Below are 288,358 nucleotides of genomic sequence, written 5' to 3' on the forward strand. Positions count from 1 at the left end.
GCACGTGCCCCGACCCTAGCACGTGTCCGCACCCTCACCTGTGCCCTCAGCCTTGCCGTTCCCTAACCCTAACCCTAGCCCGGAACGGAAACCCACCGGCAGCCCGACACCTTAGCCTCCGCCGTACCCTCATCCTAATCCGTACGGGGACACTGACCCGCGCGTCCGCACGTGCCCCGACCCTAGCACGTGTCCGCACCCTGACCTGTGCCCTCAGCCTTGCCGTTCCCTAACCCTAACCCTAGCCCGGAACGGAAACCCACCGGCAGCCCCACACCTTAGCCTCCGCCGTACCCTCATCCTAATCCGTACGCGGACACTGACCCGCGCGTCCGCACGTGCCCCGACACTAGCACGTGTCCGCACCCTGACCTGTGCCCTTAGCCTTGCCGTTCCCTAACCCTAACCCTAGCCCGGAACGGAAACCCACCGGCAGCCCCACACCTTAGCCTCCGCCGTACCCTCATCCTAATCCGTACGCGGACACTGATCCTCGCGTCCGCACATGCCCCGACCCTAGCACGTGACCGCACCCTCACCTGTGCCCTCAGCCTTGCCGTTCCCTAACCCTAACCCTAGCCCGGAATGGAAACCCACCGGCAGCCCCACACCTTAGCCTCCGCCGTACCCTCATCCTAATCCGTACGCGGACACTGACCCGCGCGTCCGCACATGCCCCGACCCTAGCACGTGTCCGCACCCTCACCTGTGCCCTCAGCCTTGCCGTTCCCTAACCCTAACCCTAGCACGGAAGGGAAACCCACCGGCAGCCCCACACCTTAGCCCCCGCCGTATCCTCATCCTAATCCGTACGCGGACACTGACCCGCGCGTCCGCACGTGCCCCGACCCTAGCACGTGTCCGCACCCTCACCTGTGCCCTCAGCCTTGCCGTTCCCTAACCCTAACCCTAGCCCGGAACGGAAACCCACCGGAAGCCCCACACCTTAGCCCCCGCCGTACCATCATCCTAATCCGTACGCGGACACTGACCCGCGCGTCCGCACGTGCCCCGACCCTAGCACGTGTCCGCACCCTCACCTGTGCCCTCAGCCTTGCCGTTCCCTAACCCTAACCCTAGCCCGGAACGGAAACCCACCGGCAGCCCCAAACCTTAGCCTCCGCCGTACCCTCATCCTAATCCGTACGCGGACACTGACCCGCACGTCCGCACGTGCCCCGACTCTAGCACGTGTCCGCACCATCGCCTGTGCCCTCAGCCTTGCCGTTCCCTAACCCTAACCCTAGCCCGGAACGGAAACCCACCGGCAGCCCCACACCTTAGCCTCTGCCGTACCCTCATCCTAATCCGTACACGGACACTGACCCGCGCGTCCGCACGTGCCCCAACCCTAGCACGTGTCCGCACCCTCGCCTGTGCCCTCAGCCTTGCCGTTCCCTAACCCTAACCCTAGCCCGGAACGGAAACCCACCGGCAGCCCCACACCTTAGCCCCCGCCATACCCTCATCCTAATCCGTACGCGGACACTGACCCGCGCGTCCGCACGTGCCCCAACCCTAGCACGTGTCCGCACCCTCACCTGTGCCCTCAGCCTTGCCGTTCCCTAACCCTAACCCTAGCCCGGAACGGAAACCCACCGGCAGCCCCACACCTTAGCCCCCGCCGTACCCTCATCCTAATCCGTACGCGGACACTGACCCGCGCGTCCGCACGTGCCCCAACCCTAGCACGTGTCCGCACCCTCACCTGTGCCCTCAGCCTTGCCGTTCCCTAACCCTAACCCTAGCCCGGAACGGAAACCCACCGGCAGCCCCACACCTTAGCCCCCGCCGTACCCTCATCCTAATCCGTACGCGGACACTGACCCGCGCGTCCGCACGTGCCCCAACCCTAGCACGTGTCCGCACCCTCGCCTGTGCCCTCAGCCTTGCCGTTCCCTAACCCTAACCCTAGCCCGGAACGGAAACCCACCGGCAGCCCCACACCTTAGCCCCCGCCGTACCCTCATCCTAATCCGTACGCGGACACTGACCCGCGCGTCCGCACGTGCCCCAACCCTAGCACGTGTCCGCACCCTCGCCTGTGCCCTCAGCCTTGCCGTTCCCTAACCCTAACCCTAGCACGAAAGGGAAAACCACCGGCAGCCCCACACCTTAGCCTCCGCCGTAACCTCATCCTAATCCGTACGCGGACACTGACCCGCGCGTCCGCACGTGCCCCGACCCTAGCACGTGTCCGCACCCTCACCTGTGCCCTCAGCCTTGCCGTTCCCTAACCCTAACCCTAGCCCGGAACGGAAACCCACCGGCAGCCCCACACCTTAGCCTCCGCCGTACGCTCATCCTAATCCGTACGCGAACACTGACCCGCGCGTCCGCACGTGCCCCGACCCTAGCACGTGTCCGCACCCTCACCTGTGCCCTCAGCCTTGCCGTTCCCTAACCCTAACCCTAGCCCGGAACGGAAACCCACCGGCAGCCCCACACCTTAGCCTCCGCCGTACCCTCATCCTAATCCGTACGCGGACACTGACCCGCGCGTCCGCACGTGCCCCGACCTTAGCACGTGTCCGCACCCTCACCTGTGCCCTCAGCCTTGCCGTTCCCTAACCCTAACCCTAGCCCGGAACGGAAACCCACCGGAAGCCCCACACCTTAGCCCCCGCCGTACCCTCATCCTAATCCGTACGTGGACACTGACCCGCGCGTCCGCACGTGCCCCGACCCTAGCACGTGTCCGCACCCTCACCTGTGCCCTCAGCCTTGCCGTTCCCTAACCCTAACCCTAGCCCGGAACGGAAACCCACCGGCAGCCCCACACCTTAGCCTCCGCCGTACGCTCATCCTAATCCGTACGCGGACACAGACACGCGCGTCCGCACGTGCCCCAACACTAGCACGTGTCCGCACCCTCACCTGTGCCCTCAGACTTGCCCTTCCCTAACCCTAACCCTAGCCCGGAACGGAAACCCACCGGCAGCCCCACACCTTAGCCTCCGCCGTACCCTCATCCTAATCCGTACGCGGACACTGACCCGCGCGTCCGCATGTGCCCCGACCCTAGCACGTGTCCGCACCGTCACCTGTGCCCTCAGCCTTGCCGTTCCCTAACCCTAACCCTAGCACGGAAGGGAAACCCACCGGCAGCCCCACACCTTAGCCTCCGCCGTACCCTCATCCTAATCCGTACGCGGACACTGACCCACGCGTCCGCACGTGCCCCGACCCTAGCACGTGTCCGCACCCTCACCTGTGCCCTCAGCCTTGCCGTTCCCTAACCCTAACCCTAGCCCGGAACGGAAAACCACCGGCAGCCCCACACCTTAGCCTCCGCCGTACGCTCATCCTAATCCTTACGCGGACACTGACCCGCGCGTCCGCACGTGCCCCGACCCTAGCACGTGTCCGCACCCTCACCTGTGCCCTCAGCCTTGCAGTTCCCTAACCCTAACCCTAGCCCGCAACGGAAACCCACCGGCAGCCGCACACCATAGCCCCCGCCCTACCCTCATGCTAATCCGTACGCGGACACTGACCCGCGTGTTCGCACGTGCCCCGACCCTAGCACGTGTCCGCACCCTCACCTGTGCCCTCAGCCTTGCCGTTCCCTAACCCTAACCCTAGCCCGGAAGGGAAACCCACTGGCAGCCCCACACCTTAGCCCCCGCCGTACCCTCATCCTAATCCGTACGCGGACACTGACCCACGCATCCGCACGTGCCCCGACCCTAGCACGTGTCCGCCCCTTCACCTGTGCCCTCAGCCTTGCCGTTCCCTAACCCTAACCCTAGCCCGGAACGGAAACCCACCGGCAGCCCCACACCTTAGCCTCCGCCGTACCCTCATCCTAATCCGTACGCGGACACTGACCCGCGCGTCCGCACGTGCCCCGACCCTAGCACGTGTCCGCACCCTCACCTGTGCCCTCAGCCTTGCCGTTCCCTAACCCTAACCCTACCCCGGAACGGAAACCCACCGGCAGCCCCACAGCTTAGCCTCCGCCGTACCCACATCTTAATCCGTACGCGGACACTGACCCGCGCGTCCGCACGTGCCCCGACCCTAGGACGTGTCCTCACCCTCACCTGTGCCCTCAGCCTTGCCGTTCCCTAACCCTAACCCTAGCCCGGAACGGAAACCCACCGGCAGCCCCACACCTTAGCCTCCGCCGTACCCTCATCCTAATCCGTACGCGGACACTGACCCGCGCGTCCGCACGTGCCCCAACCCTAGCACGTGTCCGCACCCTGACCTGTGCCCTCAGCCTTGCCCTTCCCTAACCCTAACCCTAGCCCGGAACGGAAAACCACCGGCAGCCCCACACCTTAGCCTCCGCCGTACCCTCATCCTAATCCGTACGCGGACACTGACCCGCGCGTCCGCACGTGCCCCGACCCTAGCACGTGTCCGCACCCTCACCTGTGCCCTCAGCCTTGCCGTTCCCTAACCCTAACCCTAGCCCGGAACGGAAACCCACCGGCAGCCCCACACCTTAGCCTCCGCCGTACCCTCATCCTAATCCGTACGCGGACACTGACCCGCGCGTCCGCACGTGCCCCGACCCTAGCACGTGTCCGCACCCTCACCTGTGCCCTCAGCCTTGCCGTTCCCTAACCCTAACCCTAGCCCGGAAGGGAAACGCACCGGCTGCCCAACACCTTAGACTCCGCCGTACACTCATCCTAATCCGTACGCGGACACTGACCCACGCGTCCGCACGTGCCCCGACCCTACCACGTGTCCGCACCCTCACCTGTGCCCTCAGCCTTGCCGTTCCATAACCCTAACCCTAGCCCGGAACGGAAACCCACCGGCAACCCCACACCTTAGCCTCCGCCGTACCCTCATCCTAATCCGTACGCGGACACTGACCCTCGCGTCCGCACGTGCCCCGACCCTAGCACGTGTCCGCACCCTCACCTGTGCCCTCAGCCTTGCCGTTCCCTAACCCTAACCCTAGCCTGCACGGAAACCCACGGGCAGCCCCACAGCTTAGCCTCCGCCGTACCCTCATCCTAATCCGTACGCGGACACTGACCCGCGCGTCCGCACGTGCCCCGACCCTAGCACGTCTCCTCACCCTCATCTGTGCCCTCAGCCTTGCCGTCCCCTACCCCTAACCCTAGCCCGGAACGGAAACCCACCGGCAGCCCCACACCTTAGCCTCCGCCGTACCCTCATCCTAATCCGTACGCGGACACTGACCCGCGCGTCCGCACGTGCCCCGACCCTAGCACGTGTCCGCACCCTCGCCTGTGCCCTCAGCCTTGCCGTTCCCTAACCCTAACCCTAGCCCAGAACGGAAACCCACCGGCAGCCCCACACCTTAGCCTCCGCCGTACCCTCATCCTAATCCGTACGCGGACACTGACCCGCGCGTCCGCATGTGCCCCGACCCTAGCACGTGTCCGCACCCTCGCCTGTGCCCTCAGCCTTGCCGTTCCCTAACCCTAACCCTAGCCCGGAACGGAAACCCACCGGCAGCCCCACACCTTAGCCTCCGCCGTACGCTCATCCTAATCCGTACGCGGACACTGACCCACGCGTCCGCACGTGCCCCGACCCTAGCACGTGTCCGCACCCTGACCTGTGCCCTCAGCCTTACTGTTCCCTAACCCTAACCCTAGCCCGGAACGGAAAACCACCGGCAGCCCCACACCTTAGCCTCCGCCGTACCCTCATTCTAATCCGTACGCGGACACTGACCCGCGCGTCCGCACGTGCCCCGACCCTAGCACGTGTCCGCACCCTCACCTGTGCCCTCAGCCTTGCCGTTCCCTAACCCTAACCCTAGCCCGGAACGGAAACCCACCGGCAGCCCCACACCTTAGCCTCCGCCGTACCCTCATCCTAATCCGTACGCGGACACTGACCCGCGCGTCCGCACTTGCCCCGACCCTAGCACGTGTCCGCACCCTGACCTGTGCCCTCAGCCTTGCCGTTCCCTAACCCTAACCCTAGCCCGGAACGGAAACCCACCGGCAGCCCCACACCTTAGCCTCCGCCGTACGCTCATCCTAATCCGTACGCGGACACAGACCCGCGCGTCCGCACGTGCCCCAACCCTAGCACGTGTCCGCACCCTCACCTGTGCCCTCAGCCTTGCCGTTCCCTAACCCTAACACTAGCCCTGAACGGAAACCCACCGGCAGCCCCACACCTTAGCCTCCGCCGTACCCTCATCCTAATCCGTACGCGGACACTGACCCGCGCGTCCGCACGTGCCCCGACCCTAGCACGTGTCCGCACCCTCACCTGTGCCCTCAGCCTTGCCGTTCCCTAACCCTAACCCTAGCACGGAAGGGAAACCCACCGGCAGCCCCACACCTTAGCCTCCGCCGTACCCTCATCCTAATCCGTACGCGGACACTGACCCACGCGTCCGCACGTGCCCCGACCCTAGCACGTGTCCGCACCCTCACCTGTGCCCTCAGCCTTGCCGTTCCCTAACCCTAACCCTAGCCCGGAACGGAAACCCACCGGCAGCCCCACACCTTAGCCTCCGCCGTACGCTCATCCTAATCCGTACGCGGACACTGACCCACGTGTCCGCACGTGCCCCGACCCTAGCACGTGTCCGCACCCTCACCTGTGCCCTCAGCCTTGCAGTTCCCTAACCCTAACCCTAGCCCGCAATGGAAACCCACCGGCAGCCCCACACCATAGCCCCCGCCCTACCCTCATGCTAATCCGTACGCGGACACTGACCCGCGCGTCCGCACGTGCCCCGACCCTAGCACGTGTCCGCACCCTCACCTGTGCCCTCAGCCTTGCCGTTCCCTAACCCTAACCCTAGCCCGGAAGGGAAACCCACTGGCAGCCCCACACCTTAGCCCCCGCCGTACCCTCATCCTAATCTGTACGCGGACACTGACCCGCGCATCCGCACGTGCCCCGACCCTAGCACGTGTCCGCCCCCTCACCTGTGCCCTCAGCCTTGCCGTTCCCTAACCCTAACCCTAGCCCGGAACGGAAACCCACCGGCAGCCCCACACCTTAGCCTCCGCCGTACCCTCATCCTAATCCGTACGCGGACACTGACCCGCGCGTCCGCACGTGCCCCGACCCTAGCACGTGTCCGCACCCTCACCTGTGCCCTCAGCCTTGCCGTTCCCTAACCCTAACCCTAGCCAGGAACGGAAACCCACCGGCAGCCCCACACCTTAGCCTCCGCCGTACGCTCATACTAATCCGTACACGGACACAGACCCGCGCGTCCGCACGTGCCCCGACCCTAGCACGTGTCCGCACCCTCACCTGTGCCCTCAGCCTTGCCGTTCCCTAACCCTAACCCTAGCCCGGAACGGAAACCCACCGGCAGCCCCACACCTTAGCCTCCGCCGTACCCTCATCCTAATCCGTACGCGGACACTGACCCGAGCGTCCGCACGTGCCCCGACCCTAGCACGTCTCCGCACCCTCACCTGTGCCCTCAGCCTTGCCGTCCCCTACCCCTAACCCTAGCCCGGAACGGAAACCCACCGGCAGCCCCACACCTTAGCCTCCGCCGTACCCTCATCCTAATCCGTACGCGGACACTGACCCGCGCGTCCGCACGTGCCCCGACCCTAGCACGTGTCCGCACCCTCGCCTGTGCCCTCAGCCTTGCCGTTCCCTAACCCTAACCCTAGCCCGGAACGGAAACCCACCGGCAGCCCCACACCTTAGCCTCCGCCGTACCCTCATCCTAATCCGTACGCGGACACTGACCCGCGCGTCCGCACGTGCCCCGACCCTAGCACGTGTCCGCACCCTCGCCTGTGCCCTCAGCCTTGCTGTTCCCTAACCCTAACCCTAGCCCGGAACGGAAACCCACCGGCAGCCCCACACCTTAGCCTCCGCCGTACCCTCATCCTAATCCGTACGCGGACACTGACCCGCGCGTCCGCACGTGCCCCGACCCTAGCACGTGTCCGCACCCTGACCTGTGCCCTCAGCCTTGCCGTTCCCTAACCCTAACCCTAGCCCGGAACGGAAACCCACCGGCAGCCCCACACCTTAGCCTCCGCCGTACCCTCATTCTAATCCGTACGCGGACACTGACCCGCGCGTCCGCACGTGCCCCGACCCTAGCACGTGTCCGCACCCTCACCTGTGCCCTCAGCCTTGCCATTCCCTAACCCTAACCCTAGCCCGGAACGGAAACCCACCGGCAGCCCCACACCTTAGCCTCCGCCGTACGCTCATCCTAATCCGAACGCGGACACAGACCCGCGCGTCCGCACGTGACCCGACCCTAGCACGTGTCCACACCCTCACCTGTGCCCTCAGCCTTGCCATTCCCTAACCCTAACCCTAGCCCGGAACGGAAACCCACCGGCAGCCCCACACCTTAGCCTCCGCCGTACGCTCATCCTAATCCGTACGCGGACACTGACCCGCACGTCCGCACGTGCCCCGACCCTAGCACGTGTCCGCACCCTCACCTGTGCCCTCAGCCTTGCCGTTCCCTAACCCTAACCCTAGCCCGGAACGGAAACCCACCGGCAGCCCCACACCATAGCCCCCGCCGTACCCTCATGCTAATCCGTACGCGGACACTGACCCGCGCGTCCGCACGTGCCCCGACCCTAGCACGTGTCCGCACCCTCACCTGTGCCCTCAGCCTTGCCGTTCCCTAACCCTAACCCTAGCCCGGAACGGAAACCCACCGGCAGCCCCACACCTTAGCCTCCGCCGTACCCTCATCCTAATCCGTACGCGGACACTGACCCGCGCGTCCGCACGTGCCCCGACCCTAGCACGTGTCCGCACCCTCACCTGTGCCCTCAGCCTTGCCGTTCCCTAACCCTAACCCTAGCCCGGAACGGAAACCCACCGGCAGCCCCACACCTTAGCCTCCGCCGTACCCTCATCCTAATCCGTACGCGGACACTGACCCGCGCGTCCGCACGTGCCCCGACCCTAGCACGTGTCCGCACCCTCACCTGTGCCCTCAGCCTTGCCGTTCCCTAACCCTAACCCTAGCCTGGAACGGAAACCCACCGACAGCCCCACACCTTAGCCTCCGCCGTACCCTCATCCTAATCCGTACGTGGACACTGACCCGCGCGTCCGCACGTGCTCCGACCCTAGCACGTGTCCGCACCCTCACCTGTGCCCTCAGCCTTGCCGTTCCCTAACCCTAACCCTAGCCCGGATCGGAAACCCACCGGCAGCCCCACACCTTAGCCTCCGCCGTACCCTCATCCTAATCCGTACGCGGACACTGACCCGCGCGTCCGCACGTGCCCCGACCCTAGCACGTGTCCGCACCCTCACCTGTGCCCTCAGCCTTGCCGTTCCCTAACCCTAACCCTAGCCCAGAACGGAAACCCACCGGCAGCCCCACACCTTAGCCTCCGCCGTACCCTCATCCTAATCCGTACACGGACACTGACCCGCGCGTCCGCACGTGCCCCGACCCTAGCAGGTGTCCGCACCCTCACCTGTGCCCTCAGCCTTGCCGTTCCCTAACCCTAACCCTAGCCCGGAACGGAAACCCACCGGCAGCCCCACACCTTAGCCTCCGCCGTACCCTCATCCTAATCCATACGCGGACACTGACCCGCGCGTCCGCACGTGCCCCGACCCTAGCACGTGTCCGCACCCTCACCTGTGCCCTCAGCCTTGCCGTTCCCTAACCCTAACCCTAGCCCGGAACGGAAACCCACCGGCAGCCCCACACCTTAGCCTCCGCCGTACCCTCATCCTAATCCATACGCGGACACAGACCCGCGCGTCCGCACGTGCCCCGACCCTAGCACGTGTCCGCACCCTCACCTGTGCCCTCAGCCTTGCCGTTCCGTAACCCTAACCCTAGCCCGGAACGGAAACCCACCGGCAGCCCCACACCTTAGCCTCCGCCGTTCCCTCATCCTAATCCGTACACGGACACTGACCCGCGCGTCCGCACGTGCCCCGACCCTAGCACGTGTCCGCACCCTCACCTGTGCCCTCAGCCTTGCCGTTCCCTAACCCTAACCCTAGCCCGGAACGGAAACCCACCGGCAGCCCCACACCTTAGCCTCCGCCGTACCCTCATCCTAATCCGTAAGCGGACACTGACCCGCGCGTCCGCACGTGCCCCGACCCTAGCACGTGTCCGCACCCTCGCCTGTGCCCTCAGCCTTGCCGTTCCCTAACCCTAACCCTAGCCCGGAACGGAAACCCACCGGCAGCCCCACACCTTAGCCTCCGCCGTACGCTCATCCTAATCCGTACGCGGACACTGACCCACGCGTCCGCACGTGCCCCGAACCTAGCACGTGTCCGCACCCTCACCTGTGCCCTCAGCCTTGCCGTTCCCTAACCCTAACCCTAGCCCGGAACGGAAACCCACCGGCAGCCCCACACCTTAGCCTCCGCCGTACCCTCATCCTAATCTGTACGCGGACACTGACCCGCGCGTCCGCACGTGCCCTGACCCTAGCACGTGTCTGCACCCTGACCTGTGCCCTCAGCCTTGCCGTTCCCTAACCCTAACCCTAGCCCGGAACGGAAACCCACCGGCAGCCCCACACCTTAGCCTCCGCCGTACCCTCATCCTAATCCGTACGCGGACACTGACCCGCGCATCCGCACGTGCCCCGACCCTAGCACGTGTCCGCACCCTCACCTGTGCCCTCAGCCTTGCCGTTCCCTAACCCTAACCCTAGCCCGGAACGGAAACCCACCGGCAGCCCCACACCTTAGCCTCCGCCGTACCCTCATCCTAATCTGTACGCGGACACTGACCCGCGCGTCCGCACGTGCCCCGACCCTAGCACGTGTCCGCACCCTCACCTGTGCCCTCAGCCTTGCCATTCCCTAACCCTAACCCTAGCCCGGAACGGAAACTCACCGGCAGCCCCACACCTTAGCCTGCGCCGTACCCTCATCCTAATCCGTACGCGGACACTGACCCGCGCGTCCGCACGAGCCCCGACCCTAGCCCGTCTCCGCACCATCACCTTTGCCCTCAGCCTTGCCGTTCCCTAACCCTAACCCTAGCCCGGAACGGAAACCCACCGGCAGCCCCACAGCTTAGCCTCCGCCGTACCCTCATCCTAATCCGTATGCGGACACTGACCCACGCGTCCGCACGTGCCCCGACCCTAGCACGTGTCCGCACCCTCGCCTGTGCCCTCAGCCTTGCCGTTGCCTAACCCTAACCCTAGCCCGGAACGGAAACCCAGCGGCAGCCCCACACCTTAGCCTCCGCCGTACCCTCATCCTAATCCGTACGCGGACACTGACCCGCGCGTCCGCACGTGCCACGACCCTAGCACGTGTCCGCACCCTCGCCTGAGCCCTCAGCCTTGCCGTTCCCTAACCCTAACCCTAGCCCGGAACGGAAACCCACGGGCAGCCCCACACCTTAGCCTCCGCCGTACCCTCATCCTAATCCGTACGCGGACACTGACCCGCGCGTCCGCACGTGCCCCGACCCTAGCACATGTCCGCACCCTCACCTGTGCCCTCAGCCTTCCCGTTCCCTAACCCTAACCCTAGCACGGAAGGGAAACCCACCGGCAGCCCCACACCTTAGCCTCCGCCGTACTCTCATCCTAATCCGTACGCGGACACTGACCCGCGCGTCCGCACGTGCCCCGACCCTAGCACGTGTCCGCCCCCTCACCTGTGCCCTCAGCCTTGCCGTTCCCTAACCCTAACTCTAGCCCGGAACGGAAACCCACCGGCAGCCCCACACCTTAGCCTCCGCCGTACCCTCATCCTAATCCGTACGCGGACACTGACCCGAACGTCCGCACGTGCCCCGACCCTAGCACGTGTCCGCACCCTCACCTGTGCCCTCAGCCTTGCCGTTCCCTAACCCTAACCCTAGCCCGGAATGGAAACCCACCGGCAGCCCCACACCTTAGCCTCCGCCGTACCCTCATCCTAATCCGTACGCGGACACGGACCCGCGCGTCCGCACGTGACCCAACCCTAGCACGTGTCCGCACCCTCACCTGTGCCCTCAGCCTTGCCGTTCCCTAACCCTAACCCTAGCCCGGAACGGAAACCCACCGGCAGCCCCACACCTTAGCCTCCGCCGTACCCTCATCCTAATCCGTAGGCGGACACTGACCCGCGCGTCCGCACGTCCCACGACCCTAGCACGTGTCCGCACCCTCGCCTGTGCCCTCAGCCTTGCCGTTCCCTAACCCTAACCCTAGCCCGGAACGGAAACCCACGGGCAGCCCCACACCTTAGCCTCCGCCGTACCCTCATCCTAATCCGTACGCGGACACTGACCCGCGCGTCCGCACGTGCCCCGACCCTAGCACGTGTCCGCACCCTCGCCTGTGCCCTCAGCCTTGCCGTTCCCTAACCCTAACCCTAGCCCGGAAGGGAAACCCACCGGCAGCCCCACACCTTAGCCTCCGCCGTACCCTCATCCTAATCCGTACGCGGACACTGACCCGCGCGTCCGCACGTGGCACGACCCTAGCACGTGTCCGCACCCTCGCCTGTGCCCTCAGCCTTGCCGTTCCCTAACCCTAACCCTAGCCCGGAACGGAAACCCACCGGCAGCCCCACACCTTAGCCTCCACCGTACCCTCATCCTAATCCGTACGCGGACACTGACCCGCGCGTCCGCACGTGCCCCGACCCTAGCACGTGTCCGCACCCTCACCTGTGCCCTCAGCCTTGCCGTTCCCTAACCCTAACCCTAGCCCGGAACGGAAACCCTCCGGCAGCCCCACACCTTAGCCTCCGCCGTACCCTCATCCTAATCTGTACGGGGACACAGACCCGCGCGTCCGCACGTGCCCCGACCCTAGCACGTGTCCGCACCCTCACCTGTGCCCTCAGCCTTGCCGTTCCCTAACCCTAACCCTAGCCCGGAACGGAAACCCACCGGCAGCCCCATACCTTAGCCTCCGCCGTACCCTCATCCTAATCCATACGCGGACACTGACCCGCGCGTCCGCACGTGCCCCGACCCTAGCCGTGTCCGCACCCTCACCTGTGCCCTCAGCCTTGCCGTTCCCTAACCCTAACCCTAGCCCGGAACGGAAACCCACCGGCAGCCCCACACCTTAGCCTCCGCCGTACCCTCATCCTAATCCGTACACGGACACTGACCCGCGCGTCCGCACGTGCCCCGACCCTAGCACGTGTCCGCACCCTCACCTGTGCCCTCAGCCTTGCCGTTCCCTAACCCTAACCCTAGCCCGGAACCGAAACCCACCGGCAGCCCCACACCTTAGCCTCCGCCGTACCCTCATCCTAATCCGTAAGCGGACACTGACCCTCGCGTCCGCACGTGCCCCGACCCTTGCACGTGTCCGCACCCTCGCCTGTGCCCTCAGCCTTGCCGTTCCCTAACCCTAACCCTAGCCCGGAACGGAAACCCACCGGCAGCCCCACACCTTAGCCTCCGACGTACCCTCATCCTAATCCGTACGCGGACACTGACCCACGCGTCCGCACGTGCCCCGAACCTAGCACGTGTCCGCACCCTCACCTGTGCCCTCAGCCTTGCCGTTCCCTAACCCTAACCCTAGCCCGGAACGGAAACCCACCGGCAGCCCCACACCTTAGCCTCCGCCGTACCCTCATCCTAATCCGTACGCGGACACTGACCCGCGCGTACGCACGTGCCCCGACCCTAGCACGTGTCTGCACCCTGACCTGTGCCCTCAGCCTTGCCGTTCCCTAACCCTAACCCTAGCCCGGAACGGAAACCCACCGGCAGCCCCACACCTTAGCCTCCGCCGTACCCTCATCCTAATCCGTACGCGGACACTGACCCGCGCATCCGCACGTGCCCCGACCCTAGCACGTGTCCGCACCCTCACCTGTGCCCTCAGCCTTGCCGTTCCCTAACCCTAACCCTAGCCCGGAACGGAAACCCACCGGCAGCCCCACACCTTAGCCTCCGCCGTACCCTCATCCTAATCCGTACGCGGACACTGACCCGCGCGTCCGCACGTGCCACGACCCTAGCACGTGTCCGCACCCTCGCCTGAGCCCTCAGCCTTGCCGTTCCCTAACCCTAACCCTAGCCCGGAACGGAAACCCACGGGCAGCCCCACACCTTAGCCTCCGCCGTACCCTCATCCTAATCCGTACGCGGACACTGACCCGCGCGTCCGCACGTGCCCCGACCCTAGCACATGTCCGCACCCTCACCTGTGCCCTCAGCCTTGCCGTTCCCTAACCCTAACCCTAGCCCGGAACGGAAACCCACCGGCAGCCCCACACCTTAGCCTCCGCCGTACCCTCATCCTAATCCGTACGCGGACACTGACCCGCGCGTCCGCACGTGCCACGACCCTAGCACGTGTCCGCACCCTCGCCTGAGCCCTCAGCCTTGCCGTTCCCTAACCCTAACCCTAGCCCGGAACGGAAACCCACGGGCAGCCCCACACCTTAGCCTCCGCCGTACCCTCATCCTAATCCGTACGCGGACACTGACCCGCGCGTCCGCACGTGCCCCGACCCTAGCACATGTCCGCACCCTCACCTGTGCCCTCAGCCTTCCCGTTCCCTAACCCTAACCCTAGCACGGAAGGGAAACCCACCGGCAGCCCCACACCTTAGCCTCCGCCGTACTCTCATCCTAATCCATACGCGGACACTGACCCGCGCGTCCGCACGTGCCCCGACCCTAGCACGTGTCCGCCCCCTCACCTGTGCCCTCAGCCTTGCCGTTCCCTAACCCTAACTCTAGCCCGGAACGGAAACCCACCGGCAGCCCCACACCTTAGCCTCCGCCGTACCCTCATCCTAATCCGTACGCGGACACTGACCCGCACGTCCGCACGTGCCCCGACCCTAGCACGTGTCCGCACCCTCACCTGTGCCCTCAGCCTTGCCGTTCCCTAACCCTAACCCTAGCCCAGAACGGAAACCCACCGGCAGCCCCACACCTTAGCCTCCGCCGTACCCTCATCCTAATCCGTACGCGGACACGGACCCGCGCGTCCGCACGTGACCCAACCCTAGCACGTGTCCGCACCCTCACCTGTGCCCTCAGCCTTGCCGTTCCCTAACCCTAACCCTAGCCCGGAACGGAAACCCACCGGCAGCCCCACACCTTAGCCTCCGCCGTACCCTCATCCTAATCCGTACGCGGACACTGACCCGCGCGTCCGCACGTGGCACGACCCTAGCACGTGTCCGCACCCTCGCCTGTGCCCTCAGCCTTGCCGTTCCCTAACCCTAACCCTAGCCCGGAACGGAAACCCACCGGCAGCCCCACACCTTAGCCTCCGCCGTACCCTCATCCTAATCCGTACGCGGACACTGACCCACGCGTCCGCACGTGCCCCGACCCTAGCACGTGTCCGCACCCTCACCTGTGCCCTCAGCCTTGCCGTTCCCTAACCCTAACCCTAGCCCGGAATGGAAACCCGCCGGCAGCCCCACACCTTAGCCTCCGCCGTACCCTCATCCTAATCTGTACGGGGACACAGACCCGCGCGTCCGCACGTGCCCCGACCCTAGCACGTGTCCGCACCCTCACCTGTGCCCTCAGCCTTGCCGTTCCCTAACCCTAACCCTAGCCCGGAACGGAAACCCACCGGCAGCCCCACACCTTAGCCTCCGCCGTACCCTCATCCTAATCCGTACGCGGACACTGACCCGCGCGTCCGCACGTGCCCCGACCCTAGCACGTGTCCGCACCCTCACCTGTGCCCTCAGCCTTGCCGTTCCCTAACCCTAACCCTAGCCCGGAATGGAAACCCACCGGCAGCCCCACACCTTAGCCTCCGCCGTACCCTCATCCTAATCCGTACGCGGACACTGACCCGCGCGTCCGCACGTGCCCCGACCCTAGCACGTGTCCGCACCCTCGCCTGTGCCCTCAGCCTTGCCGTTCCCTAACCCTAACCCTAGCCCGGAAGGGAAACCCACCGGCAGCCCCACACCTTAGCCTCCGCCGTACCCTCATCCTAATCCGTACGCGGACACTGACCCGCGCGTCCGCACGTGGCACGACCCTAGCACGTGTCCGCACCCTCGCCTGTGCCCTCAGCCTTGCCGTTCCCTAACCCTAACCCAAGCCCGGAACGGAAACCCACCGGCAGCCCCACACCTTAGCCTCCGCCGTACCCTCATCCGAATCCGTACGCGGACACTGACCCGCGCGTCCGCACGTGCCCCGACCCTAGCACGTGTCCGCACCCTCACCTGTGCCCTCAGCCTTGGCGTTCCCTAACCCTAACCCTAGCCCGGAACGGAAACCCTCCGGCAGCCCCACACCTTAGCCTCCGCCGTACCCTCATCCTAATCTGTACGGGGACACAGACCCGCGCGTCCGCACGTGCCCCGACCCTAGCACGTGTCCGCACCCTCACCTGTGCCCTCAGCCTTGCCGTTCCCTAACCCTAACCCTAGCCCGGAACGGAAACCCACCGGCAGCCCCATACCTTAGCCTCCGCCGTACCCTCATCCTAATCCATACGCGGACACTGACCCGCGCGTCCGCACGTGCCCCGACCCTAGCACGTGTCCGCACCCTCACCTGTGCCCTCAGCCTTGCCGTTCCCTAACCCTAACCCTAGCCCGGAACGGAAACCCACCGGCAGCCCCACACCTTAGCCTCCGCCGTACCCTCATCCTAATCCGTACGCGGACACTGACCCGCGCGTCCGCACGTGCCCCGACCCTAGCACGTGTCCGCACCCTCACCTGTGCCCTCAGCCTTGCCGTTCCCTAACCCTAACCCTAGCCCGGAATGGAAACCCACCGGCAGCCCCACACCTTAGCCTCCGCCGTACCCTCATCCTAATCCGTACGCGGACACTGACCCGCGCGTCCGCACGTGCCCCGACCCTAGGACGTGTCCGCACCCTCACCTGTGCTCTCAGCCTTGCCGTTCCCTAACCCTAACCCTAGCCCGGAACGGAAACCCATCGGCAGCCCCACACCTTAGCCTCTGCCGTACCCTCATCCTAATCCGTACGCGGACACTGAACCGCGCGTCCGCACGTGCCCCGACCCTAGCACGTGTCCGCACCCTCACCTGTGCCCTCAGCCTTGCCGTTCCCTAACCCTAGCCCTAGCCCGGAACGGAAACCCACCGGCAGCCCCACACCTTAGCCTCCGCCGTACCCTCATCCTAATCCGTACGCGGACACTGACCCGCGCGTCCGCACGTGCCCCGACCCTAGCACGTGTCCGCACCCTCGCCTGTGCCCTCAGCCTTGCCGTTCCCTAACCCTAACCCTAGCCCTGAATGGAAACCCCCCGGCAGCCCCACACCTTAGCCTCCGCCGTACCCTCATCCTAATCCGTACGCGGACACTGACCCACGCGTCCGCACGTGCCCCGACCCTAGCACGTGTCCGCACCCTCACCTGTGCCCTCAGCCTTGCCATTCCCTAACCCTAACCCTAGCCCGGAACGGAAACCCAACGGCAGCCCCACAACTTAGCCCCCGCCGTACCCTCATCCTAATCCGTACGCGGACACTGACCCGCGCGTCCGCACGTGCCCCGACCCTAGCACGTGTCCGCCCCCTCACCTGTGCCCTCAGCCTTGCCGTTCCCTAACCCTAACCCTAGCCCGGAACGGAAACCCACCGGCAGCCCCACACCTTAGCCTCCGCCGTACCCTCATCCTAATCCGTACGCGGACACTGACCCGCGCGTCCGCACGTGCCCCGACCCTAGCACGTGTCCGCACCCTCACCTGTGCCCTCAGCCTTGCCGTTCCCTAACCCTAACCCTACCCCGGAACGGAAACCCACCGGCAGCCCCACAGCTTAGCCTCCGCCGTACCCTCATCCTAATCCGTACGCGGACACTGACCCGTGCGTCCGCACGTGCCCCGACCCTAGCACGTGTCCGCACCCTCACCTGTGCCCTCAGCCTTGCCGTTCCCTAACCCTAACCCTAGCCAGGAACGGAAACCCACCGGCAGCCCCACACCTTAGCCTCCGCCGTACCCTCATCCTAATCCGTACGCGGACACTGACCTGCGCGTCCGCACGTGCCCCGACCCTAGCACGTGTCCGCACCCTCACCTGTGCCCTCAGCCTTGCCGTTCCCTAACCCTAACCCTACCCCGGAACGGAAACCCACCGGCAGCCCCACAGCTTAGCCTCCGCCGTACCCTCATCCTAATCCGTACGCGGACACTGACCCGTGCGTCCGCACGTGCCCCGACCCTAGCACGTGTCCGCACCCTCACCTGTGCCCTCAGCCTTGCCGTTCCCTAACCCTAACCCTAGCCCGGAACGGAAACCCACCGGCAGCCCCACACCTTAGCCTCCGCCGTACCCTCATCCTAATCCGTAGGCGGACACTGACCTGCGCGTCCGCACGTGCCCCGAACCTAGCACGTGTCCGCACCCTCACCTGTGCCCTCAGCCTTGCCGTTCCCTAACCCTAACCCTAGCCCGGAACGGAAACCCAACGGCAGCCCCACACCTTAGCCTCCGCCGTACCCTCATCCTAATCCGTACGCGGACACTGACCCGCGCGTCCGCACGTGCCCCGACACTAGCACGTCTCCGCACCCTCACCTGTGCCCTCAGCCTTGCCGTCCCCTACCCCTAACCCTAGCCCGGAACGGAAACCCACCGGCAGCCCCACACCTTAGCCTCCGCCGTACCCTCATCCTAATCCGTACGCGGACACTGAACCGCGCGTCCGCACGTGCTCCGACCCTAGCACGTGTCCGCACCCTCACCTGTGCCCTCAGCCTTGCCGTTCCCTAACCCTAACCCTAGCCCGGAACGGAAACCCACCGGCAGCCCCACACCTTAGCCTCCGCCGTACCCTCATCCTAATCCGTACGAGGACACTGACCCGCGCGTCCGCACGAGCCCCGACCCTAGCACGTCTCCGCACCCTCACCTGTGCCCTCAGCCTTGCCGTTCCCTAAGCCTAACCCTAGCCCGGAACGGAAACCCACCGGCAGCCCCACACCTTAGCCTCCGCCGTACCCTCATCCTAATCCGTACGCGGACACTGACCCGCGCGTCCGCACGTGCCCCGACACTAGCACGTCTCCGCACCCTCGCCTGTGCCCTCAGCCTTGCCGTTCCCTAACCCTAACCCTAGCCCGGAACGGAAACCCACCGGCAGCCCCACACCTTAGCCTCCGCCGTACCCTCATCCTAATCCGTACGCGGACACTGACCCGCGCGTCCGCACGTGCCACGACCCTAGCACGTGTCCGCACCCTCGCCTGTGCCCTCAGCCTTGCCGTTCCCTAACCCTAACCCTAGCCCGGAACGGAAACCCACCGGCAGCCCCACACCTTAGCCTCCGCCGTACCCTCATCCTAATCCGTACGCGGACACTGACCCACGCGTCCGCACGTGCCCCGACCCTAGCACGTGTCCGCACCCTCACCTGTGCCCTCAGCCTTGCCGTTCCCTAACCCTAACCCTAGCACGGAAGGGAAACCCACCGGCAGCCCCACACCTTAGCCTCCGCCGTACCCTCATCCTAATCCGTACGCGGACACTGACCCGCGCGTCCGCACGTGCCCCGACCCTAGCACGTGTCCGCACCCTCACTTGTGCCCTCAGCCTTGCCATTCCCTAACCCTAACCCTACCCCGGAACGGAAACCCACCGGCAGCCCCACACCTTATCCTCCGCCGTACCCTCATCCTAATCCGTACGCGGACACTGACCCGCGCGTCCGCACGTGCCCCGACCCTAGCACGTGTCCGCACCCTCACCTGTGCCCTCAGCCTTGCCGTTCCCTAACCCTAACCCTAGCCCGGAACGGAAACCCACCAGCAGCCCCACACCTTAGCCTCCGCCGTACCCTCATCCTAATCTGTACGCGGACACTGACGCGCGCGTCCGCACGTGCCCCGACCCTAGCACGTGTCCGCACCCTCACCTGTGCCCTCAGCCTTGCCGTTCCCTAACCCTAAGCCTAGCCCGAAACGGAAACTCACCGGCAGCCCCACACCTTAGCCTCCGCCGTACCCTCATCCTAATCCGTACGCGGACACTGACCCACGCGTCCGCACGAGCCCCGACCCTAGCACGTCTCCGCACCCTCACCTGTGCCCTCAGCCTTGCCGTTCCCTAACCCTAACCCTAGCCCGGAACGGAAACCCACCGGCAGCCCCACACCTTAGCCTCCGCCGTAACCTCATCCTAATCCGTACGCGGACACTGACCCGCGCGTCCGCACGTGCCCCGACCCTAGCACGTGTCCGCACCCTCGCCTGTGCCCTCAGCCTTGCCGTTCCCAAACCCTAACCCTAACCCTAGCCCGGAACGGAAACCCACCGGCAGCCCCACACCTTAGCCTCCGCCGTACCCTCATCCTAATCCGTACGCGGACACTGACCCGCGCGTCCGCACGTGCCACGACCCTAGCACGTGTCCGCACCCTCGCCTGTGCCCTCAGCCTTGCCGTTCCCTAACCCTAACCCTAGCCCGGAACGGAAACCCACCGGCAGCCCCACACCTTAGCCTCCGCCGTACCCTCATCCTAATCCGTACGCGGACACTGACCCACGCGTCCGCACGTGCCCCGACCCTAGCACGTGTCCGCACCCTCACCTGTGCCCTCAGCCTTGCCGTTCCCTAACCCTAACCCTAGCCCGGAACGGAAACCCACCGGCAGCCCCACACCGTAGCCTCCGCCGTACCCTCATCCTAATCCGTACGCGGACACTGACCCGCGCGTCCGCACGTGCCCCGACCCTAGCACGTGTCCGCACCCTCACCTGTGCCCTCAGCCTTGCCGTTCCCTAACCCTAACCCTAGCCCGGAACGGAAACCCACCGGCAGCCCCACACCTTAGCCTCCGCCGTACCCTCATCCTAATCCGTACGCGGACACTGAGCCGCGCGTCCGCACGTGCCCCGACCCTAGCACGTGTCCGCACCCTCACCTGTGCCCTCAGCCTTGCCGTTCCCTAACCCTAACCCTAGCCCGGAACGGAAACCCACTGGCAGCCCCACACCTTAGCCTCCGCCGTACCCTCATCCTAATCTGTACGCGGACATTGACCCGCGCGTCCGCACGTGCCCCGACCCTAGCACGTGTCCGCACCCTCACCTGTGCCCTCAGCCTTGCCGTTCCCTAACCCTAACCCTAGCCCGGAACGGAAACTCACCGGCAGCCCCACACCTTAGCCTCCGCCGTACCCTCATCCTAATACGTACGCGGACACTGACCCGCGCGTCCGCACGAGCCCCGACCCTAGCACGTCTCCGCACCCTCACCTGTGCCCTCAGCCTTGCCGTTCCCTAACCCTAACCCTAGCCCGGAACGGAAACCCACCGGCAGCCCCAAACCTTAGCCTCCGCCGTACCCTCATCCTAATCCGTACGCGGACACTGACCCGCACGTCCGCACGTGCCCCGACCCCAGCACGTGTCCGCACCCTTGCCTGTGCCCTCAGCCTTGCCGTTCCCAAACCCTAAGCCTAGCCCGGAACGGAAACCCACCGGCAGCCCCACACCTTAGCCTCCGCCGTACCCTCATCCTAATCCGTACGCGGACACTGACCCGCGCGTCCGCACGTGCCACGACCCTAGCACGTGTCCGCACCCTCGCCTGTGCCCTCAGCCTTGCCGTTCCCTAACCCTAACCCTAGCCCGGAACGGAAACCCACCGGCAGCCCCACACCTTAGCCTCCGCCGTACCCTCATCCTAATCCGTACGCGGACACTGACCCGCGCGTCCGCACGTGCCCCGACCCTAGCACGTGTCCGCACCCTCACCTGTGCCCTCAGCCTTGCCGTTCCCTAACCCTAACCCTAGCACGGAAGGGAAACCCACCGGCAGCCCCACACCTTAGCCTCCGCCGTACCCTCATCCTAATCCGTACGCGGACACTGACCCGCGCGTCCGCACGTGCCCCGACCCTAGCACGTGTCCGCACCCTCACCTGTGCCCTCAGCCTTGCCGTTCCCTAACCCTAACCCTAGCCCGGAACGGAAACCCCCCGGAAGCCCCACACCTTAGCCCCCGCCGTACCCTCATCCTAATCCGTACGTGGACACTGACCCGCGCGTCCGCACGTGCCCCGACCCTAGCACGTGTCCGCACCCTCACCTGTGCCCTCAGCCTTGCCGTTCCCTAACCCTAACCCTAGCCCGGAACGGAAACCCACCGGCAGCCCCACACCTTAGCCTCCGCCGTACGCTCATCCTAATCCGTACGCGGACACTGACCCACACGTCCGCACGTGCCCCGACCCTAGCAGGTGTCCGCACCATCGCCTGTGCCCTCAGCCTTGCCGTTCCCTAAGCCTAACCCTAGCCCGGAACGGAAACCCACCGGCAGCCCCACACCTTAGCCTCCGCCGTACCCTCATTCTAATCCGTACGCGGACACTGACACGCGCGTCCGCACGTGCCCCAACCCTAGCACGTGTCCGCACCCTCACCTGTGCCCTCAGACTTGCCGTTCCCTAACCCTAACCCTAGCCCGGAACGGAAACCCACCGGCAGCCCCACACCTTAGCCTCCGCCGTACCCTCATCCTAATCCGTACGCGGACACTGACCCGCGCGTCCGCACGTGCCCCGACCCTAGCACGTGTCCGCACCCTGACCTGTGCCCTCAGCATTGCCGTTCCCTAACCCTAACCCTAGCCCGGAACGGAAACCCACCGGCAGCCCCACACCTTAGACTCCGCCGTACGCTCATCCTAATCCGTACGCGGACACAGACCCGCGCGTCCGCACGTGCCCCAACCATAGCACGTGTCCGCACCCTCACCTGTGCCCTCAGCCTTGCCGTTCCCTAACCCTAACCCTAGCCCGGAACGGAAACCCACCGGCAGCCCCACACCTTAGCCTCCGCCGTACCCTCATCCTAATCCGTACGCGGACACTGACCCGCGCGTCCGCACGTGCCCCGACCCTAGCACGTGTCCGCACCCTCACCTGTGCCCTCAGCCTTGCAGTTCCCTAACCCTAACCCTAGCCCGCAACGGAAACCCACCGGCAGCCCCACACCATAGCCCCCGCCCTACCCTCATGCTAATCCGTACGCGGACACTGACCCGCGCGTCCGCACGTGCCCCGACCCTAGCACGTGTCCGCACCCTCACCTGTGTCCTCAGCCTTGCCGTTCCCTAACCCTAACCCTAGCCCGGAAGGGAAACCCACTGGCAGCCCCACACCTTAGCCCCCGCCGTACCCTCATCCTAATCCGTACGCGGACACTGACCCGCGCATCCGCACGTGCCCCGACCATAGCACGTGTCCGCCCCTTCACCTGTGCCCTCAGCCTTGCCGTTCCCTAACCCTAACCCTAGCCCGGAACGGAAACCCACCGGCAGCCCCACACCTTAGCCTCCGCCGTACCCTCATCCTAATCCGTACGCGGACACTGACCCGCGCGTCCGCACGTGCCCCGACCCTAGCACGTGTCCGCACCCTCACCTGTGCCCTCAGCCTTGCCGTTCCCTAACCCTAACCCTACCCCGGAACGGAAACCCACCGGCAGCCCCACAGCTTAGCCTCCGCCGTACCCTCATCCTAATCCGTACGCGGACACTGACCCGCGCGTCCGCACGTGCCCCGACCCTAGCACGTGTCCTCACCCTCACCTGTGCCCTCAGCCTTGCCGTTCCCTAACCCTAACCCTAGCCCGGAACGGAAACCCACCGGCAGCCCCACACCTTAGCCTCCGCCGTACCCTCATCCTAATCCGTACGCGGACACTGACCCGCGCGTCCGCACGTGCCCCGACCCTAGCACGTGTCCGCACCCTGACCTGTGCCCTCAGCCTTGCCGTTCCCTAACCCTAACCCTAGCCCGGAACGGAAACCCACCGGCAGCCCCACACCTTAGCCTCCGCCGTACCCTCATCCTAATCCGTACGCGGACACTGACCCGCGCGTCCGCACGTGCCCCGTCCCTAGCACGTGTCCGCACCCTCACCTGTGCCCTCAGCCTTGCCGTTCCCTAACCCTAACCCTAGCCCGGAACGGAAACCCACCGGCAGCCCCACACCTTAGCCTCCGCCGTACCCTCATCCTAATCCGTACGCGGACACTGACCCGCGCGTCCGCACGTGCCCCGACCCTAGCACGTGTCCGCACCCTCACCTGTGCCCTCAGCCTTGCCGTTCCCTAACCCTAACCCTAGCCCGGAAGGGAAACGCACCGGCTGCCCAACACCTTAGACTCCGCCGTACCCTCATCCTAATCCGTACGCGGACACTGACCCTCGCGTCCGCACGTGCCCCGACCCTAGCACGTGTCCGCACCCACACCTGTGCCCTCAGCCTTGCCGTTCCCTAACCCTAACCCTAGACCGCACGGAAACCCACGGGCAGCCCCACAGCTTAGCCTCCGCCGTACCCTCATCCTAATCCGTACGCGGACACTGACCCGCGCGTCCGCACGTGCCCCGACCCTAGCACGTGTCCGCACCCTCACCTGTGCCCTCAGCCTTGCCGTTCCCTAACCCTAACCCTAGCCCGGAATGGAAACCCACCGGCAGCCCCACACCTTAGCCTCCGCCGTACCCTCATCCTAATCCGTACGCGGACACTGACCCGCGCGTCCGCACGTGCCCCGACCCTAGGACGTGTCCGCACCCTCACCTGTGCTCTCAGCCTTGCCGTTCCCTAACCCTAACCCTAGCCCGGAACGGAAACCCATCGGCAGCCCCACACCTTAGCCTCTGCCGTACCCTCATCCTAATCCGTACGCGGACACTGAACCGCGCGTCCGCATGTGCCCCGACCCTAGCACGTGTCCGCACCCTCACCTGTGCCCTCAGCCTTGCCGTTCCCTAACCCTAGCCCTAGCCCGGAACGGAAACCCACCGGCAGCCCCACACCTTAGCCTCCGCCGTACCCTCATCCTAATCCGTACGCGGACACTGACCCGCGCGTCCGCACGTGCCCCGACCCTAGCACGTGTCCGCACCCTCGCCTGTGCCCTCAGCCTTGCCGTTCCCTAACCCTAACCCTAGCCCTGAATGGAAACCCCCCGGCAGCCCCACACCTTAGCCTCCGCCGTACCCTCATCCTAATCCGTACGCGGACACTGACCCACGCGTCCGCACGTGCCCCGACCCTAGCACGTGTCCGCACCCTCACCTGTGCCCTCAGCCTTGCCATTCCCTAACCCTAACCCTAGCCCGGAACGGAAACCCACCGGCAGCCCCACACCTTAGCCCCCGCCGTACCCTCATCCTAATCCGTACGCGGACACTGACCCGCGCGTCCGCACGTGCCCCGACCCTAGCACGTGTCCGCACCCTCACCTGTGCCCTCAGCCTTGCCGTTCCCTAACCCTAACCCTAGCCCGGAACGGAAACCCACCGGCAGCCCCACACCTTAGCCTCCGCCGTACCCTCATCCTAATCCGTACACGGACACTGACCCGCGCGTCCGCACGTGCCCCGACCCTAGCACGTGTCCGCACCCTCACCTGTGCCCTCAGCCTTGCCGTTCCCTAACCCTAACCCTAGCCCGGAACGGAAACCCACCGGCAGCCCCACACCTTAGCCTCCGCCGTACCCTCATCCTAATCCGTACGCGGACACTGACCCGCGCGTCCGCACGTACCCCGACCCTAGCACGTTTCCGCACGCTCACCTGTGCCCTCAGCCTTGCCGTTCCCTAACCCTAACCCTAGCCCGGAAGGGAAACCCACCGGCAGCCCCACACCTTAACCTCCGCCGTACCCTCATCCTAATCCGTACGCGGACACTGACCCGCGCGTCCGCACGTGCCCCGACACTAGCACGTCTCCGCACCCTCACCTGTGCCCTCAGCCTTGCCGTCCCCTACCCCTAACCCTAGCCCGGAACGGAAACCCACCGGCAGCCCCACACCTTAGCCTCCGCCGTACCCTCATCCTAATCCGTACGCGGACACTGAACCGCGCGTCCGCACGTGCTCCGACCCTAGCACGTGTCCGCACCCTCACCTGTGCCCTCAGCCTTGCCGTTCCCTAACCCTAACCCTAGCCCGGAACGGAAACCCACCTGCAGCCCCACACCTTAGCCTCCGCCGTACCCTCATCCTAATCCGTACGCGGACACTGACCCGCGCGTCCGCACGAGCCCCGACCCTAGCACGTCTCCGCACCCTCACCTGTGCCCTCAGCCTTGCCGTTCCCTAACCCTAACCCTAGCCCGGAACGGAAACCCACCGGCAGCCCCACACCTTAGCCTCCGCCGTACCCTCATCCTAATCCGTACGCGGACACTGACCCGCGCGTCCGCACGTGCCCCGACACTAGCACGTGTCCGCACCCTCGCCTGTGCCCTCAGCCTTGCCGTTCCCTAACCCTAACCCTAGCCCGGAACGGAAACCCACCGGCAGCCCCACACCTTAGCCTCCGCCGTACCCTCATCCTAATCCGTACGCGGACACTGACCCGCGCGTCCGCACGTGCCACGACCCTAGCACGTGTCCGCACCCTCGCCTGTGCCCTCAGCCTTGCCGTTCCCTAACCCTAACCCTAGCCCGGAACGGAAACCCACCGGCAGCCCCACACCTTAGCCTCCGCCGTACCCTCATCCTAATCCGTACACGGACACTGACCCACGCGTCCGCACGTGCCCCGACCCTAGCACGTGTCCGCACCCTCACCTGTGCCCTCAGCCTTGCCGTTCCCTAACCCTAACCCTAGCCCGGAACGGAAACCCACCAGCAGCCCCACACCTTAGCCTCCGCCGTACCCTCATCCTAATCTGTACGCGGACATTGACGCACGCGTCCGCACGTGCCCCGACCCTAGCACGTGTCCGCACCCTCACCTGTGCCCTCAGCCTTGCCGTTCCTTAACCCTAAGCCTAGCCCGGAACGGAAACTCACCGGCAGCCCCACACCTTAGCCTCCGCCGTACCCTCATCCTAATCCATACGCGGACACTGACCCACGCGTCCGCACGAGCCCCGACCCTAGCACGTCTCCGCACCCTCACCTGTGCCCTCAGCCTTGCCGTTCCCTAACCCTAACCCTAGCCCGGAACGGAAACCCACCGGCAGCCCCACACCTTAGCCTCCGCCGTAACCTCATCCTAATCCGTACGCGGACACTGACCCGCGCGTCCGCACGTGCCCAGACACTAGCACGTGTCCGCACCCTCGCCTGTGCCCTCAGCCTTGCCGTTCCCAAACCCTAACCCTAACCCTAGCCCGGAACGGAAACCCACCGGCAGCCCCACACCTTAGCCTCCGCCGTACCCTCATCCTAATCCGTACGCGGACACTGACCCGCGCGTCCGCACGTGCCACGACCCTAGCACGTGTCCGCACCCTCGCCTGTGCCCTCAGCCTTGCCGTTCCCTAACCCTAACCCTAGCCCGGAACGGAAACCCACCGGCAGCCCCACACCTTAGCCTCCGCCGTACCCTCATCCTAATCCGTACGCGGACACTGACCCACGCGTCCGCACGTGCCCCGAACCTAGCACGTGTCCGCACCCTCACCTGTGCCCTCAGCCTTGCCGTTCCCTAACCCTAACCCTAGCACGGAAGGGAAACCCACCGGCAGCCCCACACCTTAGCCTCCGCCGTACCCTCATCCTAATCCGTACGCGGACACTGACCCGCGCGTCCGCACGTGCCCCGACCCTAGCACGTGTCCGCACCCTCACCTGTGCCCTCAGCCTTGCCGTTCCCTAACCCTAACCCTAGCCCGGAACGGAAACCCACCGGCAGCCCCACACCTTAGCCTCCGCCGTACCCTCATCCTAATCCGTACGCGGACACTGAGCCGCGCGTCCGCACGTGCCCCGACCCTAGCACGTGTCCGCACCCTCACCTTGCCCTCAGCCTTGCCGTTCCCTAACCCTAACCCTAGCCCGGAACGGAAACCCACCGGCAGCCCCACACCTTAGCCTCCGCCGTACCCTCATCCTAATCTGTACGCGGACATTGACCCGCGCGTCCGCACGTGCCCCGACCCTAGCACGTGTCCGCACCCTCACCTGTGCCCTCAGCCTTGCCGTTCCCTAACCCTAACCCTAGCCCGGAACGGAAACTCACCGGCAGCCCCACACCGTAGCCTCCGCCGTACCCTCATCCTAATCCGTACGCGGACACTGACCCGCGCGTCCGCACGAGCCCCGACCCTAGCACGTCTCCACACCCTCACCTGTGCCCTCAGCCTTGCCGTTCCCTAACCCTAACCCTAGCCCGGAACGGAAACCCACCGGCAGCCCCAAACCTTAGCCTCCGCCCTACCCTCATCCTAATCCGTACGCGGACACTGACCCGCGCGTCCGCACGTGCCCCGACCCTAGCACGTGTCCGCACCCTTGCCTGTGCCCTCAGCCTTGCCGTTCCCTAACCCTAAGCCTAGCCCGGAACGGAAACCCACCGGCAGCCCCACACCTTAGCCTCCGCCGTACCCTCATCCTAATCCGTACGCGGACACTGACCCGCGCGTCCGCACGTGCCACGACCCTAGCACGTGTCCGCACCCTCGCCTGTGCCCTCAGCCTTGCCGTTCCCTAACCCTAACCCTAGCCCGGAACGGAAACCCACCGGCAGCCCCACACCTTAGCCTCCACCGTACCCTCATCCTAATCCGTACGCGGACACTGACCCGCGCGTCCGCACGTGCCCCGACCCTAGCACGTGTCCGCACCCTCACCTGTGCCCTCAGCCTTGCCGTTCCCTAACCCTAACCCTAGCACGGAAGGGAAACCCACCGGCAGCCCCACACCTTAGCCTCCGCCGTACCCTCATCCTAATCCGTACGCGGACACTGACCCGCGCGTCCGCACGTGCCCCGACCCTAGCACGTGTCCGCACCCTCACCTGTGCCCTCAGCCTTGCCGTTCCCTAACCCTAACCCTAGCCCGGAACGGAAACCCCCCGGAAGCCCCACACATTAGCCCCCGCCGTACCCTCATCCTAATCCGTACGTGGACACTGACCCGCGCGTCCGCACGTGCCCCGACCCTAGCACGTGTCCGCACCCTCACCTGTGCCCTCAGCCTTGCCGTTCCCTAACCCTAACCCTAGCCCGGAACGGAAACCCACCGGCAGCCCCACACCTTAGCCTCCGCCGTACGCTCATCCTAATCCGTACGCGGACACTGACCCACACGTCCGCACGTGCCCCGACCCTAGCAGGTGTCCGCACCATCGCCTGTGCCCTCAGCCTTGCCGTTCCCTAAGCCTAACCCTAGCCCGGAACGGAAACCCACCGGCAGCCCCACACCTTAGCCTCCGCCGTACCCTCATTCTAATCCGTACGCGGACACTGACACGCGCGTCCGCACGTGCCCCAACCCTAGCACGTGTCCGCACCCTCACCTGTGCCCTCAGCATTGCCGTTCCCTAACCCTAACCCTAGCCCGGAACGGAAACCCACCGGCAGCCCCACACCTTAGCCTCCGCCGTACCCTCATCCTAATCCGTACGCGGACACTGACCCGCGCGTCCGCACGTGCCCCGACCCTAGCACGTGTCCGCACCCTGACCTGTGCCCTCAGCCTTGCCGTTCCCTAACCCTAACCCTAGCCCGGAACGGAAACCCACCGGCAGCCCCACACCTTAGCCTCCGCCGTACCCTCATCCTAATCCGTACGCGGACACTGACCCGCGCGTCCGCATGTGCCCCGACCCTAGCACGTGTCCGCACCCTCACCTGTGCCCTCAGCCTTGCAGTTCCCTAACCCTAACCCTAGCCCGCAACGGAAACCCACCGGCAGCCCCACACCATAGCCCCCGCCCTACCCTCATGCTAATCCGTACGCGGACACTGACCCGCGCGTCCGCACGTGCCCCGACCCTAGCACGTGTCCGCACCCTCACCTGTGCCCTCAGCCTTGCCGTTCCCTAACCCTAACCCTAGCCCGGAAGGGAAACCCACTGGCAGCCCCACACCTTAGACCCCGCCGTACCCTCATCCTAATCCGTACGCGGACACTGACCCGCGCATCCGCACGTGCCCCGACCATAGCACGTGTCCGCCCCTTCACCTGTGCCCTCAGCCTTGCCGTTCCCTAACCCTAACCCTAGCCCGGAACGGAAACCCACCGGCAGCCCCACACCTTAGCCTCCGCCGTACCCTCATCCTAATCCGTACGCGGACACTGACCCGCGCGTCCGCACGTGCCCCGACCCTAGCACGTGTCCGCACCCTCACCTGTGCCCTCAGCCTTGCCGTTCCCTAACCCTAACACTACCCCGGAACGGAAACCCACCGGCAGCCCCACAGCTTAGCCTCCGCCGTACCCTCATCCTAATCCGTACGCGGACACTGACCCGCGCGTCCGCACGTGCCCCGACCCTAGCACGTGTCCTCACCCTCACCTGTGCCCTCAGCCTTGCCGTTCCCTAACCCTAACCCTAGCCCGGAACGGAAACCCACCGGCAGCCCCACACCTTAGCCTCCGCCGTACCCTCATCCTAATCCGTACGCGGACACTGACCTGCGCGTCCGCACGTGCCCCGACCCTAGCACGTGTCCGCACCCTGACCTGTGCCCTCAGCCTTGCCGTTCCCTAACCCTAACCCTAGCCCGGAACGGAAACCCACAGGCAGCCCCACACCTTAGCCTCCGCCGTACCCTCATCCTACTCCGTACGCGGACACTGACCCGCGCGTCCGCACGTGCCCCGACCCTAGCACGTGTCCGCACCCTCACCTGTGCCCTCAGCCTTGCCGTTCCCTAACCCTAACCCTAGCCCGGAACGGAAACCCACCGGCAGCCCCACACCTTAGCCTCCGCCGTACCCTCATCCTAATCCGTACACGGACACTGACCCGCGCGTCTGCACGTGCCCCGACCCTAGCACGTGTCCGCACCCTCACCTGTGCCCTCAGCCTTGCCGTTCCCTAACCCTAACCCTAGCCCGGAAGGGAAACGCACCGGCTGCCCAACACCTTAGACTCCGCCGTACCCTCATCCTAATCCGTACGCGGACACTGACCCTCGCGTCCGCACGTGCCCCGACCCTAGCACGTGTCCGCACCCTCACCTGTGCCCTCAGCCTTGCCGTTCCCTAACCCTAACCCTAGACCGCACGGAAACCCACGGGCAGCCCCACAGCTTAGCCTCCGCCGTACCCTCATCCTAATCCGTACGCGGACACTGACCCGCGCGTCCGCACGTGCCCCGACCCTAGCACGTCTCCGCACCCTCACCTGTGCCCTCAGCCTTGCCGTCCCCTACCCCTAACCCTAGCCCGGAACGGAAACCCACCGGCAGCCCCACACCTTAGCCTCCGCCGTACCCTCATCCTAATCCGTACGCGGACACTGACCCGCGCGTCCGCACGTGCCCCGACCCTAGCACGTGTCCGCACCCTCGCCTGTGCCCTCAGCCTTGCCGTTCCCTAACCCTAACCCTAGCCCAGAACGGAAACCCACCGGCAGCCCCACACCTTAGCCTCCGCCGTACCCTCATCCTAATCCGTACGCGGACACTGACCCGCGCGTCCGCACGTGCCCCGACCCTAGCACGTGTCCGCACCCTCGCCTGTGCCCTCAGCCTTGCCGTTCCCTAACCCTAACCCTAGCCCGGAACGGAAACCCACCGGCAGCCCCACAGCTTAGCCTCCGCCGTACCCTCATCCTAATCCGTACGCGGACACTGACCCGCGCGTCCGCACGTGCCCCGACCCTAGCACGTGTCCGCACCCTGACCTGTGCCCTCAGCCTTGCCGTTCCCTAACCCTAACCCTAGCCCGGAACGGAAACCCACCGGCAGCCCCACACCTTAGCCTCCGCCGTACCCTCATTCTAATCCGTACGCGGACACTGACCCGCGCGTCCGCACGTGCCCCGACCCTAGCACGTGTCCGCACCCTCACCTGTGCCCTCAGCCTTGCCGTTCCCTAACCCTAACCCTAGCCCGGAACGGAAACCCACCGGCAGCCCCACACCTTAGCCTCCGCCGTACCCTCATCCTAATCCGTACGCGGACACTGACCCGCGCGTCCGCACGTGCCCCGACCCTAGCACGTGTCCGCACCCTCACCTGTGCCCTCAGCCTTGCCGTTCCCTAACCCTAACCCTAGCCCGGAACGGAAACCCACCGGCAGCCCCACAGCTTAGCCTCCGCCGTACCCTCATCCTAATCCGTACGCGGACACTGACCAGCGCATCCGCACGTGCCCCGACCCTAGCACGTGTCCTCACCCTCACCTGTGCCCTCAGCCTTGCCGTTCCCTAACCCTAACCCTAGCCCGGAACGGAAACCCACCGGCAGCCCCACACCTTAGCCTCCGCAGTACCCTCATCCTAATCCGTACGCGGACACTGACCCGCGCGTCCGCACGTGCCCCGACCCTAGCACGTGTCCGCACCCTCACCTGTGCCCTCAGCCTTGCCGTTCCCTAACCCTAACCCTAGCCCACACGGAAACCCACGGGCAGCCCCACAGCTTAGCCTCCACCGTACCCTCATCCTAATCCGTACGCGGACACTGACCCGCGCGTCCGCACGTGCCCCGACCCTAGCACGTCTCCGCACCCTCACCTGTGCCCTCAGCCTGGCCGTCCCCTACCCCTAACCCTAGCCCGGAACGGAAACCCACCGGCAGCCCCACACCTTAGCCTCCGCCGTACCCTCATCCTAATCCGTACGCGGACACTGACCCGCGCGTCCGCACGTGCCCCGACCCTAGCACGTGTCCGCACCCTCGCCTGTGACCTCAGCCTTGCCGTTCCCTAACCCTAACCCTAGCCCAGAACGGAAACCCACCGGCAGCCCCACACCTTAGCCTCCGCCGTACCCTCATCCTAATCCGTACGCGGACACTGACCCGCGCGTCCGCACGTGCCCCGACCCTAGCACGTGTCCGCACCCTCGCCTGTGCCCTCAGCCTTGCCGTTCCCTAACCCTAACCCTAGCCCGGAACGGAAACCCACCGGCAGCCCCACACCTTAGCCTCCGCCGTACCCTCATCCTAATCCGTACGCGGACACTGACCCGCGTGTCCGCACGTGCCCCGACCCTAGCACGTGTCCGCACCCTGACCTGTGCCCTCAGCCTTGCCGTTCCCTAACCCTAACCCTAGCCCGGAACGGAAACCCACCGGCAGCCCCACACCTTAGCCTCCGCCTTACCCTCATTCTAATCCGTACGCGGACACTGACCCGCGCGTCCGCACGTGCCCCGACCCTAGCACGTGTCCGCACCCTCACCTGTGCCCTCAGCCTTGCCGTTCCCTAACCCTAACCCTAGCCCGGAACGGAAACCCACCGGCAGCCCCACACCTTAGCCTCCGCCGTACCCTCATCCTAATCCGTACGCGGACACTGACCCGCGCGTCCGCACGTGCCCCGACCCTAGCACGTGTCCGCACCCTCACCTGTGCCCTCAGCCTTGCCGTTCCCTAACCCTAACCCTAGCCCGGAACGGAAACCCACCGGCAGCCCCACACCTTATCCTCCGCCGTACGCTCATCCTAATCCGTACGCGGACACAGACCCGCGCGTCCGCACGTGCCCCAACCCTAGCACGTGTCCGCACCCTCACCTGTGCCCTCAGCCTTGCCGTTCCCTAACCCTAACCCTAGCCCGGAACGGAAACCCACCGGCAGCCCCACACCTTAGCCTCCGCCGTACCCTCATCCTAATCCGTACGCGGACACTGACCCGCGCGTCCGCACGTGCCCCGACCCTAGCACGTGTCCGCACCCTCACCTGTGCCCTCAGCCTTGCCGTTCCCTAACCCTAACCCTAGCACGGAAGGGAAACCCACCGGCAGCCCCACACCTTAGCCTCCGCCGTACCCTCATCCTAATCCGTACGCGGACACTGACCCACGCGTCCGCACGTGCCCCGACCCTAGCACGTGTCTGCACCCTCACCTGTGCCCTCAGCCTTGCCGTTCCCTAACCCTAACCCTAGCCCGGAACGGAAACCCACCGGCAGCCCCACACCTTAGCCTCCGCCGTACGCTCATCCTAATCCGTACGCGGACACTGACCCGCGCGTCCACACGTGCCCCGACCCTAGCACGTGTCCGCACACTCACCTGTGCCCTCAGCCTTGCCGTTCCCTAACCCTAACCCTAGCACGGAAGGGAAACCCACCGGCAGCCCCACACCTTAGCCTCCGCCGTACCCTCATCCTAATCCGTACGCGGACACTGACCCACGCGTCCGCACGTGCCCCGACCCTAGCACGTGTCCGCACCCTCACCTGTGCCCTCAGCCTTGCCATTCCCTAACCCTAACCCTAGCCCGGAACGGAAACCCACCGGCAGCCCCACACCTTAGCCTCCGCCGTACGCTCATCCTAATCCGTACGCGGACACTGACCCGCGCGTCCGCACGTGCCCCGACCCTAGCACGTGTCCGCACCCTCACCTGTGCCCTCAGCCTTGCAGTTTCCTAACCCTAACCCTAGCCCGCAATGGAAACCCACCGGCAGCCCCACACCATAGCCCCCGCCCTACCCTCATGCTAATCCGTACGCGGACACTGACCCGCGCGTCCGCACGTGCCCCGACCCTAGCACGTGTCCGCACCCTCACCTGTGCCCTCAGCCTTGCCGTTCCCTAACCCTAACCCTAGCCCGGAAGGGAAACCCACTGGCAGCCCCACACCTTAGCCCCCGCCGTACCCTCATCCTAATCCGTACGCGGACACTGACCAGCACATCCGCACGTGCCCCGACCCTAGCACGTGTCCGCCCCCTCACCTGTGCCCTCAGCCTTACCGTTCCCTAACCCTAACCCTAGCCCGGAACGGAAACCCACCGGCAGCCCCACACCTTAGCCTCCGCCGTACCCTCATCCTAATCCGTACGCGGACACAGACCCGCGCGTCCGCACGTGCCCCGACCCTAGCACGTGTCCGCACCCTCACCTGTGCCCTCAGCCTTGCCGTTCCCTAACCCTAACCCTACCCCGGAACGGAAACCCACCGGCAGCCCCACAGCTTAGCCTCCGCCGTACCCTCATCCTAATCCGTACGAGGACACTGACCCGCGCGTCCGCACGTGCCCCGACCCTAGCACGTGTCCGCACCCTCACCTGTGCCCTCAGCCTTGCCGTTCCCTAACCCTAACCCTAGCCCGGAACGGAAACCCACCGGCAGCCCCACACCTTAGCCTCCGCAGTACCCTCATCCTAATCCGTACGCGGACACTGACCCGCGCGTCCGCACGTGCCCCGACCCTAGCACGTGTCCGAACCCTCACCTGTGCCCTCAGCCTTGCCGTTCCCTAACCCTAACCCTAGACCGGAACGGAAACCCACCGGCAGCCCCACACCTTAGCCTCCGCCGTACCCTCATCCTAATCCGTACGCGGACACTGACCCGCGCGTCCGCACGTGCCCCGACCCTAGCACGTGTCCGCACCCTCACCTGTGCCCTCAGCCTTGCCGTTCCCTAACCCTAACCCTAGCCCGGAACGGAAACCCACCGGCAACCCCACACCTTAGCCTCCGCCGTACCCTCATCCTAATCCGTACGCGGACACTGACCCGCGCGTCCGCACGTGCCCCGACCCTAGCACGTGTCCGCACCCTCACCTGTGCCCTCAGCCTTGCCATTCCCTAACCCTAACCCTAGCCCGCACGGAAACCAACGGGCAGCCCCACACCTTAGCCTCCGCCGTACCCTCATCCTAATCCGTACGCGGACACTGACCCGCGCGTCCGCACGTGCCCCGACCCTAGCACGTCTCCGCACCCTCACCTGTGCCCTCAGCCTTGCCGTCCCCTACCCCTAACCCTAGCCCGGAACGGAAACCCACCGGCAGCCCCACACCTTAGCCTCCGCCGTACCCTCATCCTAATCCGTACGCGGACACTGACCCGCGCGTCCGCACGTGCCCCGACCCTAGCAGGTGTCCGCACCCTCGCCTGTGCCCTCAGCCTTGCCGTTCCCTAACCCTAACCCTAGCCCAGAACGGAAACCCACCGGCAGCCCCACACCTTAGGCTCCGCCGTACCCTCATCCTAATCCGTACGCGGACACTGACCCGCGCGTCCGCACGTGCCCCGACCCTAGCACGTGTCCGCACCCTCGCTTGTGCCCTCAGCCTTGCTGTTCCCTAACCCTAACCCTAGCCCGGAACGGAAACCCACCGGCAGCCCCACACCTTAGCCTCCGCCGTACCCTCATCCTAATCCGTACGCGGACACTGACCCGCGCGTCCGCACGTGCCCCGACCCTAGCACGTGTCCGCACCCTGACCTGTGCCCTCAGCCTTGCCGTTCCCTAACCCTAACCCTATCCCGGAACGGAATACCACCGGCAGTCCCACACCTTAGCCTCCGCCGTACCCTCATTCTAATCCGTACGCGGACACTGACCCGCGCGTCCGCACGTGCCCCGACCCTAGCACGTGTCCGCACCCTCACCTGCGCCCTCAGCCTTGCCATTCCCTAACGCTAACCCTAGCCCGGAACGGAAACCCACCGGCAGCCCCACACATTAGCCTCCGCCGTACCCTCATCCTAATCCGTACGCGGACACTGACCCGCGCGTCCGCACGTGCCCCGACCCTAGCACGTATCCGCACCCTCACCTGTGCCCTCAGCCTTACCGTTCCCTAACCCTAACCCTAGCCCGGAACGGAAACCCACCGACAGCCCCACACCTTAGCCTCCGCCGTACCCTCATCCTAATCCGTACGCGGACACTGACCCGCGCGTCCGCACGTGCCCCGACCCTAGCACGTGTCCGCACCCTCAGCTGTGCCCTCAGCCTTGCCGTTCCCTAACCCTAACCCTAGCCCGGAACGGAAACCCACCGGCAGCCCCACACCTTAGCCTCCGCCGTACGCTCATCCTAATCCGTACGCGGACACTGACCCGCTCGTCCGCACGTGCCCCGACCCTAGCACGTGTCCGCACCCTGACCTGTGCCCTCAGCCTTGCAGTTTCCTAACCCTAACCCTAGCCCGCAATGGAAACCCACCGGCAGCCCCACACCATAGCCCCCGCCCTACCCTCATGCTAATCCGTACGCGGACACTGACCCGCGCGTCCGCACGTGCCCCGACCCTAGCACGTGTCCGCACCCTCACCTGTGCCCTCAGCCTTGCCGTTCCCTAACCCAAACCCTAGCCCGGAACGGAAACCCACCGGCAGCCCCACACCTTATCCTCCGCCGTACGCTCATCCTAATCCGTACGCGGACACAGACCCGCTCGTCCGCACGTGCCCCAACCCTAGCACGTGTCCGCACCCTCACCTGTGCCCTCAGCCTTGCCGTTCCCTAACCCTAACCCTAGCCCGGAACGGAAACCCACCGGCAGCCCCACACCTTAGCCTCCGCCGTACCCTCATCCTAATCCGTACGCGGACACTGACCCGCGCGTCCGCACGTGCCCCGACCCTAGCACGTGTCCGCACCCTCACCTGTGCCCTCAGCCTTGCCGTTCCCTAACCCTAACCCTAGCACGGAAGGGAAACCCACCGGCAGCCCCACACCTTAGCCTCCGCCGTACCCTCATCCTAATCCGTACGCGGACACTGACCCACGCGTCCGCACGTGCCCCGACCCTAGCACGTATCCGCACCCTCACCTGTGCCCTCAGCCTTGCCGTTCCCTAACCCTAACCCTAGCCCGGAACGGAAACCCACCGGCAGCCCCACACCTTAGCCTCCGCCGTACGCTCATCCTAATCCGTACGCGGACAATGACCCGCGCGTCCGCACGTGCCCCGACCCTAGCACGTGTCCGCACCCTCACCTGTGCCCTCAGCCTTGCAGTTCCCTAACCCTAACCCTAGACCGCAATGGAAACCCACCGGCAGCCCCACACCATAGCCCCCGCCCTACCCTCATGCTAATCCGTACGCGGACACTGACCCGCGCGTCCGCACGTGCCCCGACCCTAGCACGTGTCCGCACCCTCACCTGTGCCCTCAGCCTTGCCGTTCCCTAACCCTAACCCTAGCCCGGAAGGGAAACCCACTGGCAGCCCCACACCTTAGCCCCCGCCGTACCCTCATCCTAATCCGTACGCGGACACTGACCCGCGCATCCGCACGTGCCCCGACCCTAGCACGTGTCCGCCCCCTCACCTGTGCCCTCAGCCTTGCCGTTCCCTAACCCTAACCCTAGCCCGGAACGGAAACCCACCGGCAGCCCCACACCTTAGCCTCCGCCGTACCCTCATCCTAATCCGTACGCGGACACTGACCCGCGCGTCCGCACGTGCCCCGACCCTAGCACGTGTCCGCACCCTCACCTGTGCCCTCAGCCTTGCCGTTCCCTAACCCTAACTCTACCCCGGAACGGAAACCCACCGGCAGCCCCACAGCTTAGCCTCCGCCGTACCCTCATCCTAATCCGTACGCGGACACTGACCCGCGCGTCCGCACGTGCCCCGACCCTAGCACGTGTCCGCACCCTCACCTGTGCCCTCAGCCTTGCCGTTCCCTAACCCTAACCCTAGCCCGGAACGGAAACCCACCGGCAGCCCCACACCTTAGCCTCCGCCGTACCCTCATCCTAATCCGTACGCGGACACTGACCCGCGCGTCCGCACGTGCCCCGACCCTAGCACGTGTCCGCACCCTCACCTGTGCCCTCAGCCTTGCCGTTCCCTAACCCTAACCCTAGCCCGGAACGGAAACCCACCGGCAGCCCCACACCTTAGCCTCCGCCGTACGCTCATCCTAATCCGTACGCGGACACTGACCCGCGCGTCCGCACGTGCCCCGACCCTAGCACGTGTCCGCACCCTCACCTGTGCCCTCAGCCTGGCAGTTCCCTAACCCTAACCCTAGCCCGCAATGGAAACCCACCGGCAGCCCCACACCATAGCCCCCGCCCTACCCTCATCCTAATCCGTACGCGGACACTGACCCGCGCGTCCGCACGTGCCCCGACCCTAGCACGTGTCCGCACCCTGACCTGTGCCCTCAGCCTTGCCGTTCCCTAACCCTAACCCTAGCCCGGAACGGAAACCCACCGGCAGCCCCACACCTTATCCTCCGCCGTACGCTCATCCTAATCCGTACGCGGACACAGACCCGCGCGTCCGCACGTGCCCCAACCCTAGCACGTGTCCGCACCCTCACCTGTGCCCTCAGCCTTGCCGTTCCCTAACCCTAACCCTAGCCCGGAACGGAAACCCAACGGCAGCCCCACACCTTAGCCTCCGCCGTACCCTCATCCTAATCCGTACGCGGACACTGACCCGCGCGTCCGCACGTGCCCCGACCCTAGCACGTGTCCGCACCCTCACCTGTGCCCTCAGCCTTGCCGTTCCCTAACCCTAACCCTAGCACGGAAGGGAAACCCACCGGCAGCCCCACACCTTAGCCTCCACCGTACCCTCATCCTAATCCGTACGCGGACACTGACCCACGCGTCCGCACGTGCCCCGACCCTAGCACGTGTCCGCACCCTCACCTGTGCCCTCAGCCTTGCCGTTCCCTAACCCTAACCCTAGCCCGGAACGGAAACCCACCGGCAGCCCCACACCTTAGCCTCCGCCGTACGCTCATCCTAATCCGTACGCGGACACTGACCCGCGCGTCCGCACGTGCCCCGACCCTAGCACGTGTCCGCACCCTCACCTGTGCCCTCAGCCTTGCAGTTTCCTAACCCTAACCCTAGCCCGCAATGGAAACCCACCGGCAACCCCACACCATAGCCCCCGCCCTACCCTCATGCTACTCCGTACGCGGACACTGACCCGCGCGTCCGCACGTGCCCCGACCCTAGCACGTGTCCGCACCCTCACCTGTGCCCTCAGCCTTGCCGTTCCCTAACCCTAACCCTAGCCCGGAAGGGAAACCCACTGGCAGCCCCACACCTTAGCCCCCGCCGTACCCTCATCCTAATCCGTACGCGGACACTGACCAGCGCATCCGCACGTGCCCCGACCCTAGCACGTGTCCGCCCCCTCACCTGTGCCCTCAGCCTTGCCGTTCCCTAACCCTAACCCTAGCCCGGAACGGAAACCCACCGGCAGCCCCACACCTTAGCCTCCGCCGTACCCTCATCCTAATCCGTACGCGGACACAGACCCGCGCGTCCGCACGTGCCACGACCCTAGCACGTGTCCGCACCCTCACCTGTGCCCTCAGCCTTGCCGTTCCCTAACCCTAACCCTACCCCGGAACGGAAACCCACCGGCAGCCCCACAGCTTAGCCTCCGCCGTACCCTCATCCTAATCCGTACGCGGACACTGACCCGCGCGTCCGCACGTGCCCCGACCCTAGCACGTGTCCGCACCCTCACCTGTGCCCTCAGCCTTGCCGTTCCCTAACCCTAACCCTAGCCCGGAACGGAAACCCACCGGCAGCCCCACACCTTAGCCTCCGCCGTACCCTCATCCTAATCCGTACGCGGACACTGACCCGCGCGTCCGCACGTGCCCCGACCCTAGCACGTGTCCGCACCCTGACCTGTGCCCTCAGCCTTGCCGTTCCCTAACCCTAACCCTAGCCCGGAACGGAAACCCACCGGCAGCCCCACACCTTAGCCTCCGCCGTACCCTCATCCTAATCCGTACGTGGACACTGACCCGCGCGTCCGCACGTGCCCCGACCCTAGCACGTGTCCGCACCCTCACCTGTGCCCTCAGCCTTGCCGTTCCCTAACCCTAACCCTAGACCGGAACGGAAACCCACCGGCAGCCCCACACCTTAGCCTCCGCCGTACCCTCATCCTAATCCGTACGCGGACACTGACCCGCGCGTCCGCACGTGCCCCGACCCTAGCACGTGTCCGCACCCTCACCTGTGCCCTCAGCCTTGCCGTTCCCTAACCCTAACCCTAGCCCGGAAGGGAAACCCACCGGCTGCCCAACACCTTAGACTCCACCGTACCCTCATCCTAATCCGTACGCGGACACTAACCCGCGCGTCCGAACGTGCCCCGACCCTACCACGTGTCCGCACCCTCACCTGTGCCCTCAGCCTTGCCGTTCCCTAACCCTAACCCTAGCCCGGAACGGAAACCCACCGGCAACCCCACACCTTAGCCTCCGCCGTACCCTCATCCTAATCCGTACGCGGACACTGACCCGCGCTTCCGCACGTGCCCCGACCCTAGCACGTGTCCGCACCCTCACCTGTGCCCTCAGCCTTGCCGTTCCCTAACCCTAACCCTAGCCCGCACGGAAACCCACGGGCAGCCCCACAGCTTAGCCTCCGCCGTACCCTCATCCTAATCCGTACGCGGACACTGACCCGCGCGTCCGCACGTGCCCCGACCCTAGCACGTCTCCGCACCCTCACCTGTTCCCTCAGCCTTGCCGTCCCCTACCCCTAACCCTAGCCCGGAACGGAAACCCACCGGCAGCCCCACACCTTAGCCTCCGCCGTACCCTCATCCTAATCCGTACGCGGACACTGACCCGCGCGTCCGCACGTGCCCCGACCCTAGCACGTGTCCGCACCCTCGCCTGTGCCCTCAGCCTTGCCGTTCCCTAACCCTAACCCTAGCCCAGAACGGAAACCCACCGGCAGCCCCACACCTTAGGCTCCGCCGTACCCTCATCCTAATCCGTACGCGGACACTGACCCGCGCGTCCGCACGTGCCCCGACCCTAGCACGTGTCCGCACCCTCGCTTGTGCCCTCAGCCTTGCTGTTCCCTAACCCTAACCCTAGCCCGGAACGGAAACCCACCGGCAGCCCCACACCTTAGCCTCCGCCGTACCCTCATCCTAATCCGTACGCGGACACTGACCCGCGCGTCCGCACGTGCCCCGACCCTAGCACGTGTCCGCACCCTGACCTGTGCCCTCAGCCTTGCCGTTCCCTAACCCTAACCCTAGCCCGGAACGGAAACCCACCGGCAGTCCCACACCTTAGCCTCCGCCGTACCCTCATTCTAATCCGTACGCGGACACTGACCCGCGCGTCCGCACGTGCCCCGACCCTAGCACGTGTCCGCACCCTCACCTGTGCCCTCAGCCTTGCCATTCCCTAGCCCTAACCCTAGCCCGGAACGGAAACCCACCGGCAGCCCCACACCTTAGCCTCCGCCGTACCCTCATCCTAATCCGTACGCGGACACTGAACCGCGCGTCCGCACGTGCCCCGACCCTAGCACGTGTCCGCACCCTCACCTGTGCCCTCAGCCTTGCCGTTCCCTAACCCTAACCCTAGCCCGGAACGGAAACCCACCGACAGCCCCAAACCTTAGCCTCCGCCGTACCCTCATCCTAATCCGTACGCGGACACTGACCCGCGCGTCCGCACGTGCCCCGACCCTAGCACGTGTCCGCACCCTCAGCTGTGCCCTCAGCCTTGCCGTTCCCTAACCCTAACCCTAGCCCGGAACGGAAACCCACCGGCAGCCCCACACCTTAGCCTCCGCCGTACCCTCATCCTAATCCGTACGTGGACACTGACCCACGCGTCCGCACGTGCCCCGACCCTAGCACGTGTCCGCACCCTCACCTGTGCCCTCAGCCTTGCCGTTCCCTAACCCTAACCCTAGCCCGGAACGGAAACCCACCGGCAGCCCCACACCTTAGCCTCCGCCGTACCCTCATCCTAATACGTACGCGGACACTGACCCGCGTGTCCGCACGTGCCCCGACCCTAGCACGTGTCCGCACCCTCACCTGTGCCCTCAGCCTTGCCGTTCCCTAACCCTAACCCTAGCCCGGAACGGAAACCCACCGGCAGCCCCACACCTTAGCCTCCGCAGTACCCTCATCCTAATCCGTACGCGGACACTGACCCGCGCGTCCGCACGTGCCCCGACCCTAGCACGTGTCCGCACCCTCACCTGTGCCCTCAGCCTTGCCGTTCCCTAACCCTAACCCTAGCCCGGAACGGAAACCCACGGGCAGCCCCACACCTTAGCCTCCGCCGTACCCTCATCCTAATCCATACGCGGACACTGACCCGCGCGTCCGCACATGCCCCGACCCTAGCACGTGTCCGCACCCTCACCTGTACTCTCAGCCTTGCCGTTCCCTAACCCTAACCCTAGCCCGGAACGGAAACCCACCGGCAGCCCCACACCTTAGCCTCCGACGTATCCTCATCCTAATCCGTACGCGGACACTGACCCGCGCGTCCGCACGTGCCCCAACCCTAGCACGTGTCCGCACCCTCGCCTGTGCCCTCAGCCTTGCCGTTCCCTAACCCTAACCCTAGCCCGGAACGGAAACCCACCGGCAGCCCCACACCTTAGCCTCCGCCGTACCCTCATCCTAAACCGTACGCGGACACTGACCCGCGCGTCCGCACGTGGCACGACCCTAGCACGTGTCCGCACCCTCGCCTGTGCCCTCAGCCTTGCCGTTCCCTAACCCTAACCCTAGCCCAGAAGGGAAACCCACCGGCAGCCCCACACCATACCCTCCGCCGTACCCTCATCCTAATCCGTACGCGGACACTGACCCGCGTGTCCGCACGTGCCACGACCCTAGCACGTGTCCGCACCCTCGCCTGTGCCCTCAGCCTTGCCGTTCCCTAACCCTAACCCTAGCCCGGAATGGAAACCCACCGGAAGCCCCACACCTTAGCCCCCGCCGTACCCTCATCCTAATCCGTACGTGGACACTGACCCGCGCGTCCGCACGTGCCCCGACCCTAGCACGTGTCCGCACCCTCACCTATGCCCTCAGCCTTGCCGTTCCCTAACCCTAACCCTAGCCCGGAACGGAAACCCACCGGCAGCCCCACACCTTAGCCTCCGCCGTACGCTCATCCTAATCCGTACGCGGACACTGACCCACACGTCCGCACCTGCCCCGACCCTAGCAGGTGTCCACACCATCGCCTGTGCCCTCAGCCTTGCCGTTCCCTAAGCCTAACCCTAGCCCGGAACGGAAACCCACCGGCAGCCCCACACCTTAGCCTCCGCCGTACCCTCATTCTAATCCGTACGCGGACAGTGACCCGCGCGTCCGCACGTGCCCCAACCCTAGCACGTGTCCGCACCCTCACCTGTGCCCTCAGCCTTGCCGTTCCCTAACCCTAACCCTAGCCCGGAACGGAAACCCACCGGCAGCCCCACACCTTAGCCTCCGCCGTACCCTCATCCTAATCCGTACGCGGACACTGACCCGCGCGTCCGCACATGCCCCGACCCTAGCACCTGTCCGCACCCTGACCTGTGCCCTCAGCCTTGCCGTTCCCTAACCCTAACCCTAGCCCGGAACGGAAACCCACCGGCAGCCCCACACCTTAGCCTCCGCCGTACCCTCATTCTAATCCGTACGCGGACACTGACCCGCGCGTCCGCACGTGCCCCGACCCTAGCACGTGTCCGCACCCTCACCTGTGCCCTCAGCCTTGCCGTTCCCTAACCCTAACCCTAGCCCGGAACGGAATCCCACCGGCAGCCCCACACCTTAGCCTCCGCCGTACCCTCATCCTAATCCGTACGCGGACACTGACCCGCGCGTCCGTACGTGCCCCGACCCTAGCACGTGTCCGCACCCTCACCTGTGCCCTCAGCCTTGCCGTTCCCTAACCCTAACCCTAGCCCGGAACGGAAACCCACCGGCAGCCCCACACCTTAGCCTCCGCCGTACGCTCATCCTAATCCGTACGCGGACACAGACCCGCGCGTCCGCACGTGCCCCAACCCTAGCACGTGTCCGCACCCTCACCTGTGCCCTCAGCCTTGCCGTTCCCTAACCCTAACCCTAGCCCGGAACGGAAACCCACCGGCAGCCCCACACCTTAGCCTCCGCCGTACCCTCATCCTAATCCGTACGCGGACACTGACCCGCGCGTCCGCATGTGCCCCGACCCTAGCACGTGTCCGCACCCTCACCTGTGCCCTCAGCCTTGCCGTTCCCTAACCCTAACCCTAGCACGGAAGGGAAACCCACCGGCAGCCCCACACCTTAGCCTCCGCCGTACCCTCATCCTAATCCGTACGCGGACACTGACCCACGCGTCCGCACGTGCCCCGACCCTAGCACGTGTCCGCACCCTCACCTGTGCCCTCAGCCTTGCCGTTCCCTAACCCTAACCCTAGCCCGGAACGGAAACCCACCGGCAGCCCCACACCTTAGCCTCCGCCGTACGCTCATCCTAATCCTTACGCGGACACTGACCCGCGCGTCCGCACGTGCCCCGACCCTAGCACGTGTCCGCACCCTCACCTGTGCCCTCAGCCTTGCAGTTCCCTAACCCTAACCCTAGCCCGCAACGGAAACCCACCGGCAGCCCCACACCATAGCCCCCGCCCTACCCTCATGCTAATCCGTACGTGGACACTGACCCGCGCGTTCGCACGTGCCCCGACCCTAGCACGTGTCCGCACCCTCACCTGTGCCCTCAGCCTTGCCGTTCCCTAACCCTAACCCTAGCCCGGAAGGGAAACCCACTGGCAGCCCCACACCTTAGCCCCCGCCGTACCCTCATCCTAATCCGTACGCGGACACTGACACACGCATCCGCACGTGCCCCTACCCTAGCACGTGTCCGCCCCTTCACCTGTGCCCTCAGCCTTGCCGTTCCCTAACCCTAACCCTAGCCCGGAACGGAAACCCACCGGCAGCCCCACACCTTAGCCTCCGCCGTACCCTCATCCTAATCCGTACGTGGACACTGACCCGCGCGTCCGCACGTGCCCCGACCCTAGCACGTGTCCGCACCCTCACCTGTGCCCTCAGCCTTGCCGTTCCCTAACCCTAACCCTAGCCCGGAACGGAAACCCACCGGCAGCCCCACACCTTAGCCTCCGCCGTACCCTCATCCTAATACGTACGCGGACACTGACCCGCGCGTCCGCACGTGCCCCGACCCTAGCACGTGTCCGCACCCTCACCTGTGCCCTCAGCCTTGCCGTTCCCTAACCCTAACCCTAGCCCGGAACGGAAACCCACCGGCAGCCCCACACCTTAGCCTCCGCCGTACCCTCATCCTAATCCGTACGCGGACACTGACCCGCGCGTCCGCACGTGCCCCGACCCTAGCACGTGTCCGCACCCTCACCTGTGCCCTCAGCCTTGCCGTTCTCTAACCCTAACCCTAGCCCGGAACGGAAACCCACGGGCAGCCCCACACCTTAGCCTCCGCCGTACCCTCATCCTAATCCGTACGCGGACACTGACCCGCGCGTCCGCACATGCCCCGACCCTAGCACTTGTCCGCACCCTCACCTGTACTCTCAGCCTTGCCGTTCCCTAACCCTAACCCTAGCCCGGAACGGAAACCCACCGGCAGCCCCACACCTTAGCCTCCGACGTATCCTCATCCTAATCCGTACGCGGACACTGACCCGCGCGTCCGCACGTGCCCCAACCCTAGCACGTGTCCGCACCCTCACCTGTGCCCTCAGCCTTGCCGTTCCCTAACCCTAGCCCTAGCCCGGAATGAAAACCCACCGGCAGCCCCACACCTTAGCCTCCGCCATACCCTCATCCTAATCCGTACGCGGACACTGACCCGCGCGTCCGCACGTGCCCCGACCCTAGCACGTGTCCGCACCCTCGCCTGTGCCCTCAGCCTTGCCGTTCCCTAACCCTAACCCTAGCCCGGAACGGAAACCCACCGGCAGCCCCACACCTTAGCCTCCGCCGTACCCTCATCCTAAACCGTACGCGGACACTGACCCGCGCGTCCGCACGTGGCACGACCCTAGCACGTGTCCGCACCCTGGCCTGTGCCCTCAGCCTTGCCGTTCCCTAACCCTAACCCTAGCCCAGAAGGGAAACCCACCGGCAGCCCCACACCATACCCTCCGCCGTACCCTCATCCTAATCCGTACGCGGACACTGACCCGCGTGTCCGCACGTGCCCCGACCCTAGCACGTGTCCGCACCCTCGCCTGTGCCCTCAGCCTTGCCGTTCCCTAACCCTAACCCTAGCCCGGAAGGGAAACCCACCGGCAGCCCCACACCTTAGCCTCCGCCGTACCCTCATCCTAATCCGTACGCGGACACAGACCCGCGCGTCCGCACGTGCCCCGACCCTAGCACGTGTCCGCACCCTCGCCTGTGCCCTCAGCCTTGCCGTTCCCTAACCCTAACCCTAGCCCGGAAGGGAAACCCACCGGCAGCCCCACACCTTAGCCTCCGCCGTACCCTCATCCTAATCCGTACGCGGACACTGACCCGCGCGTCCGCACGTGCCCCGACCCTAGCACGTGTCCGCACCCTCACCTGTGCCCTCAGCCTTGCAGTTCCCTAACCGTAACCCTAGCCCGGAATGGAAACCCACCGGCAGCCCCACACCTTAGCCTCCGCCGTACCCTCATCCTAATCCGTACGCGGACACTGACCTGCGCGTCCGCACGTGCCCCGACACTAGCTCGTATCCGCACCCTGACCTGTGCCCTCAGCCTTGCCGTTCCCTAACCCTAACCCTAGCCCGGAACGGAAACCCACCGGCAGCCCCACACCTTAGCCTCTGCCGTACCCTCATCCTAATCCGTACGCGGACACTGAACCGCGCGTCCGCACGTGCCCCGACCCTAGCACGTGTCCGCACCCTGACCTGTGCCCTCAGCCTTGCCGTTCCCTAACCCTAACCCTAGCCCGGAACGGAAACCCACCGGCAGCCCCACACCTTAGCCTCCGCCGTACCCTCATCCTAATCCGTACGCGGACACTGACCCGCGCGTCCGCACGTGCCCCGACCCTAGCACGTGTCCGCACCCTGACCTGTGCCCTCAGCCTTGCCGTTCCCTAACCCTAACCCTAGCCCGGAACGGAAACCCACCGGCAGCCCCACACCTTAGCCTCCGCCGTACCCTCATCCTAATCCGTACGCGGACACTGACCCGCGCGTCCGCACGTGCCCCGACCCTAGCACGTGTCCGCACCCTCACCTGTGCCCTCAGCCTTGCCGTTCCCTAACCCTAAGCCTAGCCCGGAACGGAAACCCACCAGCAGCCCCACACCTTAGCCTCCGCCGTACCCTCATCCTAATCCGTACGCGGACACTGACCCACGCGTCCGCACATGCCCCGACCCTAGGACGTGTCCGCACCCTCACCTGTGCCCTCAGCCTTGCCGTTCCCTAACCCTAACCCTAGCACGAAAGGGAAAACCACCGGCAGCCCCACACCTTAGCCTCCGCCGTACCCTCATCCTAATCCGTACGCGGACACTGACCCGCGCGTCCGCACGTGCCCCGACCCTAGCACGTGTCCGCACCCTCACCTGTGCCCTCAGCCTTGCCGTTCCCTAACCCTAACCCTAGCCCGGAACGGAAACCCACCGGCAGCCCCACACCTTAGCCTCCGCCGTACGCTCATCCTAATCTGTACGCGAACAATGACCCGCGCGTCCGCACGTGCCCCGACCCTAGCACGTGTCCGCACCCTCACCTGTGCCCTCAGCCTTGCCGTTCCCTAACCCTAACCCTAGCCCGGAACGGAAACCCACCGGCAGCCCCACACCTTAGCCTCCGCCGTACCCTCATCCTAATCCGTACGCGGACACTGACCCGCGCGTCCGCACGTGCCCCGACCTTAGCACGTGTCCGCACCCTCACCTGTGCCCTCAGCCTTGCCGTTCCCTAACCCTAACCCTAGCCCGGAACGGAAACCCACCGGAAGCCCCACACCTTAGCCCCCGCCGTACCCTCATCCTAATCCGTACGTGGACACTGACCCGCGCGTCCGCACGTGCCCCGACCCTAGCACGTGTCCGCACCCTCACCTGTGCCCTCAGCCTTGCCGTTCCCTAACCCTAACCCTAGCCCGGAACGGAAACCCACCGGCAGCCCCACACCTTAGCCTCCGCCGAACGCTCATCCTAATCCGTACGCGGACACTGACCCACACGTCCGCACGTGCCCCGACCCTAGCAGGTGTCCGCACCATCGCCTGTGCCCTCAGCCTTGCCGTTCCCTAAGCCTAACCCTAGCCCGGAACGGAAACCCACCGGCAGCCCCACACCTTAGCCTCCGCCGTACCCTCATTCTAATCCGTACGCGGACACTGACCCGCGCGTCCGCACGTGCCCCAACCCTAGCACGTGTCCGCACCCTCACCTGTGCCCTCAGCCTTGCCGTTCCCTAACCCTAACCCTAGCCCGGAACGGAAACCCACCGGCAGCCCCACACCTTAGCCTCCGCCGTACCCTCATCCTAATCCGTACGCGGACACTGACCCGCGCGTCCGCACGTGCCCCGACCCTAGCACGTGTCCGCACCCTGACCTGTGCCCTCAGCCTTGCCGTTCCCTAACCCTAACCCTAGCCCGGAACGGAAACCCACCGGCAGCCCCACACCTTAGCCTCCGCCGTACCCTCATTCTAATCCGTACGCGGACACTGACCCGCGCGTCCACACGTGCCCCGACCCTAGCACGTGTCCGCACCCTCACCTGTGCCCTCAGCCTTGCCGTTCCCTAACCCTAACCCTAGCCCGGAACGGAAACCCACCGGCAGCCCCACACCTTAGCCTCCGCCGTACCCTCATCCTAATCCGTACGCGGACACTGACCCGCGCGTCCGCACGTGCCCCGACCCTAGCACGTGTCCGCACCCTCACCTGTGCCCTCAGCCTTGCCGTTCCCTAACCCTAACCCTAGCCCGGAACGGAAACCCACCGGCAGCCCCACACCTTAGCCTCCGCCGTACGCTCATCCTAATCCGTACGCGGACACAAACCCGCGCGTCCGCACGTGCCCCAACCCTAGCACGTGTCCGCACCCTCACCTGTGCCCTCAGCCTTGCCGTTCCCTAACCCTAACCCTAGCCCGGAACGGAAACCCACCGGCAGCCCCACACCTTAGCCTCCGCCGTACCCTCATCCTAATCCGTACGCGGACACTGACCCGCGCGTCCGCATGTGCCCCGACCCTAGCACGTGTCCGCACCCTCACCTGTGCCCTCAGCCTTGCCGTTCCCTAACCCTAACCCTAGCACGGAAGGGAAACCCACCGGCAGCCCCACACCTTAGCCTCCGCCGTACCCTCATCCTAATCCGTACGCGGACACTGACCCACGCGTCCGCACGTGCCCCGACCCTAGCACGTGTCCGCACCCTCACCTGTGCCCTCAGCCTTGCCGTTCCCTAACCCTAACCCTAGCCCGGAACGGAAACCCACCGGCAGCCCCACACCTTAGCCTCCGCCGTACGCTCATCCTAATCCTTACGCGGACACTGACCCGCGCGTCCGCACGTGCCCCGACCCTAGCACGTGTCCGCACCCTCACCTGTGCCCTCAGCCTTGCAGTTCCCTAACCCTAACCCTAGCCCGGAAGGGAAACGCACCGGCTGCCCAACACCTTAGACTCCGCCGTACACTCATCCTAATCTGTACGCGGACACTGACCCGCGCATCCGCACATGCCCCGACCCTAGCACGTGTCCGCACCCTCACCTGTGCCCTCAGCCTTGCCGTTCCATAACCCTAACCCTAGCCCGGAACGGAAACCCACCGGCAACCCCACACCTTAGCCTCCGCCGTACCCTCATCCTAATCCGTACGCGGACACTGACCCTCGCGTCCGCACGTGCCCCGACCCTAGCACGTGTCCGCACCCTCACCTGTGCCCTCAGCCTTGCCGTTCCCTAACCCTAACCCTAGCCCACACGGAAACCCACGGGCAGCCCCACAGCTTAGCCTCCGCCGTACCCTCATCCTAATCCGTACGCGGACACTGACCCGCGCGTCCGCACGTGCCCCGACCCTAGCACGTGTCCGCACCCTCACCTGTGCCCTCAGCCTTGCCGTCCCCTACCCCTAACCCTAGCCCTGAACGGAAACCCACCGGCAGCCCCACACCTTAGCCTCCGCCGTACCCTCATCCTAATCCGTACGCGGACACTGACCCGCGCGTCCGCACGTGCCCCGACCCTAGCACGTGTCCGCACCCTCGCCTGTGCCCTCAGCCTTGCCGTTCCCTAACCCTAACCCTAGCCCAGAACGGAAACCCACCGGCAGCCCCACACCTTAGCCTCCGCCGTACCCTCATCCTAATCCGTACGCGGACACTGACCCGCGCGTCCGCACGTGCCCCGACCCTAGCACGTGTCCGCACCCTCACCTGTGCCCTCAGCCTTGCCGTTCCCTAACCCTAACCCTAGCCCGGAACGGAAACCCACCGGCAGCCCCACACCTTAGCCTCCGCCGTACCCTCATCCTAATCTGTACGCGGACACTGACCCACGCGTCCGCACGTGCCCCGACCCTAGCACGTGTCCGCACCCTGACCTGTGCCCTCAGCCTTGCCGTTCCCTAACCCTAACCCTAGCCCGGAACGGAAACCCACCGGCAGCCCCACACCTTATCCTCCGCCGTACGCTCATCCTAATCCGTACGCGGACACAGACCCGCGCGTCCGCACGTGCCCCGACCCTAGCACGTGTCCGCACCCTCACCTGTGCCCTCAGCCTTGCCGTTCCCTAACCCTAACACTAGCCCGGAACGGAAACCCACCGGCAGCCCCACACCTTAGCCTCCGCCGTACCCTCATCCTAATCCGTACGCGGACACTGACCCGCGCGTCCGCACGTGCCCCGACCCTAGCACGTGTCCGCACCCTCACCTGTGCCCTCAGCCTTGCCGTTCCCTAACCCTAACCCTAGCACGGAAGGGAAACCCACCGGCAGCCCCACACCTTAGCCTCCGCCGTACCCTCATCCTAATCCGTACGCGGACACTGACACACGCGTCCGCACGTGCCCCGACCCTAGCACGTGTCCGCACCCTCACCTGTGCCCTCAGCCTTGCCGTTCCCTAACCCTAACCCTAGCCCGGAACGGAAACCCACCGGCAGCCCTACACCTTAGCCTCCGCCGTACGCTCATCCTAATCCATACGCGGACACTGACCCGCGCGTCCGCACGTGCCCCAACCCTAGCACGTGTCCGCACACTCACCTGTGCCCTCAGCCTTGCAGTTCCCTAACCCTAACCCTAGCCCGCAATGGAAACCCACCGGCAGCCCCACACCATAGCCCCCGCCCTACCCTCATGCGAATCCGTACGCGGACACTGACCCGCGCGTCCGCACGTGCCCCGACCCTAGCACGTGTCCGCACACTCACCTGTGCCCTCAGCCTTGCCGTTCCCTAACCCTAACCCTAGCCCGGAAGGGAAACCCACTGGCAGCCCCACACCTTAGCCCCCGCCGTACCCTCATCCTAATCCGTACGCGGACACTGAGCCGCGCATCCGCACGTGCCCCGACCCTAGCACGTGTCCGCCCCCTCACCTGTGCCCTCAGCCTTGCCGTTCCCTAACCCTAACCCTAGCCCGGAACGGAAACCCACCGGCAGCCCCACACCTTAGCCTCCGCCGTACCCTCATCCTAATCCGTACGCGGACACTGACCCGCGCGTCCGCACGTGCCCCGACCCTAGCACGTGTCCGCACCCTCACCTGTGCCCTCAGCCTTGCCGTTCCCTAACCCTAACCCTACCCCAGAACGGAAACCCACCGGCAGCCCCACAGCTTAGCCTCCGCCGTACCCTCATCCTAATCCGTACGCGGACACTGACCCGCGCGTCCGCACGTGCCCCGACCCTAGCACGTGTCCGCACCCTCACCTGTGCCCTCAGCCTTGCCGTTCCCTAACCCTAACCCTAGCCTGGAACGGAAACCCACCGGCAGCCCCACACCTTAGCCTCCGCCGTACCCTCATCCTAATCCGTACGCGGACACTGACCCGCGCGTCCGCACGTGCCCCGACCCTAGCACGTGTCCGCACGCTCACCTGTGCCCTCAGCCTTGCCGTTCCCTAACCCTAACCCTAGCCCGGAACGGAAACCCACCGGCAGCCCCACACCTTAGCCTCCGCCGTACGCTCATCCTAATCCGTACGCGGACACTGACCCGCGCGTCCGCACGTGCCCCGACCCTAGCACGTGTCCGCACCCTCACCTGTGCCCTCAGCCTTGCAGTTCCCTAACCCTAACCCTAGCCCGCAATGGAAACCCACCGGCAGCCCCACACCATAGCCCCCGCCCTACCCTCATCCTAATCCGTACGCGGACACTGACCCACGCGTCCGCACGTGCCCCGACCCTAGCACGTGTCCGCACCCTGACCTGTGCCCTCAGCCTTGCCGTTCCCTAACCCTAACCCTAGCCCGGAACGGAAACCCACCGGCAGCCCCACACCTTATCCTCCGCCGTACGCTCATCCTAATCCGTACGCGGACACAGACCCCCGCGTCCGCACGTGCCCCAACCCTAGCAAGTGTCCGCACCCTCACCTGTGCCCTCAGCCTTGCCGTTCCCTAACCCTAACCCTAGCCCGGAACGGAAACCCACCGGCAGCCCCACACCTTAGCCTCCGCCGTACCCTCTTCCTAATCCGTACGCGGACACTGACCCGCGCGTCCGCACGTGCCCCGACCCTAGCACGTGTCCGCACCCTCACCTGTGCCCTCAGCCTTGCCGTTCCCTAACCCTAACCCTAGCACGGAAGGGAAACCCACCGGCAGCCCCACACCTTAGCCTCCGCCGTACCCTCATCCTAATCCGTACGCGGACACTGACCCACGCGTCCGCACGTGCCCCGACCCTAGCACGTGTCCGCACCCTCACCTGTGCCCTCAGCCTTGCCGTTCCCTAACCCTAACCCTAGCCCGGAACGGAAACCCACCGGCAGCCCCACACCTTAGCCTCCGCCGTACGCTCATCCTAATCCGTACGCGGACACTGACCCGCGCGTCCGCACGTGCCCCGACCCTAGCACGTGTCCGCACCCTCACCTGTGCCCTCAGCCTTGCAGTTCCCTAACCCTAACACTAGCCCGCAATGGAAACCCACCGGCAGCCCCACACCATAGCCCCCGCCCTACCCTCATGCTAATCCGTACGCGGACACTGACCCGCGCGTCCGCACGTGCCCCGACCCTAGCACGTGTCCGCACCCTCACCTGTGCCCTCAGCCTTGCCGTTCCCTAACCCTAACCCTAGCACGGAAGGGAAACCCACTGGCAGCCCCACACCTTAGCCCCCGCCGTACCCTCATCCTAATCCGTACGCGGACACTGACACGCGCATCCGCACGTGCCCCGACCCTAGCACGTGTCCGCCCCCTCACCTGTGCCCTCAGCCTTGCCGTTCCCTAACCCTAACCCTAGCCCGGAACGGAAACCCACCGGCAGCCCCACACCTTAGCCTCCGCCGTACCCTCATCCTAATCCGTACGTGGACACTGACCCGCGCGTCCGCACGTGCCCCGACCCTAGCACGTGTCCGCACCCTCACCTGTGCCCTCAGCCTTGCCGTTCCCTAACCCTAACCCTACCCCGGAACGGAAACCCACCGGCAGCCCCACAGCTTAGCCTCCGCCGTACCCTCATCCTAATCCGTACGCGGACACTGACCCGCGCGTCCGCACGTGCCCCGACCCTAGCACGTGTCCGCACCCTCACCTGTGCCCTCAGCCTTGCCGTTCCCTAACCCTAACCCTAGCCCGGAATGGAAACCCACCGGCAGCCCCACACCTTAGCCTCCGCCGTACCCTCATCCTAATCCGTACGCGGACACTGACCCGCGCGTCCGCACGTGCCCCGACCCTAGCACGTGTCCGCACCCTCACCTGTGCCCTCAGCCTTGCCGTTCCCTAACCCTAACCCTAGCCCGGAACGGAAACCCACCGGCAGCCCCACACCTTAGCCTCCGCCGTACCCTTATCCTAATCCGTACGCGGACACTGACCCGCGCGTCCGCACGTGCCCCGACCCTAGCACGTGTCCGCACCCTCACCTGTGCCCTCAGTCTTGCCGTTCCCTAACCCTAACCCTAGCCCGGAACGGAAACCCACCGGCAGCCCCACACCTTAGCCTCCGCCGTACCCTCATCCTAATCCGTACGCGGACACTGACCCGCGCGTCCGCACGTGCCCCGACCCTAGCACGTGTCCGCACCCTCACCTGTGCCCTCAGCCTTGCCGTTCCCTAACCCTAACCCTAGCCCGGAAGGGAAACCCACCGGCTGCCCAACACCTTAGACTCCACCGTACCCTCATCCTAATCCGTACGCGGACACTGACCCGCGCGCCCGCACGTGCCCCGACCCTACCACGTGTCCGCACCCTCACCTGTGCCCTCAGCCTTGCCGTTCCCTAACCCTAACCCTAGCCCGGAACGGAAACCCACCGGCAACCCCACACCTTAGCCTCCGCCGTACCCTCATCCTAATCCGTACGCGGACACTGACCCGCGCGTCCGCACGTGCCCCGACCCTAGCACGTGTCCGCACCCTCACCTGTGCCCTCAGCCTTGCCGTTCCCTAACCCTAACCCTAGCCCGCACGGAAACCCACGGGCAGCCCCACAGCTTAGCCTCCGCCGTACCCTCATCCTAATCCGTACGCGGACACTGACCCGCGCGTCCGCACGTGCCCCGACCCTAGCACGTCTCCGCACCCTCACCTGTGCCCTCAGCCTTGCCGTCCCCTACCCCTAACCCTAGCCCGGAACGGAAACCCACCGGCAGCCCCACACCTTAGCCTCCGCCGTACCCTCATCCTAATCCGTACGCGGACACTGACCCACGCGTCCGCACGTGCCCCGACCCTAGCACGTGTCCGCACCCTCGCCTGTGCCCTCAGCCTTGCCGTTCCCTAACCCTAACCCTAGCCCAGCACGGAAACCCACCGGCAGCCCCACACCTTAGGCTCCGCCGTACCCTCATCCTAATCCGTACGCGGACACTGACCCGCGCGTCCGCACGTGCCCCGACCCTAGCACGTGTCCGCACCCTCGCTTGTGCCCTCAGCCTTGCTGTTCCCTAACCCTAACCCTAGCCCGGAACGGAAACCCACCGGCAGCCCCACACCTTAGCCTCCGCCGTACCCTCATCCTAATCCGTACGCGGACACTGACCCGCGCGTCCGCACGTGCCCCGACCCTAGCACGTGTCCGCACCCTGACCTGTGCCCTCAGCCTTGCCGTTCCCTAACCCTAACCCTAGCCCGGAACGGAAACCCACCGGCAGCCCCACACCTTAGCCTCAGCCGTACCCTCATTCTAATCCGTACGCGGACACTGACCCGCGCGTCCGCACGTGCCCCGACCCTAGCACGTGTCCGCACCCTCACCTGTGCCCTCAGCCTTGCCGTTCCCTAACCCTAACCCTAGCCCGGAACGGAAACCCACCGGCAGCCCCACACCTTAGCCTCCGCCGTACCCTCATCCTAATCCGTACGCGGACACTGACCCGCGCGTCCGCACGTGCCCCGACCCTAGCACGTGTCCGCACCCTCACCTGTGCCCTCAGCCTTGCCGTTCCCTAACCCTAACCCTAGCCCGGAACGGAAACCCACCGGCATCCCCACACCTTAGCCTCCGCCGTACGCTCATCCTAATCCGTACGCGGACACAGACCTGCGCGTCCGCACGTGACCCGACCCTAGCACGTGTCCGCACCCTCACCTGTGCCCTCAGCCTTGCCATTCCCTAACCCTAACCCTAGCCCGGAACGGAAACCCACCGGCAGCCCCACACCTTAGCCTCCCCCGTACCCTCATCCTAATCCGTACGCGGACACTGACCCGCGCGTCCGCACGTGCCCCGACCCTAGCACGTGTCCGCACCCTCACCTGTGCCCTCAGCCTTGCCGTTCCCTAACCCTAACCCTAGCCCGGAACGGAAACCCACCGACAGCCCCACACCTTAGCCTCCGCCGTACCCTCATCCTACTCCGTACGCGGACACTGACCCGCGCGTCCGCACTTGCCCCGACCCTAGCACGTGTCCGCACCCTCAGCTGTGCCCTCAGCCTTGCCGTTACCTAACCCTAACCCTAGCCCGGAACGGAAACCCACCGGCAGCCCCACACCTTAGCCTCCGCCGTACCCTCATCCTAATCCGTACGCGGACACTGACCCGCGCGTCCGCACGTGCCCCGACCCTAGCACGTGTCCGCACCCTCACCTGTGCCCTCAGCCTTGCCGTTCCCTAACCCTAACCCTAGCCCGGAACGGAAACCCACCGGCAGCCCCACACCTTAGCCTCCGCCGTACCCTCATCCTAATCCGTACGTGGACACTGACCCGCGCGTCCGCACGTGCTCCGACCCTAGCACGTGTCCGCACCCTCACCTGTGCCCTCAGCCTTGCCGTTCCCTAACCCTAACCCTAGCCCGCAACGGAAACCCACCGGCAGCCCCACACCTTATCCTCCGCCGTACCTTCATCCTAATCCGTACGCGGACACTGACCCGCGCGTCCGCACGTGCCCCGACCCTAGCACGTGTCCGCACCCTCACCTGTGCCCTCAGCCTTGCCGTTCCCTAACCCTAACCCTGGCCCGGAACGGAAACCCACCGGCAGCCCCACACCTTAGCCTCCGCCGTACCCTCATCCTAATCCATACGCGGACACAGACCCGCGCGTCCGCACGTGCCCCGACCCTAGCACGTGTCCGCACCCTCACCTGTGCCCTCAGCCTTGCCGTTCCCTAACCCTAACCCTAGCCCGGAACGGAAACCCACCGGCAGCCCCACACCTTAGCCTCCGCCGTACCCTCATCCTAATCCGTACACGGACACTGACCCGCGCGTCCGCACGTGCCCCGACCCTAGCACGTGTCCGCACCCTCACCTGTGCCCTCAGCCTTGCCGTTCCCTAACCCTAACCCTAGCCCGGAACGGAAACCCACCGGCAGCCCCACACCTTAGCCTCCGCCGTACCCTCATCCTAATCCGTAAGCGGACACTGACCCGCGCGTCCGCACGTGCCCCGACCCTAGCACGTGTCCGCACCCTCACCTGTGCCCTCAGCCTTGCCGTTCCCTAACCCTAACCCTAGCCCGGAACGGAAACCCACCGGCAGCCCGACACCTTAGCCTCCGCCGTACCCTCATCCTAATCCGTACGCGGACACTGACCCGCGCGTCCGCACGTGCCCCGACCCTAGCACGTGTCCGCACCCTGACCTGTGCCCTCAGCCTTGCCGTTCCCTAACCCTAACCCTAGCCCGGAACGGAAACCCACCGGCAGCCCCACACCTTAGCCTCCGCCGTACCCTCATCCTAATCCGTACGCGGACACTGACCCGCGCGTCCGCACGTGCCCCGACCCTAGCACGTGTCCGCACCCTGACCTGTGCCCTCAGCCTTGCCGTTCCCTAACCCTAACCCTAGCCCGGAACGGAAACCCACCGGCAGCCCCACACCTTAGCCTCCGCCGTACCCTCATCCTAATCCGTACGCGGACACTGACCCGCGCGTCCGCACATGCCCCGACCCTAGCACGTGACCGCACCCTCACCTGTGCCCTCAGCCTTGCCGTTCCCTAACCCTAACCCTAGCCCGGAATGGAAACCCACCGGCAGCCCCACACCTTAGCCTCCGCCGTACCCTCATCCTAATCCGTACGCGGACACTGACCCGCGCGTCCGCACATGCCCCGACACTAGCACGTGTCCGCACCCTCACCTGTGCCCTCAGCCTTGCCGTTCCCTAACCCTAACCCTAGCACGGAAGGGAAACCCACCGGCAGCCCCACACCTTAGCCCCCGCCGTATCCTCATCCTAATCCGTACGCGGACACTGACCAGCGCGTCCGCACGTGCCCCGACCCTAGCACGTGTCCGCACCCTCACCTGTGCCCTCAGCCTTGCCGTTCCCTAACCCTAACCCTAGCCCGGAACGGAAACCCACCGGAAGCCCCACACCTTAGCCCCCGCCGTACCCTCATCCTAATCCGTACGCGGACACTGACCCGCGCGTCCGCACGTGCCCCGACCCTAGCACGTGTCCGCACCCTCACCTGTGCCCTCAGCCTTGCCGTTCCCTAACCCTAACCCTAGCCCGGAACGGAAACCCACCGGCAGCCCCACACCTTAGCCTCCGCCGTACCCTCATCCTAATCCGTACGCGGACACTGACCCGCACGTCCGCACGTGCCCCGACCCTAGCACGTGTCCGCACCATCGCCTGTGCCCTCAGCCTTGCCGTTCCCTAACCCTAACCCTAGCCCGGAACGGAAACCCACCGGCAGCCCCACACCTTAGCCTCCGCCGTACCCTCATCCTAATCCGTACACGGACACTGACCCGCGCGTCCGCACGTGCCCCAACCCTAGCACGTGTCCGCACCCTCGCCTGTGCCCTCAGCCTTGCCGTTCCCTAACCCTAACCCTAGCCCGGAACGGAAACCCACCGGCAGCCCCACACCTTAGCCTCCGCCGTACCCTCATCCTAATCCGTACGCGGACACTGACCCGCGCGTCCGCACGTGCCCCGACCCTAGCACGTGTCCGCACCCTGACCTGTGCCCTCAGCCTTGCCGTTCCCTAACCCTAAGCCTAGCCCGGAACGGAAACCCCCCGGCAGCCCCACACCTTAGCCTCCGCCGTACCCTCATTCTAATCCGTACGCGGACACTGACCCGCGCGTCCGCACGTGCCCCGACCCTAGCACGTGTCCGCACCCTCACCTGTGCCCTCAGCCTTGCCGTTCCCTAACCCTAACCCTAGCCCGGAACGGAAACCCACCGGCAGCCCCACACCTTAGCCTCCGCCGTACCCTCATCCTAATCCGTACGCGGACACTGACCCGCGCGTCCGCACGTGCCCCGACCCTAGCACGTGTCCGCACCCTCACCTGTGCCCTCAGCCTTGCCGTTCCCTAACCCTAACCCTAGCCAGGAACGGAAACCCACCGGCAGCCCCACACCTTAGCCTCCGCCGTACCCTCATCCTAATCCGTACGCGGACACTGACCCGCGCGTCCGCACGTGCCCCGACCCTAGCACGTCTCTGCACCCTCACCTGTGCCCTCAGCCTTGCCGTCCCCTACCCCTAACCCTAGCCCGGAACGGAAACCCACCGGCAGCCCCACACCTTAGCCTCCGCCGTACCCTCATCCTAATCCGTACGCGGACACTGACCCGCGCGTCCGCACGTGCCCCGACCCTAGCACGTGTCCGCACCCTCGCCTGTGCCCTCAGCCTTGCCGTTCCCTAACCCTAACCCTAGCCCGGAACGTAAACCCACCGGCAGCCCCACACCTTAGCCTCCGCCGTACCCTCATCCTAATCCGTACGCGGACACTGACCCGCGCGTCCGCACGTGCCCCGACCCTAGCACGTGTCCGCACCCTCGCCTGTGCCCTCAGCCTTGCTGTTCCCTAACCCTAACCCTAGCCCGGAACGGAAACCCACCGGCAGCCCCACACCTTAGCCTCCGCCGTACCCTCATCCTAATCCGTACGCGGACACTGACCCGCGCGTCCGCACGTGCCCCGACCCTAGCACGTGTCCGCACCCTGACCTGTGCCCTCAGCCTTGCCGTTCCCTAACCCTAACCCTAGCCCGGAACGGAAACCCACCGGCCGCCCCACACCTTAGCCTCCGCCGTACCCTCATTCTAATCCGTACGCGGACACTGACCCGCGCGTCCGCACGTGCCCCGACCCTAGCACGTGTCCGCACCCTCACCTGTGCCCTCAGCCTTGCCATTCCCTAACCCTAACCCTAGCCCGGAACGGAAACCCACCGGCAGCCCCACACCTTAGCCTCCGCCGTACGCTCATCCTAATCCGTACGCGGACACATACCCGCGCGTCCGCACGTGACCCGACCCTAGCACGTGTCCGCACCCTCACCTGTGCCCTCAGCCTTGCCATTCCCTAACCCTAACCCTAGCCCGGAATGGAAACCCACCGGCAGCCCCACACCTTAGCCTCCGCCGTACGCTCATCCTAATCCGTACGCGGACACTGACCCGCACGTCCGCACGTGCCCCGACCCTAGCACGTGTCCGCACCCTCACCTGTGCCCTCAGCCTTGCCGTTCCCTAACCCTAACCCTAGCCCGGAACGGAAACCCACCGGCAGCCCCACACCATAGCCCCCGCCGTACCCTCATGCTAATCCGTACGCGGACACTGACCCGCGCGTCCGCACGTGCCCCGACCCTAGCACGTGTCCGCACCCTCACCTGTGCCCTCAGCCTTGCCGTTCCCTAACCCTAACCCTAGCCCGGAACGAAAACCCACCGGCAGCCCCACACCTTAGCCTCCGCCGTACCCTCATCCTAATCCGTACGCGGACACTGACCCACGCGTCCGCACGTGCCCCGACCCTAGCACGTGTCTGCACCCTCACCTGTGCCCTCAGCCTTGCCGTTCCCTAACCCTAACCCTAGCCCGGAACGGAAACCCACCGGCAGCCCCACACCTTAGCCTCCGCCGTACCCTCATCCTAATCCGTACGCGGACACTGACCCGCGCGTCCGCACGTGCCCCGACCCTAGCACGTGTCCGCACCCTCACCTGTGCCCTCAGCCTTGCCGTTCCCTAACCCTAACCCTAGCCTGGAACGGAAACCCACCGACAGCCCCACACCTTAGCCTCCGCCGTACCCTCATCCTAATCCGTACGTGGACACTGACCCACGCGTCCGCACGTGCTCCGACCCTAGCACGTGTCCGCACCCTCACCTGTGCCCTCAGCCTTGCCGTTCCCTAACCCTAACCCTAGCCCGGAACGGAAACCCACCGGCAGCCCCACACCTTAGCCTCCGCCGTACCCTCATCCTAATCCGTACGCGGACACTGACCCGCGCGTCCGCACGTGCCCCGACCCTAGCACGTGTCCGCACCCTCACCTGTGCCCTCAGCCTTGCCGTTCCCTAACCCTAACCCTAGCCCGGAACGGAAACCCACCGGCAGCCCCACACCTTAGCCTCCGCCGTACCCTCATCCTAATCCGTACACGGACACTGACCCGCGCGTCCGCACGTGCCCCGACCCTAGCAGGTGTCCGCACCCTCACCTGTGCCCTCAGCCTTGCCGTTCCCTAACCCTAACCCTAGCCCGGAACGGAAACCCACCGGCAGCCCCACACCTTAGCCTCCGCCGTACCCTCATCCTAATCCATACGCGGACACTGACCCGCGCGTCCGCACGTGCCCCGACCCTAGCACGTGTCCGCACCCTCACCTGTGCCCTCAGCCTTGCCGTTCCCTAACCCTAACCCTAGCCCGGAACGGAAACCCACCGGCAGCCCCACACCTTAGCCTCCGCCGTACCCTCATCCTAATCCGTACGCGGACACAGACCCGCGCGTCCGCACGTGCCCCGACCCTAGCACGTGTCCGCACCCTCACCTGTGCCCTCAGCCTTGCCGTTCCCTAACCCTAACCCTAGCCCGGAACGGAAACCCACCGGCAGCCCCACACCTTAGCCTCCGCCGTACCCTCATCCTAATCCGTACACGGACACTGACCCGCGCGTCCGCACGTGCCCCGACCCTAGCACGTGTCCGCACCCTCACCTGTGCCCTCAGCCTTGCCGTTCCCTAACCCTAACCCTAGCCCGGAACGGAAACCCACCGGCAGCCCCACACCTTAGCCTCCGACGTACCCTCATCCTAATCCGTAAGCGGACACTGACCCGCGCGTCCGCACGTGCCCCGACCCTAGCACGTGTCCGCACCCTCACCTGTGCCCTCAGCCTTGCCGTTCCCTAACCCTAACCCTAGCCCGGAACGGAAACCCACCGGCAGCCCCATACCTTAGCCTCCGCCGTACCCTCATCCTAATCCGTACGTGGACACTGACCCGCGCGTCCGCACGTGCCCCGACCCTAGCACGTGTCCGCACCCTGACCTGTGCCCTCAGCCTTGCCGTTCCCTAACCCTAACCCTAGCCCGGAACGGAAACCCACCGGCAGCCCCACACCTTAGCCTCCGCCGTATCCTCATCCTAATCCGTACGCGGACACTGACCCGCGCGTCCGCACGTGCCCAGACCCTAGCACGTGTCCGCACCCTCACCTGTGCCCTCAGCCTTGCCCTTCCCTAACCCTAACCCTAGCCCGGAACGGAAACCCACCGGCAGCCCCACACCTTAGCCTCCGCCGTACCCTCATCCTAATCCGTACGCGGACACTGACCCGCACGTCCGCACGTGCCCCGACCCTAGCACGTGTCCGCACCATCGCCTGTGCCCTCAGCCTTGCCGTTCCCTAACCCTAACCCTAGCCCGGAACGGAAACCCACCGGCAGCCCCACACCTTAGCCTCCGCCGTACCCTCATCCTAATCCGTACGCGGACACTGACCCGCGCGTCCGCACGTGCCCCAACCCTAGCACGTGTCCGCACCCTCGCCTGTGCCCTCAGCCTTGCCGTTGCCTAACCCTAACCCTAGCCCGGAACGGAAACCCACCGGCAGCCCCACACCTTAGCCTCCGCCGTACCCTCATCCTAATCCGTACGCGGACACTGACCCGCGCGTCCGCACGTGCCCCGACCCTAGCACGTGTCCGCACCCTGACCTGTGCCCTCAGCCTTGCCGTTCCCTAACCCTAACCCTAGCCCGGAACGGAAACCCACCGGCAGCCCCACAACTTAGCCTCCGCCGTACCCTCATTCTAATCCGTACGCGGACACTGACCCGCCCGTTCGCACGTGCCCCGACCCTAGCACGTGTCCGCACCCTCACCTGTGCCCTCAGCCTTGCCGTTCCCTAACCCTAACCCTAGCCCGGAACGGAAACCCACCGGCAGCCCCACACCTTAGCCTCCGCCGTACCCTCATCCTAATCCGTACGCGGACACTGACCCGCGCGTCCGCACGTGCCCCGACCCTAGCACGTGTCCGCACCCTCACCTGTGCCCTCAGCCTTGCCGTTCCCTAACCCTAACCCTAGCCAGGAACGGAAACCCACCGGCAGCCCCACACCTTAGCCTCCGCCGTACGCTCATACTAATCCGTACGCGGACACAGACCCGCGCGTCCGCACGTGCCCCGACCCTAGCACGTGTCCGCACCCTCACCTGTGCCCTCAGCCTTGCCGTTCCCTAACCCTAACCCTAGCCCGGAACGGAAACCCACCGGCAGCCCCACACCTTAGCCTCCGCCGTACCCTCATCCTAATCCGTACGCGGACACTGACCCGCGCGTCCGCACGTGCCCCGACCCTAGCACGTGTCCGCACCCTCGCCTGTGCCCTCATCCTTGCCGTTCCCTAACCCTAACCCTAGCCCGGAACGGAAACCCACCGGCAGCCCCACACCTTAGCCTCCGCCGTACCCTCATAATAATCCGTACGCGGACACTGACCCGCGCGTCCGCACGTGCCCCGACCCTAGCACGTGTCCGCACCCTCACCTGTGCCCTCAGCCTTGCCGTTCCCTAACCCTAACCCTAGCACGGAAGGGAAACCCACCGGCAGCCCCACACCTTAGCCTCCGCCGTACCCTCATCCTAATCCGTACGCGGACACTGACCCGCGCGTCCGCACGTGCCCCGACCCTAGCACGTGTCCGCACCCTCACCTGTGCCCTCAGCCTTGCCGTTCCCTAACCCTAACCCTAGCCCGGAACGGAAACCCACCGGCAGCCCCACACCTTAGCCTCCGCCGTACGCTCATCCTAATCCGTACGCGGACACTGACCCACGCGTCCGCACGTGCCCCGAACCTAGCACGTGTCCGCACCCTCAACTGTGCCCTCAGCCTTGCCGTTCCCTAACCCTAACCCTAGCCCGGAACGGAAACCCACCGGCAGCCCCACACCTTAGCCTCCGCCGTACCCTCATCCTAATCTGTACGCGGACACTGACCCGCGCGTCCGCACGTGCCCTGACCCTAGCACGTGTCTGCACCCTGACCTGTGCCCTCAGCCTTGCCGTTCCCTAACCCTAACCCTAGCCCGGAACGGAAACCCACCGGCAGCCCCACACCTTAGCCTCCGCCGTACCCTCATCCTAATCCGTACGCGGACACTGACCCGCGCGTCCGCACGTGCCCCGACCCTAGCACGTGTCCGCACCCTCACCTGTGCCCTCAGCCTTGCCGTTCCCTAACCCTAACCCTAGCCCGGAACGGAAACCCACCGGCAGCCCCACACCTTAGCCTCCGCCGTACCCTCATCCTAATCTGTACGCGGACACTGACCCGCGCGTCCGCACGTGCCCCGACCCTAGCACGTGTCCGCACCCTCACCTGTGCCCTCAGCCTTGCCATTCCCTAACCCTAACCCTAGCCCGGAACGGAAACTCACCGGCAGCCCCACACCTTAGCCTGCGCCGTACCCTCATCCTAATCCGTACGCGGACACTGACCCGCGCGTCCGCACGAGCCCCGACCCTAGCACGTCTCCGCACCATCACCTTTGCCCTCAGCCTTGCCGTTCCCTAACCCTAACCCTAGCCCGGAACGGAAACCCACCGGCAGCCCCACAGCTTAGCCTCCGCCGTACCCTCATCCTAATCCGTATGCGGACACTGACCCATGCGTCCGCACGTGCCCCGACACTAGCACGTGTCCGCACCCTCGCCTGTGCCCTCAGCCTTGCCGTTGCCTAACCCTTACCCTAGCCCGGAACGGAAACCCACCGGCAGCCCCACACCTTAGCCTCCGCCGTACCCTCATCCTAATCCGTATGCGGACACTGACCCGCGCGTCCGCACGTGCCACGACCCTAGCACGTGTCCGCACCCTCGCCTGAGCCCTCAGCCTTGCCGTTCCCTAACCCTAACCCTAGCCCGGAACGGAAACCCACCGGCAGCCCCACACCTTAGCCTCCGCCGTACCCTCATCCTAATCCGTACGCAGACACTGACCCGCGCGTCCGCACGTGCCCCGACCCTAGCACGTGTCCGCACCCTCACCTGTGCCCTCAGCCTTCCCGTTCCCTAACCCTAACCCTAGCTCGGAAGGGAAACCCACCGGCAGCCCCACACCTTAGCCTCCGCAGTACTCTCATCCTAATCCGTACGCGGACACTGACCCGCGCGTCCGCACGTGCCCCGACCCTAGCACGTGTCCGCCCCCTCACCTGTGCCATCAGCCTTGCCGTTCCCTAACCCTAACCCTAGCCCGGAACGGAAACCCACCGGCAGCCCCACACCTTAGCCTCCGCCGTACCCTCATCCTAATCCGTACGCGGACACTGACCCGCGCGTCCGCACGTGCCCCGACCCTAGCACGTGTCCGCACCCTCACCTGTGCCCTCAGCCTTGCCGTTCCCTAACCCTAACCCTAGCCCGGAACGGAAACCCACCGGCAGCCCCACACCTTAGCCTCCGCCGTACCCTCATCCTAATCCGTACGCGGACACGGACCCGCGCGTCCGCACGTGACCCAACCCTAGCACGTGTCCGCACCCTCACCTGTGCCCTCAGCCTTGCCGTTCCCTAACCCTAACCCTAGCCCGGAACGGAAACCCACCGGCAGCCCCACACCTTAGCCTCCGCCGTACCCTCATCCTAATCCGTAGGCGGACACTGACCCGCGCGTCCGCACGTGCCACGACCCTAGCACGTGTCCGCACCCTCGCCTGTGACCTCAGCCTTGCCGTTCCCTAACCCTAACCCTAGCCCGGAACGGAAACCCACGGGCAGCCCCACACCTTAGCCTCCGCCGTACCCTCATCCTAATCCGTACGCGGACACTGACCCACGCGTCCGCACGTGCCCCGACCCTAGCACGTGTCCGCACCCTCACCTGTGCCCTCAGCCTTGCCGTTCCCTAACCCTAACCCTAGCAAGGAAGGGAAACCCACCGGCAGCCCCACACCTTAGCCTCCCCCGTACCCTCATCCTAATCCGTACGCGGACACTGACCCGCGCATCCGCACGTGCCCCGACCCTAGCACGTGTCCGCACCCTCGCCTGTGCCCTCAGCCTTGCCGTTCCCTAACCCTAACCCTAGCCCGGAACGGAAACCCACCGGCAGCCCCACACCTTAGCCTCCGCCGTACCCTCATCCTAATCCGTACGCGGACACTGACCCGCGCGTCCGCACGTGGCACGACCCTAGCACGTGTCCGCACCCTCGCCTGTGCCCTCAGCCTTGCCGTTCCCTAACCCTAACCCTAGCCCGGAACGGAAACCCACCGGCAGCCCCACACCTTAGCCTCCGCCGTACCCTCATCCTAATCCGTACGCGGACACTGACCCACGCGTCCGCACGTGCCCCGACCCTAGCACGTGTCCGCACCCTCACCTGTGCCCTCAGCCTTGCCGTTCCCTAACCCTAACCCTAGCCCGGAACGGAATCCCTCCGGCAGCCCCACACCTTAGCCTCCGCCTTACCCTCATCCTAATCCGTACGGGGACACAGACCCGCGCGTCCGCACGTGCCCCGACCCTAGCACGTGTCCGCACCCTCACCTGTGCCCTCAGCCTTGCCGTTCCCTAACCCTAACCCTAGCCCGGAACGGAAACCCACCGGCAGCCCCACACCTTAGCCTCCGCCGTACCCTCATCCTAATCCGTACGCGGACACTGACCCGCGCGTCCGCACGTGCCCCGACCCCAGCACGTGTCCGCACCCTCACCTGTGCCCTCAGCCTTGCCGTTCCCTAACCCTAACCCTAGCCCGGAACGGAAACCCACCGGCAGCCCCACACCTTAGCCTCCGCCGTACCCTCATCCTAATCCGTACGCGGACACTGACCCGCGCGTCCGCACGTGCCCCGACCCTAGCACGTGTCCGCACCCTCACCTGTGCCCTCAGCCTTGCCGTTCCCTAACCCTAACCCTAGCCCGGAATGGAAACCCACCGGCAGCCCCACACCTTAGCCTCCGCCGTACCCTCATCCTAATCCGTACGCGGACACTGACCCGCGCGTCCGCACGTGCCCCGACCCTAGCACGTGTCCGCACCCTCGCCTGTGCCCTCAGCCTTGCCATTCCTTATCCCTAACCCTAGCCCGGAAGGGAAACCCACCGGCAGCCCCACACCTTAGCCTCCGCCGTACCCTCATCCTAATCCGTACGCGGACACTGACCCGCGCGTCCGCACGTGGCACGACCCTAGCACGTGTCCGCACCCTCGCCTGTGCCCTCAGCCTTGCCGTTCCCTAACCCTAACCCTAGCCCGGAACGGAAACCCACCGGCAGCCCCACACCTTAGCCTCCGCCGTACCCTCATCCTAATCCGTACGCGGACACTGACCCGCGCGTCCGCACGTGCCCCGACCCTAGCACGTGTCCGCACCCTCACCTGTGCCCTCAGCCTTGCCGTTCCCTAACCCTAACCCTAGCCCGGAACGGAAACCCTCCGGCAGCCCCACACCTTAGCCTCCGCCGTACCCTCATCCTAATCTGTACGGGGACACAGACCCGCGCGTCCGCACGTGCCCCGACCCTAGCACGTGTCCGCACCCTCACCTGTGCCCTCATCCTTGCCGTTCCCTAACCCTAACCCTAGCCCGGAACGGAAACCCACCGGCAGCCCCACACCTTAGCCTCCGCCGTACCCTCATCCTAATCCATACGCGGACACTGACCCGCGCGTCCGCACGTGCCCCGACCCTAGCACGTGTCCGCACCCTCACCTGTGCCCTCAGCCTTGCCGTTCCCTAACCCTAACCCTAGCCCGGAACGGAAACCCACCGGCAGCCCCACACCTTAGCCTCCGCCGTACCCTCATCCTAATCCGTACGCGGACACTGACCCGCGCGTCCGCACGTGCCCCGACCCTAGCACGTGTCCGCACCCTCACCTGTGCCCTCAGCCTTGCCGTTCCCTAACCCTAACCCTAGCCCGGAATGGAAACCCACCGGCAGCCCCACACCTTAGCCTCCGCCGTACCCTCATCCTAATCCGTACGCGGACACTGACCCGCGCGTCCGCACGTGCCCCGACCCTAGGACGTGTCCGCACCCTCACCTGTGCTCTCAGCCTTGCCGTTCCCTAACCCTAACCCTAGCCCGGAACGGAAACCCATCGGCAGCCCCACACCTTAGCCTCCGCCGTACCCTCATCCTAATCCGTACGCGGACACTGACCCGCGCGTCCGCACGTGCCCCGACCCTAGCACGTGTCCGCACCCTCGCCTTTGCCCTCAGCCTTGCCGTTCCCTAACCCTAACCCTAGCCCTGAATGGAAACCCCCCGGCAGCCCCACACCTTAGCCTCCGCCGTACCCTCATCCTAATCCGTACGCGGACACTGACCCACGCGTCCGCACGTCCCCCGACCCTAGCACGTGTCCGCACCCTCACCTGTGCCCTCAGCCTTGCCGTTCCCTAACCCTAACCCTAGGCCGGAACGGAAACCCACCGGCAGCCCCACACCTTAGCCTCCGCCGTACCCTCATCCTAATCCGTACGCGGACACTGACCTGCGCGTCCGCACGTGCCCCGAACCTAGCACGTGTCCGCACCCTCACCTGTGCCCTCAGCCTTGCCGTTCCCTAACCCTAACCCTAGGCCGGAACGGAAACCCACCGGCAGCCCCACACCTTAGCCTCCGCCGTACCCTCATCCTAATCCGTACGCGGACACTGACCCGCGCATCCGCACGTGCCCCGACCCTAGCACGTGTCCGCACCCTCACCTGTGCCCTCAGCCTTGCCGTCCCCTAACCCTAACCCTAGCCCGGAACGGAAACCCACCGGCAGCCCCACACCTTAGCCTCCGCCGTACCCTCATCCTAATCCGTACGCGGACACTGACCCGCGCGTCCGCACGTGCCCCGACGCTAGCACGTGTCCGCACCCTCACCTGTGCCCTCAGCCTTGCCGTCCCCTACCCCTAACCCTAGCCCGGAACGGAAACCCACCGGCAGCCCCACACCTTAGCCTCCGCCGTACCCTCATCCTAATCCGTACGCGGACACTGACCCGCGCGTCCGCACGTGCCCCGACCCTAGCACGTGTCCGCACCCTCACCTGTGCCCTCAGCCTTGCCGTTCCCTAACCCTAACCCCAGCCCGGAACGGAAACCCACCGGCAGCCCCGCACCTTAGCCTCCGCCGTACCCTCATCCTAATCCGTACGCGGACACTGACCCGCGCGTCCGCACGAGCCCTGACCCTAGCACGTCTCCGCACCCTCACCTGTGCCCTCAGTCTTGCCGTTCCCTAACCCTAACCCTAGCCCGGAACGGAAACCCACCGGCAGCCCCACACCTTAGCCTCCGCCGTACCCTCATCCTAATCCGTACGCGGACACTGACCCGCGCGTCCGCACGTGCCCCCACCCTAGCACGTGTCCGCACCCTCGCCTGTGCCCTCAGCCTTGCCGTTCCCTAACCCTAACCCTAGCCCGGAACGGAAACCCACCGGCAGCCCCACACCTTAGCCTCCGCCGTGCCTTCATCCTAATCAGTACGCGGACACTGACCCGCGCGTCCGCACGTGCCACGACCCTAGCACGTGTCCGCACCCTCGCCTGTGCCCTCAGCCTTGCTGTTCCCTAACCCTAACCCTAGCCCGGAACGGAAACCCACGGGCAGCCCCACACCTTAGCCTCCGCCGTACCCTCATCCTAATCCGTACGCGGACAGTGACCCACGCGTCCGCACGTGCCCCGACCCTAGCACGTGTCCGCACCCTCACCTGTGCCCTCAGCCTTGCCGTTCCCTAACCCTAACCCTAGCACGGAAGGGAAACCCACCGGCAGCCCCACACCTTAGCCTCCCCCGTACCCTCATCCTAATCCGTACGCGGACACTGACCCGCGCATCCGCACGTGCCCCGACCCTAGCACGTGTCCGCACCCCCGCCTGTGCCCTCAGCCTTGCCGTTCCCTAACCCTAACCCTAGCCCGGAACGGAAACCCACCGGCAGCCCCACACCTTAGCCTCCGCCGTACCCTCATCCTAATCCGTACGCGGACACTGACCCTCGCGTCCGCACGTGGCACGACCCTAGCACGTGTCCGCACCCTCGCCTGTGCCCTCAGCCTTGCCGTTCCCTAACCCTAACCCTAGCCCGGAACGGAAACCCACCGGCAGCCCCACACCTTAGCCTCCGCCGTACCCTCATCCTAATCCGTACGCGGACACTGACCCACGCGTCCGCACGTGCCCCGACCCTAGCACGTGTCCGCACCCTCACCTGTGCCCTCAGCCTTGCCGTTCCCTAACCCTAACCCTAGCCCGGAACGGAAACCCTCCGGCAGCCCCACACCTTAGCCTCCGCCGTACCCTCATCCTAATCTGTACGGGGACACAGACCCGCGCGTCCGCACGTGCCCCGACCCTAGCACGTGTCCGCACCCTCACCTGTGCCCTCAGCCTTGCCGTTCCCTAACCCTAACCCTAGCCCGGAACGGAAACCCACCGGCAGCCCCACACCTTAGCCTCCGCCGTACCCTCATCCTAATCCGTACGCGGACACTGACCCGCGCGTCCGCACGTGCCCCGACCCTAGCACGTGTCCGCACCCTCACCTGTGCCCTCAGCCTTGCCGTTGCCTAACCCTAACCCTAGCCCGGAACGGAAACCCACCGGCAGCCCCACACCTTAGCCTCCGCCGTACCCTCATCCTAATCCGTACGCGGACACTGACCCGCGCGTCCGCACGTGCCCCTACCCTAGCACGTGTCCGCACCCTCGCCTGTGCCCTCAGCCTTGCCGTTGCCTAACCCTAACCCTAGCCCGGAACGGAAACCCACCGGCAGCCCCACACCTTAGCCTCCGCCGTACCCTCATCCTAATCCGTACGCGGACACTGACCCTCGCGTCCGCACGTGCCACGACCCTAGCACGTGTCCGCACCCTCGCCTGAGCCCTCAGCCTTGCCGTTCCCTAACCCTAACCCTAGCCCGGAACGGAAACCCACGGGCAGCCCCACACCTTAGCCTCCACCGTACCCTCATCCTAATCCGTACGCGGACACTGACCCGCGCGTCCGCACGTGCCCCGACCCTAGCACGTGTCCGCACCCTCACCTGTGCCCTCAGCCTTCCCGTTCCCTAACCCTAACCCTAGCACGGAAGGGAAACCCACCGGCAGCCCCACACCTTAGCCTCCGCCGTACTCTCATCCTAATCCGTACGCGGACACTGACCCGCGCGTCCGCACGTGCCCCGACCCTAGCACGTGTCCGCCCCCTCACCTGTGCCCTCAGCCTTGCCGTTCCCTAACCCTAACCCTAGCCCGGAACTGAAACTCACCGGCAGCCCCACACCTTAGCCTGCGCCGTACCCTCATCCTAATCCGTACGCGGACACTGACCCACGCGTCCGCATGAGCCCCGACCCTAGCACGTCTCCGCACCATCACCTTTGCCCTCAGCCTTGCCGTTCCCTAACCCTAACCCTAGCCCGGAACGGAAACCCACCGGCAGCCCCACAGCTTAGCCTCCGCCGTACCCTCATCCTAATCCGTATGCGGACACTGACCCACGCGTCCGCACGTGCCCCGACCCTAGCACGTGTCCGCACCCTCGCCTGTGCCCTCAGCCTTGCCGTTGCCTAACCCTAACCCTAGCCCGGAACGGAAACCCACCGGCAGCCCCACACCTTAGCCTCCGCCGTACCCTCATCCTAATCCGTACGCGGACACTGACCCGCGCGTCCGCACGTGCCACGACCCTAGCACGTGTCCGCACCTTCGCCTGAGCCCTCAGCCTTGCCGTTCCCTAACCCTAACCCTAGCCCGGAACGGAAACCCACGGGCAGCCCCACACCTTAGCCTCCGCCGTACCCTCATCCTAATCCGTACGCGGACACTAACCCGCGCGTCCGCACGTGCCCCGACCCTAGCACGTGTCCGCACCCTCACCTGTGCCCTCAGCCTTCCCGTTCCCGTTCCCTAACCCTAGCACGGAAGGGAAACCCACCGGCAGCCCCACACCTTAGCCTCCGCCGTACTCTCATCCTAATCCGTACGCGGACACTGACCCGCGCGTCCGCACGTGCCCCGACCCTAGCACGTGTCCGCCCCCTCACCTGTGCCCTCAGCCTTGCCGTTCCCTAACCCTAACCCTAGCCCGGAACTGAAACCCACCGGCAGCCCCACACCTTAGCCTCCGCCGTACCCTCATCCTAATCCGTACGCGGACACTGACCCGCGCGTCCGCACGTGCCCCGACCCTAGCACGTGTCCGCACCCTCACCTGTGCCCTCAGCCTTGCCGTTCCCTAACCCTAACCCTAGCCCGGAACGGAAACCCACCGGCAGCCCCACACCTTAGCCTCGGCCGTACCCTCTTCCTAATCCGTACGCGGACACGGACCCGCGCGTCCGCACGTGACCCAACCCTAGCACGTGTCCGCACCCTCACCTGTGCCCTCAGCCTTGCCGTTCCCTAACCCTAACCCTAGCCCGGAACGGAAACCCACCGGCAGCCCCACACCTTAGCCTCCGCCGTACCCTCATCCTAATCCGTAGGCGGACACTGACCCGCGCGTCCGCACGTGCCACGACCCTAGCACGTGTCCGCACCCTCGCCTGTGCCCTCAGCCTTGCTGTTCCCTAACCCTAACCCTAGCCCGGAACGGAAACCCACGGGCAGCCCCACACCTTAGCCTCCGCCGTACCCTCATCCTAATCCGTACGCGGACACTGACCCACGCGTCCGCACGTGCGCCGACCCTAGCACGTGTCCGCACCCTCACCTGTGCCCTCAGCCTTGCCGTTCCCTAACCCTAACCCTAGCACGGAAGGGAAACCCACCGGCAGCCCCACACCTTAGCCTCCCCCGTACCCTCATCCTAATCCGTACGCGGACACTGACCCGCGCATCCGCACGTGCCCCGACCCTAGCACGTGTCCGCACCCCCGCCTGTGCCCTCAGCCTTGCCGTTCCCTAACCCTAACCCTAGCCCGGAACGGAAACCCACCGGCAGCCCCACACCTTAGCCTCCGCCGTACCCTCATCCTAATCCGTACGCGGACACTGACCCGCGCGTCCGCACGTGGCACGACCCTAGCACGTGTCCGCACCCTCGCCTGTGCCCTCAGCCTTGCCGTTCCCTAACCCTAACCCTAGCCCGGAACGGAAACCCACCGGCAGCCCCACACCTTAGCCTCCGCCGTACCCTCACCCTAATCCGTACGCGGACACTGACCCACGCGTCCGCACGTGCCCCGACCCTAGCACGTGTCCGCACCCTCACCTGTGCCCTCAGCCTTGCCGTTCCCTAACCCTAACCCTAGCCCGGAACGGAAACCCTCCGGCAGCCCCACACCTTAGCCTCCGCCGTACCCTCATCCTAATCTGTACGGGGACACAGACCCGCGCGTCCGCACGTGCCCCGACCCTAGCACGTGTCCGCACCCTCACCTGTGCCCTCAGCCTTGCCGTTCCCTAACCCTAACCCTAGCCCGGAACGGAAACCCACCGGCAGCCCCACACCTTAGCCTCCGCCGTACCCTCATCCTAATCCGTACGCGGACACTGACCCGCGCGTCCGCACGTGCCCCGACCCTAGCACGTGTCCGCACCCTCACCTGTGCCCTCAGCCTTGCCGTTGCCTAACCCTAACCCTAGCCCGGAACGGAAACCCACCGGCAGCCCCACACCTTAGCCTCCGCCGTACCCTCATCCTAATCCGTACGCGGACACTGACCCGCGCGTCCGCACGTGCCCCTACCCTAGCACGTGTCCGCACCCTCGCCTGTGCCCTCAGCCTTGGCGTTGCCTAACCCTAACCCTAGCCCGGAACGGAAACCCACCGGCAGCCCCACACCTTAGCCTCCGCCGTACCCTCATCCTAATCCGTACGCGGACACTGACCCGCGCGTCCGCACGTGCCACGACCCTAGCACGTGTCCGCACCCTCGCCTGAGCCCTCAGCCTTGCCGTTCCCTAACCCTAACCCTAGCCCGGAACGGAAACCCACGGGCAGCCCCACACCTTAGCCTCCGCCGTTCCCTCATCCTAATCCGTACGCGGACACTGACCCGCGCGTCCGCACGTGCCCCGACCCTAGCACGTGTCCGCACCCTCACCTGTGCCCTCAGCCTTCCCGTTCCCTAACCCTAACCCTAGCACGGAAGGGAAACCCACCGGCAGCCCCACACCTTAGCCTCCGCCGTACTCTCATCCTAATCCGTACGCGGACACTGACCCGCGCGTCCGCACGTGCCCCGACCCTAGCACGTGTCCGCCCCCTCACCTGTGCCCTCAGCCTTGCCGTTCCCTAACCCTAACCCTAGCCCGGAACTGAAACCCACCGGCAGCCCCACACCTTAGCCTCCGCCGTACCCTCATCCTAATCCGTACGCGGACACTGACCCGCGCGTCCGCACGTGCCCCGACCCTAGCACGTGTCCGCACCCTCACCTGTGCCCTCAGCCTTGCCGTTCCCTAACCCTAACCCTAGCCCGGAACGGAAACCCACCGGCAGCCCCACACCTTAGCCTCCGCCGTACCCTCATCCTAATCCGTACGCGGACACGGACCCGCGCGTCCGCACGTGACCCAACCCTAGCACGTGTCCGCACCCTCACCTGTGCCCTCAGCCTTGCCATTCCCTAACCCTAACCCTAGCCCGGAACGGAAACCCACCGGCAGCCCCACACCTTAGCCTCCGCCGTACCCTCATCCTAATCCGTACGCGGACACTGACCCGCGCGTCCGCACGTGCCACGACCCTAGCACGTGTCCGCACCCTCGCCTGTGCCCTCACCCTTGCCGTTCCCTAACCCTAACCCTAGCCCGGAACGGAAACCCACGGGCAGCCCCACACCTTAGCCTCCGCCGTACCCTCATCCTAATCCGTACGCGGACACTGACCCACGCGTCCGCACGTGCCCCGACCCTAGCACGTGTCCGCACCCTCACCTGTGCCCTCAGCCTTGCCGTTCCCTAACCCTAACCCTAGCACGGAAGGGAAACCCACCGGCAGCCCCACACCATAGCCTCCCCCGTACCCTCATCCTAATCCGTACGCGGACACTGACCCGCGCATCCGCACGTGCCCCGACCCTAGCACGTGTCCGCACCCTCGCCTGTGCCCTCAGCCTTGCCATTCCCTACCCCTAACCCTAGCCCGGAACGGAAACCCACCGGCAGCCCCACACCTTAGCCTCCGCCGTACCCTCATCCTAATCCGTACGCGGACACTGACCCGCGCCTCCGCACGTGGCACGACCCTAGCACGTGTCCGCACCCTCACCTGTGCCCTCAGCCTTGTCGTTCCCTAACCCTAACCCTAGCCCGGAACGGAAACCCACCGGCAGCCCCACACCTTAGCCTCCGCCGTACCCTCATCCTAATCCGTACGCGGACACTGACCCGCGCGTCCGCACGTGCCCCGACCCTAGCACGTGTCCGCACGCTCACCTGTGCCCTCAGCCTTGCCGTTCCCTAACCCTAACCCTAGCCCGGAAGGGAAACCCACCGGCAGCCCCACACCTTAACCTCCGCCATACCCTCATCCTAATCCGTACGCGGACACTGACCCGCGCGTCCGCACGTGCCCCGACACTAGCACGTCTCCGCACCCTCACCTGTGCCCTCAGCCTTGCCGTCCCCTACCCCTAACCCTAGCCCGGAACGGAAACCCACCGGCAGCCCCACACCTTAGCCTCCGCCGTACCCTCATCCTAATCCGTACGCGGACACTGAACCGCGCGTCCGCACGTGCTCCGACCCTAGCACATGTCCGCACCCTCACCTGTGCCCTCAGCCTTGCCGTTCCCTAACCCTAACCCTAGCCCGGAACGGAAACCCACCGGCAGCCCCACACCTTAGCCTCCGCCGTACCCTCATCCTAATCCGTACGCGGACACTGACCCGCGCGTCCGCACGAGCCCCGAGCCTAGCACGTCTCCGCACCCTCACCTGTGCCCTCAGCCTTGCCGTTCCCTAACCCTAACCCTAGCCCGGAACGGAAACCCACCAGCAGCCCCACACCTTAGCCTCAGCCGCACCCTCATCCTAATCTGTACGCGGACATTGACGCGCGCGTCAGCACGTGCCCCGACCCTAGCACGTGTCCGCACCCTCACCTGTGCCCTCAGCCTTGCCGTTCCCTAACCCTAAGCCTAGCCCGGAACGGAAACTCACCGGCAGCCCCACACCTTAGCCTCCGCCGTACCCTCATCCTAATCCGTACGCGGACACTGACCCACGCATCCGCACGAGCCCCGACCCTAGCACGTCTCCGCACCCTCACCTGTGCCCTCAGCCTTGCCGTTCCCTAACCCTAACCCTAGCCCGGAACGGAAACCCACCGGCAGCCCCACACCTTAGCCTCCGCCGTAACCTCATCCTAATCCGTACGCGGACACTGACCCGCGCGTCCGCACGTGCCCCGACCCTAGCACGTGTCCGCACCCTCGCCTGTGCCCTCAGCCTTGCCGTTCCCAAACCCTAACCCTAACCCTAGCCCGGAACGGAAACCCACCGGCAGCCCCACACCTTAGCCTCCGCCGTACCCTCATCCTAATCCGTACGCGGACACTGACCCGCGCGTCCGCACGTGCCACGACCCTAGCACGTGTCCGCACCCTCGCCTGTGCCCTCAGCCTTGCCGTTCCCTAACCCTAACCCTAGCCCGGAACGGAAACCCACCGGCAGCCCCACACCTTAGCCTCCGCCGTACCCTCATCCTAATCCGTACGCGGACACTGAGCCGCGCGTCCGCACGTGCCCCGACCCTAGCACGTGTCCGCCCCCTCACCTGTGCCCTCAGCCTTGCCGTTCCCTAACCCTAACCCTAGCCCGGAACGGAAACCCACCGGCAGCCCCACACCTTAGCCTCCGCCGTACCCTCATCCTAATCCGTACGCGGACACTGACCCGCGCGTCCGCACGTGCCCCGACCCTAGCACGTGTCCGCACCCTCACCTGTGCCCTCAGCCTTGCCGTTCCCTAACCCTAACCCTACCCCGGAACGGAAACCCACCGGCAGCCCCACAGCTTAGTCTCCGCCGTACCCTCATCCTAATCCGTACGCGGACACTGACCCGTGCGTCCGCACGTGCCCCGACCCTAGCACGTGTCCGCACCCTCACCTGTGCCCTCAGCCTTGCCGTTCCCTAACCCTAACCCTAGCCCGGAACGGAAACCCACCGGCAGCCCCACACCTTAGCCTCCACCGTACCCTCATCCTAATCCGTACGCGGACACTGACCCGCGCGTCCGCACGTGCCCCGAACCTAGCACGTGTCCGCACCCTCACCTGTGCCCTCAGCCTTGCCGTTCCCTAACCCTAACCCTAGCCCGGAACGGAAACCCACCGGCAGCCCCACACCTTAGCCTCCGCCGTACCCTCATCCTAATCCGTACGCGGACACTGACCCGCGCGTCCGCACGTGCCCCGACCCTAGCACGTGTCCGCACCCTCACCTGTGCCCTCAGCCTTGTCGTTCCCTAACCCTAACCCTAGCCCGGAACGGAAACCCACCGGCAGCCCCACACCTTAGCCTCCGCCGTACCCTCATCCTAATCCGTACGCGGACACTGACCCGCGCGTCCGCACGTGCCCCGACCCTAGCACGTGTCCGCACGCTCACCTGTGCCCTCAGCCTTGCCGTTCCCTAACCCTAACCCTAGCCCGGAAGGGAAACCCACCGGCAGCCCCACACCTTAACCTCCGCCGTACCCTCATCCTAATCCGTACGCGGACACTGACCCGCGCGTCCGCACGTGCCCCGACACTAGCACGTCTCCGCACCCTCACCTGTGCCCTCAGCCTTGCCGTCCCCTACCCCTAACCCTAGCCCGGAACGGAAACCCACCGGCAGCCCCACACCTTAGCCTCCGCCGTACCCTCATCCTAATCCGTACGCGGACACTGAACCGCGCGTCCGCACGTGCTCCGACCCTAGCACATGTCCGAACCCTCACCTGTGCCCTCAGCCTTGCCGTTCCCTAACCCTAACCCTAGCCCGGAACGGAAACCCACCGGCAGCCCCACACCTTAGCCTCCGCCGTACCCTCATCCTAATCCGTACGCGGACACTGACCCGCGCGTCCGCACGAGCCCCGACCCTAGCACGTCTCCGCACCCTCACCTGTGCCCTCAGCCTTGCTGTTCCCTAACCCTAACCCTAGCCCTGAAGGGAAACCCACCGGCAGCCCCACACCTTAGCCTCCGCCGTACCCTCATCCTAATCCGTACGCGGACACTGACCCGCGCGTCCGCACGTGCCCCGACACTAGCACGTGTCCGCACCCTCGCCTGTGCCCTCAGCCTTGCCGTTCCCTAACCCTAACCCTAGCCCGGAACGGAAACCCACCGGCAGCCCCACACCTTAGCCTCCGCCGTACCCTCATCCTAATCCGTACGCGGACACTGACCCGCGCGTCCGCACGTGCCACGACCCTAGCACGTGTCCGCACCCTCGCCTGTGCCCTCAGCCTTGCCGTTCCCTAACCCTAACCCTAGCCCGGAACGGAAACCCACCGGCAGCCCCACACCTTAGCCTCCGCCGTACCCTCATCCTAATCCGTACACGGACACTGACCCACGCGTCCGCACGTGCCCCGACCCTAGCACGTGTCCGCACCCTCACCTGTGCCCTCAGCCTTGCCGTTCCCTAACCCTAACCCTAGCACGGAAGGGAAACCCACCGGCAGCCCCACACCTTAGCCTCCGCCGTACCCTCATCCTAATCCGTACGCGGACACTGACCCGCGCGTCCGCACGTGCCCCGAACCTAGCACGTGTCCGCACCCTCACCTGTGCCCTCAGCCTTGCCGTTCCCTAACCCTAGCCCTAGCCCGGAACGGAAACCCACCGGCAGCCCCACACCTTAGCCTCCGCCGTACCCTCATCCTAATCCGTACACGGACACTGACCCGCGCGTCCGCACGAGCCCCGAGCCTAGCACGTCTCCGCACCGTCACCTGTGCCCTCAGCCTTGCCGTTCCCTAACCCTAACCCTAGCCCGGAACGGAAACCCACCAGCAGCCCCACACCTTAGCCTCAGCCGCACCCTCATCCTAATCTGTACGCGGACATTGACGCGCGCGTCAGCACGTGCCCCGACCCTAGCACGTGTCCGCACCCTCACCTGCGCCCTCAGCCTTGCCGTTCCCTAACCCTAAGCCTAGCCCGGAACGGAAACTCACCGGCAGCCCCACACCTTAGCCTCCGCCGTACCCTCATCCTAATCCGTACGCGGACACTGACCCACGCGTCCGCACGAGCCCCGACCCTAGCACGTCTCCGCACCCTCACCTGTGCCCTCAGCCTTGCCTTTCCCTAACCCTAACCCTAGCCCGGAACGGAAACCCACCGGCAGCCCCACACCTTAGCCTCCGCCGTAACCTCATCCTAATCCGTACGCGGACACTGACCCGCGCGTCCGCACGTGCCCCGACCCTAGCACGTGTCTGCACCCTCGCCTGTGCCCTCAGCCTTGCCGTTCCCAAACCCTAACCCTAACCCTAGCCCGGAACGGAAACCCACCGGCAGCCCCACACCTTAGCCTCCGCCGTACCCTCATCCTAATCCGTACGCGGACACTGACCCGCGCGTCCGCACGTGCCACGACCCTAGCACGTGTCCGCACCCTCGCCTGTGCCCTCAGCCTTGCCGTTCCCTAACCCTAACCCTAGCCCGGAACGGAAACCCACCGGCAGCCCCACACCTTAGCCTCCGCCGTACCCTCATCCTAATCCGTACGCGGACACTGAGCCGCGCGTCCGCACGTGCCCCGACCCTAGCACGTGTCCGCCCCCTCACCTGTGCCCTCAGCCTTGCCGTTCCCTAACCCTAACCCTAGCCCGGAACGGAAACCCACCGGCAGCCCCACACCTTAGCCTCCGCCGTACCCTCATCCTAATCCGTACGCGGACACTGACCCGCGCGTCCGCACGTGCCCCGACCCTAGCACGTGTCCGCACCCTCACCTGTGCCCTCAGCCTTGCCGTTCCCTAACCCTAACCCTACCCCGGAACGGAAACCCACCGGCAGCCCCACAGCTTAGTCTCCGCCGTACCCTCATCCTAATCCGTACGCGGACACTGACCCGTGCGTCCGCACGTGCCCCGACCCTAGCACGTGTCCGCACCCTCACCTGTGCCCTCAGCCTTGCCGTTCCCTAACCCTAACCCTAGCCCGGAACGGAAACCCACCGGCAGCCCCACACCTTAGCCTCCACCGTACCCTCATCCTAATCCGTACGCGGACACTGACCCGCGCGTCCGCACGTGCCCCGAACCTAGCACGTGTCCGCACCCTCACCTGTGCCCTCAGCCTTGCCGTTCCCTAACCCTAACCCTAGCCCGGAACGGAAACCCACCGGCAGCCCCACACCTTAGCCTCCGCCGTACCCTCATCCTAATCCGTACGCGGACACTGACCCGCGCGTCCGCACGTGCCCCGACCCTAGCACGTGTCCGCACCCTCACCTGTGCCCTCAGCCTTGTCGTTCCCTAACCCTAACCCTAGCCCGGAACGGAAACCCACCGGCAGCCCCACACCTTAGCCTCCGCCGTACCCTCATCCTAATCCGTACGCGGACACTGACCCGCGCGTCCGCACGTGCCCCGACCCTAGCACGTGTCCGCACGCTCACCTGTGCCCTCAGCCTTGCCGTTCCCTAACCCTAACCCTAGCCCGGAAGGGAAACCCACCGGCAGCCCCACACCTTAACCTCCGCCGTACCCTCATCCTAATCCGTACGCGGACACTGACCCGCGCGTCCGCACGTGCCCCGACACTAGCACGTCTCCGCACCCTCACCTGTGCCCTCAGCCTTGCCGTCCCCTACCCCTAACCCTAGCCCGGAACGGAAACCCACCGGCAGCCCCACACCTTAGCCTCCGCCGTACCCTCATCCTAATCCGTACGCGGACACTGAACCGCGCGTCCGCACGTGCTCCGACCCTAGCACATGTCCGAACCCTCACCTGTGCCCTCAGCCTTGCCGTTCCCTAACCCTAACCCTAGCCCGGAACGGAAACCCACCGGCAGCCCCACACCTTAGCCTCCGCCGTACCCTCATCCTAATCCGTACGCGGACACTGACCCGCGCGTACGCACGAGCCCCGACCCTAGCACGTCTCCGCACCCTCACCTGTGCCCTCAGCCTTGCTGTTCCCTAACCCTAACCCTAGCCCGGAAGGGAAACCCACCGGCAGCCCCACACCTTAGCCTCCGCCGTACCCTCATCCTAATCCGTACGCGGACACTGACCCGCGCGTCCGCACGTGCCCCGACACTAGCACGTGTCCGCACCCTCGCCTGTGCCCTCAGCCTTGCCGTTCCCTAACCCTAACCCTAGCCCGGAACGGAAACCCACCGGCAGCCCCACACCTTAGCCTCCGCCGTACCCTCATCCTAATCCGTACGCGGACACTGACCCGCGTGTCCGCACGTGCCACGACCCTAGCACGTGTCCGCACCCTCGCCTGTGCCCTCAGCCTTGCCGTTCCCTAACCCTAACCCTAGCCCGGAACGGAAACCCACCGGCAGCCCCACACCTTAGCCTCCGCCGTACCCTCATCCTAATCCGTACACGGACACTGACCCACGCGTCCGCACGTGCCCCGACCCTAGCACGTGTCCGCACCCTCACCTGTGCCCTCAGCCTTGCCGTTCCCTAACCCTAACCCTACCACGGAAGGGAAACCCACCGGCAGCCCCACACCTTAGCCTCTGCCGTACCCTCATCCTAATCCGTACGCGGACACTGACCCGCGCGTCCGCACGTGCCCCGAACCTAGCACGTGTCCGCAACCTCACCTGTGCCCTCAGCCTTGCCGTTCCCTAACCCTAACCCTACCCCGGAACGGAAACCCACCGGCAGCCCCACACCTTAGCCTCCGCCGTACCCTCATCCTAATCCGTACGCGGACACTGACCCGCGCGTCCGCACGTGCCCCGACCCTAGCACGTGTCCGCACCCTCACCTGTGCCCTCAGCCTTGTCGTTCCCTAACCCTAACCCTAGCCCGGAACGGAAACCCACCGGCAGCCCCACACCTTAGCCTCCGCCGTACCCTCATCCTAATCCGTACGCGGACACTGACCCGCGCGTCCGCACGTGCCCCGACCCTAGCACGTGTCCGCACGCTCACCTGTGCCCTCAGCCTTGCCGTTCCCTAACCCTAACCCTAGCCCGGAAGGGAAACCCACCGGCAGCCCCACACCTTAACCTCCGCCGTACCCTCATCCTAATCCGTACGCGGACACTGACCCGCGCGTCCGCACGTGCCCCGACACTAGCACGTCTCCGCACCCTCACCTGTGCCCTCAGCCTTGCCGTCCCCTACCCCTAACCCTAGCCCGGAACGGAAACCCACCGGCAGCCCCACACCTTAGCCTCCGCCGTACCCTCATCCTAATCCGTACGCGGACACTGAACCGCGCGTCCGCACGTGCTCCGACCCTAGCACATGTCCGCACCCTCACCTGTGCCCTCAGCCTTGCCGTTCCCTAACCCTAACCCTAGCCCGGAACGGAAACCCACCGGCAGCCCCACACCTTAGCCTCCGCCGTACCCTCATCCTAATCCGTACGCGGACACTGACCCGCGCGTCCGCACGAGCCCCGACCCTAGCACGTCTCCGCACCCTCACCTGTGCCCTCAGCCTTGCCGTTCCCTAACCCTAACCCTAGCCCGGAAGGGAAACCCACCGGCAGCCCCACACCTTAGCCTCCGCCGTACCCTCATCCTAATCCGTACGCGGACACTGACCCGCGCGTCCGCACGTGCCCCGACACTAGCACGTGTCCGCACCCTCGCCTGTGCCCTCAGCCTTGCCGTTCCCTAACCCTAACCCTAGCCCGGAACGGAAACCCACCGGCAGCCCCACACCTTAGCCTCCGCCGTACCCTCATCCTAATCCGTACGCGGACACTGACCCGCGCGTCCGCACGTCCCACGACCCTAGCACGTGTCCGCACCCTCGCCTGTGCCCTCAGCCTTGCCGTTCCCTAACCCTAACCCTAGCCCGGAACGGAAACCCACCGGCAGCCCCACACCTTAGCCTCCGCCGTACCCTCATCCTAATCCGTACGCGGACACTGACCCGCGCGTCCGCACGTGCCCCGACCCTAGCACGTGTACGCACCCTCACCTGTGCCCTCAGCCTTGCCGTTCCCTAACCCTAACCCTACCCCGGAACGGAAACCCACCGGCAGCCCCACAGCTTAGCCTCCGCCGTACCCTCATCCTAATCCGTACGCGGACACTGACCCGTGCGTCCGCACGTGCCCCGACCCTAGCACGTGTCCGCACCCTCACCTGTGCCCTCAGCCTTGCCGTTCCCTAACCCTAACCCTAGCCCGGAATGGAAACCCACCGGCAGCCCCACACCTTAGCCTCCACCGTACCCTCATCCTAATCCGTACGCGGACACTGACCCGCGCGTCCGCACGTGCCCCGAACCTAGCACGTGTCCGCACCCTCACCTGTGCCCTCAGCCTTGCCGTTCCCTAACCCTAACCCTAGCCCGGAACGGAAACCCACCGGCAGCCCCACACCTTAGCCTCCGCCGTACCCTCATCCTAATCCGTACGCGGACACTGACCCGCGCGTCCGCACGTGCCCCGACCCTAGCACGTGTCCGCACCCTCACCTGTGCCCTCAGCCTTGTCGTTCCCTAACCCTAACCCTAGCCCGGAACGGAAACCCACCGGCAGCCCCACACCTTAGCCTCCGCCGTACCCTCATCCTAATCCGAACGCGGACACTGACCCGCGCGTCCGCACGTGCCCCGACCCTAGCACGTGTCCGCACGCTCACCTGTGCCCTCAGCCTTGCCGTTCCCTAACCCTAACCCTAGCCCGGAAGGGAAACCCACCGGCAGCCCCACACCTTAACCTCCGCCTTACCCTCATGCTAATCCGTACGCGGACACTGACCCGCGCGTCCGCACGTGCCCCGACACTAGCACGTCTCCGCACCCTCACCTGTGCCCTCAGCCTTGCCGTCCCCTACCCCTAACCCTAGCCCGGAACGGAAACCCACCGGCATCCCCACACCTTAGCCTCCGCCGTACCCTCATCCTAATCCGTACGCGGACACTGAACCGCGCGTCCGCACGTGCTCCGACCCTAGCACATGTCCGCACCCTCACCTGTGCCCTCAGCCTTGCCGTTCCCTAACCCTAACCCTAGCCCGGAACGGAAACCCACCGGCAGCCCCACACCTTAGCCTCCGCCGTACCCTCATCCTTTTCCGTACGCGGACACTGACCCGCGCGTCCGCACGAGCCCCGACCCTAGCACGTCTCCGCACCCTCACCTGTGCCCTCAGCCTTGCTGTTCCCTAACCCTAACCCTAGCCCGGAAGGGAAACCCATCGGCAGCCCCACACCTTAGCCTCCGCCGTACCCTCATCCTAATCCGTACACGGACACTGACCCGCGCGTCCGCACGTGCCCCGACACTAGCACGTGTCCGCACCCTCGCCTGTGCCCTCAGCCTTGCCGTTCCCTAACCCTAACCCTAGCCCGGAACGGAAACCCACCGGCAGCCCCACACCTTAGCCTCCGCCGTACCCTCATCCTAATCCGTACGCGGACACTGACCCGCGCGTCCGCACGTGCCACGACCCTAGCACGTGTCCGCACCCTCGCCTGTGCCCTCAGCCTTGCCGTTCCCTAACCCTAACCCTAGCCCGGAACGGAAACCCACCGGCAGCCCCACACCTTAGCCTCCGCCGTACCCTCATCCTAATCCGTACACGGACACTGACCTACGCGTCCGCACGTGCCCCGACCCTAGCACGTGTCCACACCCTCACCTGTGCCCTCAGCCTTGCCGTTCCCTAACCCTAACCCTAGCACGGAAGGGAAACCCACCGGCAGCCCCACACCTTAGCCTCTGCCGTACCCTCATCCTAATCCGTACGCGGACACTGACCCGCACGTCCGCACGTGCCCCGACCCTAGCACGTGTCCGCACCCTCACCTGTGCCCTCAGCCTTGCCGTTCCCTAACCCTAACCCTACCCCGGAACGGAAACCCACCGGCAGCCCCACACCTTAGCCTCCGCCGTACCCTCATCCTAATCCGTACGCGGACACTGACCCGCGCGTCCGCACGTGCCCCGACCCTAGCACGTGTCCGCACCCTCACCTGTGCCCTCAGCCTTGCCGTTCCCTAACCCTAACCCTAGCCCGGAACGGAAACCCACCAGCAGCCCCACACCTTAGCCTCCGCCGTACCCTCATCCTAATCTGTACGCGGACATTGACGCGCGCGTCCGCACGTGCCCCGACCCTAGCACGTGTCCGCACCCTCACCTGTGCCCTCAGCCTTGCCGTTCCCTAACCCTAAGCCTAGCCCGGAACGGAAACTCACCGGCAGCCCCACACCTTAGCCTCCGCCGTACCCTCATCCTAATCCGTACGCGGACACTGACCCACGCGTCCGCACGAGCCCCGACCCTAGCACGTCTCCGCACCCTCACCTGTGCCCTCAGCCTTGCCGTTCCCTAACCCTAACCCTAGCCCGGAACGGAAACCCACCGGCAGCCCCACACCTTAGCCTCCGCCGTAACCTCATCCTAATCCGTACGCGGACACTGACCCGCGCGTCCGCACGTGCCCCGACCCTAGCACGTGTCCGCACCCTCGCCTGTGCCCTCAGCCTTGCCGTTCCCAAACCCTAACCCTAACCCTAGCCCGGAACAGAAACCCACCGGCAGCCCCACACCTTAGCCTCCGCCGTACCCTCATCCTAATCCGTACGCGGACACTGACCCGCGCGTCCGCACGTGCCACGACCCTAGCACGTGTCCGCACCCTCGCCTGTGCCCTCAGCCTTGCCGTTCCCTAACCCTAACCCTAGCCCGGAACGGAAACCCACCGGCAGCCCCACACCTTAGCCTCCGCCGTACCCTCATCCTAATCCGTACGCGGACACTGAGCCGCGCGTCCGCACGTGCCCCGACCCTAGCACGTGTCCGCCCCCTCACCTGTGCCCTCAGCCTTGCCGTTCCCTAACCCTAACCCTAGCCCGGAACGGAAACCCACCGGCAGCCCCACACCTTAGCCTCCGCCGTACCCTCAACCTAATCCGTACGCGGACACTGACCCGCGCGTCCGCACGTGCCCCGACCCTAGCACGTGTCCGCACCCTCACCTGTGCCCTCAGCCTTGCCGTTCCCTAACCCTAACCCTACCCCGGAACGGAAACCCACCGGCAGCCCCACAGCTTAGCCTCCGCCGTACCCTCATCCTAATCCGTACGCGGACACTGACCCGTGCGTCCGCACGTGCCCCGACCCTAGCACGTGTCCGCACCCTCACCTGTGCCCTCAGCCTTGCCGTTCCCTAACCCTAACCCTAGCCCGGAACGGAAACCCACCGGCAGCCCCACACCTTAGCCCCCACCGTACCCTCATCCTAATCCGTACGCGGACACTGACACGCGCGTCCGCACGTGCCACGAACCTAGCACGTGTCCGCACCCTCACCTGTGCCCTCAGCCTTGCCGTTCCCTAACCCTAACCCTAGCCCGGAACGGAAACCCACCGGCAGCCCCACACCTTAGCCTCCGCCGTACCCTCATCCTAATCCGTACGCGGACACTGACCCGCGCGTCCGCACGTGCCCCGACCCTAGCACGTGTCCGCACCCTCACCTGTGCCCTCAGCCTTGTAGTTCCCTAACCCTAACCCTAGCCCGTAACGGAAACCCACCGGCAGCCCCACACCTTAGCCTCCGCCGTACCCTCATCCTAATCCGTACGCGGACACTGACCCGCGCGTCCGCACTTGCCCCGACCCTAGCACGTGTCCGCACGCTCACCTGTGCCCTCAGCCTTGCCGTTCCCTAACCCTAACCCTAGCCCGGAAGGGAAACCCACCGGCAGCCCCACACCTTAGCCTCCGCCGTACCCTCATCCTAATCCGTACGTGGACACTGACCCGCGCGTCCGCACGAGCCCCGACACTAGCACGTGTCCGCACCCTCGCCTGTGCCCTCAGCCTTGCCGTTCCCTAACCCTAACCCTAGCCCGGAACGGAAACCCACCGGCAGCCCCACACCTTAGCCTCCGCCGTACCCTCATCCTAATCCGTACGCGGACACTGACCCGCGCGTCCGCACGTGCCACGACCCTAGCACGTGTCCGCACCCTCGCCTGTGCCCTCAGCCTTGCCGTTCCCTAACCCTAACCCTAGCCCGGAACGGAAACCCACCGGCAGCCCCACACCTTAGCCTCCGCCGTACCCTCATCCTAATCTGTACACGGACACTGACCCACGCGTCCGCACGTGCCCCGACCCTAGCACGTGTCCGCACCCTCACCTGTGCCCTCAGCCTTGCCGTTCCCTAACCCTAACCCTAGCACGGAAGGGAAACCCACCGGCAGCCCCACACCTTAGCCTCCGCCGTACCCTCATCCTAATCCGTACGTGGACACTGAACCGCGCGTCCGCACGTGCCCCGACCCTAGCACGTGTCCGCACCCTCACCTGTGCCCTCAGCCTTGCCGTTCCCTAACCCTAACCCTACCCCGGAACGGAAACCCACCGGCAGCCCCACACCTTAGCCTCCGCCGTACCCTCATCCTAATCTGTACGCGGATATTGACGCGCGCGTCCGCACGTGCCCCGACCCTAGCACGTGTCCACACCCTCACCTGTGCCCTCAGCCTTGCCGTTCCCTAACCCTAAGCCTAGCCCGGAACGGAAACTCACAGGCAGCCCCACACCTTAGCCTCCGCCGTACCCTCATCCTAATCCGTACGCGGACACTGACCCGTGCGTCCGCACGTGCCCCGACCCTAGCACGTGTCCGCACCCTCGCCTGTGCCCTCAGCCTTGCCGTTCCCAAACCCTAACCCTAACCCTAGCCCGGAACAGAAACCCACCGGCAGCCCCACACCTTAGCCTCCGCCGTACCCTCATCCTAATCCGTACGCGGACACTGACCCGCGCGTCCGCACGTGCCACGACCCTAGCACGTGTCCGCACCCTCGCCTGTGCCCTCAGCCTTGCCGTTCCCTAACCCTAACCCTAGCCCGGAACGGAAACCCACCGGCAGCCCCACACCTTAGCCTCCGCCGTACCCTCATCCTAATCCGTACGCGGACACTGAGCCGCGCGTCCGCACGTGCCCCGACCCTAGCACGTGTCCGCCCCCTCACCTGTGCCCTCAGCCTTGCCGTTCCCTAACCCTAACCCTAGCCCGGAACGGAAACCCACCGGCAGCCCCACACCTTAGCCTCCGCCGTAACCTCATCCTAATCCGTACGCGGACACTGACCCGCGCGTCCGCACGTGCCCCGACCCTAGCATGTGTCCGCACCCTCACCTGTGCCCTCAGCCTTGCCGTTCCCTAACCCTAACCCTACCCCGGAACGGAAACCCACCGGCAGCCCCACACCTTAGCCTCCGCCGTACCCTCATCCTAATCCGTACGCGGACACTGACCCGTGCGTCCGCACGTGCCCCGACCCTAGCACGTGTCCGCACCCTCACCTGTGCCCTCAGCCTTGCCGTTCCCTAACCCTAACCCTAGCCCGGAACGGAAACCCACCGGCAGCCCCACACCTTAGCCTCCACCGTACCCTCATCCTAATCCGTACGCGGAAACTGACCCGCGCGTCCGCACGTGCCCCGAACCTAGCACGTGTCCGCACCCTCACCTGTGCCCTCAGCCTTGCCGTTCCCTAACCCTAACCCTAGCCCGGAACGGAAACCCACCGGCAGCCCCACACCTTAGCCTCCGCCGTACCCTCATCCTAATCCGTACGCGGACACTGACCCGCGCGTCCGCACGTGCCCCGACCCTAGCACGTGTCTGCACCCTCACCTGTGCCCTCAGCCTTGTCGTTCCCTAACCCTAACCCTAGCCCGGAACGGAAACCCACCGGCAGCCCCACACCTTAGCCTCCGCCGTACCCTCATCCTAATCCGTACGCGGACACTGACCCGCGCGTCCGCACGTGCCCCGACCCTAGCACGTGTCCGCACGCTCACCTGTGCCCTCAGCCTTGCCGTTCCCTAACCCTAACCCTAGCCCGGAAGGGAAACCCACCGGCAGCCCCACACCTTAACCTCCGCCGTACCCTCATCCTAATCCGTACGCGGACACTGACCCGCGCGTCCGCACGTGCCCCGACACTAGCACGTCTCCGCACCCTCACCTGTGCCCTCAGCCTTGCCGTCCCCTACCCCTAACCCTAGCCCGGAACGGAAACCCACCGGCAGCCCCACACCTTAGCCTCCGCCGTACCCTCATCCTAATCCGTACGCGGACACTGAACCACGCGTCCGCACGTGCTCCGACCCTAGCACATGTCCGCACCCTCACCTGTGCCCTCAGCCTTGCCGTTCCCTAACCCTAACCCTAGCCCGGAACGGAAACCCACCGGCAGCCCCACACCTTAGCCTCCGCCGTACCCTCATCCTAATCCGTACGCGGACACTGACCCGCGCGTCCGCACGTGCCCCGACCCTAGCACGTCTCCGCACCCTCACCTGTGCCCTCAGCCTTGCCGTTCCCTAACCCTAACCCTAGCCCGGAAGGGAAACCCACCGGCAGCCCCACACATTAGCCTCCGCCGTACCCTCATCCTAATCCGTACGCGGACACTGACCCGCGCGTCCGCACGTGCCCCGACCCTAGCACGTGTCCGCACCCTCGCCTGTGCCCTCAGCCTTGCCGTTCCCTAACCCTAACCCTAGCCCGGAACGGAAACCCACCGGCAGCCCCACACCTTAGCCTCCGCCGTACCCTCATCCTAATCCGTACGCGGACACTGACCCGCGCGTCCGCACGTGCCACGACCCTAGCACGTGTCCGCACCCTCGCCTGTGCCCTCAGCCTTGCCGTTCCCTAACCCTAACCCTAGCCCGGAACGGAAACCCACCGGCAGCCCCACACCTTAGCCTCCGCCATACCCTCATCCTAATCCGTACACGGACACTGACCCACGCGTCCGCACGTGCCCCGACCCTAGCACGTGTCCGCACCCTCACCTGTGCCCTCAGCCTTGCCGTTCCCTAACCCTAACACTAGCATGGAAGGGAAACCCACCGGCAGCCCCACACCTTAGCCTCCGCCGTACCCTCATCCTAATCCGTACGCGGACACTGACCCGCGCGTCCGCACGTGCCCCGACCCTAGCACGTGTCCGCACCCTCACCTGTGCCCTCAGCCTTGCCGTTCCCTAACCCTAACCCTACCCCGGAACGGAAACCCACAGGCAGCCCCACACCTTAGCCTCCGCCGTACCCTCATCCTAATCCGTACGCGGACACTGACCCGCGCGTCCGCACGTGCCCTGACCCTAGCACGTGTCCGCACCCTCACCTGTGCCCTCAGCCTTGCCGTTCCCTAACCCTAACCCTAGCCCGGAACGGAAACCCACCAGCAGCCCCACACCTTAGCCTCCGCCGTACCCTCATCCTAATCTGTACGCGGACATTGACGCGCGCGTCCGCACGTGCCCCGACCCTAGCACGTGTCCGCACCCTCACCTGTGCCCTCAGCCTTGCCGTTCCCTAACCCTAAGCCTAGCCCGGAATGGAAACTCACCGGCAGCCCCACACCTTAGCCTCCGCCGTACCCTCATCCTAATCCGTACGCGGACACTGACCCACGCGTCCGCACGAGCCCCGACCCTAGCACGTCTCCGCACCCTCACCTGTGCCCTCAGCCTTGCCGTTCCCTAACCCTAACCCTAGCCCGGAACGGAAACCCACCGGCAGCCCCACACCTTAGCCTCCGCCGTAACCTCATCCTAATCCGTACGCGGACACTGACCCGCGCGTCCGCACGTGCCCCGACCCTAGCACGTGTCCGCACCCTCGCCTGTGCCCTCAGCCTTGCCGTTCCCAAACCCTAACCCTAACCCTAGCCCGGAACGGAAACCCACCGGCAGCCCCACACCTTAGCCTCCGCCGTACCCTCATCCTAATCCGTACGCGGACACTGACCCGCGCGTCCGCACGTGCCACGACCCTAGCACGTGTCCGCACCCTCGCCTGTGCCCTCAGCCTTGCCGTTCCCTAACCCTAACCCTAGCCCGGAACAGAAACCCACCGGCAGCCCCACACCTTAGCCTCCGCCGTACCCTCATCCTAATCCGTACGCGGACACTGACCCACGCGTCCGCACGTGCCCCGACCCTTGCACGTGTCCGCACCCTCACCTGTGCCCTCAGCCTTGCCGTTCCCTAACCCTAACCCTAGCCCGGAACGGAAACCCACCGGCAGCCCCACACCTTAGCCTCCGCCGTACCCTCATCCTAATCCGTACGCGGACACTGACCCGCGCGTCCGCACGTGCCCCGACCCTAGCACGTGTCCGCACCCTCACCTGTGCCCTCAGCCTTGCCGTTCCCTAACCCTAACCCTAGCCCGGAACGGAAACCCACCGGCAGCCCCACAGCTTAGCCTCCGCCGTACCCTCATCCTAATCCGTACGCGGACACTGACCCGCGCGTCCGCACATGCCCCGACCCTAGCACGTGACCGCACCCTCACCTGTGCCCTCAGCCTTGCCGTTCCCTAACCCTAACCCTAGCCCGGAATGGAAACCCACCGGCAGCCCCACACCTTAGCCTCCGCCGTACCCTCATCCTAATCCGTACGCGGACACTGACACGCGCGTCCGCACATGCCCCGACCCTAGCACGTGTCCGCACCCTCACCTGTGCCCTCAGCCTTGCCGTTCCCTAACCCTAACCCTAGCACGGAAGGGAAACCCACCGGCAGCCCCACACCTTAGCCCCCGCGTACCCTCATCCTAATCCGTACGCGGACACTGACCCGCGCGTCCGCACGTGCCCCGACCCTAGCACGTGTCCGCACCCTCACCTGTGCCCTCAGCCTTGCCGTTCCCTAACCCTAATCCTAGCCCGGAACGGAAACCCACCGGAAGCCCCACACCTTAGCCCCCGCCGTACCCTCATCCTAATCCGTACGCGGACACTGACCCGCGTGTCGGCACGTGCCCCGACCCTAGCACGTGTCCGCACCCTCACCTGTGCCCTCAGCCTTGCCGTTCCCTAACCCTAACCCTAGCCCGGAACGGAAACCCACCGGCAGCCCCACACCTTAGCCTCCGCCGTACCCTCATCCTAATCCGTACGCGGACACTGACCCACACGTCCGCACGTGCCCCGACCCTAGCACGTGTCCGCACCTTCGCCTGTGCCCTCAGCCTTGCCGTTCCCTAACCCTAACCCTAGCCCGGAACGGAAACCCACCGGCAGCCCCACACCTTAGCCTCCGCCGTACCCTCATTCTAATCCGTACGCGGACAATGACCCGCGCGTCCGCACGTGCCCCGACCCTAGCACGTGTCCGCACCCTCACCTGTGCCCTCAGCCTTGCCGTTCCCTAACCCTAACCCTAGCCCGGAACGGAAACCCACCGGCAGCCCCACACCTTAGCCTCCGCCGTACCCTCATCCTAATCCGTACGCGGACACTGACCCGCGCGTCCGCACGTGCCCCGACCCTAGCACGTGTCCGCACCCTCACCTGTGCCCTCAGCCTTGCCGTTCCCTAACCCTAACCCTACCCCGGAACGGAAACCCACCGGCAGCCCCACAGCTTAGCCTCCGCCGTACCCTCATCCTAATCCGTACGCGGACACTGACCCGCGCGTCCGCACGTGCCCCGACCCTAGCATGTGTCCGCACCCTCACCTGTGCCCTCAGCCTTGCCGTCCCCTACCCCTAACCCTAGCCCGGAACGGAAACCCACCGGCAGCCCCACACCTTAGCCTCCGCCGTACCCTCATCCTAATCCGTACGCGGACACTGACCCGCGCGTCCGCTTGTGCCCCGACCCTAGCACGTGTCTGCACCCTCACCTGTGCCCTCAGCCTTGCCGTTCCCTAACCCTAACCCTAGCCCGGAACGGAAACCCACCGGCAGCCCCGCACCTTAGCCTCCGCCGTACCCTCATCCTAATCCGTACGCGGACACTGACCCGCGCGTCCGCACGAGCCCTGACCCTAGCACGTCTCCGCACCCTCACCTGTGCCCTCAGTCTTGCCGTTCCCTAACCCTAACCCTAGCCCTGAACGGAAACCCACCGGCAGCCCCACACCTTAGCCTCCGCCGTACCCTCATCCTAATCCGTACGCGGACACTGACCCGCGCGTCCGCACGTGCCCCCACCCTAGCACGTGTCCGCACCCTCACCTGTGCCCTCAGCCTTGCCGTTCCCTAACCCTAACCCTAGCCCGGAACGGAAACCCACCGTCAGCCCCACACCTTAGCCTCCGCCGTACCCTCATCCTAATCCGTACGCGGACACTGACCCGCGCGTCGGCACGTGCCCCGACCCTAGCACGTGTCCGCACCCTCACCTGTGCCCTCAGCCTTGCCGTTCCCTAACCCTAACCCTAGGCCGGAACGGAAACCCACCGGCAGCCCCACACCTTAGCCTCCGCCGTACCCTCATCCTAATCCGTACGCGGACACTGACCCGCGCGTCCGCACGTGCCCCGAACCTAGCACGTGTCCGCACCCTCACCTGTGCCCTCAGCCTTGCCGTTCCCTAACCCTAACCCTAGCCCGGAACGGAAACCCACCGGCAGCCCCACACCTTAGCCTCCGCCGTACCCTCATCCTAATCCGTACGCGGACACTGACCCGCGCATCCGCACGTGCCCCGACCCTAGCACGTGTCCGCACCCTCACCTGTGCCCTCAGCCTTGCCGTTCCCTAACCCTAACCCTAGCCCGGAACGGAAACCCACCGGCAGCCCCACACCTTAGCCTCCGCCGTACCCTCATCCTAATCCGTACGCGGACACTGACCCGCGCGTCCGCACGTGCCCCGACCCTAGCACGTGTCCGCACCCTCACCTGTGCCCTCAGCCTTGCCGTCCCCTACCCCTAACCCTAGCCCGGAACGGAAACCCACCGGCAGCCCCACACCTTAGCCTCCGCCGTACCCTCATCCTAATCCGTACGCGGACACTGACCCGCGCGTCCGCACGTGCCCCGACCCTAGCACGTGTCCGCACCCTCACCTGTGCCCTCAGCCTTGCCGTTCCCTAACCCTAACCCTAGCCCGGAACGGAAACCCACCGGCAGCCCCGCACCTTAGCCTCCGCCATACCCTCATCCTAATCCGTACGCGGACACTGACCCGCGCGTCCGCACGAGCCCTGACCCTAGCACGTCTCCGCACCCTCACCTGTGCCCTCAGTCTTGCCGTTCCCTAACCCTAACCCTAGCCCGGAACGGAAACCCACCGGCAGCCCCACACCTTAGCCTCCGCCGTACCCTCATCCTAATCCGTACGCGGACACTGACCCGCGCGTCCGCACGTGCCCCGACCCTAGCACGTGTCCGCACCCTCAACTGTGCCCTCAGCCTTGCCGTTCCCTAACCCTAACCCTAGGCCGGAACGGAAACCCACCGGCAGCCCCACACCTTAGCCTCCGCCGTACCCTCATCCTAATCCGTACGCGGACACTGACCCGCGCGTCCGCACGTGCCCCGAACCTAGCACGTGTCCGCACCCTCACCTGTGCCCTCAGCCTTGCCGTTCCCTAACCCTAACCCTAGCCCAGAACGGAAACCCACCGGCAGCCCCACACCTTAGCCTCCGCCGTACCCTCATCCTAATCCGTACGCGGACACTGACCCGCGCATCCGCACGTGCCCCGACCCTAGCACGTGTGCGCACCCTCACCTGTGCCCTCAGCCTTGCCGTTCCCTAACCCTAACCCTAGCCCGGAACGGAAACCCACCGGCAGCCCCACACCTTAGCCTCCGCCGTACCCTCATCCTAATCCGTACGCGGACACTGACCCGCGCGTCCGCACGTGCCCCGACCCTAGCACGTGTCCGCACCCTCACCTGTGCCCTCAGCCTTGCCGTCCCCTACCCCTAACCCTAGCCCGGAACGGAAACCCACCGGCAGCCCCACACCTTAGCCTCCGCCGTACCCTCATCCTAATCCGTACGCGGACACTGACCCGCGCGTCCGCACGTGCCCCGACCCTAGCACGTGTCCGCACCCTCACCTGTGCCCTCAGCCTTGCCGTTCCCTAACCCTAACCCTAGCACGGAAGGGAAACCCACCGGCAGCCCCACACCTTAGCCTCCGCCGTACCCTCATCCTAATCCGTACGCGGACACTGACCCGCGCGTCCACACGTGCCCCGACCCTAGCACGTGTCCGCACCCTCACCTGTGCCCTCAGCCTTGCCGTTCCCTAACCCTAACCCTAGCCCGGAACGGAAACCCACCGGCAGACCCACACCTTAGCCTCCGCCGTACGCTCATCCTAATCCGTACGCGGACACTGACCCACGCGTCCGCACGTGCCCCGAACCTAGCACGTGTCCGCACCCTCACCTGTGCCCTCAGCCTTGCCGTTCCCTAACCCTAACCCTAGCCCGGAACGGAAACCCACCGGCAGCCCCACACCTTAGCCTCCGCTGTACCCTCATCCTAATCTGTACGCGGACACTGACCCGCGCGTCCGCACGTGCCCTGACCCTAGCACGTGTCTGCACCCTGACCTGTGCCCTCAGCCTTGCCGTTCCCTAACCCTAACCCTAGCCCGGAACGGAAACCCACTGGCAGCCCCACACCTTAGCCTCCGCCGTACCCTCATCCTAATCCGTACGCGGACACTGACCCGCGCGTCCGCACGTGCCCCGACCCTAGCACGTGTCCGCACCCTCACCTGTGCCCTCAGCCTTGCCGTTCCCTAACCCTAACCCTAGCCCGGAACGGAAACCCACCGGCGGCCCCACACCTTAGCCTCCGGCGTACCCTCATCCTAATCTGTACGCGGACACTGACCCGCGCGTCCGCACGTGCCCCGACCCTAGCACGTGTCCGCACACTCACCTGTGCCCTCAGCCTTGCCATTCCCTAACCCTAACCCTAGCCCGGAACGGAAACTCACCGGCAGCCCCACACCTTAGCCTGCGCCGTACCCTCATCCTAATCCGTACGCGGACACTGACCCGCGCGTCCGCACGAGCCCCGACCCTAGCACGTCTCCGCACCCTCACCTGTGCCCTCAGCCTTGCCGTTCCCTAACCCTAACCCTAGCCCGGAACGGAAACCCACCGGCAGCCCCACAGCTTAGCCTCCGCCGTACCCTCATCCTAATCCGTACGCGGACACTGACCCACGCGTCCGCACGTGCCCCGACCCTAGCACGTGTCCGCACCCTCGCCTGTGCCCACAGCCTTGCCGTTCCCTAACCCTAACCCTAGCCCGGAACGGAAACCCACCGGCAGCCCCACACCTTAGCCTCCGCCGTACCCTCATCCTAATCCGTACGCGGACACTGACCCGCGCGTCCGCACGTGCCACGACCCTAGCACGTGTCCGCACCCTCGCCTGAGCACTCAGCCTTGCCGTTCCCTAACCCTAACCCTAGCCCGGAACGGAAACCCACGGGCAGCCCCACACCTTAGCCTCCGCCGTACCCTCATCCTAATCCGTACGCGGACACTGACCCGGGCGTCCGCACGTGCCCCGACCCTAGCACGTGTCCGCACCCTCACCTGTGCCCTCAGCCTTCCCGTTCCCTAACCCTAACCCTAGCACGGAAGGGAAACCCACCGGCAGCCCCACACCTTAGCCTCCGCCGTACTCTCATCCTAATCCGTACGCGGACACTGACCCGCGCGTCCGCACGTGCCCCGATCCTAGCACGTGTCCGCCCCTTCACCTGTGCCCTCAGCCTTGCCGTTCCCTAACCCTAACCCTAGCCCGGAACGGAAACCCACCGGCAGCCCCACACCTTAGCCTCCGCCGTACCCTCATCCTAATCCGTACGCGGACACTGACCCGCGCGTCCGCACGTGCCCCGACCCTAGCACGTGTCCGCACCCTCACCTGTGCCCTCAGCCTTGCCGTTCCCTAACCCTAACCCTAGCCCGGAACGGAAACCCACCGGCAGCCCCACACCTTAGCCTCCGCCGTACCCTCATCCTAATCCGTACGCGGACACGGACCCGCGCGTCCGCACGTGCCCCAACCCTAGCACGTGTCCGCACCCTCACCTGTGCCCTCAGCCTTGCCGTTCCCTAACCCTAACCCTAGCCCGGAACGGAAACCCACCGGCAGCCCCACACCTTAGCCTCCGCCGTACCCTCATCCTAATCCGTAGACGGACAGTGACCCGCGTGTCCGCACGTGTCCCGACCCTAACACGTGTCCGCACCCTCACCTGTGCCCTCAGCCTTGCCGTTCCCTAACCCTAACCCTAGCCCGGAACGGAAACCCACCGGCAGCCCCACACCTTAGCCTCCGCCGTACCCTCATCCTAATCCGTACGCGGACACTGACACGCGAGTCTGCACGTGCCCCAACCCTAGCACGTGTCCGCACCCTCACCTGTGCCCTCAGCCTTGCCGTTCCCTAACCCTAACCCTATCCCGGAACGGAAACCCACGGGCAGCCCCACACCTTATCCTCCGCCGTACCCTCATCCTAATCCATACGCGGACACTGACCAGCGCGTCCGCACGTGCCCCGACCCTATCACGTCTCCGCACCCTCACCTGTGCCCTCAGCCTTGCCGTTCCCTAACCCTAACCCTAGCCCGGAACGGAAACCCACCGGCAGCCCCACACCTTAGCCTCCGCCGTACCCTCATCCTAATCCGTACGCGGACACTGACCCGCGCGTCCGCACGTGCCCCGACCCTAGCACGTGTCCGCACCCTCACCTGTGCTCTCAGCCTTGCCGTTCCCTAACCCTAACCCTAGCCCGGAACGGAAACCCACCGGCAGCCCCACACCTTAGCCTCCGCCGTATCCTCATCCTAATCCGTACGCGGACACTGACCCGCGCGTCCGCACATGCCCCGACCCTAGCACGTGTCCGCACCCTCACCTGTGCTCTCAGCCTTGCCGTTCCCTAACCCTAACCCTAGCCCGGAACGGAAACCCACCGGCAGCCCCACACCTTAGCCTCCGCCGTACCCTCATCCTAATCCGTACGCGGACACTGACCCGCGCGTCCGCACGTGCCCCAACCCTAGCACGTGTCCGCACCCTCGCCTGTGCCCTCAGCCTTGCCGTTGCCTAACCCTAACCCTAGCCCGGAACGGAAACCCACCGGCAGCCCCACACCTTAGCCTCCGCCGTACCCTCATCCTAATCCGTACGCGGACACTGACCCGCGCGTCCGCACGTGCCACGACCCTAGCACGTGTCCGCACCCTCGCCTGTGCCCTCAGCCTTGCCGTTCCCTAACCCTAACCCTAGCCCGGAACGGAAACCCACGGGCAGCCGCACACCTTAGCCTCCGCCGTACCCTCATCCTAATCCGTACGCGGACACTGACCCACGCGACCACACGTGCCCCGACCATAGCACGTGTCCTCACCCTCACCTGTGCCCTCAGCCTTGCCGTTCCCTAACCCTAACCCTAGCACGGAAGGGAAACCCACCGGCAGCCCCACACCTTAGCCTCCGCCGTACCCTCATTCTAATCCGTACGCGGACACTGACCCGCGCGTCCGCACGTGCCCCGACCCTAGCACGTGTCCGCACCCTCACCTGTGCCCTCAGCCTTGCCGTTCCCTAACCCTAACCCTAGCCCGGAACGGAAACCCACCGGCAGCCCCACACCTTAGCCTCCGCCGTACCCTCATCCTAATCCGTACGCGGACACTGACCCGCGTGTCCGCACGTGCCCCGACCCTAGCACGTGTCCGCACCCTCACCTGTGCCCTCAGCCTTGCCGTTCCCTAACCCTAACCCTAGCCCGGAATGGAAACCCACCGGCAGCCCCACACCTTAGCCTCCGCCGTACCCTCATCCTAATCCGTACGCGGACACTGACCCGCGCGTCCGCACGTGCCCCGACCCTAGCACGTGTCCGCACCCTCACCTGTGCTCTCAGCCTTGCCGTTCCCTAACCCTAACCCTAGCCCGGAACGGAAACCCATCGGCAGCCCCACACCTTAGCCTCCGCCGTACCCTCATCCTAATCCGTACGCGGACACTGAACCGCGCGTCCGCACGTGCCCCGACCCTAGCACGTGTCCGCACCCTCGCCTGTGCCCTCAGCCTTGCCGTTCCCTAACCCTAACCCTAGCCCGGAATGGAAACCCCCCGGCAGCCCCACACCTTAGCCTCCGCCGTACCCTCATCCTAATCCGTACGCGGACACTGACCCACGCGTCCGCAAGTGCCCCGACCCTAGCACGTATCCGCACCCTCACCTGTGCCCTCAGCCTTGCCATTCCCTAACCCTAACCCTAGCCCGGAACGGAAACCCAACGGCAGCCCCACAGCTTAGCCTCCGCCGTACCCTCATCCTAATCCGTACGCGGACACTGACCCGCGCGTCCGCACGTACCCCGAGCCTAGCACGTGTCCGCACCCTCACCTGTGCCCTCAGCCTTGCCGTTCCCTAACCCTAACCCTAGCCCGGAACGGAAACCCACCGGCAGCCCCACACCTTAGCCTCCGCCGTACCCTCATCCTAATCCGTACGCGGACACTGACCCGCGCGTCCGCACGTGCCCCGAACCTAGCACGTGTCCGCACCCTCACCTGTGCCCTCAGCCTTGCCGTTCCCTAACCCTAACCCTAGCCCGGAACGGAAACCCACCGGCAGCCCCACACCTTAGCCTCCGCCGTACCCTCATCCTAATCCGTACGCGGACACTGACCCGCGCGTCCGCACGTGCCCCGAACCTAGCACGTGTCCGCACCCTCACCTGTGCCCTCAGCCTTGCCGTTCCCTAACCCTAACCCTAGCCCGGAACGGAAACCCACCGGCAGCCCCACACCTTAGCCTCCGCCGTACCCTCATCCTAATCCGTACGCGGACACTGACCCGTGCGTCCGCACGTGCCCCGACCCTAGCACGTGTCCGCACGCTCACCTGTGCCCTCAGCCTTGCCGTTCCCTAACCCTAACACTAGCCCGGAAGGGAAACCCACCGGCAGCCCCACACCTTAGCCTCCGCCGTACCCTCATCCTAATCCGTACGCGGACACTGACCCGCGCGTCCGCACGTGCCCCGACACTAGCACGTCTCCGCACCCTCACCTGTGCCCTCAGCCTTGCCGTCCCCTACCCCTAACCCTAGCCCGGAACGGAAACCCACCGGCAGCCCCACACATTAGCCTCCGCCGTACCCTCATCCTAATCCGTACGCGGACTTTGAACCGCGCGTCCGCACGTGCTCCGACCCTAGCACGTGTCCGCACCCTCACCTGTGCCCTCAGCCTTGCCGTTCCCTAACCCTAACCCTAGCCCGGAACGGAAACCCACCGGCAGCCCCACACCTTAGCCTCCGCCGTACCCTCATCCTAATCCGTACGCGGACACTGACCCGCGCGTCCGCACGAGCCCCGACCCTAGCACGTCTCCGCACCCTCACCTGTGCCCTCAGCCTTGCCGTTCCCTAACCCTAACCCTAGCCCGGAACGGAAACCCACCGGCAGCCCCACACCTTAGCCTCCGCCGTACCCTCATCCTAATCCGTACGCGGACACTGACCCGCGCGTCCGCACGTGCCCCGACCCTAGCACGTGTCCGCACCCTCGCCTGTGCCCTCAGCCTTGCCGTTCCCTAACCCTAACCCTAGCCCGGAACGGAAACCCACCGGCAGCCCCACACCTTAGCCTCCGCCGTACCCTCATCCTAATCCGTACGCGGACACTGACCCGCGCGTCCGCACGTGCCACGACCCGAGCACGTGTCCGCACCCTCGCCTGTGCCCTCAGCCTTGCCGTTCCCTAACCCTAACCCTAGCCCGGAACGGAAACCCACCGGCAGCCCCACACCTTAGCCTCCGCCGTACCCTCATCCTAATCCGTACACGGACACTGACCCACGCTTCCGCACGTGCCCCGACCCTAGCACGTGTCCGCACCCTCACCTGTGCCCTCAGCCTTGCCGTTCCCTAACCCTAACCCTAGCCCGGAATGGAAACCCACCGGCAGCCCCACACCTTAGCCTCCGCCGTACCCTCATCCTAATCCGTACGCGGACACTGACCCGCGCGTCCGCACGTGCCCCGACCCTAGCACGTGTCCGCACCCTCACCTGTGCTCTCAGCCTTGCCGTTCCCTAACCCTAACCCTAGCCCGGAACGGAAACCCATCGGCAGCCCCACACCTTAGCCTCCGCCGTACCCTCATCCTAATCCGTACGCGGACACTGAACCGCGCGTCCGCACGTGCCCCGACCCTAGCACGTGTCCGCACCCTCGCCTGTGCCCTCAGCCTTGCCGTTCCCTAACCCTAACCCTAGCCCGGAAGGGAAACCCACTGGCAGCCCCACACCTTAGCCCCCGCCGTACCCTCATCCTAATCCGTACGCGGACACTGACCCGCGCGTCCGCACGTGCCCCGACCCTAGCACGTGTCCGCCCCCTCACCTGTGCCCTCAGCCTTGCCGTTCCCTAACCCTAACCCTAGCCCGGAACGGAAACCCACCGGCAGCCCCACACCTTAGCCTCCGCCGTACCCTCATCCTAATCCGTACGCGGACACTGACCCGCGCGTCCGAACGTGCCCCGACCCTAGCACGTGTCCGCACCCTCACCTGTGCCCTCAGCCTTGCCGTTCCCTAACCCTAACCCTACCCCGGAACGGAAACCCACCGGCAGCCCCACAGCTTAGCCTCCGCCGTACCCTCATCCTAATCCGTACGCGGACACTGACCCGTGCGTCCGCACGTGCCCTGACCCTAGCACGTGTCCGCACCCTCACCTGTGCCCTCAGCCTTGCCGTTCCCTAACCCTAACCCTAGCCCGGAACGGAAACCCACCGGCAGCCCCACACCTTAGCCTCCGCCGTACCCTCATCCTAATCCGTACGCGGACACTGACCCACGCGTCCGCACGTGCCCCGAACCTAGCACGTGTCCGCACCCTCACCTGTGCCCTCAGCCTTGCCGTTCCCTAACCCTAACCCTAGCCCGGAACGGAAACCCACCGGCAGCCCCACACCTTAGCCTCCGCCGTACCCTCATCCTAATCCGTACGCGGACACTGACCCGCGCGTCCGCACGTGCCCCGACCCTAGCACGTGTCCGCACCCTCACCTGTGCCCTCAGCCTTGCCGTTCCCTAACCCTAACCCTAGCCCGGAACGGAAACCCACCGGCAGCCCCACACCTTAGCCTCCGCCGTACCCTCATCCTAATCCGTACGCGGACACTGACCCGTGCGTCCGCACGTGCCCCGACCCTAGCACGTGTCCGCACGCTCACCTGTGCCCTCAGCCTTGCCGTTCCCTAACCCTAACACTAGCCCGGAAGGGAAACCCACCGGCAGCCCCACACCTTAGCCTCCGCCGTACCCTCATCCTAATCCGTACGCGGACACTGACCCGCGCGTCCGCACGTGCCCCGACACTAGCACGTCTCCGCACCCTCACCTGTGCCCTCAGCCTTGCCGTCCCCTACCCCTAACCCTAGCCCGGAACGGAAACCCACCGGCAGCCCCACACCTTAGCCTCCGCCGTACCCTCATCCTAATCCGTACGCGGACTTTGAACCGCGCGTCCGCACGTGCTCCGACCCTAGCCCGTGTCCGCACCCTCACCTGTGCCCTCAGCCTTGCCGTTCCCTAACCCTAACCCTAGCCCGGAACGGAAACCCACCGGCAGCCCCACACCTTAGCCTCCGCCGTACCCTCATCCTAATCCGTACGCGGACACTGACCCGCGCGTCCGCACGAGCCCCGACCCTAGCACGTCTCCGCACCCTCACCTGTGCCCTCAGCCTTGCCGTTCCCTAACCCTAACCCTAGCCCGGAACGGAAACCCACCGGCAGCCCCACACCTTAGCCTCCGCCGTACCCTCATCCTAATCCGTACGCGGACACTGACCCGCGCGTCCGCACGTGCCCCGACCCTAGCACGTGTCCGCACCCTCGCCTGTGCCCTCAGCCTTGCCGTTCCCTAACCCTAACCCTAGCCCGGAACGGAAACCCACCGGCAGCCCCACACCTTAGCCTCCGCCGTACCCTCATCCTAATCCGTACGCGGACACTGACCCGCGCGTCCGCACGTGCCACGACCCGAGCACGTGTCCGCACCCTCGCCTGTGCCCTCAGCCTTGCCGTTCCCTAACCCTAACCCTAGCCCGGAACGGAAACCCACCGGCAGCCCCACACCTTAGCCTCCGCCGTACCCTCATCCTAATCCGTACACGGACACTGACCCACGCGTCCGCACGTGCCCCGACCCTAGCACGTGTCCGCACCCTCACCTGTGCCCTCAGCCTTGCCGTTCCCTAACCCTAACCCTAGCCCTGAACGGAAACCCACCGGCAGCCCCACACCTTAGCCTCCGCCGTACCCTCATCCTAATCCGTACGCGGACACTGACCCGCGCGTCCGCACGTGCCCCGACCCTAGCACGTGTCCGCACCCTCACCTGTGCCCTCAGCCTTGCCGTTCCCTAACCCTAACCCTAGCCCGGAACGGAAACCCACCGGCAGCCCCACACCTTAGCCTCCGCCGTACCCTCATCCTAATCCGTACGCGGACACTGACCCGCGCGTCCGCACGTGCCCCGACCCTTGCACGTGTCCGCACCCTCACCTGTGCCCTCAGCCTTGCCGTTCCCTAACCCTAACCCTAGCCCGGAACGGAAACCCACCGGCAGCCCCACACCTTAGCCCCCGCCGTACCCTCATCCTAATCTGTACACGGACATTGACCCGCGCGTCCGCACGTGCCCCGACCCTAGCACGTGTCCGCACCCTCACCTGTGCCCTCAGCCTTGCCGTTCCCTAACCCTAACCCTAGCCCGGAACGGAAACTCACCGGCAGCCCCACACCTTAGCCTCCGCCGTACCCTCATCCTAATCCGTACGCGGACACTGACCCTCGCGTCCGCACGAGCCCCGACCCTAGCACGTCTCCGCACCCTCACCTGTGCCCTCAGCCTTGCCGTTCCCTAACCCTAACCCTAGCCCGGAACGGAAACCCACCGGCAGCCCCAAACCTTAGCCTCCGCCGTACCCTCATCCTAATCCGTACGCGGACACTGACCCGCGCGTCCGCACGTGCCCCGACCCTAGCACGTGTCCGCACCCTCGCCTGTGCCCTCAGCCTTGCCGTTCCCTAACCCTAAGCCTAGCCCGGAATGGAAACCCACCGGCAGCCCCACACCTTAGCCTCCGCCGTACCCTCATCCTAATCCGTACGCGGACACTGACCCGTGCGTCCGCACGTGCCACGACCCTAGCACGTGTCCGCACCCTCGCCTGTGCCCTCAGCCTTGCCGTTCCCTAACCCTAACCCTAGCCCGGAACGGAAACCCACCGGCAGCCCCACACCTTAGTCTCCGCCGTACCCTCATCCTAATCCGTACGCGGACACTGACCCGCGCGTCCGCACGTGCCCCGACCCTAGCACGTGTCCGCACCCTCACCTGTGCCCTCAGCCTTGCCGTTCCCTAACCCTAACCCTAGCACGGAAGGGAAACCCACCGGCAGCCCCACACCTTAGCCTCCGCCGTACCCTCATCCTAATCCGTACGCGGACACTGACCCGCGCGTCCGCACGTGCCCCGACCCTAGCACGTGTCCGCACCCTCACCTGTGCCCTCAGCCTTGCCGTTCCCTAACCCTAACTCTAGCCCGGAACGGAAAACCACAGGCAGCCCCACACCTTAGCCCCCGCCGTACCCTCATCCTAATCCGTACGCGGACACTGACCCGCGCGTCCGCACATGCCCCGATCCTAGCACGTGTCCGCACCCTCGCCTGTGCCCTCAGCCTTGCCGTTCCCTAAACCTAACCCTAGCCCGGAAGGGAAACCCACTGGCAGCCCCACACCTTAGCCCCCGCCGTACCCTCATCCTAATCCGTACGCGGACACTGACCCGCGCGTCCGCACGTGCCCCGACCCTAGCACGTGTCCGCACCCTCACCTGTGCCCTCAGCCTTGCCGTTCCCTAACCCTAACCCTAGCCCGGAACGGAAACCCACCGGCAGCCCCACAGCTTAGCCTCCGCCGTACCCTCATCCTAATCCGTACGCGGACACTGACCCGCGCGTCCGCACGTGCCACGACCCGAGCACGTGTCCGCACCCTCGCCTGTGCCCTCAGCCTTGCCGTTCCCTAACCCTAACCCTAGCCCGGAACGGAAACCCACCGGCAGCCCCACACCTTAGCCTCCGCCGTACCCTCATCCTAATCCGTACACGGACACTGACCCACGCGTCCGCACGTGCCCCGACCCTAGCACGTGTCCGCACCCTCACCTGTGCCCTCAGCCTTGCCGTTCCCTAACCCTAACCCTAGCCCGGAATGGAAACCCACCGGCAGCCCCACACCTTAGCCTCCGCCGTACCCTCATCCTAATCCGTACGCAGACACTGACCCGCGCGTCCGCACGTGCCCCGACCCTAGCACGTGTCCGCACCCTCACCTGTGCTCTCAGCCTTGCCGTTCCCTAACCCTAACCCTAGCCCGGAACGGAAACCCATCGGCAGCCCCACACCTTAGCCTCCGCCGTACCCTCATCCTAATCCGTACGCGGACACTGAACCGCGCGTCCGCACGTGCCCCGACCCTAGCACGTGTCCGCACCCTCGCCTGTGCCCTCAGCCTTGCCGTTCCCTAACCCTAACCCTAGCCCGGAATGGAAACCCCCCGGCAGCCCCACACCTTAGCCTCCGCCGTACCCTCATCCTAATCCGTACGCGGACACTGACCCACGCGTCCGCAAGTGCCCCGACCCTAGCACGTATCCGCACCCTCACCTGTGCCCTCAGCCTTGCCATTCCCTAACCCTAACCCTAGCCCGGAACGGAAACCCAACGGCAGCCCCACACCTTAGCCTCCACCGTACCCTCATCCTAATCCGTACGCGGACACTGACCCGCGCGTCCGCACGTGCCCCGACCCTAGCACGTGTCCGCACCCTCACCTGTGCCCTCAGCCTTGCCGTTCCCTAACCCTAACCCTAGCCCGGAACGGAAACCCACCGGCAGCCCCACACCTTAGCCCCCGCCGTACCCTCATCCTAATCTGTACGCGGACACTGACCCGCGCGTCCGCACGTGCCCCAACCCTAGCACGTGTCCGCACCCTCACCTGTGCCCTCAGCCTTGCCGTTCCCTAACCCTAACCCTAGCCCGGAAGGGAAACCCACTGGCAGCCCCACACCTTAGCCCCCGCCGTACCCTCATCCTAATCCGTACGCGGACACTGACCCGCGCGTCCGCACGTGCCCCGACCCTAGCACGTGTCCGCCCCCACACCTGTGCCCTCAGCCTTGCCGTTCCCTAACCCTAACCCTAGCCCGGAACGGAAACCCACCGGCAGCCCCACACCTTAGCCTCCGCCGTACCCTCATCCTAATCCGTACGCGGACACTGACCCGCGCGTCCGAACGTGCCCCGACCCTAGCACGTGTCCGCACCCTCACCTGTGCCCTCAGCCTTGCCGTTCCCTAACCCTAACCCTACCCCGGAACGGAAACCCACCGGCAGCCCCACAGCTTAGCCTCCGCCGTACCCTCATCCTAATCCGTACGCGGACACTGACCCGTGGGTCCGCACGTGCCCCGACCCTAGCACGTGTCCGCACCCTCACCTGTGCCCTCAGCCTTGCCGTTCCCTAACCCTAACCCTAGCCCGGAACGGAAACCCACCGGCAGCCCCACACCTTAGCCTCCGCCGTACCCTCATCCTAATCCGTACGCGGACACTGACCCGCGCGTCCGCACGTGCCCCGAACCTAGCACGTGTCCGCACCCTCACCTGTGCCCTCAGCCTTGCCGTTCCCTAACCCTAACCCTAGCCCGGAACGGAAACCCACCGGCAGCCCCACACCTTAGCCTCCGCCGTACCCTCATCCTAATCCGTACGCGGACACTGACCCGCGCGTCCGCACGTGCCCCGACCCTAGCACGTGTCCGCACCCTCACCTGTGCCCTCAGCCTTGCCGTTCCCTAACCCTAACCCTAGCCCGGAACGGAAACCCACCGGCAGCCCCACACCTTAGCCTCCGCCGTACCCTCATCCTAATCCGTACGCGGACACTGACCCGTGCGTCCGCACGTGCCCCGACCCTAGCACGTGTCCGCACGCTCACCTGTGCCCTCAGCCTTGCCGTTCCCTAACCCTAACACTAGCCCGGAAGGGAAACCCACCGGCAGCCCCACACCTTAGCCTCCGCCGTACCCTCATCCTAATCCGTACGCGGACACTGACCCGCGCGTCCGCACGTGCCCCGACACTAGCACGTCTCCGCACCCTCACCTGTGCCCTCAGCCTTGCCGTCCCCTACCCCTAACCCTAGCCCGGAACGGAAACCCACCGGCAGCCCCACACCTTAGCCTCCGCCGTACCCTCATCCTAATCCGTACGCGGACTTGGAACCGCGCGTCCGCACGTGCTCCGACCCTAGCACGTGTCCGCACCCTCACCTGTGCCCTCAGCCTTGCCGTTCCCTAACCCTAACCCTAGCCCGGAACGGAAACCCACCGGTAGCCCCACACCTTAGCCTCCGCCGTACCCTCATCCTAATCCGTACGCGGACACTGACCCGCGCGTCCGCACGAGCCCCGACCCTAGCACGTCTCCGCACCCTCACCTGTGCCCTCAGCCTTGCCGTTCCCTAACCCTAACCCTAGCCCGGAACGGAAACCCACCGGCAGCCCCACACCTTAGCCTCCGCCGTACCCTCATCCTAATCCGTACGCGGACACTGACCCGCGCGTCCGCACGTGCCCCGACCCTAGCACGTGTCCGCACCCTCGCCTGTGCCCTCAGCCTTGCCGTTCCCTAACCCTAACCCTAGCCCGGAACGGAAACCCACCGGCAGCCCCACACCTTAGCCTCCGCCGTACCCTCATCCTAATCCGTACGCGGACACTGACCCGCGCGTCCGCACGTGCCACGACCCGAGCACGTGTCCGCACCCTCGCCTGTGCCCTCAGCCTTGCCGTTCCCTAACCCTAACCCTAGCCCGGAACGGAAACCCACCGGCAGCCCCACACCTTAGCCTCCGCCGTACCCTCATCCTAATCCGTACACGGACACTGACCCGCGCGTCCGCACGTGCCCCGACCCTAGCACGTGTCCGCACCCTCACCTGTGCCCTCAGCCTTGCCGTTCCCTAACCCTAACCCTAGCCCTGAACGGAAACCCACCGGCAGCCCCACACCTTAGCCTCCGCCGTACCCTCATCCTAATCCGTACGCGGACACTGACCCGCGCGTCCGCACGTGCCCCGACCCTAGCACGTGTCCGCACCCTCACCTGTGCCCTCAGCCTTGCCGTTCCCTAACCCTAACCCTAGCCCGGAACGGAAACCCACCGGCAGCCCCACACCTTAGCCTCCGCCGTACCCTCATCCTAATCCGTACGCGGACACTGACCCGCGCGTCCGCACGTGCCCCGACCCTTGCACGTGTCCGCACCCTCACCTGTGCCCTCAGCCTTGCCGTTCCCTAACCCTAACCCTAGCCCGGAACGGAAACCCACCGGCAGCCCCACACCTTAGCCCCCGCCGTACCCTCATCCTAATCTGTACAGGGACATTGACCCGCGCGTCCGCACGTGCCCCGACCCTAGCACGTGTCCGCACCCTCACCTGTGCCCTCAGCCTTGCCGTTCCCTAACCCTAACCCTAGCCCGGAACGGAAACTCACCGGCAGCCCCACACCTTAGCCTCCGCCGTACCCTCATCCTAATCCGTACGCGGACACTGACCCTCGCGTCCGCACGAGCCCCGACCCTAGCACGTCTCCGCACCCTCACCTGTGCCCTCAGCCTTGCCGTTCCCTAACCCTAACCCTAGCCCGGAACGGAAACCCACCGGCAGCCCCAAACCTTAGCCTCCGCCGTACCCTCATCCTAATCCGTACGCGGACACTGACCCGCGCGTCCGCACGTGCCCCGACCCTAGCACGTGTCCGCACCCTCGCCTGTGCCCTCAGCCTTGCCGTTCCCTAACCCTAAGCCTAGCCCGGAATGGAAACCCACCGGCAGCCCCACACCTTAGCCTCCGCCGTACCCTCATCCTAATCCGTACGCGGACACTGACCCGCGCGTCCGCACGTGCCACGACCCTAGCACGTGTCCGCACCCTCGCCTGTGCCCTCAGCCTTGCCGTTCCCTAACCCTAACCCTAGCCCGGAACGGAAACCCACCGGCAGCCCCACACCTTAGTCTCCGCCGTACCCTCATCCTAATCCGTACGCGGACACTGACCCGCGCGTCCGCACGTGCCCCGACCCTAGCACGTGTCCGCACCCTCACCTGTGCCCTCAGCCTTGCCGTTCCCTAACCCTAACCCTAGCACGGAAGGGAAACCCACCGGCAGCCCCACACCTTAGCCTCCGCCGTACCCTCATCCTAATCCGTACGCGGACACTGACCCGCGCGTCCGCACGTGCCCCGACCCTAGCACGTGTCCGCACCCTCACCTGTGCCCTCAGCCTTGCCGTTCCCTAACCCTAACTCTAGCCCGGAACGGAAAACCACAGGCAGCCCCACACCTTAGCCCCCGCCGTACCCTCATCCTAATCCGTACGCGGACACTGACCCGCGCGTCCGCACATGCCCCGATCCTAGCACGTGTCCGCACCCTCGCCTGTGCCCTCAGCCTTGCCGTTCCCTAAACCTAACCCTAGCCCGGAAGGGAAACCCACTGGCAGCCCCACACCTTAGCCCCCGCCGTACCCTCATCCTAATCCGTACGCGGACACTGACCCGCGCGTCCGCACGTGCCCCGACCCTAGCACGTGTCCGCACCCTCACCTGTGCCCTCAGCCTTGCCGTTCCCTAACCCTAACCCTAGCCCGGAACGGAAACCCACCGGCAGCCCCACAGCTTAGCCTCCGCCGTACCCTCATCCTAATCCGTACGCGGACACTGACCCGCGCGTCCGCACGTGCCACGACCCGAGCACGTGTCCGCACCCTCGCCTGTGCCCTCAGCCTTGCCGTTCCCTAACCCTAACCCTAGCCCGGAACGGAAACCCACCGGCAGCCCCACACCTTAGCCTCCGCCGTACCCTCATCCTAATCCGTACACGGACACTGACCCACGCGTCCGCACGTGCCCCGACCCTAGCACGTGTCCGCACCCTCACCTGTGCCCTCAGCCTTGCCGTTCCCTAACCCTAACCCTAGCCCGGAATGGAAACCCACCGGCAGCCCCACACCTTAGCCTCCGCCGTACCCTCATCCTAATCCGTACGCGGACACTGACCCGCGCGTCCGCACGTGCCCCGACCCTAGCACGTGTCCGCACCCTCACCTGTGCTCTCAGCCTTGCCGTTCCCTAACCCTAACCCTAGCCCGGAACGGAAACCCATCGGCAGCCCCACACCTTAGCCTCCGCCGTACCCTCATCCTAATCCGTACGCGGACACTGAACCGCGCGTCCGCACGTGCCCCGACCCTAGCACGTGTCCGCACCCTCGCCTGTGCCCTCAGCCTTGCCGTTCCCTAACCCTAACCCTAGCCCGGAATGGAAACCCCCCGGCAGCCCCACACCTTAGCCTCCGCCGTACCCTCATCCTAATCCGTACGCGGACACTGACCCACGCGTCCGCAAGTGCCCCGACCCTAGCACGTATCCGCACCCTCACCTGTGCCCTCAGCCTTGCCATTCCCTAACCCTAACCCTAGCCCGGAACGGAAACCCAACGGCAGCCCCACACCTTAGCCTCCACCGTACCCTCATCCTAATCCGTACGCGGACACTGACCCGCGCGTCCGCACGTGCCCCGACCCTAGCACGTGTCCGCACCCTCACCTGTGCCCTCAGCCTTGCCGTTCCCTAACCCTAACCCTAGCCCGGAACGGAAACCCACCGGAAGCCCCACACCTTAGCCCCCGCCGTACCCTCATCCTAATCTGTACGCGGACACTGACCCGCGCGTCCGCACGTGCCCCAACCCTAGCACGTGTCCGCACCCTCACCTGTGCCCTCAGCCTTGCCGTTCCCTAACCCTAACCCTAGCCCGGAAGGGAAACCCACTGGCAGCCCCACACCTTAGCCCCCGCCGTACCCTCATCCTAATCCGTACGCGGACACTGACCCGCGCGTCCGCACGTGCCCCGACCCTAGCACGTGTCCGCCCCCTCACCTGTGCCCTCAGCCTTGCCGTTCCCTAACCCTAACCCTAGCCCGGAACGGAAACCCACCGGCAGCCCCACACCTTAGCCTCCGCCGTACCCTCATCCTAATCCGTACGCGGACACTGACCCGCGCGTCCGAACGTGCCCCGACCCTAGCACGTGTCCGCACCCTCACCTGTGCCCTCAGCCTTGCCGTTCCCTAACCCTAACCCTACCCCGGAACGGAAACCCACCGGCAGCCCCACAGCTTAGCCTCCGCCGTACCCTCATCCTAATCCGTACGCGGACACTGACCCGTGCGTCCGCACGTGCCCCGACCCTAGCACGTGTCCGCACCCTCACCTGTGCCCTCAGCCTTGCCGTTCCCTAACCCTAACCCTAGCCCGGAACGGAAACCCACCGGCAGCCCCACACCTTAGCCTCCGCCGTACCCTCATCCTAATCCGTACGCGGACACTGACCCGCGCGTCCGCACGTGCCCCGAACCTAGCACGTGTCCGCACCCTCACCTGTGCCCTCAGCCTTGCCGTTCCCTAACCCTAACCCTAGCCCGGAACGGAAACCCACCGGCAGCCCCACACCTTAGCCTCCGCCGTACCCTCATCCTAATCCGTACGCGGACACTGACCCGCGCGTCCGCACGTGCCCCGACCCTAGCACGTGTCCGCACCCTCACCTGTGCCCTCAGCCTTGCCGTTCCCTAACCCTAACCCTAGCCCGGAACGGAAACCCACCGGCAGCCCCACACCTTAGCCTCCGCCGTACCCTCATCCTAATCCGTACGCGGACACTGACCCGTGCGTCCGCACGTGCCCCGACCCTAGCACGTGTCCGCACGCTCACCTGTGCCCTCAGCCTTGCCGTTCCCTAACCCTAACACTAGCCCGGAAGGGAAACCCACCGGCAGCCCCACACCTTAGCCTCCGCCGTACCCTCATCCTAATCCGTACGCGGACACTGACCCGCGCGTCCGCACGTGCCCCGACACTAGCACGTCTCCGCACCCTCACCTGTGCCCTCAGCCTTGCCGTCCCCTACCCCTAACCCTAGCCCGGAACGGAAACCCACCGGCAGCCCCACACCTTAGCCTCCGCCGTACCCTCATCCTAATCCGTACGCGGACTTTGAACCGCGCGTCCGCACGTGCTCCGACCCTAGCACGTGTCCGCACCCTCACCTGTGCCCTCAGCCTTGCCGTTCCCTAACCCTAACCCTAGCCCTGAACGGAAACCCACCGGCAGCCCCACACCTTAGCCTCCGCCGTACCCTCATCCTAATCCGTACGCGGACACTGACCCGCGCGTCCGCACGAGCCCCGACCCTAGCACGTCTCCGCACCCTCACCTGTGCCCTCAGCCTTGCCGTTCCCTAACCCTAACCCTAGCCCGGAACGGAAACCCACCGGCAGCCCCACACCTTAGCCTCCGCCGTACCCTCATCCTAATCCGTACGCGGACACTGACCCGCGCGTCCGCACGTGCCCCGACCCTAGCACGTGTCCGCACCCTCGCCTGTGCCCTCAGCCTTGCCGTTCCCTAACCCTAACCCTAGCCCGGAACGGAAACCCACCGGCAGCCCCACACCTTAGCCTCCGCCGTACCCTCATCCTAATCCGTACGCGGACACTGACCCGCGCGTCCGCAGGTGCCACGACCCGAGCACGTGTCCGCACCCTCGCCTGTGCCCTCAGCCTTGCCGTTCCCTAACCCTAACCCTAGCACGGAACGGAAACCCACCGGCAGCCCCACACCTTAGCCTCCGCCGTACCCTCATCCTAATCCGTACACGGACACTGACCCACGCGTCCGCACGTGCCCCGACCCTAGCACGTGTCCGCACCCTCACCTGTGCCCTCAGCCTTGCCGTTCCCTAACCCTAACCCTAGCCCTGAACGGAAACCCACCGGCAGCCCCACACCTTAGCCTCCGCCGTACCCTCATCCTAATCCGTACGCGGACACTGACCCGCGCGTCCGCACGTGCCCCGACCCTAGCACGTGTCCGCACCCTCACCTGTGCCCTCAGCCTTGCCGTTCCCTAACCCTAACCCTAGCCCGGAACGGAAACCCACCGGCAGCCCCACACCTTAGCCTCCGCCGTACCCTCATCCTAATCCGTACGCGGACACTGACCCGCGCGTCCGCACGTGCCCCGACCCTTGCACGTGTCCGCACCCTCACCTGTGCCCTCAGCCTTGCCGTTCCCTAACCCTAACCCTAGCCCGGAACGGAAACCCACCGGCAGCCCCACACCTTAGCCCCCGCCGTACCCTCATCCTAATCTGTACACGGACATTGACCCGCGCGTCCGCACGTGCCCCGACCCTAGCACGTGTCCGCACCCTCACCTGTGCCCTCAGCCTTGCCGTTCCCTAACCCTAACCCTAGCCCGGAACGGAAACTCACCGGCAGCCCCACACCTTAGCCTCCGCCGTACCCTCATCCTAATCCGTACGCGGACACTGACCCTCGCGTCCGCACGAGCCCCGACCCTAGCACGTCTCCGCACCCTCACCTGTGCCCTCAGCCTTGCCGTTCCCTAACCCTAACCCTAGCCCGGAACGGAAACCCACCGGCAGCCCCAAACCTTAGCCTCCGCCGTACCCTCATCCTAATCCATACGCGGACACTGACCCGCGCGTCCGCACGTGCCCCGACCCTAGCACGTGTCCGCACCCTCGCCTGTGCCCTCAGCCTTGCCGTTCCCTAACCCTAAGCCTAGCCCGGAATGGAAACCCACCGGCAGCCCCACACCTTAGCCTCCGCCGTACCCTCATCCTAATCCGTACGCGGACACTGACCCGCGCGTCCGCACGTGCCACGACCCTAGCACGTGTCCGCACCCTCGCCTGTGCCCTCAGCCTTGCCGTTCCCTAACCCTAACCCTAGCCCGGAACGGAAACCCACCGGCAGCCCCACACCTTAGCCTCCGCCGTACTCTCATCCTAATCCGTACGCGGACACTGACCCGCGCGTCCGCACGTGTCCCGACCCTAACACGTGTCCGCACCCTCACCTGTGCCCTCAGCCTTGCCGTCCCCTACCCCTAACCCTAGCCCGGAACGGAAACCCACCGGCAGCCCCACACCTTAGCCTCCGCCGTACCCTCATCCTAATCCGTACGCGGACTTTGAACCGCGCGTCCGCACGTGCTCCGACCCTAGCACGTGTCCGCACCCTCACCTGTGCCCTCAGCCTTGCCGTTCCCTAACCCTAACCCTAGCCCGGAACGGAAACCCACCGGCAGCCCCACACCTTAGCCTCCGCCGTACCCTCATCCTAATCCGTACGCGGACACTGACCCGCGCGTCCGCACGAGCCCCGACCCTAGCACGTCTCCGCACCCTCACCTGTGCCCTCAGCCTTGCCGTTCCCTAACCCTAACCCTAGCCCGGAACGGAAACCCACCGGCAGCCCCACACCTTAGCCTCCGCCGTACCCTCATCCTAATCCGTACGCGGACACTGACCCGCGCGTCCGCACGTGCCCCGACCCTAGCACGTGTCCGCACCCTCGCCTGTGCCCTCAGCCTTGCCGTTCCCTAACCCTAACCCTAGCCCGGAACGGAAACCCACCGGCAGCCCCACACCTTAGCCTCCGCCGTACCCTCATCCTAATCCGTACGCGGACACTGACCCGCGCGTCCGCACGTGCCACGACCCGAGCACGTGTCCGCACCCTCGCCTGTGCCCTCAGCCTTGCCGTTCCCTAACCCTAACCCTAGCCCGGAACGGAAACCCACCGGCAGCCCCACACCTTAGCCTCCGCCGTACCCTCATCCTAATCCGTACACGGACACTGACCCACGCGTCCGCACGTGCCCCGACCCTAGCACGTGTCCGCACCCTCACCTGTGCCCTCAGCCTTGCCGTTCCCTAACCCTAACCCTAGCCCGGAATGGAAACCCACCGGCAGCCCCACACCTTAGCCTCCGCCGTACCCTCATCCTAATCCGTACGCGGACACTGACCCGCGCGTCCGCACGTGCCCCGACCCTAGCACGTGTCCGCACCCTCACCTGTGCTCTCAGCCTTGCCGTTCCCTAACCCTAACCCTAGCCCGGAACGGAAACCCATCGGCAGCCCCACACCTTAGCCTCCGCCGTACCCTCATCCTAATCCGTACGCGGACACTGAACCGCGCGTCCGCACGTGCCCCGACCCTAGCACGTGTCCGCACCCTCGCCTGTGCCCTCAGCCTTGCCGTTCCCTAACCCTAACCCTAGCCCGGAAGGGAAACCCACTGGCAGCCCCACACCTTAGCCCCCGCCGTACCCTCATCCTAATCCGTACGCGGACACTGACCCGCGCGTCCGCACGTGCCCCGACCCTAGCACGTGTCCGCCCCCTCACCTGTGCCCTCAGCCTTGCCGTTCCCTAACCCTAACCCTAGCCCGGAACGGAAACCCACCGGCAGCCCCACACCTTAGCCTCCGCCGTACCCTCATCCTAATCCGTACGCGGACACTGACCCGCGCGTCCGAACGTGCCCCGACCCTAGCACGTGTCCGCACCCTCACCTGTGCCCTCAGCCTTGCCGTTCCCTAACCCTAACCCTACCCCGGAACGGAAACCCACCGGCAGCCCCACAGCTTAGCCTCCGCCGTACCCTCATCCTAATCCGTACGCGGACACTGACCCGTGCGTCCGCACGTGCCCCGACCCTAGCACGTGTCCGCACCCTCACCTGTGCCCTCAGCCTTGCCGTTCCCTAACCCTAACCCTAGCCCGGAACGGAAACCCACCGGCAGCCCCACACCTTAGCCTCCGCCGTACCCTCATCCTAATCCGTACGCGGACACTGACCCGCGCGTCCGCACGTGCCCCGAACCTAGCACGTGTCCGCACCCTCACCTGTGCCCTCAGCCTTGCCGTTCCCTAACCCTAACCCTAGCCCGGAACGGAAACCCACCGGCAGCCCCACACCTTAGCCTCCGCCGTACCCTCATCCTAATCCGTACGCGGACACTGACCCGCGCGTCCGCACGTGCCCCGACCCTAGCACGTGTCCGCACCCTCACCTGTGCCCTCAGCCTTGCCGTTCCCTAACCCTAACCCTAGCCCGGAACGGAAACCCACCGGCAGCCCCACACCTTAGCCTCCGCCGTACCCTCATCCTAATCCGTACGCGGACACTGACCCGTGCGTCCGCACGTGCCCCGACCCTAGCACGTGTCCGCACGCTCACCTGTGCCCTCAGCCTTGCCGTTCCCTAACCCTAACACTAGCCCGGAAGGGAAACCCACCGGCAGCCCCACACCTTAGCCTCCGCCGTACCCTCATCCTAATCCGTACGCGGACACTGACCCGCGCGTCCGCACGTGCCCCGACACTAGCACGTCTCCGCACCCTCACCTGTGCCCTCAGCCTTGCCGTCCCCTACCCCTAACCCTAGCCCGGAACGGAAACCCACCGGCAGCCCCACACCTTAGCCTCCGCCGTACCCTCATCCTAATCCGTACGCGGACTTTGAACCGCGCGTCCGCACGTGCTCCGACCCTAGCACGTGTCCGCACCCTCACCTGTGCCCTCAGCCTTGCCGTTCCCTAACCCTAACCCTAGCCCGGAACGGAAACCCACCGGCAGCCCCACACCTTAGCCTCCGCCGTACCCTCATCCTAATCCGTACGCGGACACTGACCCGCGCGTCCGCACGAGCCCCGACCCTAGCACGTCTCCGCACCCTCACCTGTGCCCTCAGCCTTGCCGTTCCCTAACCCTAACCCTAGCCCGGAACGGAAACCCACCGGCAGCCCCACACCTTAGCCTCCGCCGTACCCTCATCCTAATCCGTACGCGGACACTGACCCGCGCGTCCGCACGTGCCCCGACCCTAGCACGTGTCCGCACCCTCGCCTGTGCCCTCAGCCTTGCCGTTCCCTAACCCTAACCCTAGCCCGGAACGGAAACCCACCGGCAGCCCCACACCTTAGCCTCCGCCGTACCCTCATCCTAATCCGTACGCGGACACTGACCCGCGCGTCCGCACGTGCCACGACCCGAGCACGTGTCCGCACCCTCGCCTGTGCCCTCAGCCTTGCCGTTCCCTAACCCTAACCCTAGCCCGGAACGGAAACCCACCGGCAGCCCCACACCTTAGCCTCCGCCGTACCCTCATCCTAATCCGTACACGGACACTGACCCACGCGTCCGCACGTGCCCCGACCCTAGCACGTGTCCGCACCCTCACCTGTGCCCTCAGCCTTGCCGTTCCCTAACCCTAACCCTAGCCCTGAACGGAAACCCACCGGCAGCCCCACACCTTAGCCTCCGCCGTACCCTCATCCTAATCCGTACGCGGACACTGACCCGCGCGTCCGCACGTGCCCCGACCCTAGCACGTGTCCGCACCCTCACCTGTGCCCTCAGCCTTGCCGTTCCCTAACCCTAACCCTAGCCCGGAACGGAAACCCACCGGCAGCCCCACACCTTAGCCTCCGCCGTACCCTCATCCTAATCCGTACGCGGACACTGACCCGCGCGTCCGCACGTGCCCCGACCCTTGCACGTGTCCGCACCCTCACCTGTGGCCTCAGCCTTGCCGTTCCCTAACCCTAACCCTAGCCCGGAACGGAAACCCACCGGCAGCCCCACACCTTAGCCCCCGCCGTACCCTCATCCTAATCTGTACACGGACATTGACCCGCGCGTCCGCACGTGCCCCGACCCTAGCACGTGTCCGCACCCTCACCTGTGCCCTCAGCCTTGCCGTTCCCTAACCCTAACCCTAGCCCGGAACGGAAACTCACCGGCAGCCCCACACCTTAGCCTCCGCCGTACCCTCATCCTAATCCGTACGCGGACACTGACCCTCGCGTCCGCACGAGCCCCGACCCTAGCACGTCTCCGCACCCTCACCTGTGCCCTCAGCCTTGCCGTTCCCTAACCCTAACCCTAGCCCGGAACGGAAACCCACCGGCAGCCCCAAACCTTAGCCTCCGCCGTACCCTCATCCTAATCCGTACGCGGACACTGACCCGCGCGTCCGCACGTGCCCCGACCCTAGCACGTGTCCGCACCCTCGCCTGTGCCCTCAGCCTTGCCGTTCCCTAACCCTAAGCCTAGCCCGGAATGGAAACCCACCGGCAGCCCCACACCTTAGCCTCCGCCGTACCCTCATCCTAATCCGTACGCGGACACTGACCCGTGCGTCCGCACGTGCCACGACCCTAGCACGTGTCCGCACCCTCGCCTGTGCCCTCAGCCTTGCCGTTCCCTAACCCTAACCCTAGCCCGGAACGGAAACCCACCGGCAGCCCCACACCTTAGTCTCCGCCGTACCCTCATCCTAATCCGTACGCGGACACTGACCCGCGCGTCCGCACGTGCCCCGACCCTAGCACGTGTCCGCACCCTCACCTGTGCCCTCAGCCTTGCCGTTCCCTAACCCTAACCCTAGCACGGAAGGGAAACCCACCGGCAGCCCCACACCTTAGCCTCCGCCGTACCCTCATCCTAATCCGTACGCGGACACTGACCCGCGCGTCCGCACGTGCCCCGACCCTAGCACGTGTCCGCACCCTCACCTGTGCCCTCAGCCTTGCCGTTCCCTAACCCTAACTCTAGCCCGGAACGGAAAACCACAGGCAGCCCCACACCTTAGCCCCCGCCGTACCCTCATCCTAATCCGTACGCGGACACTGACCCGCGCGTCCGCACATGCCCCGATCCTAGCACGTGTCCGCACCCTCGCCTGTGCCCTCAGCCTTGCCGTTCCCTAAACCTAACCCTAGCCCGGAAGGGAAACCCACTGGCAGCCCCACACCTTAGCCCCCGCCGTACCCTCATCCTAATCCGTACGCGGACACTGACCCGCGCGTCCGCACGTGCCCCGACCCTAGCACGTGTCCGCACCCTCACCTGTGCCCTCAGCCTTGCCGTTCCCTAACCCTAACCCTAGCCCGGAACGGAAACCCACCGGCAGCCCCACAGCTTAGCCTCCGCCGTACCCTCATCCTAATCCGTACGCGGACACTGACCCGCGCGTCCGCACGTGCCACGACCCGAGCACGTGTCCGCACCCTCGCCTGTGCCCTCAGCCTTGCCGTTCCCTAACCCTAACCCTAGCCCGGAACGGAAACCCACCGGCAGCCCCACACCTTAGCCTCCGCCGTACCCTCATCCTAATCCGTACACGGACACTGACCCACGCGTCCGCACGTGCCCCGACCCTAGCACGTGTCCGCACCCTCACCTGTGCCCTCAGCCTTGCCGTTCCCTAACCCTAACCCTAGCCCGGAATGGAAACCCACCGGCAGCCCCACACCTTAGCCTCCGCCGTACCCTCATCCTAATCCGTACGCAGACACTGACCCGCGCGTCCGCACGTGCCCCGACCCTAGCACGTGTCCGCACCCTCACCTGTGCTCTCAGCCTTGCCGTTCCCTAACCCTAACCCTAGCCCGGAACGGAAACCCATCGGCAGCCCCACACCTTAGCCTCCGCCGTACCCTCATCCTAATCCGTACGCGGACACTGAACCGCGCGTCCGCACGTGCCCCGACCCTAGCACGTGTCCGCACCCTCGCCTGTGCCCTCAGCCTTGCCGTTCCCTAACCCTAACCCTAGCCCGGAATGGAAACCCCCCGGCAGCCCCACACCTTAGCCTCCGCCGTACCCTCATCCTAATCCGTACGCGGACACTGACCCACGCGTCCGCAAGTGCCCCGACCCTAGCACGTATCCGCACCCTCACCTGTGCCCTCAGCCTTGCCATTCCCTAACCCTAACCCTAGCCCGGAACGGAAACCCAACGGCAGCCCCACACCTTAGCCTCCACCGTACCCTCATCCTAATCCGTACGCGGACACTGACCCGCGCGTCCGCACGTGCCCCGACCCTAGCACGTGTCCGCACCCTCACCTGTGCCCTCAGCCTTGCCGTTCCCTAACCCTAACCCTAGCCCGGAACGGAAACCCACCGGAAGCCCCACACCTTAGCCCCCGCCGTACCCTCATCCTAATCTGTACGCGGACACTGACCCGCGCGTCCGCAAGTGCCCCAACCCTAGCACGTGTCCGCACCCTCACCTGTGCCCTCAGCCTTGCCGTTCCCTAACCCTAACCCTAGCCCGGAAGGGAAACCCACTGGCAGCCCCACACCTTAGCCCCCGCCGTACCCTCATCCTAATCCGTACGCGGACACTGACCCGCGCGTCCGCACGTGCCCCGACCCTAGCACGTGTCCGCCCCCTCACCTGTGCCCTCAGCCTTGCCGTTCCCTAACCCTAACCCTAGCCCGGAACGGAAACCCACCGGCAGCCCCACACCTTAGCCTCCGCCGTACCCTCATCCTAATCCGTACGCGGACACTGACCCGCGCGTCCGAACGTGCCCCGACCCTAGCACGTGTCCGCACCCTCACCTGTGCCCTCAGCCTTGCCGTTCCCTAACCCTAACCCTACCCCGGAACGGAAACCCACCGGCAGCCCCACAGCTTAGCCTCCGCCGTACCCTCATCCTAATCCGTACGCGGACACTGACCCGTGGGTCCGCACGTGCCCCGACCCTAGCACGTGTCCGCACCCTCACCTGTGCCCTCAGCCTTGCCGTTCCCTAACCCTAACCCTAGCCCGGAACGGAAACCCACCGGCAGCCCCACACCTTAGCCTCCGCCGTACCCTCATCCTAATCCGTACGCGGACACTGACCCGCGCGTCCGCACGTGCCCCGAACCTAGCACGTGTCCGCACCCTCACCTGTGCCCTCAGCCTTGCCGTTCCCTAACCCTAACCCTAGCCCGGAACGGAAACCCACCGGCAGCCCCACACCTTAGCCTCCGCCGTACCCTCATCCTAATCCGTACGCGGACACTGACCCGCGCGTCCGCACGTGCCCCGACCCTAGCACGTGTCCGCACCCTCACCTGTGCCCTCAGCCTTGCCGTTCCCTAACCCTAACCCTAGCCCGGAACGGAAACCCACCGGCAGCCCCACACCTTAGCCTCCGCCGTACCCTCATCCTAATCCGTACGCGGACACTGACCCGTGCGTCCGCACGTGCCCCGACCCTAGCACGTGTCCGCACGCTCACCTGTGCCCTCAGCCTTGCCGTTCCCTAACCCTAACACTAGCCCGGAAGGGAAACCCACCGGCAGCCCCACACCTTAGCCTCCGCCGTACCCTCATCCTAATCCGTACGCGGACACTGACCCGCGCGTCCGCACGTGCCCCGACACTAGCACGTCTCCGCACCCTCACCTGTGCCCTCAGCCTTGCCGTCCCCTACCCCTAACCCTAGCCCGGAACGGAAACCCACCGGCAGCCCCACACCTTAGCCTCCGCCGTACCCTCATCCTAATCCGTACGCGGACTTTGAACCGCGCGTCCGCACGTGCTCCGACCCTAGCACGTGTCCGCACCCTCACCTGTGCCCTCAGCCTTGCCGTTCCCTAACCCTAACCCTAGCCCGGAACGGAAACCCACCGGCAGCCCCACACCTTAGCCTCCGCCGTACCCTCATCCTAATCCGTACGCGGACACTGACCCGCGCGTCCGCACGAGCCCCGACCCTAGCACGTCTCCGCACCCTCACCTGTGCCCTCAGCCTTGCCGTTCCCTAACCCTAACCCTAGCCCGGAACGGAAACCCACCGGCAGCCCCACACCTTAGCCTCCGCCGTACCCTCATCCTAATCCGTACGCGGACACTGACCCGCGCGTCCGCACGTGCCCCGACCCTAGCACGTGTCCGCACCCTCGCCTGTGCCCTCAGCCTTGCCGTTCCCTAACCCTAACCCTAGCCCGGAACGGAAACCCACCGGCAGCCCCACACCTTAGCCTCCGCCGTACCCTCATCCTAATCCGTACGCGGACACTGACCCGCGCGTCCGCACGTGCCACGACCCGAGCACGTGTCCGCACCCTCGCCTGTGCCCTCAGCCTTGCCGTTCCCTAACCCTAACCCTAGCCCGGAACGGAAACCCACCGGCAGCCCCACACCTTAGCCTCCGCCGTACCCTCATCCTAATCCGTACACGGACACTGACCCACGCGTCCGCACGTGCCCCGACCCTAGCACGTGTCCGCACCCTCACCTGTGCCCTCAGCCTTGCCGTTCCCTAACCCTAACCCTAGCCCTGAACGGAAACCCACCGGCAGCCCCACACCTTAGCCTCCGCCGTACCCTCATCCTAATCCGTACGCGGACACTGACCCGCGCGTCCGCACGTGCCCCGACCCTAGCACGTGTCCGCACCCTCACCTGTGCCCTCAGCCTTGCCGTTCCCTAACCCTAACCCTAGCCCGGAACGGAAACCCACCGGCAGCCCCACACCTTAGCCTCCGCCGTACCCTCATCCTAATCCGTACGCGGACACTGACCCGCGCGTCCGCACGTGCCCCGACCCTTGCACGTGTCCGCACCCTCACCTGTGCCCTCAGCCTTGCCGTTCCCTAACCCTAACCCTAGCCCGGAACGGAAACCCACCGGCAGCCCCACACCTTAGCCCCCGCCGTACCCTCATCCTAATCTGTACAGGGACATTGACCCGCGCGTCCGCACGTGCCCCGACCCTAGCACGTGTCCGCACCCTCACCTGTGCCCTCAGCCTTGCCGTTCCCTAACCCTAACCCTAGCCCGGAACGGAAACTCACCGGCAGCCCCACACCTTAGCCTCCGCCGTACCCTCATCCTAATCCGTACGCGGACACTGACCCTCGCGTCCGCACGAGCCCCGACCCTAGCACGTCTCCGCACCCTCACCTGTGCCCTCAGCCTTGCCGTTCCCTAACCCTAACCCTAGCCCGGAACGGAAACCCACCGGCAGCCCCAAACCTTAGCCTCCGCCGTACCCTCATCCTAATCCGTACGCGGACACTGACCCGCGCGTCCGCACGTGCCCCGACCCTAGCACGTGTCCGCACCCTCGCCTGTGCCCTCAGCCTTGCCGTTCCCTAACCCTAAGCCTAGCCCGGAATGGAAACCCACCGGCAGCCCCACACCTTAGCCTCCGCCGTACCCTCATCCTAATCCGTACGCGGACACTGACCCGCGCGTCCGCACGTGCCACGACCCTAGCACGTGTCCGCACCCTCGCCTGTGCCCTCAGCCTTGCCGTTCCCTAACCCTAACCCTAGCCCGGAACGGAAACCCACCGGCAGCCCCACACCTTAGTCTCCGCCGTACCCTCATCCTAATCCGTACGCGGACACTGACCCGCGCGTCCGCACGTGCCCCGACCCTAGCACGTGTCCGCACCCTCACCTGTGCCCTCAGCCTTGCCGTTCCCTAACCCTAACCCTAGCACGGAAGGGAAACCCACCGGCAGCCCCACACCTTAGCCTCCGCCGTACCCTCATCCTAATCCGTACGCGGACACTGACCCGCGCGTCTGCACGTGCCCCGACCCTAGCACGTGTCCGCACCCTCACCTGTGCCCTCAGCCTTGCCGTTCCCTAACCCTAACTCTAGCCCGGAACGGAAAACCACAGGCAGCCCCACACCTTAGCCCCCGCCGTACCCTCATCCTAATCCGTACGCGGACACTGACCCGCGCGTCCGCACATGCCCCGATCCTAGCACGTGTCCGCACCCTCGCCTGTGCCCTCAGCCTTGCCGTTCCCTAAACCTAACCCTAGCCCGGAAGGGAAACCCACTGGCAGCCCCACACCTTAGCCCCCGCCGTACCCTCATCCTAATCCGTACGCGGACACTGACCCGCGCGTCCGCACGTGCCCCGACCCTAGCACGTGTCCGCACCCTCACCTGTGCCCTCAGCCTTGCCGTTCCCTAACCCTAACCCTAGCCCGGAACGGAAACCCACCGGCAGCCCCACAGCTTAGCCTCCGCCGTACCCTCATCCTAATCCGTACGCGGACACTGACCCGCGCGTCCGCACGTGCCACGACCCGAGCACGTGTCCGCACCCTCGCCTGTGCCCTCAGCCTTGCCGTTCCCTAACCCTAACCCTAGCCCGGAACGGAAACCCACCGGCAGCCCCACACCTTAGCCTCCGCCGTACCCTCATCCTAATCCGTACACGGACACTGACCCACGCGTCCGCACGTGCCCCGACCCTAGCACGTGTCCGCACCCTCACCTGTGCCCTCAGCCTTGCCGTTCCCTAACCCTAACCCTAGCCCGGAATGGAAACCCACCGGCAGCCCCACACCTTAGCCTCCGCCGTACCCTCATCCTAATCCGTACGCGGACACTGACCCGCGCGTCCGCACGTGCCCCGACCCTAGCACGTGTCCGCACCCTCACCTGTGCCCTCAGCCTTGCCGTTCCCTAACCCTAACCCTAGCCCGGAACGGAAACCCATCGGCAGCCCCACACCTTAGCCTCCGCCGTACCCTCATCCTAATCCGTACGCGGACACTGAACCGCGCGTCCGCACGTGCCCCGACCCTAGCACGTGTCCGCACCCTCGCCTGTGCCCTCAGCCTTGCCGTTCCCTAACCCTAACCCTAGCCCGGAATGGAAACCCCCCGGCAGCCCCACACCTTAGCCTCCGCCGTACCCTCATCCTAATCCGTACGCGGACACTGACCCACGCGTCCGCAAGTGCCCCGACCCTAGCACGTATCCGCACCCTCACCTGTGCCCTCAGCCTTGCCATTCCCTAACCCTAACCCTAGCCCGGAACGGAAACCCAACGGCAGCCCCACACCTTAGCCTCCACCGTACCCTCATCCTAATCCGTACGCGGACACTGACCCGCGCGTCCGCACGTGCCCCGACCCTAGCACGTGTCCGCACCCTCACCTGTGCCCTCAGCCTTGCCGTTCCCTAACCCTAACCCTAGCCCGGAACGGAAACCCACCGGAAGCCCCACACCTTAGCCCCCGCCGTACCCTCATCCTAATCTGTACGCGGACACTGACCCGCGCGTCCGCACGTGCCCCAACCCTAGCACGTGTCCGCACCCTCACCTGTGCCCTCAGCCTTGCCGTTCCCTAACCCTAACCCTAGCCCGGAAGGGAAACCCACTGGCAGCCCCACACCTTAGCCCCCGCCGTACCCTCATCCTAATCCGTACGCGGACACTGACCCGCGCGTCCGCACGTGCCCCGACCCTAGCACGTGTCCGCCCCCTCACCTGTGCCCTCAGCCTTGCCGTTCCCTAACCCTAACCCTAGCCCGGAACGGAAACCCACCGGCAGCCCCACACCTTAGCCTCCGCCGTACCCTCATCCTAATCCGTACGCGGACACTGACCCGCGCGTCCGAACGTGCCCCGACCCTAGCACGTGTCCGCACCCTCACCTGTGCCCTCAGCCTTGCCGTTCCCTAACCCTAACCCTACCCCGGAACGGAAACCCACCGGCAGCCCCACAGCTTAGCCTCCGCCGTACCCTCATCCTAATCCGTACGCGGACACTGACCCGTGCGTCCGCACGTGCCCCGACCCTAGCACGTGTCCGCACCCTCACCTGTGCCCTCAGCCTTGCCGTTCCCTAACCCTAACCCTAGCCCGGAACGGAAACCCACCGGCAGCCCCACACCTTAGCCTCCGCCGTACCCTCATCCTAATCCGTACGCGGACACTGACCCGCGCGTCCGCACGTGCCCCGAACCTAGCACGTGTCCGCACCCTCACCTGTGCCCTCAGCCTTGCCGTTCCCTAACCCTAACCCTAGCCCGGAACGGAAACCCACCGGCAGCCCCACACCTTAGCCTCCGCCGTACCCTCATCCTAATCCGTACGCGGACACTGACCCGCGCGTCCGCACGTGCCCCGACCCTAGCACGTGTCCGCACCCTCACCTGTGCCCTCAGCCTTGCCGTTCCCTAACCCTAACCCTAGCCCGGAACGGAAACCCACCGGCAGCCCCACACCTTAGCCTCCGCCGTACCCTCATCCTAATCCGTACGCGGACACTGACCCGTGCGTCCGCACGTGCCCCGACCCTAGCACGTGTCCGCACGCTCACCTGTGCCCTCAGCCTTGCCGTTCCCTAACCCTAACACTAGCCCGGAAGGGAAACCCACCGGCAGCCCCACACCTTAGCCTCCGCCGTACCCTCATCCTAATCCGTACGCGGACACTGACCCGCGCGTCCGCACGTGCCCCGACACTAGCACGTCTCCGCACCCTCACCTGTGCCCTCAGCCTTGCCGTCCCCTACCCCTAACCCTAGCCCGGAACGGAAACCCACCGGCAGCCCCACACCTTAGCCTCCGCCGTACCCTCATCCTAATCCGTACGCGGACTTTGAACCGCGCGTCCGCACGTGCTCCGACCCTAGCACGTGTCCGCACCCTCACCTGTGCCCTCAGCCTTGCCGTTCCCTAACCCTAACCCTAGCCCTGAACGGAAACCCACCGGCAGCCCCACACCTTAGCCTCTGCCGTACCCTCATCCTAATCCGTACGCGGACACTGACCCGCGCGTCCGCACGAGCCCCGACCCTAGCACGTCTCCGCACCCTCACCTGTGCCCTCAGCCTTGCCGTTCCCTAACCCTAACCCTAGCCCGGAACGGAAACCCACCGGCAGCCCCACACCTTAGCCTCCGCCGTACCCTCATCCTAATCCGTACGCGGACACTGACCCGCGCGTCCGCACGTGCCCCGACCCTAGCACGTGTCCGCACCCTCGCCTGTGCCCTCAGCCTTGCCGTTCCCTAACCCTAACCCTAGCCCGGAACGGAAACCCACCGGCAGCCCCACACCTTAGCCTCCGCCGTACCCTCATCCTAATCCGTACGCGGACACTGACCCGCGCGTCCGCACGTGCCACGACCCGAGCACGTGTCCGCACCCTCGCCTGTGCCCTCAGCCTTGCCGTTCCCTAACCCTAACCCTAGCACGGAACGGAAACCCACCGGCAGCCCCACACCTTAGCCTCCGCCGTACCCTCATCCTAATCCGTACACGGACACTGACCCACGCGTCCGCACGTGCCCCGACCCTAGCACGTGTCCGCACCCTCACCTGTGCCCTCAGCCTTGCCGTTCCCTAACCCTAACCCTAGCCCTGAACGGAAACCCACCGGCAGCCCCACACCTTAGCCTCCGCCGTACCCTCATCCTAATCCGTACGCGGACACTGACCCGCGCGTCCGCACGTGCCCCGACCCTAGCACGTGTCCGCACCCTCACCTGTGCCCTCAGCCTTGCCGTTCCCTAACCCTAACCCTAGCCCGGAACGGAAACTCACCGGCAGCCCCACACCTTAGCCTCCGCCGTACCCTCATCCTAATCCGTACGCGGACACTGACCCTCGCGTCCGCACGAGCCCCGACCCTAGCACGTCTCCGCACCCTCACCTGTGCCCTCAGCCTTGCCGTTCCCTAACCCTAACCCTAGCCCGGAACGGAAACCCACCGGCAGCCCCAAACCTTAGCCTCCGCCGTACCCTCATCCTAATCCATACGCGGACACTGACCCGCGCGTCCGCACGTGCCCCGACCCTAGCACGTGTCCGCACCCTCGCCTGTGCCCTCAGCCTTGCCGTTCCCTAACCCTAAGCCTAGCCCGGAATGGAAACCCACCGGCAGCCCCACACCTTAGCCTCCGCCGTACCCTCATCCTAATCCATACGCGGACACTGACCCGCGCGTCCGCACGTGCCACGACCCTAGCACGTGTCCGCACCCTCGCCTGTGCCCTCAGCCTTGCCGTTCCCTAACCCTAACCCTAGCCCGGAACGGAAACCCACCGGCAGCCCCACACCTTAGTCTCCGCCGTACCCTCATCCTAATCCGTACGCGGACACTGACCCGCGCGTCCGCACGTGCCCCGACCCTAGCACGTGTCCGCACCCTCACCTGTGCCCTCAGCCTTGCCGTTCCCTAACCCTAACCCTAGCACGGAAGGGAAACCCACCGGCAGCCCCACACCTTAGCCTCCGCCGTACCCTCATCCTAATCCGTACGCGGACACTGACCCGCGCGTCCGCACGTGCCCCGACCCTAGCACGTGTGCGCACCCTCACCTGTGCCCTCAGCCTTGCCGTTCCCTAACCCTAACTCTAGCCCGGAACGGAAAACCACAGGCAGCCCCACACCTTAGCCCCCGCCGTACCCTCATCCTAATCCGTACGCGGACACTGACCCGCGCGTCCGCACGTGCCCCGACCCTAGCACGTGTCCGCACCCTCGCCTGTGCCCTCAGCCTTGCCGTTCCCTAAACCTAACCCTAGCCCGGAAGGGAAACCCACTGGCAGCCCCACACCTTAGCCCCCGCCGTACCCTCATCCTAATCCGTACGCGGACACTGACCCGCGCGTCCGCACGTGCCCCGACCCTAGCACGTGTCCGCCGCCTCACCTGTGCCCTCAGCCTTGCCGTTCCCTAACCCTAACCCTAGCCCGGAACGGAAACCCACCTGCAGCCCCACACCTTAGCCTCCGCCGTACCCTCATCCTAATCCGTACTCGGACACTGACCCGCGCGTCCGCACGTGCCCCGACCCTAGCACGTGTCCGCACCCACACCTGTGCCCTCAGCCTTGCCGTTCCCTAACCCTAACCCTAGCCCGGAACGGAAACCCACCGTCAGCCCCACACCTTAGCCTCCGCCGTACCCTCATCCTAATCCGTACGCGGACACTGACCCGCGCGTCCGCACGTGCCCCGACCCTAGCACGTGTCCGCACCCTCACCTGTGCCCTCAGCCTTGCCGTTCCCTAACCCTAACCCTAGCCCGGAACGGAAACCCACCGGCAGCCCCACACCTTAGCCTCCGCCGTACGCTCATCCTAATCCGTACGCGGACACTGACCCGCGCGTCCGCACGTGCCCCGACCCTAGCACGTCTCCGCACCCTGACCTGTGCCCTCAGCCTTGCCGTTCCCTAACCCTAACCCTAGCCCGGAACGGAAACCCACCGGCAGCCCCACACCTTAGCCTCCGCCGTACCCTCATCCTAATCCGTACGCGGACACTGACCCGCGCGTCCGCACGTGCCCCGACCCTAGCACGTGTCCGCACCCTCACCTGTGCCCTCAGCCTTGCCGTTCCCTAACCCTAACCCTAGCCCGGAACGGAAACCCAACGGCAGCCCCACACCTTAGCCTCCGCCGTACGCTCATCCTAATCCGTACGCGGACACTGACCCACGCGTCCACACGTGCCCCGACCCTAGCATGTGTCCGCACCCTCACCTGTGCCCTCAGCCTTGCCGTTCCCTAACCCTAACCCTAGCCCGGAACGGAAACCCACCGGCAGCCCCACACCTTAGCCTCCGCCGTACCCTCATCCTAATCTGTACGCAGACACTGACCCACGCGTCAGCACATGCCCCGACCCTAGCACGTGTCCGCACCCTCACGTGTGCCCTCAGCCTTGCCGTTCCCTAACCCTAACCCTAGCACGGAAGGGAAACCCACCGGCAGCCCCACACCTTAGCCTCCGCCGTACGCTCATCCTAATCCGTACGCGGACACTGACCCGCACGTCCGCACGTGCCCCGACCCTAGCACGTGTCCGCACCCTCACCTGTGCCCTCAGCCTTGCCGATCCCTAACCCTAACCCTAGCCCGGAACGGAAACCCACCAGCAGCCCCACACCTTAGCCTCCGCCGTACCCTCATCCTAATCCGTACGCGGACACTGACCCGCGCGTCCTCACGTGCCCCGACCCTAGCACGTGTCCGCACCCTCACCTGTGCCCTCAGCCTTGCCGTTCCCTAACCCTAACCCTAGCCCGGAACGGAAACCCACCGGAAGCCCCACACCTTAGCCCCCGCCGTACCCTCATCCTAATCCGTACGCGGACACTGACCCGCGCGTCCGCACGTGCCCCGACCCTAGCACGTGTCCGCACCCTCACCTGTGCCCTCAGCCTTGCCGTTCCCTAACCCTAACCCTAGCCCGGAACGGAGACCCACCGGCAGCCCCACACCTTAGCCCACGCCGTACCCTCATCCTAATCCGTACGCGGACACTGACAAGCGCGTCCGCACGTGCCCCGACCCTAGCACGTGTCCGCACCCTCACCTGTGCCCTCAGCCTTGCCGTTCCCTAACCCTAACCCTAGCCCGGAAGGGAAACCCACTGGCAGCCCCACACCTTAGCCCTCGCCGTACCCTCATCCTAATCCGTACGCGGACACTGACCCGCGCATCCGCACGTGCCCCGACCCTAGCACGTGTCCGCCCCCTCACCTGTGCCCTCAGCCTTGCCGTTCCCTAACCCTAACCCTAGCCCGGAACGGAAACCCACCGGCAGCCCCACACCTTAGCCTCTGCTGTACCCTCATCCTAATCCGTACGCGGACACTGACCCGCGCGTCCGCACGTGCCCCGACCCTAGCACGTGTCCGCACCCTCACCTGTGCCCTCAGCCTTGCCGTTCCCTAACCCTAACCCTACCCCGGAACGGAAACCCACCGGCAGCCCCACAGCTTAGCCTCCGCCGTACCCTCATCCTAATCCGTACGCGGACACTGACCCGCGCGTCCGCACGTGCCCCGACCCTAGCACGTGTCCGCACCCTCACCTGTGCCCTCAGCCTTGCCGTTCCCTAACCCGAACCCTAGCCCGGAACGGAAACCCACCGGCAGCCCCACACCTTAGCCTCCGCCATACCCTCATCCTAATCCGTACGCGGACACTGACCCGCGCGTCCGCACGTGCCCCGACCCTAGCACGTGTCCGCACCCTCACTTGTGCCCTCAGCCTTGCCGTTCCCTAACCCTAACCCTAGCCCGGAACGGAAACCCACCGGCAGCCCCACACCTTAGCCTCCGTCGTACCCTCATCCTAATCCGTACGTGGACACTGACCCGCGCGTCCGCACGAGCCCCGACCCTAGCACGTCTCCGCACCCTCACCTGTGCCCTCAGCCTTGCCGTTCCCTAACCCTAACCCTGCCCGGAACGGAAACCCACCGGCAGCCCCACACCTTAGCCTCCGCCGTACCCTCATCCTAATCCGTACGCGGACACTGACCCGCGCGTCCGCACGTGCCCCGACCCTAGCACGTGTCCGCACCCTCACCTGTGCCCTCAGCCTTGCCGTTCCCTAACCCTAACCCTAGCCCGGAACGGAAACCCACCGGCAGCCCCACACCTTAGCCTCCGCCGTACCCTCATCCTAATCTGTACGCGGACACTGACCCGCGCGTCCGCACGTGCCCCGACCCTAGCACGTGTCCGCACCCTCACCTGTGCCCTCAGCCTTGCCGTTCCCTAACCCTAACCCTAGCCCGGAACGGAAACTCACCGGCAGCCCCACACCTTAGCCTCCGCCGTACCCTCATCCTCATCCGTACGCGGACACTGACCCGCGCGTCCGCACGAGCCCCAACCCTAGCACGTGTCCGCACCCTCACCTGTGCCCTCAGCCTTGCCGTTCCCTAACCCTAACCCTAGCCCGGAACGGAAACCCACCGGAAGCCCCACACCTTAGCCCCCGCCGTACCCTCATCCTAATCCGTACGCGGACACTGACCCACGCGTCCGCACGTGCCCCGACCCTAGCACGTGTCCGCACCCTCACCTGTGCCCTCAGCCTTGCCGTTCCCTAACCCTAACCCTAGCCCGAAACGGAAACCCAACGGCAGCCCCACACCTTAGCCTCCGCCGTACGCTCATCCTAATCCGTACGCGGACACTGACCCACGCGTCCACACGTGCCCCGACCCTAGCACGTGTCCGCACCCTCACGTGTGCCCTCAGCCTTGCCGTTCCCTAACCCTAACCCTAGCCCGGAACGGAAACCCACCGGCAGCCCCACACCTTAGCCTCCGCCGTACCCTCATCCTAATCTGTACGCAGACACTGACCCACGCGTCCGCACATGCCCCGACCCTAGCACGTGTCCGCACCCTCACCTGTGCCCTCAGCCTTGCCGTTCCCTAACCCTAACCCTAGCACGGAAGGGAAACCCACCGGCAGCCCCACACCTTAGCCTCCGCCGTACCCTCATCCTAATCCGTACGCGGACACTGACCCGCGCGTCCGCACGTGCCCCAACCCTAGCACGTGTCCGCACCCTCACCTGTGCCCTCAGCCTTGCCGTTCCCTAACCCTAACCGTAGCCCGGAACGGAAACCCACCGGCAGCCCCACACCTTAGCCTCCGCCGTACGCTCATCCTAATCCGTATGCGGACACTGACCCGCACGTCCGCACGTGCCCCGACCCTAGCACGTGTCCGCACCCTCACCTGTGCCCTCAGCCTTGCCGATCCCTAACCCTAACCCTAGCCCGGAACGGAAACCCACCGGCAGCCCCACACCTTAGCCTCCGCCGTACCCTCATCCTAATCCGTACGCGGACACTGACCCGCGCGTCCGCACGTGCCCCGACCCTAGCACGTGTCCGCACCCTCACCTGTGCCCTCAGCCTTGCCGTTCCCTAACCCTATCCCTAGCCCGGAACGGAAACCCACCGGAAGCCCCACACCTTAGCCCCCGCCGTACCCTCATCCTAATCCGTACGCGGACACTGACCCGCGCGTCCGCACGTGCCCCGACCCTAGCACGTGTCCGCACCCTCACCTGTGCCCTCAGCCTTGCCGTTCCCTAACCCTAACCCTAGCCCGGAACGGAAACCCACCGGAAGCCCCACACCTTAGCCCCCGCCGTACCCTCATCCTAATCCGTACGCGGACACTGACCCACGCGTCCGCACGTGCCCCGACCCTAGCACGTGTCCGCACCCTCACCTGTGCCCTCAGCCTTGCCGTTCCCTAACCCTAACCCTAGCCCGGAACGGAAACCCACCGGCAGCCCCACACCTTAGCCCACGCCGTACCCTCATCCTAATCCATACGCGGACACTGACAAGCGCGTCCGCACGTGCCCCGACCCTAGCACGTGTCCGCACCCTCACCTGTGCCCTCAGCCTTGCCGTTCCCTAACCCTAACCCTAGCCCGGAAGGGAAACCCACTGGCAGCCCCACACCTTAGCCCTCGCCGTACCCTCATCCTAATCCGTACGCGGACACTGACCCGCGCATCCGCACGTGCCCCGACCCTAGCACGTGTCCGCCCCCTCACCTGTGCCCTCAGCCTTGCCGTTCCCTAACCCTAACCCTAGCCCGGAACGGAAACCCACCGGCAGCCCCACACCTTAGCCTCTGCCGTACCCTCATCCTAATCCGTACGCGGACACTGACCCGCGCGTCCGCACGTGCCCCGACCCTAGCACGTGTCCGCACCCTCACCTGTGCCCTCAGCCTTGCCGTTCCCTAACCCTAACCCTACCCCGGAACGGAAACCCACCGGCAGCCCCACAGCTTAGCCTCCGCCGTACCCTCATCCTAATCCGTACGCGGACACTGACCCGCGCGTCCGCACGTGCCCCGACCCTAGCACGTGTCCGCACCCTCACCTGTGCCCTCAGCCTTGCCGTTCCCTAACCCGAACCCTAGCCCGGAACGGAAACCCACCGGCAGCCCCACACCTTAGCCTCCGCCATAACCTCATCCTAATCCGTACGCGGACACTGACCCGCGCGTCCGCACGTGCCCCGACCCTAGCACGTGTCCGCACCCTCACTTGTGCCCTCAGCCTTGCCGTTCCCTAACCCTAACCCTAGCCCGGAACGGAAACCCACCGGCAGCCCCACACCTTAGCCTCCGCCGTACCCTCATCCTAATCCGTACGTGGACACTGACCCGCGCGTCCGCACGAGCCCCGACCCTAGCACGTCTCCGCACCCTCACCTGTGCCCTCAGCCTTGCCGTTCCCTAACCCTAACCCTGCCCGGAACGGAAACCCACCGGCAGCCCCACACCTTAGCCTCCGCCGTACCCTCATCCTAATCCGTACGCGGACACTGACCCGCGCGTCCGCACGTGCCCCGACCCTAGCACGTGTCCGCACCCTCACCTGTGCCCTCAGCCTTGCCGTTCCCTAACCCTAACCCTAGCCCGGAACGGAAACCCACCGGCAGCCCCACACCTTAGCCTCCGCCGTACCCTCATCCTAATCTGTACGCGGACACTGACCCGCGCGTCCGCACGTGCCCCGACCCTAGCACGTGTCCGCACCCTCACCTGTGCCCTCAGCCTTGCCGTTCCCTAACCCTAACCCTAGCCCGGAACGGAAACTCACCGGCAGCCCCACACCTTAGCCTCCGCCGTACCCTCATCCTAATCCGTACGCGGACACTGACCCGCGCGTCCGCACGAGCCCCGACCCTAGCACGTGTCCGCACCCTCACCTGTGCCCTCAGCCTTGCCGTTCCCTAACCCTAACCCTAGCCCGGAACGGAAACCCACCGGAAGCCCCACACCTTAGCCCCCGCCGTACCCTCATCCTAATCCGTACGCGGACACTGACCCACGCGTCCGCACGTGCCCCGACCCTAGCACGTGTCCGCACCCTCACCTGTGCCCTCAGCCTTGCCGTTCCCTAACCCTAACCCTAGCCCGGAACGGAAACCCAACGGCAGCCCCACACCTTAGCCTCCGCCGTACGCTCATCCTAATCCGTACGCGGACACTGACCCACGCGTCCACACGTGCCCCGACCCTAGCACGTGTCCGCACCCTCACGTGTGCCCTCAGCCTTGCCGTTCCCTAACCCTAAGCCTAGCCCGGAACGGAAACCCACCGGCAGCCCCACACCTTAGCCTCCGCCGTACCCTCATCCTAATCTGTACGCAGACACTGACCCACGCGTCCGCACATGCCCCGACGCTAGCACGTGTCCGCACCCTCACCTGTGCCCTCAGCCTTGCCGTTCCCTAACCCTAACCCTAGCACGGAAGGGAAACCCACCGGCAGCCCCACACCTTAGCCTCCGCCGTACCCTCATTCTAATCCATACGCGGACACTGACCCGCGCGTCGGCACGTGCCCCAACCCTAGCACGTGTCCGCACCCTCACCTGTGCCCTCAGCCTTGCCGTTCCCTAACCCTAACCGTAGCCCGGAACGGAAACCCACCGGCAGCCCCACACCTTAGCCTCCGCCGTACGCTCATCCTAATCCGTATGCGGACACTGACCCGCACGTCCGCACGTGCCCCGACCCTAGCACGTGTCCGCACCCTCACCTGTGCCCTCAGCCTTGCCGATCCCTAACCCTAACCCTAGCCCGGAACGGAAACCCACCGGCAGCCCCACACCTTAGCCTCCGCCGAACCCTCATCCTAATCCGTACGCGGACACTGACCCGCGCGTCCGCACGTGCCCCGACCCTAGCACGTGTCCGCACCCTCACCTGTGCCCTCAGCCTTGCCGTTCCCTAACCCTAACCCTAGCCCGGAACGGAAACCCACCGGAAGCCCCACACCTTAGCCCCCGCCGTACCCTCATCCTAATCCGTACGCGGACACTGACCCGCGCGTCCGCACGTGCCCCGACCCTAGCACGTGTCCGCACCCTCACCTGTGCCCTCAGCCTTGCCGTTCCCTAACCCTAACCCTAGCCCGGAACGGAAACCCACCGGCAGCCCCACACCTTAGCCCACGCCGTACCCTCATCCTAATCCGTACGCGGACACTGACAAGCGCGTCCGCACGTGCCCCGACCCTAGCACGTGTCCGCACCCTCACCTGTGCCCTCAGCCTTGCCGTTCCCTAACCCTAACCCTAGCCCGGAACGGAAACCCACTGGCAGCCCCACACCTTAGCCCTCGCCGTACCCTCATCCTAATCCGTACGCGGACACTGACCCACGCGTCCGCACGTGCCCCGACCCAGGCACGTGTCCGCACCCTCACCTGTGCCCTCAGCCTTGCCGTTCCCTAACCCTAACCCTACCCCGGAACGGAAACCAACCGGCAGCCCCACAGCTTAGCCTCCGCCGTACCCTCATCCTAATCCGTACGCGGACACTGACCCGCGCGTCCGCACGTGCCCCGACCCTAGCACGTGTCCGCACCCTCACCTGTGCCCTCAGCCTTGCCGTTCCCTAACCCGAACCCTAGCCCGGAACGGAAACCCACCGGCAGCCCCACACCTTAGCCTCCGCCATACCCTCATCCTAATCCGTACGCGGACACTGACCCGCGCGTCCGCACGTGCCCCGACCCTAGCACGTGTCCGCACCCTCACTTGTGCCCTCAGCCTTGCCGTTCCCTAACCCTAACCCTAGCCCGGAACGGAAACCCACCGGCAGCCCCACACCTTAGCCTCCGCCGTACCCTCATCCTAATCCGTACGCGGACACTGACCCGCGCGTCCGCACGAGCCCCGACCCTAGCACGTCTCCGCACCCTCACCTGTGCCCTCAGCCTTGCCGTTCCCTAACCCTAACCCTGCCCGGAACGGAAACCCACCGGCAGCCCCACACCTTAGCCTCCGCCGTACCCTCATCCTAATCCGTACGCGGACACTGACCCGCGCGTCCGCACGTGCCCCGACCCTAGCACGTGTCCGCACCCTCACCTGTGCCCTCAGCCTTGCCGTTCCCTAACCCTAACCCTAGCCCGGAACGGAAACCCACCGGCAGCCCCACACCTTAGTCTCCTCCGTACCCTCATCCTAATCTGTACGCGGACACTGACCCGCGCGTCCGCACGTGCCCCGACCCTAGCACGTGTCCGCACCCTCACCTGTGCCCTCAGCCTTGCCGTTCCCTAACCCTAACCCTAGCCCGGAACGGAAACTCACCGGCAGCCCCACACCTTAGCCTCCGCCGTACCCTCATCCTAATCCGTACGCGGACACTGACCCGCGCGTCCGCACGAGCCCCGACCCTAGCACGTGTCCGCACCCTCACCTGTGCCCTCAGCCTTGCCGTTCCCTAACCCTAACCCTAGCCCGGAACGGAAACCCACCGGAAGCCCCACACCTTAGCCCCCGCCGTACCCTCATCCTAATCCGTACGCGGACACTGACCCACGCGTCCGCACGTGCCCCGACCCTAGCACGTGTCCGCACCCTCACCTGTGCCCTCAGCCTTGCCGTTCCCTAACCCTAACCCTAGCCCGGAACGGAAACCCAACGGCAGCCCCACACCTTAGCCTCCGCCGTACGCTCATCCTAATCCGTACGCGGACACTGACCCACGCGTCCACACGTGCCCCGACCCTAGCACGTGTCCGCACCCTCACCTGTGCCCTCAGCCTTGCCGTTCCCTAACCCTAACCCTAGCCCGGAACGGAAACCCACCGGCAGCCCCACACCTTAGCCTCCGCCGTACCCTCATCCTAATCTGTACGCAGACACTGACCCACGCGTCCGCACATGCCCCGACCCTAGCACGTGTCCGCACCCTCACCTGTGCCCTCAGCCTTGCCGTTCCCTAACCCTAACCCTAGCACGGAAGGGAAACCCACCGGCAGCCCCACACCTTAGCCTCCGCCGTACCCTCATCCTAATCCGTACGCGGACACTGACCCGCGCGTCCGCACGTGCCCCGACCCTAGCACGTGTCCGCACCCTCACCTGTGCCCTCAGCCTTGCCGATCCCTAACCCTAACCCTAGCCCGGAACGGAAACCCACCGGCAGCCCCACACCTTAGCCTCCGCCGTACCCTCATCCTAATCCGTACGCGGACAGTGACCCGCGCGTCCGCACGTGCCCCGACCCTAGCACGTGTCCGCACCCTCACCTGTGCCCTCAGCCTTGCCGTTCCCTAACCCTAACCGTAGCCCGGAACGGAAACCCACCGGCAGCCCCACACCTTAGCCTCCGCCGTACGCTCATCCTAATCCGTATGCAGACACTGACCCGCACGTCCGCACGTGCCCCGACCCTAGCACGTGTCCGCACCCTCACCTGTGCCCTCAGCCTTGCCGATCCCTAACCCTAACCCTAGCCCGGAACGGAAACCCACCGGCAGCCCCACACCTTAGCCTCCGCCGTACCCTCATCCTAATCCGTACGCGGACAGTGACCCGCGCGTCCGCACGTGCCCCGACCCTAGCACGTGTCCGCACCCTCACCTGTGCCCTCAGCCTTGCCGTTCCCTAACCCTAACCCTAGCCCGGAACGGAAACCCACCGGAAGCCCCACACCTTAGCCCCCGCCGTACCCTCATCCTAATCCGTACGCGGACACTGACCCGCGCGTCCGCACGTGCCCCGACCCTAGCACGTGTCCGCACCCTCACCTGTGCCCTCAGCCTTGCCGTTCCCTAACCCTAACCCTAGCCCGGAACGGAAACCCACCGGCAGCCCCACACCTTAGCCCACGCCGTACCCTCATCCTAATCCGTACGCGGACACTGACCCGCGCGTCCGCACCTGCCCCGACCCTAGCACGTGTCCGCACCCTCACCTGTGCCCTCAGCCTTGCCGTTCCCTAACCCTAACCCTAGCCCGGAAGGGAAACCCACTGGCAGCCCCACACCTTAGCCCTCGCCGTACCCTCATCCTAATCCGTACGCGGACACTGACCCGCGCATCCGCACGTGCCCCGACCCTAGCACGTGTCCGCCCCCTCACCTGTGCCCTCAGCCTTGCCGTTCCCTAACCCTAACCCTAGCCCGGAACGGAAACCCACCGGCAGCCCCACACCTTAGCCTCTGCCGTACCCTCATCCTAATCCGTACGCGGACACTGACCCGCGCGTCCGCACGTGCCCCGACCCTAGCACGTGTCCGCACCCTCACCTGTGCCCTCAGCCTTGCCGTTCCCTAACCCTAACCCTACCCCGGAACGGAAACCCACCGGCAGCCCCACAGCTTAGCCTCCGCCGTACCCTCATCCTAATCCGTACGCGGACACTGACCCGCGCGTCCGCACGTGCCCCGACCCTAGCACGTGTCCGCACCCTCACCTGTGCCCTCAGCCTTGCCGTTCCCTAACCCTAACCCTAGCCCGGAACGGAAACCCACCGGCAGCCCCACACCTTAGCCTCCGCCGTACCCTCATCCTAATCCGTACGCGGACACTGACCCGCGCGTCCGCACGTGCCCCGACCCTAGCACGTGTCCGCACCCTCACCTGTGCCCTCAGCCTTGCCGTTCCCTAACCCTAACCCTAGCCCGGAACGGAAACCCACCGGCAGCCCCACACCTTAGCCTCCGCCGTACCCTCATCCTAATCCGTACGCGGACACTGACCTGCGCGTCCGCACGAGCCCCGACCCTAGCACGTCTCCGCACCCTCACCTGTGCCCTCAGCCTTGCCGTTCCCTAACCCTAACCCTGCCCGGAACGGAAACCCACCGGCAGCCCCACACCTTAGCCTCCGCCGTACCCTCATCCTAATCCGTACGCGGACACTGACCCGCGCGTCCGCACGTGCCCCGACCCTAGCACGTGTCCGCACCCTCACCTGTGCCCTCAGCCTTGCCGTTCCCTAACCCTAACCCTAGCCCGGAACGGAAACCCACCGGCAGCCCCACACCTTAGCCTCCGCCGTACCCTCATCCTAATCCGTACGCGGACACTGACCCGCGCGTCCGCACGTGCCCCGACCCTAGCACGTGTCCGCACCCTCACCTGTGCCCTCAGCCTTGCCGTTCCCTAACCCTAACCCTAGCCCGGAAGGGAAACCCACTGGCAGCCCCACACCTTAGCCCTCGCCGTACCCTCATCCTAATCCGTACGCGGACACTGACCCGCGCATCCCCACGTGCCCCGACCCTAGCACGTGTCCGCCCCCTCACCTGTGCCCTCAGGCTTGCCGTTCCCTAACCCTAACCCTAGCCCGGAACGGAAACCCACCGGCAGCCCCACACCTTAGCCTCTGCCGTACCCTCATCCTAATCCGTACGCTGACACTGACCCGCGCGTCCGCACGTGCCCCGACCCTAGCACGTGTCCGCACCCTCACCTGTGCCCTCAGCCTTGCCGTTCCCTAACCCTAACCCTACCCCGGAACGGAAACCCACCGGCAGCCCCACAGCTTAGCCTCCGCCGTACCCTCATCCTAATCCGTACGCGGACACTGACCCGCGCGTCCGCACGTGCCCCGACCCTAGCACGTGTCCGCACCCTCACCTGTGCCCTCAGCCTTGCCGTTCCCTAACCCTAACCCTAGCCCGGAACGGAAACCCACCGGCAGCCCCACACCTTAGCCTCCGCCGTACCCTCATCCTAATCCGTACGCGGACACTGACCCGCGCGTCCGCACGTGCCCCGACCCTAGCACGTGTCCGCACCCTCACCTGTGCCCTCAGCCTTGCCGTTCCCTAACCCGAACCCTAGCCCGGAACGGAAACCCACCGGCAGCCCCACACCTTAGCCTCCGCCATACCCTCATCCTAATCCGTACGCGGACACTGACCCGCGCGTCCGCACGTGCCCCGACCCTAGCACGTGTCCGCACCCTCACCTGTGCCCTCAGCCTTGCCGTTCCCTAACCCTAACCCTAGCCCGGAACGGAAACCCACCGGCAGCCCCACACCTTAGCCTCCGCCGTACCCTCATCCTAATCCGTACGCGGACACTGACCTGCGCGTCCGCACGAGCCCCGACCCTAGCACGTCTCCGCACCCTCACCTGTGCCCTCAGCCTTGCCGTTCCCTAACCCTAACCCTGCCCGGAACGGAAACCCACCGGCAGCCCCACACCTTAGCCTCCGCCGTACCCTCATCCTAATCCGTACGCGGACACTGACCCGCGCGTCCGCACGTGCCCCGACCCTAGCACGTGTCCGCACCCTCACCTGTGCCCTCAGCCTTGCCGTTCCCTAACCCTAACCCTAGCCCGGAACGGAAACCCACCGGCAGCCCCACACCTTAGCCTCCGCCGTACCCTCATCCTAATCTGTACGCGGACACTGACCCGCGCGTCCGCACGTGCCCCGACCCTAGCACGTGTCCGCACCCTCACCTGTGCCCTCAGCCTTGCCGTTCCCTAACCCTAACCCTAGCCCGGAACGGAAACTCACCGGCAGCCCCACACCTTAGCCTCCGCCGTACCCTCATCCTAATCCGTACGCGGACACTGACCCGCGCGTCCGCACGAGCCCCGACCCTAGCACGTGTCCGCACCCTCACCTGTGCCCTCAGCCTTGCCGTTCCCTAACCCTAACCCTAGCCCGGAACGGAAACCCACCGGAAGCCCCACACCTTAGCCCCCGCCGTACCCTCATCCTAATCCGTACGCGGACACTGACCCACGCGTCCGCACGTGCCCCGACCCTAGCACGTGTCCGCACCCTCACCTGTGCCCTCAGCCTTGCCGTTCCCTAACCCTAACCCTAGCCCGGAACGGAAACCCACCGGCAGCCCCACACCTTAGCCCACGCCGTACCCTCATCCTAATCCGTACGCGGACACTGACCCGCGCATCCGCACGTGCCCCGACCCTAGCATGTGTCCGCACCCTCACCTGTGCCCTCAGCCTTGCCGTTCCCTAACCCTAACCCTAGCCCGGAAGGGAAACCCACTGGCAGCCCCACACCTTAGCCCTCGCCGTACCCTCATCCTAATCCGTACGCGGACACTGACCCGCGCATCCGCACGTGCCCCGACCCTAGCACGTGTCCGCTCCCTCACCTGTGCCCTCAGCCTTGCCGTTCCCTAACCCTAACCCTAGCCCGGAACGGAAACCCACCGGCAGCCCCACACCTTAGCCTCCGCCGTACCCTCATCCTAATCCGTACGCGGACACTGACCCGCGCGTCCGCACGTGCCCTGACCCTAGCACGTGTCCGCACCCTCACCTGTGCCCTCAGCCTTGCCGTTCCCTAATCCTAACCCTACCCCGGAACGGAAACCCACCGGCAGCCCCACACCTTAGCCTCCGCCGTACCCTCATCATAATCCGTACGCGGACACTGACCCGCGCGTCCGCACGTGCCCCGACCCTAGCACGTGTCCGCACCCTCACCTGTGCCCTCAGCCTTGCCGTTCCCTAACCCTAACCCTAGCCCGGAAGGGAAACCCACTGGCAGCCCCACACCTTAGCCCTCGCCGTACCCTCATCCTAATCCGTACGCGGACACTGACCCGCGCATCCGCCCGTGCCCCGACCCTAGCACGTGTCCGCTCCCTCACCTGTGCCCTCAGCCTTGCCGTTCCCTAACCCTAACCCTAGCCCGGAACGGAAACCCACCGGCAGCCCCACACCTTAGCCTCCGCCGTACCCTCATCCTAATCCGTACGCGGACACTGACCCGCGCGTCCGCACGTGCCCCGACCCTAGCACGTGTCCGCACCCTCACCTGTGCCCTCAGCCTTGCCGTTCCCTAACCCTAACCCTAGCCCGGAACGGAAACCCACCGGCAGCCCCACACCTTAGCCTCCGCCGTACCCTCATCCTAATCCGTACGCGGACACTGACCCGCGCGTCCGCACGAGCCCCGACCCTAGCACGTGTCCGCACCCTCACCTGTGCCCTCAGCCTTGCCGTTCCCTAACCCTAACCCTAGCCCGGAACGGAAACCCACCGGAAGCCCCACACCTTAGCCCCCGCCGTACCCTCATCCTAATCCGTACGCGGACACTGACCCACGCGTCCGCACGTACCCCGACCCTAGCACGTGTCCGCACCCTCACCTGTGCCCTCAGCCTTGCCGTTCCCTAACCCTAACCCTAGCCCGGAACGGAAACCCACCGGCAGCCCCACACCTTAGCCCACGCCGTACCCTCATCCTAATCCGTACGCGGACACTGACCCGCGCGTCCGCACGTGCCCCGACCCTAGCATGTGTCCGCACCCTCACCTGTGCCCTCAGCCTTGCCGTTCCCTAACCCTAACCCTAGCCCGGAAGGGAAACCCACTGGCAGCCCCACACCTTAGCCCTCGCCGTACCCTCATCCTAATCCGTACGCGGACACTGACCCGCGCATCCGCACGTGCCCCGACCCTAGCACGTGTCCGCTCCCTCACCTGTGCCCTCAGCCTTGCCGTTCCCTAACCCTAACCCTAGCCCGGAACGGAAACCCACCGGCAGCCCCACACCTTAGCCTCCGCCGTACCCTCATCCTAATCCGTACGCGGACACTGACCCGCGCGTCCGCACGTGCCCCGACCCTAGCACGTGTCCGCACCCTCACCTGTGCCCTCAGCCTTGCCGTTCCCTAACCCTAACCCTACCCCAGAACGGAAACCCACCGGCAGCCCCACACCTTAGCCTCCGCCGTACCCTCATCATAATCCGTACGCGGACACTGACCCGCGCGTCCGCACGTGCCCCGACCCTAGCACGTGTCCGCACCCTCACCTGTGCCCTCAGCCTTGCCGTTCCCTAACCCTAACCCTAGCCCGGAACGGAAACCCACCGGCAGCCCCACACCTTAGCCTCCGCCGTACCCTCATCCTAATCCGTACGCGGACACTGACCCGCGCGTCCGCACGTGCCCCGACCCTAGCACGTGTCCGCACCCTCACCTGTGCCCTCAGCCTTGCCGTTCCCTAACCCTAACCCTAGCCCGGAACGGAAACCCACCGGCAGCCCCACACCTTAGCCCACGCCGTACCCTCATCCTAATCCGTACGCGGACACTGACCCGCGCGTCCGCACGTGCCCCGACCCTAGCATGTGTCCGCACCCTCACCTGTGCCCTCAGCCTTGCCGTTCCCTAACCCTAACCCTAGTCCGGAAGGGAAACCCACTGGCAGCCCCACACCTTAGCCCTCGCCGTACCCTCATCCTAATCCGTACGCGGACACTGAACCGCGCATCCGCCCGTGCCCCGACCCTAGCACGTGTCTGCTCCCTCACCTGTGCCCTCAGCCTTGCCGTCCCCTAACCCTAACCCTAGCCCGGAACGGAAACCCACCGGCAGCCCCACACCTTAGCCTCCGCCGTACCCTCATCCTAATCCGTACGCGGACACTGACCCGCGCGTCCGCACGTGCCCCGACCCTAGCACGTGTCTGCACCCTCACCTGTGCCCTCAGCCTTGCCGTTCCCTAACCCTAACCCTACCCCGGAACGGAAACCCACCGGCAGACCCACACCTTAGCCTCCGCCGTACCCTCATCATAATCCGTACGCGGACACTGACCCGCGCGTCCGCACGTGCCCCGACCCTAGCACGTGTCCGCACCCTCACCTGTGCCCTCAGCCTTGCCGTTCCCTAACCCTAACCCTAGCCCGGAACGGAAACCCACCGGCAGCCCCACACCTTAGCCTCCGCCGTACCCTCATCCTAATCCGTACGCGGACACTGACCCGCGCGTCCGCGCGAGCCCCGACCCTAGCACGTCTCCGCACCCTCACCTGTGCCCTCAGCCTTGCCGTTCCCTAACCCTAACCCTAGCCCGGAACGGAAACCCACCGGCAGCCCCACACCTTAGCCTCCGCCGTACCCTCATCCTAATCCGTACGCGGACACTGACCCGCGCGTCCGCACGTGCCCCGACCCTAGCACGTGTCCGCACCCTCACCTGTGCCCTCAGCCTTGCCGTTCCCTAACCCTAACCCTAGCCCGGAACGGAAACTCACCGGCAGCCCCACACCTTAGCCTCCGCCGTACCCTCATCCTAATCCGTACGCGGACACTGACCCGCGCGTCCGCACGTGCCCCGACCCTAGCACGTGTCCGCACCCTCTCCTGTGCCCTCAGCCTTGCCGTTGCCTAACCCTAACCCTAGCCCGGAACGGAAACCCACCGGCAGCCCCACACCTTAGCCTCCGCCGTACCCTCATCCTAATCCGTACGCGGACACTGACCCGCGCGTCCTCACGTGCCACGACCCTAGCACGTGTCCGCACCCTCGCCTGTGCCCTCAGCCTTGCCGTTCCCTAACCCTAATCCTAGCCCGGAACGGAAACCCACGGGCAGCCCCACACCATAGCCTCCGCCGTACCCTCATCCTAATCCGTACGCGGACACTGACCCGCGCGTCCGCACGTGCCCCGACCCTACCACGTGTCCGCACCCTCACCTGTGCCCTCAGCCTTGCCGTTCCCTAACCCTAACCCTAGCACGGAAGGGAAACCCACCGGCAGCCCCACACCTTAGCCTCCGCCGTACCCTCATCCTAATCCGTACGCGGACACTGACCCGCGCGTCCGCACGTGCCCCGACCCTAGCACGTGTCTGCACCCTCACCTGTGCCCTCAGCCTTGCCGTTCCCTAACCCTAACCCTAGCCCAGAACGGAAACCCACAGGCAGCCCCACACCTTAGCCTCCGCCGTACCCTCATCCTAATCCGTACGCGGACACTGACCCGCGCGTCCGCACGTGCCCCGACCCTAGCACGTGTCCGCACCCTCACCTGTGCCCTCAGCCTTGCCGTTCCCTAACCCTAAAGCTAGCCCGGAACAGAAACCCACCGGCAGCCCCACACCTTAGCCTCCGCCGTACCCTCATCCTAATCCGTACGCGGACACTGACCTGCGCGTCCGCACGTGCCCCGACCCTAGCACGTGTCCGCACCCTCACCTGTGCCCTCAGCCTTGCCGTTCCCTAATCCTAACCCTAGCCCGGAACGGAAACCCACTGGCAGCCCCACACCTTAGCCTCCGCCGTACCCTCATCCTAATCCGTACGCGGACACTGACCCGCGCGTCCGCACGTGCCCCGACCCTAGCACGTGTCCGCACCCTCACCTGTGCCCTCAGCCTTGCTGTTCCCTAACCCTAACCCTAGCACGGAAGGGAAACCCACCGGCAGCCGCACACCTTAGCATCCGCCGTACCCTCATCCTAATCCGTACGCGGACACTGACCCGCGCGTCCGCACGTGCCCCGACCCTAGCACGTCTCCGCACCCTCACCTGTGCCCTCAGCCTTGCCGTTCCCTAACCCTAACCCTAGCCCGGAACGGAAACCCACCGGCAGCCCCACACCTTAGCCTCCGCCGTACCCTCATCCTAATCCGTACGCGGACACTGACCCGCGCGTCCGCACGTGCCCCGACCCTAGCACGTGTCCGCACCCTCACCTGTGCCCTCAGCCTTGCCGTTCCCTAACCCTAACCCTAGCCCGGAACGGAAACTCACCGGCAGCCCCACACCTTAGCCTCCGCCGTACCCTCATCCTAATCCGTACGCGGACACTGACCCGCGCGTCCGCACGAGCCCCGACCCTAGCACGTGTCCGCACCCTCACCTGTGCCCTCAGCCTTGCCGTTCCCTAACCCTAACCCTAGCCCGGAACGGAAACCCACCGGAAGCCCCACACCTTAGCCCCCGCCGTACCCTCATCCTAATCCGTACGCGGACACTGACCCGCGCGTCCGCACGTGCCCCGACCCTAGCACGTGTCCGCACCCTCACCTGTGCCCTCAGCCTTGCCGTTCCCTAACCCTAACCCTAGCCCGGAACGGAAACCCACCGGCAGCCCCACACCTTAGCCCACGCCGTACCCTCATCCTAATCCGTACGCGGACACTGACCCGCGCGTCCGCACGTGCCCCGACCCTAGCATGTGTCCGCACCCTCACCTGTGCCCTCAGCCTTGCCGTTCCCTAACCCTAACCCTAGCCCGGAAGGGAAACCCACTGGCAGCCCCACACCTTAGCCCTCGCCGTACCCTCATCCTAATCCGTACGCGGACACTGACCCACGCATTCGCCCGTGCCCCGACCCTAGCACGTGTCCGCTCCCTCACCTGTGCCCTCAGCCTTGCCGTTCCCTAACCCTAACCCTAGCCCGGAACGGAAACCCACCGGCAGCCCCACACCTTAGCCTCCGCCGTACCCTCATCCTAATCCGTACGCGGACACTGACCCGCGCGTCCGCACGTGCCCCGACCCTAGCACGTGTCCGCACCCTCACCTGTGCCCTCAGCCTTGCCGTTCCCTAACCCTAACCCTACCCCGGAACGGAAACCCACCGGCAGACCCACACCTTAGCCTCCGCCGTACCCTCATCATAATCCGTACGCGGACACTGACCCGCGCGTCCGCACGTGCCCCGACCCTAGCACGTGTCCGCACCCTCACCTGTGCCCTCAGCCTTGCCGTTCCCTAACCCGAACCCTAGCTCGGAACGGAAACCCACCGGCAGCCCCACACCTTAGCCTCCGCCGTACCCTCATCCTAATCCGTACGCGGACACTGACCCGCGCGTCCGCACGTGCCCCGACCCTAGCACGTGTCCGCACCCTCACCTGTGCCCTCAGCCTTGCCGTTCCCTAACCCTAACCCTAGCCCGGAACGGAAACCCACCGGCAGCCCCACACCTTAGCCTCCGCCGTACCCTCATCCTAATCCGTACGCGGACACTGACCCGCGCGTCCGCACGTGCCCCGACCCTAGCACGTGTCCGCACCCTCACCTGTGCCCTCAGCCTTGCCGTTCCCTAACCCTAACCCTAGCCCGGAACGGAAACCCACCGGCAGCCCCACACCTTAGCCTCCGCCGTACCCTCATCCTAATCCGTACGCGGACACTGACCCGCGCGTCCGCACGTGCCCCGACCCTAGCACGTGTCCGCACCCTCACCTGTGCCCTCAGCCTTGCCGTTCCCTAACCCGAACCCTAGCTCGGAACGGAAACCCACCGGCAGCCCCACACCTTAGCCTCCGCCGTACCCTCATCCTAATCCGTACGCGGACACTGACCCGCGCGTCCGCACGTGCCCCGACCCTAGCACGTGTCCGCACCCTCACCTGTGCCCTCAGCCTTGCCGTTCCCTAACCCTAACCCTAGCCCGGAACGGAAACCCACCGGCAGCCCCACACCTTAGCCTCCGCCGTACCCTCATCCTAATCCGTACGCGGACACTGACCCGCGCGTCCGCACGAGCCCCGACCCTAGCACGTCTCCGCACCCTCACCTGTGCCCTCAGCCTTGCCGTTCCCTAACCCTAACCCTAGCCCGGAACGGAAACCCACCGGCAGCCCCACACCTTAGCCTCCGCCGTACCCTCATCCTAATCCGTACGCGGACACTGACCCGCGCGTCCGCACGTGCCCCGACCCTAGCACGTGTCCGCACCCTCACCTGTGCCCTCAGCCTTGCCGTTCCCTAACCCTAACCCTAGCCCGGAACGGAAACCCACCGGCAGCCCCACACCTTAGCCTCCGCCGTACCCTCATCCTAATCTGTACGCGGACACTGACCCGCGGGTCCGCACGTGCCCCGACCCTAGCACGTGTCCGCACCCTCACCTGTGCCCTCAGCCTTGCCATTCCCTAACCCTAACCCTAGCACGGAACGGAAACTCACCGGCAGCCCCACACCTTAGCCTCCGCCGTACCCTCATCCTAATCCGTACGCGGACACTGACCCGCGCGTCCGCACGAACCCCGACCCTAGCACGTGTCCGCACCCTCTCCTGTGCCCTCAGCCTTGCCGTTCCCTAACCCTAACCCTAGCCCGGAACGGAAACCCACCGGCAGCCCCACACCTTAGCCTCCGCCGTACCCTCATCCTAATCCGTACGCGGACACTGACCCGCGCGTCCGCACGTGCCCCGACCCTAGCACGTGTCCGCACCCTCGCCTGTGCCCTCAGCCTTGCCGTTGCCTAACCCTAACCCTAGCCCGGAACGGAAACCCACCGGCAGCCCCACACCTTAGCCTCCGCCGTACCCTCATCCTAATCCGTACGCGGACACTGACCCGCGCGTCCGCACGTGCCCCGACCCTAGCACGTGTCCGCACCCTCACCTGTGCCCTCAGCCTTGCCGTTCCCTAACCCTAACCCTAGCCCGGAACGGAAACCCACCGGCAGCCCCACACCTTAGCCTCCGCCGTACCCTCATCCTAATCTTTACGGGGACACAGACCCGCGCGTCCGCACGTGCCCCGACCCTAGCACGTGTCCGCACCCTCACCTGTGCCCTCAGCCTTGCCATTCCCTAACCCTAACCCTAGCCCGGAACGGAAACCCACCGGCAGCCCCACACCTTATCCTCCGCCGTACCGTGAACCTAATCCGTACGCGGAAACTGACCCGCGCATCCGCACGTGCCCTGACCCTAGCACGTGTCCGCACCCTGACCTGTGCCCTCAGCCTTGCCGTTCCCTAACCCTAACCCTAGCCCGGAACGGAAACCCACCGGCAGCCCCACACCTTAGCCTCCGCCGTACCCTCATCCTAATCCGTACGCGGACACTGACCCGCGCGTCCGCACGTGCCCCGACCCTATCACGTCTCCGCACCCTCACCTGTGCCCTCAGCCTTGCCGTTCCCTAACCCTAACCCTAGCCCGGAAGGGAAACCCACCGGCAGCCCCACACCTTAGCCTCTGCCGTACCCTCATCCTAATCCGTACGCGGACACTGACCCGTGCGTCCGCACGTGCCCCGACCCTAGCACGTGTCCGCACCCTCAGCTGTGCTCTCAGCCTTGCCGTTCCCTAACCCTAACCCTAGCCCGGAACGGAAACCCACCGGCAGCCCCACACCTTAGCCTCCGCCGTACCCTCATCCTAATCCGTACGCGGACACTGACCCGCGCGTCCGCACGTGCCCCGACCCTAGCACGTGTCCGCACCCTCGCCTGTGCCCTCAGCCTTGCCGTTCCCTAACCCTAACCCTAGCCCGGAACGGAAACCCCCCGGCAGCCCCACACCTTAGCCTCCGCCGTACCCTCATCCTAATCCGTACGCGGACACTGACCCGCGCGTCCGCACGTGGCATGACCCTAGCACGTGTCCGCACCCATGCCTGTGCCCTCAGCCTTGCCGTTCCCTAACCCTAACCCTAGCCCGGAAGGGAAACCCACCGGCAGCCCCACACCTTACCCTCCGCCGTACCCTCATCCTAATCCGTACGCGGACCCTGACCCGCGTGTCCGCACGTGCCCCGACCCTAGCACGTGTCCGCACCCTCGCCTGTGCCCTCAGCCTTGCCATTCCCTAACCCTAACCCTAGCCCGGAACGGAAACCCACCGGCAGCCCCACACCTTAGCCTCCGCCGTACCCTCATCCTAATCCGTACGCGGACACTGACCCGCGCGTCCGCACGTGCCCCGACCCTAGCACGTGTCCGCACCCTCGCCTGTGCCCTCAGCCTTGCCGTTCCCTAACCCTAACCCTAGCCCGGAACGGAAACCCACCGGCAGCCCCACACCTTAACCTCCGCCGTACCCTCATCCTAATCCGTACGCGGACACTGACCCCCGCGTCCGCACGTGCCACGACCCTAGCTCGTATCCGCACCCTGACCTGTGCCCTCAGCCTTGCCGTTCCCTAACCCTAACCCTAGCCCGGAACGGAAACCCACCGGCAGCCCCACACCTTAGCCTCCGCCGTACCCTCATCCTAATCCGTACGCGGACACTGACCCGCGCGTCCGCACGTGCCCCGACCCTAGCACGTGTCCGCACCCTGACCTGTGCCCTAGCCTTGCCGTTCCCTAACCCTAACCCTAGCCCGGAACGGAAACCCACCGGCAGCCCCACACCTTAGGCTCTGCCGTACCCTCATCCTAATCCGTACGCGGACACTGACCCGCGCGTCCGCACGTGCCCCGACCCTAGCACGTGTCCGCACCCTCACCTGTGCCCTCAGCCTTGCCGTTCCCTAACCCTAACCCTAGCCCGGAATGGAAACCCACCGGCAGCCCCACACCTTAGCCTCCGCCGTACGCTCATCCTAATCCGTACGCGGACACTGACCCGCGCGTCCGCACGTGCCCCGACCCTAGCACGTGTCCACACCCTCACCTGTGCCCTCAGCCTTGCCGTTCCCTAACCCTAACCCTAGCCCGGAACGGAAACCCACCGGCAGCACCACACCTTAGCCTCCGCCGTACCCTCATCCTAATCCGTACGCGGACACTGACCCGCGCGTCCGCACATGCCCCGACCCTAGCACGTGTCCGCACCCTCACCTGTGCCCTCATCCTTGCCGTTCCCTAACCCTAACCCTAGCACGGAAGGGAAACCCACCGGCAGCCCCACACCTTAGCCTCCGCCGTACCCTCATCCTAATCCGTACGCGGACACTGACCCGCGCGTCCGCACGTGCGCCGACTCTAGCACGTTTCCGCACCCTCACCTGTGCCCTCAGCCTTGCCGTTCCCTAACCCTAACCCTAGCCCGGAACGGAAACCCACCGGCAGCCCCACACCTTAGCCTCCGCCGTACCCTCATCCTAATCCGTACGCGGACACTGACCCGCGCGTCCGCACGAGCCCCAACCCTAGCACGTCTCCGCACCCTCACCTGTGCCCTCAGCCTTGCCGTTCCCTAACCCTAACCCTAGCCCGGAACGGAAACCCACCGGCAGCCCCACACCTTAGCCTCCGCCGTACCCTCATCCTAATCCGTACGCGGACACTGACCCGCGCGTCCGCACGTGCCCCGACCCTAGCACGTGTCCGCACCCTCACCTGTGCCCTCAGCCTTGCCGTTCCCTAACCCTAACCCTAGCCCGGAACGGAAACCCACCGGCAGCCCCACACCTTAGCCTCCGCCGTACCCTCATCCTAATCTGTACGCGGACACTGACCCGCGCGTCCGCACGTGCCCCGACCCTAGCACGTGTCCGCACCCTCACCTGTGCCCTCAGCCTTGCCATTCCCTAACCCTAACCCTAGCACGGAACGGAAACTCACCGGCAGCCCCACACCTTAGCCTCCGCCGTACCCTCATCCTAATCCGTACGCGGACACTGACCCGCGCGTGCGCACGAGCCCCGACCCTAGCACGTGTCCGCACCCTCTCCTGTGCCCTCAGCCTTGCCGTTCCCTAACCCTAACCCTAGCCCGGAACGGAAACCCACCGGCAGCCCCACACCATAGCCTCCGCCGTACCCTCATCCTAATCCGTACGCAGACACTGACCCGCGCGTCCGCACGTGCCCCGACCCTAGCACGTGTCCGCACCCTCGCCTGTGCCCTCAGCCTTGCCATTGCCTAACCCTAACCCTAGCCCGGAACGGAAACCCACCGGCAGCCCCACACCTTAGCCTCCGCCGTACCCTCATCCTAATCCGTACGCGGACACTGACCCGCGCGTCCTCACGTGCCACGACCCTAGCACGTGTCCACACCCTCGCCTGTGCCCTCAGCCTTGCCGTTCCCTAACCCTAACCCTAGCCCGGAACGGAAACCCACGGGCAGCCCCACACCTTAGCCTCCGCCGTACCCTCATCCTAATCCGTACGCGGACACTGACCCGCGCGTCCGCACGTGCCCCGACCCTACCACGTGTCCGCACCCTCACCTGTGCCCTCAGCCTTGCCGTTCCCTAACCCTAACCCTAGCACGGAAGGGAAACCCACCGGCAGCCCCACACCTTAGCCTCCGCCGTACCCTCATCCTAATCCGTACGCGGACACTGACCCGCGCGTCCGCACGTGCCCCGACCCTAGCACGTGTCTGCACCCTCACCTGTGCCCTCAGCCTTGCCGTTCCCTAACCCTAACCCTATCCCAGAACGGAAACCCACCGGCAGCCCGACACCTTAGCCTCCGCCGTACCCTCATCCTAATCCGTACGCGGACACTGACCCGCGCGTCCGCACGTGCCCCGACCCTAGCACGTGTCCGCACCCTCACCTGTGCCCTCAGCCTTGCCGTTCCCTAACCCTAACCCTAGCACGGAAGGGAAACCCACCGGCAGCCCCACACCTTAGCCTCCGCCGTACGCTCATCCTAATCCGTACGCGGACACTGACCCGCGCGTCCGCACGTGCCCCGACCCTAGCACGTGTCTGCACCCTCACCTGTGCCCTCAGCCTTGCCGTTCCCTAACCCTAACCCTAGCCCAGAACGGAAACCCACCGGCAGCCCCACACCTTAGCCTCCGCCGTACCCTCATCCTAATCCGTACGCGGACACTGACCCGCGCGTCCGCACGTGCCCCGACCCTAGCACGTGTCCGCACCCTGACCTGTGCCCTCAGCCTTGCCGTTCCCTAACCCTAAAGCTAGCCCGGAACGGAAACCCACCGGCAGCCCCACAACTTAGCCTCCGCCGTACCCTCATCCTAATCCGTACGCGGACACTGACCCGCGCGTCCGCACGTGCCCCGACCCTAGCACGTGTCCGCACCCTCACCTGTGCCCTCAGCCTTGCCGTTCCCTAACCCTAACCCTAGCCCGGAATGGAAACCCACCGGCAGCCCCACACCTTAGCCTCCGCCGTACGCTCATCCTAATCCGTACGCGGACACTGACCCGCGCGTCCGCACGTGCCCCGACCCTAGCACGTGTCCACACCCTCACCTGTGCCCTCAGCCTTGCCGTTCCCTAACCCTAACCCTAGCCCGGAACGGAAACCCACCGGCAGCACCACACCTTAGCCTCCGCCGTACCCTCATCCTAATCCGTACGCGGACACTGACCCGCGCGTCCGCACATGCCCCGACCCTAGCACGTGTCCGCACCCTCACCTGTGCCCTCATCCTTGCCGTTCCCTAACCCTAACCCTAGCACGGAAGGGAAACCCACCGGCAGCCCCACACCTTAGCCTCCGCCGTACCCTCATCCTAATCCGTACGCGGACACTGACCCGCGCGTCCGCACGTGCCCCGACCCTAGCACGTCTCCGCACCCTCACCTGTGCCCTCAGCCTTGCCGTTCCCTAACCCTAACCCTAGCCCGGAACGGAAACCCACCGGCAGCCCCACACCTTAGCCTCCGCCGTACCCTCATCCTAATCCGTACGCGGACACTGACCCGCGCGTCCGCACGAGCCCCGACCCTAGCACGTCTCCGCACCCTCACCTGTGCCCTCAGCCTTGCCGTTCCCTAACCCTAACCCTAGCCCGGAACGGAAACCCACCGGCAGCCCCACACCTTAGCCTCCGCCGTACCCTCATCCTAATCCGTACGCGGACACTGACCCGCGCGTCCGCACGTGCCCCGACCCTAGCACGTGTCCGCACCCTCACCTGTGCCCTCAGCCTTGCCGTTCCCTAACCCTAACCCTAGCCCGGAACGGAAACCCACCGGCAGCCCCACACCTTAGCCTCCGCCGTACCCTCATCCTAATCTGTACGCGGACACTGACCCGCGCGTCCGCACGTGCCCCGACCCTAGCACGTGTCCGCACCCTCACCTGTGCCCTCAGCCTTGCCATTCCCTAACCCTAACCCTAGCACGGAACGGAAACTCACCGGCAGCCCCACACCTTAGCCTCCGCCGTACCCTCATCCTAATCCGTACGCGGACACTGACCCGCGCGTCCGCACAAGCCCCGACCCTAGCACGTGTCCGCACCCTCTCCTGTTCCCTCAGCCTTGCCGTTCCCTAACCCTAACCCTAGCCCGGAACGGAAACCCACCGGCAGCCCCACACCTTAGCCTCCGCCGTACCCTCATCCTAATCCGTACGCGGACACTGACCCGCGCGTCCTCACGTGCCATGACCCTAGCACGTGTCCGCACCCTCGCCTGTGCCCTCAGCCTTGCCGTTCCCTAACCCTAACCCTAGCCCGGAACGGAAACCCACGGGCAGCCCCACACCTTAGCCTCCGCCGTACCCTCATCCTAATCCGTACGCGGACACTGACCCGCGCGTCCGCACGTGCCCCGACCCTACCACGTGTCCGCACCCTCACCTGTGCCCTCAGCCTTGCCGTTCCCTAACCCTAACCCTAGCACGGAAGGGAAACCCACCGGCAGCCCCACACCTTAGCCTCCGCCGTACCCTCATCCTAATCCGTACGCGGACACTGACCCGCGCGTCCGCACGTGCCCCGACCCTAGCACGTGTCTGCACCCTCACCTGTGCCCTCAGCCTTGCCGTTCCCTAACCCTAACCCTAGCCCAGAACGGAAACCCACCGGCAGCCCCACACCTTAGCCTCCGCCGTACCCTCATCCTAATCCGTACGCGGACACTGACCCGCGCGTCCGCACGTGCCCCGACCCTAGCACGTGTCCGCACCCTGACCTGTGCCCTCAGCCTTGCCGTTCCCTAACCCTAAAGCTAGCCCGGAACGGAAACCCACCGGCAGCCCCACACCTTAGCCTCCGCCGTACCCTCATCCTAATCCGTACGCGGACACTGACCCGCGCGTCCGCACGTGCCCCGACCCTAGCACGTGTCTGCACCCTCACCTGTGCCCTCAGCCTTGCCGTTCCCTAACCCTAACCCTAGCCCAGAACGGAAACCAACCGGCAGCCCCACACCTTAGCCTCCGCCGTACCCTCATCCTAATCCGTACGCGGACACTGACCTGCGCGTCCGCACGTGCCCCGACCCTAGCACGTGTCCGCACCCTCACCTGTGCCCTCAGCCTTGCCGTTCCCTAACCCTAACCCTAGCCCGGAACGGAAACCCACCGGCAGCCCCACACCTTAGCCTCCGCCGTACCCTCATCCTAATCCGTACGCGGACACTGACCCGCGCGTCCGCACGTGCCCCGACCCTAGCACGTGTCCGCACCCTCACCTGTGCCCTCAGCCTTGCCGTTCCCTAACCTTAACCCTAGCACGGAAGGGAAACCCACCGGCAGCCGCACACCTTAGCCTCCGCCGTACCCTCATCCTAATCCGTACGCGGACACTGACCCGCGCGTCCGCACATGCCCCGACCCTAGCACGTGTCCGCACCCTCACCTGTGCCCTCAGCCTTGCCGTTCCCTAACCCTAACCCTAGCCCGGAACGGAAACCCACCGGCAGCCCCACACCTTAGCCTCCGCCGTACCCTCATCCTAATCCGTACGCAGACACTGACCCGCGCGTCCGCACGTGCCCCGACCCTAGCACGTGTCCGCACCCTGACCTGTGCCCTCAGCCTTGCCGTTCCCTAACCCTAACCCTAGCCCGGAACGGAAACCCACCGGCAGCCCCACACCTTAGTCTCCGCCGTACCCTCATCCTAATCCGTACGCGGACACTAACCCGCGCGTCCTCACGTGCCACGACACTAGCATGTGTCCGCACCCTCGCCTGTGCCCTCAGCCTTGCCGTTCCCTAACCCTAACCCTAGCCCGGAACGGAAACCCACGGGCAGCCCCACACCTTAGCCTCCGCCGTACCCTCATCCTAATCCGTACGTGGACACTGACCCGCGCGTCCGTACGTGCCCCGACCCTACCACGTGTCCGCACCCTCACCTGTGCCCTCAGCCTTGCCGTTCCCTAACCCTAACCCTAGCACGGAAGGGAAACCCACCGGCAGCCCCACACCTTAGCCTCCGCCGTACCCTCATCCTAATCCGTACGCGGACACTGACCCGCGCGTCCGCACGTGCCCCGACCCTAGCACGTGTCTGCACCCTCACCTGTGCCCTCAGCCTTGCCGTTCCCTAACCCTAACCCTAGCCCAGAACGGAAACCCAACGGCAGCCCCACACCTTAGCCTCCGCCGTACCCTCATCCTAATCCGTACGCGGACACTGACCCGCGCGTCCGCACGTGCCCCGACCCTAGCACGTGTCCTCACCCTGACCTGTGCCCTCAGCCTTGCCGTTCCCTAACCCTAAAGCTAGCCCGGAACGGAAACCCACCGGCAGCCCCACACCTTAGCCTCCGCCGTACCCTCATCCTAATCCGTACGCGGACACTGACCTGCGCGTCCGCACGTGCCCCGACCCTAGCACGTGTCCGCACCCTCACCTGTGCCCTCAGCCTTGCCGTTCCCTAACCCTAACCCTAGCCCGGAACGGAAACCCACCGGCAGCCCCACACCTTAGCCTCCGCCGTACCCTCATCCTAATCCGTACGCGGACACTGACCCGCGCGTCCGCACGTGCCCCGACCCTAGCACGTGTCCGCACCCTCACCTGTGCCCTCAGCCTTGCTGTTCCCTAACCCTAACCCTAGCACGGAAGGGAAACCCACCGGCAGCCGCACACCTTAGCCTCCGCCGTACCCTCATCCTAATCCGTACGCAGACACTGACCCGCGCGTCCGCACATGCCCCGACCCTAGCACGTGTCCGCACCCTCACCTGTGCCCTCAGCCTTGCCGTTCCCTAACCCTAACCCTAGCCCGGAACGGAAACCCACCGGCAGCCCCACACCTTAGCCTCCGCCGTACCCTCATCCTACTCCGTACGCGGACACTGACCCGCGGGTCCGCACGTGCGCCGACCCTAGCACGTGTCCGCACCCTCACCTGTGCCCTCAGCCTTGCCGTTCCCTAACCCTAACCCTAGCCCGGAACGGAAACCCACGGGCAGCCCCACACCTTATCCTCCGCCGTACCCTCATCCTAATCCGTACGCGGACACTGACCCGCGCGTCCGAACGTGCCCCGACCCTATCACGTCTCCGCACCCTCACCTGTGCCCTCAGCCTTGCCGTTCCCTAACCCTAACCCTAGCCCGGAACGGAAATCCACCGGCAGCCCCACACCTTAGCCTCTGCCGTACCCTCATCCTAATCCGTACGCGGACACTGACCCGTGCGTCCGCACGTGCCCCGACCCTAGCACGTGTCCGCACCCTCAGCTGTGCTCTCAGCCTTGCCGTTCCCTAACCCTAACCCTAGCCCGGAACGGAAACCCACCGGCAGCCCCACACCTTAGCCTCCGCCGTACCCTCATCCTAATCCGTACGCGGACACTGACCCGCGCGTCCGCACGTGCCCTGACCCTAGCACGTGTCCGCACCCTCACCTGTGCCCTCAGCCTTGCCATTCCCTAACCCTAGCCCTAGCCCGGAACGGAAACCCACCGGCAGCCCCACACCTTAGCGTCCGCTGTACCCTCATCCTAATCCGTACGCGGACACTGACCCGCGCGTCCGCACGTGCCCCGACCCTAGCACGTGTCCGCACCCTCACCTGTGCCCTCAGCCTTGCCGTTCCCTAACCCTAACCCTAGCCCGGAACGGAAACCCCCCGGCAGCCCCACACCTTAGCCTCCGCCGTACCCTCATCCTAATCCGTACGCGGACACTGACCCGCGCGTCCGCACGTGCCACGACCCTAGCACGTGTCCGCACCCTCGCCTGTGCCCTCAGCCTTGCCGTTCCCTAACCCTAACCCTAGCCCGGAACGGAAACCCACCGGCAGCCCCACACCTTAGCCTCCGCCGTACCCTCATCCTAATCCGTACGCGGACACTGACCCACGCGTCCGCACGTGGCATGACCCTAGCACGTGTCCGCACCCTCGCCTGTGCCCTCAGCCTTGCCGTTCCCTAACCCTAACCCTAGCCCTGAAGGGAAACCCACCGGCAGCCCCACACCTTACCCTCCGCCGTACCCTCATCCTAATCCGTACGCGGACACTGACCCGCGCGTCCGAAGGTGCCCCGACCCTAGCACGTGTCAGCACCCTCGCCTGTGCCCTCAGCCTTGCCGTTCCCTAACCCTAACCCTAGCCCGGAACGGAAACCCACCGGCAGCCCCACACCTTAGCCTCCGCCGTACCCTCATCCTAATCCGTACGCGGACACTGACCCGCGCGTCCGCACGTGCCCCGACCCTAGCACGTGTCCGCACCCTCACCTGTGCCCTCAGTCTTGCCGTTCCCTAAGCCTAACCCTAGCCCGGAAGGGAAACCCACCGGCAGCCCCACACCTTAGCCTCCGCCGTACCCTCATCCTAATCCATACGCGGACACTGACCCGCGCGTCCGCACGTGCCCCGACCCTATCACGTCTCCGCACCCTCACCTGTGCCCTCAGCCTTGCCGTTCCCTAACCCTAACCCTAGCCCGGCACGGAAACCCACCGGCAGCCCCACACCTTAGCCTCCGCCGTACCCTCATCCTAATCTGTACGCGGACACTGACCCGCGCGTCCGCACGTGCCCCGACCCTAGCACGTGTCCGCACCCTCGCCTGTGCCCTCAGCCTTGCCGTTCCCTAACCCTAACCCTAGCCCGGAACGGAAACCCCCCGGCAGCCCCACACCTTAGCCTCCGCCGTACCCTCATCCTAATCCGTACGCGGACACTGACCCGCGCGTCCGCACGTGGCATGACCCTAGCACGTGTCCGCACCCATGCCTGTGCCCTCAGCCTTGCCGTTCCCTAACCCTAACCCTAGCCCGGAAGGGAAACCCACCGGCAGCCCCACACCTTACCCTCCGCCGTACCCTCATCCTAATCCGTACGCGGACACTGACCCGCGTGTCCGCACGTGCCCCGACCCTAGCACGTGTCCGCACCCTCGCCTGTGCCCTCAGCCTTGCCATTCCCTAACCCTAACCCTAGCCCGGAACGGAAACCCACCGTCAGCCCCACACCTTAGCCTCCGCCGTACCCTCATCCTAATCCGTACGCGGACACTGACCCGCGCGTCCGCACGTGCCCCGACCCTAGCACGTGTCCGCACCCTCGCCTGTGCCCTCAGCCTTGCCGTTCCCTAACCCTAACCCTAGCCCGGAACGGAAACCCACCGGCAGCCCCACACCTTAACCTCCGCCGTACCCTCATCCTAATCCGTACGCGGACACTGACCCGCGCGTCCGCACGTGCCACGACCCTAGCTCGTATCCGCACCATGACCTGTGCCCTCAGCCTTGCCGTTCCCTAACCCTAACCCTAGCCCGGAACGGAAACCCACCGGCAGCCCCACACCTTAGCCTCCGCCGTACCCTCATCCTAATCCGTACGCGGACACTGACCCGCGCGTCCGCACGTGCCCCGACCCTAGCACGTGTCCGCACCCTGACCTGTGCCCTCAGCCTTGCCGTTCCCTAACCCTAACCCTAGCCCGGAACGGAAACCCACCGGCAGCCCCACACCTTAGCCTCCGCCGTACCCTCATCCTAATCCGTACGCGGACACTGACCCGCGCGTCCGCACGTGCCCCGACCCTAGCACGTGTCCGCACCCTCACCTGTGCCCTCAGCCTTGCCGTTCCCTAACCCTAACCCTAGCCCGGAACGGAAACCCACCGGCAGCCCCACACCTTAGCCTCCGCCGTACGCTCATCCTAATCCGTACGCGGACACTGACCCGCGCGTCCGCACGTGCCCCGACCCTAGCACGTGTCCGCACCCTCACCTGTGCCCTCAGCCTTGCCGTTCCCTAACCCTAACCCTAGCCCGGAACGGAAACCCACCGGAAGCCCCACACCTTAGCCTCCGCCGTACCCTCATCCTAATCCGTACGCAGACACTGACACGCGCGTCCGCACGTGCCCTGACCCTAGCACGTGTCCGCACCCTCACCTGTGCCCTCAGCCTTGCCGTTCCCTAACCCTAACCCTAGCCCTGAACGGAAACCCACCGGCAGCCCCACACCTTAGCCCCCGCCGTACCCTCATCCTAATCCGTACGCGGACACTGACCCGCACGTCCGCACGAGCCCCGAACCTAGCACGTCTCCGCACCCTCACCTGTGCTCTCAGCCTTGCCGTTCCCTAACCCTAACCCTAGCCCGGAACGGAAACCCACCGGCAGCCCCACACCTTAGCCTCCGCCGTACCCTCATCCTAATCCGTACGCGGACACTGACCCGCGCGTCCGCACGTGCCCCGACCCTAGCACGTGTCCGCACCGTCGCCTGTGCCCTCAGCCTTGCCGTTCCCTAACCCTAACCCTAGCCCGGAACGGAAACCCACCGGCAGCCCCACACCTTAGCCTCCGCCGTACCCTCATCCTAATCCGTACGCGGACACTGACCCACGCGTCCGCACGTGCCCCGACCCTAGCACGTGTCCGCACCCTCGCCTGTGCCCTCAGCCTTGCCGTTCCCTAACCCTAACCCTAGCCCGGAACGGAAACCCACCGGCAGCCCCACACCTTAGCCTCCGCCGTACCCTCATCCTAATCCGTACGCGGACACTGACCCGCGCGTCCGCACGTGCCCCGACCCTAGCACGTGTCCGCACCCTCACCTGTGCCCTCAGCCTTGCCGTTCCCTAACCCTAACCCTAGCACGGAAGGGAAACCCACCGGTAGCCCCACACCTTAGCCTCCGCCGTACCCTCATCCTAATCCGTACGCGGACACTGACCCGCGCGTCCGCACGTGCCCTGACCCTAGCACATGTCCGCACCCTCACCTGTGCCCTCAGCCTTGCCGTTCCCTAACCCTAACCCTAGCCCGGAACGGAAACCCACCGGCAGCCCCACACCTTAGCCTCCGCCGTACCCTCATCCTAATCCGTACGCGGACACTGACCCGCGCGTCCGCACGTGCCCCGACCCTAGCACGTGTCCGCACCCTCACCTGTGCTCTCAGCCTTGCCGTTCCCTAACCCTAACCCTAGCCCGGAACGGAAACCCACCAGCAGCCCCACACCTTCGCCTCCGCCGTACCCTCATCCTAATCTGTACGTGGACACTGACCCGCGCGTCCGCACGTGCCCCGACCCTAGCACGTGTCCGCACCCTCACCTGTGCCCTCAGCCTTGCCGTTCCCTAACCCTAACCCTAGCCCGGAACGGAAACTCACCGGCAGCCCCACACCTTAGCCTCTGCCGTACCCTCATCCTAATCCATACGCGGACACTGACCCGCGCGTCCGCACGAGCCCCGACCCTAGCACGTCTCCGCACCCTCACCTGTGCGCTCAGCCTTGCCGTTCCCTAACCCTAACCCTGGCCCGGAACGGAAACCCACCGGCAGCCCCAAACCTTAGCCTCCGCCATACCCTCATCCTAATCCGTACGCGGACACTGACACACGCGTCCGCACGTGCCCCGACCCTAGCACGTGTCCGCACCCTCGCCTGTGCCCTCAGCCTTGCCGTTCCCTAACCCTAACCCTAGCCCGGAACGGAAACCCACCGGCAGCCCCACACCTTAGCCTCCGCCGTACCCTCATCCTAATCCGTACGCGGACACTGACCCGCGCGTCCGCACGTGCCCCGACCCTAGAACGTGTCCGCACCCTCACCTGTGCCCTCAGCCTTGCCGTTCCCTAACCCTAACCCTAGCACGGAAGGGAAACCCACCGGCAGCCCCACACCTTAGCCTCTGCCGTACCCTCATCCTAATCCGTACGCGGACACTGAGCCGCGCGTCCGCACGTGCCCCGACCCTAGCACGTGTCCGCACCCTCACCTGTGCCCTCAGCCTTGCCGTTCCCTAACCCTAACCCTAACCCGGAACGGAAACCCACCGGCAGCCCCACACCTTAGCCTCCGCCTTACCCTCATCCTAATCCGTACGCGGACACTGACCCGCGCGTCCGCACGTGCCCCGACCCTAGCACGTGTCCGCACCCTCACCTGTGCCCTCAGCCTTGCCGTTCCCTAACCCTAACCCTAGCCCGGAACGGAAACCCACCGGCAGCCCCACACCTTAGCCTCCGCCGTACCCTCATCCTAATCCGTACGCGGACACTGACCCGCGCGTCCGCACGTGCCCCGACCCTAGCACGTGTCCGCACCCTCACCTGTGCCCTCAGCCTTGCCGTTCCCTAACCCTAACCCTAGCCCGGAACGGAAACACACCGGAAGCCCCACACCTTAGCCTCCGCCGTACCCTCATCCTAATCCGTACGCGGACACTGACCCGCGCATCCGCACGTGCCCCAACCCTAGCACGTGTCCGCACCCTCACCTGTGCCCTCAGCCTTGCCGTTCCCTAACCCTAACCCTAGCCCGGAACGGAAACCCACCGGCAGCCCCACACCTTAGCCCCCGCTGTACCCTCATCCTAATCCGTACGCGGACACTGACCCACGCGTCCGCACATGCCCCGACCCTAGCACGTGTCCGCACCCTCACCTGTGCCCTCAGCCTTGCCGTTCCCTAACCCTAACCCTAGCCCGGAAGGGAAACCCACCGGCAGCCCCACAACTTAGCCTCCGCCGTACCCTCATCCTAATCCGTACGCGGACACTGACCCGCGCGTCCACACGTTCCCCGAACCTAGCACGTGTCCGCACCCTCACCTGTGCCCTCAGCCTTGCCGTTCCCTAACCCTAACCCTAGCCCGGAACGGAAACCCACCTGCAGCCCCACACCTTAGCCTCCACCGTACCCTCATCCTAATCCGTACTCGGACACTGACCCGCGCGTCCACACGTGCCCCGACCCTAGCACGTGTCCGCACCCTCACCTGTGCCCTCAGCCTTGCCGTTCCCTAATCCTAACCCTAGCCCGGAACGGAAACCCACCGGCAGCCCCACACCTTAGCCTCCGCCGTACCCTCATCCTAATCCGTACGCGGACAATGACCCGCGCGTCCGCACGTGCCCAGACCCCAGCACGTGTTGGCACCCTCACCTGTGCCCTCAGCCTTGCCGTTCCCTAACCCTAACCCTAGCCCGAACGGAAACCCACGGGCAGCCCCACACCTTAGCCTCCGCCGTACCCTCATCCTAATCCGTACGCGGACACTGACCCGCGCGTCCGCACGTGCCCCGACTCTAGCACGTGTCCGCACCCTCACCTGTGCCCTCAGCCTTGCCGTTCCCTAACCCTAACCCTAGTCCGGAACGGAAACCCACCGGCAGCCCCACAGCTTAGCCTCCGCCGTACCCTCATCCTAATCCGTACGCGGACACTGACCCGCGCGTCCGCACGTGCCCCGACCCTAGCACGTGTCCGCACCCTCACCTGTGCCCTCAGCCTTGCCGTTCCCTAACCCTAACCCTAGCCCGGAACGGAAACCCACCGGCAGCCCCACACCTTAGCCTCCGCCGTACCCTCATCCTAATCTGTACGCGGACACTGACCCGCGCGTCCGCACGTGCCCCGACTCTAGCACGTGTCCGCACCCTCGCCTGTGCCCTCAGCCTTGCCGTTCCCTAACCCTAACCCTAGCCCGGAACGGAAACCCACCGGCAGCCCCACACCTTAGCCTCCGCCGTACCCTCATCCTAATCCGTACGCGGACACTGACCCGCGTGTCCGCACGTGCCCCGACCCTAGAACGTGTCCGCACCCTCGCCTGTGCCCTCAGCCTTGCCGTTCCCTAACCCTAACCCTAGCCCGGAACGGAAACACACCGGCAGCCCCACACCTTAGCCTCCGCCGTACCCTCATCCTAATCCGTACGCGGACACTGACCCACGCGTCCGCACGTGCCCCGACCCTAGCACGTGTCCGCACCCTCGCCTGTGCCCTCAGCCTTGCCGTTCCCTAACCCTAACCCTACCCCGGAAGGGAAACCCACCGGCAGCCCCACACCTTAGCCTCCGCCGTACCCTCATCCTAATCCGTACGTGGACACTGACCCGCGCGTCCGCACGTGCCCCGACCCTAGCACGTGTCCGCACCCTCGCCTGTGCTGTCAGCCTTGCCGTTCCCTAACCCTAACCCTAGCCCGGAAGGGAAACCCACAGGGAGCCCCACACCTTAGCCTCCGCCGTACCCTCATCCTAATCCGTACGCGGACACTGACCCGCGCGTCCGCACGTGCCCCGACCCTAGCACGTGTCCGCACCCGCACCTGTGCCCTCAGCCTTGCCGTTCCCTAACCCTAACCCTAGCCCGGAAGGGAAACCCACCGGCAGCCCCACACCTTAGCCTCCGCCGTACCCTCATCCTAATCCGTACGCGGACACTGACCCGCGCGTCCGCACGTGCACCGACCCTAGCACGTGTCCGCACCCTCACCTGTGCCCTCAGCCTTGCCGTTCCCTAACCCTAACCCTAGCCCGGAAGGGAAACCCACCGGCAGCCCCACACCTTAGCCTCCACCGTACCCTCATCCTAATCCGTACGCGGACACTGACCCGCGCGTCCGCACGTGCCCCGACCCTAGCACGTGTCCGCACCCTCACCTATGCTCTCAGCCTTGCCGTTCCCTAACCCTAACCCTAGCCCGGAAGGGAAACCCACCGGCAGCCCCACACCTTAGCCTCCGCCTTACCCTCATCCTAATCCGTACACGGACACTGACCCGCGCGTCCGCACGTGCCCCGACCCTAGCACGTGTCCGCACCCTCACCTGTGCCCTCAGCCTTGCCGTTCCCTAACCCTAACCCTAGCCCGGAACGGAAACCCACCGGCAGCCCCACACCTTAGCCTCCGCCGTACGCTCATCCTAATCCGTACGCGGACACTGACCCGCGCGTCCGCACGTGCCCCGACCCTAGCACGTGTCCGCACCCTCACCTGTGCCCTCAGCCTTGCCGTTCCCTAACCCTAACCCTAGCCCGGAATGGAAACCCACCGGCAGCCCCACACCTTAGCCTCCGCCGTACCCTCATCCTAATCCGTACGCGGACACTGACACGCGTGTCCGCACGTGCCCCGACCCTAGCACGTGTCCGCACCCTCACCTGTGCCCTCAGCCTTGCCGTTCCCTAACCCTAAGCCTAGCCCGGAACGGAAACCCACCGGCAGCCCCACACCTTAGCCTCCGCCGTACCCTCATCCTAATCCGTACGCGGACACTGACCCGCGCGTCCGCACGTGCCCCGACCCTAGCACGTGTCCGCACCCTCACCTGTGCCCTCAGCCTTGCCGTTCCCTAACCCTAACCCTAGCCCGGAACGGAAACCCACCGGCAGCCCCACACCTTAGCCTCTGCCGTACCCTCATCCTAATCCGTACGCGGACACTGACCCGCGCGTCCGCACGTGCCCCGACCCTAGCACGTGTCCGCACCCTCACCTGTGCCCTCAGCCTTGCCGTTCCCTAACCCTAACCCTACCCCGGAACGGAAACCCACCGGCAGCCCCACAGCTTAGCCTCCGCCGTACCCTCATCCTAATCCGTACGCGGACACTGACCCGCGCGTCCGCACGTGCCCCGACCCTAGCACGTGTCCGCACCCTCACCTGTGCCCTCAGCCTTGCCGTTCCCTAACCCTAACCCTAGCCCGGAACGGAAACCCACCGGCAGCCCCACACCTTAGCCTCCGCCGTACCCTCATCCTAATCCGTACGCGGACACTGACCCGCGCGTCCGCACGTGCCCCGACCCTAGCACGTGTCCGCACCCTCACCTGTGCCCTCAGCCTTGCCGTTCCCTAACCCGAACCCTAGCCCGGAACGGAAACCCACCGGCAGCCCCACACCTTAGCCTCCGCCATACCCTCATCCTAATCCGTACGCGGACACTGACCCGCGCGTCCGCACGTGCCCCGACCCTAGCACGTGTCCGCACCCTCACCTGTGCCCTCAGCCTTGCCGTTCCCTAACCCTAACCCTAGCCCGGAACGGAAACCCACCGGCAGCCCCACACCTTAGCCTCCGCCGTACCCTCATCCTAATCCGTACGCGGACACTGACCTGCGCGTCCGCACGAGCCCCGACCCTAGCACGTCTCCGCACCCTCACCTGTGCCCTCAGCCTTGCCGTTCCCTAACCCTAACCCTGCCCGGAACGGAAACCCACCGGCAGCCCCACACCTTAGCCTCCGCCGTACCCTCATCCTAATCCGTACGCGGACACTGACCCGCGCGTCCGCACGTGCCCCGACCCTAGCACGTGTCCGCACCCTCACCTGTGCCCTCAGCCTTGCCGTTCCCTAACCCTAACCCTAGCCCGGAACGGAAACCCACCGGCAGCCCCACACCTTAGCCTCCGCCGTACCCTCATCCTAATCCGTACGCGGACACTGACCCGCGCGTCCGCACGTGCCCCGACCCTAGCACGTGTCCGCACCCTCACCTGTGCCCTCAGCCTTGCCGTTCCCTAACCCTAACCCTAGCCCGGAAGGGAAACCCACTGGCAGCCCCACACCTTAGCCCTCGCCGTACCCTCATCCTAATCCGTACGCGGACACTGACCCGCGCATCCCCACGTGCCCCGACCCTAGCACGTGTCCGCCCCCTCACCTGTGCCCTCAGCCTTGCCGTTCCCTAACCCTAACCCTAGCCCGGAACGGAAACCCACCGGCAGCCCCACACCTTAGCCTCTGCCGTACCCTCATCCTAATCCGTACGCTGACACTGACCCGCGCGTCCGCACGTGCCCCGACCCTAGCACGTGTCCGCACCCTCACCTGTGCCCTCAGCCTTGCCGTTCCCTAACCCTAACCCTACCCCGGAACGGAAACCCACCGGCAGCCCCACAGCTTAGCCTCCGCCGTACCCTCATCCTAATCCGTACGCGGACACTGACCCGCGCGTCCGCACGTGCCCCGACCCTAGCACGTGTCCGCACCCTCACCTGTGCCCTCAGCCTTGGCGTTCCCTAACCCTAACCCTAGCCCGGAACGGAAACCCACCGGCAGCCCCACACCTTAGCCTCCGCCGTACCCTCATCCTAATCCGTACGCGGACACTGACCCGCGCGTCCGCACGTGCCCCGACCCTAGCACGTGTCCGCACCCTCACCTGTGCCCTCAGCCTTGCCGTTCCCTAACCCGAACCCTAGCCCGGAACGGAAACCCACCGGCAGCCCCACACCTTAGCCTCCGCCATACCCTCATCCTAATCCGTACGCGGACACTGACCCGCGCGTCCGCACGTGCCCCGACCCTAGCACGTGTCCGCACCCTCACCTGTGCCCTCAGCCTTGCCGTTCCCTAACCCTAACCCTAGCCCGGAACGGAAACCCACCGGCAGCCCCACACCTTAGCCTCCGCCGTACCCTCATCCTAATCCGTACGCGGACACTGACCCGCGCGTCCGCACGAGCCCCGACCCTAGCACGTGTCCGCACCCTCACCTGTGCCCTCAGCCTTGCCGTTCCCTAACCCTAACCCTAGCCCGGAACGGAAACCCACCGGAAGCCCCACACCTTAGCCCCCGCCGTACCCTCATCCTAATCCGTACGCGGACACTGACCCACGCGTCCGCACGTACCCCGACCCTAGCACGTGTCCGCACCCTCACCTGTGCCCTCAGCCTTGCCGTTCCCTAACCCTAACCCTAGCCCGGAACGGAAACCCACCGGCAGCCCCACACCTTAGCCCACGCCGTACCCTCATCCTAATCCGTACGCGGACACTGACCCGCGCGTCCGCACGTGCCCCGACCCTAGCATGTGTCCGCACCCTCACCTGTGCCCTCAGCCTTGCCGTTCCCTAACCCTAACCCTAGCCCGGAAGGGAAACCCACTGGCAGCCCCACACCTTAGCCCTCGCCGTACCCTCATCCTAATCCGTACGCGGACACTGACCCGCGCATCCGCACGTGCCCCGACCCTAGCACGTGTCCGCTCCCTCACCTGTGCCCTCAGCCTTGCCGTTCCCTAACCCTAACCCTAGCCCGGAACGGAAACCCACCGGCAGCCCCACACCTTAGCCTCCGCCGTACCCTCATCCTAATCCGTACGCGGACACTGACCCGCGCGTCCGCACGTGCCCCGACCCTAGCACGTGTCCGCACCCTCACCTGTGCCCTCAGCCTTGCCGTTCCCTAACCCTAACCCTACCCCAGAACGGAAACCCACCGGCAGCCCCACACCTTAGCCTCCGCCGTACCCTCATCATAATCCGTACGCGGACACTGACCCGCGCGTCCGCACGTGCCCCGACCCTAGCACGTGTCCGCACCCTCACCTGTGCCCTCAGCCTTGCCGTTCCCTAACCCTAACCCTAGCCCGGAACGGAAACCCACCGGCAGCCCCACACCTTAGCCTCCGCCGTACCCTCATCCTAATCCGTACGCGGACACTGACCCGCGCGTCCGCACGTGCCCCGACCCTAGCACGTGTCCGCACCCTCACCTGTGCCCTCAGCCTTGCCGTTCCCTAACCCTAACCCTAGCCCGGAACGGAAACCCACCGGCAGCCCCACACCTTAGCCCACGCCGTACCCTCATCCTAATCCGTACGCGGACACTGACCCGCGCGTCCGCACGTGCCCCGACCCTAGCATGTGTCCGCACCCTCACCTGTGCCCTCAGCCTTGCCGTTCCCTAACCCTAACCCTAGTCCGGAAGGGAAACCCACTGGCAGCCCCACACCTTAGCCCTCGCCGTACCCTCATCCTAATCCGTACGCGGACACTGAACCGCGCATCCGCCCGTGCCCCGACCCTAGCACGTGTCCGCTCCCTCACCTGTGCCCTCAGCCTTGCCGTTCCCTAACCCTAACCCTAGCCCGGAACGGAAACCCACCGGCAGCCCCACACCTTAGCCTCCGCCGTACCCTCATCCTAATCCGTACGCGGACACTGACCCGCGCGTCCGCACGTGCCCCGACCCTAGCACGTGTCTGCACCCTCACCTGTGCCCTCAGCCTTGCCGTTCCCTAACCCTAACCCTACCCCGGAACGGAAACCCACCGGCAGACCCACACCTTAGCCTCCGCCGTACCCTCATCATAATCCGTACGCGGACACTGACCCGCGCGTCCGCACGTGCCCCGACCCTAGCACGTGTCCGCACCCTCACCTGTGCCCTCAGCCTTGCCGTTCCCTAACCCTAACCCTAGCCCGGAACGGAAACCCACCGGCAGCCCCACACCTTAGCCTCCGCCGTACCCTCATCCTAATCCGTACGCGGACACTGACCCGCGCGTCCGCGCGAGCCCCGACCCTAGCACGTCTCCGCACCCTCACCTGTGCCCTCAGCCTTGCCGTTCCCTAACCCTAACCCTAGCCCGGAACGGAAACCCACCGGCAGCCCCACACCTTAGCCTCCGCCGTACCCTCATCCTAATCCGTACGCGGACACTGACCCGCGCGTCCGCACGTGCCCCGACCCTAGCACGTGTCCGCACCCTCACCTGTGCCCTCAGCCTTGCCGTTCCCTAACCCTAACCCTAGCCCGGAACGGAAACTCACCGGCAGCCCCACACCTTAGCCTCCGCCGTACCCTCATCCTAATCCGTACGCGGACACTGACCCGCGCGTGCGCACGAGCCCCGACCCTAGCACGTGTCCGCACCCTCTCCTGTGCCCTCAGCCTTGCCGTTCCCTAACCCTAACCCTAGCCCGGAACGGAAACCCACCGGCAGCCCCACACCTTAGCCTCCGCCGTACCCTCATCCTAATCCGTACGCGGACACTGACCCGCGCGTCCGCACGTGCCCCGACCCTAGCACGTGTCCGCACCCTCGCCTGTGCCCTCAGCCTTACCGTTGCCTAACCCTAACCCTAGCCCGGAACGGAAACCCACCGGCAGCCCCACACCTTAGCCTCCGCCGTACCCTCATCCTAATCCGTACGCGGACACTGACCCGCGCGTCCTCACGTGCCACGACCCTAGCACGTGTCCGCACCCTCGCCTGTGCCCTCAGCCTTGCCGTTCCCTAACCCTAATCCTAGCCCGGAACGGAAACCCACGGGCAGCCCCACACCTTAGCCTCCGCCGTACCCTCATCCTAATCCGTACGCGGACACTGACCCGCGCGTCCGCACGTGCCCCGACCCTACCACGTGTCCGCACCCTCACCTGTGCCCTCAGCCTTGCCGTTCCCTAACCCTAACCCTAGCACGGAAGGGAAACCCACCGGCAGCCCCACACCTTAGCCTCCGCCGTACCCTCATCCTAATCCGTACGCGGACACTGACCCGCGCGTCCGCACGTGCCCCGACCCTAGCACGTGTCTGCACCCTCACCTGTGCCCTCAGCCTTGCCGTTCCCTAACCCTAACCCTAGCCCAGAACGGAAACCCACAGGCAGCCCCACACCTTAGCCTCCGCCGTACCCTCATCCTAATCCGTACGCGGACACTGACCCGCGCGTCCGCACGTGCCCCGACCCTAGCACGTGTCCGCACCCTCACCTGTGCCCTCAGCCTTGCCGTTCCCTAACCCTAAAGCTAGCCCGGAACAGAAACCCACCGGCAGCCCCACACCTTAGCCTCCGCCGTACCCTCATCCTAATCCGTACGCGGACACTGACCTGCGCGTCCGCACGTGCCCCGACCCTAGCACGTGTCCGCACCCTCACCTGTGCCCTCAGCCTTGCCGTTCCCTAATCCTAACCCTAGCCCGGAACGGAAACCCACTGGCAGCCCCACACCTTAGCCTCCGCCGTACCCTCATCCTAATCCGTACGCGGACACTGACCCGCGCGTCCGCACGTGCCCCGACCCTAGCACGTGTCCGCACCCTCACCTGTGCCCTCAGCCTTGCTGTTCCCTAACCCTAACCCTAGCACGGAAGGGAAACCCACCGGCAGCCGCACACCTTAGCATCCGCCGTACCCTCATCCTAATCCGTACGCGGACACTGACCCGCGCGTCCGCACGTGCCCCGACCCTAGCACGTCTCCGCACCCTCACCTGTGCCCTCAGCCTTGCCGTTCCCTAACCCTAACCCTAGCCCGGAACGGAAACCCACCGGCAGCCCCACACCTTAGCCTCCGCCGTACCCTCATCCTAATCCGTACGCGGACACTGACCCGCGCGTCCGCACGTGCCCCGACCCTAGCACGTGTCCGCACCCTCACCTGTGCCCTCAGCCTTGCCGTTCCCTAACCCTAACCCTAGCCCGGAACGGAAACTCACTGGCAGCCCCACACCTTAGCCTCCGCCGTACCCTCATCCTAATCCGTACGCGGACACTGACCCGCGCGTCCGCACGAGCCCCGACCCTAGCACGTGTCCGCACCCTCACCTGTGCCCTCAGCCTTGCCGTTCCCTAACCCTAACCCTAGCCCGGAACGGAAACCCACCGGAAGCCCCACACCTTAGCCCCCGCCGTACCCTCATCCTAATCCGTACGCGGACACTGACCCGCGCGTCCGCACGTGCCCCGACCCTAGCACGTGTCCGCACCCTCACCTGTGCCCTCAGCCTTGCCGTTCCCTAACCCTAACCCTAGCCCGGAACGGAAACCCACCGGCAGCCCCACACCTTAGCCCACGCCGTACCCTCATCCTAATCCGTACGCGGACACTGACCCGCGCGTCCGCACGTGCCCCGACCCTAGCATGTGTCCGCACCCTCACCTGTGCCCTCAGCCTTGCCGTTCCCTAACCCTAACCCTAGCCCGGAAGGGAAACCCACTGGCAGCCCCACACCTTAGCCCTCGCCGTACCCTCATCCTAATCCGTACGCGGACACTGACCCGCGCATTCGCCCGTGCCCCGACCCTAGCACGTGTCCGCTCCCTCACCTGTGCCCTCAGCCTTGCCGTTCCCTAACCCTAACCCTAGCCCGGAACGGAAACCCACCGGCAGCCCCACACCTTAGCCTCCGCCGTACCCTCATCCTAATCCGTACGCGGACACTGACCCGCGCGTCCGCACGTGCCCCGACCCTAGCACGTGTCCGCACCCTCACCTGTGCCCTCAGCCTTGCCGTTCCCTAACCCTAACCCTACCCCGGAACGGAAACCCACCGGCAGACCCACACCTTAGCCTCCGCCGTACCCTCATCATAATCCGTACGCGGACACTGACCCGCGCGTCCGCACGTGCCCCGACCCTAGCACGTGTCCGCACCCTCACCTGTGCCCTCAGCCTTGCCGTTCCCTAACCCTAACCCTAGCCCGGAACGGAAACCCACCGGCAGCCCCACACCTTAGCCTCCGCCGTACCCTCATCCTAATCCGTACGCGGACACTGACCCGCGCGTCCGCACGTGCCCCGACCCTAGCACGTGTCCGCACCCTCACCTGTGCCCTCAGCCTTGCCGTTCCCTAACCCGAACCCTAGCTCGGAACGGAAACCCACCGGCAGCCCCACACCTTAGCCTCCGCCGTACCCTCATCCTAATCCGTACGCGGACACTGACCCGCGCGTCCGCACGTGCCCCGACCCTAGCACGTGTCCGCACCCTCACCTGTGCCCTCAGCCTTGCCGTTCCCTAACCCTAACCCTAGCCCGGAACGGAAACCCACCGGCAGCCCCACACCTTAGCCTCCGCCGTACCCTCATCCTAATCCGTACGCGGACACTGACCCGCGCGTCCGCACGAGCCCCGACCCTAGCACGTCTCCGCACCCTCACCTGTGCCCTCAGCCTTGCCGTTCCCTAACCCTAACCCTAGCCCGGAACGGAAACCCACCGGCAGCCCCACACCTTAGCCTCCGCCGTACCCTCATCCTAATCCGTACGCGGACACTGACCCGCGCGTCCGCACGTGCCCCGACCCTAGCACGTGTCCGCACCCTCACCTGTGCCCTCAGCCTTGCCGTTCCCTAACCCTAACCCTAGCCCGGAACGGAAACCCACCGGCAGCCCCACACCTTAGCCTCCGCCGTACCCTCATCCTAATCTGTACGCGGACACTGACCCGCGCGTCCGCACGTGCCCCGACCCTAGCACGTGTCCGCACCCTCACCTGTGCCCTCAGCCTTGCCATTCCCTAACCCTAACCCTAGCACGGAACGGAAACTCACCGGCAGCCCCACACCTTAGCCTCCGCCGTACCCTCATCCTAATCCGTACGCGGACACTGACCCGCGCGTCCGCACGAACCCCGACCCTAGCACGTGTCCGCACCCTCTCCTGTGCCCTCAGCCTTGCCGTTCCCTAACCCTAACCCTAGCCCGGAACGGAAACCCACCGGCAGCCCCACACCTTAGCCTCCGCCGTACCCTCATCCTAATCCGTACGCGGACACTGACCCGTGCGTCCGCACGTGCCCCGACCCTAGCACGTGTCCGCACCCTCGCCTGTGCCCTCAGCCTTGCCGTTGCCTAACCCTAACCCTAGCCCGGAACGGAAACCCACCGGCAGCCCCACACCTTAGCCTCCGCCGTACCCTCATCCTAATCCGTACGCGGACACTGACCCGCGCGTCCGCACGTGCCCCGACCCTAGCACGTGTCCGCACCCTCACCTGTGCCCTCAGCCTTGCCGTTCCCTAACCCTAACCCTAGCCCGGAACGGAAACCCACCGGCAGCCCCACACCTTAGCCTCCGCCGTACCCTCATCCTAATCTTTACGGGGACACAGACCCGCGCGTCCGCACGTGCCCCGACCCTAGCACGTGTCCGCACCCTCACCTGTGCCCTCAGCCTTGCCATTCCCTAACCCTAACCCTAGCCCGGAACGGAAACCCACCGGCAGCCCCACACCTTATCCTCCGCCGTACCGTGAACCTAATCCGTACGCGGAAACTGACCCGCGCATCCGCACGTGCCCTGACCCTAGCACGTGTCCGCACCCTGACCTGTGCCCTCAGCCTTGCCGTTCCCTAACCCTAACCCTAGCCCGGAACGGAAACCCACCGGCAGCCCCACACCTTAGCCTCCGCCGTACCCTCATCCTAATCCGTACGCGGACACTGACCCGCGCGTCCGCACGTGCCCTGACCCTATCACGTCTCCGCACCCTCACCTGTGCCCTCAGCCTTGCCGTTCCCTAACCCTAACCCTAGCCCGGAAGGGAAACCCACCGGCAGCCCCACACCTTAGCCTCTGCCGTACCCTCATCCTAATCCGTACGCGGACACTGACCCGTGCGTCCGCACGTGCCCCGACCCTAGCACGTGTCCGCACCCTCAGCTGTGCTCTCAGCCTTGCCGTTCCCTAACCCTAACCCTAGCCCGGAACGGAAACCCACCGGCAGCCCCACACCTTAGCCTCCGCCGTACCCTCATCCTAATCCGTACGCGGACACTGACCCGCGCGTCCGCACGAACCCCGACCCTAGCACGTGTCCGCACCCTCGCCTGTGCCCTCAGCCTTGCCGTTCCCTAACCCTAACCCTAGCCCGGAACGGAAACCCCCCGGCAGCCCCACACCTTAGCCTCCGCCGTACCCTCATCCTAATCCGTACGCGGACACTGACCCGCGCGTCCGCACGTGGCATGACCCTAGCACGTGTCCGCACCCATGCCTGTGCCCTCAGCCTTGCCGTTCCCTAACCCTAACCCTAGCCCGGAAGGGAAACCCACCGGCAGCCCCACACCTTACCCTCCGCCGTACCCTCATCCTAATCCGTACGCGGACCCTGACCCGCGTGTCCGCACGTGCCCCGACCCTAGCACGTGTCCGCACCCTCGCCTGTGCCCTCAGCCTTGCCATTCCCTAACCCTAACCCTAGCCCGGAACGGAAACCCACCGGCAGCCCCACACCTTAGCCTCCGCCGTACCCTCATCCTAATCCGTACGCGGACACTGACCCGCGCGTCCGCACGTGCCCCGACCCTAGCACGTGTCCGCACCCTCGCCTGTGCCCTCAGCCTTGCCGTTCCCTAACCCTAACCCTAGCCCGGAACGGAAACCCACCGGCAGCCCCACACCTTAACCTCCGCCGTACCCTCATCCTAATCCGTACGCGGACACTGACCCCCGCGTCCGCACGTGCCACGACCCTAGCTCGTATCCGCACCCTGACCTGTGCCCTCAGCCTTGCCGTTCCCTAACCCTAACCCTAGCCCGGAACGGAAACCCACCGGCAGCCCCACACCTTAGCCTCCGCCGTACCCTCATCCTAATCCGTACGCGGACACTGACCCGCGCGTCCGCACGTGCCCCGACCCTAGCACGTGTCCGCACCCTGACCTGTGCCCTAGCCTTGCCGTTCCCTAACCCTAACCCTAGCCCGGAACGGAAACCCACCGGCAGCCCCACACCTTAGGCTCTGCCGTACCCTCATCCTAATCCGTACGCGGACACTGACCCGCGCGTCCGCACGTGCCCCGACCCTAGCACGTGTCCGCACCCTCACCTGTGCCCTCAGCCTTGCCGTTCCCTAACCCTAACCCTAGCCCGGAATGGAAACCCACCGGCAGCCCCACACCTTAGCCTCCGCCGTACGCTCATCCTAATCCGTACGCGGACACTGACCCGCGCGTCCGCACGTGCCCCGACCCTAGCACGTGTCCACACCCTCACCTGTGCCCTCAGCCTTGCCGTTCCCTAACCCTAACCCTAGCCCGGAACGGAAACCCACCGGCAGCACCACACCTTAGCCTCCGCCGTACCCTCATCCTAATCCGTACGCGGACACTGACCCGCGCGTCCGCACATGCCCCGACCCTAGCACGTGTCCGCACCCTCACCTGTGCCCTCATCCTTGCCGTTCCCTAACCCTAACCCTAGCACGGAAGGGAAACCCACCGGCAGCCCCACACCTTAGCCTCCGCCGTACCCTCATCCTAATCCGTACGCGGACACTGACCCGCGCGTCCGCACGTGCGCCGACCCTAGCACGTTTCCGCACCCTCACCTGTGCCCTCAGCCTTGCCGTTCCCTAACCCTAACCCTAGCCCGGAACGGAAACCCACCGGCAGCCCCACACCTTAGCCTCCGCCGTACCCTCATCCTAATCCGTACGCGGACACTGACCCGCGCGTCCGCACGAGCCCCGACCCTAGCACGTCTCCGCACCCTCACCTGTGCCCTCAGCCTTGCCGTTCCCTAACCCTAACCCTAGCCCGGAACGGAAACCCACCGGCAGCCCCACACCTTAGCCTCCGCCGTACCCTCATCCTAATCCGTACGCGGACACTGACCCGCGCGTCCGCACGTGCCCCGACCCTAGCACGTGTCCGCACCCTCACCTGTGCCCTCAGCCTTGCCGTTCCCTAACCCTAACCCTAGCCCGGAACGGAAACCCACCGGCAGCCCCACACCTTAGCCTCCGCCGTACCCTCATCCTAATCTGTACGCGGACACTGACCCGCGCGTCCGCACGTGCCCCGACCCTAGCACGTGTCCGCACCCTCACCTGTGCCCTCAGCCTTGCCATTCCCTAACCCTAACCCTAGCACGGAACGGAAACTCACCGGCAGCCCCACACCTTAGCCTCCGCCGTACCCTCATCCTAATCCGTACGCGGACACTGACCCGCGCGTGCGCACGAGCCCCGACCCTAGCACGTGTCCGCACCCTCTCCTGTGCCCTCAGCCTTGCCGTTCCCTAACCCTAACCCTAGCCCGGAACAGAAACCCACCGGCAGCCCCACACCATAGCCTCCGCCGTACCCTCATCCTAATCCGTACGCAGACACTGACCCGCGCGTCCGCACGTGCCCCGAACCTAGCACGTGTCCGCACCCTCGCCTGTGCCCTCAGCCTTGCCATTGCCTAACCCTAACCCTAGCCCGGAACGGAAACCCACCGGCAGCCCCACACCTTAGCCTCCGCCGTACCCTCATCCTAATCCGTACGCGGACACTGACCCGCGCGTCCTCACGTGCCACGACCCTAGCACGTGTCCGCACCCTCGCCTGTGCCCTCAGCCTTGCCGTTCCCTAACCCTAACCCTAGCCCGGAACGGAAACCCACGGGCAGCCCCACACCTTAGCCTCCGCCGTACCCTCATCCTAATCCGTACGCGGACACTGACCCGCGCGTCCGCACGTGCCCCGACCCTACCACGTGTCCGCACCCTCACCTGTGCCCTCAGCCTTGCCGTTCCCTAACCCTAACCCTAGCACGGAAGGGAAACCCACCGGCAGCCCCACACCTTAGCCTCCGCCGTACCCTCATCCTAATCCGTACGCGGACACTGACCCGCGCGTCCGCACGTGCCCCGACCCTAGCACGTGTCTGCACCCTCACCTGTGCCCTCAGCCTTGCCGTTCCCTAACCCTAACCCTATCCCAGAACGGAAACCCACCGGCAGCCCGACACCTTAGCCTCCGCCGTACCCTCATCCTAATCCGTACGCGGACACTGACCCGCGCGTCCGCACGTGCCCCGACCCTAGCACGTGTCCGCACCCTGACCTGTGCCCTCAGCCTTGCCGTTCCCTAACCCTAAAGCTAGCCCGGAACGGAAACCCACCGGCAGCCCCACACCTTAGCCTCCGCCGTACCCTCATCCTAATCCGTACGCGGACACTGACCTGCGCGTCCGCACGTGCCCCGACCCTAGCACGTGTCCGCACCCTCACCTGTGCCCTCAGCCTTGCCGTTCCCTAACCCTAACCCTAGCCCGGAACGGAAACCCACCGGCAGCCCCACACCTTAGCCTCCGCCGTACCCTCATCCTAATCCGTACGCGGACACTGACCCGCGCGTCCGCACGTGCCCCGACCCTAGCACGTGTCCACACCCTCACCTGTGCCCTCAGCCTTGCCGTTCCCTAACCCTAACCCTAGCCCGGAAGGGAAACCCACCGGCAGCCCCACACCTTAGCCTCCGCCGTACCCTCATTCTAATCCGTACGCGGATACTGACCCGCGCGTCCGCACGTGCCCCGACCCTATCACGTCTCCGCACCCTCACCTGTGCCCTCAGCCTTGCCGTTCCCTAACCCTAACCCTAGCCCGGAACGGAAACCCACCGGCAGCCCCACACCTTAGCCTCCGCCGTACCCTCATCCTAATCCGTACGCGGACACTGACCCGCGCGTCCGCACGTGCCCCGACCCTAGCACGTGTCCGCACCCTCGCCTGTGCCCTCAGCCTTGCCATTCCCTAACCCTAACCCTAGCCCGGAACGGAAACCCCCTGGCAGCCCCACACCTTAGCCTCCGCCGTACCCTCATCCTAATCCGTACGCGGACACTGACCCGCGCGTCCGCACGTGGCATGACCCTAGCACGTGTCCGCACCCATGCCTGTGCCCTCAGCCTTGCCGTTCCCTAACCCTAACCCTAGCCCGGAAGGGAAACCCACCGGCAGCCCCACACCTTACCCTCCGCCGTACCCTCATCCTAATGCGTACGCGGACACTGACCCGCGTGTCCGCACGTGCCCCGACCCTAGCACGTGTCCGCACCCTCGCCTGTGCCCTCAGCCTTGCCATTCCCTAACCCTAACCCTAGCCCGGAACGGAAACCCACCGGCAGCCCCACACCTTAGCCTCCGCCGTACCCTCATCCTAATCCGTACGCGGACACTGACCCGCGCGTCCGCACGTGCCCCGACCCTAGCACGTGTCCGCACCCTCGCCTGTGCCCTCAGCCTTGCCGTTCCCTAACCCTAACCCTAGCCCGGAACGGAAACCCACCGGCAGCCCCACACCTTAACCTCCGCCGTACCCTCATCCTAATCCGTACGCGGACACTGACCCGCGCGTCCGCACGTGCCACGACCCTAGCTCGTATCCGCACCCTGACCTGTGCCCTCAGCCTTGCCGTTCCCTAACCCTAACCCTAGCCCGGAACGGAAAACCACCGGCAGCCCCACACCTTAGCCTCCGCCGTACCCTCATCCTAATCCGTACGCGGACACTGACCCGCGCGTCCGCACATGCCCCGACCCTAGCACGTGTCCGCACCCTCACCTGTGCCCTCATCCTTGCCGTTCCCTAACCCTAACCCTAGCACGGAAGGGAAACCCACCGGCAGCCCCACACCTTAGCCTCCGCCGTACCCTCATCCTAATCCGTACGCGGACACTGACCCGCGCGTCCGCCCGTGCCCCGACCCTAGCACGTCTCCGCACCCTCACCTGTGCCCTCAGCCTTGCCGTTCCCTAACCCTAACCCTAGCCCGGAACGGAAACCCACCGGCAGCCCCACACCTTAGCCTCCGCCGTACCCTCATCCTAATCCGTACGCGGACACTGACCCGCGCGTCCGCACGAGCCCCGACCCTAGCACGTCTCCGCACCCTCACCTGTGCCCTCAGCCTTGCCGTTCCCTAACCCTAACCCTAGCCCGGAACGGAAACCCACCGGCAGCCCCACACCTTAGCCTCCGCCGTACCCTCATCCTAATCCGTACGCGGACACTGACCCGCGCGTCCGCACGTGCCCCGACCCTAGCACGTGTCCGCACCCTCACCTGTGCCCTCAGCCTTGCCGTTCCCTAACCCTAACCCTAGCCCGGAACGGAAACCCACCGGCAGCCCCACACCTTAGCCTCCGCCGTACCCTCATCCTAATCTGTACGCGGACACTGACCCGCGCGTCCGCACGTGCCCCGACCCTAGCACGTGTCCGCACCCTCACCTGTGCCCTCAGCCTTGCCATTCCCTAACCCTAACCCTAGCACGGAACGGAAACTCACCGGCAGCCCCACACCTTAGCCTCCGCCGTACCCTCATCCTAATCCGTACGCGGACACTGACCCGCGCGTCCGCACAAGCCCCGACCCTAGCACGTGTCCGCACCCTCTCCTGTTCCCTCAGCCTTGCCGTTCCCTAACCCTAACCCTAGCCCGGAACGGAAACCCACCGGCAGCCCCACACCTTAGCCTCCGCCGTACCCTCATTTTAATCCGTACGCGGACACTGACCCGCGCGTCCTCACGTGCCATGACCCTAGCACGTGTCCGCACCCTCGCCTGTGCCCTCAGCCTTGCCGTTCCCTAACCCTAACCCTAGCCCGGAACGGAAACCCACGGGCAGCCCCACACCTTAGCCTCCGCCGTACCCTCATCCTAATCCGTACGCGGACACTGACCCGCGCGTCCGCACGTGCCCCGAACCTACCACGTGTCCGCACCCTCACCTGTGCCCTCAGCCTTGCCGTTCCCTAACCCTAACCCTAGCACGGAAGGGAAACCCACCGGCAGCCCCACACCTTAGCCTCCGCCGTACCCTCATCCTAATCCGTACGCGGACACTGACCCGCGCGTCCGCACGTGCCCCGACCCTAGCACGTGTCTGCACCCTCACCTGTGCCCTCAGCCTTGCCGTTCCCTAACCCTAACCCTAGCCCAGAACGGAAACCCACCGGCAGCCCCACACCTTAGCCTCCGCCGTACCCTCATCCTAATCCGTACGCGGACACTGACCCGCGCGTCCGCACGTGCCCCGACCCTAGCACGTGTCCGCACCCTGACCTGTGCCCTCAGCCTTGCCGTTCCCTAACCCTAAAGCTAGCCCGGAACGGAAACCCACCGGCAGCCCCACACCTTAGCCTCCGCCGTACCCTCATCCTAATCCGTACGCGGACACTGACCCGCGCGTCCGCACGTGCCCCGACCCTAGCACGTGTCTGCACCCTCACCTGTGCCCTCAGCCTTACCGTTCCCTAACCCTAACCCTAGCCCAGAACGGAAACCAACCGGCAGCCCCACACCTTAGCCTCCGCCGTACCCTCATCCTAATCCGTACGCGGACACTGACCTGCGCGTCCGCACGTGCCCCGACCCTAGCACGTGTCCGCACCCTCACCTGTGCCCTCAGCCTTGCCGTTCCCTAACCCTAACCCTAGCCCGGAACGGAAACCCACCGGCAGCCCCACACCTTAGCCTCCGCCGTACCCTCATCCTAATCCGTACGCGGACACTGACCCGCGCGTCCGCACGTGCCCCGACCCTAGCACGTGTCCGCACCCTCAACTGTGCCCTCAGCCTTGCCGTTCCCAAACCTTAACCCTAGCACGGAAGGGAAACCCACCGGCAGCCGCACACCTTAGCCTCCGCCGTACCCTCATCCTAATCCGTACGCGGACACTGACCCGCGCGTCCGCACATGCCCCGACCCTAGCACGTGTCCGCACCCTCACCTGTGCCCTCAGCCTTGCCGTTCCCTAACCCTAACCCTAGCCCGGAACGGAAACCCACCGGCAGCCCCACACCTTAGCCTCCGCCGTACCCTCATCCTAATCCGTACGCAGACACTGACCCGCGCGTCCGCACGTGCCCCGACCCTAGCACGTGTCTGCACCCTCACCTGTGCCCTCAGCCTTACCGTTCCCTAACCCTAACCCTAGCCCAGAACGGAAACCAACCGGCAGCCCCACACCTTAGCCTCCGCCGTACCCTCATCCTAATCCGTACGCGGACACTGACCTGCGCGTCCGCACGTGCCCCGACCCTAGCACGTGTCCGCACCCTCACCTGTGCCCTCAGCCTTGCCGTTCCCTAACCCTAACCCTAGCCCGGAACGGAAACCCACCGGCAGCCCCACACCTTAGCCTCCGCCGTACCCTCATCCTAATCCGTACGCGGACACTGACCCGCGCGTCCGCACGTGCCCCGACCCTAGCACGTGTCCGCACCCTCAACTGTGCCCTCAGCCTTGCCGTTCCCAAACCTTAACCCTAGCACGGAAGGGAAACCCACCGGCAGCCGCACACCTTAGCCTCCGCCGTACCCTCATCCTAATCCGTACGCGGACACTGACCCGCGCGTCCGCACATGCCCCGACCCTAGCACGTGTCCGCACCCTCACCTGTGCCCTCAGCCTTGCCGTTCCCTAACCCTAACCCTAGCCCGGAACGGAAACCCACCGGCAGCCCCACACCTTAGCCTCCGCCGTACCCTCATTTTAATCCGTACGCGGACACTGACCCGCGCGTCCTCACGTGCCATGACCCTAGCACGTGTCCGCACCCTCGCCTGTGCCCTCAGCCTTGCCGTTCCCTAACCCTAACCCTAGCCCGGAACGGAAACCCACGGGCAGCCCCACACCTTAGCCTCCGCCGTACCCTCATCCTAATCCGTACGCGGACACTGACCCGCGCGTCCGCACGTGCCCCGAACCTACCACGTGTCCGCACCCTCACCTGTGCCCTCAGCCTTGCCGTTCCCTAACCCTAACCCTAGCACGGAAGGGAAACCCACCGGCAGCCCCACACCTTAGCCTCCGCCGTACCCTCATCCTAATCCGTACGCGGACACTGACCCGCGCGTCCGCACGTGCCCCGACCCTAGCACGTGTCTGCACCCTCACCTGTGCCCTCAGCCTTGCCGTTCCCTAACCCTAACCCTAGCCCAGAACGGAAACCCACCGGCAGCCCCACACCTTAGCCTCCGCCGTACCCTCATCCTAATCCGTACGCGGACACTGACCCGCGCGTCCGCACGTGCCCCGACCCTAGCACGTGTCCGCACCCTGACCTGTGCCCTCAGCCTTGCCGTTCCCTAACCCTAAAGCTAGCCCGGAACGGAAACCCACCGGCAGCCCCACACCTTAGCCTCCGCCGTACCCTCATCCTAATCCGTACGCGGACACTGACCCGCGCGTCCGCACGTGCCCCGACCCTAGCACGTGTCTGCACCCTCACCTGTGCCCTCAGCCTTACCGTTCCCTAACCCTAACCCTAGCCCAGAACGGAAACCAACCGGCAGCCCCACACCTTAGCCTCCGCCGTACCCTCATCCTAATCCGTACGCGGACACTGACCTGCGCGTCCGCACGTGCCCCGACCCTAGCACGTGTCCGCACCCTCACCTGTGCCCTCAGCCTTGCCGTTCCCTAACCCTAACCCTAGCCCGGAACGGAAACCCACCGGCAGCCCCACACCTTAGCCTCCGCCGTACCCTCATCCTAATCCGTACGCGGACACTGACCCGCGCGTCCGCACGTGCCCCGACCCTAGCACGTGTCCGCACCCTCAACTGTGCCCTCAGCCTTGCCGTTCCCAAACCTTAACCCTAGCACGGAAGGGAAACCCACCGGCAGCCGCACACCTTAGCCTCCGCCGTACCCTCATCCTAATCCGTACGCGGACACTGACCCGCGCGTCCGCACATGCCCCGACCCTAGCACGTGTCCGCACCCTCACCTGTGCCCTCAGCCTTGCCGTTCCCTAACCCTAACCCTAGCCCGGAACGGAAACCCACCGGCAGCCCCACACCTTAGCCTCCGCCGTACCCTCATCCTAATCCGTACGCAGACACTGACCCGCGCGTCCGCACGTGCCCCGACCCTAGCACGTGTCCGCACCCTGACCTGTGCCCTCAGCCTTGCCGTTCCCTAACCCTAACCCTAGCCCGGAACGGAAACCCACCGGCAGCCCCACACCTTAGCCTCCGCCGTACGCTCATCCTAATCCGTACGCGGACACTGACCCGCGCGTCCGCACGTGCCCAGACCCTAGCACGTGTCCACACCCTCACCTGTGCCCTCAGCCTTGCCGTTCCCTAACCCTAACCCTAGCCCGGAACGGAAACCCACCGGCAGCCCCACACCTTAGCCTCCGCCGTACCCTCATCCTAATCCGTACGCGGACACTGACCCGCGCGTCCGCACATGCCCCGACCCTAGCACGTGTCCGCACCCTCACCTGTGCCCTCATCCTTGCCGTTCCCTAACCCTAACCCTAGCACGGAAGGGAAACCCACCGGCAGCCCCACACCTTAGCCTCCGCCGTACCCTCATCCTAATCCGTACGCGGACACTGACCCGCGCGTCCGCACGTGCCCCGACCCTAGCACGTGTCCGCACCCTCACCTGTGCCCTCAGCCTTGCCGTTCCCTAACCCTAACCCTAGCCCGGAACGGAAACCCACCGGCAGCCCCACACCTTAGCCTCCGCCGTACCCTCATCCTAATCTGTACGCGGACACTGACCCGCGCGTCCGCACGTGCCCCGACCCTAGCACGTGTCCGCACCCTCACCTGTGCCCTCAGCCTTGCCATTCCCTAACCCTAACCCTAGCACGGAACGGAAACCCACCGGCAGCCCCACACCTTAGCCTCCGCCGTACCCTCATCCTAATCCGTACGCGGACACTGACCCGCGCGTCCTCACGTGCCATGACCCTAGCACGTGTCCGCACCCTCGCCTGTGCCCTCAGCCTTGCCGTTCCCTAACCCTAACCCTAGCCCGGAACGGAAACCCACGGGCAGCCCCACACCTTAGCCTCCGCCGTACCCTCATCCTAATCCGTACGCGGACACTGACCCGCGCGTCCGCACGTGCCCCGACCCTACCACGTGTCCGCACCCTCACCTGTGCCCTCAGCCTTGCCGTTCCCTAACCCTAACCCTAGCACGGAAGGGAAACCCACCGGCAGCCCCACACCTTAGCCTCCGCCGTACCCTCATCCTAATCCGTACGCGGACACTGACCCGCGCGTCCGCACGTGCCCCGACCCTAGCACGTGTCTGCACCCTCACCTGTGCCCTCAGCCTTGCCGTTCCCTAACCCTAACCCTAGCCCAGAACGGAAACCCACCGGCAGCCCCACACCTTAGCCTCCGCCGTACCCTCATCCTAATCCGTACGCGGACACTGACCCGCGCGTCCGCACGTGCCCCGACCCTAGCACGTGTCCGCACCCTGACCTGTGCCCTCAGCCTTGCCGTTCCCTAACCCTAAAGCTAGCCCGGAACGGAAACCCACCGGCAGCCCCACACCTTAGCCTCCGCCGTACCCTCATCCTAATCCGTACGCGGACACTGACCCGCGCGTCCGCACGTGCCCCGACCCTAGCACGTGTCTGCACCCTCACCTGTGCCCTCAGCCTTGCCGTTCCCTAACCCTAACCCTAGCCCAGAACGGAAACCAACCGGCAGCCCCACACCTTAGCCTCCGCCGTACCCTCATCCTAATCCGTACGCGGACACTGACCTGCGCGTCCGCACGTGCCCCGACCCTAGCACGTGTCCGCACCCTCACCTGTGCCCTCAGCCTTGCCGTTCCCTAACCCTAACCCTAGCCCGGAACGGAAACCCACCGGCAGCCCCACACCTTAGCCTCCGCCGTACCCTCATCCTAATCCGTACGCGGACACTGACCCGCGCGTCCGCACGTGCCCCGACCCTAGCACGTGTCCGCACCCTCACCTGTGCCCTCAGCCTTGCCGTTCCCTAACCTTAACCCTAGCACGGAAGGGAAACCCACCGGCAGCCGCACACCTTAGCCTCCGCCGTACCCTCATCCTAATCCGTACGCGGACACTGACCCGCGCGTCCGCACATGCCCCGACCCTAGCACGTGTCCGCACCCTCACCTGTGCCCTCAGCCTTGCCGTTCCCTAACCCTAACCCTAGCCCGGAACGGAAACCCACCGGCAGCCCCACACCTTAGCCTCCGCCGTACCCTCATCCTAATCCGTACGCAGACACTGACCCGCGCGTCCGCACGTGCCCCGACCCTAGCACGTGTCCGCACCCTGACCTGTGCCCTCAGCCTTGCCGTTCCCTAACCCTAACCCTAGCCCGGAACGGAAACCCACCGGCAGCCCCACACCTTAGTCTCCGCCGTACCCTCATCCTAATCCGTACGCGGACACTAACCCGCGCGTCCTCACGTGCCACGACACTAGCACGTGTCCGCACCCTCGCCTGTGCCCTCAGCCTTGCCGTTCCCTAACCCTAACCCTAGCCCGGAACGGAAACCCACGGGCAGCCCCACACCTTAGCCTCCGCCGTACCCTCATCCTAATCCGTACGTGGACACTGAACCGCGCGTCCGCACGTGCCCCGACCCTACCACGTGTCCGCACCCTCACCTGTGCCCTCAGCCTTGCCGTTCCCTAACCCTAACCCTAGCACGGAAGGGAAACCCACCAGCAGCCCCACACCTTAGCCTCCGCCGTACCCTCATCCTAATCCGTACGCGGACACTGACCCGCGCGTCCGCACGTGCCCCGACCCTAGCACGTGTCTGCACCCTCACCTGTGCCCTCAGCCTTGCCGTTCCCTAACCCTAACCCTAGCCCAGAACGGAAACCCAACGGCAGCCCCACACCTTAGCCTCCGCCGTACCCTCATCCTAATCCGTACGCGGACACTGACCCGCGCGTCCGCACGTGCCCCGACCCTAGCACGTGTCCTCACCCTGACCTGTGCCCTCAGCCTTGCCGTTCCCTAACCCTAAAGCTAGCCCGGAACGGAAACCCACCGGCAGCCCCACACCTTAGCCTCCGCCGTACCCTCATCCTAATCCGTACGCGGACACTGACCTGCGCGTCCGCACGTGCCCCGACCCTAGCACGTGTCCGCACCCTCACCTGTGCCCTCAGCCTTGCCGTTCCCTAACCCTAACCCTAGCCCGGAACGGAAACCCACCGGCAGCCCCACACCTTAGCCTCCGCCGTACCCTCATCCTAATCCGTACGCGGACACTGACCCGCGCGTCCGCACGTGCCCCGACCCTAGCACGTGTCCGCACCCTCACCTGTGCCCTCAGCCTTGCTGTTCCCTAACCCTAACCCTAGCACGGAAGGGAAACCCACCGGCAGCCGCACACCTTAGCCTCCGCCGTACCCTCATCCTAATCCGTACGCAGACACTGACCCGCGCGTCCGCACATGCCCCGACCCTAGCACGTGTCCGCACCCTCACCTGTGCCCTCAGCCTTGCCGTTCCCTAACCCTAACCCTAGCCCGGAACGGAAACCCACCGGCAGCCCCACACCTTAGCCTCCGCCGTACCCTCATCCTAATCCGTACGCGGACACTGACCCGCGGGTCCGCACGTGCGCCGACCCTAGCACGTGTCCGCACCCTCACCTGTGCCCTCAGCCTTGCCGTTCCCTAACCCTAACCCTAGCCCGGAACGGAAACCCACGGGCAGCCCCACACCTTATCCTCCGCCGTACCCTCATCCTAATCCGTACGCGGACACTGACCCGCGCGTCCGAACGTGCCCCGACCCTATCACGTCTCCGCACCCTCACCTGTGCCCTCAGCCTTGCCGTTCCCTAACCCTAACCCTAGCCCGGAACGGAAATCCACCGGCAGCCCCACACCTTAGCCTCTGCCGTACCCTCATCCTAATCCGTACGCGGACACTGACCCGTGCGTCCGCACGTGCCCCGACCCTAGCACGTGTCCGCACCCTCAGCTGTGCTCTCAGCCTTGCCGTTCCCTAACCATAACCCTAGCCCGGAACGGAAACCCACCGGCAGCCCCACACCTTAGCCTCCGCCGTACCCTCATCCTAATCCGTACGCGGACACTGACCCGCGCGTCCGCACGTGCCCTGACCCTAGCACGTGTCCGCACCCTCACCTGTGCCCTCAGCCTTGCCATTCCCTAACCCTAGCCCTAGCCCGGAACGGAAACCCACCGGCAGCCCCACACCTTAGCGTCCGCTGTACCCTCATCCTAATCCGTACGCGGACACTGACCCGCGCGTCCGCACGTGCCCCGACCCTAGCACGTGTCCGCACCCTCACCTGTGCCCTCAGCCTTGCCGTTCCCTAACCCTAACCCTAGCCCGGAACGGAAACCCCCCGGCAGCCCCACACCTTAGCCTCCGCCGTACCCTCATCCTAATCCGTACGCGGACACTGACCCGCGCGTCCGCACGTGCCACGACCCTAGCACGTGTCCGCACCCTCGCCTGTGCCCTCAGCCTTGCCGTTCCCTAACCCTAACCCTAGCCCGGAACGGAAACCCACCGGCAGCCCCTCACCTTAGCCTCCGCCGTACCCTCATCCTAATCCGTACGCGGACACTGACCCGCGCGTCCGCACGTGGCATGACCCTAGCACGTGTCCGCACCCTCGCCTGTGCCCTCAGCCTTGCCGTTCCCTAACCCTAACCTTAGCCCTGAAGGGAAACCCACCGGCAGCCCCACACCTTACCCTCCGCCGTACCCTCATCCTAATCCGTACGCGGACACTGACCCGCGCGTCCGAAGGTGCCCCGACCCTAGCACGTGTCAGCACCCTCGCCTGTGCCCTCAGCCTTGCCGTTCCCTAACCCTAACCCTAGCCCGGAACGGAAACCCACCGGCAGCCCCACACCTTAGCCTCCGCCGTACCCTCATCCTAATCCGTACGCGGACACTGACCCGCGCGTCCGCACGTGCCCCGACCCTAGCACGTGTCCGCACCCTCACCTGTGCCCTCAGCCTTGCCGTTCCCTAAGCCTAACCCTAGCCCGGAAGGGAAACCCACCGGCAGCCCCACACCTTAGCCTCCGCCGTACCCTCATCCTAATCCGTACGCGGACACTGACCCGCGCGTCCGCACGTGCCCCGACACTATCACGTCTCCGCACCCTCACCTGTGCCCTCAGCCTTGCCGTTCCCTAACCCTAACCCTAGCCCGGAACGGAAACCCACCGGCAGCCCCACACCTTAGCCTCCGCCGTACCCTCATCCTAATCTGTACGCGGACACTGACCCGCGCGTCCGCACGTGCCCCGACCCTAGCACGTGTCCGCACCCTCGCCTGTGCCCTCAGCCTTGCCGTTCCCTAACCCTAACCCTAGCCCGGAACGGAAACCCCCCGGCAGCCCCACACCTTAGCCTCCGCCGTACCCTCATCCTAATCCGTACGCGGACACTGACCCGCGCGTCCGCACGTGGCATGACCCTAGCACGTGTCCGCACCCATGCCTGTGCCCTCAGCCTTGCCGTTCCCTAACCCTAACCCTAACCCGGAAGGGAAACCCACCGGCAGCCCCACACCTTACCCTCCGCCGTACCCTCATCCTAATCCGTACGCGGACACTGACCCGCGTGTCCGCACGTGCCCCGACCCTAGCACGTGTCCGCACCCTCGCCTGTGCCCTCAGCCTTGCCATTCCCTAACCCTAACCCTAGCCCGGAACGGAAACCCACCGTCAGCCCCACACCTTAGCCTCCGCCGTACCCTCATCCTAATCCGTACGCGGACACTGACCCGCGCGTCCGCACGTGCCCCGACCCTAGCACGTGTCCGCACCCTCGCCTGTGCCCTCAGCCTTGCCGTTCCCTAACCCTAACCCTAGCCCGGAACGGAAACCCACCGGCAGCCCCACACCTTAACCTCCGCCGTACCCTCATCCTAATCCGTACGCGGACACTGACCCGCGCGTCCGCACGTGCCACGACCCTAGCTCGTATCCGCACCATGACCTGTGCCCTCAGCCTTGCCGTTCCCTAACCCTAACCCTAGCCCGGAACGGAAACCCACCGGCAGCCCCACACCTTAGCCTCCGCCGTACCCTCATCCTAATCCGTACGCGGACACTGACCCGCGCGTCCGCACGTGCCCCGACCCTAGCACGTGTCCGCACCCTGACCTGTGCCCTCAGCCTTGCCGTTCCCTAACCCTAACCCTAGCCCGGAACGGAAACCCACCGGCAGCCCCACACCTTAGCCTCCGCCGTACCCTCATCCTAATCCGTACGCGGACACTGACCCGCGCGTCCGCACGTGCCCCGACCCTAGCACGTGTCCGCACCCTCACCTGTGCCCTCAGCCTTGCCGTTCCCTAACCCTAACCCTAGCCCGGAACGGAAACCCACCGGCAGCCCCACACCTTAGCCTCCGCCGTACGCTCATCCTAATCCGTACGCGGACACTGACCCGCGCGTCCGCACGTGCCCCGACCCTAGCACGTGTCCGCACCCTCACCTGTGCCCTCAGCCTTGCCGTTCCCTAACCCTAACCCTAGCCCGGAACGGAAACCCACCGGAAGCCCCACACCTTAGCCTCCGCCGTACCCTCATCCTAATCCGTACGCAGACACTGACACGCGCGTCCGCACGTGCCCTGACCCTAGCACGTGTCCGCACCCTCACCTGTGCCCTCAGCCTTGCCGTTCCCTAACCCTAACCCTAGCCCTGAACGGAAACCCACCGGCAGCCCCACACCTTAGCCCCCGCCGTACCCTCATCCTAATCCGTACGCGGACACTGACCCGCACGTCCGCACGAGCCCCGACCCTAGCACGTCTCCGCACCCTCACCTGTGCTCTCAGCCTTGCCGTTCCCTAACCCTAACCCTAGCCCGGAACGGAAACCCACCGGCAGCCCCACACCTTAGCCTCCGCCGTACCCTCATCCTAATCCGTACGCGGACACTGACCCGCGCGTCCGCACGTGCCCCGACCCTAGCACGTGTCCGCACCGTCGCCTGTGCCCTCAGCCTTGCCGTTCCCTAACCCTAACCCTAGCCCGGAACGGAAACCCACCGGCAGCCCCACACCTTAGCCTCCGCCGTACCCTCATCCTAATCCGTACGCGGACACTGACCCACGCGTCCGCACGTGCCACGACCCTAGCACGTGTCCGCACCCTCGCCTGTGCCCTCAGCCTTGCCGTTCCCTAACCCTAACCCTAGCCCGGAACGGAAACCCACGGGCAGCCCCACACCTTAGCCTCCGCCGTACCCTCATCCTAATCCGTACGCGGACACTGACCCGCGCGTCCGCACGTGCCCCGACCCTAGCACGTGTCCGCACCCTCACCTGTGCCCTCAGCCTTGCCGTTCCCTAACCCTAACCCTAGCACGGAAGGGAAACCCACCGGTAGCCCCACACCTTAGCCTCCGCCGTACCCTCATCCTAATCCGTACGCGGACACTGACCCGCGCGTCCGCACGTGCCCTGACCCTAGCACATGTCCGCACCCTCACCTGTGCCCTCAGCCTTGCCGTTCCCTAACCCTAACCCTAGCCCGGAACGGAAACCCACCGGCAGCCCCACACCTTAGCCTCCGCCGTACCCTCATCCTAATCCGTACGCGGACACTGACCCGCGCGTCCGCACGTGCCCCGACCCTAGCACGTGTCCGCACCCTCACCTGTGCTCTCAGCCTTGCCGTTCCCTAACCCTAACCCTAGCCCGGAACGGAAACCCACCAGCAGCCCCACACCTTCGCCTCCGCCGTACCCTCATCCTAATCTGTACGTGGACACTGACCCGCGCGTCCGCACGTGCCCCGACCCTAGCACGTGTCCGCACCCTCACCTGTGCCCTCAGCCTTGCCGTTCCCTAACCCTAACCCTAGCCCGGAACGGAAACTCACCGGCAGCCCCACACCTTAGCCTCTGCCGTACCCTCATCCTAATCCATACGCGGACACTGACCCGCGCGTCCGCACGAGCCCCGACCCTAGCACGTCTCCGCACCCTCACCTGTGCCCTCAGCCTTGCCGTTCCCTAACCCTAACCCTGGCCCGGAACGGAAACCCACCGGCAGCCCCAAACCTTAGCCTCCGCCATACCCTCATCCTAATCCGTACGCGGACACTGACACACGCGTCCGCACGTGCCCCGACCCTAGCACGTGTCCGCACCCTCGCTTGTGCCCTCAGCCTTGCCGTTCCCTAACCCTAACCCTAGCCCGGAACGGAAACCCACCGGCAGCCCCACACCTTAGCCTCCGCCGTACCCTCATCCTAATCCGTACGCGGACACTGACCCGCGCGTCCGCACGTGCCCCGACCCTAGAACGTGTCCGCACCCTCACCTGTGCCCTCAGCCTTGCCGTTCCCTAACCCTAACCCTAGCACGGAAGGGAAACCCACCGGCAGCCCCACACCTTAGCCTCTGCCGTACCCTCATCCTAATCCGTACGCGGACACTGAGCCGCGCGTCCGCACGTGCCCCGACCCTAGCCGTGTCCGCACCCTCACCTGTGCCCTCAGCCTTGCCGTTCCCTAACCCTAACCCTAACCCGGAACGGAAACCCACCGGCAGCCCCACACCTTAGCCTCCGCCGTACCCTCATCCTAATCCGTACGCGGACACTGACCCGCGCGTCCGCACGTGCCCCGACCCTAGCACGTGTCCGCACCCTCACCTGTGCCCTCAGCCTTGCCGTTCCCTAACCCTAACCCTAGCCCGGAACGGAAACCCACCGGCAGCCCCACACCTTAGCCTCCGCCGTACCCTCATCCTAATCCGTACGCGGACACTGACCCGCGCGTCCGCACGTGCCCCGACCCTAGCACGTGTCCGCACCCTCACCTGTGCCCTCAGCCTTGCCGTTCCCTAACCCTAACCCTAGCCCGGAACGGAAACACACCGGAAGCCCCACACCTTAGCCTCCGCCGTACCCTCATCCTAATCCGTACGCGGACACTGACCCGCGCATCCGCACGTGCCCCAACCCTAGCACGTGTCCGCACCCTCACCTGTGCCCTCAGCCTTGCCGTTCCCTAACCCTAACCCTAGCCCGGAACGGAAACCCACCGGCAGCCCCACACCTTAGCCCCCGCTGTACCCTCATCCTAATCCGTACGCGGACACTGACCCACGCGTCCGCACGTGCCCCGACCCTAGCACGTGTCCGCACCCTCACCTGTGCCCTCAGCCTTGCCGTTCCCTAACCCTAACCCTAGCCCGGAACGGAAACCCACCGGCAGCCCCACACCTTAGCCTCCGCCGTACCCTCATCCTAATCTTTACGGGGACACAGACCCGCGCGTCCGCACGTGCCCCGACCCTAGCACGTGTCCGCACCCTCACCTGTGCCCTCAGCCTTGCCATTCCCTAACCCTAACCCTAGCCCGGAACGGAAACCCACCGGCAGCCCCACACCTTATCCTCCGCCGTACCGTGAACCTAATCCGTACGCGGAAACTGACCCGCGCATCCGCACGTGCCCTGACCCTAGCACGTGTCCGCACCCTGACCTGTGCCCTCAGCCTTGCCGTTCCCTAACCCTAACCCTAGCCCGGAACGGAAACCCACCGGCAGCCCCACACCTTAGCCTCCGCCGTACCCTCATCCTAATCCGTACGCGGACACTGACCCGCGCGTCCGCACGTGCCCTGACCCTATCACGTCTCCGCACCCTCACCTGTGCCCTCAGCCTTGCCGTTCCCTAACCCTAACCCTAGCCCGGAAGGGAAACCCACCGGCAGCCCCACACCTTAGCCTCTGCCGTACCCTCATCCTAATCCGTACGCGGACACTGACCCGTGCGTCCGCACGTGCCCCGACCCTAGCACGTGTCCGCACCCTCAGCTGTGCTCTCAGCCTTGCCGTTCCCTAACCCTAACCCTAGCCCGGAACGGAAACCCACCGGCAGCCCCACACCTTAGCCTCCGCCGTACCCTCATCCTAATCCGTACGCGGACACTGACCCGCGCGTCCGCACGAACCCCGACCCTAGCACGTGTCCGCACCCTCGCCTGTGCCCTCAGCCTTGCCGTTCCCTAACCCTAACCCTAGCCCGGAACGGAAACCCCCCGGCAGCCCCACACCTTAGCCTCCGCCGTACCCTCATCCTAATCCGTACGCGGACACTGACCCGCGCGTCCGCACGTGGCATGACCCTAGCACGTGTCCGCACCCATGCCTGTGCCCTCAGCCTTGCCGTTCCCTAACCCTAACCCTAGCCCGGAAGGGAAACCCACCGGCAGCCCCACACCTTACCCTCCGCCGTACCCTCATCCTAATCCGTACGCGGACCCTGACCCGCGTGTCCGCACGTGCCCCGACCCTAGCACGTGTCCGCACCCTCGCCTGTGCCCTCAGCCTTGCCATTCCCTAACCCTAACCCTAGCCCGGAACGGAAACCCACCGGCAGCCCCACACCTTAGCCTCCGCCGTACCCTCATCCTAATCCGTACGCGGACACTGACCCGCGCGTCCGCACGTGCCCCGACCCTAGCACGTGTCCGCACCCTCGCCTGTGCCCTCAGCCTTGCCGTTCCCTAACCCTAACCCTAGCCCGGAACGGAAACCCACCGGCAGCCCCACACCTTAACCTCCGCCGTACCCTCATCCTAATCCGTACGCGGACACTGACCCCCGCGTCCGCACGTGCCACGACCCTAGCTCGTATCCGCACCCTGACCTGTGCCCTCAGCCTTGCCGTTCCCTAACCCTAACCCTAGCCCGGAACGGAAACCCACCGGCAGCCCCACACCTTAGCCTCCGCCGTACCCTCATCCTAATCCGTACGCGGACACTGACCCGCGCGTCCGCACGTGCCCCGACCCTAGCACGTGTCCGCACCCTGACCTGTGCCCTAGCCTTGCCGTTCCCTAACCCTAACCCTAGCCCGGAACGGAAACCCACCGGCAGCCCCACACCTTAGGCTCTGCCGTACCCTCATCCTAATCCGTACGCGGACACTGACCCGCGCGTCCGCACGTGCCCCGACCCTAGCACGTGTCCGCACCCTCACCTGTGCCCTCAGCCTTGCCGTTCCCTAACCCTAACCCTAGCCCGGAATGGAAACCCACCGGCAGCCCCACACCTTAGCCTCCGCCGTACGCTCATCCTAATCCGTACGCGGACACTGACCCGCGCGTCCGCACGTGCCCCGACCCTAGCACGTGTCCACACCCTCACCTGTGCCCTCAGCCTTGCCGTTCCCTAACCCTAACCCTAGCCCGGAACGGAAACCCACCGGCAGCACCACACCTTAGCCTCCGCCGTACCCTCATCCTAATCCGTACGCGGACACTGACCCGCGCGTCCGCACATGCCCCGACCCTAGCACGTGTCCGCACCCTCACCTGTGCCCTCATCCTTGCCGTTCCCTAACCCTAACCCTAGCACGGAAGGGAAACCCACCGGCAGCCCCACACCTTAGCCTCCGCCGTACCCTCATCCTAATCCGTACGCGGACACTGACCCGCGCGTCCGCACGTGCGCCGACCCTAGCACGTTTCCGCACCCTCACCTGTGCCCTCAGCCTTGCCGTTCCCTAACCCTAACCCTAGCCCGGAACGGAAACCCACCGGCAGCCCCACACCTTAGCCTCCGCCGTACCCTCATCCTAATCCGTACGCGGACACTGACCCGCGCGTCCGCACGAGCCCCGACCCTAGCACGTCTCCGCACCCTCACCTGTGCCCTCAGCCTTGCCGTTCCCTAACCCTAACCCTAGCCCGGAACGGAAACCCACCGGCAGCCCCACACCTTAGCCTCCGCCGTACCCTCATCCTAATCCGTACGCGGACACTGACCCGCGCGTCCGCACGTGCCCCGACCCTAGCACGTGTCCGCACCCTCACCTGTGCCCTCAGCCTTGCCGTTCCCTAACCCTAACCCTAGCCCGGAACGGAAACCCACCGGCAGCCCCACACCTTAGCCTCCGCCGTACCCTCATCCTAATCTGTACGCGGACACTGACCCGCGCGTCCGCACGTGCCCCGACCCTAGCACGTGTCCGCACCCTCACCTGTGCCCTCAGCCTTGCCATTCCCTAACCCTAACCCTAGCACGGAACGGAAACTCACCGGCAGCCCCACACCTTAGCCTCCGCCGTACCCTCATCCTAATCCGTACGCGGACACTGACCCGCGCGTGCGCACGAGCCCCGACCCTAGCACGTGTCCGCACCCTCTCCTGTGCCCTCAGCCTTGCCGTTCCCTAACCCTAACCCTAGCCCGGAACGGAAACCCACCGGCAGCCCCACACCATAGCCTCCGCCGTACCCTCATCCTAATCCGTACGCAGACACTGACCCGCGCGTCCGCACGTGCCCCGACCCTAGCACGTGTCCGCACCCTCGCCTGTGCCCTCAGCCTTGCCATTGCCTAACCCTAACCCTAGCCCGGAACGGAAACCCACCGGCAGCCCCACACCTTAGCCTCCGCCGTACCCTCATCCTAATCCGTACGCGGACACTGACCCGCGCGTCCTCACGTGCCACGACCCTAGCACGTGTCCGCACCCTCGCCTGTGCCCTCAGCCTTGCCGTTCCCTAACCCTAACCCTAGCCCGGAACGGAAACCCACGGGCAGCCCCAAACCTTAGCCTCCGCCGTACCCTCATCCTAATCCGTACGCGGACACTGACCCGCGCGTCCGCACGTGCCCCGACCCTACCACGTGTCCGCACCCTCACCTGTGCCCTCAGCCTTGCCGTTCCCTAGCCCTAACCCTAGCACGGAAGGGAAACCCACCGGCAGCCCCACACCTTAGCCTCCGCCGTACCCTCATCCTAATCCGTACGCGGACACTGACCCGCGCGTCCGCACGTGCCCCGACCCTAGCACGTGTCTGCACCCTCACCTGTGCCCTCAGCCTTGCCGTTCCCTAACCCTAACCCTATCCCAGAACGGAAACCCACCGGCAGCCCGACACCTTAGCCTCCGCCGTACCCTCATCCTAATCCGTACGCGGACACTGACCCGCGCGTCCGCACGTGCCCCGACCCTAGCACGTGTCCGCACCCTGACCTGTGCCCTCAGCCTTGCCGTTCCCTAACCCTAAAGCTAGCCCGGAACGGAAACCCACCGGCAGCCCCACACCTTAGCCTCCGCCGTACCCTCATCCTAATCCGTACGCGGACACTGACCTGCGCGTCCGCACGTGCCCCGACCCTAGCACGTGTCCGCACACTCACCTGTGCCCTCAGCCTTGCCGTTCCCTAACCCTAACCCTAGCCCGGAACGGAAACCCACCGGCAGCCCCACACCTTAGCCTCCGCCGTACCCTCATCCTAATCCGTACGCGGACACTGACCCGCGCGTCCGCACGTGCCCCGACCCTAGCACGTGTCCACACCCTCACCTGTGCCCTCAGCCTTGCCGTTCCCTAACCCTAACCCTAGCCCGGAAGGGAAACCCACCGGCAGCCCCACACCTTAGCCTCCGCCGTACCCTCATTCTAATCCGTACGCGGATACTGACCCGCGCGTCCGCACGTGCCCCGACCCTATCACGTCTCCGCACCCTCACCTGTGCCCTCAGCCTTGCCGTTCCCTAACCCTAACCCTAGCCCGGAACGGAAACCCACCGGCAGCCCCACACCTTAGCCTCCGCCGTACCCTCATCCTAATCCGTACGCGGACACTGACCCGCGCGTCCGCACGTGCCCCGACCCTAGCACGTGTCCGCACCCTCGCCTGTGCCCTCAGCCTTGCCATTCCCTAACCCTAACCCTAGCCCGGAACGGAAACCCCCTGGCAGCCCCACACCTTAGCCTCCGCCGTACCCTCATCCTAATCCGTACGCGGACACTGACCCGCGCGTCCGCACGTGGCATGACCCTAGCACGTGTCCGCACCCATGCCTGTGCCCTCAGCCTTGCCGTTCCCTAACCCTAACCCTAGCCCGGAAGGGAAACCCACCGGCAGCCCCACACCTTACCCTCCGCCGTACCCTCATCCTAATGCGTACGCGGACACTGACCCGCGTGTCCGCACGTGCCCCGACCCTAGCACGTGTCCGCACCCTCGCCTGTGCCCTCAGCCTTGCCATTCCCTAACCCTAACCCTAGCCCGGAACGGAAACCCACCGGCAGCCCCACACCTTAGCCTCCGCCGTACCCTCATCCTAATCCGTACGCGGACACTGACCCGCGCGTCCGCACGTGCCCCGACCCTAGCACGTGTCCGCACCCTCGCCTGTGCCCTCAGCCTTGCCGTTCCCTAACCCTAACCCTAGCCCGGAACGGAAACCCACCGGCAGCCCCACACCTTAACCTCCGCCGTACCCTCATCCTAATCCGTACGCGGACACTGACCCGCGCGTCCGCACGTGCCACGACCCTAGCTCGTATCCGCACCCTGACCTGTGCCCTCAGCCTTGCCGTTCCCTAACCCTAACCCTAGCCCGGAACGGAAAACCACCGGCAGCCCCACACCTTAGCCTCCGCCGTACCCTCATCCTAATCCGTACGCGGACACTGACCCGCGCGTCCGCACATGCCCCGACCCTAGCACGTGTCCGCACCCTCACCTGTGCCCTCATCCTTGCCGTTCCCTAACCCTAACCCTAGCACGGAAGGGAAACCCACCGGCAGCCCCACACCTTAGCCTCCGCCGTACCCTCATCCTAATCCGTACGCGGACACTGACCCGCGCGTCCGCCCGTGCCCCGACCCTAGCACGTCTCCGCACCCTCACCTGTGCCCTCAGCCTTGCCGTTCCCTAACCCTAACCCTAGCCCGGAACGGAAACCCACCGGCAGCCCCACACCTTAGCCTCCGCCGTACCCTCATCCTAATCCGTACGCGGACACTGACCCGCGCGTCCGCACGAGCCCCGACCCTAGCACGTCTCCGCACCCTCACCTGTGCCCTCAGCCTTGCCGTTCCCTAACCCTAACCCTAGCCCGGAACGGAAACCCACCGGCAGCCCCACACCTTAGCCTCCGCCGTACCCTCATCCTAATCCGTACGCGGACACTGACCCGCGCGTCCGCACGTGCCCCGACCCTAGCACGTGTCCGCACCCTCACCTGTGCCCTCAGCCTTGCCGTTCCCTAACCCTAACCCTAGCCCGGAACGGAAACCCACCGGCAGCCCCACACCTTAGCCTCCGCCGTACCCTCATCCTAATCTGTACGCGGACACTGACCCGCGCGTCCGCACGTGCCCCGACCCTAGCACGTGTCCGCACCCTCACCTGTGCCCTCAGCCTTGCCATTCCCTAACCCTAACCCTAGCACGGAACGGAAACTCACCGGCAGCCCCACACCTTAGCCTCCGCCGTACCCTCATCCTAATCCGTACGCGGACACTGACCCGCGCGTCCGCACAAGCCCCGACCCTAGCACGTGTCCGCACCCTCTCCTGTTCCCTCAGCCTTGCCGTTCCCTAACCCTAACCCTAGCCCGGAACGGAAACCCACCGGCAGCCCCACACCTTAGCCTCCGCCGTACCCTCATTTTAATCCGTACGCGGACACTGACCCGCGCGTCCTCACGTGCCATGACCCTAGCACGTGTCCGCACCCTCGCCTGTGCCCTCAGCCTTGCCGTTCCCTAACCCTAACCCTAGCCCGGAACGGAAACCCACGGGCAGCCCCACACCTTAGCCTCCGCCGTACCCTCATCCTAATCCGTACGCGGACACTGACCCGCGCGTCCGCACGTGCCCCGAACCTACCACGTGTCCGCACCCTCACCTGTGCCCTCAGCCTTGCCGTTCCCTAACCCTAACCCTAGCACGGAAGGGAAACCCACCGGCAGCCCCACACCTTAGCCTCCGCCGTACCCTCATCCTAATCCGTACGCGGACACTGACCCGCGCGTCCGCACGTGCCCCGACCCTAGCACGTGTCTGCACCCTCACCTGTGCCCTCAGCCTTGCCGTTCCCTAACCCTAACCCTAGCCCAGAACGGAAACCCACCGGCAGCCCCACACCTTAGCCTCCGCCGTACCCTCATCCTAATCCGTACGCGGACACTGACCCGCGCGTCCGCACGTGCCCCGACCCTAGCACGTGTCCGCACCCTGACCTGTGCCCTCAGCCTTGCCGTTCCCTAACCCTAAAGCTAGCCCGGAACGGAAACCCACCGGCAGCCCCACACCTTAGCCTCCGCCGTACCCTCATCCTAATCCGTACGCGGACACTGACCCGCGCGTCCGCACGTGCCCCGACCCTAGCACGTGTCTGCACCCTCACCTGTGCCCTCAGCCTTACCGTTCCCTAACCCTAACCCTAGCCCAGAACGGAAACCAACCGGCAGCCCCACACCTTAGCCTCCGCCGTACCCTCATCCTAATCCGTACGCGGACACTGACCTGCGCGTCCGCACGTGCCCCGACCCTAGCACGTGTCCGCACCCTCACCTGTGCCCTCAGCCTTGCCGTTCCCTAACCCTAACCCTAGCCCGGAACGGAAACCCACCGGCAGCCCCACACCTTAGCCTCCGCCGTACCCTCATCCTAATCCGTACGCGGACACTGACCCGCGCGTCCGCACGTGCCCCGACCCTAGCACGTGTCCGCACCCTCAACTGTGCCCTCAGCCTTGCCGTTCCCAAACCTTAACCCTAGCACGGAAGGGAAACCCACCGGCAGCCGCACACCTTAGCCTCCGCCGTACCCTCATCCTAATCCGTACGCGGACACTGACCCGCGCGTCCGCACATGCCCCGACCCTAGCACGTGTCCGCACCCTCACCTGTGCCCTCAGCCTTGCCGTTCCCTAACCCTAACCCTAGCCCGGAACGGAAACCCACCGGCAGCCCCACACCTTAGCCTCCGCCGTACCCTCATCCTAATCCGTACGCAGACACTGACCCGCGCGTCCGCACGTGCCCCGACCCTAGCACGTGTCCGCACCCTGACCTGTGCCCTCAGCCTTGCCGTTCCCTAACCCTAACCCTAGCCCGGAACGGAAACCCACCGGCAGCCCCACACCTTAGCCTCCGCCGTACGCTCATCCTAATCCGTACGCGGACACTGACCCGCGCGTCCGCACGTGCCCCGACCCTAGCACGTGTCCACACCCTCACCTGTGCCCTCAGCCTTGCCGTTCCCTAACCCTAACCCTAGCCCGGAACGGAAACCCACCGGCAGCCCCACACCTTAGCCTCCGCCGTACCCTCATCCTAATCCGTACGCGGACACTGACCCGCGCGTCCGCACATGCCCCGACCCTAGCACGTGTCCGCACCCTCACCTGTGCCCTCATCCTTGCCGTTCCCTAACCCTAACCCTAGCACGGAAGGGAAACCCACCGGCAGCCCCACACCTTAGCCTCCGCCGTACCCTCATCCTAATCCGTACGCGGACACTGACCCGCGCGTCCGCACGTGCCCCGACCCTAGCACGTGTCCGCACCCTCACCTGTGCCCTCAGCCTTGCCGTTCCCTAACCCTAACCCTAGCCCGGAACGGAAACCCACCGGCAGCCCCACACCTTAGCCTCCGCCGTACCCTCATCCTAATCTGTACGCGGACACTGACCCGCGCGTCCGCACGTGCCCCGACCCTAGCACGTGTCCGCACCCTCACCTGTGCCCTCAGCCTTGCCATTCCCTAACCCTAACCCTAGCACGGAACGGAAACCCACCGGCAGCCCCACACCTTAGCCTCCGCCGTACCCTCATCCTAATCCGTACGCGGACACTGACCCGCGCGTCCTCACGTGCCATGACCCTAGCACGTGTCCGCACCCTCGCCTGTGCCCTCAGCCTTGCCGTTCCCTAACCCTAACCCTAGCCCGGAACGGAAACCCACGGGCAGCCCCACACCTTAGCCTCCGCCGTACCCTCATCCTAATCCGTACGCGGACACTGACCCGCGCGTCCGCACGTGCCCCGACCCTACCACGTGTCCGCACCCTCACCTGTGCCCTCAGCCTTGCCGTTCCCTAACCCTAACCCTAGCACGGAAGGGAAACCCACCGGCAGCCCCACACCTTAGCCTCCGCCGTACCCTCATCCTAATCCGTACGCGGACACTGACCCGCGCGTCCGCACGTGCCCCGACCCTAGCACGTGTCTGCACCCTCACCTGTGCCCTCAGCCTTGCCGTTCCCTAACCCTAACCCTAGCCCAGAACGGAAACCCACCGGCAGCCCCACACCTTAGCCTCCGCCGTACCCTCATCCTAATCCGTACGCGGACACTGACCCGCGCGTCCGCACGTGCCCCGACCCTAGCACGTGTCCGCACCCTGACCTGTGCCCTCAGCCTTGCCGTTCCCTAACCCTAAAGCTAGCCCGGAACGGAAACCCACCGGCAGCCCCACACCTTAGCCTCCGCCGTACCCTCATCCTAATCCGTACGCGGACACTGACCCGCGCGTCCGCACGTGCCCCGACCCTAGCACGTGTCTGCACCCTCACCTGTGCCCTCAGCCTTGCCGTTCCCTAACCCTAACCCTAGCCCAGAACGGAAACCAACCGGCAGCCCCACACCTTAGCCTCCGCCGTACCCTCATCCTAATCCGTACGCGGACACTGACCTGCGCGTCCGCACGTGCCCCGACCCTAGCACGTGTCCGCACCCTCACCTGTGCCCTCAGCCTTGCCGTTCCCTAACCCTAACCCTAGCCCGGAACGGAAACCCACCGGCAGCCCCACACCTTAGCCTCCGCCGTACCCTCATCCTAATCCGTACGCGGACACTGACCCGCGCGTCCGCACGTGCCCCGACCCTAGCACGTGTCCGCACCCTCACCTGTGCCCTCAGCCTTGCCGTTCCCTAACCTTAACCCTAGCACGGAAGGGAAACCCACCGGCAGCCGCACACCTTAGCCTCCGCCGTACCCTCATCCTAATCCGTACGCGGACACTGACCCGCGCGTCCGCACATGCCCCGACCCTAGCACGTGTCCGCACCCTCACCTGTGCCCTCAGCCTTGCCGTTCCCTAACCCTAACCCTAGCCCGGAACGGAAACCCACCGGCAGCCCCACACCTTAGCCTCCGCCGTACCCTCATCCTAATCCGTACGCAGACACTGACCCGCGCGTCCGCACGTGCCCCGACCCTAGCACGTGTCCGCACCCTGACCTGTGCCCTCAGCCTTGCCGTTCCCTAACCCTAACCCTAGCCCGGAACGGAAACCCACCGGCAGCCCCACACCTTAGTCTCCGCCGTACCCTCATCCTAATCCGTACGCGGACACTAACCCGCGCGTCCTCACGTGCCACGACACTAGCACGTGTCCGCACCCTCGCCTGTGCCCTCAGCCTTGCCGTTCCCTAACCCTAACCCTAGCCCGGAACGGAAACCCACGGGCACCCCACACCTTAGCCTCCGCCGTACCCTCATCCTAATCCGTACGTGGACACTGAACCGCGCGTCCGCACGTGCCCCGACCCTACCACGTGTCCGCACCCTCACCTGTGCCCTCAGCCTTGCCGTTCCCTAACCCTAACCCTAGCACGGAAGGGAAACCCACCAGCAGCCCCACACCTTAGCCTCCGCCGTACCCTCATCCTAATCCGTACGCGGACACTGACCCGCGCGTCCGCACGTGCCCCGACCCTAGCACGTGTCTGCACCCTCACCTGTGCCCTCAGCCTTGCCGTTCCCTAACCCTAACCCTAGCCCAGAACGGAAACCCAACGGCAGCCCCACACCTTAGCCTCCGCCGTACCCTCATCCTAATCCGTACGCGGACACTGACCCGCGCGTCCGCACGTGCCCCGACCCTAGCACGTGTCCTCACCCTCACCTGTGCCCTCAGCCTTGCCGTTCCCTAACCCTAAAGCTAGCCCGGAACGGAAACCCACCGGCAGCCCCACACCTTAGCCTCCGCCGTACCCTCATCCTAATCCGTACGCGGACACTGACCTGCGCGTCCGCACGTGCCCCGACCCTAGCACGTGTCCGCACCCTCACCTGTGCCCTCAGCCTTGCCGTTCCCTAACCCTAACCCTAGCCCGGAACGGAAACCCACCAGCAGCCCCACACCTTAGCCTCCGCCGTACCCTCATCCTAATCCGTACGCGGACACTGACCCGCGCGTCCGCACGTGCCCCGACCCTAGCACGTGTCCGCACCCTCACCTGTGCCCTCAGCCTTGCTGTTCCCTAACCCTAACCCTAGCACGGAAGGGAAACCCACCGGCAGCCGCACACCTTAGCCTCCGCCGTACCCTCATCCTAATCCGTACGCAGACACTGACCCGCGCGTCCGCACATGCCCCGACCCTAGCACGTGTCCGCACCCTCACCTGTGCCCTCAGCCTTGCCGTTCCCTAACCCTAACCCTAGCCCGGAACGGAAACCCACCGGCAGCCCCACACCTTAGCCTCCGCCGTACCCTCATCCTAATCCGTACGCGGACACTGACCCGCGGGTCCGCACGTGCGCCGACCCTAGCACGTGTCCGCACCCTCACCTGTGCCCTCAGCCTTGCCGTTCCCTAACCCTAACCCTAGCCCGGAACGGAAACCCACGGGCAGCCCCACACCTTATCCTCCGCCGTACCCTCATCCTAATCCGTACGCGGACACTGACCCGCGCGTCCGAACGTGCCCCGACCCTATCACGTCTCCGCACCCTCACCTGTGCCCTCAGCCTTGCCGTTCCCTAACCCTAACCCTAGCCCGGAACGGAAATCCACCGGCAGCCGCACACCTTAGCCTCTGCCGTACCCTCATCCTAATCCGTACGCGGACACTGACCCGTGCGTCCGCACGTGCCCCGACCCTAGCACGTGTCCGCACCCTCAGCTGTGCTCTCAGCCTTGCCGTTCCCTAACCCTAACCCTAGCCCGGAACGGAAACCCACCGGCAGCCCCACACCTTAGCCTCCGCCGTACCCTCATCCTAATCCGTACGCGGACACTGACCCACGCGTCCGCACGTGCCCTGACCCTAGCACGTGTCCGCACCCTCACCTGTGCCCTCAGCCTTGCCATTCCCTAACCCTAGCCCTAGCCCGGAACGGAAACCCACCGGCAGCCCCACACCTTAGCGTCCGCTGTACCCTCATCCTAATCCGTACGCGGACACTGACCCGCGCGTCCGCACGTGCCCCGACCCTAGCACGTGTCCGCACCCTCACCTGTGCCCTCAGCCTTGCCGTTCCCTAACCCTAACCCTAGCCCGGAACGGAAACCCCCCGGCAGCCCCACACCTTAGCCTCCGCCGTACCCTCATCCTAATCCGTACGCGGACACTGACCCGCGCGTCCGCACGTGCCACGACCCTAGCACGTGTCCGCACCCTCGCCTGTGCCCTCAGCCTTGCCGTTCCCTAACCCTAACCCTAGCCCGGAACGGAAACCCACCGGCAGCCCCACACCTTAGCCTCCGCCGTACCCTCATCCTAATCCGTACGCGGACACTGACCCGCGCGTCCGCACGTGGCATGACCCTAGCACGTGTCCGCACCCTCGCCTGTGCCCTCAGCCTTGCCGTTCCCTAACCCTAACCTTAGCCCTGAAGGGAAACCCACCGGCAGCCCCACACCTTACCCTCCGCCGTACCCTCATCCTAATCCGTACGCGGACACTGACCCGCGCGTCCGAAGGTGCCCCGACCCTAGCACGTGTCAGCACCCTCGCCTGTGCCCTCAGCCTTGCCGTTCCCTAACCCTAACCCTAGCCCGGAACGGAAACCCACCGGCAGCCCCACACCTTAGCCTCCGCCGTACCCTCATCCTAATCCGTACGCGGACACTGACCCGCGCGTCCGCACGTGCCTCGACCCTAGCACGTGTCCGCACCCTCACCTGTGCCCTCAGCCTTGCCGTTCCCTAAGCCTAACCCTAGCCCGGAAGGGAAACCCACCGGCAGCCCCACACCTTAGCCTCCGCCGTACCCTCATCCTAATCCGTACGCGGACACTGACCCGCGCGTCCGCACGTGCCCCGACCCTATCACGTCTCCGCACCCTCACCTGTGCCCTCAGCCTTGCCGTTCCCTAACCCTAACCCTAGCCCGGAACGGAAACCCACCGGCAGCCCCACACCTTAGCCTCCGCCGTACCCTCATCCTAATCTGTACGCGGACACTGACCCGCGCGTCCGCACGTGCCCCGACCCTAGCACGTGTCCGCACCCTCGCCTGTGCCCTCAGCCTTGCCGTTCCCTAACCCTAACCCTAGCCCGGAACGGAAACCCCCCGGCAGCCCCACACCTTAGCCTCCGCCGTACCCTCATCCTAATCCGTACGCGGACACTGACCCGCGCGTCCGCACGTGGCATGACCCTAGCACGTGTCCGCACCCATGCCTGTGCCCTCAGCCTTGCCGTTCCCTAACCCTAACCCTAGCCCTGAAGGGAAACCCACCGGCAGCCCCACACCTTACCCTCCGCCGTACCCTCATCCTAATCCGTACGCGGACACTGACCCGCGTGTCCGCACGTGCCCCGACCCTAGCACGTGTCCGCACCCTCGCCTGTGCCCTCAGCCTTGCCATTCCCTAACCCTAACCCTAGCCCGGAACGGAAACCCACCGTCAGCCCCACACCTTAGCCTCCGCCGTACCCTCATCCTAATCCGTACGCGGACACTGACCCGCGCGTCCGCACGTGCCCCGACCCTAGCACGTGTCCGCACCCTCGCCTGTGCCCTCAGCCTTGCCGTTCCCTAACCCTAACCCTAGCCCGGAACGGAAACCCACCGGCAGCCCCACACCTTAACCTCCGCCGTACCCTCATCCTAATCCGTACGCGGACACTGACCCGCGCGTCCGCACGTGCCACGACCCTAGCTCGTATCCGCACCATGACCTGTGCCCTCAGCCTTGCCGTTCCCTAACCCTAACCCTAGCCCGGAACGGAAACCCACCGGCAGCCCCACACCTTAGCCTCCGCCGTACCCTCATCCTAATCCGTACGCGGACACTGACCCGCGCGTCCGCACGTGCCCCGACCCTAGCACGTGTCCGCACCCTGACCTGTGCCCTCAGCCTTGCCGTTCCCTAACCCTAACCCTAGCCCGGAACGGAAACCCACCGGCAGCCCCACACCTTAGCCTCCGCCGTACCCTCATCCTAATCCGTACGCGGACACTGACCCGCGCGTCCGCACGTGCCCCGACCCTAGCACGTGTCCGCACCCTCACCTGTGCCCTCAGCCTTGCCGTTCCCTAACCCTAACCCTAGCCCGGAACGGAAACCCACCGGCAGCCCACACCTTAGCCTCCGCCGTACGCTCATCCTAATCCGTACGCGGACACTGACCCGCGCGTCCGCACGTGCCCCGACCCTAGCACGTGTCCGCACCCTCACCTGTGCCCTCAGCCTTGCCGTTCCCTAACCCTAACCCTAGCCCGGAACGGAAACCCACCGGAAGCCCCACACCTTAGCCTCCGCCGTACCCTCATCCTAATCCGTACGCAGACACTGACACGCGCGTCCGCACGTGCCCTGACCCTAGCACGTGTCCGCACCCTCACCTGTGCCCTCAGCCTTGCCGTTCCCTAACCCTAACCCTAGCCCTGAACGGAAACCCACCGGCAGCCCCACACCTTAGCCCCCGCCGTACCCTCATCCTAATCCGTACGCGGACACTGACCCGCACGTCCGCACGAGCCCCGACCCTAGCACGTCTCCGCACCCTCACCTGTGCTCTCAGCCTTGCCGTTCCCTAACCCTAACCCTAGCCCGGAACGGAAACCCACCGGCAGCCCCACACCTTAGCCTCCGCCGTACCCTCATCCTAATCCGTACGCGGACACTGACCCGCGCGTCCGCACGTGCCCCGACCCTAGCACGTGTCCGCACCGTCGCCTGTGCCCTCAGCCTTGCCGTTCCCTAACCCTAACCCTAGCCCGGAACGGAAACCCACCGGCAGCCCCACACCTTAGCCTCCGCCGTACCCTCATCCTAATCCGTACGCGGACACTGACCCACGCGTCCGCACGTGCCACGACCCTAGCACGTGTCCGCACCCTCGCCTGTGCCCTCAGCCTTGCCGTTCCCTAACCCTAACCCTAGCCCGGAACGGAAACCCACGGGCAGCCCCACACCTTAGCCTCCGCCGTACCCTCATCCTAATCCGTACGCGGACACTGACCCGCGCGTCCGCACGTGCCCCGACCCTAGCACGTGTCCGCACCCTCACCTGTGCCCTCAGCCTTGCCGTTCCCTAACCCTAACCATAGCACGGAAGGGAAACCCACCGGTAGCCCCACACCTTAGCCTCCGCCGTACCCTCATCCTAATCCGTACGCGGACACTGACCCGCGCGTCCGCACGTGCCCTGACCCTAGCACATGTCCGCACCCTCACCTGTGCCCTCAGCCTTGCCGTTCCCTAACCCTAACCCTAGCCCGGAACGGAAACCCACCGGCAGCCCCACACCTTAGCCTCCGCCGTACCCTCATCCTAATCCGTACGCGGACACTGACCCGCGCGTCCGCACGTGCCCCGACCCTAGCACGTGTCCGCACCCTCACCTGTGCTCTCAGCCTTGCCGTTCCCTAACCCTAACCCTAGCCCGGAACGGAAACCCACCAGCAGCCCCACACCTTCGCCTCCGCCGTACCCTCATCCTAATCTGTACGTGGACACTGACCCGCGCGTCCGCACGTGCCCCGACCCTAGCACGTGTCCGCACCCTCACCTGTGCCCTCAGCCTTGCCGTTCCCTAACCCTAACCCTAGCCCGGAACGGAAACTCACCGGCAGCCCCACACCTTAGCCTCTGCCGTACCCTCATCCTAATCCATACGCGGACACTGACCCGCGCGTCCGCACGAGCCCCGACCCTAGCACGTCTCCGCACCCTCACCTGTGCCCTCAGCCTTGCCGTTCCCTAACCCTAACCCTGGCCCGGAACGGAAACCCACCGGCAGCCCCAAACCTTAGCCTCCGCCATACCCTCATCCTAATCCGTACGCGGACACTGACACACGCGTCCGCACGTGCCCCGACCCTAGCACGTGTCCGCACCCTCGCTTGTGCCCTCAGCCTTGCCGTTCCCTAACCCTAACCCTAGCCCGGAACGGAAACCCACCGGCAGCCCCACACCTTAGCCTCCGCCGTACCCTCATCCTAATCCGTACGCGGACACTGACCCGCGCGTCCGCACGTGCCCCGACCCTAGAACGTGTCCGCACCCTCACCTGTGCCCTCAGCCTTGCCGTTCCCTAACCCTAACCCTAGCACGGAAGGGAAACCCACCGGCAGCCCCACACCTTAGCCTCTGCCGTACCCTCATCCTAATCCGTACGCGGACACTGAGCCGCGCGTCCGCACGTGCCCCGACCCTAGCACGTGTCCGCACCCTCACCTGTGCCCTCAGCCTTGCCGTTCCCTAACCCTAACCCTAACCCGGAACGGAAACCCACCGGCAGCCCCACACCTTAGCCTCCGCCGTACCCTCATCCTAATCCGTACGCGGACACTGACCCGCGCGTCCGCACGTGCCCCGACCCTAGCACGTGTCCGCACCCTCACCTGTGCCCTCAGCCTTGCCGTTCCCTAACCCTAACCCTAGCCCGGAACGGAAACCCACCGGCAGCCCCACACCTTAGCCTCCGCCGTACCCTCATCCTAATCCGTACGCGGACACTGACCCGCGCGTCCGCACGTGCCCCGACCCTAGCACGTGTCCGCACCCTCACCTGTGCCCTCAGCCTTGCCGTTCCCTAACCCTAACCCTAGCCCGGAACGGAAACACACCGGAAGCCCCACACCTTAGCCTCCGCCGTACCCTCATCCTAATCCGTACGCGGACACTGACCCGCGCATCCGCACGTGCCCCAACCCTAGCACGTGTCCGCACCCTCACCTGTGCCCTCAGCCTTGCCGTTCCCTAACCCTAACCCTAGCCCGGAACGGAAACCCACCGGCAGCCCCACACCTTAGCCCCCGCTGTACCCTCATCCTAATCCGTACGCGGACACTGACCCACGCGTCCGCACGTGCCCCGACCCTAGCACGTGTCCGCACCCTCACCTGTGCCCTCAGCCTTGCCGTTCCCTAACCCTAACCCTAGCCCGGAAGGGAAACCCACCGGCAGCCCCACAACTTAGCCTCCGCCGTACCCTCATCCTAATCCGTACGCGGACACTGACCCGCGCGTCCACACGTTCCCCGAACCTAGCACGTGTCCGCACCCTCACCTGTGCCCTCAGCCTTGCCGTTCCCTAACCCTAACCCTAGCCCGGAACGGAAACCCACCTGCAGCCCCACACCTTAGCCTCCACCGTACCCTCATCCTAATCCGTACTCGGACACTGACCCGCGCGTCCACACGTGCCCCGACCCTAGCACGTGTCCGCACCCTCACCTGTGCCCTCAGCCTTGCCGTTCCCTAATCCTAACCCTAGCCCGGAACGGAAACCCACCGGCAGCCCCACACCTTAGCCTCCGCCGTACCCTCATCCTAATCCGTACGCGGACACTGACCCGCGCGTCCGCACGTGCCCAGACCCCAGCACGTGTTGGCACCCTCACCTGTGCCCTCAGCCTTGCCGTTCCCTAACCCTAACCCTAGCCCGAACGGAAACCCACGGGCAGCCCCACACCTTAGCCTCCGCCGTACCCTCATCCTAATCCGTACGCGGACACTGACCCGCGCGTCCGCACGTGCCCCGACTCTAGCACGTGTCCGCACCCTCACCTGTGCCCTCAGCCTTGCCGTTCCCTAACCCTAACCCTAGTCCGGAACGGAAACCCACCGGCAGCCCCACAGCTTAGCCTCCGCCGTACCCTCATCCTAATCCGTACGCGGACACTGACCCGCGCGTCCGCACGTGCCCCGACCCTAGCACGTGTCCGCACCCTCACCTGTGCCCTCAGCCTTGCCGTTCCCTAACCCTAACCCTAGCCCGGAACGGAAACCCACCGGCAGCCCCACACCTTAGCCTCCGCCGTACCCTCATCCTAATCTGTACGCGGACACTGACCCGCGCGTCCGCACGTGCCCCGACTCTAGCACGTGTCCGCACCCTCGCCTGTGCCCTCAGCCTTGCCGTTCCCTAACCCTAACCCTAGCCCGGAACGGAAACCCACCGGCAGCCCCACACCTTAGCCTCCGCCGTACCCTCATCCTAATCCGTACGCGGACACTGACCCGCGTGTCCGCACGTGCCCCGACCCTAGAACGTGTCCGCACCCTCGCCTGTGCCCTCAGCCTTGCCGTTCCCTAACCCTAACCCTAGCCCGGAACGGAAACACACCGGCAGCCCCACACCTTAGCCTCCGCCGTACCCTCATCCTAATCCGTACGCGGACACTGACCCACGCGTCCGCACGTGCCCCGACCCTAGCACGTGTCCGCACCATCGCCTGTGCCCTCAGCCTTGCCGTTCCCTAACCCTAACCCTACCCCGGAAGGGAAACCCACCGGCAGCCCCACACCTTAGCCTCCGCCGTACCCTCATCCTAATCCGTACGTGGACACTGACCCGCGCGTCCGCACGTGCCCCGACCCTAGCACGTGTCCGCACCCTCGCCTGTGCTGTCAGCCTTGCCGTTCCCTAACCCTAACCCTAGCCCGGAAGGGAAACCCACAGGGAGCCCCACACCTTAGCCTCCGCCGTACCCTCATCCTAATCCGTACGCGGACACTGACCCGCGCGTCCGCACGTGCCCCGACCCTAGCACGTGTCCGCACCCGCACCTGTGCCCTCAGCCTTGCCGTTCCCTAACCCTAACCCTAGCCCGGAAGGGAAACCCACCGGCAGCCCCACACCTTAGCCTCCGCCGTACCCTCATCCTAATCCGTACGCGGACACTGACCCGCGCGTCCGCACGTGCACCGACCCTAGCACGTGTCCGCACCCTCACCTGTGCCCTCAGCCTTGCCGTTCCCTAACCCTAACCCTAGCCCGGAAGGGAAACCCACCGGCAGCCCCACACCTTAGCCTCCACCGTACCCTCATCCTAATCCGTACGCGGACACTGACCCGCGCGTCCGCACGTGCCCCGACCCTAGCACGTGTCCGCACCCTCACCTGTGCTCTCAGCCTTGCCGTTCCCTAACCCTAACCCTAGCCCGGAAGGGAAACCCACCGGCAGCCCCACACCTTAGCCTCCGCCTTACCCTCATCCTAATCCGTACACGGACACTGACCCGCGCGTCCGCACGTGCCCCGACCCTAGCACGTGTCCGCACCCTCACCTGTGCCCTCAGCCTTGCCGTTCCCTAACCCTAACCCTAGCCCGGAACGGAAACCCACCGGCAGCCCCACACCTTAGCCTCCGCCGTACGCTCATCCTAATCCGTACGCGGACACTGACCCGCGCGTCCGCACGTGCCCCGACCCTAGCACGTGTCCGCACCCTCACCTGTGCCCTCAGCCTTGCCGTTCCCTAACCCTAACCCTAGCCCGGAATGGAAACCCACCGGCAGCCCCACACCTTAGCCTCCGCCGTACCCTCATCCTAATCCGTACGCGGACACTGACACGCGTGTCCGCACGTGCCCCGACCCTAGCACGTGTCCGCACCCTCACCTGTGCTCTCAGCCTTGCCGTTCCCTAACCCTAACCCTAGCCCGGAAGGGAAACCCACCGGCAGCCCCACACCTTAGCCTCCGCCTTACCCTCATCCTAATCCGTACACGGACACTGACCCGCGCGTCCGCACGTGCCCCGACCCTAGCACGTGTCCGCACCCTCACCTGTGCCCTCAGCCTTGCCGTTCCCTAACCCTAACCCTAGCCCGGAACGGAAACCCACCGGCAGCCCCACACCTTAGCCTCCGCCGTACCCTCATCCTAATCCGTACGCGGACACTGACCCGCGCGTCCGCACGTGCCCCGACCCTAGCACGTGTCCGCACCCTCACCTGTGCCCTCAGCCTTGCCGTTCCCTAACCCTAACCCTAGCCCGGAACGGAAACCCACGGGCAGCCCCACACCTTAGCCTCCGCCGTACCCTCATCCTAATCCGTACGCGGACACTGACCCGCGCTTCCGCACGTGCCCCGACCCTAGCACGTGTCCGCACCCTGACCTGTGCCCTCAGCCTTGCCGTTCCCTAACCCTAACCCTAGCCCGGAACGGAAACCCACCGGCAGCCCCACACCTTAGCCTCCGCCGTACCCTCATCCTAATCCGTTCGTCAACACATAACCTGACACTAACACGTTTCTGTACCCTCACCTGTACCCTAAACTTTACCGCTCCCTAACCCTGACCCTAGCACGGAATGTCAACCTACCACCAACCCTACACCTTACCCTAAGCCCTACCCTAATCCTAAACCGTACGCTAACAGTGCTTCATACATTAACATGTACCCTGACACTAACACGTTTCTGCATCCTCACCTGTACCCTAAACCTTACCGTTCCGTTAACCTAGCCTTAGCCCTAGACCTAGCCCTAATGCTAACCCTAAACCCTAGACCTAACCCTAAGCGTAAACCCTAAAGCCTAACCCTAAGCCCTAAACTCTAATCCTAACCCGATCCCTAACCGTAACCCATACCCAATCCAAAACCTAACCTTAAACTCTGAGCCTAACACTAACCCTACCCTAACCCCTAACCCTAAGCCTAGCCCTAACCCTTAACCCTAACCCTAACCCTAAACCCTAACCCTAACCCTAACCCTAACACCTAACCCTAAGCACCAACGCCAATGCTAACCCCAACCCCCAACCCGAACCCCAACCCCTAACCCCAACCCCTAACCCTAACCCGTAACCTAACCCCTAACCCCTAACCCCAGCCTCGATCCCCAACCCCCGACCCCTGACCCTGACCTGTAAAAGCAAAGTCATCTGACTATAATTCATTCCAGGAACACAACCCTATTGAGCGAGAGAGGAAATAGCTACTCTAAGCTCTGGATAGACCAGAAACCTGATTTAAAGAAAACTATGTCATTGCTGTTTTCCACTCCAACAGACAGGTATAATGAAGCAAGGAATCCCCCTGGCCCTCCAGGATCTGCCTAATCTGAGAAATTCTTAATGTAAGGCCAACTGGCCCGAGACAGGGGAACGCAATCAGATTCACAGGTTGCATCGGATCGAAACTCTCCGGACCTCCCAGTTCCAGGAACTGACCTGGGGGCTTTCCACCCAGCCCAGCCTTCCTGCCTTTCGAGGGACGGGACTAGCGGTTCCAAGACTGATGTAACCGGCACCAGACAGTGCCACGACACCCGAAGAGACCACCAGATAAGGAATACCCTGCGCCCTCCCAGATTCACCACACTCCTTTCCCTTCTTCCCCTATAAAATTTTGCCCAACCCTCGCCCCGGTGCGAATTTTCTGGCCCCTTTCTCTCGGACCAGTGAACGTCGCCCGGGAGCGCCCCCTAATAAAGCTCACTTGAAGCTTTCCTCTGTTTTGCGATGCCATTTGTTAAGATCCGACTTTACATTTGGTGCCGAAACCCGGGAGGGGTACCAAGCCCCGCGAGTTACCACACGGGCCGCTCCTCCCCTCCCCCAGGAGACAACTAGGGAACCTCTACTCATCCACCCGATCCGGCAGAAAACGGGGTAAGTCCCCCTACCTTGTTCCCTCCGAACCACAGAGTCCCTACCCGCCGGACTCCCTGTCCCTAATAGCGGCCACGCCACGGACTCCTCCGTCCGCTCTCCGGGCCTCGGGCAACTGTGGAGACGTCCCAATTGCCTCACTGCCCTATGATCTGCCGGGCCTCAGGTGACTGTGGAGACGTCCCAATTGCCTGACCGCCCTCCGACGTGCCGTGAATTGGAGACTGAGACCAGGGACGCCTCTCTCCCTCTCCATTCACTCAAGAACCGACTGGGGGTCATGGGAAACTCGCAATCGAAACCAGATTCTCAGATGCCCCTGGGGTGTCTCCTAGCCAATTTTACAGCCCTCGGATTCTCCCAAGATCTCCGTCACTGACGGCTTATTTTCTATTCCACTGTGGCCAGGCCACAATATCCTCTAGACAATCAATCCAAAATGGCCTCCTGAAGGGACTTTCGATTTTAACATCCTCCGTGATCTAGATAATTACTGCCGCAGGACAGACAAATGGTCCGAGGTCCCCTAGGTTCAGGCCTTCTGGTATTTACGCTCCCGCCCCTCCCTCTGCATTGATGGTTCCACTTCCCAGATCCTTCTTGCCCCTAATTTCCTTTGACGATGACCCCTCTCCACTAGCCGACCCACCCAAATCTCTCGCCTCTCCCCCCTCCAGAGCTCCTCTCCAGCCTCCACCCTACCCTGAAGCGGTCCGTCCTCCTGAACCCGCTCCGGCCCATCCAACAGCTCCCCCGCCTCCCTCAACGGTTTCTCCTCCCACGGCCCTTGCTTCGCCAATTAGTGCACATACACACTCTCACGACTCCCAAGATCCAAATCTCCTCTGCCCTCTGAGGGAGGTAGCAGGAGCGGAAGGATTAGTTAGAGTTCATGGTCCCTTTTCCCTCCAAGATCTCTCTCAAATAGAAAAGGGATTAGGCTCCTTTTCTGCCGACTCTTCCCGCTACATCAAAGAATTTTGCTACCTCTCTCAAGCTTATGATCTAACCTGGCAGGTTATCTTTGTGATCCTATCTTCTACTCTGACACCTGAGGAGAGGGAAAGAATTCAAACTGCTGCCCGAAACCATGCAGATCAGGTTCACCTTACTGACAACTCCATGGCTGTAGGAGCGACTGCCGTACCTGGCACCGATCCAGGCTGGACTTCTTCAGGATAGCCAAGATGGCCATCGTAAATGCGACCTCATGATCCAATGCCTCCTGGCTGGCATGCAGGCTGCCGCTCATAAGGTAGTCAATTTTGAAAAACTAAGAGATAACCCAAGAACCTAACGAAAATCCAGCTATCTTTCTCAATCGACTTACAGAGGCCTTAACTCTCTACACCCGGCTGGATCCCAACACCCCGGCAGGGGCAGCGATCCTAGCCACCCATTTTATCACCCAATCAGCCCCGGACATCCGAAAGAAATTAAAACGGGCAGAAGATGGCCCTCAAACCCCTATTCGAGATCTGGTAAAGATGGCCTTTAAAGTCTACAATGGCCGTGAGGATTTGGCAGAATATGGCCGACAGGCTCGGATGCACCAGAAGGTGGCCCTCCAAACCCAAGCTCTTGTAGCCGCACTAAGGCCGGCCATCTCCCATGGATCACAGCATCCACGGGGTCTGCAAAAGGCAACCCCACCAGGGGCCTGCTACAAATGCGGAAAAGAAGGCCACTGGGCTCACCAATGTCCCAATCCCCGACCTCCTTCTAAGCCCTGTCCCAGCTGTGGGCTAACGGGCCACTGGAAGAGCGACTGCCCTACGACTGGCCCTCCCTCAGCGTCTCCACGCAGGGGGTGGGCCGACCCAACGGCATTACCACTCGAACTGCTGGGATTGGCTGACTGACGGCACCCAGACTCGAAGGCCCCCATCACCATCGCCAAGCCCAGGGTAACACTACAGGTAGCGGGTAAGTCCATCTCATTTCTGGTGGACACGGGGGCTACCTATTCGGTCCTGCCTACTTATTCCGAGCCAGTTTCTCCTTCCCAGATCTCGGTCATGCATATTGATGACAAACCACCCTTCCCACTCCAGACCGGTCCACTCCCATGTCATATCGAAGGACTCCCTTTTACTCATTCCTTCTTAGTCATACCAACCTGCCCAGTTCCCTTGCTAGGCCGAGATGTCCTTTTCCACTTAGGGGCCTCCCTCCAGCTGGTTAGACTTGACCCTAAGGTCCCCTCTTCCCAACTCCTGCTTCCTCTTCTCGGCCTGTCTCTAGAACCCTCCCTTTCTTATCCCCCTCTTCCAACCACACCGAACCCAATGAATCCCCAAGTCTGGGATACTTCTAAGCCCATAACAGCAACACACCATTCCCCCGTCCTCATCCGCCTAAAGGACCCCTCCAAATTTCCATCAAGGCCCCAATTTCCCATCTCTGAGACTCACCTTAGGGGCCTACTACCTATTATCACCAGACTCCTAAACCAGGGATTCCTTATCCCCACTGACTCTCACTGCAACACCCCCATCCTGCCTGTCCGCAAGGCCTCTGAGGATTATCGCCTGGTCCAGGACCTCCGACTAATCAGTGAGGCCATAATTCCTCTCCACCCACTAGTACCAAACCCATACACCTTGCTCTCCCATATCCCCCCATCCACAACCCACTTTACGGTTCTGGATCTCAAAGATGCCTTTTTCACTATCCACCTACATCCCGACTCCTATTTCCTCTTCGCCTTTACCTGAACGGATCCGGATACTCATACTCCCAGTCAGCTCACCTGGACAGTTCTTCCCCAGGGCTTCCACGACAGTCCTCACCTCTTTGGTCAGGCGCTGGAACGGGACCTCACTTCCTGCTCCCGAACCCCCAGCACACTCCTTCAATATGTAGATGACCTCATCCTTTGTAGCCCATCTCTCAGCCTCTCAAAACAACATACTGCAAATCTCCTCAATTACCTTGGCTCTCGCGGTTATCGGGTCTCCCAAGGCAAGGCTCAGTTATCTGTATCTTCTGTAACCTACCTGGGGCTCCACCTTACCCCTACCACAAAAGATCTAACAGCCGATCACACCCGGATTATCCGTGAACTCCAGCCTCCGGAAACAGCGGAACAAATTCTCTCCTTTTTGGGCCTTATAGGATTTTTCCGACACTGGATCCCCAACTTTGCTCTCCTTGCTAAACCCTTGTATCTAGCCGCTAAAGAAACCCCTCAAGGACCCCTCACCTCTCCTTCCGCCGTTCAACAGGCCTTTGTCACCCTCTGTAATGCTCTGATATCTTTTCCTCCCCTTTCTCTGCCCAACCCAAACCGACCTTTTCACCTTTTTGTGGATGAATGGGCCGGAATAGCCACTGGACTCCTTGCCCAGCCTGTAGGGCCTTCCTACCACCCCGTGGCTTACCTCTCCAAACAGCTAGACCCAACCATTTGGGGATGGCAACAATGCCTTTGAGCCCTAGCAGCAGCAGCCAAACTGACCAAACAAACACTACAGATACTAAACCACACAGGAATAGGTAACATCTCCGACTGCTTTCTATGTGCCTCGCTTGGCCGGCCACCCTTGGCTGCTGTCCCACTCGACCAGCCCTTCAATTCTACTTCCTACACATCCCCAAATCCACCTTTTTCCCTGTTAAAAGTCCCCATATTCCCTGATTCAAAAAAATCTCACCATCTGTTACAGCAGCCGCCCAAATCTAGCTGATACTGGGTTTCTTTGCAACATATCCCTCATGGTAAACACACCAATTGAAGCACCACCAGGCATGTTTTTGTGGTGCCATGGTTCCTTCACAAAAGAGATCAATTCTTCCTCCCCCTTCCCATGTATCCCCATTACTCTCGTCCCACAACTCACACTGTATACCCAAGCCGAATTTTCCTCTCTAATCACGCCGCCCTTTACCCGACAGAAAAGAGCTATCTTTCTTCCTCTGGTTGCAGGTATCTCTCTCGCCTCCTCCCTGGTCGCTGCAGGCCTCGGGAGGAGGGGGGAGCTCTAACACATAGTGTTTCAACATCCCGCGACTTAGAACATAAACTCCAGCTAGCCATTGAAGGCTCCGCCGCCTCCATCTCCTCTCTCCAGCGCCAAATCACCTCCATAGCCTGAGTCGCTCTCCAGAATCGATGAGCCGTGGATCTCCTGACGGCCAACAAAGGAGGTACTTGCCTCTTCCTATGGGAGAAATGCTGCTGTAAACGCCCTCCATCGCTTAAGAGAAGAACTCCAACGCAAACACCAACAGTCCGCCTCCCCAATTCCCGATTGGTGGCGATCCACCCTCTATACCTGGCTAACACCAATCTTAGGCCCCTTAATCCTCATCTGTATCTTGCTCATGTTTACCCCGTTTTCTTACGTTCCTTTGACGGCGCATGGAAGAAGTCTCTCAGGTGGCCACAAACCAAATGTTCCTCGGTCCTTACACCTTGCTTCCTACAGAACCTCCCACTGGTCTCCCCTAAGCCTCGGACCTCTGGTCGCCCGACTCCCCTTTCGACACCCCCATTCAGCATGAAGTAGCCAGAGATCAGAACGCCGCCCCATTACACCAAAGATGTCGGCCCAACCAACTGGCCCGAGGCAGGGGAACGCAATCAGATTCACAGGTTGCATCGGACCGAAACTCTCCGGACCACCCAGTTCCAGGAACTGACCTGGGGGCTTTCCACCCAGCCCAGCCTTCCTGCCTTTCGAGGGACAGGACTAGCAGTCCCAAGACTGGTGTAACCGGCACCAGATAGTGCCACGACACCCGAAGAGACCACCAGATAAGGAATACCCTGCACCCTCCCAGATTCACCACACTCCTTTCCCTTCTTCCCCTATAAAATTTTGCCCAACCCTCGCCTGGGTGCGACTTCTCTGGCCCCTTTCTCTCGGACCAGTGAACGTCACCCAGGAGCGCACCCTAATAAAGCTCACTTGAAGCTTTCCTCTGTTTCGCGATGCCGTTTGTTAAGATCCGACCTTACACTTACACATCAAGGATGGCTCTGAGCTGAATTTCTGCAAAACAAGACTATCCTGTGTGAAGAACCCAGTAGAGCTTTGTATCCCATCAGCTACAGGAAGAGAATGGCTGCAGGCTACTGAAAGCCAGCAGCATTTACAACTTAACTCCCATGGCCTCTGCAGTGCTACGTCTGAGTTTTCTGTTTCTGCCCCTGTACCAAACAGCTCTGGTGTAATTCCTCGTTCCTTCCTCCACCCACCCCCACCAACCCGTCCCCTTACCTGTGGTCCGTAGCCCTCTGCTCCGCGCTCGGATGCTGCTGGGGTGCCAAGGACCCACGGGATGGGTCGTTCCCAGCCGCCGGGCGCTGGCTTCCTAGAACCCCGCCAGCTCACGTGGCGCTAACAGCTAGGAGCCCCAAGGATGCCCCGCGCCAGGTGTGCTCTGGCTGGGACGCCCACTTCCGGGACACGCTCCTCCGGGAGAGGCACGCAGACCACTGCCACGCTCAGGTGACCTGCAGCCAATGCCGAGCAAGACCCACACAGGCGGTGCCGCGTCCGCACGGTGCAGCACAATCTCGGCACTCCAGGCACGGGCGCCAGGGGTCGGGCGTCTCCTCTCCTGAGAGGCCGCTAACGATGCCCCGGGGCATGGGCCCCTGTGGCACGGAGACCACTCCAGGCTGGACTCACCGCCAACGCCACCAGGAGGAGCGTTTGGTGGGACTCAGCAAACAACCCAATGTTTTAAATGGAAAAAGGACTTGAAAGATCCTTCTCCAGATAAGACATATAAATGGTCAGCAAGCACATGAAGAGATGTTAATCATCATCAGTCGTGATGAAATGCAAGTTAACACCACAATGCCGACCCCTCCACACACTAGAAGGCCTACAATCAAGAAAGCTAAAAATAACAAATGTTGGCAAAAATTTAGAGAAACTGATACAAAATTTCCCACAGGGAAAATGAGTAAGTTCCGGAAGTGGATGCTGAGAATATTTGTACAACATGAATGTAGTTAATGCCATAGAACTGTATGCTCAAAATGATTTAAATGGTAAATGTTATGTTATGTGGGGGGGTTTAACATAATTTAGCCCCTGCTTTATACCAGACCCCAGAGTCAAAGCTTCTCATCCATTTTCTCACTTTTACTTAACCTCCTAGGATCTTCACACTCCCATTTAACAGACGAAGCTGAACCTGAGAGGTTAAACTAAGTGACTTGCCCAAGGCTCACTCGGCGAAGTCTACACTATTCAATGTTACTGTATTTACTGAACACCTGCTAGAGCATCTACTGAGCAATACCTCCAGCACCTGCCAGAGACATTGTGGGAAGACCAGGATGAACGGGGGCTGAAAGCAGATTACAAAACATGGGTAGATCCTGGGGCCCTGCTCTCAAACACTGAAGTTTCTTGGAGTGGAGGGGATGGCCTGTGCCACCCTTGTGGAGCCTTTTATTCCACGCCACCGCACCCCCACAGAGGAGGGAAGCAGCTGGCCTGATACTGAATATTAGCTCAGCTGGGAGGAGTCCTGGGGCTTTGAAGAAGGCATCTCCTGCCCCACTCCCCACATTGCCCCCTAGAGTCCAGTATGTGGGCACAAGCATCCCTATGGCGGGGCAGGAGGCACATCTCATGGCACCCCTCTCCTCCCGCCCTGCAGTAATGACACTGTACACATACACCCGCCAGAAGGACAATGAACTCTCCTTCTCTGAGGGCACCATTATCTGCATCACCCGCCACTACTCCGATGGCTGCTGTGAGGGCATCGGCTCAGAGGGGTTTGGATTCTTCCCCGGGAACTATGTGCAGCCCAGCTGCTGACAGCCTGGGACCTCTGGGATGCTGACCCAAGCACCGCCTTGAGTGAGCCTCTTGAGTCCCACACCAAAGCCTGCTCCAGTCAACACTGGACCAGTCCGGCACGCCTCCTGGGCTGTGAGCTGTGTCTGTTCCTTCCCCCCATTGCAGTGGGATGGCGTCCTGGTAAAGACAGAGGAGGTACCCAGAGGCCTGCTGGAGACAGGAAAAAACTGGAAGCCAAGGAGTTTCGTGACCTTACCCACAGGGAACCCTTACGCCATGCAAGACAGGGTCTCAGCTGCAAGTGCCAACTTTGAATAAAATTCTGATGACCTCCTGATGAGGGCCCTGCAGGGCTAGCGGGCCGAGGGACTGAAACGCAACCCACTTGTAAGGCTCCCACTCATTGAGCCTCCTCTGCCTGCCCTAAGCAGCAGTATCTCCCATCTCCTCGGTGCTCACTGAGCCCTCCACACTAGACCCGTGCCCCTCTGCGAAGGTGGGCCGCACCCTGCTCTTTTGCCTGTTGCCTGCTTTGTTATGTATTCAGTCTTGGTTCCCCAGGCTGGGCACTCCTCCAAGAGTGGGGACCAGCTCCCTCACTTAGATGGGGCTCTCTGAGAGCAGAGATCACCTCGCCCTCATCCCCCCAGACGGCAGCGTGAGACACCTCGCTCACCTCCGCCCCTTCACCTCCTTCACAGCTCTGAAACCACAAGAGGGAGGTGGGCCTTGGGTTTCCACTGGCTCTGCTTTAAAGCATCATGGCTTTCTGTTCCATACGGGAGGAGAGGGACTCAAAAGGCCCAGTCAGTGGGGCGACTTTGGTTAAGTCCCTGGTTTCTTGCTGCATAGACGAGGCTGGGGTGCAAGGAGACATTTTCGGGCTCTGTGAGGTCCCTGGCTGGCCAGAACCGAGCCCCGGAACAGTGTGCTACCTCTTTCCACCAACATGAGGTGACTATTCCCTCTAGCTTTTTATCCTGTGGGGATGCTAACAGGGTGGGGGGGCGGGGGGCAAGGAGTGTAGTGTAGTCACAGTAGGTAAAGCAAGATCTAGGCCTCGGACCATCAGCAAGGAGCGCCACCTCTCTCTGCGAGGAGTCCGGTGCGGGGGAGGTCGGGGTGGTGCATTTCGGGGCCTGGGTCCCCTGGACAGAAAACTGGAGGAGGGAGGCCATGCAGCCCAAGGCAACAGTTAACTGCACCGCGGCGGGACATGTTCCTTCTTGACCCTGACAGGGAACCCTGTCCTCCCAGCTGGGAGGACAAGGTTTGTGGAAACACTGCTGCCTGCTCAGATATGCGCGCCACCCTGGTGCGGCCAGACTCTGGAATTTGCTTGCAGTGGGAATGGGGGAGGCAGCCAAGCTGGGTTAACTGCACAGATGGGGACAGCTCCCAACTCCCTCCTCCAGTCCCCAAATGGACCAACCTGGGATTCCAGGAAATCCCGGAGGGATATACCAAAACGAAAGGGAAAGGGAGTAATAAAACTAGCTTTCTCTTTCCCGACCCCCACCGCCCCACCCCCTCCCCGCCCAGGTGGCCCCTGCAGGCCACGTCCTCAGCACCTGATGCAGGTGTAGGCGCACTTCAGTGGAGATTTCCCAGGGCACCACCCTGGCGAGGAAGGAGCTGGGCTCGGCCTTCTGCGCCTCCTGCATAAGGCGGTGCATGGGGTAGTGGTGGCGCAGGAAGGCCACTTCACCGCCTGCCAGCAGCCCCGTGGGGCAGAAGTCGTTGGCGCCGTCGCTCACGTACAAAAGGCACTCGAAGGGCACGCCGTCGTGGGCCTGCTCGTGCAGATAGTCGCTGAGCACCTTGTGCTGGCACATGTTGGCGGGGCAGCGAGCGCAGCTGTGCGTGTGGAAGGGCTGCAGCGCCAGCAGCCCCCAAGGGTCGGGCCCCAACGGGTTGCTGAAGATGTGGCGGAACAGGCCGTGGTGACCGGCGGCGCACAGCACACTCTCCACGCCAAAGGTGTTGGCGTCTGAGATGAGAATAACCTCAAAGCAGGCGCCCTGCTTGGCCACAAACTGCAGCAGCTCGCCCGTGCCGGGCGACAGGGGGATGGCCTCGTAGATGGCGCGCAAGTCCGGCGGCCGCACGCCCTGCTCGCCCAGGTACTGGAAGACGCGCTGCATGTACTCGTTGTAGAAGCCCTCGCACTAGGTGGCACACAGGCTCTCAGGCAGCCGCTGGCCCGCCACGGCACGCGCACGACGGAGTCGTCGCTGGTTTCGTCCACGATAGTCTCCTCCAAATCGAAGGTCAGGAGGAAGCGTGGCACGCCGGGCGCAGCCATCCCGCTCTCCTCTACCAGATTTGTCCTGAGCGACCAAATCCTTTTGTGGTCACCAAAGAGTCCCTCAGAGGAAAGCGGGACAGGACCTCTGAGCTCCTCCTGCAGGGCGGGGAGCGGCGGCTGCGGAGGTCTGTCCCGGCTGAGTCTGGAGTGTCGAGAGTGGGGAGAGGGCCGAGCTGAGGTATTTGGGCGCAGGATGGAGCAAGGGGTGCTCACGGGAATTGGAGGGGACGCTGCGTCTTATCCATCCCCGGATTTCTGGGCTCCGGCTCTCACGAGTCCTTCCAGTCCAGAGGGTCCGTGAATGGTGTGCATCTGGGCCGTTCCCTCCACTTGCCCCCCATCCCCATGTTATGTATTTTTAACCACAATAAAAAAATGAATGAAACACTGATAATACGTTACAACATGGATAAACATTGAAAACATTCTAAGTCAAAGAAGTCATACTGAAAAGGCCACTCATATCACAACCATCTTGTGTGCTTTAAATCCATAGCAGTTTTGAAAGTGAGGGGAAGGGACTTTCCTGGTGGTCCAGTGGTTAAGACTCTGTGCTCCCAATGTAGGGGGCACAGGTTCGATCCTTGGTCAGGGAACTAAAATCCTGCGTGCACAGCATGGCCAAAAATTAAAATAAAATAAACGTCATTGGCCTGGTTTTGGGTCATAGCATCATCCTTGAACCCATCAGAGCACCCACAGGATGGAACATGGGATTGGCTAGATGTGGATCATATGCCCATCTTCAAGGTGGGTAGCATCAGCCCTCTGGAACTGTTTGGACTGGAAACAGATAAGAAGTTCCCAAAGGAAAGCTGAGGTTCTGGACTTTGGCATGAGAACAGATGCTGGCTTGGGGAAAGCGGCAGATTCCACACCACTGACGGCCCACTGCACAGCTGTGGGATCTGAAGGCCAAGGAAGGAAGGGGCTGATTTAGGGTCAGGGGCTGCAGCCACCCATCCAGTGCTCTTGCTGTCCGCCCACAACAGCAAGAACCTCTTCCTCTTGCAAAAGGCACAGCCCTCCTTGATGTCTCTGGTGGCGGGAGCCCAGGAGTCACACCTGCCCCATGGCCACATGACTCAACCATCCCCCAAGAACAATACTGCTCATTTATCCAGTCTCCTCCCTCCTTTACAAAGAGCAGAGACTAAATGCTATGGTGGTTAGGAAATTCTTGCTCAATGAAGCAGTGAGAGGCTCAAGGATTATGCCGTATCATGGAATCCATCATTGGCAGCTTTCAGAGACCACATGGGTGCACGTGGCTCTCCAAGACCATGCAGCCTCAGTGTGAAACTGTCCATTGGGTGGCCCAGTTGCTCCCGTATCTTTGACTCTTAATGAGTATGAATATGAAAAGTTTGTTACAGCTGGAAGCCCAAAGGACTGCAAGGCCATGGTCTGCTGTATGGTTGTTGTGTCAGGGACACACTCAAATGTTTAGACGGTTATCACCTCGCTTGGCAGGCTATGAGCCTGTGAGGGGGGAGGCCCTTTTCTCAACCACAAGGATGTTAGTAACTGAAACATCCCAAAGGGCTGTCTGTGCTGCCCAGGTAGCTGTTCAATTGCCCAGCAGCAAGGTCAGCTCAGTAACTGGCCACAGGGGCTTGACAGGGACCAGACTGGCCTGAGCTGGAGGACCACAGATGACTGCCTGGATGGTCAGAGGTCAAGGGCTGTCCTGAGACTTGATGTCTATTGATGCCCACTCAGATGGGACAAAGGATGCCTGCAGTCCCAGGAGGGCCCCACCAGCCCTCAGGAGGCAGCACCTGGGGGCTGGTAGGTCGCTGCACCAAGTTCTGTATAAATTCATAACATGACCATGGAGTGAGCTCAGTCAGGCCTGTGCTGGACCCAGGCTGCCCAGGCCAAGTGGGGCCAGCACTACTCTCTCCAGTTCAGATGGTAGGAGGAAACCCTGTGGGCTTCTGAGGCCCTAACAGCCGTTGACTGAGGTTGAGTTGGATTTGAAACAGTCAGTGACCAGAGCAGACATTTCATTCTTCTGCCATCAGGTTCCAGGACGGGGGTAGATAACCAGCGGTCCAGGTGAGCCCCACACTCGTGAGTGACCCCAGGCAAGTCCTGTCCACCCTACAGGACTCAGAGGTGTGGGGTTAGGGGGGCCGTGAGCCAGCTGTGCTTAACACTAACCCACTAACCCTAACACCCAAATCTCTACTGTTCACTCCCCAACCCTAACCTCCTCATCTCTAATCCTAAACCCTAAGGCTCCTAACCCCTAGCCCCTAGATACTCGACCTTGACCTGTAAACCTCCCAACCCTTACCCTGACCCTGACTCAGACCGTCTGACCTGACCCTCTAACCCTGACCCTCTAGCCTGCATCCTTTAACTCTAATCCCTCAAAACCTGGGCTCAGCTGAGTGGCTCCATCCAGAGGTGAAGCAGGACCTGTCTTTGGGCCCCCACTGCCTCTGCCCTCTCCTCCCCCCAGGAACCAGAAAGCCCTGGGTTGTTGGACTCTCCTGACCAGATGGGCAGCTGCTCCTGGTCTACCTGCGCCCACACCCCCCTCCTCTGGGGCCCTTGGCCTCTGGACTGTCTGACCTTCAGTCCACCTTCAGGAGCCCGGAGACAAATCCAGGTGAGACGCCTGCTTCATTGGCACAGGTGGGACCTGGTCCCCATCCTCACAGCCCGGCCAGAAAGCTTTGTGCACACTGTCTCAGGAGGCTGCCTGTCCCCAACTAGCTGGAGGGGTCAGGAGTCAGATGTGGAACTGAAGTGTCCTTGAGATTGGAGTGCAGGCAGGAGACGGCAGGAGGGGTGAGAGGTGAGGTGTCATCATTCCCAAATCAGGCAGGGAGTGTGTGCTGTGTTTGCATTTCGGGCAGGGAAGAGTATGTCAGATGGAAGCTCTGAAGTAGCACACCTTGCAGGCCAACCTACTAGGGCAGTTCTTCCCTAAGTCAACGGGTGGTGCAAGACAATGCAAGAAACTGTAAATATATCCTTACAATGAATCTGGCAACTGGAAAGGAAACGTTACAGGTCATGGCAACCAAGGCACGAGGAGCCCGTCCCGCCTGCCCAGGCTTGCGCAGTCTGGAGGTGGAGCCAGGGTAGGCTGGACAGGCAGCTCCTGGCTAGGGCCTGGGCCGGAGAGCCCCAGAAGGCGTGGCAACCCGCAGACAATTTCCAGAGCCCACTGCAGCCGGGAGACGTTCCCTACAGAACAGCCTCGGGCCCTGTGTGTCCACCCTGTACACAGCACGACCCCGTCGACCCCTGGGCCTCATTCACGGCTGTCTGGCCACCCCTCCCCTCACTTCCTGAGTGTCTGAGCCCCCAGGGCCCCCTTGGCCGAGCCTTCTCTGCACACCTGGCTTTCCTGACTATCCCTGCCTCTCTGAGCACACTGTGTCCTTCCCCAGGGTCTGCGGGTCTGGCTAAGGGTCCCCCTTGTCTCCGGGTGGGCACCCCAGCCAACGCTGATGCTTGCCTTTCCTGAAAGATGGCCCCCTCAGTCTCACCAACTCCAAACTGTGTTGCGTTTACTTCTGGCAAAGAGGGAATGAAGAGGAAGCCCCATTCCGGCCTCACGCAAGGTGCGTGCTAACCTTGTGGACCCAAGGGACCACAAAAAAGAGGCTGGAAGCCTGGTGGAGGCACAGCCCCTACCGTCACCCCTGTTCCTCGGCCCAGCTTCTCTCTTCTACCATCAAACCCCTCAGCCGCCACCAGAGGAAATGTGTGGGCCTGATCCTGTCACTCTGGTTCCAAAACTGTTCTGTCTATAAAACGAAGTCAAAGCTAGCTGTCTGGCCACCCTTGCAGCCCCTCTGCGATGCGTCCTCCCCACGAGCCAGGCACCCAGCCCCTTCCCCTGCCCCCTGCCCCCACCCTCCTCTAGAGCGAGCTCCGTCCACCCCGCTCCTTCGGTTCAGCTCAGCTGCCACCTCCGCTGACCCACCAGCCAGAGGTAACCTCTCCCTCCACAGACACACCTGGCCTGCAGCTCCTCTGTCCCACGCCCGGCTGGGCTGAGCACAGCTGAGAGCATGCGCCTGCTTCACTGTGGACCCCAGGCCCCAGCACATGGCACAGGCTCAGGGGTGTTTACTGGACAGATGGATGACCGTGAGGATGAGCAGGCATATCACTCACGGTAGCGGGTAGTGGTCCTCCTTTTGAGTCTCTACACTTCACCACAAAGTGCTGAGGCAACAGCAAAAGGGAGGGTGGGGGAAGGCGGCACCAGAAAGCAACAACTCCATGCCTTCCTCATCCCCCCACAGCACGCACGTGTACACACATATGTGCACGTACACGCCCGAGCATACCTGCATTCACACACATGTACACACACACATGAAAAGATGGACTGCAGTCACACACATGCACACAATCACATGTGCTGCACATGCAAAAACACGTGCATACACACATATGTGCCTGCCTGCACATAAACACACTCACATGCAATCGGGTGTACACAGACCTGTGCACAGACAGCACACACATGCACGTGCTTGTGCACACTCACGTAATACACACACATACATACAAAAGCTCAGGAAATTTCATAAAGTTTGTTTTTGTTTCACCCTCCCCAAGAACGAGGAGACAGCAGATGGTCCCTGGGAAATAAAGATGGTCACGGCCCTGCATCTGTCACAGAGGCTAGTTGAAGGCTCAAGCACGCTCTGCCCTGCCCAGTCGTGGGGTACAGACCCAGCCTGCTCAGCTTCCTCAGCTGAGCCTTCCGCTGCCCCAGCCCCTCGTGGGAGAAGCAAGTCTGAGTGTCAGTTGCAGGTCATGTCGGTGCTACTTCTGGACTGGGGGTCTTGTGTTATCTTGCATGGTATCTTGCTGTGGGCTGAGGCTTACATTTTGCTAACTACTCTTCCATAAGCACTTCACCATATTCCTGAATGCCTATGCCTTCCAGAGGCTCCAGTTCTAGAACCCTGGAGTTGGGAAACAGTCAGCCGTCTCTGTGCACAATCACAAAGCTGCAGTCTGACCCAAGTCCACTTCTTGTATGTCTTAATGCTGCTCCACCTGGGGCTGATTGGGGAGGTGCTGGGTCTACAGTCCATGAAGATCAGGGAGACATGATCCCCTCTCGCAGGCCTGCACAGACTTACCTTTGTCTGTTAGTCCAAGTCATGCTCTATACAACATCTCTGTTTTTCTCCTCTAGAAAAAAATATTCCCAAAAGCAGCAGCATCTCTTTAGACCACAGTCAGGATGACCCTCCTGGAATGAGCCTCAATCCTGCCTCAACTGGACTCTCTCCTGCCCTCTGCCTGACAAGGACCAGGCCTTGGGTGTGGTCAGTCTCCCCTCAGTCTGACTGGGCCTTCCTGACCAGAGAGCCCAGGATACCCCCTGAGCCTGGGGACTCAAGCATGTGTTGTGGGCAAATGTGCTGATGCATCAAAAAATGATAGGACTCTCCAAGACCATGAAAAATCACATACAACACGAACCATAAATAACAGCCAGGCTTGTTCTACACTGTGTGAAAACTGTCAATTTTTCACTGCACTGGAACACACACACAGATGCTCTGGGCCTGGAAGAGCCCCAGGGCCCTGGTGCTGCCCAGACTGGAAAGGGCCTCACACAGCACCTTCTGGATCCTCACTGTGATGGGATGGGGGATCCAGAAAGAATGCATAAGAAGTGGATACAGGAGCCCAGCCAAGCTCCCAGGCTTTTGGGGCCTGGAGGGTCAGAAAGCTCCAGAGTATTCCCCTTGCTGAACTTGGATTCAGAGTCCCAGATGCTCTGTGGGCAGCAGGATCCTCCCATGAGGACACTGACCATCTCCTCCAGGCCTCTACCACACAAAGGGTGACCAATCACAGAGCTGCGCCACAGGGATGAGGGCAGGCCAGGGAGCCTGAGGGAGAGGAGGCGGGAAGCGGCAGCACCCCAGTTCCATGGTCTTCTCGTCCCCGTGGAGCCCCCGCCCTGGTGCACAGTTCACTCCCGGGCTCACCGTGAGTGATGCGCTGAGCAGGCCTGAGTCTTACCGACGGCCAGATCTCTTGGGCCCTCTGCGTCCTGTGTTTTGCTGCAGACAGTACACCCTTAGTAACTGCTCAAGTCGCGGATCGAGAGGGTCAATGAACGAATGAGCAAGGGAATGAGTGAGCGATGAAGGAACAGAGAAATGGGCAGATGGTGGATCCGCGCTGCCATGCTGACCCCGAGAACGAAATGTCACAGGCGTGCAAGACTCTCCCACGAAACAGTCTACACTGCCTCCTGACCCCAAGCCACTCCCTTCAGGACACCCTTGCTCCACACCATAAAATGTACCCTAACCCTAGCCCGTACCCTAACCCATACCCTAACCTGTACCCTAACCCCTACCCTAACCCTAACCTGTAGCCATACCCTAACCCCTAACCCAACACTAACCCTAACCCTAACCCTAACTCAGGCCCTGATCATGTTTTTAACTAAGACCCTAATACTGATCCTACAAAGGCCCTGATGCTCCTCCGAAGTCATGACCCGACAGTGTCCTCAGCTAAGGGCATGACACTAGGCCTCACTCGGGCCCTGTCACTCTCCCTAAGTCAGGCTATCACGCTGTCCCTACCTGAAGCCCTGACATTGGTTCTAAAAATGGCCCTGGTACTCTCAGTAACTAACGTCGTGACACGATCCCTAGATGTTAACCTGACCCTGTCACTAGCTAATGTCCTCCCTCTGATGATAACTAAAGCCCTGATGCTGCGCCTAACTCAGGCCCTGAATTTAGTCCCAAGTCCGTGACACTGTCCTTAATTAAGGCCTAGATGCTTCTCCTAGGTCAGGGCTTGATACTGTTCCTAACTAAGGCCCTAACACTATTCCTAACTCAGGTTCTGACACTGTACGTAACAGAAGGCCCTGGCGCTAGTCCTAAGGCCCTGACACTACTCCTAACTCAGGCTCTGACGCTAGTCCTAACTAAGGCCCTGACACTGTCCCTAACTAAGGCCCTGACACTACACCTAACTCAGGCCCTGACACTGGCCCAAACTAAAGCACTGACACTACTCCTAACACAGGCCCTCACACGATTCCTTTGAAGGCTCTGATGCTAGTCGCAAGGCCCTGACACTGACCCTAAGGCCCTGCTGCCGTCAATATCTAAAGTCCTGACACTATCCTGACAATATATTCTAACGAATGTCTTAATAACGTCCTAGAACTCTCCTGATGTAAGCCTTGACGCTGTCCCTAAGTGAGGCCCCGAGGCTGTCCCTAACATAGGCCCTGAGAATGTCTTTAACAAAGACCCTGATGCTCATCCTACAGAGGCAATTGTGCTGCTCCTAAGCCTGGCCTGACACTTTCCCTAGATAAGGCCCTGACGCTGGTCCTAAATAAGGTCCTGATGCTCTGAATAACTAAGGCCTTCAAACTATCCCTCGCTCATTTCCTAACATTTTCCCTAGCCCATAACCTGACTCGATCTGTAGATAATGTCCTGCCTCTTATCCTACCTGAAGCCCTAATGCTTTCCCTAACTAAGTCACTGACTACTCCTAACTCAGGCCCTGACACTGGCCCTAACCAAAGCCTTCAAACTACTCCTAACTCAGGTCCTGACACTGTCCCTTACAAAGACCCTGACACTACACATAACACAGGCCCTGACATGATGCCTAACAAAGGCTCTGATGCTAGTCTTAACTAAGGCCCTGACACTCTCCCTACCTAAGGCCCTGAACGTACTCCTAACTCAGGCCCTGATCATGTCTTTAACTAAGACCCTACTGCTCATCCTACAAAGGCCCTAATGCTGCTCCTAAGTCATGCCCTGAGAGTGTCCCTAGCTAAGGGCCTGATGCTAGGCCTCACTCAGGCCGTCGCTCTCCTTACGTCAGGCTCTGACGCTGTCCCTACCTGAAGCCCTAACACTGTTTCTAAACAAGGCCCCTGGTACTCTCAGTAACTATGGTATTGACACTATCTCCAGGTCATTTCCTGACACTATACCTAGATATTGACCTAACTCTATCTTTAGCTAAAGTTGAGCCTCTTATGGCAACTAAAGCCCTGATGCTGTGCCTGAATCAGGCCGTGAATTTAGCCCCAAGGCCATGACACTGTCCCTAACTAAGGCCTAGATGCTGGTCCAAAGTCAGGACCTCATACTGTCCCCATCTAAGGACCTAGCACTATGGCTAACTCAGTCCCTGACACTACCTAACAGAAGGCCCTGACCCCAGTCCTAACTAAGACCCTGACACTGTCCCTAACAAAGGCTCTGATGCTAGTCCTAACCAAGGCAATGACACTGTCCCTAAGTAAGGCCTGAGATTACTAATAACTCAGGCCATGACACGATACCTAAAAAAGGCTCTGATGCTGTTCCTAACTAAGGCACTGACACTGTCCCTAACTAAGGCCCTGACACTACTCCTAACTCAGGCCCTCAAACGATTCCTAACAAAGGCTCTGATGCTAGTCCTAAGGCCCTGACACTGTTCCTAACAAAGGCACTGATGCCACTCCTAACTCAGGCCCTAACACTGTCCCCAATGAAGGGCCTTGTGTGACTCCTAATTCAGGCCCTAACACGATACCTAACAAAGGCTCTGATGCTAATCGTACCTAAGGCTCTGACACTGTCCTTAACTAAGGCCTGGACACTACCACTAACTCAGGCCCTGATACTGTCTCTACCTAAGGCCCTGACACTACACCTACCTCAAGCCATGACAGTGTCCCTAACTAAGGCCCTGACACTACACCTACCTCAGGCCATGACAGTGTCCCTAACTAAGGCCCTGACACTACTCCTAAATCTGCCCTGACATTATAACTAACAAAGGCTCTGACGCTAGTTCTAACCAAGGCCCTGACACTGTCCGAAACAAAGGCACTGACACTACTCCTAACTCAGGCCCTGACACGGTACCTAACGAAGGCTCTGATGCTAATCCTAACTAAGGCCCTGACACTGACCCTAACTAAGCCCTTGACACTACTCCTAACTAAGGCCCTGATGCTACACATAGCTCAGGCCCTGACACTGTCCTTAACGAAGGCCTTGACACTACTAATGACTCAGGCCCTGACACTGTCCCTGAGGCCCTGACACTACTACTAACTCAGGCCCTGACACGATACCTAACGAAGGCACTGATGGTAACCCTAACTAAGGCCTTGACACTATTCCTAACTAAGGCCCTGATGCTACACTTAACTCAGGCCCTGACACTGTCCCTAAATAAGGCCTTGATACTACACCTACAACAGGCCCTGACACTGTTCCTAACAGAGGCACTGATGCTAGTCCTAAATCAGGCCCTGACACTGTCCCTAATAAAGGCCCTGCTGCTGTCAATATCTAAAGTCCTGACACTATCCTAAGCTTATATCCTGACCAATCTCTTACTAAGTTCCTGAAACTGTCCCTAAGAGAGGCCCTGAGGCTGTCCCTAACAGAGGTCCTGATAATGTCTTTAACAAAGACCCTGATGCTGATCTTACAGAAGTACTGGTGCTACTCCTAAGCCTTGCGTGGACACTGCCCCTAGATAAGACCCTGACGCAGGTCCTAAATAAGGCCCTGATGATCTGAATAACTAAGGCATTGAAACTATCCCTCGCTCATTTCCTGACGTTATGCCTAGCCTGTAACCTGACTCAGTCCGCAGCTAATGTCCTGCCTCTTATCCTACCTGAAGCCCTAATGCTGTCCCTAACTAAGGCCCTGACTACTGCTAAATCAGGCCCTGAAACTAGCCCTAACTAAAGCCTTCACACTACTCCTATCTCAGGTCCTGACACTGTCCCTAACTAAGGCCCTGACACTACTCATAACTCAGGCCCTGAGACGATACCTAACAAAGGCTCTGATGCTAGTCTTAACTAAGGCCCTGACACTCTCCCTACCTAAGGCCCTGAACGTACTCCTAACTCAGGCCCTGATCATGTCTTTAACTAAGACCCTACTGCTCATCCTACAAAGGCCTTAATGCTGCTCCTAAGTCATGCCCTGAGAGTGTCCCTAGCTAAGGGCCTGATGCTAGGCCTCACTCAGGCCCTGTCGCTCTCCCTAAGACAGGCTCCCAGGCGATCCCTACCTGAACCCCTGAAACTGGTTCTAAACAAGGACCTGATACTCTCAGTAACTGTGGTATTCACACTATCCCCAGGTCATTTCCTGACACTATACCTATACCTTAATGTAACCCTGTCTTTATCTAAAGTCGAGCCTCTTATGCCAACTGAAGGCCTGATGCTGTGCCTAACTCAGGCCCTGACTTAGTCCCAAGGCCTTGACACTGTCCCTAACTAAGGCCTAGATGCTGGTCGAATGTCAGGGCCTGATACTGTCCCTAACAAAGGCCCTAACACTAATCCTAACTCAGGCCCTGACAGTGTACCTAACAGAAGGTCCTGACGTTAGTCCTAAGACCCTGACACTGTCCCTAACAAAGGCTCAGATGCTAGTCCTAACCAAGGCCCTCACACTGTCCCTAACTAAGACCCTGACAGTACTCCTAACTTAGGCCCTGACCCGATACCTAACAAGGCTTACTTATTAAGTAATAATTAGCCTACCTGAAGCCCTAACTCTGTCCCTAACTAAGGACCTGAATAGTCCTAACTAAGGCCCTGACACTGTCCTCACCAAGGCCTTCACCGTACTCCTAACTCAGCCCCTGACACTGTACCTAACTAAGGCCCTGACAGTACTCCTAACTTAGGCCCTGACACGATACCTAACAAAGGTTCTGATGCTATTCCTAACTAAGGTGCTGAAACAGGACCTAACTAAGGCCCTTGACTTAGGAGTAGTGTCAAGGCTTTAGTTAGGGACACTGTTGGGCCTTAGTTCGGACTAGCATCACAGCCTTTGTTAGGTATCATGTCAAGGCCTGACTTAGGAGTAGTGTCAGGGCCTTAGTTGGGGACAGTGTCAGGTCCTTAGTTAGGACTAGCAACAGAGCCTTTGTTAGTAATCGTGTGAGGGCCTGAGTTAGGAGCAATGTCGAGGCCTTAGATAGGGACAGTGTGTGTCAGGGCCTTGGTTAGGACTAGCATCAGAGTCTTTGTTAGGTATCATATCAGGGCCTGAGTTAAGAGTAGTATCAGAGCCTTAGTTAGGAACAATGTCATGGCCTGAGTTAGGAGTAGTATCAGGGCGTTATTTAGGGACACTGTCAGGGCCTGAGTTAGCAGTAGTGTCAAGGACTTTGTTAGGGATTGTGTCAGGGCCTCAGTTAGGAATAGTGTCAGTGCCCTAGGTAGGGACAGTATGAGGCCCTGACTTAGGATGAGCATCTAGGCCTTAGTTAGGGACAGTGTCACGGCCTTGGGACTAAATTCAGGGCCTCAGTTAGGCACAGCATCAGGGCTTTAGTTGGCATAAGAAGCTCAACTTTAGCTAAAGAAACGGTTAGGTTAAGGTCTAGGTATAGTATCAGGAAATAACCTAGGGATAGTGTCAAACTTTAGTTACTGAGAGGATCAGGGCCTTGTTCAGAACGAGTGTCAGGGATTCAGGTAGGGACAGCGTCAGAGCCTGACAGAGACACGGTCAGAGCATGACTGAGGCCTAGCGTCAGGCCCTTAGCTAGGGACACTGTCAGGGCATGACTCAGGAGCAGCATCAGGGCCTCTGTAGAATCAGCATTACGGTCTTAAGACATGATCAGAGACTGAGTTAGGGAGAGCGTCAGGGCCTCAGTTACGGGTAGCTTCAGGGCCTATGTTAGCGACAACCTCACGGCTTTATTTGGGGACAGCGTCAGGGCTGACTTAGGAATAGTGTCAGGCCTTTAGTTATTACTATCAGCAGGGCCTACATTAGGGACAGCTTCCGGGCCTTACTTTAAGACAGTGTCAGGGCCTTAACAGGACTATTCAGGGCCTTAGTTAGGGACAGCATTAGGGCTTTATGTAGGATGAGAGGCAGGATATTAACTATGGACTGAGTCAGGTTACGGGCTAGGGATAAGGTCAGGAAAGGACAGAGGGACAGTTTGAAGGCCTTAGTTACTGAGAGAACCTGGGCCTTCTTTACGACCAGCGTCATGGCCTTCGGTAGGGACAGTGCCAGGGCAAGGCCTCGGAGGAGCATAAGGGCCTCTGTAGGATCAGCATCAGGGTCTTGGTTAAAGACATTCTCAGGGTCTCACTCAGGGACAAGCTCAGGGCCTCACTTAGGGACAGCGTCAAGGCTCACGTAGGGACAGTTTCACGACCTTAGTAAGAGATGTGACAGGATATATGCTCAGGATAGTGTCAAAACTTTAGATATTGATGGCAGCAGGGCCTTTGATAGGGACAGTGTCAGGGCCTGAGTTAGGGACAGTGTCAGGGACTGAGCTAGGGTCAATGTCAGGGCCTTAGTTAGGATTAGCATCAGAGCCTTCATTAGGTATCGTGTCTGGGCCTGAGTTAGTAGTGTCAGGTCCTTAGTTATGGACAGTGTCAGGGCCTGAGGTAGGTGTAGTGTCAGGGCCTTAGTTCAGACAGTGTCAGGACCTTAGTTAGGACTAGCATCAGAGCCTTTGTTAGGTATCGTGGCAGGGCCTATATTAGGAGTACAAGGGCCTTAGTTGGGGACACATTCACGGGTTGAGCTAGGAGTAATGTCAGGGCGTTATTTAGGGAGAGTGTCAGGGCGTGAGTTAGGAGTAGTCTCAGGGCCTTAGTTAGGAGTAGCACCAGAGCCTTTCTTAGGAATAGTGTGAGGGCCTGAGTTAGGACCAGCATCAGAACCTCTGTTCGGTATCGTGTCACGGCCTGAGTTAGCCGTAATCTCAGGCTCTACTTAGGGACAGTGTCCGGGCATTGGTTAGGAGCAACAGAGCCTTTGTTACGGACACTTTCAGGACCTTGGTTGGGACTAGTGTCAGAGCCTTCTGTTAGGTACACTGTCAGGGCTTGAGTTAGGAATAGTATTATGGCCTTAGTTAAGGACAGTATCAGGAGCTGACTTAGAGCATCAAGGCCTTAGTTAGGGACAGTGTCACAGCCTTGGGGCTGAATTCAGAGCCTGAGTTAGGGACAGCATCAGTGCTTTAGTTGCCATAAGAGGCCTGACTTTACCTAAAGACAGGGTTAAATTATGATCTAGGTATAGTGTCAGGAAATGACCCAGGTATAGTGTCAACACCTTAGTTACTGAGAGTATCAGGGCCTTGGTTAGAACCAGTGTCAGGGCTTCAGGTAGGGACAGCATCAGAGCCTGACGTAGGGAGAGTGACAGGGCCTGAGTGAGGCCTAGCATCAGTCCCTTAGCTCGGGACACTGTCAGGTCATGACTCAGGAGAAGCATCAGGGCCTCTGTAGGATCAGCATTACGGTCTTAGTTAAAGACATGGGGGCTTCCCTGGTGGTGCAGTGGTTTAGAGGCCGCCTGCCGATGCAGGGGACACGGGTTCGTGCCCTGGTCCGGGAAGATCCCACATGCCATGGAGCTGCTGGGCCCGTGAGCCATGGCTGCTGAGCCTGTGCGTCCAGAGCCTGTGCTCCACAACGGAAGAGGCCACAACAGTGAGAGGCTGGTGTATCGCAAAAAAAAAAAAAAAAAAAAAAGACATGGTCAGGGCCTGAGTTAGGTGGAGCGTCAAGGCCTCAGTTAGGGATAGCTTCAGGGCCTGTCTTAGGGACAGCCTCAGGGATTTAGGGCCAGCAACAGGGCTGACTTATGGATAGTGTCAGGACCTTGGTTAGAGATGGGTCAGTATATTAGCTCAGGATAGTGTCAGGCCTTTAGTTATTGCCGGCAGCAGGGCCTGCATTAGGGACAGCTTCCGGGCCTTACTTACAAACAGTGTCAGGGCCTTACGGATGACTAGTCAGGAACTTAGTTAGGGACAGCATTAGGGCTTCAGGTAGGGTAAGAGGCAGGACATTAACTACGGACTGAGTCAGGTTACGGGCTAGGGATTAAGACAGGAACGTAGCGAGGGACAGTTTGAAGGCCTTAGTTACTGAGAGCACCTGGGCCTTCTTTAGGACCAGCATCACAGCCTTCGGTAGGGACAGTGTCAGGGCAAGGCCTAGGAGGAGTAAGAGGGCCTCTGTAGGATCAGCATCACGGTCTTGGTTAAAGACATTCTCAGGGCCTCACTTAGGGACAGGCTCAGGGTCTTACTTAGGGACAGTGTCAAGGCTCACTTAGGGAAAGTTTCAGGACCTTAGTAAGAGATGGGACAGGATATATGCTAAGGGAACTGTCAAAACTTTAGATATTGACAGGAGCAGGGCGTTTGTTACGGACACTCTCAGGGCCTGAGTTAGGACTAGCATCAGTGCCTCTGTTAGGAACAGGGTCAGGGCCTGTTGTAGGTGTAGTATCAGGGCCTTATTTAGGGACAGTGTCAGGGCCTGAGTTAAGTGTAGCTTCAGGGCCTAGTTAGGAATAGTGTCAAGGCCTTACTCAGGGTCACTGTCACGGCCTTAGTTAGGGTTAGCATCAGAGCCTTCGTTAGGTATAATGTCAGGGCCTGAGGTAGAAGTCATTTCAGGGCCTTGGTTAGGAAGAGTGTCACAGCCTTTGTTATGTATAATGGCAGGGCCAGAGTTAGGAGAAGAGTCAGGTCCTTAGTTAGGGACACTGTCAGGGCCTTATTTAGGGACAGTATCACGGCCTGAGTTGGTAGTAGTGTCAAGGCCTTAGTTAAGGACACTGTCAGGGCAAGGCCTAGGAGGAGCATATGGGCCTATGTAGGATCAGCATCAGGGGCTGGGGCTGGGGCTGGCGCTGGGGCGAGGGCTAGGGCCTTAGTTAGGAATAGTGTCATGGCCTTAGTTAGTGTCACTGTCAGGGCCTCTGTTAGGGTTAGCGTCAGAGCCTTCATTAGGTATGATGTCAGGGCCTGAGTTAGAAGTAGTGTCAGGGCCTTAGTGAGGGACAGTGTAAGGTATTTGGTAGGATGAGTGTCAGAGCCTTTCTTATGTATAATGGCAGGGCCAGAGTTAGGAGAAGAGTCAGGCCCTTAGTTAGGGACACTGTCAGGGCCTTAGTTAGGGATACTATCACAGCCTGAGTTAGTAGTAGTGTCAAGCCTTAGTTAAGGACAGTGTCAGGGCCTTACTTACAACTAGTATCAGAGCCTTTGTTCGGTATCTTGTCAGGGTCTGATTTAGGAGTAGTGTCAGGGCCTTAGTTAGGGACAGTGTCAGGGCCTGAGTTATGAGTGGAATCAGTGCCTCTCTTAGGAACACTGTCAGAGTCTGTGTTAGGTGTAGTGTCAGGGCATAAGTTGGGACAGTGTCCGGGCCTTGGTTAGGACTACCATCACAGCCTTTTTTAGGGATAGTGTCAGTGCCTTGGTTAGGATGAGCGTCAGAGACTTTGTTATGTATAATGGCAGGGCCAGAGGTAGGAGGAGAGGCAGGCCCTTAGTTAGGGACACTGTCAGGGCCTTAGTTAGGGACAGTATCATGGCCTGAGTTAGTAGTAGTGTCAAGCCCTCAGTTAAAAACAGTGTCAGGGCCTTACTTACAACTAGCATCAAGCCTTTGTTCGGTATCGTGTCATGGCCTGAGTTAGCTGTAGTCTCAGGCCCTACTTAGGGACAGTGTCAGTGCCTTGGTTAGGACTACCATCAGAGCCTTTGTTAGGGCCAGTGGCAGGGTCTTGGTTAGGACTGGCGTCAGGGCCTTCTGTTAGGTACACTGTCAGGGCTTGAGTCAGGCATAGTGTCAGGGACTTTGTTAGGGACAGTATCAGGCCCTGACGTTGGACCAGCATCTAGGCCTTAGTTAGGGACAGTGGCATGGCCTTGGGGCTGAATTCAGGGCCTGAGTTAAGCACAGCATCAGGGCTTCAGTTGCCATAAGAGGCTCGACTTTAGCTAAAGACAGGGATAAGTTATGATCTAGGTATACTGTCAGGACATGACCCAGGTATAGTGTCAACACGTTAGTTACTGAGAATATCGGGGCCTTGTTTAGAACAAGTGTCAGGGCTTCAGGTAGGGACAGCGTCACAGCCTGATGTAGGGAGAGCGACAGGGCCCGAGTGAGGCCTAGCATCAGGCCCTTAGCTGGGGACACTGTCAGGGCATGACTCAGGAGCAGCATCAGGGCCTCTGTAGGATCACAATTACGGTCTTAGTTAAAGACATGATCAGGGCCTAAGTTAGGCAGACCGTCAAGGCCTCAGTTAGGGATAGCTTCAGGGCCTGTGTTAGGGACAGCATCAGGGCTTGATTTAGGGCCAGCATCAGGGCTGACTTAGGGATAGTGTCAGGACCTTGGTTAGAGGTGGGTCAGTATATTAGCTCAGGATAGTGTCAGGCCTTTAGTTATTGCCGGCAGCAGGGCCCTGCATTAGAGACAGCTTCCGGGCCTTACTTACAAACAGTGTCAGGGCCTTAGTGATGACTAGTCAGGGCCTTAGTTAGGGACAGCATTAGGGCTTCAGGTAGGGTAAGAGGCAGGACATTAACTACGGACTAGGGATAAAGTCAGGAACGGAGCGAGGGACACTTTGAAGGCCTTAGTTATCGAGAGCACCTGGTCCTTCTTTAGGACCAGTATCATGGCCTTCGGTAGGGACACTGTCAGGGCAAGGCCTAGGAGGAGCATAAGGGGCTCTGTACAATCAGGGGCAGGGGATGGGGCTGGGGATGGGGATGGGGCTAGGAGAGGGCTGGGGCTAGGGTTAGGGATAGGGCCTTAGGAATAGTGTCAAGGCCTTAGTTAGGGTCACTGTCAGGGCCTTAGTTAGGGTTAGCATCAGAGCCTTCATTAGGTATAATGTCAGGGCCTTAGTTAGAAGTAGTGTCAGGGCCTTAGTGAGGGACAGTGTCATGTCCTTGGTAAGGACGAGCGTTAGAGCCTTTGTTATGTATAATGGCAGAGCCAGAGTTACGAGGAGAGTCAGGCCCTTAGTCAGGGACACTGTCAGGGCCTTAGTTAGGGACAGTATCACAGCCTGAGTTAGTAGTAGTGTCAAGGCCTTAGTTAAGGACAGTGCCAGGGACTTACTTACAACTAGCATCAGAGTCTTTGTTTGGTATTGTGTCAGGGCCTGATTTAGGAGTAGTGTGAGGGCCTTATTTACGGACAGTGTCAGGGCCTGAGTTAGGAGTGGAATCAGTGCCTCTCTTAGGAACAGTGTCAGAGTCTGTGTTAGGGGTAGTGTCAGGGCATTAAGTTAGGACAGTCTCAGGGCCTTGGTTAGGAATACCATCAGAGCCTTTGTTAGGCAGAGTGTCAGGGCCTTGGTTACGAGGAGCGTCAGAGACTTTGTTATGTATAATGGCAGGGCCAGAGTTAGGAGGAGAGTCAGGCCGCTAGTTAGGGACACTGTCAAGGCCTTAGTTAGGGACAGTATCATGGCCTGAGTTAGTAGTAGTGTCAAGTCCTTAGTTAAGGACAGTGTCACGGCAAGGCCTAGGAGGAGCATAAGGGCCTCTGTAGGATCAGGGGCTGGGGCTGGGGCTAGTGTCAAGGACTTAGTTAGGGTCACTGTCAAGGCCTAAGTTAGGGACAGTATCACGGCCTGAGTTAGTAGTAGTGTCAAGGCCTTAGTTAAGGACTGTGTCACTGCAAGGGCTAAGTGTAGCATACTGGCCTCTGTAGGATCAGGGGCTGGTGCTGGGGCTGGGGATAAGGCTGGGGCAAGGGCTAGGGCTAGGGATACGGCTAGGGCTAGGGCCTTAGTTAGGAAGAGTGTCAAGGCCTTAGTTAGGGTCACTGTCAGGGCCTTAGTTACGGTTAGCATCAGAGCCTTCCTTAGGTATAATGTCAGGGCCTGAGGTAGAAGTCATGTCAGAGCCTTGGTTAGGACGAGCGTCACAGCCTTTGTTCTGTAAAATGGCAGGGCCAGAGTTAGGAGATTCAGGCCCTTAATCAAGGACACTGTCAGGGCCTTAGTTAGGGACAGTATCACGGCCTGAGTTAGTAGTAGTGTCAAGGCCTTAGTTAAAAACAGTGTCAGGGCCTTACTTACAACTAGCATCAGAGCCTTCATTCAGTATCGTGTCAGGGCCTGATTTAGGAGTAGTGTCAAGGCCTTAGTTAGGGTCAGTGTCAGGGGATTAGTTAGGAGTACTGTCAAGGCCTTACTTAGGATTAGTGTCAGAGACTTAGGATTAGCATCAGAGCCTTCATTAGGTATCGTGTCAGGGCCTGAGCTAGGAGTAGTGTCAGGGCCCTAGTTAGGGACAGTGACAGGGCCTGAGTTAGGAGTGGAATCAGTGCCTATCTTAGGAACAGTGTCAAGGGCCTGTGTTAGGTGTAGTGTCAGGACAGTGTCAGGGCCTTAGTTAGGACTAGCATCAGAGCCTTGCTTAGGTATCGTATCACGGCCTGAGTTAGCCGTAGTCTCAGGCCCTACTTAGGGACAGTGTCAGTGCCTTGGTTAGGACTACCATCAGAGCCTTTGTTAGGGCTAGCGGCAGGGTCTTGGTTAGGACTGGCGTCAGGGCCTTCTGTTAGGTACACTGTCAGGGCTTGAGTCAGGCATAGTGTCAGGGACTTTGTTAGGGACAGTATCAGGCCCTGACGTTGGGCCAGCATCTAGGCCTTAGTTAGGGACAGTGGCACGGCCTTCGGGCTAAATTCAGGGCGTGAGTTAAGCACAGCATCAGAGCTTTACTTGCCATAAGAGGCTCGACTTTAGCTAAAGACAGGGATAAGTTATGATCTAGGTATACTGTCAGGACACGACCCAGGTATAGTGTCAACACCTTAGTTACTGAGAATATCGGGGCCTTGTTTAGAACAAGTGTCAGGGCTTCAGGTAGGGACAGCGTCACAGCCTGATGTAGGGAGAGCGACAGGGCCCGAGTGAGGCCTAGCATCAGGCCCTTAGCTGGGGACACTGTCAGGGCATGACTCAGGAGCAGCATCAGGGCCTCTGTAGGATCACAATTACGGTCTTAGTTAAAGACATGATCAGGACCTGAGTTAGGCGCACCATCAAGGCCTCAGTTAGGGATAGCTTCAGGGCCTGTGTTAGGGACAGCATCAGGGCTTGATTTAGGGCCAGCATCAGGGCTGACTTAGGGATAGTGTCAGGATCTTGGTTCGAGGTGGGTCAGTATATTAGCTCAGGATAGTGTCAGGCCTTTAGTTATTGCTGGCAGCAGGGCCTGCATTAGGGACAGCTTCTGGGCCTTACTTACAAACAGTGTCAGGGTCTTAGTGATGACTACTCAGGGCCTTAGTTAGGGACATCATTAGGGCATCAGGTAGGATAAGAGGCAGGACATTAACTACGGACTAGGGATAAAGTCAGGAACGGAGCGAGGGACACTTTGAAGGCCTTAGTTATCGAGAGCACCTGGTCCTTCTTTAGGACAAGTATCACGGCCTTCGGTAGGGACAGTGTCAGGGCAAGGCCTAGGAGGAGCATAAGGGCCTCTGTAGTATCAGCATCAGGGGATGGGGATGGGGATGGGGATGGAGATGGGGCTAGGGGAGGGCTAGGGCTAGGTTTAGGGCTGGGCCTTAGTTTGGAATAGTGTCAAGGACTTAGTTAAGGTCACTGTCAGGGCCTTAGTTAGGGTTAGCATCAGAGCCTTTGTTAGATATAATGTCACGGCCTGAGTTAGAAGTAGTGTCAGGGCCTTGGTGACGGACAGTGTCAAGGCCTTGGTTAGGATGAGTGTCAGAGCCTTTGTTATTATAATGGCAGGGCCAGAGTTAGGAGGAGAGTCAGGCAATTAGTCAGGGTCACTGTCAGGGCCTTAGTTAGGGTTGGCATCATAGCCTTCGTTAGGTATAATGTCAGGGCTTGAGTTAGAAGTAGTGTCAGGGCCTTAGTTAAGGACAGTGTCAGGGCCTTACTTACAACTAGCATCAGAGTCTTTGTTCGGTATTGTGTCAGGGCCTGATTTAGGAGTAGTGTGAGGGCCTTATTTACGAACATTCTCAGGGCCTGAGTTAGGAGTGGAATCAGTGCCTCTCTTAGGGACAATGTCAGAGCCTGTTTTAGGAATAGTGTCAGGGCGTAAGTTAGGACAGTGTCAGGGCTTTGGTTTGGACTACCTTCAGAGCCTTTGTTAGGGAGAGCGTCAGGGCCTTGGTTAGGACGAGTGTCAGAGACTTTCTTATGATAATGGCAGGGCCAGAGTTAGGAGAAGAGTCAGACGGTTAGTTAGGGACACTGTCAGGGCCTTAGTTAGGAACAGTATGACGGACTGAGCTAGTAGTAATGTACAGTCTTTAGTTAAGGACAGTGTCAGGGCATGGCCTAGGAGGACCATAAAGTCCTCTGTAGGATCAGGGGCTGGGGCTGGGGCTGGGGCTGGGTGTGGAGCTGGGGATGGGGCTGGGGTTGGGGATGGGGCTGGTGCTAGGACTAGGGCTAGGACTAGGCCCTTAGTTAAGAATAGTCTCAAGGCCTTAGTTAGGGTCACTTTCAGGGCGTTAATTAGGGTAAGCATCAGACCCTTCGTTAGGTATAATGTCAGGGCCTGAGTTCGAAGTAGTGTCATGGCCTTGGTGACGGACAGTGTGAGGGCCTTGTTAGGAGGAGCGTCAGAGCCTTTTTTATGTAAAATGGCAGAGCCACAGTTAGGAGGAGAGTCAGGCCCTTAGTTAGGGACACTGTCAGGGCCTTAGTTAGGGACAGTATCACAGCCTGAGTTAGTAGTAATGTCAAGGCCTTACTTAAGGACAGTGTCAGGGCGAGGCCTAGGAGGAGCATAAGGGCCTCTGTAGGATCAGGGGCTGGGGCTGGGTATAGGGCTAGGGCTACGGCTACGGCCTTAGTTAGGAATAGTGACAAGGCCTTAGTTAAGGACAGTGTCAGGGCAAGACCTAGGAGGAACATAAAGGCCTCTGTAGGATCAGCATCAGGGCCTGGGGCTGGGGATGGGGCAGGGGCTGTGGTTAGGGCTGGGGCTACGGCTGAGGCTGGGGCTGAGGCTGGGGCTGGGGCTAAGGCTAAGCCCTTAGTTAGGAATAGAGTCAAGGCCTTACTTAGGGTCACTGTCAGGGCGTTAGTTAGGCTTAGCATCAGAGCCTTCGTTAGGTATAATGTCAGGCCTGAGTTAGAAGTAGTGTCAGGGCCTTAGTGAGGGACAGTGTCTGGGCCTTGGTTAGGACGAGCGTCAGAGCCTTTGTTATGTATAATGGCAGGTCCAGAGTTAGGAGGAGAGACAGGCCCTTAGTTAGGGACACTGTCAGGGCCTTAGTTACGGACAGGATCACGGTCTGAGTTAGTAGTAGTGTCAAGGCCTTAGTTAAGGACATTGTCAGGGCAAGGCCTAGGAGGAGCATAAGGGCCTCTGTAGGATCAAGGGCTGGGGCTGGGGCTCGGGCTCGGGCTAGGGCTGTGGCGGGACTGGGCCTGGGGCTAAGGCTAGGCCCTTAGTTAGGAATAGTGTCAAGGCCTTAGTTAGGGTCACTGTCACGGCCTTAATTAGGGTTAGCATCACAGCCTTCGTTTGGTATAATGTCAGGGCCTGAGTTAGAAGTAGTGTGAGGGCCTTAGTGAGGGACAGTGTCTGGGCCTTGGTTAGGATGAGGGTCAGAGCCTTTTTTATGTAAAATGGCAGAGCCAGAGATAGGAGGAGAGTCAGGCCCTTAGCCAGGGACACTGTTAGCGCCTTAGTTAGGGACAATATTACGGCCTGAGTTAGTAGTTGTGTCAAGGCCTTAGTTAAGCACACTGACAGGGAAAGGCCTAGGAGGAGCAAACGGGCCTCTGTAAGATCAGCATCAGGGGCTGGGGCTGTGGATGGGTCTGGGTCTGGGTTTCGGGCTGGGGCTGACGCTGGGGCTGGGGCTGGCGTTAGGGCTAGGACTAGGACTAGGGCTAGGACTAGGCCCTTAGTTAGGAATAGTGGAAAGGCCTTACTTAGGGTCACTGTCAGGGCCTTAGTTAGGGTTCTCATCAGAGCTTTCATTAGGTATAATGTCAGGGCCTGAGTTAGAAGTAGTGAAAGGCACTTAGTGAGGGACAGTGTCAGGGCCTTTTTTAGGACTAGTGTCAGAGCTTTCTTTTGTATAATGGCAGGGCCAGAGTTAGGAAAAGAGTGGGGACCTTAGTTAAGGACACTGCCTGAACCTTAGTTAGGGACAGTATCACAGCCTGAGTTAGTAGTAGTGTCAAGGCCATAGTTAAGGACAGAGTCAGGGCAAGGCCTAGGAGGAGCATAAGGGCCTCTGTTGGATTAGCACCTGGGGTACGGGCAGGGCCTGCCTCTGGGGCTGCGGCTGGGGCTGGGGATAGGGCAGGGGCAGGGGCTAGGGATGGGGCTAGGGCTGGGGCTGGGGCTGGGGCTAGGGATGGGGCTGGGGCTGCGGCTGGTGCTAGGGATGGGGATGGGGCTGGGGCTGGGGCTGGGGCTAGGGCTAGGGCTAGGGCTAGGGCCATATTTAGGAATAGTGTCAAGGCCTTAGTTAGGGTCACTGTCAGGGCCTTAGTTAGGGTTGGCATCATAGCCTTCGTTAGGTATAATGTCAGGGCTTGAGTTAGAAGTAGTGTCAGGGCCTTAGTGAGGGACAGTGTCAGGGCCTTGGTTAGGACGAGCGTCACAGCCTTTTTTATGTATAATGGCAGGGAAAGTGTTAGGAGGAGAGTCAGGCCCTTAGTTAAGGACACTTTCAGGGTCTTAGTTAGGGACAGTATCACAGCCTGAGTTAGTAGTAGTGTCAAGGCCTTAGTTAAGGACAGGGTCAGGGCAAGGCCTAGGAGGACCATATAGGCCTCTGTAGGATCAGCATCAGTGGCTGGGGCTAGGGCTGGGGCTGGGGCAGGGGCTGGAGCTTGGGCTAGGGCTAGAGCCATAGTTAGGAATGGTGTCAAGGCCTTAGTTAGTGTCACTGTCAGGGCCTTAGTTAGTGTTGGCATCAGAGCCTTTGTTACGTATAATGTCAGGGCCTGAGTTAGAAGTAGTGTCAGGGCCTTAGTGAGGGACAGTGTCAGGGGCTTGGTTAGGAGGAGCGTCAGAGCCTTTTTTATGTATAATGGCAGGGCCAGAGTTAGGAGGACAGTCAGGCCCTTAGTTAGGGACACTCTCAGGGCCTTAGTTACGGACAGTATCACAGCCTGACTTAGTAGTAATGTCAAGGCCTTACTCAAGGGCAGTGTCAGGGCGAGGCCTAGAGGAGCATAAGGGCCTCTATAGGATCAGGGTCTGGGGCTGGGGATAGGGCTATGGCTAGGGCTACGGCCTTCGTTAGGAATAGTGACAAGGCCTTATTTAAGAACAGTGTCAGGGAAAGACCTAGGAGGAGCATAAAGTCCTCTGTAGGATCAGCATCAGGGCCTGGGGCTAGGGCTGAGGCTGGGCCTGAGGCTGGGGCCGGGGCTGAGGCTAGGCCCTTAGTTAGGAATAGTGTCAAGGCCTTATTTAGGGTCACTGTCAGGGCGTTCGTTTGGGTTAGCATCAGAGCCTTCGTTAGGTATAATGTCAGGCCTGAGTTAGAAGTAGTGTTAGGGCCTTAGTGAGGGACAGTGTCTGGGCCTTGGTTAGGACGAGCGTCACAGCCTTTGTTATGTATAACGGCAGGTCCAGAGTTAGGAGGAGAGTCAGGCCCTTAGTTAGGGACACGGTCAGGGCCTTAGTTACGGACAGTATCACGGCCTGAGTTACTAGTAGGGTCAAGGCCTTAGTTAAGGACAGTGTGACGGCAAGACCTAGGAGGAGCATAAGGGCCTCGGTAGGATCAGCATCTGTGGCATGGGCAGGGGCTGGCTCTGGGGCTGCGGCTGGGGCTGGGGCTGGGGATATTGATGGGGCTGCGGCTGGGGCTAGGGCTGAGGCTGGGGCTGGGGCTGGGGCTGGGGCTGGGGCTAGGGCTAGGGCTAGGACTAGGCCCTTAGTTAGGAATAGTGTCAAGGCCTTAGTTAGTGTCAGTGTCAGGGCCTTAATTAGGGTTAGCATCACAGCCTTCGTTTGGTATAATGTCAGGGCCTGAGTTAGAAGTAGTGTCAGGGCCTTAGTGAGGGACACTGTCAGGGCCTTGGTTAGGACGAGCGTCAGAGACTTTTTTATGTATAATGTCAGGGCCAGAGTTGGGAGGATAGTCAGGCCCTTCGTTAGGTACACTGTCAGGGCCTCAGTTAGGGACAGTATCACGGCCTGAGTTAGTAGTAGTCTCAAGGCCTTAGTTAAACACACTGTCAGGGCAAGGCGTAGGAGGAGAAAAAGGGCCTCTGTGGATCAGCATCAGTGGCTGGGGCTGGGGCTGGGGCTGGGGCTGGGGCTGGAGCTTGGGCTAGGGCTAGAGCCATAGTTACAAATAGTGTCAAGGCCTTAGTTAGTGTCACTGTCAGGGCCTTAGTTAGTGTTGGCATCAGTGCCTTCGTTACGTATAATGTCAGGGCCTGAGTTAGATGTAGTGTCGGGGCCTTGGTGATGGACAGTGTGAGGGCCTTGTTAGGAGGAGCGTCAGAGCCTTTTTTATGTAAAATTGCAGAGCCACAGTTAGGAGGAGAGTCAGGCCCTTAGTTAGGGACACTGTCAGGGCCTTAGTTAGGAACAGTATCACGGCCTGAGTTAGTAGTAGTGTCAGGGCCTTAGTTAAGGACAGTGTCACGGCAAGACCTAGGAGGAGCATAAGGGCCTCTGTAGGATTAGCATCAGTGGCAGGGGCTGGCTCTGGGGCTGCGGCTCGGGCTGGGGCTACGGCTGAGGCTGGGGATAGTGATGCGGTTATGCCTGGGGCTGGGCCTGGGGCTGGGGCTGGAGCTGGGGCTGGGGCTGGAGCTGGGGCTGGGGCTGAAGCTGGGGCCGGGGCTGGAGCTGGGGCTGGGGCTAGGGCTAGGGCTAGGACTAGGCCCTTAGTTTGGAATAGTGTCAAGGCCTTATTTAAGAACAGCGTCAGGGCAAGACCTAGGAGGAGCATAAAGGCCTCTGTAGGATGAGCATCAGGGCCTGGGGCTGGGGATGGGGCATGGGCTGAGGCTAGGGATGGGGATAGGGCTGAGGCTGGGGCTGAGGCTGGGGCCGGGGCTGGGGCTGGGGATATAGATGGGGCTAAGGCTGGGGCTGGGGCTGGGGCTGGGGCTGGGGCTGGGGCTGGGGCTGGGGCTAGGGCGGGGGCTGGGGCTGGGGCAGGGGCTAGGGCTAGGGCCATATTTAGGAATAGTGTCAAGGATTTAGTTAGCGTCACTGTCAGGGCCTTAGTTAGGGTTGGCATCAGAGCCTACGTTAGGTATAATGTCAGGGCTTGATTTAGAAGTAGTGTCAGGGCCTTAGTGAGGGACAGTGTCAGGGCCTTGGTTAGGATGAGCGTCAGAGCCTTTTTTATGTATAATGGCAGGGAAAGTGTTACGAGGAGAGTCAGGCCCTTAGTTAGGGACACTGTCAGGGCCTTAGTTAGGGACAATATTACAGCCTCAGTTTGTAGTAGTGTCAAGGCCTTAGTTAAGGACAGTGTCAGGGCAAGGCCTAGGAGGAGCATAAGGGTCTCTGTAGGATCAGCATCAGGGGCTGGGGCTGGGGCTTGGGCTGGGGCTGCGGCTGGGGCTCGGGTTGGGTCAGGGGCTGGGACTCGGGTTGGGGCTTGGGCTAGGGCTGGGGCTAGGGCCTTAGTTAGGAATAGTGTCAAGGCCTTAGTTAGAGTCACTGTCACAGCCTTACTTAGGGTAAGCATCAGACCCTTCGTTAGGTATAATGTCAGGGCCTGAGTTAGAAGTAGTGTCAGGGCCTTAGTGAGGGACAGTGTCAGGGCCTTGGTTAGGAGGAGCGTCAGAGCCTTTTTTATGTATAATGGCAGGGCCAGAGTTAGGAGGACAGTCAGGCCCTTAGTTAGGGACACTCTCAGGGCCTTAGTTACGGACAGTATCACAGCCTGACTTAGTAGTAATGTCAAGGCCTTACTCAAGGGCAGTGTCAGGGCGAGGCCTAGAGGAGCATAAGGGCCTCTATAGGATCAGGGTCTGGGGCTGGGGATAGGGCTAGGGCTAGGGCTACGGCCTTCGTTAGGAATAGTGACAAGGCCTTATTTAAGAACAGTGTCAGGGCAAGACCTAGGAGGAGCATAAAGGCCTCTGTAGGATGAGCATCAGGGCCTGGGGCTGGGGATGGGGCATGGGCTGAGGTTGGGGATGGGGATAGGGCTGAGGCTGGGGCTGAGGCTGGAGCCGGGGCTGGGGCTGGGGATATTGATGGGGCTAAGGCTGGGGCTGGGGCTGGGGCTAGGGCTGGGGCTGGGGCTGGGGCTGGGGCTAGGGCGGGGGCTGGGGCTGGGCCTTGGGCTAGGGCTAGGGCTAGGGCTGGGGCTAGGGCCATACTTAGGAATAGTGTCAAGGACTTATTAGCGTCACTGTCAGGGCCTTAGTTAGGGTTGGCATCACAGCCTTCGTTAGGTATAATGTCAGGGCTTGATTTAGAAGTAGTGTCAGGGCCTTAGTGAGGGACAGTGTCAGGGCATTGGTTAGGATGAGCGTCAGAGCCTTTTTTATGTATAATGGCAGGGAAAGTGTTAGGAGGAGAGTCAGGCCCTTAGTTAGGGACACTTTCAGGTTCTTAGTTAGGGACAGTATGACACCCTGAGTTAGTAGTGTCAAGGCCTTAGTTAAAGACACTGTCAGGGCAAGTCCTAGGACGAACATAAGGGCCTCTTTAGGATCAGCATCAGGGGCTGGGGCTGTGGCGGGGTCTGGGGCTGCGTCTGGGTCTGGGGCTGGGTCTGGGTCTGGGACTGAGGCTAGGACTAGGGCTAGGACTAGGCCCTTAGTTAGGAATAGTCTCAAGGCCTTGGTTAGGGTCACTTTCAGGGCGTTAATTAGGGTTAGCATCAGAGCCTTCGTTAGGTATAATGTCAGGGCCTGAGTTAGAAGTACTGTGATGCCCTTGGTGACGGACAGTGTGAGGGCCTTGTTAGGAGGAGCGTCAGAGCCTTTTTTATGTATAATGGCAGGCCCAGAGTTAGGAGGACAGTCAGGCCCTTAGTTAGGGACACTGTCAGGGCCTTAGTTAGGGACAGTATCACAGCCTGAGATAGTAGTAATGTCAAGGCCTTACTTAAGGACAGTGTCAGGGCGAGGCCTAGGAGGAGCATAAGGGCCTCTGTAGGATCAGGGGCCGGGACTGGGGCTAGGGCTAGGGCTAGGGCTACGGCCTTAGTTAGGAATAGTAACAAGGCCTTAGTTAAGGACAGTGTCAGGGCAAGACCTAGGAGGAGCATAAAGGCCTCTGTAGGATCAGGGGCTGGGGCTGGGGCTGGGACTGGGGCAGGGGCTGAGGTTAGGGCTGGGGCTACGGCTGAGGCTGGGGCTGAGGCTGGGGCTGGGGCTAAGGCTAGGCCCTTAGTTAGGAATAGTGTCAAGGCCTTACTTAGGGTCACTGTCAGAGCCCTAGTTAGGGTTAGCATCAGACCCTTCGTTAGGTATAATGTCAGGGCCTGAGTTAGAAGTAGTGTCAGGGCCTTAGTGAGGGACAGTGTCAGGGCCTTAGTTAGAACGAGTGCCAGAGCCTTTTTCATGTATAATGGCAGGGCCAGAGTTAGGAGACAGTCAGGTCCTTAGTTAGGGACACTGTCAGGGCCTTAGTTACGGACAGTATCACAGCCTGACTTAGCAATAATGTCATAGCCTTACTTAAGGACAGTGTCAGGGCGAGGCCTATGAGGAGCATAAGGGCCTCTGTAGGATCAGGGGCTAGGGCTGGGGCTAGGGCTGGGGCTGGGGATAGTGATGGGGCTAGGGCTGGGGTTGAGGCTGGGGCTGGGGCTACAGATGGGGCTAGGGCTGGGGCTGGGGCTGGGGCTGGGGCTGGGGCTAGGCCCTTTGTTAGGAATAGTCTCAAGGCCTTAGTTAGGGTCACTTTCAGGGCGTTAATTAGGGTAAGCATCAGAGCCTTCGTTAGGTATAATGTTAGGGCCTGAGATAGAAGTAGTGTCATGGCCTTGGTGATGGACAGTGTGAGGGCCTTGTTAGGAGGAGCGTCAGAGCCTTTTTTATGTAAAACGGCAGAGCCACAGTTAGGAGGAGAGTCAGGCCCTTAGCTAGGGACACTGTCAAGGCCTTAGTTAAGGACAGTGTCACGGCAAGACTAAGGAGGAGCATATGGGCCTCTGTAGGATTAGCATCTGTGGCAGGGGCTGGCTCTGGGGCTGCGGCTCGGGCTGGGGCTAGGTCTGGGGCGGGGGATAGTGATGCGGCTAGGCCTGGGGCTGGGGCTGGTGCTGGGGCTAGGGCTCGGGCTTGGGCTGGGGCTACGGATGGGGCTGGGGCTGGGGGTCGGGCTGGGACTAGGGCTGGGGCTGGGGCTGGGGCTGGGGCTACGGATGGGGCTGGGGCTGGGGTTGGGACTAGGGCTACGACTAGGCCCTTAGTTAGGAATAGTGTCAAGGCCTTAGTTAGTGTCAGTGTCAGGGCCTTAATTAGGGTTAGCATCACAGCCTTCATTTGGTATAATGTCAGGGACTGAGTTAGAAGTAGTGTCAGGGCCTTAGTGAGGGACAGTCTCAGGGCCTTGGTTAGGACGAGCGTCAGAGCCTTTTTTATGTATAATGTCAGGGCCAGAGTTGGGAGTACAGTCAGGCCCTTAGTTAGGTACACTGTCAGGGCCTTAGTTAGGGACAGTATCATGGCCTAAGTTAGTAGTACTGTGAAGGCCTTAGTTAAAGACACTGTCAGGGCAAGGAATAGGAGGAGCAAAAGGGCCTCTGTAGGATCAGCATCAGGGGGTGAGGCTGAGGCTGGGTCTGGGGATGGGGCTGGGGCTGGGGCTAGTGCTGGGGCTGGGGCTGGGGCTAGTGCTGGGGCTGGGGCTGGGGCTGGGGCTGGGGCTCGGGTTGGGGTTAGGGATAAGGCTGGGCCTGGGGCTAGGCCCCTAGTTAGGAATAGTCCCAAGGCCTTAGTTAGGGTCACTGTCAGGGCCTTAGTTACGGTTAGCATCTGAGCCTTCGTTAGGTATAATGTCACGGTCTGATTTAGAAGTAGTGTCAGGGCCTTAGTGAGGGACAGTGTCAGGGCCTTGGTTAGGACGGGCGACAGAGCCTTTTTCATGTATAATGGCAGGGCCAGAGTTGGGAGGATAGTCAGGCCCTTAGTTAGGTACACTATCAGGGCCTTATTTAGGGACAGTATCACGGCCTGAGTTAGTAGTAGTCTCAAGTCCTTAGTTAAACACACTGTCATGGCAAGGCCTAGGAGGAGAAAAGAGGGCCTCTGTAGGATCAGCATCAGTGGCTGGGGCTAGGGCTGGGGCTGGGCCTGGGGCTGGAGCTTGGGCTAGGGCTAGAGCCATAGTTAGGAATAGTGTCAAGGCCTTAGTTAGTGTCACTGTCAGGGCCTTAGTTAGTGTTGGCATCAGACCCTTCGTTACGTATAATGTCAGGGCCTGAGTTACAAGTAGTGTCAGGGCCTTAGTGAGGGACAGTGTCAGGGGCTTGGTTAGGAGGAGCGTCAGAGCCTTTTTTATGTATAATGGCAGGGCCAGAGTTAGGGGGACAGTCAGGCCCTTAGTTAGGGACACTCTCAGGGCCTTAGTTACGGACAGTATCACAGCCTGACTTAGTAGTAATGTCAAGGCCTTACTCAAGGACAGTGTCAGGGCGAGGCCTAGAGGAGCATAAGGGCCTCTATAGGATCAGGGTCTGGGGCTGGGGATAGGGCTATGGCTAGGGCTACGGCCTTTGTTAGGAATAGTGACAAGGCCTTATTTAAGAACAGTGTCAGGGAAAGACCTAGGAGGAGCATAAAGTCCTCTGTAGGATCAGCATCAGGGCCTGGGGCTAGGGCTGAGGCTGGGCCTGAGGCTGGGGCCGGGGCTAAGGCTAGGCCCTTAGTTAGGAATAGTGTCAAGGCCTTATTTAGGGTCACTGTCAGGGCGTTCGTTAGGGTTAGCATCAGAGCCTTCGTTAGGTATAATGTCAGGCCTGAGTTAGAAGTAGTGTCAGGGCCTTAGTGAGGGACAGTGTCTGGGCCTTGGTTAGGACGAGCGTCAGAGCCTTTGTTATGTATAATGGCAGGTCCAGAGTTAGGAGGAGAGTCAGGCCCTTAGTTAGGGACACTGTCAGGGCCTTAGTTACGGACAGGATCACGGTCTGAGTTAGTAGTAGTGTCAAGGCCTTAGTTAAGGACATTGTCAGGGCAAGGCCTAGGAGGAGCATAAGGGCCTCTGTAGGATCAGGGGCTGGGGCTGGGGCTCGGGCTCGGGCTAGGGCTGTGGCGGGACTGGGCCTGGGGCTAAAGCTAGGCCCTTAGTTAGGAATAGTGTCAAGGCCTTAGTTAGGGTCACTGTCACGGCCTTAATTAGGGTTAGCATCACAGCCTTCATTTGGTATAATGTCAGGGCCTGAGTTAGAAGTAGTGTGAGGGCCTTAGTGAGGGACAGTGTCTGGGCCTTGGTTAGGATGAGGGTCAGAGCCTTTTTTATGTAAAATGGCAGAGCCAGAGATAGGAGGAGAGTCAGGCCCTTAGTTAGGGACACTGTTAGCGCCTTAGTTAGGGACAATATTACGGCCTGAGTTAGTAGTTGTGTCAAGGCCTTAGTTAAGCACACTGACAGGGAAAGGCCTAGGAGGAGCAAAAGGGCCTCTGTAAGATCAGCATCAGGGGCTGGGGCTGTGGATGGGTCTGGGTCTGGGTTTCGGGCTGGGGCTGAGGCTGGGGCTGGGGCTGGCGCTAGGGCTAGGACTAGGACTAGGGCAAGGACTAGGCCCTTAGCTAGGAATAGTGGAAAGGCCTTACTTAGGGTCACTGTCAGGGCCTTAGTTAGGGTTCTCATCAGAGCCTTCATTAGGTATAATGTCAGGGCCTGAGTTAGAAGTAGTGTCAGGGACTTATTGAGGGACAGTGTCAGGGCCTTTTTTAGGACTAGTGTCAGAGCTTTCTTTTGTATAATGGCAGGGCCAGAGTTAGGAAAAGAGTGGGGCCCTTAGTTAAGGACACTGCCTGAGCCTTAGTTAGGGACAGTATCACAGCCTGAGTTAGTAGTAGTGTCAAGGCCATAGTTAAGGACAGTGTCAGGGCAAGGCCTAGGAGGAGCATAAGGGCCACTGTAGGATTAGCATCTGGGGTACGGGCAGGGCCTGCCTCTGGGGCTGCGGCTGGGGCTGGGGATAGGGCAGGGGCAGGGGCTAGGGATGGGGCTAGGGCTGGGGCTGGGGCTGGGGCTAGGGCTGGGGCTGGGGCTGGGGCTAGGGATGGGGCTGGGGCTGCGGCTGGGGCTGGGGATGGGGATGGGGATGGGGCTGGGGCTAGGGCTAGGGCTGGGGCTAGGGCCATATTTAGGAATAGTGTCAAGGCCTTAGTTAGGGTCACTGTCAGGGCCTTAGTTAGGGTTGGCATCATAGCCTTCGTTAGGTATAATGTCAGGGCTTGAGTTAGAAGTAGTGTCAGGGCCTTAGTGAGGGACAGTGTCAGGGCCTTGGTTAGGACGAGGGTCACAGCCTTTTTTATGTATAATGGCAGGGAAAGTGTTAGGAGGAGAGTCAGGCCCTTAGTTAAGGACACTTTCAGGGTCTTAGTTAGGGACAGTATCACAGCCTGAGTTAGTAGTAGTGTCAAGGCCTTAGTTAAGGACAGGGTCAGGGCAAGGCCTAGGAGGACCATACGGGCCTCTGTAGGATCAGCATCAGTGGCTGGGGCTAGGGCTGGGGCTGGCGCAGGGGCTGGAGATTGGGCTAGGGCTAGAGCCATAGTTAGGAATGGTGTCAAGGCCTTAGTTAGTGTCACTGTCAGGGCCTTAGTTAGTGTTGGCATCAGACCCTTCGTTACGTATAATGTCAGGGCCTGAGTTACAAGTAGTGTCAGGGCCTTAGTGAGGGACAGTGTCAGGGCCTTGGTTAGGAGGAGCGTCAGAGCCTTTTTTATGTATAATGGCAGGGCCAGAGTTAGGGGGACAGTCAGGCCCTTAGTTAGGGACACTCTCAGGGCCTTAGTTACGGACAGTATCACAGCCTGACTTAGTAGTAATGTCAAGGCCTTACTCAAGGACAGTGTCAGGGCGAGGCCTAGAGGAGCATAAGGGCCTCTATAGGATCAGGGTCTGGGGCTGGGGATAGGGCTAGGGCTAGGGCTACGGCCTTCGTTAGGAATAGTGACAAGGCCTTATTTAAGAACAGTGTCAGGGAAAGACCTAGGAGGAGCATAAAGTCCTCTGTAGGATCAGCATCAGGGCCTGGGGCTAGGGCTGAGGCTGGGCCTGAGGCTGGGGCCGGGGCTAAGGCTAGGCCCTTAGTTAGGAATAGTGTCAAGGCCTTATTTAGGGTCACTGTCAGGGCGTTCGTTAGGGTTAGCATCAGAGCCTTCGTTAGGTATAATGTCAGGCCTGAGTTAGAAGTAGTGTCAGGGCCTTAGTGAGGGACAGTGTCTGGGCCTTGGTTAGGACGAGCGTCAGAGCCTTTGTTATGTATAACGGCAGGTCCAGAGTTAGGAGGAGAATCAGGCCCTTAGTTAGGGACACTGTCAGGGCCTTAGTTACAGAGAGTATCATGGCCTGAGTTAGTAGTAGTCTCAAGGCCTTAGTTAAGGACATTGTCACGGCAAGACCTAGGAGGAGCATAAGGGCCTCGGTAGGATCAGCATCTGGGGTAGGGGCAGGGGCTGGCTCTGGGGCTGCGGCTGGGGCTAGGGCTGGGGCTGGGGATATTGATGGGGCTAAGGCTGGGGCTGGGGCTGGGGCTGGGGCTGGGGCTGGGGCTAGGGCTAGGGCTAGGGCTAGGGCCATACTTAGGAATAGTGTCAAGGACTTAGTTAGCATCACTGTCAGGGCCTTAGTTAGGGTTGGCATCACAGCCTTCGTTACGTATAATGTCAGGGCTTGATTTAGAAGTAGTGTCAGGGCCTTAGTGAGGGACAGTGTCAGGGCCTTGGTTAGGATGAGCGTCAGAGCCTTTTTTATGTATAATGGCAGGGAAAGTGTTACGAGGAGAGTCAGGCCCTTAGTTAGGGACACTTTCAGAGTCTTAGTTAGGGACAGTATCACACCCTGAGTTAGTATTAGCGTCAAGGCCTTAGTTAAAGACACTGTCAGGGCAAGTTCTAGGAGGAACATAAGGGCCTCTTTAGGATCAGCATCAGGGGCTAGGGCTGTGACTAGGTCTGGGGCTGGAGCTGGGGCTGGGGCTGGGGCTGGGGCTGGGGCTAGGGCTAGGCCCTTAGTTAGGAATAGTGTCAAGGCCTTACTTAGGGTCACTTTCACAGCCTTACTTAGGGTTAGCATCAGACCCTTCGTTAGGTATAATGTCAGGGCCTGAGTTAGAAGTAGTGTCAGGGCCTTAGTGAGGGACAGTGACAGGGCCTTAGTTAGGACGAGTGCCAGAGCCTTTTTCATGTATAATGGCAGGGCCAGAGTTAGGAGACAGTCAGGCCCTTACTTAGGGACACTGTCAGGTCCTTAGTTACGGACAGTATCACAGCCTGACTTAGTAATAATGTCATAGCCTTACTTAAGGACAGTGTCAGGACGAGGCCTAGGAGGAGCATAAGGGCCTCTGTAGGATCAGGGGCTGGGGCTGGGGCTAGGGCTGGGGCTGGGGATAGTGATGGGGCTAGGGCTGGGGTTGAGGCTGGGGCTGGGGCTACAGATGGGGCTAGGGCTGGGGCTGGGGCTGGGGCTGGGGCTAGGGCTAGGGCTGAGCCTGAGGCTAGGGCTCGGGGTGGGGCTGGGGCTAGGGCTGGGGCTCGGCCCTTAGTTAGGAATAGTGTCAAGGCCTTAGTTAGGGTCACTGTCAGAGCCATAGTTAGGGTTAGCATCAGAGCCTTCGTTAGGTATAATGTGGCCCTGAGTTAGAAGTAGTGTCAGGGCCTTACTGAGGGACAGTCTCAGGGCCTCGGTTAGGACGAGCGTCAGAGCTATTTTTATGTATAATGGCAGGGCCACAGTTAGGAGGACATTCATTCCCTTATACAGGGACACTGTCAGGGCCTTAGTTAGGGACAGTATCACGGCCTGAGTTAGAAGTAGTGTCAAGGCCTGAGTTGAGGACAGTGTCAGGGCAAGGCCTAGGAGGAGCATAAGGGCCTCTGTAGGATCAGCATCAGGTGCTGGGGTTGGGCCTTGGGCTGGGGCTAGGACTGGGGCTGTGGCTGGGGCTAGGGGTTGGGCTACGGCTGGGGCCTTAGTTAGGAATAGTGTCAAGGCCTTAGTTAGTGTCACTGTCAGGGCCTTAGTTAGGGTTAGCATCAGAGCTTTCCTTAGGTATAATAACAGGGCCTGAGTTAGAAGTAGTGTCAGGGCCTTAGTGAGGGACAGTCTCAGGGCCTCAGTTAGGACGAGCGTCAGAGCTATTTTTATGTATAATGGCAGGGCCAGAGTTAGGAGGACATTCAGTCCCTTATTCAGGGACACTGTCAGGGCCTTAGGGACAGTATCACGGCCTGAGTTAGTAGTAGTGTCAAGGCCTGAGTTAAGGACAGTGTCAGGGCAAGGCCTAGGAGGAGCATAAGGGTCTCTGTAGGATCAGCATCAGGGGCTGGGGTTGGGCCTGGGGCTGGGGCTAGGGCTGGGGCTGGGGCCAGGGCTAGGGCTGTGGCTGTGGCTGGGGCTAGGGCTGGGGCTGGGGCTGGAGCTGAGGCTGAGGCTAAGGCTAGGGCTGTGTCTGGGGCTAGGGCTAGGGCTGGGGCTCGGCCCTTAGTTAGGAATAGTGTCAAGGCCTTAGTTAGGGTCACTGTCAGAGCCATAGTTAGGGTTAGCATCAGAGCCTTCGTTAGGTATAATGTGGCCCTGAGTTAGAAGTAGTGTCAGGGCCTTAGTGAGGGACACTCTCTGGGCCTCGATTAGGACGAGCGTCAGAGCCTTTTTTATGTATAATGGCAGGGCCACAGTTAGGAGGACATTCATTCCCTTATACAGGGACACTGTCAGGGCCTTAGTTAGGGACAGTATCACGGCCTGAGTTAGTAGTAGTGTCAAGGCCTGAGTTGAGGACAGTGTCAGGGCAAGGCCTAGGAGGAGCATAAGGGCCTCTGTAGGATCAGCATCAGGTGCTGGGGTTGGGCCTTGGGCTGGGGCTAGGACTGGGGCTGGGGCTGGGCCTTGGGCTAGGGCTGGAGCTGGGGCTAGGGGTCGGGCTACGGCTGGGGCCTTAGTTAGGAATAGTGTGAAGGCCTTAGTTAGGGTCACTGTCAGGGCCATAGTTAGGGTTGGCATCAGAGCCTTCGTTAGGTATAATGTGGCCCTGAGTTAGAAGTAGTGTCAGGGCCTTAGTGAGGGACAGTGTCAGGCCCTCGATTAGGACGAGCGTCAGAGCCTTTTTTATGTATAATGGCAGGGCCAGAGTTAGGAGGAGAGTCAGGCCCTTAGTTAGGGACACTGTCAGGGCCGTAGTGAGGGACAGTATCACGGCCTGAGTTAGTAGTAGTGTCAAGGCCTGAGTTAAGGACAGTGTCATGGAAAGGCATAGGAGTAGCATAAGGGCCTTTGTAGGATAAGCAACAGAGGCTGGGGCTAGGGCGGGGGCTGGGGCTAGGGCTGGGGCTGGGACTGAGGCTAGGGCTGGGGCTAGGGCTGGGCCTGGGCCTGGGCCTGGGACTGGGGCTGCGTGGGGCTGGCGCTGGGGCTGGGGCCTTAGTTAGAAATAGTGACAATGCCTTAGTTAAGGACAGTGTCAGGGAAAGGCCTAGGAGGAGCATAAGGGCCTCTGTAGGATTAGGGGTGGGGGCTGGGGCTGGGGTTGGGGCTGGGGCTGGGGCTAGGGCTGGGACTGGGGCTAGGGCTGGGGCTGGGACTGGAGCTAGGGCTGGGGCTAGGGCTAGGGCTAGGCCCTTAGTTAGGAAGAGTGTCAAGGCCTTAGTTAGTGTCACTGTCACGGCCTTAGTGAGGGTTACCATAAGAGCTTTCGTTAGGTATAATGACAGGGCCTGAGTTACAAGTAGTGTTAGGGCCTTAGAGAAGGACAGTCTCAGGGCCTCGCGAAGGACGGGCGTCAGAGCTTTTTTTGTGTATAATGGCAGGGCCAGAGTTAGGAGGACATTCAGTCCCTTAGACAGGGACACTGTCAGGGCCTTAGTTAGGGACAGTATCACAGCCTGAGTTAGTAGTAGTGTCAAGGCCTGAGTTAAGGACAGTGTCAGGGCAAGGCCTAGGAGGAGCATAAGGGCCTCTGTAGGATCAGCATCAGGACCTGGGGTTGGGCCTGGGGCTGGGGCTAGGGCAGGGGCTGGGGCTGGGGCTAGGGCTAGGCCTGGGGCTGGGGCTGGGGCTAGGGCTGGAGCTGGGGCTGGAGCTGGGGCTGAGGCTGAGGCTAGGGATGGGGCTGGGGCTGGGGCTGGGGCTGGGGCTGGGGCTGCGGCTGGGACTGGGGCTAGGGCTGGGGCTAGGGCTGGGGCTAGGGCTGGGGCTAGGTTTAGGTCTAGGCCCTTATTTAGGAATAGTGTCAAGGCCTTAGTTAGGGACACTGTCAGGGCCATAGTTAGGGTTAGCATCACAGCCTTCGTTAGGTATAATGTGGCCCTGAGTTAGAAGTAGTGTCAGGGCCTTAGTGAGGGACAGTGTCAGGCCCTCGATTAGGACGAGCGTCAGAGCCTTTTTTATGTATAATGGCAGGGCCAGAGTTAGGTGGAGAGTCAAACCCTTAGTTAGGGACACTGACAGGGCCAGAGTTAGGAGGAGAGTCAGACCCTTAGTTAGGGACACTGTCAGGGCCTTAGTTAGGGACAGTATCACGGCCTGAGTTAGTAGTAGTGTCAAGACCTGAGTTAAGGACAGTGTCAGGGCAAGGCCTAGGAGGACCATAAGGGCCTCTGTAGGATCAGCGTCAGGGGTTGGGTTTGGGCCTGGGGCTGGGGCTAGGACTGGGGCTGTGCCTGGAGCTAGGGCTAGGGCTGGGCCTGGGGCTTGGGCTGGAGCTGGGGCTGGGGCTAGGCCCTTAGTTAGGAATAGTGTCAAGGCCTTACTTAGGGTCACTGTCAGGGCCATAGTTAGGGTTACAATCAGAGCCTTCGTTAGGTATAATGTGTCCCTGAGTTAGAAGTAGTGTCAGGGCCTTAGTGAGGGACAGTGTCAGGCCCTCGATTAGGATGAGCGTCAGAGCCATTTTTATGTATAATGGCAGGGACACAGTTAGGAGGGGAGTCAGGCCCTTAGTTAGGGACACTGTCTGGGCCGTATTTAGGGACAGTATCACGGCCTGAGTTAGTAGTAGTGTCAAGGCCTGAGTTAAGGACAGTGTCACGGAAAGGCCTAAGAGTAGCATAAGGGCCTTTAGAGGATAAGCATAAGAGGCTGGGGCTGGGGCTGGCTTTGGGGCTGGGGCTGGGACTAGGGCTAGGGCTAGGCCCTTAGTTAGGAATAGTGTCAAGGCCTTAGTTAGTGTCACTGTCAGGGCCTTAGTTACGGTTAGCATCAGAGCTTTCGTTAGGTATAATGACAGGGCCTGAGTTAGAAGTAGTGTTAGGGCCTTAGTGAAGGACAGTCTCAGGGCCTCGGTTAGGACGAGCATCAGAGCTTTTTTTATGTATAATGGCAGGGCCAGAGTTAGGAGGACATTCAGTCCCTTAGACAGGGACACTGTCAGGGCCTTAGTTAGGGTCAGTATCACGGCCTGAGTTAGTAGTAGTGTCAAGGCCTGAGTTAAGGACAGTGTCAGGGCAAGGCCTAGGCGGAGCATAAGGGCCTCTGTAGGATCAGCATCAGGGGCTGGGGTTGGGCCTGGGGCTGGGGCTAGGGCTGGGGCTAAGTCTGGGGCTAGGGCTAGGGCTAGGGCTGTGGCTGGGGCTGGGGCTGGAGCTGGGGCTGAGGCTAAGGCTAGGGCTGGGTCTGGGGCTAGGGCTAGGGCTGGGGCTGGGGCTGGGACTGGGGCTATGGCTTGGGCTAGGGCTGGGGCTGGGCCTGGGGCTAGGTTTAGGGCTAGGCCCTTAGTTAGGAATAGGGTCAAGGCCTTCCTTAAGGACAGTGTCAGGGCAAGGCCTAGGAGGAGCATAAAGGGCTCTATAGGATCAGCATCAGGGGCTGGGGCTGCGGCTGGGGCTGGACCTGGGGCCTTAGTTAGAAATAGTGTCAAGGCCTTAGTTACCACATTGTCAGGGGAAGGCCTAGGAGGATCATAAGGGCCTCTATAGGATCAGCATCAGGGGCTAGGGCTAGGGCTGGGGCTGGGGCTTGGGTTGGGTTTGGGGCTAGGGCTGGGGCTGCGGCTGAGGCTAGGGCTGGGGCTGGGGCTTGGGCTAGGGCTGGAGCTGGGGCTAGGGCTGGAGCTTGGGCTAGGGGTCGGGCTAGGGCTGGGGCCTTAGTTACCAATAGTGTCAAGGCCTTACTTAGTGTCACTGTCAGGGCCTTAGTTAGGTTTAGCATCAGAGCTTTCCTTAGGTATAATCACAGGGCCTGAGTTAGTAGTAGTGTCAAGGCCTGAGTTAAAGACAGTGTCAGGGCAAGGCCTAGGCGGAGCATAAGGGCCTCTGTAGGATCAGCATCAGGGGCTGCGGTTGGGCCTGGGGCTGTGGGTGGGGCTAGGGCTGGGCCTGGGGCTAGGGCTGAGGATGGGGTTTGGGCTGGGGCTAGGGCTAGGGCTCAGCCCTCAGTTAGGAATAGGGTCAAGGCCTTAGTTGGGGTCACTGTCAGGGCCATAGTTAGGGTTAGCATCAGAGCCTTCGTTAGGTATAAGGTGGCCCTGAGTTAGAAGTAGGGTCAGGGCCTTAGTGAGGGACAGTGTCAGGCCCTCGATTAGAACGAGCGTCAGAGCCCTTTTTATGTATAATCGCAGGGACACAGTTAGGAGGAGAGTCACACCCTTAGTTAGGGACACTGTCAGGGCCGTAGTGAGGGACAGTATCACAGCCTGAGTTAGTAGAAGTGTCAAGGCCTGAGTTAAGGACAGTGTCAGGGCAAGGCCTAGGAGTAGCATAAGGGCCTTTGTAGGATAAGCATAAGAGGCTGGGGCTCGGACTGGGGTTGGGGCTGGGGCTAGGTTTAGGGCTAGGCCCTTAGTTAGGAATAGGGTCAAGGCCTTACTTAATGACACTGTCAGGGCAAGGCCTAGGAGGAGGATAAAGGCCTCTATAGGATCAGCATCAGGGGCTGGGGCTGCGGCTGCGGCTGGACCTGGGGCCTTAGTTAGAAATAGTGTCAAGGCCTTAGTTACCACATTGTCAGGGGAAGCCCTAGGAGGATCATAAGGGCCTCTATAGGATCAGCATCAGGGGCTAGGGCTGAAGCTGGGGCTGGGCCTGGGGCTGGGGCTAGGGCTGGGACTGCGGCTGGGGCTAGGGGTCGGGCTAGGGCTGGGCCTTAGTTAGGAATAGTGTCAAGGCCTTAGTTAGCGTCACTGTCAGGGCCTTAGTTAGGTTTAGCAACAGAGCTTTCGTTAGGTATAATGACAGGGCCTGAGTTAGTAGTAGTGTCAGGGCCTTAGTGAGGGACACTCTCTGGGCCTCGGTTAGGACGAGCGTCAGAGCTTTTTTTATGTATAATGGCAGGGCCAGAGTTAGGAGGACATTCAGTCCCTTATTCAGGGACACTGTCAGGGCCTTAGGGACAGTATCACGGCCTGAGTTAGTAGTAGTGTCAAGGCCTGAGTTAAGGACAGTGTCACGGCAAGGCCTAGGAGGAGCATAAGGGTCTCTGTAGGATCAGCATCAGGGGCTGGGGTTGGGCCTGGGGCTGTGGCTGGGGCTGGGGCTAGGGCTGGGGCTGGGGCTGGAGCTGAGGCTGAGGCTAAGGCTAGGGCTGTGTCTGGGGCTGGGGCTACGGCTGGGGCTGGGACTGGGGCTAGGGCTGGGGCTGGGACTGGGGCTAGGGCTGGGGCTGGGACTGGGGCTAGGGCTGGGGCTAGGGCTGGGGCTGGGCCTGGGGCTAGGTTTAGGGCTAGGCCCTTAGTTAGGAATAGGGTCAAGGCCTTAATTAAGGACAGTGTCAGGGCAAGGCCTAGGAGGAGCATAAAGGCCTCTATAGGATCAGCATCAGGGGCTGGGGCTCGGGCTGGGGGTGGGGTTGGGGCTAGGGCTGGGACTGTGGCTGCCGCTGGGGCTAGGGCTGGGGCTAGGGCTGGGGCTGGGGCTGGGGCTTGGGCTAGGGCTGGAGCTGGGGCTAGGGGTCGGGCTAGGGCTGGGGCCTTAGTTAGCAATAGTATCAAGGCCTTAGTTAGTGTCACTGTCAGGGCCTTAGTTAGGTTTAGCATCAGAGCTTTCGTTAGGTATAATGACAGGGCCTAAGTTAGTAGTAGTGTCAAGGCCTGAGTTAAGGACAGTGTGAGGGCAAGGCCTAGGAGGAGCATAAGGGCCTCTGTAGGATCAGTATCAGGGGCTGGGGTTGGGCCTGCGGCTGGGGCTAGTACTGGGGATGAGGCTGGGGCTACGGCTAGGGCTGAACCTGAGGCTAGGGCTCGGGCTGGGGCTGGGGCTAGGGCTAGGGCTCAGCCCTTAGTTAGGAATAGTGTCAAGGCCTTAGTTAGGGTCACTGTCAGGGCCATAGTTAGGGTTAGCATCAGAGCCTTCGTTAGGTATAATGTGGCCCTGAGTTACAATTAGTGTCAGGGCCTTAGTGAGGGACAGTGTCAGGCCCTCGATTAGGACGAGCGTCAGAGCCTTTTTTATGTATAATGGCAGGGACACAGTTAGGAGGAGAGTCAGACCCTTAGTTAGGGACACTGTCAGGGCCGTAGTTAGGGACAGTATCACGGCCTCAGTTAGTCGTAGTGTCAAGGCCTGAGTTAAGGACAGTGTCAGGGCAAGGCCTAGGAGTAGCATAAGGGCCTTTGTAGGATAAGCACCAAAGGCTGGGGCTCGGGCTGGGGATGGGGCTGGGGCTGGGACTGGGCCTAGGGCTGGGGCTGGGGCTGGGGCTGGGGCTAGTGCTAGGGCTAGGCCCTTAGTTAGGAATACTGTCAAGGCCTTAGTTAGTATCACTGTCAGGGCCTTATTTCGGGTTAGCATCAGAGCTTTCGTCAGGTATAATGACAGGGCCTGAGTTAGAAATAGTGTTAGGGCCTTAGTGAGGGACAGTCTCAGGGCCTCGGTTAGGACGAGCTTCAGAGCTTTTTTTATGTATAATGGCAGGGCCAGAGTTAGGAGGACATGCAGTCCCTTATACAGGGACACTGTCAGGGCCTTAGTTAGGGAGAGTATCACGGCCTGAGTTAGTAGTAGTGTCAAGGCCTGAGTTGAGGACAGTGTCAGGGCAAGGCCTAGGAGGAGCATAAGGGCCTCTGTAGGATCAGCATCAGGTGCTGGGGTTGGGCCTTGGGCTGGGGCTAGGACTGGGGCTGTGGCTGGGGTTAGGGCTAGGGCTCGGCCCTTAGTTAGGAATAGTGTCAAGGCCTTAGTTAGGGTCACTGTCAGGGCCATAGTTAGGGTTGGCATCAGAGCCTTCGTTAGGTATAATGTGGCCCTGAGTTAGAAGTAGTGTCAGGGCATTAGTGAGGGACAGTGTCAGGCCCTCGATTAGGACGAGCGTCAGAGCCTTTTTTATGTATAATGGCAGGGCCACAGTTAGGAGGAGAGTCACACCCTTAGTTAGGGACACTGTCAGGGCCGTAGTGAGGGACAGTATCACGGCCTGAGTTAGTAGTAGTGTCAAGGCCTGAGTTAAGGACAGTGTCAGGGCAAGGCCTAGGAGTAGCATAAGGGCCTTTGTAGGATAAGCATCAGAGGCTGGGGCTCGGGCTGGGATTGGGGCTGGGGCTGCGGCTGGGGCTGGGCCTGGGCCGGAGCTAGGGCTGGGGCTCGGGCTAGGCCCTTAGTTAGGAATACTGTCAAGGCTTTAGTTAGTATCACTGTCAGGGCCTTATTTCGGGTTAGCATCAGAGCTTTCGTCAGGTATAATGACAGGGCCTGAGTTAGAAGTAGTGTCATGGCCTTAGTGAGGGAGTCTCAGGACCTCAGTTAGGACGAGCTTCAGAGCTTTTTTTATGTATAATGGCAGGGCCACAGTTAGGAGGACATTCATTCCCTTATACAGGGACAATGTCAGGGCCTTAGGGACAGTATCACGGCCTGATTTAGTAGTAGTGTCAAGGCCTGAGTTGAGGACAGTGTCAGGGCAAGGCCTAGGAGGAGCATAAGGGCCTCTGTAGGATCAGCATCAGGTGCTGGGGTTGGGCCTTGGGCTGGGGCTAGGACTGGGGCTGTGGCTGGGGCTAGGGGTTGGGCTACGGCTGGGGCCTTAGTTAGGAATAGTGTGAAGGCCTTAGTTAGGGTCACTGTCAGGGCCATAGTTAGGGTTGGCATCAGAGCCTTCGTTAGGTATAATGTGGCCCTGAGTTAGAAGTAGTGTCAGGGCCTTAGTGAGGGACAGTGTCAGGCCCTCGATTAGGACGAGCGTCAGAGCCTTTTTTATGTATAATGGCAGGGCCAGAGTTAGGAGGAGAGTCAGGCCCTTAGTTAGGGACACTGTCAGGGCCGTAGTGAGGGACAGTATCACGGCCTGAGTTAGTAGTAGTGTCAAGGCCTGAGTTAAGGACAGTGTCATGGAAAGGCATAGGAGTAGCATAAGGGCCTTTGTAGGATAAGCAACAGAGGCTGGGGCTAGGGCGGGGGCTGGGGCTAGGGCTGGGGCTGGGACTGAGGCTAGGGCTGGGGCTAGGGCTGGGCCTGGGCCTGGGCCTGGGACTGGGGCTGCGTGGGGCTGGCGCTGGGGCTGGGGCCTTAGTTAGAAATAGTGACAATGCCTTAGTTAAGGACAGTGTCAGGGAAAGGCCTAGGAGGAGCATAAGGGCCTCTGTAGGATTAGGGGTGGGGGCTGGGGCTGGGGTTGGGGCTGGGGCTGGGGCTAGGGCTGGGGCTGGGACTGGGGCTAGGGCTGGGGCTGGGACTGGAGCTAGGGCTGGGCCTAGGGCTAGGGCTAGGCCCTTAGTTAGGAAGAGTGTCAAGGCCTTAGTTAGTGTCACTGTCACGGCCTTAGTGAGGGTTACCATAAGAGCTTTCGTTAGGTATAATGACAGGGCCTGAGTTACAAGTAGTGTTAGGGCCTTAGAGAAGGACAGTCTCAGGGCCTCGCGAAGGACGGGCGTCAGAGCTTTTTTTGTGTATAATGGCAGGGCCAGAGTTAGGAGGACATTCAGTCCCTTAGACAGGGACACTGTCAGGGCCTTAGTTAGGGACAGTATCACAGCCTGAGTTAGTAGTAGTGTCAAGGCCTGAGTTAAGGACAGTGTCAGGGCAAGGCCTAGGAGGAGCATAAGGGCCTCTGTAGGATCAGCATCAGGACCTGGGGTTGGGCCTGGGGCTGGGGCTAGGGCAGGGGCTGGGGCTGGGGCTAGGGCTAGGCCTGGGGCTGGGGCTGGGGCTAGGGCTGGAGCTGGGGCTGGAGCTGGGGCTGAGGCTGAGGCTAGGGATGGGGCTGGGGCTGGGGCTGGGGCTGGGGCTGGGGCTGCGGCTGGGACTGGGGCTAGGGCTGGGGCTAGGGCTGGGGCTAGGGCTGGGGCTAGGTTTAGGTCTAGGCCCTTATTTAGGAATAGTGTCAAGGCCTTAGTTAGGGACACTGTCAGGGCCATAGTTAGGGTTAGCATCACAGCCTTCGTTAGGTATAATGTGGCCCTGAGTTAGAAGTAGTGTCAGGGCCTTAGTGAGGGACAGTGTCAGGCCCTCGATTAGGACGAGCGTCAGAGCCTTTTTTATGTATAATGGCAGGGCCAGAGTTAGGTGGAGAGTCAAACCCTTAGTTAGGGACACTGACAGGGCCAGAGTTAGGAGGAGAGTCAGACCCTTAGTTAGGGACACTGTCAGGGCCTTAGTTAGGGACAGTATCACGGCCTGAGTTAGTAGTAGTGTCAAGACCTGAGTTAAGGACAGTGTCAGGGCAAGGCCTAGGAGGACCATAAGGGCCTCTGTAGGATCAGCGTCAGGGGTTGGGTTTGGGCCTGGGGCTGGGGCTAGGACTGGGGCTGTGCCTGGAGCTAGGGCTAGGGCTGGGCCTGGGGCTTGGGCTGGAGCTGGGGCTGGGGCTAGGCCCTTAGTTAGGAATAGTGTCAAGGCCTTACTTAGGGTCACTGTCAGGGCCATAGTTAGGGTTACAATCAGAGCCTTCGTTAGGTATAATGTGTCCCTGAGTTAGAAGTAGTGTCAGGGCCTTAGTGAGGGACAGTGTCAGGCCCTCGATTAGGATGAGCGTCAGAGCCATTTTTATGTATAATGGCAGGGACACAGTTAGGAGGGGAGTCAGGCCCTTAGTTAGGGACACTGTCTGGGCCGTATTTAGGGACAGTATCACGGCCTGAGTTAGTAGTAGTGTCAAGGCCTGAGTTAAGGACAGTGTCACGGAAAGGCCTAAGAGTAGCATAAGGGCCTTTAGAGGATAAGCATAAGAGGCTGGGGCTGGGGCTGGCTTTGGGGCTGGGGCTGGGACTAGGGCTAGGGCTAGGCCCTTAGTTAGGAATAGTGTCAAGGCCTTAGTTAGTGTCACTGTCAGGGCCTTAGTTACGGTTAGCATCAGAGCTTTCGTTAGGTATAATGACAGGGCCTGAGTTAGAAGTAGTGTTAGGGCCTTAGTGAAGGACAGTCTCAGGGCCTCGGTTAGGACGAGCATCAGAGCTTTTTTTATGTATAATGGCAGGGCCAGAGTTAGGAGGACATTCAGTCCCTTAGACAGGGACACTGTCAGGGCCTTAGTTAGGGTCAGTATCACGGCCTGAGTTAGTAGTAGTGTCAAGGCCTGAGTTAAGGACAGTGTCAGGGCAAGGCCTAGGCGGAGCATAAGGGCCTCTGTAGGATCAGCATCAGGGGCTGGGGTTGGGCCTGGGGCTGGGGCTAGGGCTGGGGCTAAGTCTGGGGCTAGGGCTAGGGCTAGGGTTGTGGCTGGGGCTGGGGCTGGAGCTGGGGCTGAGGCTAAGGCTAGGGCTGGGTCTGGGGCTAGGGCTAGGGCTGGGGCTGGGGCTGGGACTGGGGCTATGGCTTGGGCTAGGGCTGGGGCTGGGCCTGGGGCTAGGTTTAGGGCTAGGCCCTTAGTTAGGAATAGGGTCAAGGCCTTCCTTAAGGACAGTGTCAGGGCAAGGCCTAGGAGGAGCATAAAGGGCTCTATAGGATCAGCATCAGGGGCTGGGGCTGCGGCTGGGGCTGGACCTGGGGCCTTAGTTAGAAATAGTGTCAAGGCCTTAGTTACCACATTGTCAGGGGAAGGCCTAGGAGGATCATAAGGGCCTCTATAGGATCAGCATCAGGGGCTAGGGCTAGGGCTGGGGCTGGGGCTTGGGTTGGGTTTGGGGCTAGGGCTGGGGCTGCGGCTGAGGCTAGGGCTGGGGCTGGGGCTTGGGCTAGGGCTGGAGCTGGGGCTAGGGCTGGAGCTTGGGCTAGGGGTCGGGCTAGGGCTGGGGCCTTAGTTACCAATAGTGTCAAGGCCTTACTTAGTGTCACTGTCAGGGCCTTAGTTAGGTTTAGCATCAGAGCTTTCCTTAGGTATAATCACAGGGCCTGAGTTAGTAGTAGTGTCAAGGCCTGAGTTAAAGACAGTGTCAGGGCAAGGCCTAGGCGGAGCATAAGGGCCTCTGTAGGATCAGCATCAGGGGCTGCGGTTGGGCCTGGGGCTGTGGGTGGGGCTAGGGCTGGGCCTGGGGCTAGGGCTGAGGATGGGGTTTGGGCTGGGGCTAGGGCTAGGGCTCGGCCCTCAGTTAGGAATAGGGTCAAGGCCTTAGTTAGGGTCACTGTCAGGGCCATAGTTAGGGTTAGCATCAGAGCCTTCGTTAGGTATAAGGTGGCCCTGAGTTAGAAGTAGGGTCAGGGCCTTAGTGAGGGACAGTGTCAGGCCCTCGATTAGAACGAGCGTCAGAGCCCTTTTTATGTATAATCGCAGGGACACAGTTAGGAGGAGAGTCACACCCTTAGTTAGGGACACTGTCAGGGCCGTAGTGAGGGACAGTATCACAGCCTGAGTTAGTAGAAGTGTCAAGGCCTGAGTTAAGGACAGTGTCAGGGCAAGGCCTAGGAGTAGCATAAGGGCCTTTGTAGGATAAGCATAAGAGGCTGGGGCTCGGACTGGGGTTGGGGCTGGGGCTAGGTTTAGGGCTAGGCCCTTAGTTAGGAATAGGGTCAAGGCCTTACTTAATGACACTGTCAGGGCAAGGCCTAGGAGGAGGATAAAGGCCTCTATAGGATCAGCATCAGGGGCTGGGGCTGCGGCTGCGGCTGGACCTGGGGCCTTAGTTAGAAATAGTGTCAAGGCCTTAGTTACCACATTGTCAGGGGAAGCCCTAGGAGGATCATAAGGGCCTCTATAGGATCAGCATCAGGGGCTAGGGCTGAAGCTGGGGCTGGGCCTGGGGCTGGGGCTAGGGCTGGGACTGCGGCTGGGGCTAGGGGTCGGGCTAGGGCTGGGCCTTAGTTAGGAATAGTGTCAAGGCCTTAGTTAGCGTCACTGTCAGGGCCTTAGTTAGGTTTAGCAACAGAGCTTTCGTTAGGTATAATGACAGGGCCTGAGTTAGTAGTAGTGTCAGGGCCTTAGTGAGGGACACTCTCTGGGCCTCGGTTAGGACGAGCGTCAGAGCTTTTTTTATGTATAATGGCAGGGCCAGAGTTAGGAGGACATTCAGTCCCTTATTCAGGGACACTGTCAGGGCCTTAGGGACAGTATCACGGCCTGAGTTAGTAGTAGTGTCAAGGCCTGAGTTAAGGACAGTGTCACGGCAAGGCCTAGGAGGAGCATAAGGGTCTCTGTAGGATCAGCATCAGGGGCTGGGGTTGGGCCTAGGGCTGGGGCTGGGGCTGGGGCTAGGGCTGGGGCTGGGGCTGGAGCTGAGGCTGAGGCTAAGGCTAGGGCTGTGTCTGGGGCTGGGGCTATGGCTGGGGCTGGGACTGGGGCTAGGGCTGGGGCTGGGACTGGGGCTAGGGCTGGGGCTGGGACTGGGGCTAGGGCTGGGGCTAGGGCTGGGGCTGGGCCTGGGGCTAGGTTTAGGGCTAGGCCCTTAGTTAGGAATAGGGTCAAGGCCTTAATTAAGGACAGTGTCAGGGCAAGGCCTAGGAGGAGCATAAAGGCCTCTATAGGATCAGCATCAGGGGCTGGGGCTCGGGCTGGGGGTGGAGTTGGGGCTAGGGCTGGGACTGTGGCTGCCGCTGGGGCTAGGGCTGGGGCTAGGGCTGGGGCTGGGGCTGGGGCTTGGGCTAGGGCTGGAGCTGGGGCTAGGGGTCGGGCTAGGGCTGGGGCCTTAGTTAGCAATAGTATCAAGGCCTTAGTTAGTGTCACTGTCAGGGCCTTAGTTAGCTTTAGCATCAGAGCTTTCGTTAGGTATAATGACAGGGCCTAAGTTAGTAGTAGTGTCAAGGCCTGAGTTAAGGACAGTGTGAGGGCAAGGCCTAGGAGGAGCATAAGGGCCTCTGTAGGATCAGCATCAGGGGCTGGGGTTGGCCCTGCGGCTGGGGCTAGTACTGGGGATGAGGCTGGGGCTACGGCTAGGGCTGAACCTGAGGCTAGGGCTCGGGCTGGGGCTGGGGCTAGGGCTAGGGCTCAGCCCTTAGTTAGGAATAGTGTCAAGGCCTTAGTTAGGGTCACTGTCAGGGCCATAGTTAGGGTTAGCATCAGAGCCTTCGTTAGGTATAATGTGGCCCTGAGTTAGAATTAGTGTCAGGGCCTTAGTGAGGGACAGTGTCAGGCCCTCGATTAGGACGAGCGTCAGAGCCTTTTTTATGTATAATGGCAGGGACACAGTTAGGAGGAGAGTCAGACCCTTAGTTAGGGACACTGTCAGGGCCGTAGTTAGGGACAGTATCACGGCCTCAGTTAGTCGTAGTGTCAAGGCCTGAGTTAAGGACAGTGTCAGGGCAAGGCCTAGGAGTAGCATAAGGGCCTTTGTAGGATAAGCACCAAAGGCTGGGGCTCGGGCTGGGGATGGGGCTGGGGCTGGGACTGGGCCTAGGGCTGGGGCTGGGGCTGGGGCTGGGGCTAGTGCTAGGGCTAGGCCCTTAGTTAGGAATACTGTCAAGGCCTTAGTTAGTATCACTGTCAGGGCCTTATTTCGGGTTAGCATCAGAGCTTTCGTCAGGTATAATGACAGGGCCTGAGTTAGAAATAGTGTTAGGGCCTTAGTGAGGGACAGTCTCAGGGCCTCGGTTAGGACGAGCTTCAGAGCTTTTTTTATGTATAATGGCAGGGCCAGAGTTAGGAGGACATGCAGTCCCTTATACAGGGACACTGTCAGGGCCTTAGTTAGGGACAGTATCACGGCCTGAGTTAGTAGTAGTGTCAAGGCCTGAGTTGAGGACAGTGTCAGGGCAAGGCCTAGGCGGAGCATAAGGGCCTCTGTAGGATCAGCATCAGGGGCTGGGGTTGGGCCTTGGGCTGGGGCTAGGACTGGGGCTGTGGCTGGGGTTAGGGCTAGGGCTCGGCCCTTAGTTAGGAATAGTGTCAAGGCCTTAGTTAGGGTCACTGTCAGGGCCATAGTTAGGGTTGGCATCAGAGCCTTCGTTAGGTATAATGTGGCCCTGAGTTAGAAGTAGTGTCAGGGCATTAGTGAGGGACAGTGTCAGGCCCTCGATTAGGATGAGCGTCAGAGCCTTTTTTATGTATAATGGCAGGGCCACAGTTAGGAGGAGAGTCACACCCTTAGTTAGGGACACTGTCAGGGCCGTAGTGAGGGACAGTATCACGGCCTGAGTTAGTAGTAGTGTCAAGGCCTGAGTTAAGGACAGTGTCAGGGCAAGGCCTAGGAGTAGCATAAGGGCCTTTGTAGGATAAGCATCAGAGGCTGGGGCTCGGGCTGGGATTGGGGCTGGGGCTGCGGCTGGGGCTGGGCCTGGGCCGGAGCTAGGGCTGGGGCTCGGGCTAGGCCCTTAGTTAGGAATACTGTCAAGGCTTTAGTTAGTATCACTGTCAGGGCCTTATTTCGGGTTAGCATCAGAGCTTTCGTCAGGTATAATGACAGGGCCTGAGTTAGAAGTAGTGTCATGGCCTTAGTGAGGGAGTCTCAGGACCTCAGTTAGGACGAGCTTCAGAGCTTTTTTTATGTATAATGGCAGGGCCACAGTTAGGAGGACATTCATTCCCTTATACAGGGACAATGTCAGGGCCTTAGGGACAGTATCACGGCCTGATTTAGTAGTAGTGTCAAGGCCTGAGTTGAGGACAGTGTCAGGGCAAGGCCTAGGAGGAGCATAAGGGCCTCTGTAGGATCAGCATCAGGTGCTGGGGTTGGGCCTTGGGCTGGGGCTAGGACTGGGGCTGTGGCTGGGGCTAGGGGTTGGGCTACGGCTGGGGCCTTAGTTAGGAATAGTGTGAAGGCCTTAGTTAGGGTCACTGTCAGGGCCATAGTTAGGGTTGGCATCAGAGCCTTCGTTAGGTATAATGTGGCCCTGAGTTAGAAGTAGTGTCAGGGCCTTAGTGAGGGACAGTGTCAGGCCCTCGATTAGGACGAGCGTCAGAGCCTTTTTTATGTATAATGGCAGGGCCAGAGTTAGGAGGAGAGTCAGGCCCTTAGTTAGGGACACTGTCAGGGCCGTAGTGAGGGACAGTATCACGGCCTGAGTTAGTAGTAGTGTCAAGGCCTGAGTTAAGGACAGTGTCATGGAAAGGCATAGGAGTAGCATAAGGGCCTTTGTAGGATAAGCAACAGAGGCTGGGGCTAGGGCGGGGGCTGGGGCTAGGGCTGGGGCTGGGACTGAGGCTAGGGCTGGGGCTAGGGCTGGGCCTGGGCCTGGGCCTGGGACTGGGGCTGCGTGGGGCTGGCGCTGGGGCTGGGGCCTTAGTTAGAAATAGTGACAATGCCTTAGTTAAGGACAGTGTCAGGGAAAGGCCTAGGAGGAGCATAAGGGCCTCTGTAGGATTAGGGGTGGGGGCTGGGGCTGGGGTTGGGGCTGGGGCTGGGGCTAGGGCTGGGGCTGGGACTGGGGCTAGGGCTGGGGCTGGGACTGGAGCTAGGGCTGGGGCTAGGGCTAGGGCTAGGCCCTTAGTTAGGAAGAGTGTCAAGGCCTTAGTTAGTGTCACTGTCACGGCCTTAGTGAGGGTTACCATAAGAGCTTTCGTTAGGTATAATGACAGGGCCTGAGTTACAAGTAGTGTTAGGGCCTTAGAGAAGGACAGTCTCAGGGCCTCGCGAAGGACGGGCGTCAGAGCTTTTTTTGTGTATAATGGCAGGGCCAGAGTTAGGAGGACATTCAGTCCCTTAGACAGGGACACTGTCAGGGCCTTAGTTAGGGACAGTATCACAGCCTGAGTTAGTAGTAGTGTCAAGGCCTGAGTTAAGGACAGTGTCAGGGCAAGGCCTAGGAGGAGCATAAGGGCCTCTGTAGGATCAGCATCAGGACCTGGGGTTGGGCCTGGGGCTGGGGCTAGGGCAGGGGCTGGGGCTGGGGCTAGGGCTAGGCCTGGGGCTGGGGCTGGGGCTAGGGCTGGAGCTGGGGCTGGAGCTGGGGCTGAGGCTGAGGCTAGGGATGGGGCTGGGGCTGGGGCTGGGGCTGGGGCTGGGGCTGCGGCTGGGACTGGGGCTAGGGCTGGGGCTAGGGCTGGGGCTAGGGCTGGGGCTAGGTTTAGGTCTAGGCCCTTATTTAGGAATAGTGTCAAGGCCTTAGTTAGGGACACTGTCAGGGCCATAGTTAGGGTTAGCATCACAGCCTTCGTTAGGTATAATGTGGCCCTGAGTTAGAAGTAGTGTCAGGGCCTTAGTGAGGGACAGTGTCAGGCCCTCGATTAGGACGAGCGTCAGAGCCTTTTTTATGTATAATGGCAGGGCCAGAGTTAGGTGGAGAGTCAAACCCTTAGTTAGGGACACTGACAGGGCCAGAGTTAGGAGGAGAGTCAGACCCTTAGTTAGGGACACTGTCAGGGCCTTAGTTAGGGACAGTATCACGGCCTGAGTTAGTAGTAGTGTCAAGACCTGAGTTAAGGACAGTGTCAGGGCAAGGCCTAGGAGGACCATAAGGGCCTCTGTAGGATCAGCGTCAGGGGTTGGGTTTGGGCCTGGGGCTGGGGCTAGGACTGGGGCTGTGCCTGGAGCTAGGGCTAGGGCTGGGCCTGGGGCTTGGGCTGGAGCTGGGGCTGGGGCTAGGCCCTTAGTTAGGAATAGTGTCAAGGCCTTACTTAGGGTCACTGTCAGGGCCATAGTTAGGGTTACAATCAGAGCCTTCGTTAGGTATAATGTGTCCCTGAGTTAGAAGTAGTGTCAGGGCCTTAGTGAGGGACAGTGTCAGGCCCTCGATTAGGATGAGCGTCAGAGCCATTTTTATGTATAATGGCAGGGACACAGTTAGGAGGGGAGTCAGGCCCTTAGTTAGGGACACTGTCTGGGCCGTATTTAGGGACAGTATCACGGCCTGAGTTAGTAGTAGTGTCAAGGCCTGAGTTAAGGACAGTGTCACGGAAAGGCCTAAGAGTAGCATAAGGGCCTTTAGAGGATAAGCATAAGAGGCTGGGGCTGGGGCTGGCTTTGGGGCTGGGGCTGGGACTAGGGCTAGGGCTAGGCCCTTAGTTAGGAATAGTGTCAAGGCCTTAGTTAGTGTCACTGTCAGGGCCTTAGTTACGGTTAGCATCAGAGCTTTCGTTAGGTATAATGACAGGGCCTGAGTTAGAAGTAGTGTTAGGGCCTTAGTGAAGGACAGTCTCAGGGCCTCGGTTAGGACGAGCATCAGAGCTTTTTTTATGTATAATGGCAGGGCCAGAGTTAGGAGGACATTCAGTCCCTTAGACAGGGACACTGTCAGGGCCTTAGTTAGGGTCAGTATCACGGCCTGAGTTAGTAGTAGTGTCAAGGCCTGAGTTAAGGACAGTGTCAGGGCAAGGCCTAGGCGGAGCATAAGGGCCTCTGTAGGATCAGCATCAGGGGCTGGGGTTGGGCCTGGGGCTGGGGCTAGGGCTGGGGCTAAGTCTGGGGCTAGGGCTAGGGCTAGGGTTGTGGCTGGGGCTGGGGCTGGAGCTGGGGCTGAGGCTAAGGCTAGGGCTGGGTCTGGGGCTAGGACTAGGGCTGGGGCTGGGGCTGGGACTGGGGCTATGGCTTGGGCTAGGGCTGGGGCTGGGCCTGGGGCTAGGTTTAGGGCTAGGCCCTTAGTTAGGAATAGGGTCAAGGCCTTCCTTAAGGACAGTGTCAGGGCAAGGCCTAGGAGGAGCATAAAGGGCTCTATAGGATCAGCATCAGGGGCTGGGGCTGCGGCTGGGGCTGGACCTGGGGCCTTAGTTAGAAATAGTGTCAAGGCCTTAGTTACCACATTGTCAGGGGAAGGCCTAGGAGGATCATAAGGGCCTCTATAGGATCAGCATCAGGGGCTAGGGCTAGGGCTGGGGCTGGGGCTTGGGTTGGGTTTGGGGCTAGGGCTGGGGCTGCGGCTGAGGCTAGGGCTGGGGCTGGGGCTTGGGCTAGGGCTGGAGCTGGGGCTAGGGCTGGAGCTTGGGCTAGGGGTCGGGCTAGGGCTGGGGCCTTAGTTACCAATAGTGTCAAGGCCTTACTTAGTGTCACTGTCAGGGCCTTAGTTAGGTTTAGCATCAGAGCTTTCCTTAGGTATAATCACAGGGCCTGAGTTAGTAGTAGTGTCAAGGCCTGAGTTAAAGACAGTGTCAGGGCAAGGCCTAGGCGGAGCATAAGGGCCTCTGTAGGATCAGCATCAGGGGCTGCGGTTGGGCCTGGGGCTGTGGGTGGGGCTAGGGCTGGGCCTGGGGCTAGGGCTGAGGATGGGGTTTGGGCTGGGGCTAGGGCTAGGGCTCGGCCCTCAGTTAGGAATAGGGTCAAGGCCTTAGTTAGGGTCACTGTCAGGGCCATAGTTAGGGTTAGCATCAGAGCCTTCGTTAGGTATAAGGTGGCCCTGAGTTAGAAGTAGGGTCAGGGCCTTAGTGAGGGACAGTGTCAGGCCCTCGATTAGAACGAGCGTCAGAGCCCTTTTTATGTATAATCGCAGGGACACAGTTAGGAGGAGAGTCACACCCTTAGTTAGGGACACTGTCAGGGCCGTAGTGAGGGACAGTATCACAGCCTGAGTTAGTAGAAGTGTCAAGGCCTGAGTTAAGGACAGTGTCAGGGCAAGGCCTAGGAGTAGCATAAGGGCCTTTGTAGGATAAGCATAAGAGGCTGGGGCTCGGACTGGGGTTGGGGCTGGGGCTAGGTTTAGGGCTAGGCCCTTAGTTAGGAATAGGGTCAAGGCCTTACTTAATGACACTGTCAGGGCAAGGCCTAGGAGGAGGATAAAGGCCTCTATAGGATCAGCATCAGGGGCTGGGGCTGCGGCTGCGGCTGGACCTGGGGCCTTAGTTAGAAATAGTGTCAAGGCCTTAGTTACCACATTGTCAGGGGAAGCCCTAGGAGGATCATAAGGGCCTCTATAGGATCAGCATCAGGGGCTAGGGCTGAAGCTGGGGCTGGGCCTGGGGCTGGGGCTAGGGCTGGGACTGCGGCTGGGGCTAGGGGTCGGGCTAGGGCTGGGCCTTAGTTAGGAATAGTGTCAAGGCCTTAGTTAGCGTCACTGTCAGGGCCTTAGTTAGGTTTAGCAACAGAGCTTTCGTTAGGTATAATGACAGGGCCTGAGTTAGTAGTAGTGTCAGGGCCTTAGTGAGGGACACTCTCTGGGCCTCGGTTAGGACGAGCGTCAGAGCTTTTTTTATGTATAATGGCAGGGCCAGAGTTAGGAGGACATTCAGTCCCTTATTCAGGGACACTGTCAGGGCCTTAGGGACAGTATCACGGCCTGAGTTAGTAGTAGTGTCAAGGCCTGAGTTAAGGACAGTGTCACGGCAAGGCCTAGGAGGAGCATAAGGGTCTCTGTAGGATCAGCATCAGGGGCTGGGGTTGGGCCTAGGGCTGGGGCTGGGGCTGGGGCTAGGGCTGGGGCTGGGGCTGGAGCTGAGGCTGAGGCTAAGGCTAGGGCTGTGTCTGGGGCTGGGGCTACGGCTGGGGCTGGGACTGGGGCTAGGGCTGGGGCTGGGACTGGGGCTAGGGCTGGGGCTGGGACTGGGGCTAGGGCTGGGGCTAGGGCTGGGGCTGGGCCTGGGGCTAGGTTTAGGGCTAGGCCCTTAGTTAGGAATAGGGTCAAGGCCTTAATTAAGGACAGTGTCAGGGCAAGGCCTAGGAGGAGCATAAAGGCCTCTATAGGATCAGCATCAGGGGCTGGGGCTCGGGCTGGGGGTGGAGTTGGGGCTAGGGCTGGGACTGTGGCTGCCGCTGGGGCTAGGGCTGGGGCTAGGGCTGGGGCTGGGGCTGGGGCTTGGGCTAGGGCTGGAGCTGGGGCTAGGGGTCGGGCTAGGGCTGGGGCCTTAGTTAGCAATAGTATCAAGGCCTTAGTTAGTGTCACTGTCAGGGCCTTAGTTAGCTTTAGCATCAGAGCTTTCGTTAGGTATAATGACAGGGCCTAAGTTAGTAGTAGTGTCAAGGCCTGAGTTAAGGACAGTGTGAGGGCAAGGCCTAGGAGGAGCATAAGGGCCTCTGTAGGATCAGCATCAGGGGCTGGGGTTGGCCCTGCGGCTGGGGCTAGTACTGGGGATGAGGCTGGGGCTACGGCTAGGGCTGAACCTGAGGCTAGGGCTCGGGCTGGGGCTGGGGCTAGGGCTAGGGCTCAGCCCTTAGTTAGGAATAGTGTCAAGGCCTTAGTTAGGGTCACTGTCAGGGCCATAGTTAGGGTTAGCATCAGAGCCTTCGTTAGGTATAATGTGGCCCTGAGTTAGAATTAGTGTCAGGGCCTTAGTGAGGGACAGTGTCAGGCCCTCGATTAGGACGAGCGTCAGAGCCTTTTTTATGTATAATGGCAGGGACACAGTTAGGAGGAGAGTCAGACCCTTAGTTAGGGACACTGTCAGGGCCGTAGTTAGGGACAGTATCACGGCCTCAGTTAGTCGTAGTGTCAAGGCCTGAGTTAAGGACAGTGTCAGGGCAAGGCCTAGGAGTAGCATAAGGGCCTTTGTAGGATAAGCACCAAAGGCTGGGGCTCGGGCTGGGGATGGGGCTGGGGCTGGGACTGGGCCTAGGGCTGGGGCTGGGGCTGGGGCTGGGGCTAGTGCTAGGGCTAGGCCCTTAGTTAGGAATACTGTCAAGGCCTTAGTTAGTATCACTGTCAGGGCCTTATTTCGGGTTAGCATCAGAGCTTTCGTCAGGTATAATGACAGGGCCTGAGTTAGAAATAGTGTTAGGGCCTTAGTGAGGGACAGTCTCAGGGCCTCGGTTAGGACGAGCTTCAGAGCTTTTTTTATGTATAATGGCAGGGCCAGAGTTAGGAGGACATGCAGTCCCTTATACAGGGACACTGTCAGGGCCTTAGTTAGGGAGAGTATCACGGCCTGAGTTAGTAGTAGTGTCAAGGCCTGAGTTGAGGACAGTGTCAGGGCAAGGCCTAGGAGGAGCATAAGGGCCTCTGTAGGATCAGCATCAGGGGCTGGGGTTGGGCCTTGGGCTGGGGCTAGGACTGGGGCTGTGGCTGGGGTTAGGGCTAGGGCTCGGCCCTTAGTTAGGAATAGTGTCAAGGCCTTAGTTAGGGTCACTGTCAGGGCCATAGTTAGGGTTGGCATCAGAGCCTTCGTTAGGTATAATGTGGCCCTGAGTTAGAAGTAGTGTCAGGGCATTAGTGAGGGACAGTGTCAGGCCCTCGATTAGGACGAGCGTCAGAGCCTTTTTTATGTATAATGGCAGGGCCACAGTTAGGAGGAGAGTCACACCCTTAGTTAGGGACACTGTCAGGGCCGTAGTGAGGGACAGTATCACGGCCTGAGTTAGTAGTAGTGTCAAGGCCTGAGTTAAGGACAGTGTCAGGGCAAGGCCTAGGAGTAGCATAAGGGCCTTTGTAGGATAAGCATCAGAGGCTGGGGCTCGGGCTGGGATTGGGGCTGGGGCTGCGGCTGGGGCTGGGCCTGGGCCGGAGCTAGGGCTGGGGCTCGGGCTAGGCCCTTAGTTAGGAATACTGTCAAGGCTTTAGTTAGTATCACTGTCAGGGCCTTATTTCGGGTTAGCATCAGAGCTTTCGTCAGGTATAATGACAGGGCCTGAGTTAGAAGTAGTGTCATGGCCTTAGTGAGGGAGTCTCAGGACCTCAGTTAGGACGAGCTTCAGAGCTTTTTTTATGTATAATGGCAGGGCCACAGTTAGGAGGACATTCATTCCCTTATACAGGGACAATGTCAGGGCCTTAGGGACAGTATCACGGCCTGATTTAGTAGTAGTGTCAAGGCCTGAGTTGAGGACAGTGTCAGGGCAAGGCCTAGGAGGAGCATAAGGGCCTCTGTAGGATCAGCATCAGGTGCTGGGGTTGGGCCTTGGGCTGGGGCTAGGACTGGGGCTGTGGCTGGGGCTAGGGGTTGGGCTACGGCTGGGGCCTTAGTTAGGAATAGTGTCAAGGCCTTCGTTAGTGTCACTGTCAGGGCCTTAGTTAGGGTTAGCATCAGAGCTTTCCTTAGGTATAATAACAGGGCCTGAGTTAGAAGTAGTGTCAGGGCCTTAGTGAGGGACAGTCTCAGGGCCTCAGTTAGGACGAGCGTCAGAGCTTTTTATATGTATAATGGCAGGGCCAGAGTTAGGAGGACATTCAGTCCCTTATTCAGGGACACTGTCAGGGCCTTAGGGACAGTATCACGGCCTGAGTTAGTAGTAGTGTCAAGGCCTGAGTTAAGGACAGTGTCAGGGCAAGGCCTAGGAGGAGCATAAGGGTCTCTGTAGGATCAGCATCAGGGGCTGGGGTTGGGCCTGGGGCTGGGGCTGGGGCTGGGGCTGGGGCCAGGGCTAGGGCTGTGGCTGGGGCTGGGACTAGGGCTGGGGCTGGGGCTGGAGCTGAGGCTGAGGCTAAGGCTAGGGCTGTGTCTGGGGCTAGGGCTCGGGCTGGGGCTGGGACTGGGGCTAGGCCTGGGGCTGGAACTGGGGCTAGGGCTGGGGCTAGGGCTGGGGCTGGGCCTGGGGCTAGGTTTAGGGCTAGGCCCTTAGTTAGGAATAGGGTCAAGGCCTTACTTAAGGACAGTGTCAGGGCAAGGCCTAGGAGGAGCATAAAGGCCTCTATAGGATCAGCATCAGGGGCTGGGGCTGCGGCTGGGGCTGGACCTGGGGCCTTAGTTAGAAATAGTGTCAAGGCCTTAGTTACCACATTGTCAGGGGAAGGCCTAGGAGGATCGTAAGGGCCTCTATAGGATCAGCATCAGGGGCTGGGGCTGGGGCAGGGGTTCGGGCTAGGGCTGGGACTGCGGCTGCGGCTGGGGCTAGGGCTGGGGCCTTAGTTACGAATAGTGTCAAGGCCTTAGTTAGTGTCACTGTCAGGGCCTTAGTTAGGTTTAGCATCAGAGCTTTCGTTAGGTATAATGACAGGGCCTGAGTTAGAAGTAGTGTCAGGGCCTGAGTTAAGGACAGTGTCAGGGCAAGGCCTAGGAGGAGCATAAAGGCCTCTATAGGATCAGCATCAGGGGCTGGGGCTGCGGCTGGGGCTGGACCTGGGGCCTTAGTTAGAAATAGTGTCAAGGCCTTAGTTACCACATTGTCAGGCGAACGCCTAGAAGGATCATAAGGGCCTCTATAGGATCAGCATCAGGGGCTGGGGCTTGGGCTGGGGGTGGGGTTGGGGCTAGGGCTGGGACTGCGGCTGCCGCTGGGGCTAGGGCTGGGGCTGGGGCTGGGGCTTGGGCTAGGGCTGGAGCTGGGGCTAGGGGTCGGGCTAGGGCTGGGGCCTTAGTTAGCAATAGTATCAAGGCCTTAGTTAGTGTCACTGTCAGGGCCTTAGTTAGGTTTAGCATCAGAGCTTTCGTTAGGTATAATGACAGGGCCTAAGTTAGTAGTAGTGTCAAGGACTGAGTTAAGGACAGTGTGAGGGCAAGGCCTAGGAGGAGCATAAGGGCCTCTGTAGGATCAGCATCAGGGGCTGGGGTTGGGCCTGTGGCTGGGGCTAGTACGGGGGCTGAGGCTGGGGCTAGGGCTAGGGCTGAGCCTGAGGCTAGGGCTCGGGGTGGGGCTGGGGCTAGGGCTAGGGCTAGGGCTCAGCCCTTAGTTAGGAATAGTGTCAAGGCCTTAGTTAGGGTCACTGTCAGGGCCATAGTTAGGGTTAGCATCAGAGCCTTCGTTAGGTATAATGTGGCCCTGAGTTACAATTAGTGTCAGGGCCTTAGTGAGGGACAGTGTCAGGCCCTCGATTAGGACGAGCGTCAGAGCCTTTTTTATGTATAATGGCAGGGACACAGTTAGGAGGAGAGTCAGACCCTTAGTTAGGGACACTGTCAGGGCCGTAGTTAGGGACAGTATCACGGCCTCAGTTAGTCGTAGTGTCAAGGCCTGAGTTAAGGACAGTGTCATGGAAAGGCATAGGAGTAGCATAAGGGCCTTTGTAGGATAAGCAACAGAGGCTGGGGCTAGGGCGGGGGCTGGGGCTAGGGCTGGGGCTGGGACTGAGGCTAGGGCTGGGGCTAGGGCTGGGCCTGGGCCTGGGCCTGGGACTGGGGCTGCGTGGGGCTGGCGCTGGGGCTGGGTCCTTAGTTAGAAATAGTGACAATGCCTTAGTTAAGGACAGTGTCAGGGAAAGGCCTAGGAGGAGCATAAGGGCCTCTGTAGGATTAGGGGTGGGGGCTGGGGCTGGGGTTGGGGCTGGGGCTGGGGCTAGGGCTGGGGCTGGGACTGGGGCTAGGGCTGGGGCTGGGACTGGAGCTAGGGCTGGGGCTAGGGCTAGGGCTAGGCCCTTAGTTAGGAAGAGTGTCAAGGCCTTAGTTAGTGTCACTGTCACGGCCTTAGTGAGGGTTACCATAAGAGCTTTCGTTAGGTATAATGACAGGGCCTGAGTTACAAGTAGTGTTAGGGCCTTAGAGAAGGACAGTCTCAGGGCCTCGCGAAGGACGGGCGTCAGAGCTTTTTTTGTGTATAATGGCAGGGCCAGAGTTAGGAGGACATTCAGTTCCTTAGACAGGGACACTGTCAGGGCCTTAGTTAGGGACAGTATCACGGCCTGAGTTAGTAGTAGTGTCAAGGCCTGAGTTAAGGACAGTGTCAGGGCAAGGCCTAGGAGGAGCATAAGGGCCTCTGTAGGATCAGCATCAGGACCTGGGGTTGGGCCTGGGGCTGGGGCTAGGGCAGGGGCTGGGGCTGGGGCTAGGGCTAGGCCTGGGGCTGGGGCTGGGGCTAGGGCTGGAGCTGGGGCTGGAGCTGGGGCTGAGGCTGAGGCTAGGGATGGGGCTGGGGCTGGGGCTGGGGCTGGGGCTGGGGCTGGGGCTGGGGCTGCGGCTGGGACTGGGGCTAGGGCTGGGGCTAGGGCTGGGGCTAGGGCTGGGGCTAGGTTTAGGTCTAGGCCCTTATTTAGGAATAGTGTCAAGGCCTTAGTTAGGGACACTGTCAGGGCCATAGTTAGGGTTAGCATCACAGCCTTCGTTAGGTATAATGTGGCCCTGAGTTAGAAGTAGTGTCAGGGCCTTAGTGAGGGACAGTGTCAGGCCCTCGATTAGGACGAGCGTCAGAGCCTTTTTTATGTATAATGGCAGGGCCAGAGTTAGGTGGAGAGTCAAACCCTTAGTTAGGGACACTGACAGGGCCAGAGTTAGGAGGAGAGTCAGACCCTTAGTTAGGGACACTGTCAGGGCCTTAGTTAGGGACAGTATCACGGCCTGAGTTAGTAGTAGTGTCAAGACCTGAGTTAAGGACAGTGTCAGGGCAAGGCCTAGGAGGACCATAAGGGCCTCTGTAGGATCAGCGTCAGGGGTTGGGTTTGGGCCTGGGGCTGGGGCTAGGACTGGGGCTGTGCCTGGAGCTAGGGCTAGGGCTGGGCCTGGGGCTTGGGCTGGAGCTGGGGCTGGGGCTAGGCCCTTAGTTAGGAATAGTGTCAAGGCCTTACTTAGGGTCACTGTCAGGGCCATAGTTAGGGTTACAATCAGAGCCTTCGTTAGGTATAATGTGTCCCTGAGTTAGAAGTAGTGTCAGGGCCTTAGTGAGGGACAGTGTCAGGCCCTCGATTAGGATGAGCGTCAGAGCCATTTTTATGTATAATGGCAGGGACACAGTTAGGAGGGGAGTCAGGCCCTTAGTTAGGGACACTGTCTGGGCCGTATTTAGGGACAGTATCACGGCCTGAGTTAGTAGTAGTGTCAAGGCCTGAGTTAAGGACAGTGTCACGGAAAGGCCTAAGAGTAGCATAAGGGCCTTTAGAGGATAAGCATAAGAGGCTGGGGCTGGGGCTGGCTTTGGGGCTGGGGCTGGGACTAGGGCTAGGGCTAGGCCCTTAGTTAGGAATAGTGTCAAGGCCTTAGTTAGTGTCACTGTCAGGGCCTTAGTTACGGTTAGCATCAGAGCTTTCGTTAGGTATAATGACAGGGCCTGAGTTAGAAGTAGTGTTAGGGCCTTAGTGAAGGACAGTCTCAGGGCCTCGGTTAGGACGAGCATCAGAGCTTTTTTTATGTATAATGGCAGGGCCAGAGTTAGGAGGACATTCAGTCCCTTAGACAGGGACACTGTCAGGGCCTTAGTTAGGGTCAGTATCACGGCCTGAGTTAGTAGTAGTGTCAAGGCCTGAGTTAAGGACAGTGTCAGGGCAAGGCCTAGGCGGAGCATAAGGGCCTCTGTAGGATCAGCATCAGGGGCTGGGGTTGGGCCTGGGGCTGGGGCTAGGGCTGGGGCTAAGTCTGGGGCTAGGGCTAGGGCTAGGGTTGTGGCTGGGGCTGGGGCTGGAGCTGGGGCTGAGGCTAAGGCTAGGGCTGGGTCTGGGGCTAGGGCTAGGGCTGGGGCTGGGGCTGGGACTGGGGCTATGGCTTGGGCTAGGGCTGGGGCTGGGCCTGGGGCTAGGTTTAGGGCTAGGCCCTTAGTTAGGAATAGGGTCAAGGCCTTCCTTAAGGACAGTGTCAGGGCAAGGCCTAGGAGGAGCATAAAGGGCTCTATAGGATCAGCATCAGGGGCTGGGGCTGCGGCTGGGGCTGGACCTGGGGCCTTAGTTAGAAATAGTGTCAAGGCCTTAGTTACCACATTGTCAGGGGAAGGCCTAGGAGGATCATAAGGGCCTCTATAGGATCAGCATCAGGGGCTAGGGCTAGGGCTGGGGCTGGGGCTTGGGTTGGGTTTGGGGCTAGGGCTGGGGCTGCGGCTGAGGCTAGGGCTGGGGCTGGGGCTTGGGCTAGGGCTGGAGCTGGGGCTAGGGCTGGAGCTTGGGCTAGGGGTCGGGCTAGGGCTGGGGCCTTAGTTACCAATAGTGTCAAGGCCTTACTTAGTGTCACTGTCAGGGCCTTAGTTAGGTTTAGCATCAGAGCTTTCCTTAGGTATAATCACAGGGCCTGAGTTAGTAGTAGTGTCAAGGCCTGAGTTAAAGACAGTGTCAGGGCAAGGCCTAGGCGGAGCATAAGGGCCTCTGTAGGATCAGCATCAGGGGCTGCGGTTGGGCCTGGGGCTGTGGGTGGGGCTAGGGCTGGGCCTGGGGCTAGGGCTGAGGATGGGGTTTGGGCTGGGGCTAGGGCTAGGGCTCAGCCCTCAGTTAGGAATAGGGTCAAGGCCTTAGTTAGGGTCACTGTCAGGGCCATAGTTAGGGTTAGCATCAGAGCCTTCGTTAGGTATAAGGTGGCCCTGAGTTAGAAGTAGGGTCAGGGCCTTAGTGAGGGACAGTGTCAGGCCCTCGATTAGAACGAGCGTCAGAGCCCTTTTTATGTATAATCGCAGGGACACAGTTAGGAGGAGAGTCACACCCTTAGTTAGGGACACTGTCAGGGCCGTAGTGAGGGACAGTATCACAGCCTGAGTTAGTAGAAGTGTCAAGGCCTGAGTTAAGGACAGTGTCAGGGCAAGGCCTAGGAGTAGCATAAGGGCCTTTGTAGGATAAGCATAAGAGGCTGGGGCTCGGACTGGGGTTGGGGCTGGGGCTAGGTTTAGGGCTAGGCCCTTAGTTAGGAATAGGGTCAAGGCCTTACTTAATGACACTGTCAGGGCAAGGCCTAGGAGGAGGATAAAGGCCTCTATAGGATCAGCATCAGGGGCTGGGGCTGCGGCTGCGGCTGGACCTGGGGCCTTAGTTAGAAATAGTGTCAAGGCCTTAGTTACCACATTGTCAGGGGAAGCCCTAGGAGGATCATAAGGGCCTCTATAGGATCAGCATCAGGGGCTAGGGCTGAAGCTGGGGCTGGGCCTGGGGCTGGGGCTAGGGCTGGGACTGCGGCTGCGGCTGGGGCTAGGGGTCGGGCTAGGGCTGGGCCTTAGTTAGGAATAGTGTCAAGGCCTTAGTTAGCGTCACTGTCAGGGCCTTAGTTAGGTTTAGCAACAGAGCTTTCGTTAGGTATAATGACAGGGCCTGAGTTAGTAGTAGTGTCAGGGCCTTAGTGAGGGACACTCTCTGGGCCTCGGTTAGGACGAGCGTCAGAGCTTTTTTTATGTATAATGGCAGGGCCAGAGTTAGGAGGACATTCAGTCCCTTATTCAGGGACACTGTCAGGGCCTTAGGGACAGTATCACGGCCTGAGTTAGTAGTAGTGTCAAGGCCTGAGTTAAGGACAGTGTCAGGGCAAGGCCTAGGAGGAGCATAAGGGTCTCTGTAGGATCAGCATCAGGGGCTGGGGTTGGGCCTGGGGCTGGGGCTGGGGCTGGGGCTGGGGCTGGGGCTGGGGCTAGGGCTGGGGCTGGGGCTGGAGCTGAGGCTGAGGCTAAGGCTAGGGCTGTGTCTGGGGCTAGGGCTAGGCCTGGGGCTGGGACTGGGGCTAGGCCTGGGGCTGGGACTGGGGCTAGGGCTGGGGCTAGGGCTGGGGCTGGGCCTGGGGCTAGGTTTAGGGCTAGGCCCTTAGTTAGGAATAGGGTCAAGGCCTTAATTAAGGACAGTGTCAGGGCAAGGCCTAGGAGGAGCATAAAGGCCTCTATAGGATCAGCATCAGGGGCTGGGGCTCGGGCTAGGGGTGGGGCTGGGGCTCGGGCTAGGGGTGGGGTTGGGGCTAGGGCTGGGACTGTGGCTGCCACTGGGGCTAGGGCTGGGGCTAGGGCTGGGGCTGGGGCTGGGGCTTGGGCTAGGGCTGGAGCTGGGGCTAGGGGTCGGGCTAGGGCTGGGGCCTTAGTTAGCAATAGTATCAAGGCCTTAGTTAGTGTCACTGTCAGGGCCTTAGTTAGCTTTAGCATCAGAGCTTTCGTTAGGTATAATGACAGGGCCTAAGTTAGTAGTAGTGTCAAGGCCTGAGTTAAGGACAGTGTGAGGGCAAGGCCTAGGAGGAGCATAAGGGCCTCTGTAGGATCAGCATCAGGGGCTGGGGTTGGCCCTGCGGCTGGGGCTAGTACTGGGGCTGAGGCTGGGGCTACGGCTAGGGCTGAACCTGAGGATAGGGCTCGGGCTGGGGCTGGGGCTAGGGCTAGGGCTAGGGCTCAGCCCTTAGTTAGGAATAGTGTCAAGGCCTTAGTTAGGGTCACTGTCAGGGCCATAGTTAGGGTTAGCATCAGAGCCTTCGTTAGGTATAATGTGGCCCTGAGTTAGAATTAGTGTCAGGGCCTTAGTGAGGGACAGTGTCAGGCCCTCGATTAGGACGAGCGTCAGAGCCTTTTTTATGTATAATGGCAGGGACACAGTTAGGAGGAGAGTCAGACCCTTAGTTAGGGACACTGTCAGGGCCGTAGTTAGGGACAGTATCACGGCCTCAGTTAGTCGTAGTGTCAAGGCCTGAGTTAAGGACAGTGTCAGGGCAAGGCCTAGGAGTAGCATAAGGGCCTTTGTAGGATAAGCACCAAAGGCTGGGGCTCGGGCTGGGGATGGGGCTGGGGCTGGGACTGGGCCTAGGGCTGGGGCTGGGGCTGGGGCTGGGGCTAGTGCTAGGGCTAGGCCCTTAGTTAGGAATACTGTCAAGGCCTTAGTTAGTATCACTGTCAGGGCCTTATTTCGGGTTAGCATCAGAGCTTTCGTCAGGTATAATGACAGGGCCTGAGTTAGAAATAGTGTTAGGGCCTTAGTGAGGGACAGTCTCAGGGCCTCGGTTAGGACGAGCTTCAGAGCTTTTTTTATGTATAATGGCAGGGCCAGAGTTAGGAGGACATGCAGTCCCTTATACAGGGACACTGTCAGGGCCTTAGTTAGGGACAGTATCACGGCCTGAGTTAGTAGTAGTGTCAAGGCCTGAGTTGAGGACAGTGTCAGGGCAAGGCCTAGGAGGAGCATAAGGGCCTCTGTAGGATCAGCATCAGGGGCTGGGGTTGGGCCTTGGGCTGGGGCTAGGACTGGGGCTGTGGCTGGGGTTAGGGCTAGGGCTCGGCCCTTAGTTAGGAATAGTGTCAAGGCCTTAGTTAGGGTCACTGTCAGGGCCATAGTTAGGGTTGGCATCAGAGCCTTCGTTAGGTATAATGTGGCCCTGAGTTAGAAGTAGTTTCAGGGCATTAGTGAGGGACAGTGTCAGGCCCTCGATTAGGACGAGCGTCAGAGCCTTTTTTATGTATAATGGCAGGGCCACAGTTAGGAGGAGAGTCACGCCCTTAGTTAGGGACACTGTCAGGGCCGTAGTGAGGGACAGTATCACGGCCTGAGTTAGTAGTAGTGTCAAGGCCTGAGTTAAGGACAGTGTCAGGGCAAGGCCTAGGAGTAGCATAAGGGCCTTTGTAGGATAAGCATCAGAGGCTGGGGCTCGGGCTGGGATTGGGGCTGGGGCTGCGGCTGGGGCTGGGCCTGGGCCTGGAGCTAGGGCTGGGGCTCGGGCTAGGCCCTTAGTTAGGAATACTGTCAAGGCTTTAGTTAGTATCACTGTCAGGGCCTTATTTCGGGTTAGCATCAGAGCTTTCGTCAGGTATAATGACAGGGCCTGAGTTAGAAGTAGTGTCATGGCCTTAGTGAGGGAGTCTCAGGGCCTCAGTTAGGACGAGCTTCAGAGCTTTTTTTATGTATAATGGCAGGGCCACAGTTAGGAGGACATTCATTCCCTTATACAGGGACAATGTCAGGGCCTTAGGGACAGTATCACGGCCTGATTTAGTAGTAGTGTCAAGGCCTGAGTTGAGGACAGTGTCAGGGCAAGGCCTAGGAGGAGCATAAGGGCCTCTGTAGGATCAGCATCAGGTGCTGGGGTTGGGCCTTGGGCTGGGGCTGGGGCTGGGGCTGGGGCTGGGGCCAGGGCTAGGGCTGGGGCTGGGGCTGGGGCTAGGGCTGGGGCTGGGGCTGGAGCTGAGGCTGAGGCTAAGGCTAGGGCTGTGTCTGGGGCTAGGGCTAGGGCTGGGGCTGGGACTGGGGCTAGGGCTGGGGCTGGGACTAGGGATAGGGCTGGGGCTAGGGCTGGGGCTGGGCCTGGGGCTAGGTTTAGGGCTAGGCCCTTAGTTAGGAATAGGGTCAAGGCCTTACTTAAGGACAGTGTCAGGGCAAGGCCTAGGAGGAGCATAAAGGCCTCTATAGGATCAGCATCAGGGGCTGGGGCTGCGGCTGGGGCTGGACCTGGGGCCTTAGTTAGAAATAGTGTCAAGGCCTTAGTTACCACATTGTCAGGGGAAGGCCTAGGAGGATCGTAAGGGCCTCTATAGGATCAGCATCAGGGGCTGGGGCTGGGGCTGGGGTTCGGGCTAGGGCTGGGACTGCGGCTGCGGCTGGGGCTAGGGCTGGGGCCTTAGTTACGAATAGTGTCAAGGCCTTAGTTAGTGTCACTGTCAGGGCCTTAGTTAGGTTTAGCATCAGAGCTTTCGTTAGGTATAATGACAGGGCCTGAGTTAGAAGTAGTGTCAGGGCCTGAGTTAAGGACAGTGTCAGGGCAAGGCCTAGGAGGAGCATAAGGGTCTCTGTAGGATCAGCATCAGGGGCTGGGGTTGGGCCTGGGGCTGGGGCTGGGGCTGGGGCTGGGGCCAGGGCTAGGGCTGGGGCCGGGACTGGGGCTAGGGCTGGGGCTGGGGCTGGAGCTGAGGCTGAGGCTAAGGCTAGGGCTGTGTCTGGGGCTAGGGCTAGGCCTGGGGCTGGGACTGGGGCTAGGCCTGGGGCTGGGACTGGGGCTAGGGCTGGGGCTAGGGCTGGGGCTGGGCCTGGGGCTAGGTTTAGGGCTAGGCCCTTAGTTAGGAATAGGGTCAAGGCCTTACTTAAGGACAGTGTCAGGGCAAGGCCTAGGAGGAGCATAAAGGCCTCTATAGGATCAGCATCAGGGGCTGGGGCTGCGGCTGGGGCTGGACCTGGGGCCTTAGTTAGAAATAGTGTCAAGGCCTTAGTTACCACATTGTCAGGGGAAGGCCTAGGAGGATCGTAAGGGCCTCTATAGGATCAGCATCAGGGGCTGGGGCTGGGGCTGGGGTTCGGGCTAGGGCTGGGACTGCGGCTGCGGCTGGGGCTAGGGCTGGGGCCTTAGTTACGAATAGTGTCAAGGCCTTAGTTAGTGTCACTGTCAGGGCCTTAGTTAGGTTTAGCATCAGAGCTTTCGTTAGGTATAATGACAGGGCCTGAGTTAGAAGTAGTGTCAGGGCCTGAGTTAAGGACAGTGTCAGGGCAAGGCCTAGGAGGAGCATAAAGGCCTCTATAGGATCAGCATCAGGGGCTGGGGCTGCGGCTGGGGCTGGATCTGGGGCCTTAGTTAGAAATAGTGTCAAGGCCTTAGTTACCACATTGTCAGGCGAACGCCTAGAAGGATCATAAGGGCCTCTATAGGATCAGCATCAGGGGCTGGGGCTTGGGCTGGGGGTGGGGTTGGGGCTAGGGCTGGGACTGCGGCTGCCGCTGGGGCTAGGGCTGGGGCTGGGGCTGGGGCTTGGGCTAGGGCTGGAGCTGGGGCTAGGGGTCGGGCTAGGGCTGGGGCCTTAGTTAGCAATAGTATCAAG

Source organism: Hyperoodon ampullatus, assembly GCF_949752795.1.
Source record: "Hyperoodon ampullatus genome assembly, chromosome: 13".
Classification (NCBI taxonomy): Eukaryota; Metazoa; Chordata; class Mammalia; order Artiodactyla; family Ziphiidae; genus Hyperoodon; species Hyperoodon ampullatus.